The sequence below is a fragment of the Cygnus atratus genome, chromosome 12 (assembly GCF_013377495.2).
Source record: "Cygnus atratus isolate AKBS03 ecotype Queensland, Australia chromosome 12, CAtr_DNAZoo_HiC_assembly, whole genome shotgun sequence".
In the NCBI taxonomy this organism is placed as follows: Eukaryota; Metazoa; Chordata; class Aves; order Anseriformes; family Anatidae; genus Cygnus; species Cygnus atratus.
The window spans coordinates 2,069,949-2,358,306 of NC_066373.1; the positions used below are offsets into that span (position 1 = coordinate 2,069,949).

Below are 288,358 nucleotides of genomic sequence, written 5' to 3' on the forward strand. Positions count from 1 at the left end.
CTTGTTCAGCCCCTGTGCTCTTGGCAAGTCTAGTCCCGTCTTCCCATCCGCATCCCCCCAAACCTCCGCAAAGCCCTCAGAAACAGACAGATCTCATCCTTCTTATCTTAGCTTTGTAGACAACATTTATCTTCCCTGACAGAAATCAACTTGGTTTGCAAGCGAGGAGACAAATTAAAAGGCCGCGAGACCCAGGAGGGCCTGGAGTGTTGGAGCTGGAGCTTTTTTTTGGGGGGGGAAAGGCTCAGGGATCAGCATTTGTTTCCCGTTTGTCCCTTCACATGCGGTGCGTTGTGGCCCTTCAACACGTCGGCGCTTGCAGGAGATGAAGCAGGGCCAAGCCGTACACGCAGAGTGCAGACCCTTTGGGACACAACCGTGCCGTTTGTAGGATGGGGGCCGCTCCGTCCCCACAGCCCCCCGCCCTCCCCGGGCCGCTGTGGCTGTCCTACAGCCACGTTTCTGTTGGCTCCCGTGCCGGCTGGGCTGCGGTACAGGGATGAAATAATATTTGGACATGCTTAGTGTTAACAGCAAGGGTTCGCTCGCAGTAGCGTTGCGTGCCGGCAGGTTGCGCAGGGTTTTAGGAAGATGGAAGGCCGTTTGGTTTGTCCTGCTTCATGGGTGGAGAAGGGTTTTGCAGTCCAAAATTTGATCTGGTAAGCCAGGATAGGTTCCTCCGCCATGCAGTACCCTGCTCAAGATGGGGAAACGCCACTAAAATGGTGGGTCAGGTCCCTAAAGCCTCGCACCTGTTGAGCAAGAGGTGTTTTGGTGGAAGCCCAAACTGCTGGGCTGCCAGAATTGGCCCCAAACTGACAAATGAATGAAGGCATCCTGGGCATCTTAAGGTCCAGCACGTCTATCAGCTGAGACAATGCAACGGGTGCCAGGATTCAGACAGAGCTGAAATCCCCCCTTCTGTGGAAGAAGTGTGGCAGCAGCTTCAGTAATGGCAAGCAAATCAAAGCAAATTCCCTGCTGAAGACAGAGATCCTGGTTTTGTAGACTTGGCCCACTTCTCTAGGAAAAACTCTGTCCTCCCACACCCTGCACAGCCTGGAGTCGGAGTAGAGGGAGTGAGCATCGGTCTACAAAGATAAGAGACATCTGATGTGCTCCCTCTGCGCACTGGTGAACAAATGTGTTTGCATCAAATACCTCTTCTTGGTTCACCCACGGTCTACGCAGCTTCCTTCAGCACAAACGGATACAACACCCGGCTCAACAAAGGAGTCCACTGCAAACTCCGCGCTGTGCCAGAGATCTCCAGCCAGGCAAAGCAGCTCAGGCTCAAAAAAACACAGTGTCCTGCCACGGAGAGGGTGTCTCCGCTGACCTTACTCTATCAAAGCTTCCAGGTTTTGTTTGTTTAAACTCTAACTTCCTTCTTTATGGTTCCCTTGAGCTGACAGACTCATCGCCGACTGTGCTCCAGAAGCGACCCATCACACTGAGATCAAATGGCCAGACAGACTCTGCGGAGGCCAAGCCAGCGAGCAGCCCCGCCAGCAACGTGCAAAACAGGTCCTAGGAGGTGGTGAAACCAATTCGCAGGGAAACAGCCGAGAAGGCAGCTCTGGTTGTAAAAAGCCCCCGGGGAGAAGTTTCCGAGCGCGTTACTTCAAGTCGAGCAGAGCCAGCTGAGCGGCGCAAGGAGCCCGGGGCTGGGTTTATCCCAGCAGCAGGTGCAGCGGCACGGCCCCGCCAGCCAGATCCGCCCGCACGGAGCGTGGCGAGGCAGCTGGAGACTTGGCACGGGCGGCCCAGCAGCACCAAAGTGCTGCTGCACGCGGCTGAGCTCAGCCTCCAAAGCCAGTCATCCATGGGGCCTTCCAGCAAGGAGCTGCTCCCCGCCTAACGGAGACGGTTTCACTTTTCTCTGCAATTAAATTAACATTTGCAGCACCGATCCATGAAATCAGTTCTTTTTTTTTTCTTACCATGCCCATCACCATGGTACACCGGCTACATTTCAAGCGGCACGAGTGTCTTGCTTACAGGACAATTTGGCCGGGGGGGTTCGGCAGTAGTTTTCCAAAGACCTGAAGAGGAGCAGGCACCAAACAGTCATAAATTGCAATGGGAATTACGTGCACAAATGCCTCAAGCTCCACAGAAAATCCCAGCTGCCATCAGGAAGGGACTGATTTGAGATGCTGCTCTGAGTTACTGCACGCATCCTGCCAAGCTCAGGTCCAGCACAGCCCAGGGTCGAACCTTTGTGGGGAACTTCAAGGTCCTCAGAAATGTGGGTTCACTTTCCACCACCCTTTGAAGGCTGCCATCACACGTTTCACCTGTTGAAGCTGGGGCACAAAAATTTTCCCCGAGCAGCCTCTAGTCTAAGGGCATTAAATTCACAGCTCGAGGGCTTGTCCTTTAAAACGTTTCCGAGAAGCCAACTCCGAGCAGTGGGAGTTCACCAACTCTGCAAACGAAGCTGCTGGAGCCTGACTTAACTCCCGAAATTAGAAACGATTTCTTTTCAAGCGGTGACCTTAAACGACACGCACAGGGCAATGCGCTGAACCCGTCCCGGAGCCAAGACGAGGCTCCAGCTCTTCTGGTTTCCGTTCCTCTCCCCAATCCTGCAGTCCTTCTCGTGCTCGGTCCCTTACGCACTGGTGGAGCACGAAGCCAAGGGCTGACACCGCCAGCCCTGACAAGCTCAGCGCGCTCCCTTCCCACCCCACCTGCTCCCGCAGCGACGGCCACATCCCAGCCCGGCCCCGACATCATGAAAACCCTACAAGGCAGCCCGAGTTCGGCTCCTGTAGGGGCTTCCACGGGCACATCTGCACAGAGGGAATGAATTAGCTGCTTCCCTGAAATAACTGGTGCACAAGACAAAACAACCCGCTACAAAAGGACGCGGTTGCCACCCGCTGTTGCACAAGCCTAGCTAAAAGGAGGAACCAGCTCAAAGGCAGGAAAGGACGGAGGGCTGACGAGGATGAGGGCTGGGGCTGAGGGGCAGGGACCCCCCAAAGAACCAGCGGTCCCCTCCCTCGACCTTGCCAAGGGATTGCACAGTCACGGGGGCGAGCACTGCTACCTCCCAGCGGACAGCGAACGGGGGAGATGACAGAGCTGGTCCTCGGTGCCAGCCCCGTCCCCGGCAGGCATGTGCCCCGCGTTAGCGTGGCGAGCTGGGGAGAAGCTCTGCCAGGACGCGCGGCGGCTCTGAGGAAGGAGCTACGATCACAGCCCGCTCGCCCGGCCGGATGCAGGCTGTGGATGTCTCGAACGCTCCTGGGAAGAGCAGCCCCGCTGTGCTGAATGTGGAGCTGCCATCAATTTTAGTGCTATTTTTTCAGAAATTCCCACTGATGATGGGAACGAAACCCACATCCTCTCATGGCAAAATCTCCGTCCATTAGAGCAGCAGGAAATGATGCACGCTTTTAAGGAACAGAGGCCCTGTTTACATAAAGGGCCAGGGCAGAACAGAGAGAATAATCATCACAGGGTTGGAAAAGAGACTTTGGGGTGTGGGTTGGCCATTGAAGTGCTCAGGAATGGCAAAGCCGAGAGGGATACAGCTTCCCTTCAGGTAGGGAACACGCAGCGCTTCCCACTCACTGCTCTCTGATACATTTTAGGAGGCAGAACTGTGGAGTGACGCTTTAGACCTGTTCCTATTTCTTACAAAGGTCTCCACAAATGTCCGAGAGCCAAAGCAAGCAGGATCTGAGTCTGCTCTGCCGGTCTGAACCAAAAAAAGTATCACTGCGTAAAAATTATCCAAAAAATCTGTATCGCAAAAAAAGCATCCCCTACTCAAAGCCCGAACACCAACCTCAATGGCACCACCAGCAACTTCCATCCCCTCTCCCCATCCACCTCCCTCAATCCCTGCGGACGGACCCACCGCTCCCTACCCTGCCATCCCTTTTCCCGCACCCCTGTAATTTCCACACTACTCCTGTGCCTCCCCATCCCACGGCACCCTCTTGCCAGGGCTGCTCTGCACCCTCCCCAGTGCCCAGGGGTGGATTTACCCAAGGCGGTAGCTCCAGGACACACGTGGGTGCTGGGCTTCCCTCCCTCCTCCCCTGCAACCACTTCCCAAGCGCTTGAAGGGTCCCAAAATCACACTGCAGGGGTCAGCCAGCAGCACGCACGTCTGGGGGTCCCGAAGAAGACCCCCCATGATCTTATTCCAGCAGTGTGGATGAGGAATAGAAGACACATTTCCCCCTCCCTGCCCCAATAACTTAATGCCCGGAGCAAAAGAATAAGAAAATGCCTTCTCTTTGGGCCAGCGCGGTCATCAATACCCCTTGGCACCCAGCGCAGGATTCCCCAGCTCGGACCAAGCCCAATCCTGCAGCAAACCATTCCCAGCCTCGCAGAGGCACAGTTCAGCCCCGTGCAAGGACCCCCGAGGTGCGTGCACGAAACTTTCCATCACCTGGGCTCTGACCAAGGATGCCGAGGCTGGGAGCGGGGACCATCTCTCTGAGGCTGGGCAGGACTCTGCCTTGCTTTTCCTTTTTCTCATGTTGTTTGAAACGTTGGTTTGTTTATCCATCTGGTTGTAATTCTGCTGAGGTTTGGGTGTTTTATAGTTAATGAGAAATTGTTTTATGCACCCCAAGCTATTTCGAGTGGGAGAAAGGGTGGGGGCTCTTGGAAGCTATCGCCACGGACAGCTGAGCAAAGCCCATTGCCTGCGAGGCCATTTAAGTTTTGAGTCACGGCACCGGGGTCCTCCAAGGGGCCTTGCAGAAGCCTCTGCTCAGCCCAGACGCTGTCCTCATTTTCCTGCTCCCTTTGCTCCACGAGGCTTCCAGCGGGGAGCCTGCTCTCCCACGCACACAAGTGGCATCCGTCCCTCCCACGCCGCTCCCATCGCCACCTGGCTGGGGATGCTCTCAGGTCGTGCATCACCAGTCCCCAAATCACCCCAGGTTTGTTACAGACCCCAGAATGATTCTTAATGCTAGACCTGTGCTACAGTGAAAGCAAAGAATTCCTTCATTTACTAGAATACGAAGATTAATAAAAGCATTACTGTGCTTTAAGACGGGCTCATAGGAACTGAAACACATCCTCGGCGACCCACGCATCGTTTCGGCTCCCTTTGGCTTCTCCCTCTGGGTCCCACCCAGCAGAAAAACTGCCTGGTAGCACACACAGCTCTCACAAGAGTACTGGAGCCTACTCAAGGCCTTATCCTGGGTGTTGTATCAGCACAGCCTGTCCTTTCCTAACCATTTTCTCCCCATGGGTCCCCTCCTGATTCAAATCTCCCTGCCTGTGGTTTCCTCTAGTTCATGAGCTCGGTACTGAATCAAGATATCGGCTTCTAACTATTTGTTGAAGGATTAATTCCTCTCGCTGCCTTGCTTTAGAAATGCTCATGCCCCTTGGTCATGGCTAGACTGAGTCATTTTCTGGCCAGACATAAGCAAAACTCTGCTGAATGGACAGGCAAAGCCTAAGGACCAGCTTGGTCCTTAATCTGACTACAAACAAATCATTCATCCGCTGTGAATGAAGTGTTCCCAGCAGAGAGAGGGGAGAAGGTCCAGACTTTATTGCACAGCCTTTATGCACTGAAAACTGGCTTTCCCAGCAATGCGTGCACTTCTTATGGTTGTCACCCGTGTGTTTTAAACAGCCGTGTACGATGGCAATGTCTTTGGCTCACTGTTTGCTCAGGAGAGACGTTAGACAGAGCAGCAGCACAGGAACTACAGGTTGTGTAACCTCAGATTTGGGGGTCCTGAGATTGAGTGGCTTTGGAGAATTTTATTGTTTAAAAAAAAAAAAAACTGGCAAAATGCTGGAATATAACCCATCGGGATCAAATCCCTGGAAGGCGTTCACCGCTGGAAGGGGCTGGGGAGGATGCTGGTGGGTCTGTAATCCTCCCTCAGCACCTTGTGTCAACGCCAAAGGCGGAGGAAGAGGGGATGGAGCAGGTGGCATCAGCTTGCTACTCTGCTTTCATGAAAAATGTGCTGGTTTCCTTGCAGTTTGGGCAAGGGTTGAGTTTCAAATCCTCAGCATCTGCTCTCTTGCTAGCAAGCTCTTCCGAGCCCTTCCTCCAAGAGCACTCTTGGCTCTCTTCTCCCTAGGGTCTGACTCCCACAGGACACAGATTCACCAGTCCAGAAGAAACAGAAGGGAATTCTAACAGACAAACACTAACCTGGCTTCATTTTGGCCGCCACTTCTTTAAAACTAAATAGGGCATCCGGGTATAGGGGAGTTATTACAGGAACAGAGTTAAGTCATAAATAACAGCAAAAGCAGAAAGAAATTAAGACGTGTGGGCAAAGAAGAACAGGCGTGTTTACAGCTGAGATCTGGAAGGAGATAAGGAGATGAAGGCAGACGCTGCTCCAGATGGCAGGAGCAGCAGGGAAGAAATGCTGGCACACACAGCCCTGGGGCTGCATTAAGCTGAGCATGTGGTGACCTGCTGTCTAGTTCTTTTTGGGGGTGGATTGTTGGTTTTTTTTTGGCCAGGACAAAAGCAGAACCCACAGCAATGCAGCAGCGAAGAGGCACTTCACCCCGAAAGCGGGAAGGAGACAAAGCCCGAGGCAAAACCCACAGCAGTGCCTGAAATGCCTCGTGCCTCAGCCCTCCCGTCCTAAATGCTGCTGGCAAACGCTCTCCTGGTTCTGCTTCACACCTTCGAGGCAGTAGCGGTGGGTGGAAGCCACGGTGGGCTCTAGATGTTTTAGAGAGAGTTTTTCACGTTTTTATTTCTGGGGGATCGAAACAAACCCTCCATTCTGCATGCCTCTGGGAGCTCGAGAAGTACAACAGGGTGCTGCTAGATCTCTGGAGCTAATTAAATCCAAGCACCGAGCCTCAGCAGCCAGAGCAGGCTTGCTGAGCCTTCCTGATTATGTCAGCACTGCCTAGGTATCTGCTCAGCAGTCTTTCCCTGGCTCACAGCACATCCTGCAAACCCCCCCGAGGGTGCATCTCTGGATATCAAGAAGCTCAGGGCAGAAACGCAGTGGGTTTTCCATACCAGCACTGCCTCGATGGCATGCCCAGGCTCCAAGCCCCACGGTGCTGTCACTGTAAGGACAGGAGCAGGACACCGTCCCCAGAGCAGGGCGGGCAGGGATGGAAGGAGCCGAGCCAGGCAGATCGCAGCCACGACCCCGAGCTTGCAGCAGGGAGAGGGAAGGCTCCTGTGAGAGCACCGGGATGCTTTTAAGGAACTGGCCTCAGTGACTTGCCAAAGGGAGGCTTACATCAGAGCCTGGACCGGGCTCCTTGTCCTCCAAGCCCTTTCCCAAGCGACTGCTCTGCCTTACACAGAGGAGGGGCACGTGCAGAGATCGAAGCTGTTCCGCAAACCGAATCCGTGCCAAGCATCCCAGAGCACCCCATTTTATCCGACAGATCTCACCCACATTTCCACTCACACTGAGCGAACGGTTTTCCAGATGGCACCAAGGAGGGAGACAAACCTGGAGGCAGCGGAGGAGCCGCGTGAGGACTTGTGTACATGAACGGGGGCAGCTACCAAGTCTCTGCAACCGAGAGCAAGCAACTTGGAGAGGAAAAAAAAAAAAAACAGAATTAATAAACCTCCTTTTGTTCTGCTGGGACCAGCTGAAGGAGGTTGATACAAAAACGCACAGAGAACTGAAACGGAGGGAGAAGGCTCACTTGCCTGCCAGTTGTGTTGCTCAAATCCAGATCGCTCTGGGTAAGAAAACAAAACCCAAAGCCAAGACCAGCCCCGTGTGGAGCTCCGCGCTCACATCCTCATTTGCATTTCCCCAAAAAACTGCTGCAGTGCAGCGCCCCAAGGCCGTGAGTGCTCACACCCACCCCTAGGAGCCACTGGTGGAGCCTCGGTGGCCCAGCCCGGCCACCGGCACCCGGCGCCTCGAGCCTGCCCCACGCCCTCGGGTGAGCGCGGCTCCCGCAGGGCGGAAACTCACCAGCGTCCTCCGCGGCTCCCCGCTGATTGTTATTAATGATTTTTAATCTCACGCTAAAGAGGTGAGGCCGCCAGCGCTGCGGGTAACAGCTGTCTCTGATTAACTCCGCATCACGGAGTCGTTTTCGTTTGGAAGCCCACAGCCAACTATAAACTCCCTTTGGAAGGCCTTGGTGCCATTGTGTGAAAGGAAAAAAAAAAAAAGTAGAAATCTCAAGAGGAGATTAATTTATCATCTGCTTCTTGCTAACGTGTGTCCACAGGATGAACCCCTGTCACAAGACAGGGGAAAAACCAGCCTTTGTCAAAGCCAATCTGGAGATTTCCTCAATCCCAGAGGAAAACAAATATCTGCTAATCTCAGAGTCTCTGGGCCAGAGCTGAATATCCATTAGCCTGGGCTAAAGCCAAAACGTCAACTCTAGCCCTCCGCTTTTCCTTGTTTTTGTTGGTTCTTTGCTTGTTTTTCAGCGAATGGGCAAAGGCGGTGCCTGCACAGCACCAAACGCGAGCCTCACCAGCCCGCCGGCTGCACGCAGCCGCTCGCCTCCGCTGCGGCGCGGCACCAGGGCGCCGTGGTCGGTGGTGGTCCCCTCCTGGGGACCCTGTGGCTCTGCCAGACCCTCCTGGGGACCTCACGGCTCTGCCGGAGCTTGGACATGGTGCCGCCATCCCGACACGGCCACTGCTGCCACCTCCCCTCGCCTGGGATCCCAAGAGCCTTGAATCCAGCCCCCGTGGCCCCGCTGTGCCAAGCTGCCCAGCTGCATGGGTAAAAACCTCTGTGGCTTGGGCCAAATTTTAACAAGGGTCTCTAGAAGAGAGAAGCGGGTGATCAAACCCTCCAACACATCCTCCTTGGCCCTCTGAGAGCCAGGGAGAACTTCCAAATAAGCAACTCTGCAGCGGAGCAGACCACACAGATGTAACCAGCTGGAAGAGCAGGCTGTAATTTCTTTTATAGCTTTGTATTAACCTGCAGATAATAATTCTAGGAGGGGCAGCTCATCTCCTTACATTTCCTTCAGCCCAACCTTAAACAATATTCTCAGAGATAGAGAAAACTCTCCCCCGGGGAAATCCTGAGTCTGCACGCCTGCTTCCTACGTCCCAGGACGGAGCCTTCGGTTGCAAGCAAAACCACCACCAAGAAAAAAACCCAAAACCAAGCGAACCAGAGATTTGCCTGTCGAAAGCTGCCATTTGTCCAGCTGATGACAGACTCCACGATGCTACCGTGGCCCTGATATGTAAAACCTCCATAAGGAGACAGTAAAGGGTGACATAACGCGCCAGGACCCCTCTTCTCTTCTGACACCCACGAAGGCAGCCAGCTGGTGAGCACATGTGCGCGTCGCCAGCCCCTGGTGAACAGCACCAGGCCAACTGCGCTACCAACTTGGTGTTACTTTGCTAAAACCGCAGGAGAGCTTCCCGTAACTCAGCGAGGGAGGACGGGCACCCACAACGGGGCTGCCGCTCCCGCTCTTGCTACTGCCACGAACCACAGAGCCCGAGGCGCGAAGCCCGCAGCCAGCCCCAGCACCACGAGACCCGGCTGATAAAACCTCATCCGCCCATCGCGTTTGTCGAGGACCTGACATTTTTTGCATGAAACTTCAGTTTGTTTCGAACACAGCAGTTGAATAAGCATTTTTGTGCGATTAGCTCTGAAACAAGGCCCAAGGTTTCCTTCAAAATGACTGAAGTGTGATTTTAAGGGGGTGAGAGGGCTGTGCACACTGAAGAAAATAGACCTGTACAAGCTTCAAGTCTGTTTTGGTCTTGCAGACCAAAATTATTGGAGTTCAAATCACTACTATTTTTTGGAATAGCACCTGGGAGGAGGTTTAACCCCCCTGTACAAGCATTATTAATTTTAGAAAGGGAATTTTAGTAGTTCTGTTCTTCAGAGGAATATAACTCCTGTATTATTAACAGAATCTGGGATTACTAAAACGCTGACAGCAAATTAGAATTTAATTCTGTTCTCACCATTCCCTGACTTCTGATGCTTTTCCTACCCTGGAGCATGAGATGTTGCAGAAGACTGGAGGGACGGATGGAGCACAGGATGGGACGGGGACACAAGGCAGGGAACTTGCCTTCAGATGGCTTCCCTGCCACCACCAACTGATTCCCATTTTCCATTTCTGCTTGTTCTCACTTTTTGGTCCGCACACGCTGGGAACAGAAACACTGGGAGTTCCCAGAGCCACAGCAAAGGGGGTTGGATTTTTTCCCCTCACCTCATAATTTGCATTTTTATTTTCTTTTTGCATTGCATTTTATACAATCATTTCCATCAAACAGCAAACAAAACGTGGGCTGCTGATACCTGGATATAGCCCTAGCGTGTAAGGAAAGCTGGACACTCTGAAGGGACTCGGCATATTAACTCGTTCCTCTTCGAGCAGAAAGCTGGCACTATTAGATGCACCATTGTTAAACACAAGGGGCCTAATGCGAAACAGCAGCAGGAGAAGAATTAACAGCCAGTTCCCCGCAAGCTTTCACTGGTGTTTCTGTTTGATCCTTAATTTGTGGTAGGGCCAATCCATGCGAATTGCAACAACCATTTGTAAGGCACCAATTACTTGTCTTCCGAGATGCAATCAAACAAATGCTCATCTTCCATCTAGAACTATGGAGGGGTAAGAAATAAAAGAGATTCATCTGCTTACCTTGCTTTCTGAAACGTCCCTGCCTATCCCTGCGAACGCTCACGTGCAGGTGATGGTTATTCTCTAGCAGGTGATTTCACAGGCTGGTGCACTTCCAAAAGTTTTCTCAGAAGGACGTGACAAAATCGCCTGATCTTGAACTACCGGGGGTTCAGAGTGCAGGCCTCCCTGCAGATCGCTCACTTGTGAACAAAACCTGTTCTCTAGGGGGAGAGCAAAACTGCTTGGTGAGGACGACTGGAATCAGCTTTTGTGACAACGTGCTTTTTCTGGACATAGCTCCGCCTCAGAAGTGAAAATAAAATAAATAAAAGCAGTTAAGAAACAATTGGAAACAGTTGATTTCTATTAAATTCTACAGGACTTTTCCTGAGCCATTGTTTTCAAGATGTGTCCCATCTTACAAGATCAGACGCACAAACAGGTGCCCAGAGTTTGGTGAGCACACAAAACTCCTTTAATAAATCACATGTGCACGCGCTCGATTATCTACACGCGACTGGTTTTCATCTTTTTGCATTTGTCAAAACAAGAATGTTTTCCAGGGAAAATACCATTCCTTTTCGAAACGTCCCATCTGTGGATTGCTGTGGAGCACGGGAGAGGTTTGCTTTTCCCAGTTACTTCCCGAGACCCCGTGACAGCAGCCCGTAAACACCTGAAAGCCGGCTGCTGGCAGACTGACCCAAAGCTCCGTACAGAAAATCCACACCAGCATTACGTGTCTCCAGGGTATGAGAGCACGTGAGAGAGGATGCAGACTTCATGCTCTTGTGGACGTGGCTAAGGAGTCTCCGAGTGACGCAGGGAACGGACCAGGAGGACTCCGTGTACGGCTCTGCAGGTGTTCAGCATTTCTCTGAAACCCCAGATTAAATTTGTAAGGAAAACCTCTCTGTATAAGGCAGAAAGGTGCAGCCACACCTGCCCCCCCCCCGAGTTTCCACGTCAAGGAACATTTTGCAGACTGAGATACTACAGATGGTCATTTTGGGCTTATGTCCTCTTTATCTAAAACCCCAAAGAAACTCATAAAACCTGGTGAAAATAAATCTATACTACAAAGCAGATGATATATTAAAAAAAAATAAAAAATCTATGCTGTCCTCATTCTCATCTACCCAGGATACGTAATCTACCTGAGGTGCTTTGAGGCATACATGTAGGAGCACTCTGGGTTAGGAAAACGTCTGCCAAAGAACCTGTCCAGCAAAAAGAAACCCTTCAGCCTGACGTACCACGATCAGCCACACTTGAGAACCTAACTGTCCCCATGAGAAGCATAACAGGAGCACAGCGAGCACAGAGATGGGATTCATTGCTCACTGTCTCAGTCTAAACTTACATATCCGTGTCAGAGGCAGCACACGGGTGTTGCTAGGACTAGGGCAAAACGTCCCCACGTGGATGGGGACAGACCCAGAACTCAGGAGCTGTCCCAACAGTCCCCCACAATCCTTCCGAAGGGGCATTTTGCTCTAGATATGTGATTTTCCTTAATTCCCCCTCCTGAGCCATTCTCGGTCCCTGGGCTGTAACAGGAAACACGTTCCTCCACGAGCACTTGTGGGTTATTCCCAGTTTCACACCTTCTGCTTTATTTACTAAATCTGGTCACCCTCTCAGTAAAGTGAAAATCACCGCAGGCGCTTTGCTGCCGTCTGGAAAAGGATGCTGTGCGGCTTCCCTCCCTTTCTGTAGGGAAGAAAGGGAAGGATTTGCTCTGTGTCCAGCTAAGCGTAAGGTCCCTGCATCCTCAGGAAATAACTGCTATTAACTAAATTTCCTCGGGAGGCAATGATGGGCTCTCCCAAGTCCTCCATCCCTCTCCTCCTCCTCCCACGTGCCGCTTGCCTTTCTCCCTTGCCGACCTTTTGAGGCAGGGTCCCAGGACAGACCACAGTGGCAGCATGAGACATTAAATGGGGTGGGCTCTCGCTGCCTTGTTTTCTGGCCTGAGGCCACCGAAGCAGCTGGAAAGGAGCAAGCTGTTTATTTACCATGATGACTATGGCTCTGTTAAGGTAAGAGAGAGGGAGAAGGCAAGAAGCCCAGCTGGGGGCGAGACCCTCGGCTGTCACAGCACTGAGCCCGGGGTGCTGGCAGCCGACGGCGGGGGGATCTGCTGCCAAACACAGCCTTCGTGACAAAGGCTATATGTAAACGTACAGTGCAGTCAGGGTGCACTTTGGGAAAACAGAAAGCTCTGCTGGGGGCGTACTGAGAGAGCAGCCAGGAAAAGCCAGGGCTAGAAGTGCAGGAGACTGCCAGGACAAAACTAAGTATTATTTAGTCGTAAAAGAAGTCTGTTCCTTTATTTTCTGTGCTTATAAAGATTATGAAAAACAAAATCCACTGAATGCTGTGGAGGACAGAGAGCTAGCCCACGTTGCTGCTTGCTCTTGCTGTGTATTGACACACTAACACACAAATCTTTACACGAAGCATGGCTTGCCATGAAAACCTCTTGCCACAACCTCAGGGGTAGACGAGAAGCAGGGTCACCGCATCCAGTGTTTGGAGAGCATAAACAGGAACAACAGAAACTGCCACCTGCAGAGCTTCTTTTGCTCAAGAAGTGAAGGTTGAGCCCCGAGAGCTCAGCCCGAGGTGCCCCAGTGTGAGCTAAACACGAACTGGTTTCCATCCTACCAAGGCTCCGAGAAAGCTGGAGAAGAACTGGACAAAAGGCACGTACAACTCCTCCGTCCTGGTAACTGCAAGCCGTTACTCCTACCAACCTCTGCTGAAAGAAATGCCATTTAGCCTGCAGTGTGACTTCATCCAGGGACAAAATGAAAAAAAATGGCAAAATCGGTGCCGAGCCTCTATCTCCTGACACTACGATCCATTTTCCTTTCCATCCAGCACGCACATTGCTGTGTGGCATCTGCTCTGATCGCTTACTTTTTTCCTGTGTAATCGCCAATAATCATTTCTATGTGCTAGGACTATTAGGCACGGTTGTAAAATGATTTCCTAGCCCTGAGAGACCATGCAATTGGATACCTTGTGTGCTAACCCATGAATTTTATCTACTTCAACATATACAGGGGCCTGAGGCCTCGAGGAAATTAACAATCCAAACAAATTCTGCTGAGGTTTAAAAGATGAATTATTTTAATAATACTGAACTTACATTAGGTTCTGGTTTGGAGGCAGCTCTCTGCAAAATCAGGCAAAATGTTTCAAACAAAGAGGGATTTGACCGAACTTCAGCTCAATTGTCACATGGGTTTCTGTCTCCTTTCCCTGCATTGCTGATTAACAAGATTATTTATGTCTAAGCACAAGTTTAGCCTCTTTTCCTTATCCAGCAGCTTGTTCTTTCCACAGAAAAATGAAAGTTAGTGTCTTAAAAACATATATAAAAAAACAAACTGTTATCACAAATGACTTTTGCTTCTGGCACTTCAAAAGCTGTTCCTTGTTTTGTTTGCTCTGCTTTCTTGCTTGCTTTTTTTGTCTCCCTCTTCTTAACAGAAGACTGCAAAGGTCAGACCCTACCATGATATATATGCCTTCCGCAGCAAGAGCTGCTCCGCAGCACTTGGCAGCCACAAGAACCAGACAGTTCCTTAAGCGAGGTCGCAGTCCAGCCTCGGTACGATCGCCGCCGAGCTCCATGGTGTAAACAAGACTCGGGAGCCCTGAGTCACAGCCTGAGTGCAAGGGAGCAGGCGTCGCTCCCACGCGGATCTTGGAGGCAGAGCAGCAGGGGAAGGTGCACAACACCTCATAAATAGCAAGGAAGCGAACCAAGCAAAGAGTGGGTGTCGGACCTGGCTTCTGGGTGGAAGCAAGTCGTCAAAGCATGCATGCTGCAAAGGTAAGGAGGAACTCGGCTCTCCCACGCTTTTAGAGAAGAAACCAAATAAAATTGCTCACAGGCAAGAAACATTTCTATAGGTGACAACTCTCTCAAGCTCCTATAAGCCCCACCAGGTGGCTCGTGCTCCTCAGATGCCTGCCCAGACCATGCACGTGTGCACACGCCTGTGAGCAAGCGAATGCGAGTCCAGCAACCAAATCTAGAGAGCAGCAGCTTTGAAAGGACAACACAGACAGTGCAGAAAGCTCTTCTCTGGTGCTGTTGGACAGATCTGGGGACCTCCATGATCGCCGTGATCTCATGGAAGTCAGGCTGGGGGTGAAAGCCAGTGTTCGTGCAGGAACTACCCAGCAGCTAAAGCCCAGCCACAGTAACAGCAGCAAATCCCCTGGCTCAGAATTACTTTAGGAGTTTCCGAAGGTAAATACACCACAAAGCAACACCAGGGGAAGAAAGGGGAGGACTCCGGCTTGGAGGAGGAACAGCACTACCATCCCATTGGTATGAAGAAGTTGGTTTTCTCCCTAGCAATTCGCTAGTACCAACACAGTTACTTCATGGTTAAAAGTGTGGGTCACAGTATTTGACCTGCAAACAGTGCCATGTCCCGCAGCTTGAGCCCCTTTCCCAGTTACACAGTGCAAGCTCCAGCTAACCCAGCAGAGGTTTGTTTTTGGCTGGCTGTGGTGGTGTGGGTGAAGCACAGCTCCAACCTGGCTCCCAAATGAAAGCAGACGGTCACTGCAGGGATCGCGGCCACCCTGCTCTCTCTTTTACCCAAAAGCACTTCCCCTCGCCACGGCTCCCAAACAAAGCTCCAAAAACTAAAAGAAACCAGCTCTCCCTGCCCCAGGCTTTCTGCTTTGGTTTCAGTCTGGCAGTAACTTGTTAGGCTCCTTCTAGGAAAAGAAAAAGCCACCCGTGGCAAACCCAGCTCCTTCCAGGCTCTCTGTGATGAAGCGGCAGCTGCCTACACGTGGTGGTCCTCACCGCTGTGTCCTGCAGTTATCAGAAAACTCTCACACTGCCCACTGGTCCTAAAAGCACTATGAATATGAGAACTTTGGCACATCCACTCTGGATTATCAGAATTTCAGCTCTTCTTGGAGTAAAAATTTGTTTCAAAAACCCCACGCTGCAAAGCACGACTGAGATGCACTAGTGCACGTGTGATGCGCCCTCTGATGTGGACTCTGCTCTGTGCCCAGGCTGCACAGGACAGGAAGGGGAGATGTGCAGCATCTCTGAGATTCAGGCTTTAAGCTATCCACACCTGCGATTCGGTTCTCCTACCTATCAGCCGGGGTAAGAGCTATCCCCATGGCAGAAAGGAGATCCCAAATTTGGTCCCTCCATCACCATCTCTTTTCTGATGACACTCGAGCCTGAACTGGAACCAGGTACAAGACTTACACCAGAGGACACCAACATTCACGTGGCTGTAAGCACTGCACCTTTGTGTGGCCAAGAGCCTCACCGGGTACACCCCAAATGCTGGAGAGGAGAAACAGGACAGAAGGGCTGGGAACTGTGCTGCATGTGAAGGGGTCAGGGCTTTCAGTGGTCCTCACACTGCACACTCACAGTGGTGTGATGACGCAGAGCAGGGGGAATTCCGTGCTTCGTGAAGGTGACGAAGGCAGACATCAGTCCTGTGAACTCTGGGAAGGACAAGTCTCCGCAGGACAGCTGTGCGTGTCTGATGTCCTGCCAAAGGCGTGTTGGCGTTCGCGATGGAAAAAGATCTTCAGCACTAGCAGAAATCCAAACTGCGGTGTTGATGAATTACAACAATGTATATCTGCAAGACCCTATTTTATTCATGTATAAACCAGGATCATAGAAGGAAGATAAAGGGAACTCAGCTGAATTCAGTCAGCTGTTTAACTGAGTGGCTGTTTGCATAGCTTGAAGTGGAAGACTCATTTCTGGGAACACATGAACCTAAATCAAAGGAAAAATTTGAAAGTGGATTGCAGGAAGCAACTCTATACTACTGAGAGAATGGACTAGATAAAACCTAGAAGGGCTTAGATTATCTATTAATGATGAGAACAGACGCAATAGCCATATAATGATGGTGTTGGACAACGAAATAGGAGATCTGCATTTAGCCTCTCGTCCAGCTGAAAACTGCACATGGTGAGATCTTGCTTCAAGCAGCTAAAGGACTGGGCTTAAAATACTGGGAGGAGTTGAATGACTTTAGTTGGTCTTGGCTTCATCTTCCTGCCATAAAAACAAGTGAATTTAAGACGCAGGATAAAAAGAGGTAGCAACAAGTGCAAAAGAAATAGAAAGTTTATGTATGTTAGCTGTTTATAGCAGGAAAATGAGTCAGTCTATCCCAGCAGTTTTCATTATGACCCAGATTAGGCCTTCAGTGAATCCCCACCTTGAAAATGGAAAAGCCTCTGTGTGTGATATATAAATAGAAATTTTCCAGACACATGAGGACAAGAGCTCAGACTAACTGGGCAGACATCACCCACAATGTAAAACTACTGTCAGGTTTTCTTATTATTATTATTACTTAGAAACTGACCTTATTTATGGCAAATCTTAAGAAGTAAAATCACGGTTGAAAGGGAAAATCTGTGTATGTTTACATACTACAGGATTCTTTATTTCATACACTCCAATGTGGTGCAGATTGCCGGTTCCCCCTCTGGGATCTATAAGGCTGTATAAACGGAGAGTTCATCTGTCACAGGGCAGACTCTGCTTGATGTAAATCCCCAAAGAATTATTAACCCAGGCAAGGATGACAGCCAGGACACGCTGAATCGTTGCAGAGCAATGGTGACTACACTATTCTGAATCTAGGCTTCTCCCACGGGGGCTTGCGTGGGCATTATGGATGACTGCCTTTTATCCCAAGCCTTGTGTCCCTTCCGCAATCAGCACAGCTCCAGCCCGCTACTTCCACGTTCTTTTCGTCCTATGGCTGACTTGCCTAGAGGATTATTGCTTCCCTGGATCCAAGAAAACATCAGTGAGGGAAAGGGAAGACAGCTGCTAATGCACGCCAAAAAGGAGCCAAGCACGGAAATACTTCCTGGACTCTCAAGAAACCCCTCGGCTACAGCCTGCTTGCAAAGGGACTCATTACCTATAAAACTAAACTTCATTAAAGGCAGCTAAAGGAGCTCTGGGCTTTCCCTACAAAAATGCATAGGATTCCAGGGGTGTCTGTGATCCCTACCAAAGCCCAGCAGCTGTCCACAGCTGCTCCCTCCTTCAGCCATGCTTTGAGAAGGTCGTGCACAGACGAGTTGGAGTGGGTCGGTGTGCTAGAAGAAGGCCTCTGCTAAACAACACTGAGTAGCTGGAAGCAGATTTATAGAACTTGCCATAAGCACTGCAAATGCAAGGCAGCATGCATGGCCTTGATACCTTCGATCAGTCTTTGGTTGGGGGTGTTGATTTTTTTTTGTTCGTTTGTTTGTTTTTTGCTTTGTTTTTAGTGCCCTGGCTCTGAGCAACTGCTGAACAATTGTGAGACCAAGAGTAAAAGAGAAAAAAACAAGGCAAAAAGCCTCACCAGAGCTGAAACCCATTACAAATGAATCAAATATAAGTTGACCATAGTAGCAGACAATAGGGTTAGCTCAGTGAAGTCTTCATAGAAACGAGACAGTGCTCCAACGGGAGACACAGGAATGGAGAAGAAAAGGGGACACATTAACTGAAAAGCAGAGGTGCACAAAGTAGGGAGCCAGGAAGAGCAACAGAAGCACTCAGCAGAAAGTAACTGGGTAAAACTCACAGATTGGTGCAGAAAGCTTGGTCTTACTAATGGCAGCTGGAACTGGCAAACATGAAAGTTATTATGAACTAACGCCATGGTGAGTGAAAATGTGCAAAGAAATGTAATCAGCAGGCACTACTGCATGAACCGTATTGTCCTGGGTAGATAGAAAGGCTCCCAAAAGTGCAGAATGAAGAAGAAAGTTACTGTCACCTTAACTCAGAAACTGGGAGGTTGGAAGCATTCACCATTTGGGGAACCACAGAGTAAGGAAAAGAATCAACAGATTTGTTATACTCACAGCTTACTGCAAGAAAAAATACGCATACACAAAAAATTACAAGAATACGTTAAAAAGGCACATTTTCCATTAGCTACAAAGAAGGATTTTTATAGAGATGTCTGATGCCAAATGTATTTCTGTGCTTGATGCATCAGCAGTGTTCTGGCAGGTGCCCCTAGAAAAATAAAGTGCATGTTTGTGGGTATTCAACACTCTCTTTGAGACACTTTCCTTAGCCTGTCACTTGGGTTGAGTTCAGCACCAGAGGTGTTTCACTGGAAAATACAACATATTTTTGTTGGTGTATCCAGGAGAGTTCCAAAGTCTACAGAGCTGATGCTTACATCTGGGGAAAATCTGCAGAAAAAGCATGACAGAAGCTCCAATTCACTTTGGAAAGAGATGGAGCTGCTAGGCTGAAGCTAAATTCCAAGTACTGGAAATAACGAAAAGATATCAGGCAGAGCAGAGCTTGGCTAGAGGTACCCAGCTGCCACAACAGACGAGGAGGAGAGTCAAGGATTTCCTGGAATGACAATGTGCAAACAATGCTGCCCTACTTCAGCTGCTCAAATTAGCAGCCTGAGAGTGCTACTGTACAAAAAGCTGTCCCAGGGAACAAAGGATGCTCATCCTTGCCTGAAAAGGCAAGGCTTCAGTCCTTCTATGGTGAGAGATGCCTCTGGAGAGGGCATTGGCACAGTCCCTTTCACCAGTAAAATCAAAACCAAGACCTGTGCCATGCATACCTTGGTGCCGTAGAACTAGCACGCTCAACGTGTGATAGAGATTTTGGCCACGGTAGGTGGTTCATATGTTTAAAAACAGAAATCCCTCCTTGAGGACAGGCCAAGAAGGACCGCAAAAGCACAGACAAGTATTTGATGTGATAGGGAAGAAAAAGCCAAACTAGAGGAAGTTTTCTGAATGGATAGGATTTGAGCAAAAGTCAGTGTTCATCAAAGCCAAGAGAAAAGGATGTTGCATTAATCGAGACATGATGAGATAACAACTTGGACAAGAGTTTGAGCTGTGAGGAAGAAAAGGTTGAATAGTTACGGCTGAAAACACTTAGTATAAAAACAGGAAAACAAAAAGATGTTTATTGGCCAGAAATAGAAGGAAAATCTATCCACCACCTGAGTTGTATCAGCTGAGACAAGTCCTCCCAGGAGATTTTCCTTCCTCTCCCACTTTGTGCAGCTTCCTCCTTCAGCTCTCCTTCCCTTCCCAGCTTTCTGTTATCATTTGGATGTGTATCTTTTCTTATGCAAAGGACTTGACTTGGAAAACAGAGGGCTTGTAAATCCGCCTGCCTGAATGTGGCTTTTTGATGTCTGGAGCACAGAGACATGCTGCTGAAATTTATGGTTTCCAAGGAGGACTGAGAAATTTATGTTAGGAAAATGTGACTGTCATCTTAGTTTATCTCCCAGTTTTGTAATGGAAAACAGGCTTTCTACAAACACATACACACAAAGCCCAGCATGAAACTGTTTATGAACTGGAGCGCATTAACCAAGAACCATTCCATAAAGACTGGCAATAATAATATTAATAATGCAATAAATCACACACCATCTCTAACATCACCAACCACCTAACAGAGGAGAAGGCACCCTGTTGAGAAGCAAAGCAGGAGCGCCTCTTTCCTCTTCCATCCTTTATTCTGTCTGTATCAATTAAAAGAATTTGGACCCTTCGGGCCAGCAGACTGACCGCAAACACCCCGCAGTCCTTACAGAAGCTGTTGTACATTACACAGGCAGCAAATAAAAATGTAGAGCTACACCAGACTTTCTGAGGACGCTTCAAAGCCTTAAAGTGACAGCTTCAAGAAAGCCAACCCCAGACACGTGGATTACCTGAATATGTTCAGTCCATTGCGCTGAAACAGGCAGATAACTAGAGCGACTCAAACAATTAGCTGGAAGCAGTTAAGCCATGAAAACAGAAATGTCCTAATTTGTATATTAAAGAACAGACAAATTTGCATTCTTTCTAAATGAGTGTGCTTTTCAGTCCTTGGCAGTTCATTTGGAGTTTTGAATTTACGGCAGGAAACAATATAGATTATGCTTCAGGCAGCCACAGTTTATTTCTTGAGACTATTTGCAAAGAAACCTAAAACTTGCATTAAGATAAAGAGCATCTACTTGATCTGGTACCAAATAATCTGAATTCAATGCTACCTCAATTTCTGAAGCTTACACCAAGCCATTTCAAAGTATTTCAACCATTCTGCAAGCATTTAGACAGGAAGCTTTTCTATACTCACCCTGGAGGAAGTGATGGCATTATTGATATATGTCCTGCACTATATTAAATGTGGCTGTGGAGTTATTTATGTGCTTTTCCTGACTTCTTTTGACACAGGAGTTGATTGCAGTGCTGTATGATTACGTCTGCATCTCTGAATCTTTCTTTCTCAGCTGGAAAGTCTCAAGTTCCAAGCTGGGATTCCCTCTCCACCCCCTTCTCATATACTTAACTCTCCTTCTGCTGGAAGTGTCTAGTAAACATCCACAAAAAACCTCTTAGGTTCCACAACAGCAGAGAGGGAAAAAGTGGGCAGGCTGCATTTTAAGAGAAGAAAACACATTTTCTTAGATGCTCCCTGATTTTTAACTGTGCACTATAAGAAAACGCTTTTTAATTATGGTCTTTTTAACTACGGACCCTTAGAAATTGATCCCAAAGGACACGGTATTTCAAGTTTTTTTGTTGTTGTTGTTTTGTTTTTTATTTTTTAATTGTTTTTGTCTTTAATTCTCTTTCTTATGATCTTTATCAGCCCTCCTCTCCTCCCTCGGCTCCCAGACCACCTACGGACAGAAGCATTGTTCATTAGTAAGACATTTGCTGTCAGCTAAAAACAAGCATCTGTGTACTAGAACCTACCTCAGCTCTGGTTTACTGGTTGCATCTAACCCAGCACAACCCTCATATGTTGGGAACTAGGGAGCAGGCAGGAGAATATGTGCTCCTCCCGCCACGGACACTTATGCAGAATGAAATAGCTGCCACTGGCACCTGATTTCTAAGCCAAAGGCTACTTACAAGACAGCCCTGTGACCTCTTGCAGCCAGGCATGCCTGCCACTACCCATTCCCTATCACCTTATTCAGGATTTGTGCAGATCAATACAAAAACTACAAACAGCACCCTACAGCAGAGCTCAGATGGCCAAGAAGGTTTTGAGCAACCCTGGCTCACGTGCTAGTGCTTGGGAGGGATACTAAAACCCTCTGGTGACTGGCTTGTGTGTTTTATTCTTGAGTTTAATTTTGAACTTATCACCAGATTTAGATTCAAAAAGGAGTGTTGTTTTGTTTCGTTTTTTTTTTCACAAAGACATCGGCTATAAACAGATAACTCCCATTCCTAAAACTGTTTGGATATCTTCTCACTGCAGATTTCAGACACTGCAGGAAACCAGGACATCAGCAAAGCCCTCAATCTTTTCTACTTTTAACTTGTACATTTTAATTTTATGGCTTTTGATTTTAGGATATTTCAGACATCATTAGGCTGTGCTTTATAGCATGTGTGCGTTGGGAGAGAAGACAGGCGATGTCCTCTGAGGTTTCAGAGTCCAGAGAATGGGTTTAATGACTATGTCCTTTACTGTGTGGATCTATTATTGTGAGAACGGTCACGCTGCAGACTGTAGGAACCGTGGGCATCCCCTGGGATAACCCTTGTACACTTATCACAGAGTCCAGGCTTCTGGAGATCAATGTGTACTCCCGCTATCGTCATTAGGCATGCCACAGCATCGCGTGGCTGCATTTGGTGATAGCCCACCTTCTCAGTGGCAGCCCATCAAGAACAGAAGACACCTAAAGATGAGGAATCCACCTCTCTTGACAGTTTCTTCCAGTCATTAATCTTCTTTCACACCTATTATCAAACACTCTGCCACATTTCCCACCTGAATTCGACTGGCTCATAGTTCTTGCAATTCCCTCCCTGCCCAAACTGAAGAGCTCATCACTAGTCAGTGTTCTCTTCCCGTGAGGAACACTCTCATTAAGAGCTTTTAAATCTTACCCTCTATTTGCCCAAGTCTGCGCACTGATTAAAGCAGCTACGATTTAGGGGGCATCAGAGCCAAAAGTCTGCAGCCGTGAGGGAGCTCAAATCCAAGCACAAGCTTCTCCATCAAGTTCATTCCTGCACAGCACAGAGAACTCCATACAGTGAATGTGATCAGAGAAAGGATGCAGGTAAACACAAAATAAAAGCAAAACCACACACAGAAAACCCTCCTCAAAATACCCAGCCACTTATTACCCAGGAAGCTTTGTTAGGCCCAAATGAGTCACATTTGCTGAAAGAAAGGAATCAGAGTGGAAAAGTGTGAGAGTCTGTGCAAAGACGTTCCCAGAGGTCAGTTTCATACACATAAATATTCCTACAAATGTTGATTTTCTGACAGGAAAGATTAATGCCCTCCATCTTCTACAAAAAGCAACAAAACAAAACAAAAAAAAAAAGAAAGAAAAATACGATTTTCACAAAAACTAAGGAGCTACAAAAACTAAGGACTTTTGTCACAGAAGAAATCTGCATAAAAATGAATGAAAATGTCAGAGGTGGAAAGTGGGGAGATGCACTCTTCTTTTTGCTGGATGTCTGAAATTCTGAGAAGAAAAGTGCTAGAGAAGCTCCAAGTTTCATTATAATAGTCAAATTAATCAAACACAAAAGAATTTCAGGCAGAGCCCAAAACCGATGGACTACCCTCAGATGCTTACAAGCTATTTAAAAATAAAGTAAGGCATAGTAAGATGCTAAGAAACAAGGCAAAAGGCTTACACAAACTACAAAAATTAAAAGAGAGGAAAACAAAACCAGAACTTGTAACTCTTCTTCTACCCTCCACCCTGCCCCTGCCTACCTCCAAAGCTGCTGTTCCTGCGATAAAAGGAGGCTTTTTGGTCAATATTGTGTTTCAAAAAATGAAGGACTTCTCACTGTGGACCACCTCCCTGGGCTGCACGTTTAGCTGCTGAAAGACAACCTGGATGAATGAAAAGGGAGGAAGGGATTCAAACCAAATCAACAAACAGTTCGTTTCTCAGCTGTTCCTTGATTCCTCCCACCTCCTCTTTTATGAACATTTGGGCTTTTTTGTTTTTCTTCTGGTTTTGCTGAAGAGAGCAGGGAGCCCATTAGAGCAGGGGGATTAAGAGAGTTGAAGTAGGATTGAGTAATAAAATTGCTGTTAAATAACAGCAATTATGCAAGGCAGATGGCCCCAACGAGAGAGAACAGTTTCGAACGCGCAGGGACAGGAAGCAGAAGAAAACTCGCTCTGCTTTAGAAGCCTCGTTTGTGTCTGGCTAAATCATCCCAGCCACCGATCGCTAGAGCAGAGCTGCCCCAGGAGGGTTAGGACACGGGGCAGAGAGATGGAAGGAGGCATTTGGGGAGAAAAAGGCACTAAATGGCAAGTTTAGTTGATGTTTAGCCTAGGCTGGAAGTTCGAGCAGAGCCCTCTGTGCAGCCCAAGGTACCACCTACTTGGGTATTAACCTGAGTGCTTGAAAAGGAAGTTTTTTAACTTTGTTACCACGTGGGAACAGCAGGGGAAAATCTGGTTATTAAACTGAAAACGTTAACAGTTAATGGCAGTCACGATTTTTAACTGTGACAATTTTATTTTTTTATATACATACATATATATATATAAAATATTTTTTTATTATAATTTTTTTTTATTTTACTTTTTACTGTGAAATAAGGCAAGGAAGGGAGGTACTTCCCTGTGCACAAGTTAATGTCTACAACTGCTTTTTCTGTTAAATGCAGTACAGAATCCAGCAGCCTGAGGGTGTATGATTTATTATTTTTTAATTGAAGGTAGCTGGCCAACCTCCTCTGGTATGATCGACGTAGCAAAATTAACAGTTTTTTCTTAAGATTAAAAATAAAAGCTGTAGAAGTGGGGGAAGTAAAAAAACATATCAAAACAAAGTGGAAAGAGGGGAGAGGAAACTTTTAGCCCTAAAGTAGTAAGAGGTGAGCCAACCTCTGGCAAACTCAAGCAACAAGATACCCATACAGATACGTGTGTATGTAGACATATTTCACACATACATACCCGCCCACCCACCCAAAGCAAGCTGAAGTACCCTTTTTTATTAGTCAAATGGTGTTGGCTAGCTCCCAGTTTTTCCCTGCTTTACCAAGAAAGCCAATGGCAAATTTAATAAATAGTTTAGCAATTAAAAATTAAAATAATTTAAATATACACACAGGAGATTTATTTTCCCTGTGATAAAAACAAAAGAGTAAAGTCCCTTTTATTTCATTTGGCTTGCTTTAATTCTCAGATCCTGATTTAATGCACTGAACAGTTTGGCAAGGAAACCCAGTGCATCTTGAACACAAATCCCAAAAACTCCTTAAGAAAAGCAGAGAATCAGTGCGGACAACAGGGGGTTTTACTGTTTTCAAATTAAATACCATAAATATCCACGGCACCGTGAGGGACAATGAACAGACTGTCCTTACAGCTGGCATCACAGTGTAGGATGGAGAGACATCAGGCTAAACTTAGCTTTCCATCCAGGTTTTTGTCAATCTGTTTCTGAACTGGATAAAGTTTCCATTCAATAGTATGAAAAATCTGGAAAAAAAAATGTTTACTGGAAGATTATATAGCACATATTAACTCATGCTCAACCCAAGCTTACACATTCAAAACCACAGATTAACCTGAGGGACTAGCAGAAGCACTGAACTTTTCCCCGTCTACTAGTTAAATAAAAATATTCATACTGATGAAAAAAATCCTAAAAATGTCATTTTTTGCCCAAAGTATAAAATTTTATAAAATATAATTAAAGGACACTTTTCCTTTGCCAAATATAAACTTCACAAGTTTTTAATAAAAAAAACTTGAGAAAGTTTTCAAAACTAGAATTCACTTAAGTTTAATAAAATGTGAAAAAGGCAGAGAAGAGACATACGCTCTTGACTGAAACCTCCCATGGGAAGCTGTAGATGTGGAAAAATAGGTTTTCATCCAGTTTATCACACTACAGAACAACACTCGATTAGAAGTCCCCTAGCCCCTTTTGAAGGAGGATAAGTGTTAACCCCTTGCCCTGCGTGTTTCCCATCGCATCCTGCCCACTTTGTCTTAATTCCAGCTCTGTACAGCTCCTCGCCACCCTTCCATTGGCTCCTGCCTCCACTTGCTGCGCAGTTAGTCTTACTTTTATGGGGTATAAAACAAGCTCTAAATACATCAAACCTTGTTTTAAAAACAAGGAAATTAAAAGAAATTAAGTATGTCAGTTTGTAGCAGCACATAAAAGAGCAATCTCAGTTTACCCCAAACACCACTCTAACTGATTGACTTTCATATTCCTGGCTTCATTCAAGGAAATGAGGTTTGACTGTCGAGTACTCATCTAAATCAGCAGGGCTTACAGAAGTGCTCTGGGATTGCAGTGGGTGAAAGAAACCATCTTACTTCTTATAATGCGAAACAGTTTTTGCTGAGTTATAGCTATGGCTCCACATTTTTCAGTGCCTAGATAATTAGGAATTCAGAAGGAAAACTGATTACCAGTAGAAGGTTGTGCAAAGTGAGATTCTACAGTAATTCTTTTTTCTTTAGATATTAGTTTCCTCACTGTATTTTCTAACATAAAACTCCAGAGCAGTTCTCTGAAGCCACTAATAAAGTAAGCAGCCACCAGAGCATACCAGACATATGCCAGGTTCTCCACGACGGAGACAAGCACTAGAACAACATCTTGGCCAGCATTCTGTGCTTTGTAGGCAAACTGTCAACGCTGAAACGCCTAAAAATATGCCTAATGAAGGCATTACAGTTTATTTGGGTCACAGAAGGGTGCTCATTTTTATAGTTTTGTTTTGCAAGACAAAATATGTAAAATTAACAAGGAATAAAAGAAAGAAAAAAAAGAAAAAGAAAAGAACCCACATCCTTCACTTTTTTAGACCACTTTCTAGTTCTACAACCCATCAAAACATAACACTTGGATTAGTTTTTAGATTAGGACCACAGAAGCCCATAAAAAAAGGTGGATGCGCCCTCTTTTACATGGGATTCAAGCTGAACAGATCTGAAAGATGATTGCAGTGGTACTGTACTGCACATGCAGCCACAACCACATGTTGGGAATTTTAGTACGTCAAGATAAATGATGAGGTGCTGGCGAGAGTGAACTTAATAGTGAAAATAACCAATGGGACCACCAGGGTAACCAGAGGCTCTCTTCCCCCAGAGCCTGTATGCCTAAACACTGTTACACAAAACCAAACCCATCAAAATATAATTGTACGGGTCACAAAATGAATTGAACTACCCAGCTGATTGTAGTCTAACCTTACAAGGAATGTCCTCCTGAAGACTTGTGGTCATATATTCTCAATAGCTGCCTTTTAGACAAAAGTAGGAAAGGAGGAAAAAAAAAAAAAAAGAAAACTGTTAAAAGCAGCAGAGGCTGTGAATAACAAAAGGAGACATAATGAGAACTGATTTCTAGCTGACCTACCGGAATGGTCAGTCTTCATGGGCAGAACTACATCCATGGTGACTCAACACTGATCCACCTGAATGGAGAGCCAAGCAAAACCCTCACTGCTGCTGCAAGACTTTCATCCTTTGAGTTATCTTATATACCTTTAAGATTTCTTAATGTTGATGTGCTATTGTTACATGTGTGAACATACTCTTCACACTTGCACAGAACCTCACAGACTTTTCATAGTTACAAGGATGTCCCAGAAAGGAATTCATTTCTGAGTTACTCTTCTCGGGAATGACTTATTTGTACATGACACTACCTGTGATGTCTAGAAAACACATAAAACATTCCTGAAAAGAAGTCATTTCCTCCCTGGACAAAGACATAAATCCTCTGACAACATAAAATCTACAAAAACAGAACAGGGACAGGCATTACGCATAGGAATACCTGGCTTGGTGTTGAAGTCTCTTTTCTTTGAACTATGAACAGTGTGACACAGCTTAGACTAATGTAAACATTGACATAACCGAGAAAAACTCATGTCTTGAGGAACATGCAGTCTGAACGTCTGAATGCACAGGAGGGCCTTAACGAGGTACTCTCCTTACCTATTGATTTCAATTGATTTGTACACTCTCCATTCCACACTGGTGAAGATTTCATTCTCCTGAAATCTACTGAATGCTATTTCACTGCATGGCATGCATTTACAATCACTTTTTTCGCAGAAGAGACTTGAGCATGCATCAGTCTAATGGCTAAAGAAAACCTCTCCTGAACTCAAGTTGTTCCTGATATGCTTCATCTTCTATGTGAGCTGAAAACACAAAGAGAAAAAAATTCTCAATCACACCACAGAACAAAGACAAATATCCCTACAGCTTCTATTAAGTGTGTGTGTGTGTATGACTCCTGTGAAAGCAGAGGATGCCTAAACCTCAGAAGAAAAGCTGGTCAAGAGCAGGACTTTCTGATGAAGACAGAAAAGGCACTGTAGCCAATATGAGTGTAGCAAGAGAGTGGTATGGGGTAGCATGCTGCAGACTTGCCATCTCAATGCTTTCTTAATGTCATTTCCAAGCGATAAATTATTACTAAACAACCATGCTAAAATATACAGGCCTTGCTTTATTTTTAGGCTTCCATTTGGATGCCAAACTCTTTAAACATCACCCAGTCTGGGAAACACTATTAAAAAAGAAACTGAAGCATAGCCAAATTCTTAGCCTGTCACAAACATTGTATTCAATAGCTGTGGTTCAGTTTGCATTGTACTTGTGCGTCAACAAATACCCTAGAGAAAAGTGTGAATTTACATAAAGTGCAGTACTTACCAGGGATAACATTCCCAGAATTTGGGTGTGCACAACCCTTCTTTTCAGAAAAATGTTACCCTGAATTCAATCATGTAGAATAGCTACATCCCATTCATTAATACATTAAATTATGAACCATATATTGACAATAACCATGAATCAACTCAGTTGAAAAACAAACACAAAAAAAACCCTCCCCCAGTAAATTTCATACTTTTCTAAGGCATGCATGCATCATTAAGATAACCAGGTTCTAGCAAACACGTATCCTTTCCGTGCTAGCTTATCAAATTTGAAAAGGCATTTTTTGTTGAAATCAGTATCGAATTTCCCATAGGTTTCAGTGGAGAGAGGCTTTCACCTTGCTGTTGCAGGTTGGATAACAAGACAGGTATCACGAGTTTTGCAACCCAGCTTTTTATGGTTGAATTCCAAACTGAGGTATTGCCACAAATAGCTGGACAAAGACGACAAGAAGTACCAGAAAGGAGAGAGCTCAAAAGAATTGTTCACATTTTTTTTAAAAATGGTTTCATAAATTCATTGTACAAAATAGGATTTGCAGACTCAAAAGCTTAACTATCACATTTTCCTTGTACTGGAAATTTAGATAATAACATTATCTACGATTGATATCTTCCTTACAGGCTTAATCTTACTTCTCGGTTGACAGCAGGGCTTGCCAGATAGCATCTGTCTTCAAATACTTCAGAACTACACTGTTACACCACAGTCCGGTCAAACTGTACTCGCTCCTAAAGCAGAGAGCAACTTAGAGCTGCACTATTCATAAATACACATTTATTTTTCATTAGAAATGCATAATTACAGCATTTAAAAGCATTTTCCCCTAGAAAAGTAGTTAAGCAACAGTACAAACAAAATTATTAGTCTTCTGCAAATACATTTTTCATTACACTGAACAGAAAACAACAGCAAATTGCTAATACTTGCAGTTATGGGATTTTTCTTTTCTTTCTTTTTTTTTTTTTTAAATATTTTCCATTTTTGTTATAAACACCATAGCAAATAAAAAAGCTGTTTAAACAGTGAAAAATATTTGAGCTCTTGATCTTCTATATGTGGTAAAGCAAGTATTGCAAAGCAGCAATACACTTCCTAAGATATTTGCAGACATTCAAATGGCGTATTTCACAGAAGAAAGGACCGGATGAAACATTTAGTCTCAGTGTTTCGTAATTAGTTCTCTTCCCAAAATTATTATTTTTTCCTCTTTAAATATACCTAAGAGCAGGCCGTGTAATTTTTCTGAAGGGCACATTCTCAACAGCTGCAGTGACGTAGCTCCAATTGCAGTAAATGGGTCTGACTTATTCCAGGTGAGCACAAACAGATCATCAGAAACCCGCGATTTGCAGATGTACGAGGTGCGACCAGTAGTCTACCAGGCATTTCCATTTTCCCACCGCTGCACGAGGACTACAGCACTTAACTTCCCACCGGGGTTCACTGGCATCTCGGTTCACACAGCTTTTCGCAATTTTCTTATTGAATTTGGATTGCTCCGTGTTCTATCTGCATTTCTGGTTGGATTGCTGATTGAAGGGTATCAGCGCCCTGTAAAAGGAAACATGAGATCAGGAAATCAATATAAAAATGTTTTTCACTGATGCAGCCAAAGGAGCACGAATGGATTATACTAATATAAAGTTTCTGTATGTACCAGTACAAAATCAGCATGAGGATCAACTCCGTGCCAGAGCTGAAATGGGAACGTGCTTCAAAAGGCTCCAGAAATGACCGGAGTAACAGAATGGCTTCGTACAAAGACTAAGCAGACTGATGCCTTTCAGGCTGGAAAAGAGAAGGCTGAAATGATGAAATCATTAGGATCTATAAAATCACAAGTTGCACGGAGAGAGCAAATAGAAAAAGTTATTTAAATTTCTCTTCCCAGGAAGGAACCACCTCTTAAAAGAAACAAAAAGAAAGCTGTTTCTTGCCCAACAGATGCTGATGCTATGGGAAGTCTTGTCCCAGTACACCCCATGTGCTGGCAGCTCGGGCGCTACAAGGTGGAGCTGAACAGTGTCAGGGATGAAAAGTCCATCAAAGGCAATCACAGAAAAGCCAATAGGAAATCCCTGAATGACAAAACTATGGTAGGGAAGGACAGTACAATCATCTGTTTGCCCTGTGCTTGTAATTTTCCCTGCTGGTGGTGGACACAGTCTAACAAACTGCTGACCTTACCCCTGCAGTCACTCCCTGCTCTGTGTGAAATGAGAACACTGCTACCAAACTGATTTTTTTCCTTAAAATTCTTCCTAGAGGCCTCAGATTCTACTCACTTTCCAAGCAAAAGCAATCCTTCATGAAAGAATTTAAAGACAATGAAACGGCTTTAAGAGAAAGTCTCATTAAGGATGAAATTGCCATGTACTTTGAAAGAAAACTGTATTTTTAACCAAGTTAGCCAGAGTACAAAAAAATGGATTATCGAGCACGTCCCTCCTTTACAGCTATAAAATGAAGAGCATTTAAGAACAGCTGTATTGGCTTGGATAAAGTCCATCACACCCAATAATCCTTCCCCTGACAGCAGCCAATACCACAAGCATAGATAAACTACAAGAAAAGGGCAAGCACTTAATGATATTTTCCTGCACACTCCCACAGATTCCAGAGATCTGCCCTTGATGGATTTTCCCTCCATAAATTCACCTAATCGATGCTTTATGTAACGTCCTGGATACAGAACTGTTTCTGGGGAGATACTTCTTTTACAAATAAGTCTTGCCTGAAGCCCTGCTTTATGCTCTCAGCCTAGTATTGAAACCTGATGAACCACAAAAAAAACAGGGATGGAAACTCAGCTAGATTTCCCGTCCTTTAGGTTTTACTATACCATCACTACTTATTTATTCAAACAAAAACGTTGGAGGTTCAAAATTATAAAGCACTGCTTCTAAACTAAGATTTTGTTGTGAAATTTTCGCCCCATCCTTCTCCTTTGCTGTCAGTAATTGCACAGCACAAGATTTTTTCCTATTCAACTTCATAGGTAATTTGGCATTTACTTACGCGTTCAATAAATTAGTGAATAATTCTGATTGCTAAATTTGTTAGCAGGTAAGTTTTAAAGTGGCCATCAAAGTTTTCTTTCCCATTAGAAGGAAACTTCACTGAAGTAAAATAATTCCCAAATAACAGTCATAACAGCAATACTGAATATTTATCCAAAATTCAGGCCAGAAGTAGAAGACAGCCCAAAGAGATGAGCTGAACAATTGAGGTTTGGAGTTGTGCTTTTTCCAAAGCTAATGAAATCTAACACCAACATATGAAATTTGAGCATAGAATTAATCCAAATATTCTCTGTTGTCATCACATTTTGTACTTCTAAATTTGGCAAGTTGGTATAAGCAAGTATGCTACTGAGACACAAAAGCAAGCTAAATCTAAATCTTGAAAAATAAATCTGGTTTCGAACTATGCCTCTGTATATGCATTTGCAATTGTATGCCTGCAAAAGACTGTTGTTATATTTATAGTTTGTGTTTATATATGTGCTTTAAGAGCACTAAGAGATTTTTGGAATACTAGCTATTAATAATTCTGTATACAGTTAATCTGCAAATGCAAAAATCATGCTTCACATGGAAAATACTAAGTCAAAGTGTGTATTACTATCTGCTTCAGCTGAAGTCAGAGAAGGGATTCATTTCAAATAGCCTCATTTTTACCTTCAGGCAGAGCTTTCAAGAAAAAGAGGTGAGAAAACTGGCATCTTGTTTTCAGACATTCATTAAAATTCATATTTGTGGTGTTTCAAGCATGGCATTTGCATAGGGCATGGCATCCAACCCAAGCAGATAATTAACTCCTCTTTACAAAGGTTTGATTGAGAAATAGATTCAAAATCACTGAGAACATCTCAGTATCTTGGCAAAGCAGCATACGAAAACAGATAAAATCGTTTCTACAACCTCACTGAGAGATACATTTAAGACTTTTCCCTTCTGATAAAAGATCTTTCTAAAATGATGTACAACTATTTCAGCCAAAAAACCTACTGGGCTATTCATATAACTCAGGGTAACGCAAATACCAAGTTGGTTTCTCCAATTCATTAACAGACCCTTGGTTTTCAGCTTGTGTAAACTGAGGAAATATTTATGGTAAACTTATTTTTAGTCTGTTTTTCCTTTCATACTCTTCTTATTTCACATTCCTTTTCTGTTTCTCTCCAGCTTTGTATAAATCTGTGGTTAACCACAATATTAAAACCTAACACGGTGCGAAGTGTCTCTGAAGAGAAAAGTAGCTCCTTTGGTGGCTGCCAGCTGTGTGGGAGACGGATGCTGATGTTTACAACCTTACCTCCTGCCCATCAGAGGTGGGAGGCGAGGAGGGAGGACAGGCACAAGGAACAGACCCAGTCCGTGGACATTAAATTTGAGAATTTCCAAGGCCTGAAGTGAGGATAGCAGCATGTCAGGAGAGAAACACCTTGCTATCTGATGCCTATATGCATTATTAATTGCGTGGGACCAGCAATGTAGTTGGTCCTTGAGGACTTTGGCAAATTAGGCAAAATCTCTGCAGCAACACGTGTGACAACACAAGTGACTATGAATAAATTACTGAGGAGCCTTGAGGATACTGGTAACAGAGACAAACCTAGGTAAAGGGGAAAAGTGACCGTTAAAGACTCACCTACACGAAGAGATTAGCGTATCGCACGCTCACATGCCAGGCAGCCTACTCCTTTTTGGCAGGTAGCATCATTTTTCTGAAGAGCACTTTCTAGCACCCATGTGGGGAGTCAGCATGGGCTGGTGCAACTTAGCAATATGTCAAGCAGCAGCATCTTTGGTTTGAGGGTGTAACTTGCTACTGGAATAGCTAATGTGCTCTAACTTTATATATCAAACTGACCTGTGGATTACCCTTCCCCTGGAAGAAGCACTCAGCACCTTAGTTTTGTGCACAGAAACTTTGGACTTGATTCCCTTGATTTCTTTTGCAATTTTTTTTTTTCCTTGAGAGACTCAATATCCAAAAGTTTGCATCCAGATCAGAATTCTCTACAAAACTGGGTATGTATCAGACAAAAATCCATTCTAAAATTGTCTGTTGAGGATAGCATTATATTCTGGCTAGCAGGCAGAAGTATTTTTCAAAACCACTAGGCATCCTCTAGAAAAGGAGCCCACTACAGTTGGGTTCATGGAAGAATGTGTAACCATCTTCAGAAAAACTTCAGACAACTGTTTTAAGTCAGCATTCTCATACTGTCACCAGACATGGCTTCATGCTGATAGGAAGCTTCTTCTAGGCTCAGATACATGACAGTTCAAACTGATTTAAAAAAATAAAAAAAATACACCTCCTCCACCTTAACTGAGACAATCAAGCGTTCACTTACAATTGCAAACACTGCAGCTCCTGTGGGAAATCCAGGCTGTGGATCAAAATAACTGGAAAACTGTTGTCAGAAAGGGAATAACATTTTTTAAAAGAAACCTCAGTCTGAAAAATACTTTCTGGATAGATTCCGAGTAAGTTTTTCTCCATGTGCTGTAAACATGCTTCTCAGCCTTCAAGGGTGCAGAAAAACAATGATGGCCAAAATAACTATTATCTTAGGGGCACTGAGCAAGAACACTGAAGCAGGAATAGTCAAAGACCATTTCATACCTTTAAGAAAATTATGTCTATTATACATTATTATTTTCTACAGTTTGGAAATAAGATCATAAACTCATTTGACACCATTCACGCCTTTAAGAAAATGTTTCTTACTGCAAAAGATTTTATATTTTTAGTTTGGAAACAGGAGCATAAGCTTCTTTGGACTGCAGTATTTGTGGATAGATATATAGCTCATCTGCCACACATTTCAACCAAATTAAGTACTTTAAATGGTAAATACATATATATGGTATATGCATATATACACACACACTGATACATACTTGACTAGTTGCAGAGTGGTCTGTCACTGGTGTGAGCTGCACATACTGGACTTGGATATCGCTGCCTTGGAGTGGGGATCCGTCGACACCTCCTGACGCAGGCTCCGCAGATGCAACCGCTATCAGCTGAGCGCCCTGCAACACCTGCAAGCAAAGCAGTGGAGAAAGCAGCTTGTAAACAGCCACGATCAGAAATGCGTTATGAAACATCTAACTTAAAACAGATGCAAAATCAAAGACAGCTAAAGAGAAACACAAGAAAACTTGTCTATCAGTAACAGTTACTTTAAAGCACATGGGTTTCCCAGAAGGACGTGGGACACACACGGAAAGATTCTCGTACAAGATGCTCGCTGCATTTTGCCTTACGAGACCTGGATTCTTGCAGCTCTTTACTGGAAGGATTAATAAGCACCGCACCCAGAAATGTTGAACTCTCAGATGATCCCTAACACGAAACAGTTTGTATTCTACACGTACCAGCACTAGCAAAGAAATAAGTCATCCTGCAGGCCTATGCTAAATATGTCAATTTTAATATTAATTTTTTTTTAATGCTAGAGTAATATCATCTATTACCACACAGAGAACAGGACAGTTTTAACAACTAATAACAATTAGCACACTAATCCCCCAGACTAATTGCTATTATCCTCTGGCAGCACCCAATTCCCCTAGTTTTGTTGCGAGTCCTACCTAAGGGAAAACGTGATTTGTAGACTTAAAAAGCCCTGTGGGGGAAAAAAAAGGAAGCACTGCTTTTACTACATAATGTAGTTAGGAAAACCAGTCTGTTTGTTCTCATCAGCCTCAGATGGACACGGGCAGTACCATGGGCTCAGGCCCCTCGTATGAGCAGGCGGTGGGAAGGCAGCAAAGCTTTGCAGGCAGCGACCACTGGAGGAAGCTGGTTCAGAAACCTTTCTGCTTGGTTTTCTGATGGCAGAAAGTGAGAGGAAAAAAAAAAAGGCACATTTGGCTTCACTTTTATCATCCTTGCACCTTCAGGTTCAAGATCAAAGGGTGGAAGACAGGTTTGCTGGGGAAAAAAAGAGCTTCTTGCTCAGTTTTGCTTGCTTAGGCATGTGCTGCCTCCTTGCCTGGAAATGCTGTGCTGCTACGGCTGGGAAACATTTCAAAAGATTCCTCAGATCATTTTGGGATATTTTTATGGCGAACTGCTCACATCTAGGAATACTGGCTTTCAAAAGGCTTAACAGTTACTGCCCTCGTGATAAATGACACCTTCATAGGTGTTGAAAAAGATAACCGATGAAGGATTAACAATTCTGTTAATGATTATTGCAAATACTAAGTGGGATAGACCGAGCAGGTTGCACTAAGCGTGTGATAATGTCAATAGCACACAACCATCTTCCTGAATAATATTTTTACTGTTACATAAATACAGACACGGAGCCAAGATACTTACTCTCACAGCCAAATGCATTCAACTTTTGACAATTTATTACAGCAATGTTTATATTCCTATTGTACATGAAGGTGTAGATGTATGAATTACTGCTAATTAACGCCCATAGTCTCTGTGAGCTCATGTGCTCTCCACATCTGCATTTTGACTGGTCTGGACTGAAAGTCCCCTATGACCTCCAGCAAGCAGAGAGCAGTTGATTCATCTAAAACTGCTTGCTTAAAAACGTTCTTGTGATTAGATTAATTTTATTTTACTCCTAAAAATGCAAATCAGAATAAAACTCATGTATGTGAACAACGTTAAGTCCCCAAACTCATTTTTAAAATTCAGCTGAAATACACAAATTCAGTTTCCATATGCTGTGAACAGTGTATTTTTTTTTTTTAACTAAGGTATTCAAACCACAGCAATAAAAAGATGTCTTTCAAATGAAGGGAAGAGAACAAAGAACAAAAATAACATACTTAACAAAAGTTTTTCTTAAAAGTATGATTTCTCAGCTGATCGGAGGGTGGGTGGCCATGAAGGAGTGGGCAGACCAGAACTTCTCCAGGGAGTGTGGGAGGCAGAAAGAGGTGACCTCTATAAATGACCTTTGGGGTGTTGTCAGCATTTTATAGGGATCTTGGGTGTTCTGAGATACAGTCAGCATCAAGCTGCAAAAGGATGCTACGTTTTGTTTTTACAGGAGTAAGCAAAATTAATTCTCTTGTCCTACAGTGTTTACTTTGGAACTACATGGTACGTATTGTCAGAACCACATCGCGGTCTGTCCCATTGACCAGGTTTAAAATGTGTTTTATCTCATTAATTTCTGAAGCACAAACCTCAGAAAGGCGGTGAGCAACTGAACCAGCCCATCATTCTTGTATACGAGCTGTTTTACAACGAGGCCTAAAGCTTATAACCAACGTCTGTTTTATGGTATGCTCTCACCTGCACACCTTCCAGCACTTTTTAAAAGATCTCACTTTTATAGTACAAAACCTGACTATATTCAAGACTATTTCAGGGATAGATACATACACTGTGCTTGGCTTCCAGTTGTATAGTCTGAGAAAAACAGATAATGATAAATTGGAGAAATAGTACAAAATAAAAAAGAATAAATTTGCAACTATTCAGTATTCAAGAATGGGAGGCAAGTGGCCAAGTAAGATTCATTGGCACTAATATTATGCCAAACTGATTGGGTTTTGCAAACCAGGTGATTGGATCTACATCGGATGTTGCACTGACATGTTTATCCTCCACCCAATGCCTTCTTTCTTTATTTTTTTCCTATAGCTACAAAACATTCAACTGTGGAACCTGATCTTGGTTTTTAGGAAGCAATGAAAAAAGAAGCATGATGACAGTGCAATGCATGTTGTGAAGAAGAGAGAACAAACTCCATCTAAAGAGCTTTTTACTGCTGGATTCACACAAACTAATCAACTGTTGAAGACACACTGAGCAGTGGAGTTATTTTCGGGTTTAGGGAAAGTCATTCTTCTACCAGCATATTAGTTACAGAAAGAAAGCACGATAGGATGCTTGGATGCCAGCAAAAGAACATTTTTCAAAAATGAGAACCATTTTGCTTCTTCAGGCTTCTCTTTGTTTATTTGTCATGCCCAGTCTACTTCTTGTATGTTTAAAATCACTTCCAAAAAAAAAAATCAGTCTGGACTTCGAAAATCAAAAGCAGAAATATCTAATGCTGAAAAAGCCTTCTTAATGTTCTCTGCCTTGCACATGCTAACATTAACAGTTGTCTTATGTCTCCTTAAATACCACCTAGCTTGTGTTTGTGGCATAACCTGTACAGCTCCTGAAAATAAGATGCAAGTGGATGAGGGCAGAAGGGAAGAACTGTCATCTTGATCAATCCTCTTTTTTTATATTTTTTTTTTGGTAAGAGATTTGGAAATAAAGCTGGCTCTGTAATCACGATGGCACAGCACCTTGTGTTTAATCTGCTGAGCCGAAGAGGGATCAATCCAAGCTCAGGCTCAGCCTGGAACATTTGATCCCTCTCCATGTGTCTGAGCACCTCTGTGTCGAACGTGACACGGTGACCTACAGCATGCTAAAGATATCACTTCACTCATCACATTGTATTCATAAGATAACACAATTTACAAAGAATCTCAAGTGTATTCGGACAGAAAAATCCAACTGAACTGACATTAAAGACAACAATAAATTCCATTTTCTCTAGGCACTACTGGCAATTAAGATAAATTTATTATATCTCTCTCTTAACTTCAACATTTGCTAGAAGCTTATTTTGCTGCAGAACTAAAACTGAAGTCACCGTTTCTAACTCTCACAAACAGAAGTATTGAGAAATGTTTTGTTCAGAAAAAGCCTCATGCAGGCCGACAGAGTGGCAAGTCTGGTTATGGTCCTTGGGCTCTGCTTGCATTTGTAAAACTTCCTTCTTTCACAGTATGCAAAGTGCTTTATAAAAACAGATATCCCCATTTCTTTTAGCATAGGGTAGAATGGTCCAAGAGGAAGAAATTCCCTCAAAATCACATGTTGACAGGCAGAGAGACAAACAAATGCGAAAAAGGACAGAGTCCACGGAGAGGTTTCACGTGGATCCAAACAAACTCCTCTAATCTGCAAGCCCATGCTTACCCAGATAAAAACAGGACTTAACTTCAGCCCTGTAACTTCAGTAAGCCTCACTTAATAGTTTTGTTCTGTTTGCAAATGCCACAAGTTTTATATGAAACTGTAGCAAGGCTGCAAAAATTAAAGACATAAATGGATCGACAGCTGTATGTAACACAGCATTAGTGGAGGAGCAGGGAACAGAGCCTTTAGCAAAAGGGGCAGGTGCAAGTATATGGCTTTTCTTTGGCTGCTCACTCGTCTCCCAGACTAATACTTAGTAATTCTTACCTGCCCTTGACCTTAAAATAGAGGAATTGTACCACAACAATTAGCAATCTGCCCTGAAAATGAACTTCTCGTCCCAACTCCACTGGGCTTCCCTAACATCCTGCCTCCCTGCTCCAAAGCAGGTAACAGAATATGGTTAAACTGAGAAATAATAAACTTCACTTCCAACAGAAGCGATTAATTCACGCTGTAAAACACACAGAACAAGAAGCTTGATGACAGACCTCCCTTTCACACAGGCACAAAAGCAGTGCCTGACATCCAATTTCCCTCAGGTTAACTTGGGCAGGTGAGAGCTCAAGTCAATGGCAAGTCCTTACAATTAAGGAGCCTTTTTCCTTAAAAAAGATTTTTTTTTTTTAAAAAGAGTAATTCAGGAGAATATTTGGAGAAAGGAAGTGTTTGGTCATCTGTCTGGCCTGATCTTCACAACCCTTCATGTCCCAAGCCTTGCTTCCTAAAAGGTTGCCATGCTGCCCGGTGGCCCTGGTGAAGACAACTTGCCTAAATTAAAAAGCAAGCACAGAAGAGCCCCTTCCCTCACTATATCCATCAGCTTTCAGAGTAAGAAAACGTTCCCTAACACCTTCAGAAAGAAATGTAAATGCATTTCTGTTAGTTTTGATTTTAAATGGCCCTAGAAATGCCAGAAGGAAAAGTCTTTCGCTCAGATGTTCAAAATGAAGTGTGAACTCCTGGCACTGCTAGCGAATAACAGAACCGCAGTCTCTTTGACCACAAATTTATTTTCCTTCAAGTTCTATGGCTGTCAATAACACAGAAGAGCTGACAGGTTCGATAAAATGAGCTAAGGGACAGACAGATCCCTCCCATGCACCCAGAGCGCATCCTGTGCCCACACACACGTTACCCGTCCCTCCTTACAGCAATTTTAACTCACACCTATCCAACTGTGCTCCCACTGATCTGAACCTTTGTGTTGTTTTTTTCCTTCCCCCCTCTATTTTTTTCTAGCCTTTTCTTTTCAAAGTCTTGATGGTTAGCAGCATGCGAGACATTGAGCCTGGAGGTCCCAGCTTTCTATTTTTGGTTCCCTTTTCAGTGAGTTGCTTGCCATATAAAACGTGGTAATAATAAAATTAGTAGTAATAATGAAAACCAGCTAGTTTCTCTGCTCTCCTCCTTTCCATTTTCGCCCATAACTAACAGTTCCATTCAATATTCAACTGCCAGGGCAGGAAATAATATTACTACTAATAAAAAAAGATTAAAATATAATAGGTTTTCCTTCAGTTTCTTCCAAAATCTTGCAAGCATAGTTTCCAACCACAGTTTAATTCGTATCACATCCTCTCCTGATTTTACTTATCATTGAAAATTATTCTTCTAGATGCCCACAACTTTTAAATTCATTCTCTAGACCCCAACCTGCAAAACCAAAAAGTAATCGGTTTGGGATAGCTGAAGTTTGTTTACAAAAATAAAAAATAAAAAGACATTCCTCAGTCTGGTCCTTGCCAGACTGAGCTTTCTAAAACACATTCTTGCTACTGTTGTTGTGTGCTTTTTTATTAATTTAGGCAGGCACATATGTTTGCCTACCTATAAAAAAAACTCAAAAACAAGACTCGCTGGGATTTTGGTGTCTTTTTTTCCATCGTTTCTTTCCATTGCTGCTTCAGGAATGCAATAAAAGATGTCATTTCTTTAAAAAATGAGACTTCGAGTCACTGAAAGGGTGGTTGTTTATAGAAGGTTCACATCTGAAAATCCTGTGACATTTACAGACAGCAAGCACCATTTCAGCAAACCTTGAATAAAAGAAATGAGTTGTGCATAGGAAAAAAGAAGGCCCTTGGTGGCATTTTCTAACTAAAACATTGATAAATGGACAGTTTGGGCACAAAAGCGTATGGATAGCAATGGTTTTAGATGATTGCTAGAAAATAACAAAAATAAAAACCTATCATCCTCCTAAATTGCCATCATTGATGGTAATACCACGTGAATACATTCAAAGAGCAAGCACAGTTCCTTCCTCCAAATGTTAAGAAGCTCTGCTGATGAACGTGTTCACGTAACTAAGAAAATTCCCTCAGATTCTTTTAAAATATTCTTTCTGGAGCCTTAAGGCTAAGAACATCCACTGTATAGAATGCCAATAAAGGATTTCTTTAGTAGGTTTACAGGTTTATAGATGTGTTTACCTGGGGCAACTGAGCTCTATTTAGCTGCAGGACATATATCTTTATTATCAGAAAATCAGTGAGCTCCTTGAAAACATCAGAGGTTTGGTCTAATCAAAGGCTCGGTGGCCTTGGCGTTTACTAAGGACTCTGGAACAGACGATGCAGAATGCCAAAAGACTGGAGCTGATGGCATAAAATCTTGGTGCCTTTCACAAAGACTTTTTTAGTTCCTAATTCCACTTGATGAGTCAGAGGAGGACCCAACACTAGGAAACAAGTCCAGTATGGAAGATGCTACAGTCTAATGGAAATTTGGTAACCTGCCTCTTTAGGCCATTGGTTCAATTTAACCAAGGTCAATTGTATCGAAAGGCTCTTACCCGACAGTGGCTGCTGCTGTTATTTTGGTGATTTCACAGTCCAGTTCCAGTGAAATTAGCTTTAATGTATTAACACGACAAAAAGGAGTGGCAGCACGAGAGGGGCTGACCTAACCTGCTCTCAAAGAAGCACTCGTCCCCACGTTAAGATCAAGCAGTATTACCTGAAAGCCCTAGCTACACTTGCACTGCATTTGCCTATCCCATACATGTAGAAAATCAGAACGTGTATGGTCTGATAATATATTATCTTCCCAGAGCAATAAATTCCCATTGAACTTTTAATTCTTCAGAACACGGAGTTGACAATCTGGACCCAAGGATCGCTACATCCTGCTGCATACTTTTCGTTCTATATTTAAAATTAAACAGTATTTTGACAGGATTATAAGACAGTTTTAGGACTAAGTTTTATCTTCCAAACTTAAAAAAAAAAAATATTAACAGCAATAAAAGGCTGGAAGTTCCTCTTCCAAGAAGATAAGGAAGACAGATGGCCCCCAGTGTCACAGAAAATATCTGCAGCTTTTCTCTTTCAGTAACTAGTGATGAGAAGCACACAGAGGTATAAGTGCAGGGAAAATGCAAACCTTCCTTTAGATCATTTACTGGCAACCCTTTCTTAAGGGAAAACCTCTAAACATGAGGCTTCTAGCCTTCTTAAGGTGTATTCTTACTTGTGGTGTATGTCTGACTTGGAGCTGCTAAATATTAAGGTGAAGGAGAAAGCCAAAATATATACCACTGATGTTTTCTGTAAATAATTCCGCATTTTAATTTCTTATTTTTCAAGCCAAACTTACTCTAATTATCATTTTGCTATTAGCAGCCTCACCACAAGAGAAGAAAGCCTCTAGGTTACAATGCGTACTCCAATACTGTTCCATATCCAGCCACCAGAGAGCTTCCAGAAATTCACAGGTTCTCTTTTACTGTCACAGAGGGCTGAGTCATTGCCTAGTTTGTCTTCCATAGCTTAAACTAAAGATTTTTACAGAAAGCAATCTCCATGGAAAGCACAACTGCTTTTCAGGGCACATCTCATTTAGAGGACACTCCATCTTTATTCTAAATACTTCAATTAACAGAATACCTTGTAGCATCTTACAAACTGCCCCATCTACTATGTCTTCCCTATATTCCTTGCAGTAAAACATCTGGGAGGTGAAAGAATATATTATATCCTATCAAGTAGGCCACCAAACTGCCAACATTATCACTCCTGCAGTATTTGTTCTTAGCAAAACACATTACTTTGCATTTGGCTTTATTAAAAGGCAGGTTGAGTCAATCGTATCTGGTAATCTAGGTCAGAGTGCAAAGATGACCTGTTACTTTCATTACCTAGCATTTAATTACACTGCCATTACATATCACTAATTATTCATTTTCTTTTATACCTTTCATTAAAATACTGAATAGCATTAATCAAAGATATTTGTGCGAAAACACTAGGAAATACAAATTGGAAGGTTTAAAATTACTTTTGCAATGTATCAACTAAATTATTTTGAGTAAATTTAACCCTGGCTACAATCGCTTGCTCTAGAGATGCATTTTCAAATGATCACAAAGAATTACGCTGTCAGTCAAGTTCACAGAAACAAAGTCTATTTTAAATAAAATAATGTTAATTCACATTAAGTATGCTAACATGTTTTAATTTTTACCATGTTCTAAATTACAAACACTTTCTTGCAGCTGGGTATATTTATTGAATTAAAAACACACCCATCATAATGTCTGTGCCCAGATGGGCTACGTCAAAAGATAAAAGTGACTGATGCCAAACAGTCACGGATTGGGCTACACTGAGAAGAAAAGGAAAAAAAAAAATAGAGGTTCTGATAGAGCCAGTGGTAATGAAGTGATGACCGAAGTCAGAGTCCCTGAATCAAGCATCCTGTTTGCATTTTCCACCACCCAAAATCAAATTGCCCCAGTTACCCGTCCTCAAACACTGTAGTGTGTATGATAAGGGTTTTGCAGAAAATTACACTGCAAGAACTTCAGTTAAAGTAATACATTCACTTTAACATCCCTAACTATTTCTTTTAAAATAAAAGCATGTTTGATCTAATGTAACTGGAAACAATATAAAAAGGATTCACTGCTCTTAAAGATTCAGATAGCATTCTGAAGGTAAAGATCTAGTTCGTAAAGTTTAACTCTGAGTCATTCTTCACTCCAACAACCACCTGTACCTAAATTTGCTATTTATTTCCTACATAAAATGTGCCAATACAAAAATAAATTCAGCATATATAAAAATCTAACATATAACCGCTCAGAGAGAGAGGAACTCTCCCTGCTGTGTATTTCTAAGTGTGCTGAATTGAACCATGCAAAATGTGACCTTAAATCTGTCAAAACTTCATTAACTAACACCCCTGCAGAGTCATATAACTGAAAGCACCTCCTTTAAATTCCCCAAACTAAAGGCCATGAAAACTGAAACTGATTTCAGCTCTACCAAGTGTGGAGAAATGAGGAAAATAATTCCAGCGTACATTTTTATCAGTGGCATTATTTTCTTGCGTAACAAATAATAAACCATCTCATCTGCTTTTACTTTGAGCACATAGTACAGCGCAGTTTTACCCAGTAATGTCTACTCCGAGATTCCCTTAACGCGCCTGTGCAAATCCTGGAGAAATGCACGAACACAGACTGCAGCTATTGTAGTTAGTTAAACAAACTTGACAGAAACGTCCGTCTTTCTGGTTGATGTGGTTGGATTGGGCTAGGTAAGTGATGGCAAGCTGCGGCTCTGATAGGCACAGAAGGCTGAGATGCACAGAACTGGATCGGGTTTTCAAAGGGAAAAACGTGCCAGAGGTTCATCATCTTTATTAATATTCCCTGTGCATCTTTCTCTCTAATAATTTACCATAATTTACAAGTAAATAATCTGGGGTCTTTGGAAAGTGTTCACATCTAATTTGTTACCTAAACTGGAGAAACATAAGGGGCAGGAAAAAACAAACAAACAAACAAAACAATAAAAACAGTTCATGTTGTCTTTTTTTTTTTCCCCCAAAAAAACGAACACCTGCTCTCACCAGCACACTCCCCTTGACCATTTCCAAAGCATGGTCCAACTCCAGTAAGTGATCTGTATACAGACTCTCCACAGACTAGCAGCTCCTCTGAGAAGTGGGTGGTAATGAAGAAGAAAAGGTAATCAGTGTAATTAAAGCTTTATCTTTGAACTATTACGCCAGTTGAAAGGGATGCAAATTTAATTACTGTGAAATAAAAGCCTAAATCAAGCTTTGTATCATGCGATCTAAGTACAATGAGATTATGTGAAATCTTATGTAAGTAGTTCAAATTTACACCAGCTTTTTTTTTTTTTTTTTAATTCAGTGAACAATCAATTCCAAAGGTAAAATGACAATAACGTACCTGCCAGCATCAGAAAATGGATACCAAAGCGAAGAAATGGGTATAGTCTCAAATGCTTTGGGGTCACATCCCGCTGACATCGAGTGGGGTCCTTCCGTTCCTTTTAAGTAGAGCCAAACTCGGGCCCCACAAAATTATGTAAAATAAACCAAACCAAAACAGAGACTTTCACTGGAAATACGCTTCAAAACTAGCACATATGTAAAACTTGATTATAATTAATTGGCAGTTCAGCTGCAGATGTAATTTCAGTAAAAATTGCCTGGATACGGAAAGAAGAGTTACCTCATCTAAATGCACTGTATCGAATTGAAGAGGCCTGTAAGGAAATCCGTGTTGTACATCTGACTCATCCTTTGTTCAAAGATGCTCTCAGGAAATCACCCACCGAGGGAAATTTCTCAAAACAACCCTGTGGTTAACTAGCAGCGCTCTTCAGATGGTGCACTTCCCAAACTGCAATCTACAGCCTCATTTCAGCTGTTATAAAAGACAGTTTTGCGTATATTTACCTGCTGGAGTTCCCTGAATTATGAAGTCTGGGTATTTCTTGCTCACCTTCTCCTCTAAAGGTGAGGCTCTGGTTACTCAATCTCTTTTCTGGATCTCTTTTTAGGTTAATCAGTGTGTTCCCTTATTCAAGCTACATGCATGCATATGGAGGTGGGACTGCCAGATTATCAACCCACCAAGAATTATTTCCTACATCTCAACCACCTTTTGGCAAAAAAAAAAAAGAGAAAAGGCAGAAATATACAGCCAAGCATTTCTGCTCAGCTCAGCCTTCTACATTCTGCTACAGCTTGCACAATCTTTTGAGTTAATTCACTCTAAGAACGGTAAAAATTATTCAAATCTATACAATTGCGACATTTTGCAATGAAATGACTTGCTATCAGTAGTAAGTACATTCAAATTGATGGAACTACTTCCAAAAATAAGATTTTTCAAGAGCAGACAATTATGTGTCGCTACAATAATTCACTATTTTGAGAATAGTAAAGAAGCTTTTGGCGTAATTATTTTTTTTCCAATAGAATGTTATTTTTGGGATTTAGTCAACATACAACTGAGTGCTATTAAGAAACGGTTGGACAGTTCAGAGAAAAATCCTACAGTGTCAAAGAAATCTTACTAAGCTGTAGCTGCCGAGTGCAAAAGCTCAAGAAAAGTCAGACACGAGTGACCCAGACTCCCTCCGACTGACCGGCACTGATAAAGGTTATTCAAGTGAATAATAAATGGTGACTCACACAGCATCTGGCCGGTGGGAAATTTTTTGTTGGGACATAACCTAGCCAAGAGGGAGAGGATAAGTTAGTCCTCCAGGGCTGTCTTCCTTTACATTCTTGCGTGACAAGTCCCCGCTAGCCTGTAAACGTAAATATGGCTTTAAATGTCACCCTGCTGGTCTCATCCGCCAGCCCCAAATTCCTGCTGGGATTAGTTATGCTTAAAACAGAAGGTCAAGATAAATGCTGAAGTACTTAGCTTTAAGACAAACGTATACCGCGAAATTCTGCTAAAGTCTTCAGCCAGCTTCAGCAGAAATAACATCCAATCCTTTCATAAATAACTTAAGACCAGAATTTGGGCTCTCGGTGCTGATGAGAGGGTACATCCCCACCAATGAGACTAGTAGTAAATATGCCACTTAAATAGCACGACCAGATCGCTGAGGATCTACCAGAATCACAGACATCTGTTATTTTGCTTTAAACCGTCTAAAACAATTTATCAGTTTCCACTCGGAACAGTGATTTTGCTTTGATGCCAGAAAGAAAAGACATTCGGGAGGAACTGCAAATGTTTACATCATAACTGGCAGCAACTTTTTTTTTTTTAATATTTTTTGTTAAGTACTAGCAAAATAACATCTGAAAGTTTGGCTTTTGTTGCTAGGGTAACAAAACACTGCTCCTACCATACACTGCAGCTCCTATGAAGTCGGAGAACTACGGATGGGGAAAAAAAGCACATGTGACAATGGCATAAAGCCTTTTACCCTCGGAGGAACAGAAGAGCTATAGTATTGCAACGTTCAGCAAAAAGTCCTATGGAGCAGAAAATGAATGTACTACCTCCTACACTTTAATTATGAAGTGATGTAATCAGCTCCATTTGTATCAATCAGAATCAGAGGCGCACAATGGCTTCGGAGGAGAAAAAGGGCAGGAGCGGCCACGGGAGGAGTTAACTGTAACCCTGCCTGAGCCATAAATCAGGACTTGGAGACAGGTATAAGCAAGTAGCTGTCAATTAAAGAACGCTCAAGTAAGAAAGTGGCACTCCTGGGAACTGCCAAAATTACATTAATAAGTTTCTCACACAAGAAACAACGCCGCAGCTATAACGAGCCCCTCGACGAGCCCAGGACGGAAGGGAAGACGTTTTCCATTTGCATAGGCAAGAAAGGGAGACGGAACTTGAAAGTCTCAGGGCCTTTGGTTTTGCTTTTCCACCCCAATCTCGAGGAATGACAAGAGCTGTAGGACACGACTACCGGGAGTTCTGCTTGCGTTAGAGCAGGGTGTAAATGTGCATGGGCAGTAGAGAGCCCAGAGCCACAGGTTAGGGACACGGACACTGTGAGAAAGAAATGGGTATGCGGGTCGTAACACTGTAATTACTTTCTTTGTAAGTGTCAAGTGTCTTAGTTTGTAACACCTGTGTACTTACCTGCTCACCAGCTTACGTTTTGAATTAAAGTTACATCAGGTTGGCTGTTAAAGGCAGCTGCTCACCCGACGGCTCAGCACGAGGAGGAGGAGGGAGGGAGGCAGGCTGTGCCGCCGCGCTTGACAGAAGACCTCAATTTCTATCCCACAGCCTCAAAGATAAATACTCTATGCAAACGTGCTGCAGTCAAATCATTTCCATGCACGACACCCTCCGAGTTATTTAAAAAAGAAAAGGATGACCAAGAATGAATACATTCAAATACAAGGCCCTAATCTACCCACGTACACAGAAAGATTAAAAAGAAAATCTTTTTTAAAGTCTCCAAACTGTAACACAGAAATGTTAAGCTTGTAAAAGAGGATGCTCTCGAGCTCCCAATTTCTCTTCTGACACAGAAACGCAGGAGATAAAGCTATTCCTCCACACCCAGAATTTAGGCTACAAACAAATAGGAGGTGGTTATTTTAAGAATGAAAACCATACAAAACACCTGGACTTCTCACAATACCCGTACAGAAGATTACAGGATAATGGTAAGACGAGAACTAACATACCCAACCGGAGCTCTAATCTTGGCTTTTATCCAACAGTAAAGCTCACGTAAAGAGAATCCAAAATAACAGAAACTCCATCTACATCACTGAAATTATTAGCACTGAAAAAGACAGCGTCACGGTAAACGGCTCAGCTTGTTCCAAGGAAGACCAAAAGTAAAAGCAGATGTAATATGTATGTTATAAGCTCTGTATCATGTTTCAGCTCCCCCCAAAAAACTGTGTTTCACGTCAAAAATATTTTCAGACAATAGCTCTCAAACAAAAACAATTAGGAAAAGATGATTGATTCCTTTTATTAAGCTGGACGCTCTTCCTTATAAGCACTGCCATTTTTAAAACGCCGGTCTTTTTGACAAATCTAATAATATGTTAGACTAACACAAATCGCCCTCCTCTGATTTCAGTCGCAGCTCACAGATAAGACATCAGCTCTACACCCTCCACGTGAAGCCTTATCATTTCTACTCAGCTCGTCCATCAGAAGCGCCCTGCTCAGCAAGGCAGCTTCACATGTGCTTTCCCTTCAGCCGGAGCACTAAATGGACAAATGTTTATAATACCCTGGAGAAGAGCCTGGGAACTGGTGCTTCTTTCACACCAGCCTTTGCAACGCTGGAAACATGCTTTTTCTAACTGAAAGTCATAAAATGAAAATGAATCCTAACAGCGTGGCAGTTTGTTTGACTAAGCTGTGTACTACATGTTACGGGAATGCAGATGATACTTTCTCAATTTTGCAAATGATTTCTTGGTTACTGAATTAATTTCCTCCTTTATTTATTTTGCTCAAGTTGGAGCCAGTAACCTGACATTTAAGAATTATACAAATTCTTAAAAACGTGAATTGCCAGCTACATTCCAGGTTGAGAACACAAGGAAAATCCTTTTTTTTTTTTTTTCTGATCGTGATTTTCAAAATTAATTTTTTTGCTTGCATGTATTAGCCCTCGGCATGAAGTTCTGCAATGCTGGAGAGAAACTAATGTTACAGATGACAACCAAAACTCAGCTGTTTAAATTCTGAACAAAGAAGAATAAAAAGCGGTTGTTTATCCGCTTCACTTCCTGCATTGCTTAGAAAACTATATCAAGTCATTCTAAACACATTAGGTAACACATACACGCTGTTCTGCTATAAATCATTAAAATCGCTTTGTTTGGGGGGAGGAAAACAATTGGCACAGTAGTTGAGTGCCTGTTTTCCCTTGTGAGTTAAACTTCAACCATATGTCTACTGTCAGGGCAATTTTACCCTTCATGAACACCAGGCCCGGGACTTCTCCAAGGTTTTGTGCTCTTATCTGTGTCCACTGTCGTTTATTTGCCCATTCTTTACCATTTTTTGTGTTCATTTTCCACTCCAGTGCAACCCGTGGCAGGTGATTATTGTGGGATGTAATTGCAGCAGCCGCCCATCGGTATCGCAGCCTCCAAATCCTTCCCCGCTTCGCTGTAGGGCTGAGGGTTTCACCCAGGTGGAGTTTCCAGACATTAATGGCCTGTGGCTGAACTTAAATTGGGGTCTCGCACACAGCAATGAGTTTTGCTACCAGCTGAGCCTCCAGGCCAGCCAAAGGTCTCTTCTGTCTGAAGGGAGATCCAGAGAGCATTTGCATACATGTTAAATTTTCCAATCATCACTGGGATTTTTTTTAAAATACATTTTTGAGCATCTCTCAATTTTATTTTATTTTTTTTTTGTGAGAAAAGGGAGAGGAATATGGAGTGTGAATTTGAAGCAGACTTCAATGAAAGCTCTGGACCCAAAGCTATTGTTTTCTTAGAGTACACATCTGGTTTTCCCCAACATACTGCCAGTTCTGTAACTCCCTTTAATACCCAGCTGGGATAATGTAAAACTAGCATATAACCTAAAATAAATGCTAGAAGCACATTTTTTTGTTCAGTAATACTTGTATGCATTAAGTTCTACATTCTGCCTAACATTCTGCCCACATACCGAAAAGTTTGTCTCAATGAAGGGGGAAGAGGGAGGGGAAAATCGCGCCCCGACCCAGGCACTGTGCGTGTGTGGCCATGCAACTGGAAACGAGAACGAAAGCTCACCAGAACGGCATAAAATCGTGCTTTTAAAAGGTTAAAATTACTACTTTTTTTACAATCGAAAGGCGAGTTTTTAAAGCACAGACATGTAAAATGTGGTTTGCTCATAACATCAGAAAGAAATTATCAAAGAGTCTAGCACTAGCATGCTGCAGGAATGTTCCCCAGGCTGTTGACAATCTTTTCCCTGACCAGCTTGAAACTTTCTTCTTTCTAGTCCATGGGAAGTAAAATGTCTGGTCACAAATTTTTTTTATTCTTAGGAAACCAAGCATGCTGCAGCGCTTGGAGGAAATTGCTGAACAAAGAGCGCTGAACCTACAGACCACTCTTTTATATCAAAGCATCTCCTTTTGGCGACTTTGATGGCCGAAACATAAATCAAAAGGCAGGCAGCAATAAAAGGGACAGCCTGATAATGTTCTCCCGAAGGCTGCTAGTAGGTAAGCACGAAGCAGGTACCGCAGCAAGCCCAGTTTGAAAGCAATTGGTAAAACGGAACTAAAGGAGTTTAAAGAAGTGTCCGTAAAAGTTATTCCTTCCCCCAGTCCACTAATGCATGAATTATTTTGATTTAGACTCTCAGATTTTTATTCACACAATAACTTTACATCCTACAGCCTAAGTCTGACTCTGTATGGCTGGCTGTTCTTATGGAAATGAATAAAGGCTTAAAATGAATTCAGCGTTTTAGAAAAAAAACATTTGGACTTGATCAAATCTGGTCCTGATACAAATTACAGTACTTACAAACCAGATCTGCAGTCCTCACATGGTTTCGGAGACTGTCTTGGGAACATGAAATGCCAAGATGCTATTAATACAAAGATTCCATATAGCATGCACTCTAAAAAAGCATTATTTTCATGTCTCATACAGAACAAGCTTTTTTTTTTTTTCCTGAAAAAAATCAGCATTAGACAAACAAACCCAGACCATTAAGGCAGCCATCCTGAATGACCCTGCTGCCGTGTACCAAGCAGGGGGACTGCCGGCACTCACTGAACTGCTCCAGCCGAGCAACAAACACAGACTCGGGCCCTAAAAGCACAGTTAGTACGGGAATTCTGGAATTATTTCCTCTTACATTTGTAAATCCTTCCCAACAACCAATAAGTTCTTAGGAACCTATTTTCTTCCTAGGCACCAGCATTTTGCTTTAGAAAAATCCTTGTATCTTGCTGCAATCACAACAAAGCGCGAGGACTCCAAATTGCGTACCACAAAAGTTGTCTCGTGACCTCCATTAAATTCATGTTTCGTGCTTTCAGTTGCTTTTATGGGGGAAGGGAGGAAATAGGGGTTAAGGAGAAGGAGGCAGCAAATGCTACTTAAGTACTTGCCACAGCAAGAAGATAAAAGCACAGGAAAGAATAAAGGGGTAAAACAGAATCTGCAAGAGGACAGAGTATTTATAGCTTACAAGCTATTCCCTCTGATACTTTACCAATTTATTGGCCTACCGATGTGCCTACTGTATTTTCCCACACACACAATTCAGAAATCAGATCACACAAAGCACAAAGAAACCCGTTATATAGTAAAAAATAAGCCACAGAGGAGATAAGCAACAAAACGGCACTAGAAAAGATTAAGTTAAAAATGTCTTCTCCTTTCAACCACAGTCAGATCAAGAAAAATCTTTAGTAATTATCCACCTTAGCATTTGAGATAAATAATAAACTGTTATACATTACAGAACGTGAGTAGCCAGTGTTACAAAACAGCAATAATGGTTAGTAATTAGATTTTAAAAATTAAGTATTGGCAGACAGGATCTGACAGGCACATGGCAAACGGTTAAATTTTTCTAACAGTTCAGAGAGTCTATGCTTTGTGAAGAATTTAATCTTCAAAAATACACGCAAATGAACATTTCTAGCCATGTTCATAACAATGACAGCCTCCTATATATGACCAACCAGGGATTTAATTTAATTGCCCAAGTGTGCAGACGGACAGCTGGAAATAATGAGAAGAAGATGGCTCTGAAATCGAATGCATGAGCTACGCGTGGCGAACGCGCAGCACCTTGCGCCAGCAGGTTTGCCACGTGCAGATCACGCTCAGCATCTTCCCCCTGGTACCGCAGAGAAGAAAACTTCTGCATCACCCAGGGGGGAGCTTCTGCCTGCAGTCCCCAGATTTTCTTATTAGGGCTCGATGATACAGCACTTTGCTTCTCCGCCCAGCTGGGGAGCAGCCCTGAACGGAACAGCGAATTCAGCTGTAGGTTTTGCCTCTAAAAAACAGACACCTTGCTTGCCCCTTCAGCCTGCAGCTTATCTGCAGAGTTTTCAACTGCTCTGCCCTTCTGAAATGCCGTGAGTCTCCAGAAGAGCCGTGGCAAACATCAGCATTGTTCTGGCTAATGACCTCCTGGACTGCTGGTCATGGGTCCACGCCAGACTTTTGCTAAATACTGTACGAATGCCAGAATGTCAAGAGGTAGCTCAAGGAAAAAAGAAACAGCTTTTTTGGTGAGATACCCACAAATAACACTTACAAAGGAAATACTATAATTTGAACCTTTGACAACCTCTGGTATTTCTTTACTAGGTTCAAAATGTGTTGCAGTGCTAATTTCTGCCATTGTAAAAATGTTCCGTCTTTGTGAACCAGGCCGCTGGTGACATTTGCTGTGGTCTTTTCAGAGAGCCCCACAGCCAGTCCTACCCCATTACGTGTGCTTTTCACAAAGAGCTCCTTTGAGAGCACGAGCAAGCTCCGCACAGATTGATGCGCGTCTTCGAACCGTTACAGATCTCATTACATAAAACACAGCTCCAGTTGCTGACATCCATGAATGAATTTCTAGTGCAGTAGGGCACAGGAAAACAGTTACGTTATACAGCTCCCTTTGGGCTTTTCAGGGTGTCTAACGAGCAAGGGGGTGAAACAGCAGCCACCTACCGAAACAGAGCGGCTCTGTCGCTCTTCTCATGCAGTGTATGACGCTGTCCTGAACAAATCCACAACAGAGGTTGCACACCCTTTTCTATTTCTCAACAATAAGCAAAACTATATATCAGAATCCTTATCAACATTACCACTGCTACAGGTTACTTCTTCAAGACAGGTAACAAGCACCAACCTTCATGAAGGCAAAGGTTAAATTCAAAAAAATTATTTAACATTGCAAAAAAAGTCTGAAATTTCTTAATTTGTTAATTACAAGGAAATCAGGAGTACTTGGACACTGCAAACAACAAAATGGCTCTCTACAGAAGGAGATGACATGAAAATTACTTATTGTGGACACAGCTACAATAATGGCTCAAGAATGGATCTGAAAATGTTCGTTCATATGCAGGGAATGTGTATCTCAGCGTTCGTACACATTTGAGCTATCTATCTATCTAAACAGTCCAAAGTAAGGATGCAAAGAGACACAAATTCCATTAAAGAGATTAAAAGAGAAACTCCAAAGTTCAAAGCAGCCCAATCTATTTGATTCTCAACAGACTACCTTCAGGATAAAAATTATGGTGGAATATCAATGACAGTCAATCAGAAATAATAATAATAATAATAATAAAAAAAACAGCTGCTAAGCACTGCTGTTACTTTAGTTATATAAAACATGGTAAAAATGTATTACTGTATGCTAAGATAAATATAGGGCACAGCGGATAAGATTTATATCTTGAAAAATAGCTGAAAAATTTGTAGACATGTTGATGAAATATTAGATTCTAAGATAATTCAGCAGCAGATAGATCTGCAATTATTTTTTGGTGCCCGATTCATTAAAAACTTAGAGGGGTGAGGGAAGTTCTGTATTGAGAAACAATTTGAAATAGTTAAAATCTGAGAAATTACCCTTATTTCTACACGAGTTATGAAGTACATCAGCAACTGAGGTACTTACAAGCAGCAAAAGCTTCTATTCAGACATACAGCTTGAAACACTTGACCAGGAGCTGGTTGTGCAGTTAAAGCAATGCTATCTTTCAAAACCTTCCATAGGAATATTTTAGATATACAGATAAAATTCAACATACATCATATTCATCACTAGATATGAAAAAAAGGAAAAGCGAACATTAGTTTTGTTTTTACTGGGGCTGGAAATTAGATTTCGGATTGAAAGGACAAACAATATTTGGGTCTTATGTCTAAATATCTTTGCTCATTGGTGGATAACCGCGAAGGGTCCCGTCCAAGGAAAATAATGAGCCCGACCCAACAAACGGAAGGGTGAGAGAGGATTCGGTCCGCGTGATATTAAGGACACAAATCATGTTAAATTACGTGCTAATAAAGAGGCAGCTCCGAGCTTCACAGACCACAAATTTCTCAGGCTGATCCAACGCTCTCAATGCTTCTGGCCCCGATCCTGCTCTGGGCTCATGCTGAAGCACCACCAGGTTTTGGCCACCGAGCGAGCACAGCCAGGTTCGCACCCGCTGCAGCACAAACCCCGTGCCCCGGGTCCTCCGTTCCCTGTCTACGCAGCCCATCTGAGCGGCTCCCTCGAGCAGTTTGCCTGCAGACCAGCACCTGAACTCATAAAGCCCAAGCAGCCCGAGCACACGCACAAACGCGACTGCAGCTGGGCACAGCCCCTTTGATCCCCCACGTCCTTTGCTGCTCGCATCGCGTCGCCGAACCCCGTCCCTTCCCCATACGGGTTTGCCGACAGCAGCAAACCTCCGGAGCCGGCAGGGCTCCTGCTGCTCCTGAGGACGCAGCAACAGCCTTGGGTCAGGTGTGAGAGACTGAATTTACCTTTGCAACTGCCTGCTTAGCCAGAAAAGGCATTTTTCGACTTTATTTAGCACGCCTGCCATTCAGACCAGGACGGAGAAGAGCAAGAGAAAGAAAAGCTTGTTCTGTTTTTTTAGAGAGAGTAATAAAACCTTCAGAAAATTGATTTACAAAACATGCCAGGCTACTTGGGAAGCCAAACCAGTTTTAATATCGTGATGATTGAGTGCATTTAAAAGGAAAATGAAAGGGAAGAAGAGTTTGCTTCAATATGTAATTAGATAAAATCTATCTGAGACCACAAAAGTACAAAAGCAAATGAGTAATAAGCTGCTAATCTCCCAGACATTTCCAAGATTTTACTCACTCAATGGTAACAAGAAGTGAGTGGTCCCAAAATCTCTTTAATGGGATATAGTTACTATTGGTCAACTATGACTAACACTGCTAAAAGCATCAGATTAATGATATTTTGGAATTAGACAAATTTTCCTGACTTTAAAAGTTATGCTTTAAATTTCTTTAAAAGCAGCATTGTCTATTTTTATAAAAAGCCAAGAACCTAAAATGAAGAATTTTTACTTAATACCTACGTTGTTGATTTACAGGGCAGCACCGTTACCAAAAACGTATTTGAAAAACTTCAGGATTTTGAAATATCTGGCTAATGGGTGAATAATTGCCAAGGAAGTCGATGACCTAAGTCCCTGGTATCCCAGGTAAATAGGAACTGCCCAGATACACAATGTTCCCAGCAGAGAGGCCAAGACTATGGAAACTGGCTCCGGACAAGCTGCATGTTTTTGGGAACGCGATGCAGAGGAAGGACTGGTGGAAGGACTCCTGTGGGACAGGCTGAACTGAGGGAACGTTCAAAGACTGTGAAAGATTTATTATACAATGAAACCACCTGATTTCTTCTATGTAGAACGCAATGCGTTTTCAGTTTAAAGAGATACCTAAGGGGTGTTAGCTTCTCTTCAGAAATATTTAGAGGGCTGTCATGAGAGTCAAGAATTTTGCAGCAACCTGGGAAAGTCTTACAGCCACAAGAATGAGAAAATACCAAGCAAATAAAATGACAGATCCGTATAAAAGCCTTGACCAAATATTCTGAGGGACAGACCACCAAGCCCAATTCCCAAAATTGCTTACAGAAGAAGTGAAGAGAGAACAAGTCACTTTTCCCCCCATAAATCGGAAAAAACTTAAAATTTTGGATCTTGTCTTAAATGCTCCTGTTTTACAGGACATCCCCAGCTACAGTATCAGGTTTTGCCAATATTTATCTTTGCAATTGGAAAAAAATGTTTTTCTTCCCTGCATTAGCAGGAAACCCAACACTTCGCCACACCGGCTCTCCCAGTGGCCAAGCACTGCGGGCAGCCCAGGGGCAGGCAGCACCCACGGAGCCCCCAAAATCCCCCCAAGCTGGGCACCCGGGGGCTGGCTCAGCACAGACCCCTGGGGACCCAAGGCTGAAACTCCAGGTGGGTCCCCGGTCCTCTCACCTCATTTCCAGAGCAGAAAACAATGCCGTCTTACCCAGCATCAAAGTAAATGCTGCCAAGGATTTTTGCAAACTTCGTAATTCATTGCTCTGTGTTGTTTTATTGTAATCGTAACCTTTTTCATTAGCTTGTAAATTAACGACGCGAAAAAAAATGAATAAAAAGCAAGGATGAAGAAGATGCTCCAAAGTTGTCATGGATATTTCTGTAATAAGAATGTTTTGAAAGCAAGGACTTATTTTAGCCAAAAATAAATTGCTCTAAGTTCCCCTGCCTCTTTTACATGCAGATGTAGGCAACTGCTAGATGAATGGAACATTCTGCAGCTACCTAACAAGAAACAAATATTTCTATTGCAGTTATGAAAATTAAACCCAAACTCAGCAGAAGACACACATAGCTGACTTCAGGCTATTCCTGCTAGCATTTGGTCAACATTTTCAGCAGGGATGAAAAGAATCCATTAACTACAGCCTTTGGACTTCAGCTGGCCACAGACAAGTTTTTCTCATGGAGGACTCATGTACAGGGACATGTGCCTTAGCTACAATCTTCGTTTAGGAATTTGCACATCAAAAAATACTATATTAATGCTACATGAAAAATAATAGCTTGTTCGGACTGTAAAGCAAGCCCACAGAAATCATGGAGTGCCAAATTTGCCATCACGAGGGCAAATTTAAATTCTGCCCTCATGGGTGGGCATCCTATTAAATGATCGAGGAGCCTCCGTGGATGAAGAGTTTGCAGTCCTGCTCTTCATACAACGCTGAACCTACAGCCCATTGCTGGTGCGCAGCCTGCTAGGACTGTTCTGTATTAACAGAGAAAATCATAAAAAGGGCACTTCCTAACCTATCAGTCCTTGTTTCTTATTTTTGTGGCACACTGAAGACAAGAGGGGCTCTCAATGAGGTAGCAAAAATGAGATATGGGATAAATATCAGGGGAGTTCCAGTGACAATGTTAGCAACTGATAAAACTTCCTCTTTTTTTTTTCTATTTTTTACAAAATAGGTGACAATCTTGACTGACATGCTATTTAACATCACGTGCTATGTTACATATAGCAATATGCAATGCAAATACTTTTAGAAAACACTCAACAAAGGCTGTGGGTAAAAATATCACAACAAGAACACTAAAGACACACATAGCATAAATGTTGAAAAATAGCCTGGCGGTTTCCATCGGTTATCCCCTTTTAGGCTCTCCTAAAAATCCCAACCGTCGTAAACTAGCCATTGTATTTCAGACAACCATGTATTTTGCTGAGCATTGTTGTTTACTGCATTACACACATCTGTGCGTGCGTGTGAATAATTTAAAATAAACAAGCGACTTCACTTTGTCAGCTAAATGAAAAGTCGCCTGAAATGACTGCATTTGCAACATAGCAAAGGAGAATCTGAAACATAAGAGGGAAATCAAATGCATCCCAAAGACTTTGGAACACAACTGCCACAACTGTGTCAAGGCCTTCTGTGCACCCAGAAGCACGCGACGTGAACACGAAGTGCACAGCGACCTGTGCCACGAGGTTACACGTGAGCGTGCAAAGCAGTGACCTTCCCACAACTGGCTCAGAACTGAAGACTTCAAAAGAACTTTCCCTATGTCGTTCTGTGCATAGCAAAATGCATTTTGCTAATTGCCCGCAGAAGAACTGGAGGAGTTTTCTGTTATTAGTCATAAGCTCCTCTGCAAAGAAGGAGGGCTCAGATGTGATCTGAAGCACAGCAGAAAGGAACCAAGCCATTTTCCTCCAAAAGCAAGAAAGCTTCCTTGGCTTCTTCCCCAGTAAAAGCACGACAAAATCTATCATGAATCAGAGCAAAGGCTCAAAAATGCAAACAAGAAATCCAGAATTCATAAGTTCTTATCTTTGTTCCCTATTTTAGGTGATCTCGGGCAAATAATTGCTTCCATCTCCTTGCCTGTACAATAAAGTTGTTACTACTTCCTCACGGAGACTTTTGGAGAATTGGCTGACATAAAGGCTCGAAAGATGTAAAACAAGGGCACGAGCTGCTGCTACCAGCAGCTACAGACATCTGGCAGCAACTCCACCGTCGGAACTGCACTTAAAAACAGACTTAAAATGGGGAAAAAAAATCCCTTTCTCTCCTGGAAGTAGCTAACCGTTTACTGTATGCCCCCAAATTTCCTCTGTGCTTTGTTTTTCTCCATTTTTATAGGATTCCATGAACCTGTGCCGCATCTGAGATTTGTCTGTGGCTGTGTAACTCTCCACTGTTGGAAATATTCATATAATTACTGCCTGGGATTTCAGGTTTGCCATTAACCACACTGCTGATTTGTATGGCAGTAGTCAAAATTCTACTACTACACAGTATGTGCACACAAATTTGGGTGTTTTTGTACTGTAAATGATTGCAATTAAAGAAACACAGCAAAGAACTGTACGTGGAAGGGACAATGTGCGAAGAAAATGTCCTCATGGATTCGTGCACTTTTGAAATTATAACACTAGGACCCTGTAATACTGCACACTACCTGCAGTCGGTCCCTCGAGATTCTTCCTGACGCCTGCTAAAATGCTGAAGGTGGAGTAACATCAAATAGTATTAACCAGATGCGCTGCAATGACTGCTGAAATGCAACATCTATGGCTTTTAAATCGCACACCACTGAGCAAAAATAGTTTTGCTTTAAACCTGATAATATCTCATAGACTATTTCCAACGTGATTTGTTAGCCCTGTTTCATTCAGCGGAAAGCAATTCCGATGTACTAATTATGAATATTTGCACAGCACTTAGCTCGAAACTGTAATGAAAAAAGAAACCAACACAAAATCTGTGCAGACGGAAAAACAAAAAGCTGACACACATGCATATATCTGTATATACATGCATAACAAAAGGATTTTTTTTTTTTTTTTTTTTTTTTTTACTATTTCTGATGCTCTTACATCCATTACATTTGCTGAATATTTTGTGGTACATTACTGTCTGCACAGAGGTACCTTCAAAAGCTTACTTCTAGGAAGTTTTCTTCTAGGAAGTTTCTAAAAAGCACAGGACTTTTACCTTAATGTAATTAAGTCCAAAAAAAGAGTCCATGATTTTGAAAACAAAAGATCGGTTTTGTTTGTGGAATCTTTGCTTAATTTAGCATATTTTGTGGTCTGAAACTTAATTTTCTCTCCTCACTGCTCTGCTTACAACACCTGGTCTGTACAAATTCTTCTTCTCATCACCTTTATTTTGTTTAGCTCTTTCTCTCATTTTCCATAGTTTGAGAGTCTTCATGACTTTTTCCACAACTCTCCGAGAGCAAATATGTCAAGGTTTATAAAGCATTAGCTCCAGCCAACACCCAGTTCGTATGTGTTTTATGGCACTGTGTAGAAAATACTTTATAAGAAAAAAAGGGCTTTATCTCCTGCTTAATTTCTCTCTTTGATACTGTTTTCCTTGTTATAGGTGACTTGCAAGAACAGCAAACAGAAGGGCAAAACTCCAGCCAGAGATGTTCTTTTTGTGACAACAAAACCCTCTCCTCTCCCTCAGCTCTCCCAGCCCCAGGAGCACTGCTTAGTATGGCTCCAACCTGTGAAGAATTAGTAACAAATGCTTACGTTTGTCAGAGTGAAAATATTTCCAATACTCCGTGTTTTATAGGGCAAATGTATATATATGCATACTTAGATGTATTTCACTAGCTTGCCCAATTAGGGAAAGTGGTTCAATATGCTCTTAATTTCTCAAAAAAAAACATTTATTTATTTATTTATTTTTAAAAGTCCTCCTGTTGTCAGCCATGAATATTTTTGCCAAGTTGAACCATTTTCTACCTCCTTCCAAACCCCCCGGGGCACTTCACACACATTTCATTTCTGGATGCCGAATGCCGAGCGGACACAGAGCGGACTGGAAGAGTTTCCAGGGAGTATTTGGGACCGCTTAAACTTTGAACTGATAAGGCAGAAAGAAGGCAGCAGCCAGGAACGTTAGTACTGCGGGATTTTGTCAACGCCGTGGAAAACAAGACAAGGTAATCCGCTTTTAATCACACCTGACTTAGGATTTGCATTGCTTGAAGTGCCGTACAATAGTTTCAATGAAAACCACCACAGTAATATATACGTACCTCGGTAATACATCACCCTGCGCTGACATATCGCACAATGACAAGCGGTAACCAGATCCTGGATACAGCTACTAACAACTACTGAGCCTCCAAAGTACAAAATACTCAGCGATTACAGTAATGAAATTTTTGTAGCTGGAGCTGAAAATTCCAAGGGCTGATCCAGCTCCTGTCAAATCGATGGCAAAATTCCCAATTGCTTGAAATGGAATAGCATGAAACAAAAGCATGAAGAGCAAGATAACTGATATTCACAGATCAATTTACTCTGAAAAGCAGTTTGGCTGAGAATACGAGTATCAGACGCATGAGTTGGGCCACTTGAGACGAGCTGGGGAAAGCCACGATGCCCTCCCCAGCAGTTGCGGGAGCGCGATGCAAGCCCCAGAATTACGGGCAACAAAGGAAGTTGTGTCCTGCCCGAGTCCAGGGAAACCATGCTGCAAGTGCGTAACCAAATGCTTCTGCTTTGCTGTCTCCACTCTCCTCCTCCTGATTCCCTGTGTTCAGAGAACATTAGGGAAGCTACAGCCCCAGATGAGTTAAAACAAAATATGTACGCATGCACGCACACAAGACTTGGATCTGTTTTTTAACTGCAGAGTGACACATCCCGCAAACAGTGGGTTTACATCAAGTGTTTTGTTGCTCTCCCATTGCCTACAGAGACTAAGCAAACCGAGTGGCACTTCAGGTCAGCTGGAATTAGTCAGTCATGGCTCAAAAAAGCCTACTCTTCCCATGCAGAGCACGCTGTCCTGTATTTGGAAATATAAACACTTCAGAGTATCTATAACAGGACATAGAACAAAAAATTTTAAGTGGATAAACTACATTAAATCCCTCGGCAGACATTCTCATTCATAATTCAAATAGCTTTTATTAAATTCAATCTAATTAGACTCAAAAGTGAATCAAGATATATGAATTAAATCCACTTGAATTCTGTAAAATACTTTCCACACATGGGCTTATTACAGTTTAAAATAATCCACTAAATGTCTAACTTTGGGTTAATTTCGATAAGCTTTTAGAAGTATCTTGTAGAGAGAAGCCACGCAAAAAGGTTCTCCCTAAAGGATGAGTTCAGTAGAATTATCAAAGGTATTCTCATACACAAACCTACAATTTTGGGATTCTGCTCGTAAAACATAATGTAAAAATGAATCTATTCACATTTTTAACACAGACTGAAACACAACACCATCACCTGCTATAGCCACGTCTTTACTGCTGGCAACGTTTACTAAATGCTTGATGCAGGCATCCCTGGATGTAACATCCACCCAAGCAATCTTCATTAAATGTAATGAATCTCACACTTGCCCCGTTATTGTTCAGTCTTCCAAGTCAGCAAAGGAGTGCCAACATTTGTAAAAATTACATGGGAAAGTTCTGTTTTTTTTTTTTTATTTTCTCCCCTGTAATAAACCTGACCTTCCAGAGCATCATCACAAAGATTACTGTAAGCAATGTCCACAGCAGACATTTTTCTCTCTAATGCCCTTGCATTTCCCTCTTCACTAGAGAGCTTTATTTGTTGTATACAGCCAGTGGACACGGGTTTACTATAATCTTCTACTTTCACTCTGTCCCCCTCTGAAACTGCCACAAAGAAGGCCTCCCTTGCATCGCTAGCCTTTTGTAATAATGCCTGGACCATGCTGTGCTTTGATACTTTGGAAGCCAGCCAGTTCCAGCTGTAACTCTACTAGTCCTGTATATTACCTCCATCCAAACAAATCTCTCGGGGTATTCCCCTCGTTCCGGGAGGCGAATGTGCCTGGAATGTGGAAACTGATGCCAAAAAAAGCCCAGGTCTGGAGTAAAAACCAGCACTGTCCATTTTATGAGAAAGAGATTGACTGCGCCCCCGAGACAGCAGCGTGGGTGACACACGGAACCGCAGGGGACGTATTGCTTTCTTCCTCCATCCTTCACACCTCCAAAATGTGAGGTTCAATAAAAGAGGGAAGGGAAAGTCCTGAGGCTGAGTCCTGGAGTGTCACTAAACCACAAGTACGCAGCCCACTGCTCTGTAAATCATCCTATGTCAGGAGTGAACAAATTGTTAACGCTATGGTGATGCACAGTAATACAGAATTAGCATGTGGATCTCCAATCTCTTTAATTGATACCACCTAAAGCACAACACAGCCTTCCAAGTGTTAAAAGCGGAGGGAGCCAAGAGCACTTATGTCTCACGTTTTCCATTTATCAGCTTACATTCTCTTTTGAAACGCTGCCAAAACAAAATCTAAAAAAACTCTGGCTACCTAAAAACCTCCTACAGTGAATATCCTAACATAACCATCAAGTACGTCTACACATTTTCAACAGTCTGAGAAATTACTGAAAATTTAATTAATAGAGTCACTAAATGTTTAAGCTTTCCTTTTCTCTCAGGAAGTTGATGCCTGTCCCTAATGAAGAATTATTTTCTAGGAGATTCCTGGGCTCTGTTTCTAGTTACAAACACTTGTAGCTAATGGCAGCAAGAAATAGCTACACAAAAAAAATGTTCAAAAGAAAGGCTTCGTTTAAATACATTATGGTCTCATGTCGACATGTTTTGTTACACAAAAAGTGCAACCAAACCGACTTCGGTTTTCAATGCATCGGTGTACACAAATACACCAACTGAAGTCACGCAGGTTTTGTGTAGGTTATGTACTGCTGATACCCGTACTTACTTTTACGGCTGTGTCTTACGGATTTTCATTCACTAAAAGGCAAAGGCAAGACCCCAAGGCACAGGACTGAGCCGCAGCTCTCGTTTATCTTCCTCTCTCTGAAGCTGTAACAAAATCACTCGCCTTCCTAGGCACAATCTCAAAATTAGTGGTAACTTCCACCTTTTAAAAGAAACGTACAATGTCATCGTCAATATTTTTTTTACAAGGAAAACATTAACATAATTTTAAATATTCAAGGAATACAAGCGCAAAAGCAATGAGAAACATTCCTTGTCCACTATGTAGAAAACCACAGGACAGACAAAGCACAATTGCCTGCTGAGATCGTTGCTGGAAGAGGATATTTGTCCTCCTCTTGCTGTCCTGGGCCTCTTTTGGCCAAGTTTCACCTTTGCCAGACTTGCAAGTGATGTACAGTTGTTTTTTGAGACTTTACTAGGGTGTTTCTCGGAACTAATAAACACCAAACCCATTTTCTTGACTCATTATGGCTTAAATTTTATTTTCCACTAATTCTGGTAGGGATGGGTTTCCATAAGGGATTAATTCCCTGTGCTACCTAGGCTCTCCAAGATTTCTGTTTCTGTTTTAGCATGCAATAAAGGAATATTTTTGCTTGCAAGGCACACTGTCATTAGAAGAGAAGCTACAAATTATAGTGTCTATTGGAGTTGGTATTATTCTGCTTTGTTTGGCAGATTATTACCAATAGATACTTCTGGAAGTTGCAATGCAAAACATTTTTTCCTATAGCATTTTTTTTAATGCATACAAAATAAAGCATTCCCATTTATTCTAGTCCTTTGTTATCCTGGTTTTCAATAGAATCACTTCGTGGAAAAGATGGAAGTTATTAGAATTTCTTTTTTTGTTAAATTTTCAAGAACACAAGGTTAAAGTTGAAAGATGCCACTGCTATTGTTGGCTAGCTGTTTGTGAGTTGTCTGAAACGATATATGGAGAAGTCGTTCTATAAAAATGGCCTTTCATTTGGATAACTGTTATAAAGACTTGTTTGGCAAGTGCTTTCACGGGAAAACATTTAACAAATATGATTTTTTCCATAAAAAGACACAGACTGAAAACAGAGATAACAGTATGCATGTCTGTGTGTAAAAAAAATATATTGTAAAAACAGAAAAAGAAAAAAAATTATGCCACTAAAGTCCCTTTAGCTCCTCTGTAGCCCTCCTTAACAATAAGTACCTTTGAGGAGGTGCTTGGCTTCTTCAAAGCCCGAACCCAGTGACTTTGGTGACTCTGGATATGGTCCAAAGCTCATCTTTTCATTTAACGCCAAGTTTTGAACTGTCACTTCAGTACAGCAGACAGACACACAATACCAAGAAAAATCTTCAGCAGTTCTCTAGCACCCTGCTACTGTTATTTTGCCCTTTTAAATCCAGCTGCAATAAATCTCCAAGCCCCTACAGACATTAGTTAATTGGACCTTAAAATTTGGACACAAAATCACTGCAGGTTTGGATCAGTTTTCATTGCACTACTGCAGTGATGTTTCAGGCAAATGGTGATTTAATTGGTAAGTAAATTTATTTGAGCTGAAATTGTATCGTGTTGAAAACAAAATTTTAAAAGGGAAAGGGGCTTCAGCCAAAGGGAACCTTTAACTCCCCAAATCTTACCTTTTGGTCAGAGCTAGTATTCGCATCAAATGGAATCCCTCTCCAATTCCCTCAAGCTAGGACTGATGAAGAGGAATGACAAGTGTTGTTCTTAAGGATGCAAGGATAGGTTAAAGATATGATCTGAACCCTGTTAATCTCCCCTTCTCCCAGCTGTAAATCCATGATGTCTCACACAAAGTAAGTGTATTTTTTTTCCCTTTAAGCAGACTCACTATTTCGAACTAGTAACGCAAACTATTCTGAAAGCATTCAGTCCTAGTTGTGTACCAACAAACCATGCAAAGCAAGACTTCATGTTCAGTTGTAGATCAAGGAATTGAATTTTGTTTCAACTTTGTTTCACACAAACTGGGTTAGGCAAATATTGTCTATGTTTCTATTCCTGTCCTAGCAGAGTACACGAATAATTACAGACACAATTAGAATTTATGTCTCCTTACTCTGAATTCTCTGTCCTCAGTTATTAGCTTGTACATCACCTGTATGTAATTGCACACATTACTATCCACGCATAATTGAAAATGAGTTGATAACCTATTTTTTATCTGCAGAGATAAACAACGCTTACAAAAATAATTCTCTTCATTCCCCTGAAGCCTAGCAGAAATATACAACAACATCCAAAACAAGCATCTCCTCATTGAAAACAATTACTTTTTAAATTTTTGTTGTGTTTTTTACTATGGGAGGAGGAAAGTTTATAGTCTGAGCTCTCTTTTGGTTAAAACCTACCCCTAGTGTGCAAGTGCAAGTTTGGCTACTACAGGCTTGCTCACAAGCTTGTTATTGTCTGCCCGAAGTCTGTGATAAAACAGTATAAAATGAAGACGTGAGCACAAAGCTCCTAAGCACAGCTGGTAAATTAAGCTGTGGCATACAAGGTTACTACCCAAATCTACGGAGACCTTGAGCGTCTGCTTAAAACCATACAGCTTCACCTTTGGTGTCCTGCCTGAGGCAGCTGGATGTTGAATGCTTCTTGTCTGAGAGCATTTAATACTACTTACAAAGAGGGAACTATCTAAGCAGATGTATCCAATTCCCCTCAAGTGATTTAACAAAATTAATTTAATTCGTCATGAGTGTTTTGAATGAATTCCCCCGACCCCCCCCAAAAACAAGAAAAATATGAGAAATCCAGAACTTACACACAAGTTAATAGTAACAGACCATATCTATAAACAACTTATATAGGGGAAAACAGTCCTCAGTAGTTCAGTTGGTGTCATATTTACTAGTGAAAAAAAAGATGATGTTAAAGTAATTCACAATACTTTCAATCAAAACATACTGTTTTGAACATATTTCTTCTCAAGTGTATCTAAATAAAAGTATAAAGACAACTTCTGTTGAGAATGGTAGGTAGTCAGCATATCTGCAAAAGGGTAAATCTTTAGCCACGAAGTCCTAACGTTAAGAAAAAACACTACGGGATTTTTAAATTGCCTAGATTTATTTTTTTAATCTAAACTCAAAGAGGTGTATGGCATAAAGCAGAAACTTCTGCAAGACCGTCCAAAGCAACTTAGCAATACTTAGGAGAAGAGAAACACAGCAGCAGGTGAAATTCATCCCAACAAGTGTGAATTAATGCCACCCAGACTTACAAGTTAACTATGTTCATTCAGGGAAAAGAAATGCAGATGAACAGAGGCTGTAATGCCAAACTAAACAGATGTGAAAGGCGTGGGAAAGAAGGAAATTACAAATATTATGCCATTATGCAAAATGGTGTTTAGTGCAGTGCCTTTATGTATGTGCTCAATTTTAGCTTCCCCATCTTAGCAACAAAACGGAAGAATAATAAAGAAAGTGGCCTGGTGAAAAGTAATAAAATATACCATAGACCTAACGGCTCTTTAATGTGGAAGAGAGGTTGGAAAGTTTACAATTCCTAATAAGACAAATGGGCACGATAGGCTGCATTTGCTGCACTCTGGCACTGAACAAAAAAGATCACCTTACATTTTAGTGACTTAGTTCAGCATCGTAAGACACTTTTGCTTTTTTGCAGCATTTTAATTAGCTTCCAAAAGCAAACTGACAGTTATTTCAGCTCTTGTAGCAGGCTTGTTTTATGGACCCAATACCATCAGCTCCAGTTATCAAAGATTAACTTGGACCCTGCAGAGCCGAGAGATGCTGCCGGAGCCCGCTCATTATAAAACAGCGGCAGGAACCGCTGCTGTTAACGCCTAAGCACAGCAGGGTGAGCTTTGGATAAAGAGCACGAGACTGCTAAAAGGAAAAAAAAGTTGTTTGGATAAAAAAAAGTTGAATATTCTTTACATCAAGCCACACTTGAAATTAGCATAAAAGGTTTCCATAACATTCAACTTATTTTGTTCATTGCTTTTGCAAATTAAGAAAAATTCCAAACTGAATTTGAGCCACAGATTTTTTTTTTTTAATTAAAGACTTAATCAGAGAATTCAAAGCCATGCGTAAGTGCTGTAATCGAAAGTTAAATTCATACATGACGAATACATCGGAACACACTAAAGGGTGTTGCATATCTTTAGCAAACGAATGTATGCTGACAGCTGAAATAGCTAAGAACAATATTTATTAATTTTGGTCAATATCAAAACTTTAAAAAAAAAACACAGTATTATAAAAACAGTATCATAAATTTCAGAGCCTGCCAAATGAATGCACAGCACCTTCAACAACAAAATGGGAAAACTAAAAGGCAGTTACTAGACAGTAGAAAAGTATGTAAATTCTTACCAATTTCATGCTCCCCACTATCTCAGGGCGTGATGCACAAACTAAACTAAGTGTCAGGAAGAATTCCTTACTCTAAAATGGCTCATGTATAACATTCCTCCTGAAACGTGAGCACTCTTTACAGCAATTCACTATCTGCTAGCTAAAATTTTCAAGATGCTCATTCCAGATACATATTTTTTAGTACTTTGCTGAACAGACTTAAACATTGTCAACAGAAACAAAGCAGACACAGCTGGAAATGCAGCTTGGACAAAGAAAACAAACACATGATATACTCAAGCTTTTAGCATGCAAAATTCTTAATTCAATCATTCTCTCCTTGCCAGACAGGTATAAGACAAAATGCTGTTTTATAATGTCTGTCTAAAACTGATAAAAATTAGAAAGCTTTCATCTTGAAGTTTAAAAAAAGACAAAACTCATTCTTCCTATATACATTATGTATTTTTACACTAACATCTAAATAATGTTTTTTGAAAACTCTAACTTCATATCCTACAAACATCAATAATCAGATAAAAAACACCAAGACAGTCCATGGAAAAAAAAAATCCCCATCTATCAGTAAAATCTGCAGAAAGCGATTAAAAAATCTGTTGGTTTTTTTTCCCATCTGTTTCATATCAATATCTTTTTCAAAATCCTTTCGCCTACACATACGACTAAGACCAGCAGTAGTAAATAAGAGCGTATTTAATGTAAGCTCGTAAATTTTACTAAACAGACAAATCCTACCTCCACCCGTATAGGTTTTTTTTTTTTTTTTTTACAAGGTAATAATAAAAATAGGAAAATATTAACAGAGAGTAGATATCCAGCAGGGTATTTTTGCAGTATTTCCTTTAATCCATTATCTTATGGACAGTTTCTGGAGCATTCTTCAAAATAAAAAATGTCCATTATTAATGTAGAATGTTGCCCAGGGAATATACTGCATAAGGGACCAGAAAAACAGTCAGTACACATTTTTGCAGGTGTTTTCTACTATTCCTTAACAAAAAAAAGAACATTCAATCTGTTCTCCTCTTTGTCAGGAATATGTTAAGCTTTGCAGCAATCAGTGTTAGGGAGGACATTACCAGGTGTTCCCTTTCTCCATTTAGGCAGGTGGCTGTAGGATATTCTTCCCAGCATAATGGAGAGCTAATACGGAAAAGTAAATTAAAAAAAAAATCACTTAAAAATTATGGACTAAACCCCAGTGATATCTTTGGCCAGGATACTTTTGGAACAGAAAGTGCTTCCCTGCAATAGAGATCTGTAAGCCACATGGCACCTTACGCGTTTGATGCACCCTCAGGGCCACGCGTGGTGGCACGGCACGGCTCCACACGCACCACGCTGCCGCGGAGAGGCAGGGAGCAGTCATCAGTGCAGTTTTGTCATCCTCAAAAACCCCCGGGAATGCCAGCTTCTGAAGGAGAGGGCTTGGAAGATGCACACCTACCACGTATCTCAAGTTAACCTAATTAGTGCAAGGTGAGGTCTGTCTCTGCAGGAATGGTGCAGGTGCTGTAAAAAGCAGTGACATTTGTTCTTCAGTTCTTGGAGTTGCAAAAAGGAGCAACTCTACCCCAATTAACTGAATGCTGCCTTACACGTGTTGAGCTGGACGAGATTTTCAGCAATACAGATGCTCCGAGCCCTAACGTATTCTAGTAGCTGACAGAGAGGCTAACCTTAATTAAGAGATTACTTTAGGAATTGCTAAATGACTTTTCACCACCCTGCTTTTTCAGACACCTGAGCTTTGCCAAGAGCAGCCACTTAAAGGCCTTCTAGGTCATAAACGAGTACAGCAGCTCTAGAGCCGCACACCTCAGCCAGGAGGCTCACACTGCTTTTTTGCTGCTTTTTGTGTGTGCTTTTTTTCCCCCCTTCTGGAAAAGCTCAACACAAGCAGCCAGGCTGACTGTGAGCACGTACAGGGCAACATGCAAACCAACCTTCCAACAGCACCAAAACAGCTCCACCCCATCAGCAGGGAATAGTTTGCCTCTAAAGAATATGAGCTGCTCCTGTGCCTGCTACGGATCTTAACAAAGGGCTTGGACATTAGTGACCCTAAATCACTGGCATGAAATAATATGCTTATTAACTAATTAATCGCTGGTGCTCTTGGATTGGCAAGGAAGGGATGAAAGCATGGGAGAAAGCAGCTGGGTTTTGCAGTGTTGTATACATCAGTTTCCTGACACAAGCCTTTGCTGTTATCTTTCTGGAACCCTGCCTATGTTTAACGAGAGGAAGAGGACTACACAGCTGGAAGGAAGCAAATCTGCTTCTTGAGCGTGCTTGGTCCTCGATCTCATTGAATAGTGTTCCCTTGCTTAATGTTAACACTAAAGAACAGCATGAAGGTGACCCACCCGAGAGTTCCTAGGCTTCCCGAAGTCTTTTTGGGAAGTCATGGACATTTGGGTTTGAAGTCAGTGTCAGAACTTGTTCAAGAGAGACCTGTGCTAGCGTACCATCTCGTTGTTGCAGGTTTGGCCAGTGAAATATCCGTACAGAGGCCTTCCTGCAGTACAAGACTCTCTCCAGAAGAATAAAGGTACTCACCGCCCTTACCTATCGCTTGGCCTTTCCACGCTTAAGGCCATGAGACGGTAATTTTGCCCTACTTTAAAAGAATCTTAGAGGTTGGCAGTGACAATTGAAAACCTGATTTCATTGTCCTAATGGATAAAAGCACCTAAAGTGACGCAAACAGCAGAGAAATCTCAACGCACTACATCTTCATAGGAGAGGTAAAAAGAAGTAGACGTTGCCCGTTAAGCTCCTGGCATGCGGCGCAGGCAATCACAGAACTAACACCAAATACAACTCCCTGTTTGGCAGTACGAGGTACACGAATGACCACAGGGGAACAGACACACGGATGGATTTTCATGACATTGAAAACATGTTTTACACGGGAAAGTAAAAACAAAACTGCTGTACAAAAGCATAAACCAAATTAAGGCGATATTTTGGTTTCAAGTCTGGGCACAAAAGAAGAAGGGCCAAATACTTTTTCTGAAATTAAAAGATGACTCTTTCTTTCTTTCTAGAACCATGAACTACATTCTTTTCCATGTAAATTAAGTCCAAAATTTACAAGAAAAACATTCAGAAAATGAAATACAAATTTGTTAAAATAAATCATCTGGAAGTATTTGTAGTAAGAATTTCTGCATAGGAAGTTACTCATTTATAAAAAGCAACTCTTCTAGAACCCTAACAATTTCATTTTTAATACACATTTTTCAAAAAAAACATACCTGGTACACCTGGCACGCAACCAAGTCCGTAAGAGCGTCCAATCAAGGGGCCCAACAGAGAGACAGAGGCACAAGGATGGGAGCTGGAATGTGCCTGGGTCTTATGAACTTCCTAACCCCAGCGTGGATGTCTAAGGTTTGCTGGCTTTGTTTCGTCTATCTCACCGGATGCTTTCCTTGGCACCGATACAGGTGAGTTTTTTTTGCAGTCAACCAGATCAGTCTTCAACTATAAAATTTTGAACGCTTGTGTTGATGTTAAAAAGAAGAGCTCTGACTGAAGCTTTGGCTGGGTTATTAAATTCTATATCTTAAGAACCTAATAAAAGACAAAAATAGCCTTATAAATATTTATAATTTATTCTTATTACATTTTACTTATTACTGCAGAAAGTAGGAACCATGGAAAATTACACTGAAGTCATCAAGCTCAGCATATTATATGTGAAGGGCCGTTTTTTACATTCTGGAAACCGATAAACAGAAAGAATTCTAAGTAAATCTTTTAAAGCTCCTAATCCAAGACAAACATGATGATTATGATTGCAGAAAGCTCCTGCAGGGCATTTGTAAGGTACTCTAATAGTTTCATGTGGTAGAAATAACCCATCTCGATAGGACAGCAGCTGTAGTTAAAAGCCCGAGCACATCTGGTTATTTTACACATCCAAAAAATGGCTTCTTGTTCAGACATGCAATGACCGCTAAAAAAAAAAAAAAAGCGAAACCAAGTATTTTCCCTGTAAAAATGTTTTCACAATATTCACGCTGGAACTCTGAGCTGTACCATTGCTTTTTATAGTGGAAGTAATGGTTTTCATTGGCGCACGCCGCTACTACACCCTGCAGAATTACGGGGCTTGCTGCGCCTCCTCCTGTGCCAGCGGCTCCAGGGAGGCTTCAAAGCTGCTGCGAGCTGCATTTACTGCAAAGACTCTAACCGACAAGTGAAATGTCAGAACTGGAATATCAAGATGTTTGTCGCTGTTGTTATTTGTAATACGAAACTAAACTTAAATACACGCAAGAAAGTTATTTGCCACTTGGTCTCGAGCCCCACAGAAAGGACCAACTTCCTCTAAATTTACAGTAGAATTTGAATCATGGCCAAATTTTGCCCTCCGATACCTGCTTTCATGGTAACTGGTTTAGGCTCTTCTTTTGGAGCAAGAAATAGAAACTTGGATCACGACGCTGTTTAGTAAATTTTGATTTCAGTCAAGAGACTCCTTCATTTTCTATAACCTGGAGCTCTTTGCTACAGGCACCATTATCCCTTCCAGATTAGGCTGATTTTGAAGCTGCTGAAATAAACCATAAATGGGCAGCAAATGAAACAACAATGAGAAAGTGATAATGCAGAAAGCAACAAAAGCTTACAGGAAAAAAATAAAAAAAAAAACAGAAAGCTTAGATTTCTCTCCTCTGACTTCTCTGTACTTAACCTGAGTTATACTCTGCATACTTGAGGAAGGAAGAGGCCTTTTTTGTGAATCACCTTCATTCTGAACTTTTTGGTCTTAGCCTTCTCATAACCTTGAAAACCAATAATGATAAAATTCCAGAAATACTACAGAGACCACAAGGGCACTTAACTGAAGTGTACTGTTACAGATATGACATTTAGAATCAGGCCTGGAGTTGGCTGGACAGATTCTCTAATATAATAAAAATAGCCTTTTCTTTCCCACATTTTACTATCTGTCTTTGTTTATTCAACCATTCAGCAAACCCAGCTGGATCACAGACATTGTCATCAAAGAAACATTCTAGGTCAGCCAGAAGTGGATGCCAATTGTCTAAAAATAAATAAAGGCTTTGTCACTAGAGTATAATTTTAAGGCCCTTGTAATGAATAATGGAGGAGAAAATCGTTCCAAGGAAGTGGGATACACTGATTTCAAGCAGAAAGATTTCAGAGTTAATCTGAAATTCACAGTTTTTATGCATTCCAGATAACCTAATTTTATTTTACTTAAATAAAAATGGTACATAGAAGACCTTATTAAGAGGTTTGATATTAGTTTTAAATACTTAAACAGCTGCAGAATACCTTAGAAGAGAGATGAGACTAGCAATTACCTACCACATAGACAGGAAAACAAACACTGCGGTGCACCAGTTTTCTAAGGGTCACGACACAGCAGAACTGGGATAGATTTTACACTTTCTAGCTTTTCAAAGATGCTCTAACAACTACTTCAGCCCTGTAAGCATAGTAATTTACTTGAAAGCAAGTACTTCTCATCTAAAAATAAATTTCTTTACCAATTGTTTTAAAAGCTAGCTTCGCGGTGGAGAAATAGAAAAGTTTTCCAGCTGACATTTATCCAAGTCTAATCAGCAGAGACAAGATTTCGTCTCAAACGTCTATCGATGAAGACAGACACTACTAAGGGATGTGGAAACTCACTGCAAAATTAGAATTTTTGCTCTATTTACTGTCTTCATTAATACCTACATAAAGCGTTTTCCAACCAAGCATTTTCAGCTCAAGGTGCCTTAAGGGGCAGGGGTGCTGAGAAGACACATTTGAGGTTTGCTTCCACCCAGCGGCATCGTGACAGTGCTTTCTGTATTGGGCAGCTTGAGATGTCAAACAAAATTACTGTAAACACGAGAGGTAGTGACCACAATAAGAGCATGAGCAACCACAATCAGTCACTCTTCCTTGGTACAGACCAAGCTGGCTTTGGATAATCTCAAGCTACCTTTTCACTACTGCATCAAACCACTGGAGAATCCTGCAGAGCTAAAAAGTGGTGCTCGACACATCGAGAGCTAATAAAAAAAATGCACTCAAAAAGAAGTGGCATTCAGATGAACAATTTCCAGATTATTGTTAACTCAATCTGTCAATTCACCAAAGTTAGAAATACCAAGAAAGCCTATAGGCTTGAGGTTGGGTGCTGCAGTGTCAGAATCACTTACAAAGAATTAGAAATATTACCGTTTCAATTTTTATTTTTATTAGAAATGAATGGGTTTGCCTCCAAATCTTTCAGCTTGTTAGAATCAATTCCATCTGGCAAAATGAATGCAAGTTTTACTACGAACACAATATAAGATGGTAATTTATAGGATTGCAATTTTAAAATCATTAAGCCAGATTCCAGACATGAATTGTAGATTCTCTTTGTTATCTCCCTTTCACACACAACAGAGGGAGAACAGGAAGGTAAACTTTCCAACTCCAGCAATGCAAAAAGAGTGCAGGTTAGTATGAACCCTTGCCCTGTGATGGAACTGACTGCACGCTGTGTGAATCCCCATTTTGTATGCAAGATCTTTGGACTGGCTCAGTTATTATGGCAATAAAATGCTACATGTTAAACTTTGTAATGCAGAAATATCACTTTTTTTTTTTGCAAACTGTTAGCGGCTATGCTCCTTCGTACTAACAGTGACGGTACATTTTCTAAAGTTAGACTTAGCAATAGCAGGCACAGGATTTGAGTACTTTTGGCTTTCAGTTCAGCACTCAATAGATTATATGACATTAAGGGATGGACTAGATCCCCAAGAACCATAAATCCAAGTCCTAAAACAACAAAGTATGTCAATATTTCTTTTAGGAACGAGAGTCACTAAATTGATCTCCACCGAGATGTTTTTCTCTTGTTCAGTATTTTGAAATCATCAAGATAAAATGTCCAAAGAATGACATAGGAACTGAGCAAGATTCAAGTGAATATGATCCACTGCTTCTTATAAAACCAGGGAATTACCGAACACATTGCTGTACTTTTGGCATTGCCTCTGTGAGATAGAAGTTCTCTTATGCTTTTGACATCTGATATTGCTGTAACATACATTAGAAATGATGTTACATCTCTTCAGAAGGAAATCCAACCAATTTCTAACCTTCCACACATTGCAGAAATTGTTCATAATCTAATGCAAACTATCCTGGACAAACCATTTTCTTTTCTAATTGGTTGGAACTCTACTGTTCCTTAAAACAAGCTTCCTAACAAAATACCTCTTTACAGCGCTCTAATTCTGCAAGTGTTACAACTCGAAGCTTCTTACATTTCTGAAAGCATTCATGATAAAAATAGTCTGGAAAAAAAAAAGAACATTTAAGCAGGGGGGAAAAAAGAAAAAAAAAGTTTTGCACGTTTTTCTCATCAGGTTGGATCCTAGTTTTCTATTTAAGCTATTCCAAGAAAGAAATGATTCACGCTCCCCAAGTTTAAATGCTGAGAAATTTATGGTATCTTCCATCCTCACCCTGCCTGATCCAAAGAGCCTGCAAGCAATGGGAATTAAAAGCCACAGCAATGACAAGAACGTGAAACCAATGCTTCCCAGCCTCTCTGGGAGAACACGTCGGATACTTGTGACCACAAACTTGCCTTTGTTTACTCTGTTGTGAAATACTTCATATTCTGATCAGTTCTGTGGTTGCAAGAGGCTTAATGAATACAATCTGCTTTAGCGATAATACACAGACTGCTGTGAAGACAATTCCCTGTAAACATCGATATATAAACAACACCATAAAGATATAAAAGATAAAGGCTGTCTGAAGCTACTCTAAGAACAGTATCATAGTATTGACACAAAACAAGTGAAAATATTTACCAACAGACCTATCCCTTCAGAAGGAACAAATGAAAGCAGTAAGGACTCGGCAATCATCATTTTCTCCTGCTGATGAGATGCAAAGAGAGCACTCAAAGGGAAAGGTGACAAGATCATGAAGGTTGTTCTGCACAGCTGCTATGTCTCTTAACAGAGCAGCTGAAGAGGAAAATGTAAGGAGCTGGATCAACCTGGCATTGTGTGTGGGGCAGCTGGACTTCCACTGCCTTGCTGCTGGCCTGGGGAGCTCAGCAACGTAGAAACACATTAAAAGATTTAAAGAACAACTTTAACACAACATGAAATATTTACAGCCAATCTTGTGTTTAGCAGTTATTTATTGTTCTGTTAGTATAACGTGCCAATGCTTGAACCTGATGGGCTCCCTTGAAGCACTGGTGTTGCTAACATAATGGGGCTTGCTCACTTGTTCCTTGCCTTGACATTCATAGTCTCATCCTCCAGCACTCACCTATTTGAAATATTTTCTGGCAAAATCACTTTTTTTCCTCCCAGGAATGGTGCATCTATCTTCTGCTACTGTATACTGTGCCTGCGTGGGTCAGCTCTCACGCACAAGCACCAAGCAAGCTCATGAGACATCCCTGCTGCTTGCAACTGCTCCTTCCCATCGCAGACCCAGTGTAATTTTCATGAGACAAAAACAAAAATATTATTAATGCATTAGTCTCCTATCCTTCAGTCCAATGCTGACATCACTTTCTGTACAGTGCAGGCATTCTTGTTTTCATTATTCCCTTGAACAAAATGTCAAAAAGGTGATATTCAATGCTTCATCACTGCTATTCTGCAACTTTACAATATCTCGCACAGCTCAGGGTGCAAGTTTTTTTCATTGATCTGAGTCTACTGTAAACTTTCTAGTGCTCTCTGGAGATTTGTTTTAATCCTTGGCCAGCCATAATGCATCTTTTTAAATACCTGTTTTTGAACAGAAGAAATGAAACCCCTGGTTTCCTACCTCTAAATAAAATCTCTAGTCACTAAAAGGCCTACTGAATTCACACGCTGACACTGGAGATAAGTTGCCTCAAGCCTTCTGCTGTAATTAATAGCTTTTACTACTTTGCAAGATCCCATCCTCTGTGGTAGCTCTGGCAACTACAGGCCACATTGTGTCTGAATCTGGACAGGGTTTGTTTGTGTAGAGTTGTTTTTGATCAGGTTGACATGTACTAAATTTAACTCTGGTCTTTGTTCCACTACGCTTTTGGCTAAAACTCCAGAAATAATGTCTGCAAACACAATGTCTAAGAGTTTTCTGTTTCATTGGCTAATCATATATCTGCAGTCAAAAAAAAAAAAATCTTTGTATTCTAGCGGGATATCACCCATTTGCTCTATTTGGCAATACCAGTTAGTGGCTGATGGTCAGCTGGCCTCTCAGAGACAAATCATAAAAACTTTTCACATAGCTGTATTAAGGCCAAAACCTCCTCCTCTGTCTGACGGTACCAGTGTATAATTTATTTAGCAACTACTACCTACTGGTTCCTGGCCTTCACTCCCAATTACACAGAGGTAAAAGAAGTGTACAAAGGCTTAGGTCAGCTCTGTACTGTCACAGTCCTGGGGCTCCCTATGTTTTTTTGGTTGTTTTTTTTTCTTGTGTTTTTGTTGTTGTTGCTTTTTCGTTTGTTTTGGTGTGGAGGAGGTAGGGAAAGATTTCCAATCAAGTCCATAAATCATCTTTACCCATCAGCATTCACAGCCTGCTGGTTCAAACTATTTCTTACGTAGGAACCTCTGCACCTCCTGCTTCGGACTAAGAGCCATGTTGTTAACATGACCTGTCTGCACACTCCTTGTGCTTCTCTAATTGTGTAACACTGCAGGGATCTGACACGCTACGCTACGATTTCTTTCTCATCTCTTTTTAAACTCAGCTATGTATTGCCTCTTCTTCAATCTGCTCCTCCAGACACGCAGCCGCAGCCCCCTGCTCCCACACTCACTAGGCCAGCACCTGCCCAGCCCAAGCCAAGCTGCGAGCCCAGAGCCCACAGGAGCAGCTCCTTTGTGGCTCCTCCTCACCCTTCCTTGTGCCCCAGCTCACCCAGCCTCCAGACATCTTCCTCTCCTGCTCCCAGTCCTCCCCCAGTGCAGGAGTTGACCTCCGCCCTGAGCATCTCCTCAGCTTCAAGCACACGCCATCTTCGGCCTACTTCACGGGGCCCTCTCCTCCACACAAGCTCTGGTGTCCATGAGTCAGTCAGTCCAACTCCAGCATATTATTTATCTCCTTTCCTCCCTGCTGAGAACATATCCAACTATAGTGACAGTGCTGCTGAGACTCAGAAGAGATTTTTCTAGCACATGAATGCAGCCGATACTGCTGCAATGACCGTGCGCCCAGTCAGTAAATTCTTCTGGCAGGCCAAATTGCCCCCCTGGGCTGTCCATTGGCCATCACTGCTCCGTGCTATCAAAATCACGCTGTAATTTTCAACAGAGCATCTCCAGCACTGAGCTGAACTCAGATGATAATCTGAGAAAACTGTCACTTTTAAAAAGATTAAAATCCATATAAAAATGGAATTCTGCTTTTTATGACCTCTCCTTACAGGCTTCCCATCTCTGTGAGGAGGCAGAGCTGCCGGATTAAACAAAACAAAATGTTTTAACACACACAGAGCCGGGCTCCAGCTCTATGATCCATGTGCTTCGTGGTTTCAGGTCTCTTCTCCTGTGGCATTTTGTATTCCACACCACGCCTGCAGCACCAGACCTGTGCACAGTTTCTGCTACAAACTGAGCGCCTTGCTTTGATGGACAAATTCTATGGCTTTGAAAAGCATTTTGCTTCTGAGTTTTTTTTCCATCAGATTACAATCGCGATCTCATCTCTTATCACATTAAATCACACTATCAATAAAAAAACCTTCAAATTTGAAAAAATGGCTCTTGAAAGTTTGATTAGTCACAGGATTTTCTATGATTTCAACCTCTTTTACTACATTCTGCCTTTGAAGGTAAAAATAAATCTCTCCCCTGTATTTCATATCTTACTGGAATGCAGCACTGCTCTAATTTCTTCAATCCAATTTCACAGTTACTTTTTTTTTTCTCTTTCAGTTGAAAGAAAATTGCTAAATGCATCGAGTGTGTTAAAACCAGCTACTGCTGCCCAACTGCATTCCTTTTTGTTGTACTCAGTCCATTCGGGTTTAAACGTTCCTGAACACCTAGCAAATTTCAGCTCCAATGCATGTTGTTTTAAATCCTCCATTCTCCCACTGAGGATATCCTCTGTTTTCTTTTTATGCCTGGTACAACATGGAATTCAATGATCCCATGAGATTCCTGAAAGACTGTATGTGTTCATTTGTGTGTTTTGACTTTTTTTTTTAATTTTATGTTCTGTTCCAAGTTGGCAGTCCAACATAACAGCATAAGGTTGATAACCCTCTACACATATCTTGCCTCAAAAAGTCAGCTCTTAAAGGAGCTGTCCCTAACGCCACACCGTGCTGGTCAAGAAACATTTTTGTTCTGCTGGCTGAAATTAAGCATAATCATTAACCCTAAATCTGACACCATTTTTTCTGAGACGTACAACTGAATCACATTTTAAGATTTTTATTTTTCACACTGCACAGCTATATAAAGCTATAGGATTTGATATGCAAGAGCACAATAGTGGTCTGTTACTTGGAGAGGGCAATGATCTGGCACAATTAAGTTTGCTTCTAGAATATAAATATTTTAGAACTCCCACATTGCTATCAGAAAAGGCTGTGCAGGAAGGATTGACTATATAACACAGGACTGACTTGTAATGAATAAAGATGGTATCAATGAGGACTGATTCAACAGAGACGATGGTAACACAAAAATAACAAACCACCAAGCAGGAAATGAAAACAAAAAAGTGATGCTCCCTTATGTTTTCTGATCTCAATTACCACTCGCTCTCAAATGTTGTAATTTTTACATGAAGTCATAACTTGAGATCACATTTATGGTGTTGTGCCAGAACCTTTGTGTTCCTGCCCACATTGGGATAAAAGAGCCGAAAGCCTGGCAGAGAGCAAGCTGCTGAAATTATACCTGGCAGTCACGAAGGAACCCAAGGGACTGAGTTGCCCAAATCACTCTGAATTTGAGAAAGGCTGTTAGGTCTTTGAAACCAGTTATACAAAAGTGGCATGAGCATACTTCAAAGGCGCTAGTGCAGTATATTCATGAAGTTTCAGCAAAAAGCACAACCAAGAAGGAATGTCAGACCAGGCAGGAGCCAGAAAAGCAGCCTTTGATGGGGCTATGAGAACCGAGACCAGGGGAAACCAAAGCAAAGCCAAAATAAGAAGATTCTTAAGGAGCCAAACTTTTCCTGGAGCAACTGAAGAAAAAAGATGCCAAAGACTACCCTGAGGGAGAAACAAGTCCCTGATTAGACATATGGAGACATATGGGGAGTAGAGAAAGTCTACTTTTTGACCTAAAAGGAACAGTTCAAAAAGGCTTCAAAGAACGGCACATAAATGATGTTTTTATTTAAGCTAATTCTTAAGATGTTGCCACATAATCCTCAGAATAGAAGATCCACGCTGTTTTTCATAGAAAATAAACTTCCAGAATCAAAATAATTCTAAAGCAACTTCAAATTTCCAGCTAAGATTCAATTAACATTCCAATATAAGAGAAGTCTGTGCAAAACTGCAAGTCAAGAGCTAGCTTCCATCAAGCGTCTGCCCTCAAAAACAAAGCTTCCTTGCTTCCTAACAAAATAGGAAATAGATGCTTTCAAAATAGAAAAATAAGGTTTATGCTACTTTTAGTGGATGCATCTAATAGAACCCTATTTAAAAAAAAATCATCTGGGACCTCCTGTCCATCTGCATTTTTTCCCCGCTTTAAAGCAGCTTTCTCAAAACGACTCTCTTAGCTACAAAACTTCAATCTTTGCATTATCCATAACAATCACAGATAGAAAGTAAATAGCGTAAGGTTAGAGTAACTTTCTCTCAGAATGCATCACAAGCTCAGTGCTTCTAAGGGACACAGAACTGTGCTGAGCATGGTCGTAGCTGAGAAGTCATTTTTTTGTTTTTATTTTTAAATTAATTTCCCATAGCACCTGCAGCACAGCTACGTAGGCCACATGCTTGGGAAGATAGATTTATATGCATTTATTCTTCATTTCACAGGCAGAGGGACCACATATGTTATTAAATCTAACAGACAACTTCAAAAAGTCAAGATCTTGGTGCTTACAGAGCTGGGCACAAATCATTCCTTCCACCAAGATGCTATCCGCAACAATACAGATAGTGTCACATGAACCATAAAATGTAATGGACCATAAAACTAAATATATCAGAGGCACACAGAGGGCAGCTACCATTATTATTACTATCATTGTGCAAGTTCACACTTTTAAAAAAGATTATTCTAAAACAGACTGGATTTTTTTTTTTAAACAATACAAAATAATTTTGACTTTCGTTTTTCCCCTTTGATATATTTTGGTTTAAGTATTAAAAAAATTAAATCATTTTTGTGCATATATATGTTTTCACCCCCATATATTCAATACGTTTACTTAGTATATTGCAGCTTTTCTCAGTGAAGCGAAAACAGAAAGAACTTTCTGAATCGGGAAAGCGAGGAAGTCTGGGGACTTTTTAGCTTTCAGTTTTTGCACTCTGTCAGGTTAAAAAAAGCAAGGTTTTTTATTTCATTCAAACATTTTGCACCAATTTCTGCTCTAATAATAATTACAGTAAAAATGCAAACAGATGACAAATCAATTTATCATCTTCACAAAATGTTTTAGTTGAAATGGAAAATACAATTCTCAACAAATCCAACATTTGGAATTAATATACCATTTGTATGAATTTAGAAAAAAATTCAAAATAAATGTCAGTTCTTGTACTGACATCAAGATCTGACTTCAGTAAAAAATAAACCAATTAATTGCAATGGCTGAAGTTTGGGACATAAGTTCTTTTCTTTATCAGTACTGTTTGCAAATGCCTGGAATAACAGCTGCTGGATGCCATGTGCCATTACAGAATTTCATCAGGGGAAAACCACCAACTTGTTAGTTGCATTTTCCTAGTCTGAGGAAAACAAATTTAAGGAGATATTATTCACTTTCAACGGATAATTTAAATAGCATTGATTTTTTTTTTTTTTTTAAGGAAATATACTTTCCTCTATTACAGTTATGCACTACTCTCAATTAAAAGGTTTTTCATTACCGGAAATCCTTAGGACAAAAAAATACAGATTTGTCTGAAAATTTAAAGTAGTTAAGGAGAGAAACAAAGAGGTAGGTCAAAATCTTTCTCAGTCAGTATTGACATTTGAGAAGCTCAGTTCCACTGTTATAATTTCACAATTTATATAGATTTTAGATAGAGGCTGAAAGGAAAGACTTCTCTACTTAATATTTCAGACTGGGAAAATTTATAAAATGAACAATAAATAAACCTATAAAACAATCTGGCCTAGTCTGATGTAATAGAACTGGAAATAAGATTAAAGCTGTGGTAATAAACATGGAACGTCCTTAATTCACTCTTGAAGATGCTGGCTTCCAACACAACACAGAAGTCATCAGCCTTTACCAAAGCTAACGAACCCTTAATTTAGTTATTGTTCACTATAGCGTGATTGTACACTGAAAGTGCTACACGAAAGAAGAGACTGATACCCATGCACTAGTGCTGCTACTGCTGGCAACAAGACCAAGAGCAGTAATATCGTCCCTTTGGTCAACTACTTTACAACATTCCACGAATTTTTTTTGTTCCTCTGACTCTTAGATTCGCTGCAAGTTTCCATCACAGCTTTCTAGAAAAACAAGTGATACTGAATTGCTGTACAGCACAGAAGAAGTTTACAATTCAGTGATACTTAACTGTGGCTTCTAGCAGTGTAGCAAGTTATTAAATGTGCTGCTCTACTATAAAAACATATGTCCGGAGAAAAAGAGGGGCCAATTCTGAATTCAGATGTTCTGATTTTATAATGGCGTCATTCCTTTTTTGTTAACAGTCTGTCTCGATCTAAACTATCATCGGTGGCCAAAATTCTGCTCTGGTAAAGGTCAGTGACAGATTTTTTTAAAAATCAAGTTTGACAGCAGCCTCAAAATATATTCCACTACACTCCTGTAATAATGAAAAATACTCTACTCAACACATGGAAACCTACAGCATGCATGTATCATCAATAAAATAACTCCAGAAAGTCACACGTATTGGTACATCAAGACCTGTATTCTTCAAAGCAAATTATGTAAATTAAGCTTTCCCAAAGGAGAGGAGCATTTCTAATGAAGACATTTACAGCTAATGTACCTAGTAAATGCTTTTACATAATCATATTTTCTAAAAGAACAGATCACAGTGTCCCTGAGCAGTTTTACCTACCCATTTCTGGTTCAATCATTCAGAATCCTGAATTTCCTCAACTACTACTAATCTACTCCAATAGCATACACAGACCCAGACGAAGGCCATCATAATTTCGAGAATCTATGGAAGAAGTATCTGGTCCTCAGTTTTTGGGCTTCGTTAACTTCATGGGTGATTTTGTTTGTTGTTATGAGTCCAGTGTTGAACTTATTGGACACCAAATAATAGTAAAACTCTTAGCATCACTTGGAAAAGAATTCAGCCAGCGCAAATGTTTCTGACAGTTCCATTCCCATTATGCAGGATTAAGTCATATTTCGTTTAACTCGGAACAGATGATTCACTTGATCACTCCTTTCCCCATGTTTCTGATAGAATCTCTGAGGTATCACCACCGACAACGAAAAATACACACCAAAAGCTAAAATTATTTGGTATTTTCCTATACACCTTTGAAGATCAGCGTCCTGTTCCTGGTACTGCACGGATACACAGACAGAACAGACATTTTTTTAGGAGACCTGCAGTCTGGGTTCAAAGCAAAATGCAACCCCCTAGCACACAGGTGGGTGAGACAGACACAGAGGGAAATTTATTGACAAAAACTTTTACCTTTGCTAATGAGTTTTGGCATATTTCTGTATGCAACTCCTTTCTATCTCCATACAAGCCCTTTTACCAACCAGTACGGTCTTTTTTGTATATTGACCTATTATAAAATAAATTAATCTTGAAGGAATCATGTTGATCCCATCACCAAAGCCAACAACAGAAGTCACTGTGCCATTGCTGAAACAATCTCATTCATTTTTCAGAGCATGGTCTCCGGTTTGGTGTTTCTTACAGCCTTCTGCTCTCTACGTGCACACCTCCTTTGCTCACACATACAGCACAGCAGATAGCCTATCCTTAACACACACACTATTGTCTTCCTGCTGCTATTCATGCAAAATGCTTTAATACCTGCCTTTCTGTTACTAAACTCCCCCAAAATTGCACAACACACCTGGAATTTAAAAGTACTGATTCGTATCTTTTTCACTGCTGGCTGTTACCTCTCCTTACCTACTGGCACCGTCGACATTTTGCCTCTATCTGAGCCTGATGCATTAAAGCAACTTTTACAACCCTTATTTTCTTGAGCATTGAAACCAATGAACCGACAGTTTTGGAGTCGACACCGCAGTACCAGCTCTGCAGCAAAACAGTCCTGGAAACAAAACACCACCTGAGTGAAATGGGGTGGACTTGAAGACAGCACCTCCTTCTGCGTTACTGCTGCGGGACAGATACCTCATTTCAGTGTCATTACCAGCCACTTGTAACAAACCAATAACTAAAAAACCACACTAACATGATAAATAACTTAATTATAACACTTCCTGCTGGTGAACTCTGCAATGCTTGTACAGTTTAACACAAATATTTAGCACCATTCCAGAAGTATGGAATGATACGTTTCAAAACAGTTGTAATAATAATAATTATAATAATTATAATAATAAATGAAGCAATATATAAAACAGACTCATTCATAGCCCAGTCCTGGTTGGAGCCCAGAGTTTCTATTAAAGGAAAAGAGTATCTGTGCGTGAAGCAGAACTACTGCTTTTTGTTTCCAGACCAGTCGGGAACTGATAGCTCTAGATGAGTAATTGATGGAGCATGTATACAACAATTAATCCCAGCAGACTGGATCAAATAAAATCAATCAAGTTTATAATTTAAAGTACTTATTCCAGAAAGAAGAATTCTGTTCACAGAACACAAAAGAAATGTCTAATGCAAGCTGCTGTGGATGATTTTCCAAATAGACTTTCCAAATGTTACTCTCAGTAATACAGAAAAATTCTGAATACAGTAAATATATTTCAGATAATTAAAATAGCATCTGAGCTCAAAACTGGAAACTGTACTGTTGATGCGGGATTTCAGTCTCTAAAATAAGCCACAAATTGGTCATTTTGTAGTTTTTTAATGTCAGAATCTGCATGAAACAAACATTAACTGTTAAAAATATCCAACTGCAGAACTACAGATTTTATTCTAAGCCAGCATACAAATCACAAAGGGATGCTCTCTGATCATCCTTCTTCAGTTAGGTATTTGCTCAGCTGCTTGAAAATATTTTAAGAATTTAAGAATTCTGAAAAAGTGGACTGAAAATATATTGGAACTATGGAAAGGATTAAAACCAAACAACAGACATTCAAAGTCTATCAGCTGGTGAAATCTCACTGCTTAACATTATCTTGCAAAAGCGCTGGAAAGTCCATGTAAACTACACAGGTTTTTGTCTAAAAGATAAGCTCGTTCTTCATTAGCAAACGAGTCACTGTGGTTTAATTTTTAAAAGGGATGGCTGTCGTGGCCATGCTCTTCAAAAAAGTAAATGTTTTAAAAGAGAAGACAAAACAGGGGAGCTGTTTCACTTTTTCACACGTTTCAATTGGTCACAAAAGATTTAATAAGTCACGACCACCATTTGTGAAACACCAAAAAAATCCCACAGACCATTTAACCTAGGCAGACAATATGGAAATCTGGAGACAGGTTTAAATCATCAAGATTTACCGTTGTACTTAACATGGTGCAAAGTTTAACTGTGTTTTAACGGCCTGAACTCTATACCTGCCATTTAGCAAGCTGACAACACATACACATGCACACAAGTATTTTGTTTTTCATCGAGATGAAATGAGATCTCTCCACGCCGAGCAGATAAGCAATCATCAGGGTCAGCCAGCAGCAAGCAAGTAGTTTCTATCCAGCTAAGGATATATAAAATATATGGTGTCAACCTATCACGGGCACTGACAGTCCAATTGTACCATTCATTCCCCAAATTCTTCTTGGGCTGAAATCTGAAATGTGGGACAGTGATTTCTGAAAACACACATGATGCTAGGGGCATCCCTAATACTTCAAATAACCGAGCAGGGAACTAGTACAACATGCAAAGTGATGGGATAAGGACATATCTGCAGCATAAAGACGGGGCTCATATCACATGATGAGAAAAATCATAAATGAAGAGCATTAAAAATAAACAAAACAAAAAAGAAATGATTTCTCTAGATTAGCACAGCAAGATAGCTTTGTGATGACTGCTATTCTACAAGCAGAGATTTTTATTACCAAAATCTCTAATAAGAGACAGCTTAGACCTATGCCTTCTATGAAGGTAGAGAAAATTATTTTTCCTTATATTTAAAAGATTATCACTTCATATCTCATCTCTTCTTATTAAGTTTACAGCAATATTAAAACAAGATTTGAGTGAATAAAGAACATAATATACTCCAAAATAGAGAACATATTCTTTGGAGCATTATAAATGCTCCTGTCTGCTTGAATGGAATTTTAATGGAACAACCCACCCTCTTAGGAGAAAAATAAAAAAAGATGACAGAAAATATTATCCTTTTCCAAAACCTTCATTAAACAGTCTTGCTTTACAACCACCACAGATCTCTCTATGAACTCTGTCGCTCAGGGACGGTATCAAAGTACCTATAAGCGATCAACAAATCATCTTTATTAATTTTTCCACCAGCCAGAACACTTACACAAAAAGAAATAAATAACTTGGAAAAAAAATAATATTTTTCAGTATTAAAACAAGCTGGTTTTAACACATCCCTGCACGCTTTAGTACTTTTGATCGGTAAGCCAAAGAAAAGCAACTAAGTTTGTGATGTGAGAAAGGTAGGAGTGCAAGACTCGATAGGTCATTAAGATATTGTATTGGGAGCTGGGACTTCTGAACAGAAGACGAAAATAGTTGTGTGACATAATGTCTAAATCTCGAGAAGCGCTAGGGAAAAGCTCTATGTTTAAAACACAGACATTATATTCTGCTCTTAGAGCCAACTATCTGCTGGAATTTACTATTTGCTCCCAAAACAAATCTTTACCTGCGTCACTGAAATGAAGCATGAAAGCAGGGTCAAATTTGAATCTTCTATTATTAATGGAAAGCTATTTCCTTCATGTTACACTTTGCCAAAAGTTGAACTGACTAAAAAAACCGCCATAAATACATTAGAGATTTTGCTGCTGAAGACTTTGTTTACTTCGCCTTGAACAGAGGATTTTTTTCTGCATATAAAGGTAGGCTGGGTCCCAAATTAGAAAAGACCAAAAAAAGCAAGGCAAAGCACTGTGCGGCTGCTGAAGTATAGTAATTACTGATCATCAAAAGATGGGAAAACATCTTAAACAAGCTGACTTGAAAGGTTCCTTACCCCAGCCGCATCCTTCTGCTGCTTTGGCTTTGCACAGCCAGCCTCCTACTTTCTGATTAGGTAGACTCGCTTTGTAATAAGACTTTTTGTTGCAGCTTGCCTAAATTACACTTGTAGATTAAAGCAGAAGGAAATGGTTAGATTTGAAATGAGAAATAGCAATTTGAAATGTTTACATTCGTCCTACATACACAGTTGAATTGCTTTAGAGCAGCCCAGTGCTGCATCATGCAGAAGAAATTTCTCAGTCTCCTGGACTAGGCCCATACTTCTTAAATCTGACAGTACAATCTTTAAGCAAGAATTGAAGTTTACGTTTAGACTTTATCTCGTTCATAATTCAACCGGTAAAACAAGAACGGCTTTATAATCTCAGGCCAATGGTACCCGGGGAGCACGAGTGGACTTCAGGGGAGACCCCGAGCAGAGGGCAGGCCTGCCCATGGTTTCCTGAGCTCACATTTTAAACGAGATGCTGAACAGCAGAATAACAGCAATTAATGACCTTTAACAGACTGCAGCACATGAATAGCTGCACACCAAACCCTAACTACACTGTAACAGCAACTTAATACGTGGTTTATCTCCAAAGTAGTAATTCCTTTCTTCCGTTCCCGATAAATGTGGTTAAGCTTGTTTCGTTCCTCCATGTTTCCCTCCGTTCCAAGATGTAAAATCTACTTGGATACGTACTGACACCACAAAGCACTCTTTCCACTACTACACTTAGAGGAAAATGTCACCACACGTAGATCAGTTCGTTCATACGCTAAGGGCACCAGCGTGCACTAGCTACTGCTAGTGTCATCCCACACGTGTGCAATGAGCTTGTCTTTTATGATTACTTCATCACCACATAATAACTGCTTTAAAGTTGAGGGGAGAAAATGCAGAAGTATGTTAATTTTCCAAAAAGTCATCTGATCAATCCCAACCCAACGTGAATTTAAAAAAAAAAAGTTAAGCCAGCATTCAGGATCAGCACCCACCCAATGAAAAATTATTTTCAATAGCTGGAGATATCATAACAGTAAATAAATTCATGTAAGTTGTTGTTATTAATATTATTAATTTAGCTGGGAAATGGTGCAACTCCTTCCAAGCAAAACTCCAACGAAACAAAACCAAAACCAAACAGAGCAGTTGTATATTTTCTGCACATCATCACACAGATTCGTCTTGTCTTGTCTGCTCTCCCACTGGCTTAATGTAAACGTGAATAATAAATGGAAAACAGGCAAAGACTCTAGAAGTCCTTGCTAAGCACTCTCAAAAGGAGGGAATATTTATCCATCATGATGAATGAAATTGGGTTCAATTTCACGAATACCAAACTGCTCCAGGGACTGCCAATGTATAGCTGTTACATCTTGGAACAGAAAAATGCAGTAATGAACATGTCTTAGAGTGGAAAATGGAACACCTGACTGCCATCAGGGCTTCAAAGATGACTACATTTGAGAATGGGCCGTGTTGCTGGAAAAACAGTTTTTCCTCTTGACCCAGTTCAGGATAGTGTTCCTGGTGATGCATCAGGCCAGCACGAACATCGCTGGTTTTCTCTGTAAAATGAAACAGTACCTTCTGGCACAAAAAAGCGCAGACAAAACTAAATACAGCCAGTTTACTAATGAAACATATGACCCAGTAAAGTCTGCAGGGATGTGATACTGCTGACTCTCTGGTGCAAAAGATATTTTTTTACTGCCTTCCCAGCAGAACGCATAATTAAGGAGTAAGAAGTTGGGGACAGAACAACGGGAAGAAAAATAACTTAAATCTCAACAAGGTGAAAACACGGTGAAGGAGACAACAAAATAATAGCAGCGACTGGTTACCCTTTTTGTATGCTGCTTAAAATTTGCCAGGGTTGCCCTCCTACCCCCTTTTAAAAAATCTTTGTATAGGAAAAGAGTTACAAAGCAACTTTAAGCAGTAAAAGTCATGAAAATTGCTGTATGTGGGCAGGTTAATGCAGTGAAACTGCTACCGAAATGAAAAAAATAAAAAAAATAAAAAAGCTCCTGCTTTTTCTTTACTTTGAATCTAAAAATAATAAAAAAAACTTAGCAATCACTTTTTTGTAACAGAACATTAAGGATCTCCACGGAGAAAAAGAAAATACTTTACACATTTTGACATTTAAAACCATAAGTATAAAAATTGAAGGTACTTTCCAATCATTGTGGCTTTCAATATCTCCTACAGCTTTCTGCAATGTCTACAGAACTCAGCCATTCAATAACTCATTTCTGAAATTCCACATAATTATCCAGGAGAGAAATACAATTATACACAACAAGTGCACGTGCTCATCGTGTTTGAAAAAAGTACATTCACTTCCAGGCTCTGCAAGGTGGCTGAAAGGCAGAAGGATCACTTAACTCAGTGACACGGACATGGAAAGAAATGGTGCCCTCAACGTCACTGCATTAGAGTTTAAGCCTAACCAAAACAGAATCCCTGGATTTACAACACAGGTGGTTTTCAAAAATGGTACCTCATCTATAGAGCAAGGCCTGTTGACTTTCAATGAGCTTCTAAATCACTCAGCATTTTCTCTGACAGTGGATAAATTATGTTATGTAGTAAAAAATATTTGGTGTTTCAATGAAAGATCAGAATTATTTTTGCATTCTCCAACTACAGAGAAAGTATTTTCCTATTAGCATATCCTAAGTAGCAGATCCCCTTCTGCACTTTGGTTCATAGTTTCTTATGTTTTCCTGACTGCCATTATGCCAATATCGTCTCCTATTACTGGGTAAAGAAAATCATTGTTCTGTTGTCAAATATAACAACGTGCAGTAAACTACTTGTAACAGAGCCACAATGACAAGGACCACTGAAGAGCAGTTGCTCTGCTACTGGACAGCGTCACACCCTGGTTTACAATTACAAAAGAGGTACAAACCTTCTACAAATGCATTTTAAATTCTATAAATTCTATAGCTAAAGTAGTTTATTACAGCTACCTTTTTTGTTGTTGTTTCACACACAACACAAATTTGTTACTTTCTTCTTACAAAAGTAATTTTCTAGAAATATTGTGTTACTGATCTCCTCAGAAAGTTTTTTTTTTCCATTTTTTAATCCATACACATTTGTAAATCTTCATATACTTAACTGCTTTACAATTATTTTTCTTGATTTTCATTTCCCAAAACACCTGTTTAACTAAAGTACTACCTTCTCTAGAAGACTAAGTTTTCAGAACTGAGAAGTCTGGAAAGTATTTTGGTTGATCTGCTAGCAAGAACAGAATTTAATGTGGAGAACAGCCCTTCTGCAGGCTGCCAAAGGAGTGTATGTGCACAAAGGACTATGCTCATGAAAAAAAGGAAAAATTGCAATTAAAATGCTCATGCTAAAGTTTAAGTAGTCTTACTTTATCCATAAATACATAGGGCTTCTACATCAAATTTGCATAAAGCATGTTTTGTTCATTTTGTTTCAAAATCCTTCTCTTCATTTTTGCTCCTAAAAATGCAGCCGACCTGCAAGACTTTAGTACAACCTACTACCAAAGAATCATTTAGAAATAACCAGTTACTTTTTCAAAACCGTACAGGCAGTGTCTAAGTTCCAGCTGCACTATATTGGGTCTTTAATTTTGTTGTTTTTCTTCTAACAATCCTGTTTGTTTCTCTGTGCATATTATTCAAAGCAGATGTGCTGAAACAGGACAAAGCTTTTTCAATCTACTACTACAGCTGGTGCAGAACTTAAGGTCTTCTTCCTCTCCCTCCTTCGCACACAAGCACACACGCGTGCACACACAGACCCTATGTCAGCAATGCATGCAGAAAGACTCACGCTGTGAATGTGTCTCTGTCCCCATGGTACGACAGTTTACAAGGTTGATGTCGGAGCAGCACATTCCTTGCACTTCAAATTTCCTCCTCATTTCTTAGTTTTTGCTGAGAAGGTAGCTGACAATCATCTTAATACTACTGCCCTCTACTGCTTAAAAATTAGGGCCAGGAAAAAACACTCCTACATTATAATCATTCTTGACCAAAGAATCCCAATAACAATTTTTAGTATTTTTAAATCCAGAACTTTTTAATTAGATCCATTATATGAGAATTGAGAACTGCGAAGTACGGTTCTTTTCTCTGTTTCAGATAATATGTTATTGAAGTTGGTAATATTGATAGAAAGTGCAGTATGTTTCCAAAGGCTTGGTAAAGGCAATTAGAATGCGTATTCAGAAAGTACTTTAGACGGTTTCTCTCCCAATGAAATAACATCTGCAAAATGCATAGAAGTGAGCAGAAGCCGAGTTAATATGTCAACACGTTTTTGTTTGTATAACTGAAAATCACGCTCAAGTTACGGACTAAATTGGATGTTAAAAAACCATGGTGCCCTCACTAAAAGCCAAGTGTGAGCATCTCAGTAATTATCAGGGAGGTAAAAAGAGGCTTAACGTAAGCTTGTAAGTTATTTCTTCTACAAACAAGCCTCTTCTCGTTTTAGTTTGATCTGATCGCAAGTAACATTCCCTGGATTTTACGTGGAATTATTAGAATGAGCAGGGTTTCTTCTGAACATTTGGAACCATTTCTCTCCCTTTTCCATTGCTCTAAGACTTAACAGCTTGCCCTTCGCTTCAGACTACAGCAGAGTACAGAAGTAGGACAGATGTTTCAAACATAGGTGGTGAGGTCATATCTCCTCCTGCGCTGTATTACAGGGTGTGCTGTGTGTATTGAAACCAGATCTGAACAAGACATCAGATTCATTCTCCTCCTGAGGACATTAAAGACAAGCCTTCGCTGATCTGTTTCTCATACCCGTGTATATCTTAACTTATAAGGCCCAACAGCAGCTAGCTGCTACTTTGCAGCACTGAAGTCTGTTGTATTTTCTCCAACACAATGGCAATTTTGCAAGAATCTCTTTTCTGATCGTGGATTCGTGAACTCTCATAACAATCATCGCGCATATACTGAGGACGCTTTTGTAAAGCTTACTTGGTGAGCCACCTCCACAGCCCTGCACCTGAACTCTCCTGGACCTAGGAGGTACCCCAAAGCCCACAGCAGCAAGGTCAGAGCCAAAGTTCAGTAGGAGATAACGTACAAATGCCTCATTGAGCAGCAGAGAAATGTGTTAGTGTTATCAAGGTGACCCCCTCTCTCTCTAGGTATACGTAACTCAGCAGTTCTGGATTCATCTCAGTGCACCACTGATTACAAATTTATCTGGAAGAGATTGTGTTTACAACTATATAAAATGTCAAGTTTCTTTTTGAAAAATGTAACGTATCAAGTAGCAATTCTATATGTTTATTTCATACACACAGGAGGAAGAATGACAGTACAAAAGCAATTTACATTTGCTAGCTTTTTGCTGCTAAACCATACGTACTGCTTGTTCGGGATTCCCCTCATTATTCTAACATACCTACAGATACCGATACTTGAGATTAAGTGAACTAATGCTGCTACTCTTATTAATTATTTGTTCATTGAGCAGAACAAATTATCAGCTCTCCAGTAATATATATGATCTTATTTTAGATTTTAAAGCGCATTAAATTTTTAATTTAAAAACTAAGGCTATTAGTTGAAGATCATTTGCCTGGTGTCATTTTAATTAATTTCTACAATGGAGAAACACTGGCTGTGCAGATGTAAAAAACTGAATGTCTAAAACATGATATCAAGGACTGTCAAACTGCTGAGGTCAGCCTCTTCTATCCCTGTACACCCCAATATATTTCCAAACCGTGTGGCACCACGTCAGCACGGCTTGTGCAGGATGCACACTGAGCACCTCCTGGGATGCAGAACACGAAAGTTCACAAAGGAAGAAAATGATGGAGTTTGGGAGAAAGGAGGCCAGGTGATCAGAGGAAAGAGAGAGACACATCAGAAAACCTCTGCTAATTCACAAGTATAAAATGCCAAGCCCAAAGAAATTCCCACTGGTCAAAGGCTTCAAGTGTTAGTTAATACGAAGTCTAATTATTTTTGCAGTTTGGTATTTTTATTAAACGTGCACTGAAATATGAAGCTTTCAGCTAATAGAACACATGTGTAGGTAGAGAGTTTTTCTTTTTGGCATGATTTCATTAGTTCCATGAACAATGATGCCAGAAAAACAAGATCTAAATTCAGTGCAACTACCAGGACGGACGATTCAGAATGGGGTTGGGGGGAGAAAAAGAAATCAACAACTGCAACACTCTGCAGAGAAGCTACCATTTACTGCCAGTGTCATGAGGCTGAAAACATATCTTGGAGGTTTTACTGACAAAATTTCACAGCTGATTTGTACCATTTTTTACTTTTGTTCTTATGAAGTTAACAGCTCCATGCTTTGCAGCCCCGGCTTCTTGTAAACCTTTAACTTGTGGTTCAGAGCAAAAGCCTGCATCAAGAGGCAGACCTAAACCTCGTCTGAACAGACAGAATATTTGACATCTGGGAAGTGTACGATAATACATGGGAAACAGAAGAATAAGATGAATTTCCAAAGGGAATATTATGAAGCCAAGCTGAGACCTAGTACTATTAATAAGTACATATTGGTCAGCTAAGAATATTTGATAGCTGACTAAAGTCTCAAATGTGACACATTACTCACTTTCCCTATTATCAATATTCTTTGGTGTCCCCTGGCAGGGTGCATTGAATTTCCTAACAAGGAAAAAAAAGACCGTCTCCTGAAAAGTAACAGACAGGTGGGAAAACCACAGAAGTCCTTTTGATCACAGGTCATGTACAGATGACTGCAAGCTACTGGATTGTTTGACTTCCATTACCACCAAACCGTATCATATGACAGGTTTTTGTGCTCTTATCCCACTGCGAGTGCCAAGGAAAATGTATTAGTTTCAACTTCCATTCTTAAACCACAAACAGAATTTAGTTTAACTCATTTTCCTTTGCACTTTTTATGAGGTAATAGCTCAAAAAAAAAGGTCGCTCGGCACAGATCAGCTGATCAGCAGAAGACAGTTGAGCCACAGAGCTCCCCTCTACCCCCTGGCATAAGGCGCACGCAGCTGCTGCAAGGAATCATGTGAGTGCTACTCATCCATTTCACTGCAAAACAGCCCCACAAGGCTGCAACTGCTGCTGAAGGTTTCAATGTCTAGTGAAGAAGAGAGATAAAATCCCCTAAATAGTTGCTTGCTCCTGTATTTTGTGGTCCACTGGAAAAGCGTTCAGCAGCGAGTGCTTTTGGAGGTGCTTAAGGGTAGCTGTGGATTAGTGCAGATGCCAGCTGAAGCGTGACACCGCCAGGCTGCCGGGTCCCACGGGACAGCAGGTACTCTTCTGCACTAAAATGCAGCTGAGAACATGAAGAAAAAAAGTTTCCTCGGAAAAGCTGGATGCTAACTTTACTTCCTACATATACAGCCACAACCACTTAAAACCAAATTATCTCTATAGTATACACAGTATATAATAGCACTGATGCCTTCATACAGATAACCTACTGATGTTGATTTCAACAGAAATCAACTAAATCCTGCTTTTCTTCCCGATCTTGTGTATACTGTCACACACTTCAATGAACAATGTACCCATATAGATATACACACATGTGCGCACACATTTACAACCAAGCACTTTTAAAATACCATTTTTCCAGTGCAGCTTTATTTTCCAGGTACTAACACTACTTGGTCAGATTATCACCAAAACCCACAATTTATGGGCTTTTGGATTTTGTAAGCTTTTTTAACTTCATGCTAAAATAGTTATGAGACACAGCTGAATGTTACTGTTGTATGAGAGGACTCACAGGTCCCTGCCTAGCATGGGTTTCCAGGAAAACATTTATCATCCAAGCATTTCTCTTAAAAACAGCCTGGATTTGCAACACTATTCTAGACTACATTATTTGTTTTTATGTGAGAGATGCAATTTGTGGCATACTTGTTATGAGTACGTATTGCATAATTCACCAAATTCAAGTTAATCCATACATGTCATTGTCAGAGATATATACCACCACCCAATATTAATTTTCTAAGACAACATAGTTTTGATAGCAATATTTTACTCAGAAGGCAAAATGAACACTAAGTTCTAAAACAAAGGTTCTGATACGTCTCCAAAAAATCACCTTTCCCAGTCTCACTTCTGCAAATGTACTTTTGATTAAAGTCTCACTAACAAACATTTAAAGTGCAGGGTTTATTTAATCTTTTCTTTTTAAATACAGATTAGATTGCTTCCCCATATAAAACACTGTATGTGGTCAAAAGTTCAGAGTACCAATAACTTTTCAAGGCCTCAGAGTTCAAGAACCTTTGTGGTCTAAGCCTTTTCAATTCAGTGCAGTACTCAAGTCCTAGCCACATGTCTCACAGCTTATTACTATTCAACACAAAGAAACATAACAATTTTTTTCAAGTGGCCAGGCTAGAAAGCTTCCTACCAGAATATTCTTGTGCTGTGGATATTGTAATAATTCAGCAGTTAGTAAAGCATGTCTGAGATCAGATGTTAACAATTTTGCCAACACCTGACACGGAAATTCTGCTATTTTAAACACTTACTGACTCATCACTCAAAGTAAAAACTTTTTTCTTACCTCATGTATGCATAAGCACCTAATAAAGCCATCTTATCAAAAAGAACAAAAGCAGATGTGAAAGATCAGTTTCTCCCAAGACAGCCATATAATGAAAAAATAGCTGCTTAAAACTCAGCAATAAACGTTCTTAGGTTTGCACAGACTGCAGTCCACATCTGGCCACAGTGACAGTTGATAACATGGAAAAGAACATACTGTACATAATATAATCAATCCCGTTAGTAAACATAAGAGTGAAGAGGCCAAAAAAAGTATAAAACACAGGGATAAAGTATATTGCAGGAGGAATGATATTTGGTCAAATACTTTTAGTCCACAGACAAAATACTAAGTTTGTTTTCTCATTTTGCAAGTTTTATATAAACAAAGGCCAGAACAGATTTTGTTCTTTAAAACAGACAAATAATGCCAAATCATTCCAATTGCAACAACAATTATAAAGTAAAATGCCGCTTAAAACTCAGCTCTGTTCCTACCTGCCCGTCTTGACCAACATGAACTTGATGTATCTGTAGGTTTCCCTGTAAAATAAGAGCATTAAAATAAATACAAGTTGGGAATTCAGAAAGTTCTCTATCCTGAAAAAGGCCTGTTTCTCATCTCATTATTAAACAACTTCAATATTAAGGAAACCTATTAATTTAGGAAATTCTTCTGAGGGCTATTTTGGCAATTCAGCTACACTTCAATGCTCGGCACTTTAACCACAGAGGATAAACAGACTTTTAAAAAAGCAAGGAGGTTTTTCAGCACCCACGTTTTCATTTTTGAAAGTTAGGATGTAATGTACAGCACTTTTATGCAAAGTCTGATTGTATGGCCTTTGAGGTAAGATTTCCATTTTTACTTATTTATATAAAACCGAAAATGTAAGTCAAAGCCTTACTAAAGTAGCATTAGCAGTGTAACATTTATTTGTATGGAGTGCTAGTCACTATTTGCTGTTATAAAGTCGCTGCCTATGCTAACATGTTTTTGATATCCAATTTTGATAAAGTAAAGGCAAATATAGTTCTACTACAGGAATTACATCTACTACAAAAAATTCTGAATAACGTACTTTAAAGGAAACTGTAGCTACAAAATTAAAAATGAAAGCAGTGTCATTACAAACTGAGTTTTTATTCATATGCTCAGAGATGCCTTCTTAAAAGCACACAGATTAAGAAACAACAGTTACTCTAACACCAAGACTTGCAGTGAAATACGACATTTCAGGAAAGAATTTGAGTTCTTTGATTTGCATATTTTCTACATTTTCTTTTACTGGCAACACATCGTCTTTTTTGAAGCTGTGTACATTGCAATAAATTTAAAACCAGATGTCTTCATCTGTCACAGACAAATGTAGTGCTTAAAATTCTTACATTCAGGAAACTCCCAACCAACGGATGCTGGTGTTTAAACCTCAGGATCATGTACAACTAGTAGCTGATGAATCAGATTTTTTTTTTTCCAGTGGCTTTTTAAACTCCTTCAGCTTTATTATAGCGCACTATGCGTTCCCAAAACATTCTGATCCTTCCTTTCTTCTGTAGGTCTGACAAGCTCTGTCAAGACTACTGTCTTTAGCTGTAATATTTATGTAATATTTATTATATTTACTCTGCAATACCTCTCCCTGTGTCATCAGTATTCCTCCTAACCATAAGTGGTTTTATGAGATGTAATTTAGGGTACTTTGGAAAAGAATTAAACTAACCCACAAGCAGATATGCTTAATGTTGAGTTAAAAAAACTCTACAGGGAAATCAAACAGAGTAAATATTGTGGTCTGTATTTATGCTTAACTTTATTTTGCTACGCCTTTTTCATATAAACAAACTCTAAGAGCAAAAGACATCTGACAGCAGCCTTTGCCATTAGGAATCTCTATACATTCTTAAATAACCAACAAGAACCTCACTCAGGTAAATCGAGATGGCTTCAGTTGTTCTGCCTGAGTGAGGAAAAAAAAGTTGAAATTGGAGGGTTCAGAATTGGATTTATCCATTTCCATTCTACTGTACTATTTTTATGGAAAAAAATATGAAGTGCAAATACTGCAGTGCCAGATTACTTGATCCATAATGAAAGTAAATTCACTTCAATCTGGAATTTATCTTTAATAGATGTAGTTTGACACAGCAGTCTTACAGTTTTCCTGTAACACTCTAGAAGTACTAAACTCTGTCTCCAATGAAGACCATCAGCTAATACCTGAATCATTAACATAACACACGCAGCCTTCTTGGATGGTCAAGGGAAAAAAAAAAAGACAAATAGCATATTGCATTTTCTGCTGGGGCACATAGTTCATTCGGGCTCCAGCACACACGCTCACTTCTACCCTCACAGTCTCTGTAGCATGCTGCAGCAGTTCCCAGAGGTATGGTTTTAGGATTGGGGCCCTATGTCCAGGCCAATGCCTGCTCCATAGGTACCCACGTTTTTGGCTCACCTCACTGTCCTGCGTGATCTGGACTTGCTCGCCTTGAGGAACCTGGGCTATGTGGAGATGTCCCTGCGGGATCCACAACAAAAGAAAACACCAGGAAGCATCAGAAGAAAACCAAAACTAGAGGAAGAAGCTATTAACTTGGATTCAGTACAGCTTAATGGATTCACAGTTGTAGATGGAAGCAAAATACTAAATGAAAAACATTAAAAATTGCTTTTAAAAAGCGTAACCACATTTCACCACATTTTCATGCAAAGTGTAAGTGAAGTGAGTTTTGAAGAGAAAATCATTCATTTTCATGTAGGAGGAAAAGGAAATGGACATAACAATAAATAACATTTATGTAATTAAATAACATTTCTCTACAAAAGAAGCATCTGCAATTTTTGACTGATACACAAAATGTAAGACTAACATGCTTTGGTAGATTAGGTCTCCTAAACCTGTGTGTTCAAAACAAGAAACCCATTTAAAGAACTTGGAAACTCAGTTCTCAAAACAGATGTGACAAAACTATTCACAGTTATTTTTAGAAGGTACCTGTAAGTATCCATAAATCTTTAGAAATTCACAAAGTTACGGTGAGGTACAGTTCCATGCTAACAACCATCTCCCAGGCTGCTATAAATTGGCACAAAGTTATTAACTTGAATGCAGTTACACTGGCTTATATTAGCTGAGAATCTGCCCTAACGGTTTTAATAAGGTTAATGCTTTGTGTTGCTGGCCATACCCGCCACTTCAGAATGGTATCGTGCCTATCATTTGATCAAAATGCGGATAAGAAAGTGGAAGGAATTCCTCATGCACCCTGACCAGCCGTGAGAAGTCTTTGCTACTATGATGTACCTGAAGGGAGATTGGATTCTAAATAACCTACTTCAGGGTTTATAAGGCTTTGTGTTCATTTTAATATGCTTGCATGAGACAGAGATTAAAGATAATCATTTGGAATTCTGTCAAAGGCTCTTCTTATTTTATAACACAAGAACAATTGCATGTGATTTTCAAAGAAACACAGATCCCTCTATTTCAAACAGTTTCATTTCCTTTGGAAGGAAACTGTCTATTTATAGGGAGAAAAAACATACTGAAAGTATCACTCTGACAATAGAGACTGTATATAAAATTAGAGCACAGCCCAGTCCATGTTGAGATTAGAATCACTTTCCCTCCTTAACATCAAGCTCTCAGGGCTCCCAGGAAAAAACACCGAACATTTAAGAGATCCATTTATAGTCTTTCCAAATAAGCTTTTTTTTTTTTTCTGGGGAAAGGGGCGAAGAAGGTGACTTTCTTCACCTTTGTATCACACAGCATTCCAAAAAAGAACTGCTCACTCATCTTTTGCAGATACATTGCTGGCCTTCAAGGACAGCGTGTTTAGTTTGTCCACAAATTCCAACAAAATCTTTTTGAATCGTAACTCTTGAAGTTTATAGATATTCAGCAAATCCTTGGCATTCAATTCAACAGTATAGATGACTACTCCCCTACTAATGACTCAGACTGACTTATACACATCATTCCCTCAAACTGAAAAAGCAGCACCACTTTCTTCTGTTTCAGGGACTTCCCCACATTTAAGACAAATGATGACAACTTAGGCCGCGGGTTGCAGTGGATAAAGAGTCTTTGATAAAGAGTCTCGTGGTCAACAAATGTCAATATTTATAACTTGCGCTTATATATGTGTATCTGAATGGATACGCATGTAAAGGACTCAGCTAACAGATGTTCAAAAATGCTTTAGAATGCAGTTATTTTTAAAAATGAAAATAAATGAATGTGACTATGAATCAAATGTGGTTTTGTTTTGCATGTCATAGTCAGAACTACTTCTTACATTTAAATTGTACACTTTGTAGGTCTGCTATTATTATAGTAACTGTGCAAGCAAATGGCCAAGTAGAGACTTGACTACTCAATTCTAGTCGGAGTAATCAATGTGCATTTATCTGTAACAATTTTGTGAGCAAATCCTGCACTGAGATTTTTGCCAAATAACCCTTTAAAAGTTGGTTGTTTTTGTTTTTTATACAACTTCAATGTTTAGTTTCTGAAAATCATGCTTAAGAAGTGATGATAGGTCATTTTGTAAAAATAAAATAAATAAATTTCAACTGAAGCAAAAGTCTGCAGTAACGTAGATTGTTTAAATAGAATAATGTAGAAAAGGTTGAGTACATACTACTTGGACTTGTCCATCTTCTCCTATTTGGTGGATCTGGACTTGCTGAGCATTGGCTAGTGCATAATGTAGTGCCTGGGGCTGGTTCTGTTGGATCTCGTTAGAAGCTGAAACTGCACTCTGCGGACCCTCTGAAAGAGACAAAAATGCAGCTCTATTATATCTGCAGATCTTGTGCCAGGGGCCATGCAACAATGCGAACTTAAAAAACGTGGAAAACAAATGCAGTCAGTAAGCAGATGCAGCTCATTTATACCTTAATATTCTTTATGCATGTTCACTCCACAAGTTCCAGTGGAGTCCCAAAGGTTAGTTTTTAAATGTATGCTTTCTCAGAGACAAAATATCTTTTGAATCTAGATTAAGGGTTCTGCAAATGTAAAAGTAGTATCACAGGAAAAACACACACATTTCGTAGGCAGTTTATCACTTTTTGTGCACCTGTGTAGCTGAGAAATATTACTGCTTATTTTACTCTAATACCATGCTCTACTACTAGTAAAAAAAAAAAATGTGCAAAAATCACCCTCTAAATCATCTCAAAGCTGACTCTCACATAGTCTTATCCTATGACAGTGTCCCAGTTTCCAAAATCCCTTATCTTTTTCGTGTTGACACACACAGACTTTCTCTCCCTCTCCAAATGCAGAGGACAGAACATGTGATGTCCCAGACAGAAGCCTCAGCACTGCAGGCTGTCTCAAGGAAGAAAACAAAACAAAACAAACAAAAAAAAGCAGGTCAATTTCTCGACTTGGATGAAATTTAAACAGTACCTCAAACTGGAAATTAAAGTGCTCTGGAAATGCTCCTAGTGAAAATGTATGCAGAGGATAAGACCAAAGGACCTGACCGCTTTCTTCTGGTCACTGTGTCACTCACCAGGAAAACCATCGCATGATTTCAAGAGGATAACAACTTGTATTAGAAGTTGACATACTGTATATTTATTTATAGGCTTTCTGGCTTCAGGGAAAAGAACGTCAAATTTAAGAGGCAAAATGCAAGTAAAAAGAACTAAAATTATTTTGTAATATACAACCACTCAAACTATTATTTTTTGTAACCTGAAGTTTTTATGCATTTGGGGGTCAATGATACTGAGACTAATAATGTCTGTACTAAGAGGTTCAACTGGAATACAAGGGAGAAGAGGCTGATTCTGTGGAATCCACCACCAGCAGGTGACCACCACTGGATACCCCATTTCCTTTTAAGAGTCAGGAAAGGCAGAGGAGCTTATAGCACAATGACACTTCAGCAGCACGTGACAAGGTCAAGAACACACTGCTGGGAAAATCCTCACAACTTCCCAGTATCATGCAAATTAGAAAGATTCACCATGAGTCCCTGTTTTGTTGTTTGTTTGGTTTTAATTTGAGACAACTGGGAGACCATCCTAAGTCTTTTAGAGTAACGAATATGAAGCAAGGCTTTTTATATACAGTATTTCCGTAATCAGTTTAATGGTTTTCTTCTGCTATGCTACAAAAATATATCATACGAAATCTTTGAAGTGCTACATTTGTTTTACAATTTTTCGCAAGTATTTATTGCTCTGACCATGACTTATGCTACATGGTAATATAAAACACATTAAGATCTAACACGCAGTAGCATTCAATACTACAGGGCTTTCAAACTGTCCAAGTACAGGAAACTGTAATGAAAATATTTAAGAAACAGTGTCACTCTACTTCCATTGTAGATAATTTTCTTACAAGATGTTATGTATTGTTTAAATAAAGACTACAAGGGCTTCATCCTGCTCAGAGATGATTGATGGCTGATGTTTTTGGTTTTGTTTTTTTTTTAAATGTGATGGATGGTTACTGAACCAACATACCAGGTTCTGGTTTTCATAAATTTTTAATACCTCTACTTAATACCCTAAGATTTATTCTGGAAACAGAGCGTTACTTTCAAAAGACTGAGCTTTATCCAATCATACAAATATTTTAATGGAAATGTTCTTTAATAAAATTATCCATTTGTTTTTTTTTTCATCATGTCTGCAAATGTTTGTGGAAAAACACAATTCTGAGTTTAAGTCTGAACATGGGAATTGGACACTAATTCAATACCACCGAGCTAGTATTTACTTATTTGTTGAAAAGTTTAGTTGCCTAACAATTCAACTAAACAGCTGTAATTATGTCAACAATCTGCAAATACGTAACTACAACCAGAACACTAATGCAGTAACTCAGTAAAACATAACGAGTACATGTTTTTGCTATCTATTGAATACCTTACGTCTGACTAGTAGGTAACTCCAAAAAAATACATCATTTCTTAAATATAGCCCAGTCGGTTACTGTACAATCCTGGTATTTCCTGCACTGTTGTACGGTATTGCTGTGAAGAATTCAGAACTGGATTAACAAATCACAACTGGTACAAAAGTCCTGGCTGCGGTATGAAAAACTGCAGTGGCAGCCAAATAAAAATGTGATTTGATCAAATTGTGATACTAGATCATCATGCAAGTTTCTTTATGCAATTAATCTTTATTTTTTATTTCATAAAATAGCATTTTGTGAGGATATTAAATGGCTAAGAATGCCCACTGTTACTCATCTTGCTTCTTAGAGGCTATTGCTGGTCCGTACAGCTGTGATTTTGTCTTCCCAGTCTCCCACTAAGTAACTCAACAGCTGAGCTGCAATTCACCATCTGGTCAAACCATGGTGTCCAAATACATAATCCTTCATTTAGATGTGTGCGTGTATATATACATAACTTCATATATATATATACACACACACACATTTGAGTGTATATATAGATATGCATACACATCACTAACCGCAAAACTGGACTTGGGACACAAGTGAGGTTAGATACTTGTTTCACTTCCAGATTTAATAACTTTTTAACAGTACTTTTCCTGTAGCTTAAGCTACCACTACACAAACTGCAACGCTGTACTTCTGAGAACACACTAAGATGCATTTATAATTAGCATTCATTTTCTGTTTGGGGAAGTTATGCAATAAAGTGAGATCAAAGAAATAAGCACCAGCAGGTAAAAAAAAATATATATATATATATATTTTTATATTTATATTTATATTTTAAAAAAAAAAAAGAAAATATATATATATATATATTTTACGTATGTATTATATGCACATATTGAAATGCATTTTAAACTTTATTTAAAAAACATCTTTTGCTTCACAGATGCCAGAAATTATTAAGCTGTTCAGAACTGGGAAGAGAAGATATGCACTGAATGCAGTCATACTGTATATCTTACCTAACCTACTATGGTTACCTACAAATAGTTTTACAGTTTGACATCAGTGCAACCACCACACTTTTCCCTCCCCCCCCTTTTTTTCTTTTTAGGAATAAAGAAGAGGATTGAGCAGTGTCTAAAAACACATATTTTATATTTGTTTTTCTCTAAATATCTGACCAGACAAAAGTAATATTTATCCATTTTTAAACATTCTCCATTAAAAATAAACACAAACATGAATAGCACACAGCTTGAATAGAGGATATGTCAACAGTTATAAATCACTATCATGTAAACTATCTGGCTTCACATTTACAACTTTGATATATTAGAGAATCCCTGGCACTCAGAAACTGCACAGCTGAACTCTTGCTGTGAAGTCTTCCATTGCACTTCTTAGGGGTACTTCGACATCACCCGAACGGCGTATATAGTGCCAATACCGAGCACCTGACCTGAGGCATCCCCAAAGCATCCTCCGTGAGAAGGAAGAGCTTTGGAGCTATCCAGAGAACAGAAAATGTGGCACTGACCACTCCACAGGTGGTTAAGTTGCGATACAGGAGAAGAAAGTAACTGCTGAAATATTCCTTCCTCACAAACTGAAATCGGACCTTTCACATTTTCCATTTATTTACTGTGTCTGCTTGTGAGTCAACGAAAATTTAGCTTAAGTAAGTCTGTCTTGTCAGACAAACATTCAAGAGTTGGCAAAATCACCCTCCATAAAAGTTACTCGTCACATTTTTCAAAGCTAATCTTTCTCAAACATTTCAGAGCAAGATTAGATTTGTCAGACAAATGTAATTTGTAACTGTTTCAAGAGTATGTGTTTAACTTTCAGCTAAGATCAATTTTAAAAATTCCTCACATCAAAGGCAAAACCTTTGGCATTTTCTAATTCCTTCCTATTCTCGTTATACTTCATATTTATCAGTTGAGCATCTGGCTTCTCATTTTGGAAGGAAACGTAGGAGGTACGGATTCTGCAGCAGACGGGATTCAAGTTTAGATTCCTTACTTACGTACCATTACTCAAACCTGGTTCACTGGCCTATAGGCCTCACAGCTCCGTGCTTCTGCTTACAACCTAGCTTGTGTTTTCCCACTTCCTTGATATGACTTCCTAGCAAGGAAAGGTTAAGGGGTAGATAGAAGTAGTCTTCAAAAACACGAAGTAGGATAAATCCCCACTAATGAGCAATTCACAGAAATAAATCTGTATCCTGTAAACCATTATCTCAGCCTGACTCAGGAGTGCTCCAGCACTCCAATTTTGCAGAGCAGCTTGAAGATTTGGCTGCAATACCCATTTTCATGTGTGACATCTTGGCAGAGCTGAGCCCTTCAGCCCAAATCTACATGTAAATCCCAAAGTCATAGACCTAATTAATAATTCCAACATGGAAAATTGTGATAACAGCTTTAACAATCTTAAGAGAAATTAAAAGAAAGGGAGAGATGGCACTCTTCAATTAATCCTCCTCTCAAAAAACTCATTTCCTACTCCCTTCCCTCCGCAGACTGCTAACATTTTTAAAAAGAATATCTAGCTAAATTATCATGGCAGCCGTGTGTACAACTCCTATCAGGAAAAATGAGGGACAAAAGCACACATTAAAGACTAACACATTGGCTCTGAGAGGAGCAATTCACTGCAGTTAATATAATACCTCAAGTCCAACAAAAGGCAACGGCTTCGAATGGAAAAGACAGGAAAAAAAACAGGAAACAAGTTCTGCCTTAATTTAACTGTCTGCTACAACAACTTTATGCAACCCATAAATCTTGTGGCTACTGTAAATCTGCATAGTCAATTAAACATAGAACAATCTTAATGAATGTCTTTGAGGGTGAAGGACAGAAGAGGCATTCATTCATCTTTTCCCACCAGCTTCCTTAGACATGTTTTTTGTCCGCAGATCACTTCCTCTTCAGCTCTTAACACTCGAACAGTATCACAGAATTACAGTGCTAAAAACTTGTCAGGTCTATGTAAGGACAATGTACTCAGCCTTTTGCTTTCTATGGCATTTCCACAGCTAATTTTTCCTTATGATGAACAGAAGAGGGAGGAAATCTGTTATCATTTTTAAGTGCACAAAGCAAATCAAAGCCACACGCTACATAAGGCTTTTATGCACAACGAGCATAAAAAGCCTAAAAGTTTTGACATGTGCAGAAGAAACAAGCTGAAGAATAGCAACCCTTTTCAGATGTAAATATTTCAGAATTATTTATTTTGTGTGCAATGACTCAGTGCTCATAAGAAGCACAAAATCGCAGAATAGATGAGGCTGTTAAGGACCCCTTGAGGTCACCTAATCCAACCTCCCTGTTCAGAGCATGCTCAGCTAGAACAGGTTGCTCAGGACCGTGACCAGCTGCAGATGGAGTCTCTGCAACCTCTCTGGGCAACCTGTTCCCGTGTTCAACCAACCTTAAAATTCCTCAGAGCCAGAGAAACAGAAGTCAGGTTGCAGAAGGCGAGTTTCAGACTTCTGTTTTTTTCTCTTAATCTCTTCTAAAAAGCACCTCTGTAAAATCAAGTCCCCTAATTCAAAGGAGAAGTCCAGCAGAGCAGTGACCATGCTGATTTGACACTATTTCAAGAACTAACACAAACACTATTTAAACTGGTACGTAGAGATGTTCAACAATTTTTCGCTGCCAGACAGAAAAGTGTGAAGCTATTCTAGACTTTTAGCACAGCAACATTTAAGGAAATATTCTGATACACACCGAGTTGGACTCGATGATCCTTGTGGGTCCCTTCCAACTCAGGATATCCTATTATTCTATGCTTCTACATAGGAGAACAGCGTTCCTTTATAGCATTTGAAGAAAGTGCCAATAACTTCCTGCTGATTTAAACACGTATTGTTACAGTAAGGTATAATAGAAAGCTACCTTGAAAAAATACTGAAAAAATATTACTTCAAGCCAAACAACTGGTTTGGGTTGGAGTCTTTTTTGGTCCACCTTTTGATCCCAACTTTAATACAAGCTACAATATATTACAAGTTCATAATCAGAAAAACACTACCACACTAAGGAAAAGGTTCATGCAGGGAATGTGGTGTTCATTTATTCACACTCAGGCCCTCAAAATCATATTTAAACATCCCAATGATGTTTTCAGAACAGCTCAGCTGCATGGCAGACACCACGATACTATGCATTTACTCAGGGCATCTGTTGATGGCAACAGAGCATCTTTAAAAACAGTGCTTTGTAAAGGCTATGGGAAAATCTTCCGGAGTATGCCCTAAAACTTCCCTGGGAAATTATCATCATTTTGCAATTCAGAGGGCTTAAATACTCCTACAAATAGTTGAGGTTTATCATATTTAATCTGGGGGTGCAATGTGTTTTTTAGAGCCCACGAAGATGTTACACCAGAAACTGTGCTGCATATCCATGCATCCTTTGCGGCCTTGCATCTTTTAGTGTAAACACAACACAGGAATCATTCACAATAATTCATTTGTTCGACTTTAAGTGCTACCTTTCGAGAGAGCTGCTGTATTTCGCCAAGCAGATGAACAACCAAAACGCCTGTTAGGTACGTACCGACTCGGTGGACCCAACCACGGGTATTCTGATGGAGGGTGCAGCACCCAGGAGCTGACCTTAACAGCTACAACTAACGATAGTGGGAAACAGTTTCTCAAGTAGCTGAATTCCAGAGCATTCAAGGCTCACCTTAACTTGCCCCCTGAAACAAACGCTACCATAAAAACTGTCTGGGTTCATATGTAACACTTTAAAAAGCCATATTTGACAGCTATGTTGTCATAACTGTGAAATACAGACCTCCTTTACTTCAGAGCTGTGAAATATTACTTCTCTTTCCTGCTAGCTGGCAGCAGGAATTCTGCTATATCCACTATACAGTGTATATAATAAGGAACAGATGCCTGTGAATTATGATGCTGTAATTCCATCGAGGGCTTCCAGAGATGTCAAACCACAAAGGCAAAGTCTGAGAGGTTCACGAAGTTACCTGAACAGAGCAGTGGAATTACAGCCCTGTCATGCAAAAGTTACCTCCTCAGACAGTGTGTGAACCCCTGTGGTTGCCTTTTATCTTTTCTTCTTTTCCCTCATTCAGCCCCTCATCCCAACCCTCCCCCTTTTCCTCATACCTCTTCTTTCTTCGGGTGAAATTCCTCTCCCACCTGATTTTGGAATGCAAATTAGTTTTTAAAGGACCGCCCGATTTGGAGAAGTGGGCTGTTTTTCTACTTTTTCACAGTGGGTGTGAAAGCAGTGGTGAATTCAGCTAACATCTTTATAGCCTCCTAGAAAACGATGCCAATGACATTCTGAGTAATAGCAATATTTTAAAGAAAATTAACAAAAAACTCTGAATTCGTGGAACATTTTCATGTACCATTACCAAAGGCAGCTGTTAATGCTATTGCCAGTACTCCACTTTTGGCTGCACAGCTTATATACAGTCCTGCAAATGACATGTCAAGATGCCTTAGCTGACCTTCATCAGATTTAGGACCAAAGACAGCTTCCTAAGGACTTGCAGTCACCAATGTGCTATCCAGGGGACTTGGGAGCTGAGATAGGTGGTACAGTGAGAGGCCCAGGTGGCAGAAAATCTGGGTGCACAACCTGAAACACTGCAGTGACTTTTGCAGAACCACCTCCTGTGTGTCTGTACCATGCTGCTCCTGCCTGCTCAGACAGCACAGGTATCTGTACCCATGGAACATTTTATTCACAAATTGGGTTTGTGAAACTGTGACCAGCCTACAGTGAAAAAAATTGGAGTTTTCAGCTAAGCAAAAAAAAAAAAAAAAAAAAAGCCAAAAACTTACAGCCTTCTAATGCCAAGAACTCACTGAGCCTGATACTGTGTTTTACATCTCTATAACAGTCTCCCCAAATCTCCAAACCAGGAGATTAAAGACAGAAGATTAAAGATCAGCATTTTTTAATAATAAATCTCAACAAAAGTCAATGGGTACAGCCTAATGAGCACAGGCCTATAATATCAACTTACTACTGCATTTTTATTCTAAAGAGACTGAAAATAAAAATCCCATCAACATATATGGCTTATGGTTATCATTAGGTTGATTAGTTGTTTTAATTTGAGGATTTTGGATATGATTCCCAGTTCCAGCACATAAAATTTTCCATTGAAAGCAGATTTTGGCATTCTTTGCATGAGATACAGTGGTTAGTGTTAACATGCAACCAAAAATTTTATGCAGGCAAATAAACTTACTTCCTTTTCTTTGGGCTCACTTCCAAAACGCTGTTTTTAATATATGATGTACAAATGTCCCGTAACACTGCTTTATATTAAAAGCATGAGCCAGAAATGTCCTATGAGAACACTTCTTAGGTCAGTATTTTTCATTTGTTATTATTATTCATGCCTACGCACCTATGTGGAAATATAGAATCAGCTACAACATATTTAATTTCTTCAGAGGAAAATACTTTATGAACAAAATTTAGCACGTCCTACTAAATAGTGTTAGCACACCGAGGAAGATTTATTCACTTGACTCCACTTATGAACATCAGTTGCAGATAAATATTTTGACCTTCTCAAAGTTTAACATGGTAAGATATATATACGATGCTGCACTTTGTGAATTTTTTCAATTAGCACATGGGCAGGGACAGTCCCAACCACACTAGTGAAGCCAGGAGCTCAGAGTATGTACAAATCAACAAAGCTAATCTCTCACACACACCGGAATATACTACACTTTAATTTCTGACAAATCCCTATTTTACTACTGGTTTAGAGACAGTCTCCCTTCTCCCTCTTCTCTTTGTGAACAAAGACAAACCTCTTACTTCTCTTCTTGGATCAAGAGTGCATCTCAGCCAGGAGAGTGACTGCAATTTGTAGATGAAACAGTATTGTATGTTCATGCTGCAAGGGACCAACTATGGTACAAGCCCCAGGAGGCTATCAAAGATTCTGAATGTACCAGAAGGTGGCTGGCTTGCACTGAAGCCCGCAGTGATTTAACTATGAGTGGCTGGCTTCAATTAGAAAATGAATACTCCAGTCACTCCTTGAGGAGTACAGCAGACATATGTTCATACTGTAAACAGAGAGGCCTTTTTGCCAATGATAAATGGTACTTCAAAAAACATAAGCAATAATACAAAATTCACTCCAAAGAAAAACAAATTGAAAGTGTGGGTTTCTCCATTTATATTTTTTACATAAAAATATTTGAATTTGTGGGCAAAATATGCACCTGTTGTAACTATAGCTTAAGATAAAAATCATTGCAAGGTACTTTAAAAAACAAATGGCATTATTACTATAAGTTTCCAGGTCTCTGGAAACTTTTTATTTATTTTTTTTTTACCTGAACCACCGTAAGATGACGACGAAGGTGTTCGCCTGGAGAAGCTTTTCACGGCAAGACTCTGGCCTCGCTGCTTCCGCCTCCAAGCTGTTCGGCATTTGGAGTCTATGCTTTGCTTGATTCGATACCAGTCAGATTCTGTGATTCCAAATTTATAAAATAGATGACCTATAATTAGAGAGAAACACAAAGGGATGGAAACTAGGACAAGTCTGTATTTTCAGGAAAATGCATGGATGATACAGTCACGCACACAAGGCGAACAAAGTAAGAGAGCAGCTCTGCCTAAAGAAATACAATGACATTACAAAATATGCCATAGTTATACAGTGGTGAGATTTAAACAGCTATTCACAAAATTAAGTAATCATACATACGTACACAATTGTGTATTTAGAAGTGTCACCACTATGAAACTTCCCAATCTACACTTCTATCCAAGGAAACTGCACTTTTATATTTCAGATGAGCAACACTGAAACAGAAGAATCCAGTCCTTCTAAACCCAAACTGGATAAAGTTTTATTGATTGCTGATAGTGCCCACGATATTTATGCATAAGTCCAACGCCACATAAAGCTTCATATAAAACAAACTCTTAAAGCTCAGTGCAAGATTCATCAGAATCCAACAAAAACACAGCACAAAATTCAGATCTTCTGAAAATGATGCTACTACTCTTAAGTCATGTAAAGAGCCACATTCTGCACTCTCCAACATTTAGTGCTAAGTTGCCAAACCGTTATGAAAAAATAATGTTGACTTGTGAGTTGAACTGCTTGAGTATTTTGAAACAAAGCTCATGCAGATCGAGCCCTGCTGCCAACTCAAACCCGGTTCATTAATGTCTGCAACCTCTGCAATCGAAGTGGAAGCCTAATTGTACAAGAAATGGAGCAAAACTACGATTTTGGGTCCAAAAAAATACTCACTTCAACATCTGGACAAATGGTTTAAAATTGAGAAGGAAATATGTCGTACATTGGTAGCTTTTTCAAGGGACTCCTCGTACTGCTACAGACTTTTACCGTTTTATTGTAAGCCTTACAGTGGTTTATATTTTGCTTAAAGCATTTAGAGTTGAGGGCATTTGACTGTATTAAGAGAAATTTGTGATTCTCATGACTACAGAAAAAACACTCCAAAAAATTAAATCCAAATTTTTGAACTGTGAAGTAAACTGGAACTATCCAAACATTTAACAGTCTTTACAATTCCATTACTTTTAAGCTTTTCAGATTTAGATCTGCAATAAAGCAGTTAAAAATCAATCCAAAGCTGTAATATTTGTTTTTACTCAGTGTGGCTGTGCTTGAAGGACCTCTTAAGATTCTTGTATTCCTTTTTGTATCAAATGCTTTCCGTACGCTGCAAAATAAAACCATCTTTTCAACCTACTGGGTTTGCAAATTTACTCTCAAATGGGATCCTGAAATACTTAAGCGAAGCAGTTAAATGCACGCTTAAGCTGCTGTATAGTCCTTTGAACAGGATACAGGCTGTTCACGTAGGACAACAGATTTGAAGCTTAGGGCAGCAGAATGCCAGGTTTATACAAACTAAGAGCTCTGCACTTCAACCGAGCTGAGAGCCCTCAGAGTCTGAAATTCACAGGTAACTGATCTAACAGGCAAGAGGAATGCTGCATCTCTTAAGTCTTAATCATTTTTCAATCATCTATTTTCTGATGCTTTAAGTTATTTTACTAGAGATTTGTTCCAAGAGCAATGAGAACATAGAGGAGGAAAGCACTGGCATCAAAAAGCCAATTCAAAAACTCTTTTAAAAGCCCAAGATTCCTCACTGGCAAGTGACAGTAGGCACGTTATTTAGAGATTGCTTTACAACCCCTGCATTATGTCTCCAAAACGAGGGTGGGAGTAGGGAAGGAGGCAAACTGACTAAAATTATCATCTGCTGCTGTGCAACAGTTTCCTTTCCATGGGTGTCAGCAAAAGGAAAGCACATACTGTACTGTAAATACTGAGACCACATTTCTCCAAGTGCAATCTATTACTAATACGCACTACACAGAGAAATGGGTTTATAAATCTTTGCAGTAATGTCCAATAAAAATAGTTGTGTTTTAACTCTTTATATGATCGCAGCTGTCAGGACATACGAAGTACTTGTGGAGTCCTACATAACCACAAAGCATATGACTGTGTTATTTTGAACAAGTGTCCATATTTTATTCATAAATACATTTTAATAACTTTCATCTTGCATGCTGCTGTTAGAAAAGTGACTGAATTGACTGCAGGTCCAAGAAAACTCTCACAGTAAAGCAGCCTAGCTAGGAATTTTAACTATTACAGTGTAATAGTCCACAGGATATTCCAAGATGTCACTTAATTCAAACAGAAATTAATAGCAATATAAATTATTTGGGACATGACAGCCTCGTGTGCAGTGAGCTGTTCATACTAGGAGACCCAAGGCCTGTAGGACAAGAGCTTGAGAAAGACGATGGGTGCCAGAGGTGAGACATAAAACGATCAAAAAATTGCTCTATAGATGGAAGACGAGAAAAGGCGTTCTACTTATTGACCACAAAAGCTATGATTTCATTAACGTGGACAGAGAGACCACCACCTTCATGGAGAGACTGCAGAGGGGATAACAGACGACAAGCTAAATGGGGTAGAGTCAGATTTAGAGCCAATTTTAGACTAGAGAGAGCCAAGGCATCAGGCACAGACTGTCAAAGCCAGGTGTATTTCTTTTCCCTTATTCATGAAATTCCTACTTAGCTGTTCCTGTGGTCACAGGCGTAAAACTGGTACAGACGACAGGCCTGCTGTTTGCGCAGACCTTCCCCCAGACTGCGTGCTCCGTCACAGTAACTGCATGTGCAAATCAGGCATGAAAAATTAGCACTTAAATACAACGATAGTTGACATAGAGGTTAAATGAGTTTCAGATGTAGAGATCTATCTAGCCGATACTATAATCTAAAATGTTACTCTATTAACAGGTCTTTAGCAGCCACATTTCACAACAGTCCACTGATAGCTGATGGAAAATCTAATGCTACGACAGTGGAGTGTTTTTGAAGTACATACACGTTCTGGTAACAAACTTCAGCATACCATTAGAAATATGAGTTACCTACGGTAGAGATCCATCTCAAAAACATGTGCAAACAATATTTGCAATCGCAAGTGTGCTGACTTTGTTTTCTACCCATAACTGACCACATGCACGAGAGCTTTCAGCTCGGGGGCTCATTCTGAGTCTGTCAAATGCCAAAAAAGAAGTCTGAAAGGCGGGAATAAAGCAAGATACTGCCAAGGAGACTTTTAACTTGGGGCAGTCCTTATTGGAAAAGACAGCAGTGCTTCAGTGAGAAGAGATTTGACTTTTTCAGAACATTTACTAGTCAAAAGCAGCATGAAGCATCGTAATTTGTACGCAGCACAGTATCCGTGAGCCACATAACAACCCTGATAAAAACACATTAAAATACGTTCAGCAGTATAATTCAGCACTTTGGCAAAAAGACAACGGTACTTGGGAAGACAGATGCACATACACAAGAGTGAAGCAAAGGATTTAGATCGCCTAAGGATGGCTGGCTGTGTTTTTAGAGATCTTTTTATTTAGGACAATGGATGGTTGCTGGTCACATCCAAAACAAAGGATGTGCTTGTTTTTAAATACTAAGTGTCCGAACCTTGCTTTCTTTGGGAACCTCTCTTCCTGAAAAAAAAAGAAAGAAAAAAAAAAAGCTCTCTCTGAAAACACACCAGAGACTTAAAATAGTTTGGTTATTTAATAGATTGCAAGAGCTTGAGCAACTTCTATGAGCAACATAAATACCAGCAGCAGCTTGGGAGACAAAAAGGTCTGCAAGAAGAATTCACAGAGACACGGAGCATCCAAAATGCACACAGAGGAAATCACTTTGGATTGCAAGAACCAACATTTAATCTTATCGAGCAAAAGCTTAGGAGGAAAGCATGTGTGCATCACGAAAATTAAATAAATCAGCATTAAAAGTAACAGGTGCATCGTACTAAACGTAGACCCTAGATTAGAAACACAGCACTAGTTCTGGCTACATTTTAGCTGAAGTTCATTTAAAGCTAAGAGAAACAATGACACTAAGTTCTAGAATGCTCCTTGTGCACCACAAAATAAATCTTTTTGTGGTTCATAGAAAAACAAGCTGGGAAAGACAGTGAAGATGAGCTAGTGTAAACACAGAGATCACCAGCAATGGTGTTTGAAATGACTGTGCCTTCCCAAACTTTGGGGCAGCTAATGTACAAAATGTTTGTTCTCAATTTTTTATTTTTTATTTTTAAGAGAAAAGAACAGGACTAATTAAGGAAAAAGTGAAAACAATGTTCCTGAGAAAGTAATCCTCTCTTTCTTAAAGGTCAAAAGTCAGGCAGCAGACAAAGCAATCCGCAGAAAACATTAACTTGTAAAGAAATTTAATTAAGAACAAATTGAGGAGGAAGAGAAGGCATTTGTAGTATCAAAACCAGACAAGAAATATTCTATCTTGACACCGCATTCAGTATCAGCCTGCTAAAAAACAAACTTCATGTCAACAGCTTGCATTTATATATCGCCGTGTCCTGCTGATTCCCATTCTCCAGGAAAACGAGATTTATTTAGAAAAATTAAAAGGTAAATCGTTCTATTCATGGACTTGGCAGAATTCCCTTTGCTGCCCTTTGTACTGAGATGGCAGAGATTCTTCCTCTTTTACTGCTACATTTTGAAAGACTAGGGAAAGTGTTACCCCTGGAGAACCTACAAAATATGTAAAATACAGACCTTTACGTTAATGTGTAATCCAAACAGACTTGGTTAACCGTTCTTTCCACTTTCAACTTCAATATTATTTTTAAAGTCTACAGAAAAAGCAAGAGGGTGTCACATTCAAAATTCAAATTCTAACGATTAAACTGATAAAAGGAATCATTTTTTTAATTGGCAAGAATAAGATGGGTATCATGAAAAATAAGGGCTTCAGATTTTGCCTGCACTTAATCATGAAAAGGGGCGATTATTTGGGGTTTTGGCTAATAAAACACATTTTTTCACATAAGGCTCATACATTTGGAGTTCTTTTTATTAAACAAATAGCGTATGACAATGAAATCTGCTATACTAAATACTTGAACAGCAGAGAAAAAATTAGGCACCTCTGAAGTTCCTTCTTGCGCCTTCGGGCTTCAATTCCTCAAATATAATTATGGTCATGCATTGGCCATATTGAAACAATTTTAAACGAGTAATTGTTTACTCCTTTGACAGCTGGGAGGAGGCAGGGGGCTGTACGATCTCCACGGCTGGGAGGTGGCTCCCCTCTGAAACCCAAAAGTGCTTGGGGCTGGGCAAAGGGATGCAGGAGCGGAGGGCAGCAGCATCCTCGTTTGTGGAAAACTGGTCCCGCTTCACCTGGAGGATGGCAGAATTTTGGCAGCTTTTCCAGTGCCACGTGCTTGGTGACCGTCAGTCGGGTCCCCAGACGAGCCCTTTGCACACCACTGTTCTCAGCCACAGGCTAATCGACATCCAAAAAGAGATGGGGGGAGCCGGTAAAAACAGGGAGAGAGGGAGGAGGGAAAAAACAATGCAGCTACCAAACAATGCCTGTTTTCCATTTTATTCCTACAGTTCCTTTAACTATTAAATTCAAGCCTTTCAAACAGCTCTAAGTATATAGACTATCTGTGACTACAGCATGAGCCCTTTACAATACAAATTATTTCCACGGGGTACACACGAGAAGTCTCAAATACAACTGAAATCCTATTCTACTACACACAGCTAAGGAAGGGTTTACTAAACCTTCGTCAGTAACCACTATAATTTAAACAGTCAAATATTGAAATATAACTGCTAGCTGCTGATGAAATCTGAACTTTTTAAAGAAAATTCCAATCGTCAGCTTTTAAGGAGAACAAATGCCCTGTCTTCCTAGGTGCAGAAGATATGCTTTAAGAGGATTTGTGTAAATAAGATCCCGTGAAAAGTGGGTTATTCTACCGTACACTTCAACTAAATTATAATAATATATACACCTCAAAATTACCTGTTAATCAAATCCCTTTCCACCTGGACAACAGAAACTCAACCCTATACTAGCGATCATGGGAGGAATCTCATCTTCAGTAACTTTAGGACAAAATGTGTAACTGCTAATCTTACAACAAATACCCATAAATGTTTACCTACAGTAAGAAAATTAAATCTGTCATGGTAAGAAAGTAAGGACATTCCTAAATACCATTAAGGATATAATTTAAAGAGCAGGCATGTTCAAGGTAAACACTCCAGATGCAAAAAGTCTCAGTGAAGTCACTGGTTTGAAATGTAAGCATGCGATTATACAATTTAGGGAATAAGGACTAACATTAGGGACACCGAAATATATGGTCTTTGGAGGAGTGTATTGCTCAGCACAATTCTGCTGGCTTCCAGATGCCATCGCGATGTGGGGTTATATAAATATATATGTCAGCCCATTAAGGAACCAGATTCTAAGTATTGTATTTCCGTAGCTTTTACAAGATAACCGGAATAGAAGTGGGACTACAATACAAAGCTCTGTAGGCTGAACTGACATCAGCCTAACAGCATCCCCTTCCCACTCCCCAAAACCACAGTAACACAGGTCTTACAATTACCAATACCCCAAACAGTATCAGACCAACTGCCTCAAGCAATGGGATCCAGTGCCTTTTAGGATAAATATATTTTATATATATATATATATATATATATATATTTCTAGTATAAGTGGAAGCAGCATGTTTTAGTTATTTCAGGAAAACTAACAACTTATGAGTTTTTGATAATAAAAAATGAGCTTTCCTCATCTCAGCTGCTAAAACAAAGCCAAGTTCAAATTAAATATCTGGCAGGTAGGAATACATTCTGGGATCAAAAGGGTGCATTTTAATGTACCACCATTAGAGAAAGAGAGAGGAATTGTTAAATTACAATCAGCAACTATTTATAAAACACTAACTACAGTGTTTCGACAATCTACTGATTACAATTCTGTGCAACTAGGACACTAAACCATTTGGAAGAACAGGCAAGGAAGTTTTCAGAAGTAGTGTCAAATTAGTCTATCACATTTGAAGAAACATTTCAGAAATCAACTTGTTTAAATAACTACCAAACAGTGTAAGAAGTGTTTGTACATAGAGGCTGGTGTCTCAAATAACAGATTAAAGTGAAAGTGGACTGTTCACTGCCTCGATCATTATAACTTTTCTCCATCAATCTGGAGCTGCAGATGTGACGACTTGTTGGATGCAGACAGAGCTGAAACCACAATTTTTGCATTTCTCTCAAGGATACCAGATCAAAGGCCTTCTGCAGACAAGAGACCTTTTGCAAGTGCTTGCTACAGGTCTTTCTGCTTCAGTAAAATACACGGTCTTCAACATACAGATAGGTAGTTTTTGTTTGCTTTTTTTTAGGTGGTTTTTGTTTGCTTTTTTATTTAATCAGTACAACCCAAAAGGCGTGAGATTTCGTTCTCTGTTCTTACTCTGTAAAAATGCAGATAAAATATTTTAAGAAAACTTAGAGCATTTTGAAACCTGAATCTTACATGAAAAAAGGAAGTACCTTCTTGATGCTAACGTGCAGCTCTGGCTCATAATTCAATGCACTGTGTTCCTCAAAAGAACTAATAACTAATATAAGCCTGAATGTTACCTACTAACATCTAATTATCAAAATAGTTAACAGTTAATTTTAATTTATTAAAAGTTAATTTGTCAGAATATTTCATTAATATTTGTTTAGAATATTTAGCTGAGTACTTTTTTTTAATGAATTTCAGAATCAGTGGAAACATGAAATTAAAAATTGTTTTGAATGCCCTTAGTTTAACAAATTGAAAAGAACCATCCAGGTCTGTATTCCCTATCAGAAGTTTCAAGAACAAAAATATCTATTTTTTTAAGCATCTAACATCTCCAAATTCCACCAATTCCTTTTCTAAAACGGAAGAGATCCTACAATCGGACACCCTTCCACCTTCCTGCAAAACCAACCAGTCTACTTCTATTTATTTTACCAATTGCAGAACCTGTTTTATTTTGACTCTTCAAAATAAGCCTCTTTGCCATAAGCATGGGAATAATGCCATCTAGTGGAGCATCAAACTTACCACTCTGGCAAGAGACAGCAGCGTTTTTATCCGTGCCTGTGTATGTTTGCTCAATCTCTGATTCCCCTGCAGCATGCACCAAGTGCTACAAAAGGTTAGCAGGACTGCAGAACCAGAGATCTGCTGTGAAATGGAAGGGAGCGAATTAATCACTGCAGGAACCGAGCATTTCTGATGTTCCTGGTTGCACACTTCTATTAAAGCGATTTCCATGCGGTGTGTTACAGTGGTGGCCATAAGGCATTCCCATAGGGATTTTTTGATTACGTTTCTCTGATGGTGACAGAATATTAACAGCTGTATAGATGCAACCATTTAATAACTAGTGCAATTATCAAGAATATGAAGTGCTTATAACTCCATAAACGAATTAACAAACTCCATAAGAAAAAGAAAATAATTCTAGACCAAATCAGAGGGTCTATACTCTGAGAATAGAATAATCTTTGTTATCTACTACAGACTTGCTACAGCTCACAAGTTGCATAGAAGGTACTCCAGTGTGATAATAGATAAATGACATTCACTTCTATTTTTTTTCTCATTTTTAAAAGAAAACACATTTCTTGCTCTGAAAAAGATTTTGCAAATCCAAAGACAGAGCAAATAAAACAAAATACCTTGAAAAAAGACAGAAGATCTATGTTTCATTTCCTCCCAAAATATATATATTCATGCAACATTTGGGTCCCAGTATGAAACTGAAATCGCATACTTCATATATCTATAGCTGTACAGCTAAAAATTGCAATGGCAGCATTCCATATAGACTACACAAGCATTTTCATCTGAAATGGCTTTTCATAAAGATTAGGACCCTGAAGACGCCAACACTTGTTCAATTACTCTGCCACTAACAATCTCCTTCCAAATAAAAAGCCTCATGCGCTCACGATGACTATTACCTTCCTTCCGCATGTTAAAAATGCACATATGGGATACTGTGCTTTTGAGAGTTCAAAAGAATTTACCTTCTAGTTTTGCACGTTCCAAATCTCAGAGCATTCATTTATGATCAGACTGAGCAAAGATCTTACTTTTTCTTTTACTCGCTCTTGGGGAGAACCACTCCTGTAAGGTTTATCAGCCACCATTTGGGTTTGGAACGGAACGCACCCAGGTAAATGATGTGTTTATTGCCAAGGGATCAACTTACTGCTTGAAATCAAAGGCTGATGCTGAAAACAAATGGAATCACCCAATTTGAAGTAATAATGCTTCATCGAAATAAATGTTTCTGATGTTAAGGAGCCACTGCCAACAATCACACGTCGGGTCATTTTTGATATCCACACAACGTTAAGGAGAAATTTATTAAACAGCTGTTTATCTTTTACACAGCAGCACAGTATAGTCTGAGAGAACCCACGGCAAAACCAAGGGAAAAAGGAGGGTTGTTGCTTTAAAATCCCCCTTCCCAAGACATCCCGTTACATAAGCCCTCTCCGCAGTGCCTCAGGATCCCATCTGGATGGCAAACGCCACCACACGTGCCGCCAAGAAAAACTCACTTATGAATCAACAACGAAAATTTCTCCCCTTCCGAAGGAGCTTGTGGGTTTGGAAAGGCCTGGCACCACAGAAACCTGAACGCTGCGGGAATTTATTTACATTTTACTTGCAGTCGGCTTGAGGCATCTCCCCACTTCACTTTTTAACCCTTATGAAATGAAGAAAAGAGAGTTCAAGGCAGGAAAGGAAAAGCTATGCAACCTTCTGGCATTCCGTTTACGAGCCTTTGTGAAATCACAGCTCTCCTTGAACGCGGCAATGAGCTTTCCAGACGAATGTACATTATTCTTGCACTGATCAATCTGCGTTTGGTGGCTGAGCTGCTTTTCCTCTCAAAATGTCAGGGATCAAATACTTTCTTAGACTCTTCGCATCTTCTAAAACCACACCATAAAAAGTTCACTTTTGTCATTTATAGGCCTTCAATAGTAAAGAAACTATTTCTTGTCTGGAGCTCACTGAAAGTTCATTAGGGTATTTTATTTATGCGGAGACTGAGCCCAAGTGGTAGCGGGTAACCAACCGCCTCCAGTACAGGCAGGGAGAATAAAGAAACTCCGCATCCTTCTGAATCAGACCCGAAGGGACACCACCACTGCACGCTGCCGAACTGTCCTGCAGACAGTTGTAACCGTGGAGGAGTTCCAGCGTGGAGAAATTAGTCCAAAGCTAACAGTGATTAGTACAACTGCGATGTGAAGACTCTTCCTTTTCACTTGTAGCTTCATAGCTGGGATGGATCCACAGTGGTGGTAAGGAAGATCCCTGGACATCACACTCGATGCTAACTACAAATGGTCCACCACTGTTTGCTGACATCAGGGTTTGAGGATTTTTATTATGAATCTATAACGCCTTTTGAAATCCACATAAACTCCCTTGATTTTCATTAGGAAAAGCACAGCTCTCATTTGACTAAATTATCATATTTATAGGGGAACTTTCACATTGGGCACATCTTTCTTACTAATTACACAGTTTGGCTCTTTTTACAGTACGCCCTCCTGAAGCAAGATTTAAAATGACTGAGGAAAGTTTTTATGTTCATAGACTGATCTGAATGTTTTTAGCTGCCTCTCAAGAAGTGAGAAGCAGGGCACTTCAGCACGTACTTTAAATGAGTCTGGCCAAAGTGGAAAAGCATTGACAGGATGGAACAATCATGCTTCGGCCATAAAGAGATGGTCCAAGTGACCTAATGTTAGTTTTCTTCTTTCTCTAGAGCCTATGAACTCACAAATGCTTGACAGCACATCACGCACAATCAAGTTCTATGCAGTCACAGTTGCAACTGACAGACTAAGCAGCTGCTTATGTTCAAGAATGGAAAATTAAATTCATTGCTTTTATAATGCAAGAACAACAAGACAAGTGTGAGAGGGAGAGAGAAAACACCCTGCCAACAATTTATTTCTTTTTCCCCAAAATTGCCACCTTTACTTAAGTTTATTAAAAAGTAACTGGCCAGGAAAGTAATCGAAATCTACATAAGTACCCAGGAAAGAAGAAAACAACAGCCAGCATTAAATTATAGTGCTTACATAAAGTCAGTAAGCAAGTGCCAGCATTGATGCCATTTATGAGAACTGCGGTGCCGAGATAAACTCAATGGGTTCTCATATTATCTTCTTGCCTAGCCTCAAACGAGGTTATCACTTCCCTCCATGTGGCAGCATTTAATTGATTCACAAAGCAGCAGCTATTTGGAACTGAAGCCAGACTTTTGCAGCTCTCAGGAAGACAATGCGTTTGCAAAAAGCGGCACTGCTGCATCAAGGCCTATCCTAAGGGTTCTGTACAAAAAATAATGCTTTTTGGATATAAGAAAAGCATAACAGAACTGTTTTCTTTCACTTCTTCTCATTTAAAGATGTGCTGAACTCTCATACTCTGCTTCTTGCTCTCTGCTTGAGGTATGAGGTAGTTCAACCCCTCTGCAAACTCCTCCTCCTCTCTTCCTAAGTTCTCACCATAACAGAGCCACCACTATCACGCAATTCAGAATGAGCCACAAGACAGCCTTTCCAAAATGTCAGATGGATACTGTCCGCTTGGTGAGGATCAGAGTAGAGGTTTTGAATAGTGCTTAGCTCAGGAGAACCTGCTTCAGCTTCCCCATTTGCCGCAGGCATGATGCTGCAGATTTGGGCAAATCCTTGTTTGCATATATTCAACCCTTTGAACTGTAAAATGAAGTTTGTCCTACCTCTAAGCCATGATCTGGCAGTTGAGAAATGCACTATAGCATCTAATAACACCACAGTCCTCAAAGGAACAGGCTGAAGCGAATTTATATTTCCAGACTGCTGCAGTCCACGGTATTTATTACTAGGAGAAGAAAATGTTGGCAAAAGGTATTTCCAGGGACCACAGGATTAGCTCATCCATGTGGATACAAACCACACAACTTCTCTTCAGAATACTATAACTTGGAAGATTAATGTGCTATATAATGAAGAAACAGAGGCATGGGTTAAACAGAAAACATCAGCAATCCTCAGCAAATTACTAGCTTGAGTACTACCACTAACCCATTCCTCTTACCCCCAATCTCCAGGGAATTCAGAGCATGACGGATTCTTGAGTTAGCTGCTCTGTCAAAGGAGATCGATTGAAAGTACAATTAGCTATGTAGTCACAACCATCCAAGTTAAAAAAAAAAAAAAAAACCATCAGTTTCTAGTGCTGATAAAATATTATAGATAGGACAAAACGCCAATTTTTTAAAAGTTTGAAATTTTCTTGAAGTTCTCCAGCTGCCTCCTGACGGAGTCCAAGATCGAGCGGTGTCAACGACTGCTGATAACCAAGGCTTGTGGCTATCTCTGTCGCAGCAACACGCAACAGCATTTTAAGCCACTGTATATATGCTATATATTCTGGCAGGTAGCAACTAGTACAATATTCAGAAGTCAGACACATGTGAAGCCAGAATTATAAACATGTAATCAAAGGAAGACAGAGAGCAAAACAAGTATATAGAGATTACGAAGGACTAAAGGGGGGATAAAAGAATGGGCATAATTTAGAAAAAATACAGCAATGCAAAAGGCATTTTTTAAGTGGAAAAAAATTTAAAAAAGAAAATACTAAAGACATTCTGTATTTATAGTATACACTTTCAGTAACTGCAATGTTTATTTATATAAAACATTCTATATAATGACAAAAGTCTGCGGTATCTCAAAAAACAGATCAACTGGTGAGAAATATTAGAGCTAACAGCTTGTCTTTGAGTTGCAATTTATTACCTTTCCTCCAATACTTAAAAGCATGAGGATGCTTATAGAAGATGGAACAGAAGTGTGGTATATTTGTTCTTTACCCTGCACTGTTATTAAGATCAAAATCTTCATTATAAGCAAATGAGAAGCTGAAACAGTAGTGAATTACTGCGATCAGAGGATTTTACGTGACAAGTTACAAGTTGCTTAAACTGACCCAACGTGCATTATGTTTGGGTTATGTGCATGGATATATATATACAAATATACATACGCTGATTTAAGCAGCATCCTCCACACAATCAAGCAGGACTCAAATGTGTTTCCTATTAAACAAATGTGGGTGGTCTGCCTCTCCATCTTAAGCAGTATTGTGTCAATGAATTTCGTAAAGCAACATAGTGCTTAACTCTATTTGAACAGCTTTCTGAAGAGGACGGAGCTGTATTTCATTCTTCTGTCAAAGTGTATTAACATCTCTTTCAGTTAGTAAAATAGAAAATGGTACCGTCTTTACTGGAAGCAATATTACAACACAACAGAAATAACAAGCTTCCGTTAGCAATTTCTTTATATTCTATGATTTTAAATGTATTTGAAAAAATTAAAGTCATGTGCCACATGAAACAGAATATGCATCATTTACTTTGTAATTAAAAATGAGACTTTGTCATGAGATGTTTTCAGATAATACTTTTGTCCTATGCTATTTCAATAACAGGGGTTTATTCTGGATGAAATAAATGTTAACTCATGAACTGAAGTCTGCAAAAATTCACTCTACAAAGCAGTCCTGGAAGCAGACAGGAAAACTCAGCAGAATAGTACTAACTTGGCTATAACACTCCTCATACATCTTTCCGTCCTTTACCACAGTGCCCTCTTCTTTGTGGGTATGAGTCTTTTTTTTTTTTCCTTCCATTAAAAAAAAAAAAAGGATCATGTCCCTAACATGAGAGTTATTTCAATATGTATAAATAGTTCCCTGAGCAACAGAGAGTATGGAGCCAACAGAGGATCTCTGGTGCCCAATAACACAATGGAACCATGGGCACAGCTTTCCTTAACATGATTGCTGAATGTATCTCTCTTTCCTCCACCCAATCACTCATTTTGCATTTAATTTCTAGATACCGAGCTTCTCTCCTCTTGTCGAATTTGGCCAAAACTGACAAATGTTAAAAATGATGAGGGAGAGTCTGCAAAATAAATAAATGCAGATGCAAGAGGCCTTCACAGAAATGATGCGCTAACAGCAAAGTTACACAGGGAATAACTAATATTTTCTTTTCATTTTATTATTTATATTTTAAAAAATAAGGACTAGTGATAGTTTGGGTTTTTTTCAAACTCATCTGTGGAGATTGCTATAAAATCTCAAAAGGGCTAAATCTGTATTTTCTCCTACACAATGAAAATTAAAACTGCTGATGTTCTTATATTTCACCAGAAAACGTCTATATTTTTAGTAAGGCTGAAATAATGAGCTACTTAATGACATATAGTGCGTTTAAGTCATTTTGGTTTCTTGCTTAAAAACTTTCAATACCACTACCACCCCACAACCAAATTTATACCACAAATGAAAACTTCTACTTCAAAAGATAAACTTTCATCTCTGCTGCGGTAAACCCTACGCAGTACATCAAGGATTTTTCATAAACATACATCTCTTCATTCTCTTAGCTTGTGCATATTATTCAAAATATTTTCTATTAAATATGGATTTGGTTGGTGTTTTCCTTCTAGAAAAAGAACAAATACCTTTCCACTGACAAACTTAAAGAAACCTGAAACAAAAGAAAAAAAAATCCTTTACATTTGTTTGTGCTTTGCTAGCTATGATTGGCAAAGGCAAGGCTGATGACATTAGATTTTCATTTCAGCTTATAATTAAATTGTTACTTTGATGCAACTTAAGTTAAATTTATTTAACTTTAAAATAATGCAAAGTATGACTGCTCAGTGCAGAAGGAAACCCCACTGTTAGGACAACAACATAATTTAGTTCCCATTCTAGTGCTGCACTTGGGTTTTGGTACAATTTATGGGAGAACGATCACCAGTAAAAACCAGATGGTCTGGGGACCGATAAAGCAAAGCGGACACCACATGGCAGGGCTCCTCTCACTACCTGTCTGACAAATGTTAAGGATGAAATCGTGGCACAGCTGAACTCAACCGGAGTTCTGCCACTGAACTGACCACGGCCAGAACCTCATCCTTGAGGGTTACGAGGCATCCGTACGCTCACTTGCATGGCAGCAAATTCCTACCAAGGCTTCTGCAACCAAGTGTCATTTTAACTGAATTACTCGGAGTGATAACATAACACACATACATTACTACAGCCTGGTCTTCTGCTGCAGGTATGTAAAGACAAAAACTGGCCTAATGCAACAAACTGCATTGCTTACTGCCCATTAGTTTCCCTGAGATAGTCAGCAAACCACCAGAAATGAAAACAGGGCAATAGGACTCTATTTCTTCAGCTCAGTTCAGCGTAAAGAAAGCAGAGCAGTAGCATCATCAAATATTCTTCCATGTAACTATCAAACACATTGCCCTAACAGAAGCATAAGAACAAAGCATCAGATTCTTCAAACACCAATCAAAATAAGCTCTCTGGCTATGTTCTTAAGCCTTAATTGGCATTTCAAATTGGCAATTGCACACAAAACACTTCAGTATAACAAATTATTCCCTCTCTACTAATCCATTGGTGACCTACATAAGATGTGACTGTAAAGAACAAGATTTACTGGCATATAAAAATCTAGTTCAAGTAGTAATGTTGGTCATTTTTAGACACTCTCAATTCTACACTAACATTTCCAGTTCTGTTTCCTCTACGCAGCACGCATAATAAAGGTATCACACGAGCTGAAGATTTGTGTCAGATACTTGGATGTCTGGGAGGCCTTCGCCTACCTCCTTTGGTGTGAAATATTTACACCACAGCACAGGGAAGAGACTTGGCTGTCCTCATTAATGTATTCACTGAGTAATCCCCTACTAGAAACCACCGTATCAGAGCGAGATGCATACATCCAGATTCTTCTTCACTCCTCACTAGGGGCTATGCCTACTATATTCTATATGCAAAACACATTTAATTCCTTTCAAATTGCCAAGAATTGCATCTGCAATATAAGTAATATCTGTTCATTACTGCATAATAGCTTTAATAAGCAAAAAACTCAAGCACACTGGAACTACATTAGCACTGTGCTATCAATATGCACTATCAATTAGCACTGTGTGCTAATGTTGTTATGAATCCACAGACTATGATACTTAATCTCTCCTTTAGAAGAGACTGCAAATTTCCTCCATCTCAATGTCAGCAAGTCTTCTGAAATAATACACAGAAATTAAAAGAAACTGAGATGCAGGACCATATTATTTTGAATACTTGAGCAATATTTAAAAATAATATAATTGTTTTTGTTTGTTTGTTTTTCTTTTAAGACCTGTTCCACTTTAGCCAAAGCAATATTTGTCAGCTAGATTATTTGCTACACTTGGTGTGCTTGCAGCTGGTAGTTGCAAATAAATCTGAATTCAGATTTCAAGATCGAGGAATTTCTGGCCCACAACAAGCTAAAATAAAGCAGTCCATTAGGACTCCTTCATAAATAAAAGCTAAAAAAACATCTGTTTGGCAACAGCAACAACAATACATGCTACGATTTGTGAGAATAGGACATAACTGCAAGTAGCCAACAGTTTGTCTTACCTATGCAGAATAAACTCAGAAGTTTCAGTATTATACTCACAGCGAATTCCGTAAATCATGAGAGGATCAAGCTGCTTCTTCCCATGCTTCCCCTGGCCCGAAAGGTTGGAGATGGCCTGAATTTCCCGATGGAAGAGATAATCGAGCAACGTCAGTGCCATCTTCTCGGCTGTGCGGCAGTTCGTGCTGATGTGCAGCATGTCAGCAGGGGTGATGGGGCAACGGACCCGCATCTCAGGATTGTTTTCATCTCCGAGCCATGTCCCGTTGGGGTAATCCTCTAGAAACAGAGATTGTGGAAATTCTAATTGTGGCACAGAATGAAACAGTCAAGTTCAAGTTACAGCCAACATTTCTTAATTTATCATGAGCTCTTTCAATTTTCTTCGTAGTCACCACAAGCTTCTTTCAAATCTACAATGACTGATAGGCTCACAAGATTAGCTGTGAGTAAAAAGTTATTCTTAAATCCACATCAACAGTGACCAAAAGCAATTGCCATTAACATTCTGGCCTACAGAAAGAACTGGTGCAATTAGTCCCAATGTCTAACTCACTCTCAGGTATCTTTTTAAAGTGTCTGATATTAGAAGCTAACAGCTAAAAGAGCACATTGTATTCACAATGTTCTCATTCTTTAACAAGTTAGTCATCTCCTAAATCCGAAGATTACTGTAACCCCATAACATTCTCAAAGTATAGCTAATTTCAACAAGCTAGCAGCTTTGAACCACATTTCTCCCCAAAAGCATCAGATAAAAGTCAGATTAACCGAGATTATAAATTTAAGAAGTTACAATCAATGGCGAGCAGTAATTTTTTTGATCACTTACAAAGAGAGTATTTTAAGCAAAAGCAATCATTCAAAACGTAGCCAGAGATCCCAACCACAATTTTGTTTTTCATTTAAATTTACTGGCCAGTAGTCTATATTATTTCCAAAACACACAGCTTACCATGGAACAGTCCCAGCATAAAGATAATGAATCAATCACTAGTCATCTCCCAAGTGCATCTTTCCTTCTAGTCAACGATGAGATCATTAGCAGCACAATATATTTAATTTTTACTCACTGCCAGAACTACACTTCTCTCTGGGTGTACACACATACACACTTATCTATATATATCTCTCCAGAAGATTTTTGAGTTTGCCCCAGTGACTCAGTTTGGGGCGGGGGGGAATCTATTTATTTTTAGAGAAAAACTTTTATTAATCTTTGGTGGTAATGCCAAAAGTTAGTGGATTCAAGACTAACCAGGAACTAGAATAGAGCTCATAAAGATAATCCATCACTAATGGAGTGCAGAATGCAACACACAACACAGAATGATACGCTTATTCCAAATAAAAACAGAATTTCCAGTACAAATCTTGACACTGCTAATAGGACTGGGAAGAACAACATCCAGTACACTATTTCAGTGTTCACTGACACAGACCATTTGGATTTGATTTCTACATTTGCTCTTTGTGGAGTAAAACACAAAACTTCCCGACTTCGGAGTCGCTCAGTCCTTCCACACCAGAGCTTTATAGAATTTTCTTGCCATTTCACTACCTTCAGAATGGTAAAAATGTGAAAAGAAAAAAAGAACACATTCAATTCCATTATTTATCTTTCAGGAAATGCCTTTAAAGTGGAGTTTTATGGTATATACAATGTCACAAGTTCCCATTTTCCATAACCTTTCTAGTCACTTAGAAGTGACACAATTCCAACAGATGAGCCCTTTTCATATTGAACAGGACGCCCAAGCAATCAGCATCTTTGTTTCCAAGAGCAGGTATAGGTTAAGCAGCCTACATTGTACTAGACTACAAGCCAAAAATATGCAGTAAAATATAACATAAAAGCAACTCGAACACAAAGAACACTTTTTCAACATGACCTTCGGGTGGAGTCATACCACATGTTGGACGCAAGTTTATTGCAATGAATAATGACAGTAGGAAGCAAATGTTGGATTATGCAATACCGACGTATCACTGAAAATAACAGATTGTCAGCTGCAATAATGTGTAAGAAAAAATATTTATGACTGATACATGTAGCAGCTAGTCCCTCAAACTTTTTTTCTGTTGAAATCAGAACTTAATGCTGTTCTGGATATATTTTTATACACTTGCACTTTTATATATATGTGCATATATATATATATATATATATGTATAAAAAACTTGTACCACCCTTTTTATTCTCAACTATGTGATAGGGCACACTAGTGGTTTTCTGTTCACAGTACCAGGTGCCATCTGAAGAACAAGGTGGTTCCCATTAATTACAATTTGTTTTGAATGCCACTGTGTCTGGCCTCACCACAAGTCTGGTTAACATTATCAGGGAAAATAACATTCTGCTCCTGAAGACAAATTGACCGTTTGATAAAAATTTGGACAGAGCTGGCAAGCAAAGATGTCACTGGATAGAGGTGAAAGTTTTTCAAAAAAAAAAAAAAACAAAAAAAAAACTGGGAAGCCTGCATAAAAGATTGTACTTGCCATCAAAATCTTACTACCTTACCAATTCACGCACTTACTATTAGTTATAAGTTACTAATACTTACGGAACACCTTTCATTTGCAATCCTGTTTAACGAATGCTATCAACCTACATGAACCAAAGATTTTGCTAAATAATCAGTTGGTTTTTTTTGTTCTGTTGTATTTTTTACTGGCGCCAAGTCCAGAACATACTGTTTTTACCACACGCAACCATCCTTTTTTTTTGCTAGCAGCCTGGAAAAAAAGACACTATCTTGTTATTCGGACCTACGAATACAGGCTCCACATGAAATTCTCTCCTGTATTTCAATCCTGCTTCAAAAGCCTCAACTGAAAGCTCCCTTTTGCCTCTACATCCTGCAGCAGAAATACGTTATCTTTTTAAAAAAAAAAAAAAGCTTGTGTGAAATTACCAGTGTTCTTTACACATATCTACTCATTGTTTACTCCAACTCTTCGATTCAGCCCAAACTAAACCAGTTTGAATGTCATGTTAACTCATTTTCCTATGTTAGAGTGCAGTCCTCTAAATGAAATTCTTTCTGTCAAACTGACTTGTGAAACAATAGCAAAATGCTGATGGTAAGGAGAGACTGATGATTCAGAAGAGCGTGGTAACCTAACAAAAAATTCTGACTACTATATGTATGTGCAGTCTTTTCCCCACCTCCCTCCTTCACATACATTTTAGGTCGCATATACAAATATATAAGTAACCATCGCCCAAGCCTTAAAAGCTGAGATTCAGATCGCTTTACAATCTTTTTTTTTTTTTTTTTTTTTTAACTGGTGGAACTTGCATGTAAAGTTAAACATGGTTCTGCTGTCTCACTGCAGCTACCTGAGGGCACAAAAGCTAAAATACTCTTTATCATATACGAAATTATTATTCATACCAAGCTGTCAAGACATCTGGCACTTGGCATACAAGTATGATGAGATTGACACCAAAAATAATGGGGAGAAGAGGAAGTACAGTGCCAGTTATGAGGGAGGCAGAACCACTCCGAACAAGCGGAGTGGTACAGGAGAAGAGAGACTGAATAGGGAAAGAGACAAAAAGACATGGAGTTTGATGGAAGTTCGCTCTGAGCAATTATTTAGTATATAAAAATACTATTGATTAAAGCGATGCCATTTGAAGCTTATAGCACTCAAACCTCCTTTTATGTTTACTGCCATGGTTCTTTAAGTGAATTACCAGGCATTATATTAAATATCCAGATAGAATCTAGACGAGTCAGGTTATTTAGTACATGCACTGTAAGGGTCAGATACCGAGTCAGGACTCCACAAGGCACTGTACAACCACACACAGCACTACAGCTGCTTCTACTCTTTAGAGACTACCAAAAGGCAAATAACATATGAAGAGCTGGGGAGGAAGAATACAGTCAAATAATACATTTTTCTTAAAAATCATCAAGCATAAATGCACACGTTCATCTGCACACCAGTATAAACATACCCCTTTTTGTTTTGCCCTGCAGCATTTTTCTTCCACTTATTTTCCTAATGGCCTCGTTACCCCACTTAAACTCCGGCATTCAAGATGCACGCCGGAAAGGAGCTACACTTTGTGCCTATGTGCTATGAGGAAAGGTACCTCGCATTTCTGTATGCCACATATTGTACCATCCAAGAAGTGGCTCTTGATCGTTTCTACTTCAAGTGTTAAAAGTCCTGATGTTTCTATCTGATTTGCTCTCTGTACTCAGAAATTCATTTCAATGACAGACAATCTAAGTTTCTAACTCCTTTTCACTGTTTTTCCAAGATCTGAAAATTTGCCTTTATCTCCGTTCTGCTGAATCCAGACTAGTTTGCTTTTCAATGCCATTTTCAAATTATTATTTTTTTTTTACTGTATTAAGTCCATTTCTTTTATCTCACAACACAGCTGACCATTCCCGTAGTTTCAGCAAGCACTTGTGAGGAGATGAGAGGGAGGAGGCTGGGGCTGCTACGCAAACAAGCACCATTACGGAAACAGTACAAGGGAGCTTTAAGGTTAGTATCAAAAACCCTATGTCCAAAGAACAATAGCCAGACAAGAGTCACTGTGGATTTCGGGCTTGCTTTATGTGTGTTTTCCCATGTCAGGAGGTGGCAGACCCTTCACTGTTACTCACGTCTTTCCACTGGGACACGTTCCCCTAGTCCGACACAGGAGCACTAGTGGTAAGACAAGAAGCAAAGCTAGGCTCCGCTCTCTCACTAGGTGTTGTCAATCATTCCTTTAAAACAAAGAAAGACAAAATAAAACACCTGCCCACATAAATATTTGAATTAACACGTTCCATTCTTCGGCGTAGCTGTGTTTATTTTACTAGCAAGGCCGGGTGCAAGCCTCGCATTTGTAGCAGAGAAAAAATGACTCTACTGCAGTAGAAAGGCAGAAAAAATGACAACCTCAAAACAAAAATAAACCCATTTCTAGAGAAATTAAGTAATATTTTGGCTGATGTGCAGAAGACTCAGCATCTTTTTAAATAAACTTTTGTCAATTAGATTGAGTCATTTGCCCCTGCAAGAGTTCATGGGGTAGTGATTAACTGAGAGAATACAGAGCACAGACTTTATTAACTAATGATCGTTAGTTAAAAGCAGGTTTAGGCAATAGAGTGACAATCATGCTATATGGTAAAATTCAAATCTACCTCTGTGACTTATAGCTTGTACTAAAAAAAGGTAAAAGAGCTAACTTTAAAGCTACGCTCACCAAAATCTCAGCACAAAGAGCAGCTGAGACACTGGGCTGTGGCAATAAGCAGGGTGCAACACATGCAACCGTGTTACATCTGAAAGCCCAGGTATAAAACTGGAGTTCTTCACCCAACTTTTCACAATGGAAACATAAGAAAAATTTAGCCGGAAGAATCTCACACATGGCACAAAGGGTTTGGTTAACAGAGACACAGTTCCAGTTAGCCTCTAACCGTTTCTGGTTGGAGGAGTGGCATGCTATGCCATGACAGAGTCTGAAAATACATCCTGCACTCATGTTTTCTTCTGTTTTCTTTGATACACAACACACAGCAAGGAAGCACATACCTGTGCATGTAATACCAAAGCATGCTTGTCTCAGCAAGTGCTATGGTGTGCACAGAAGCCTCAGCCTAACATCAGTGAAATTACTCGTTCGTTAAAAACAAGGCCTCAATTTTAGTATATGGTTAAATCTGAGACAGAATTACGAGATAAACTTACTGTATAGCTCATGGAAGGCCAGAGAATTTATTTAACAGAAGTAGAAAGTACGGACTAAGTGATCAGCTGTCATTTAAAATGATCAGCTAAAAAAAAAAATGGGATAAAATTGAGGAAATTTAAATCCATGGATTTAGAAGTTGGTTTTAAACACTTAGAGAAAGCGTTTCATGTCAGCAAATCATATCTAATTTAGTTTCCCCACTTTGTTCGTTGCCTCTTTGCTATATTTAACTTCACACAGGGGACCAGAGTGTTAATGCCAAACATCACCAAGAGAGACACCTGAAAGAAACCACGATTCATGTGGTTGCTCCCAACAATCCTAAAAATCAAAGCAATTCAATTTCTATAGTTTTCTTTGGCTTTAGAAAGTCACTGAAGTTCTTAAGATCTGATCAGTGTCTTCACACCAGCAATATATAATATTGTTTTAAGGTGTTACACGTTTGCTCTGAAAACTCATTCCCATTGTCTGTATCTGGTCATAAGGAGCCCAGCAGGAAGAGCAGAAGTGCTGCAAGTGATAATATAAAATACAGGATTTGATCTTAACATTGAACTGAAAATCCCATTGACTGATTAGTCTTGGCCACTTAAAAGTAGCTGTTTGGAATCACACTTGGAAACGTGTGAGCTCTATTTAACACTACTACTGTAAAATAACTATTGTAAAATAACCGCTTCACACGCAAAGTTGAAGAGACAGATTGTGACTAAACCATTTTCTTTGGAAAAAAAACATTCATCCTTTAATTAGCACACTGTGTAGACCAGTCTTCCCTTCTCCAAAAATATGTTTACATTCTACTTCTAATTTTTGGATGGTCTTAAAATGCACTAAAAGAATGTCAAGAAAGCAGATATGATACAAAACTATCACATATGGTGCCAAACATCTTATGTCCGTTTACCACGTGCAAAGTTCACTGAACCAAATGCTAAATGAATGGATCTTGCTGTTTTATTTATATCAGTTAAAAACAGCTTTCAAGGAGCTGCTTAAGAGCTTTTTACATACTTGGACAGTGTGTTTCACATGCTAAGGACAGTATGTTTCTTTCTTAGTAATTTCAAAGTCTTGGCTTTAGCTTAGACATTTCAAGTAAGATTTGCTTTTAAGGCAGCATAGTAATGCTGAATGGGGCATTCTTATGCTACAAAGATGAGAGGTCCTACTTTCTTTCATATTAAAAATAGGACAGTAACTCTATTGTCAAAGAAACAGATTTAAAAGGATAACATAATGCGAATTGATGTTTCAGCAACAGATGCTCCCCTTGTCTGTACAGTAGGTCACAGACCAGATATTTTAAATGTTACCATACTCTGAATACGTAAAAGAAAAATACTATTATAATATTCCTTAAACCTTGAAAACCCTTATATCTTGAAAGCAATGTATAGCATTAACCAAAATAATGCTCTCATCCTAACTCCTGGAGACAGGTGTGCAAGTATAGAATAATCAGTGCCTTCAGATAGCTTATTATCAGAAGTATTTAACATTTGAGCTTTGTTGCTAGACTGAAACAGCTGTTTAAGTTACCATTTTTTCTGTACATAAAATGCAAAAAAAAATTACGAAAAAATACAATTTCTGTTTATACCAGTATTCTAATGGGAAATTTTGAAGAGCAAGTTCTTGCAACGTTAGCCAAAGTAAAATTCAAAACCTTCAGAGGAAACAGAAAACCATCCAAGCACCACAAAACTAATTTATTGAGAAAATTAGTAAATACTTTTGGACATTATCCATTCTTTGCTTTCTGCTGTTTGCACAGATTTAGTAAAATAGCAAAACTACTATTTAGCACAAGCTCAAGAGTTATCAGAAAGAGCTCTTCACAAACTGCTAAGTGTGATCTTTCATGTATGAATACCATGCAGTTCAAATCAGAAATCACAAGTAAGCAATGACCACACTTTGACCGTTTCCTATAAATCCAAGTGCGCAATACTCTTAAATCACAAACAATTGTTGTGGAAGGTACTATGTAAGTTTAAAAAAAAAAAAAAACACAACCCTGAAATTTTATAATCCCAGAGTAATGCGTAGATTACAGAGGTGCATGGGTAACATGCAGATGGTAGGCACCAACAAAAGAGAGGTAACAGTACAGCGATACCTTACCCATTGCTAAGTTTTCTGTAAATACCATGGGGAAAAGGCAATGTTACGAATAACTACTGTGGACAGTAATGCATATATAGCTATAATGAGCTCCTCCTAAGGAAGAGAAGTGAAGAAAAAACAAAGTCTTTCTAAGAACATTGTGAGAACAGTCCGTCATCTACAATTGAGCAAGTGAGAGTAACCCTACACCATGACTGGGAGATGGCAAAACAAGGCCCTCCTTCATAACTAGAGTGCCACGGAGCGGCACAGGATGCAAGATGATGTCGGGGTTAAAATGACAAGTTTGGAAAATCATATTTGTAACAGCTTTCTGAATATAAGGCCAGAGAGGAGGCCGTTCGGTAAGTAAGATGGGAGGTAACCAGAACTTTGGAAAAGCAACTGTTATTTCCACCTCAGATGTTACCTATTAAAGAACATGAAAGGTTCCATTTAAGTGTTGATCATTTGAAAATTCTACTCTCCATTCTTTACACAGCTTACTTGCTCATACTTACTCAATCTTGCTTTTCTTCACCTAATGTTAACAGTCTGCAGTTAAAAACTTCAGATAAATATATTTGAGAATGTCAGAATATTTTTTAACAGATTTGTGGTGAGTATGAAAGTGCACATGGCTGCCAGGTTATAGCTTAGTCAACTGAAAACCAACCCTTGACAGGATTACTGCCACATACCAGTACTAGAAAATTCATTAAAATCAGAAAATAATATAGGTACTTAATATCAGAGGTTTAAAACTTCTGTAATTTAAAACTACTGTGGATCTAATGTTCTTCTTGGTATTAGTTTCTGCGGTAGAAGACAAAAATCCAGAAGAACGCAACAGTATTGGAACCAAAGTTTTCATGAAGAGAGACTATACATGAGGCCTTACTTACCACATAATCACCAGTACTGATACCTTCAAGAAATACGAAGACCTAAAGAATCTATTCACAACATAAGTTCTGTGTAAGAACACGAAATATCAGTTGTAGCATTTTAGGTTGGTGAAATCCAATCCAGAGTCTCTACAGACCTTTATAAATGGACAAGAATTCTAGAAAGCACAGAAGAATAGTCTCTCTCAAAGTAACGAACACTTTGAACTTTCCCTTCTATTTACCACCCTCGTTATGAAGGAAGTACAACATCTGAAAACTGAAGAGGCAAATAGGAAAATAGTGTCACCACATCATTAAATCACACGACAAATTCCCATCCAAGCATTCAAAAAAAAAGTCAGCATGTTTAGTGCATAAAAGTTAATGGCTCTCCCACTCCAAAACTTCATCAATGAACTTAATGAAATCACTTCCTCTATTTTCACTTTCCATAATTCATAGTAAATTGGAGGGTGCCTATGGCCTAAGTCACACAATTTGGCCTGCCTGAGAAGCATCACCTCCATTCCAATCACAGCAAAACAGATGGATAAACTATTTAACACACACAACTAAATGATTATAAACACAAATAGACAAACACGTTTGTTTTTTTAAACAGTTCCTTAAGATCTACAACAGCTGATTACAAAAACAGCATGCGCAGAGACACAAAGCCCAAATGATGATGTTTTTAAAATGTTCTTCATTAATCAGCTGCTCATTGTTTTTAAGCCTAATTAGAAAACTCAAGATACAAAGAGCACAACTTTGTTTAAACTGGGAATAAGCTGTATCAAAAACTACAGTGAAAACACATTCATGTCAAAATTCACTGCACTTTCAAAAAGAGCAAAATACACATCCATCAGTTGTTGACAGTTCCTTGAAACAATTCTTAGTGATACATGTTTGTTTCTTATTCCATTAAACGAGAAAGATGTTTAATCCATGCCGGGAACAAAAAGTTAGGACAATGAACAAGAAAACTTCCCTAAATTTTTAAACACAGGTTTCCTCCAGATTGAAGAAAAACCCTACAGTACCTCAGGAAACATAGAATGAAAATGATCGTTTTCGCTACTTACATTGTTTTCATCTACGAAGTCTTTTCAGAAAGCCAACCTCTGTCCAAGTTGTTAGAAGATACTTGCACAGTAAAGTATTTTGTTTAGAAGATTGATGTGTCATGCTATAACTCATATTTGGTTTTATTTTTTCCTCCAGAAAACATTTATGCTAAAGCAGAGATGTTCATGTATTTAGAAAATGGCTATTACACAAAAGACTTCTAAGAAACATGGGAACACCACCAAGAATTGGGCCCCATGCTTCTGTATTAATTAGTTATATTGCCTTTCTATTCCTGAAAAAATAAGATTTTCTAAACTACCAAACGAGATTAAATGCTTTTTGAAAACAGCCAGCAGAGAGCAAATGATGCATTTATATAAATCTATTAACTAAATTCTGAAAATACCCACAGGTTAATGCCACGTTCAAGGTCAGCTAAAGACACTCTATAAATATAGCTTCGTTTTGCTTTCTAGACACAAGACAACAAGTGGGATTCGTACTGAGAAAAGGGCTGAAGTACGCCATTCTCATCCCCTCGTATTTTAGGACCAATTGAGATTCCTTTGAGCAACCCAAAGGCATTCAGAATTCTTTCCCAGACAATGAAAGCAAACTGATGGGTGCTGTAACTTTTGCCTTTTACTGCTGAAGAAAACAAGTCTGCACAACAGACCTATTATTCTTCATCACTTCCTTTATTAATAATTTAATTTGTGACATACTGCAGGCTAGTTTGCTTAGCATTCCTTCTGTGCAAGCAGTCCTCTCTCATCTTCGAGAGGGCAAGAAGAGGTAAGTGTGGGGGATTACTAATCTGATTTCTCAAAGCATTCATCAATCTCAGAGAGGTTTCTAATGGATGACTGTTCTAAAGGTCTGAAGAAAAATCAGATCTGAAGACTTTAATGGATTAGCTGTTTCTGCAAAATTTACATATACAACAATCGTATAAAACACTAACATCACATTTGTCTGTGCAAATCTGTGCCAAACAACCAAGTCAAAAAGGGCATTATAAAACAAATACCCTCCTAATGTTAGAAACTTTGCTCCTGACATAGCTGACGCAGAGCTGTATGAAATATTAACAGACTCCACAAAGAGTACATTTCATATAAGAGCCCTGCCATTCAGGCATGAAGGTACCAAGTACACTCAGTTTCCACTTGGGATATTCATTTGCTGAATAAAATTACTTGAACATTCCTCAAATCTTCCTTATTTTAAATCTAAGTCAACACAGGCAGTGTAAAGTACGATTATCCACATGAAAGTTGCAAAGTATTTTCCTTCTCTAGAAGCATACGGTTTTCAACCTCACACAGCTTTAAAGCTACAAAAATAAACCTTAAAGAACAGTTCTGCTATAAATACTGAGCTATACATATGCTTTATAGTGCTACAAATACAGCATATTCCGATGTTGCTGTGAATATCGGATTTCTCTCAGAAATCCATCAGATTTCATTAAAATTTCACTAAGTACATTTCCAGGAAAACAAAAATCTTGATAAATACTTACTTCAATTTCCATTAAAATAATAGAGGATAATAATTTGCATTACCTTGAGCAGTATCTGCACCATAATAATTTCATCATTTATATTTGTGCTATTCATCCTCCCTATCAGTCATATTAAAGCAGCAAAAAATAAAAAATAAAAAAATTTGAAAACCTACTTATTCATCCTTCTCTTTGCCTCCTCCAAAGAAATATATAATGTGCTTTACTGGTCCCATTACTGGCACTCAAGCACAGAAAGCAACAACTATTTCCGAAGATCTCAGTAAGCATGCCTTGCAGCCAGCTCCTATAACCAGAGTGTTCTGAATTTACGTTCCACAAACTAAGGAACAATGCAAGGAATAGTTAGATAAAATAGACAAAACAAAGAGGGTCAAAGAACCAAAAATATTGCTAGTAATGTCTTCTGACTGCTGCTTCCACTTGACTAGTACAACTCACACCTTCCCCACACTGGTTTCACCAATTTGGGAGAAAATAGGTAACTAAAAGACAGCTTGTAAAAATGAACATTTTAGGATTTCCCAGTTATCAGACATCGATCAAAACTTGACCACAGAGAACTTCCAACTATTCCCTAAGCCTATGAAGCAGATAATTTAGACTAAATCCATCTGATTGCAGAAAGCACAGAATAAATTTCTTCATGTGATATGTTCAAATTAATTGTAAAACAATTTATCATAAGTTCTTTTCATCTAAAATTCAGTGTCTCTTATCCCATCTTGTTTGTGACTGAAACATACCAAGTAACATTCATTTCAGTATTTCCAACCACTTTTAAGGAAATATCTTTATGAGGTTAATCTAAATTTTTTAGATTTCACTAAACGTGATTTCTGTGTCCAAAGTCCTAAAGTAGAAGTTTCAGAAAAGAACGGATACTACACACTATCCTGTTGAGTATTCATATGAATTTCCTTATAAAAATTGTTTACAGTTGCTAAAATAACTGCTTTACATTAGTAAGAATTATAAGAGTAGACTTGTATTACAAGTTACAGGAGCAGATGGACTAGTAGGTACTATTTCCCAGAGAAGGCATTTGTTTTTCTGTAACGACATGGTGTTAGGAAATCCTACAAGGCTGCATGTCTTAATTAGAAGGGTTTAAAATACAAAGCTACGCTGCTATAGTGAGGCAAACTTATTTTAATTTTACAAGTGATTTTAATTAACTATTCTGCTTATAAAGCTGGTATAAATATATATATATATATATATATATATAAATTCAGTTTATTAGTCAGTCCTATCTAATGCTTGTTGTACTGCCTACCCACGCAAGGTTGGATTTGTGATGCAATCTCTGAAACTCCCAGTTGAATCTTAGTTCGTTCCCCCACCACACTGACTTTGCTCAAGTAGCCTTATACTTAGATAAGCATACCTTCAGAGTTCAGTGTAATAAGGGTCACATTGTTCCCGATACTTTGGCTTCCTAATTGTCCGCTGTTGGAAACTGAGTCACTGGCCTCAGAGCCACTCTCTCCGTCTTCATTGTGACTGTCATCATGCCCTGGGACTTTCACCACTATTGTGTTCTGCCTACGTCCAGGAACAGCACTATGGAAAAAAAAAAAAGTATGTGACTTCGGGAAAACATAATCCTTGATCAGGAAAGAAATCATTATAAGGGAATTAAAAACACTATCTGACAAAATTAATTGTATTATAAAAGAGTATTCCTTTAGCAAGCCTTCTCCTGTTTATAACTATGGCCTATCCAAAAAAATAAAATTGAAGGAAAATAACAGAAAAAAAGTTTTAGGTGCACCATCAATAGAAATTGATGCAAATTGATGCAAATTGTCCCAGCCCCGTGTGCAAAAGTTAATCCAATAGTTAAAACAAACATATTATTTAAGAAAATTGTCTAACCAGGATCTCCAGTTCCACCTAATTTAAAATTTCCTTTAGATAGTGCAAAATTTAACAAGCCTCACTCAGCTGCTGTGCATTCTTTATTCAGTTGGTTAGAAACAGGATATTGGTACATCCTCAAGTGATTATGTGTCCATGTAAAAAAATATGTAGCTATAGGCACTCTTTCAGTTGTCAGCTCTCAACTAACACTGAACTAATCCCAGATCCTCCAAAATGTTCTCTGCACATCAACAGTGAAGCATTGCTCTGTATCTTTACTGCTGATACGGGGTCTCCCCAGGCAGCACTGTCAGCGGGATGCATTCAATTAGAACCTGAATTTATTCTATTTCCACCACCACCATTGCTTAAAACATTCCTCATTTTCCCTTGGAATTGCTGCAGACTGCTACTGATCTGTCAAAGGAGGGAGTGAAGGGAGAGAATTCCCATAACTCCTCCCTACAAAGAGCAGTAGAGGGAAATGGAGTTATTTAGCCTAGAGAAAAGGAAGCTCAGAGGAGACCTTATCACTCTCTACAACCACCTCATCCACAAGACTTGGCAGGGATAGGTTAATGGTTGGACTTGATGATCTCGGAGGTCTTTTCCAACCTATGATACTAACTTGCTAAGGATATTGTCCAGAGAATCCGTTGCTCTGCTCAATGGCTCTTCCTGCCCGACCATCTTGGCTACGATTGAATTCTGCCGGTCGTTGTTCAGTATTACTGTGGTCTGGGGGACAACACTACAAGACAAAAATCAGAGAGGAAAATGGAATGTAAAGGAGAAAACCTTTTAAATAATACATTAACACAGTCTTATTGTTCACATAGCCTACTTAAAGAACAAGGTTTAGAGGCAGTCTCTGTTTTTCTCCCAGCACCGTGGTTATGTATCAAATGCTAAAGCTGGTAATCCATCGCATTTGACATCTGTATCACTTTAAGTACTCATAATTCTTTCAGAGGACGGACAGCTTCAATGGAATTATAAAAAGTCAATGACCCCTGGAAAAGTGATAAAGAATTCATCAACTCGAGATACACAGGAGGAAGGCTGCAAACTACAGCTTCAAAGAGCCACCAAATTCTTCTTTTCAAAAGTCTGAAAGTGAGCATTTTTACATATACTAAAGCCAACTTACACAGTAATGCAGCATTTTTAGTGGGATAATTCCTAGAAAAAATGTGAAAGTATTTATTGCATAATCAGATAACAAGCTTAGTGTAAAAGCAGTATTGTTTGCCAGGGCTGGGGGCCTTGGGAGGCTTGGAAGAGAGGGTGGCACTGGGGGCATCAGAGCAGAACAAGGACAGACTGTAACTTTAAATAATTACAAGACTAAATATTTCTTGTGTGCATTTCACATACAAAAGAAAAAAAAATCTAAAACAAACAACAGAAAAGCAGTTAGTGTGTGAAGCAGGGAGAAACCAAAATGCCTTCCCTATCACACGTGATGACAATGCAAAATAAAATAACCAGAGAAGCGTTGTACACAGAAAAAGCAGTAAGCCTACAATATAAGAAAAAGTAAATACAAAGTAAATAATTGTTTTCAGCGTGCAGTTTAGCGTTTAATTTGGTTTCAGGGATTACCACTATTATTCCCACATCACTACTCTAAGACATCGTTTTGATATTTAAGACTGTTTTTACTGTGGTCATGGTAAACTTACAGAGAGAAAGAACGTAGAACAAAAATTTGCATTTTAGTGACAGAGGCAGCTTTCTTCTTTCTCTTTGCTTCACACAGTAAATAGTCCGCTAGTGTTTTTGCTGGTCCAACATCTCAAACAGAACCGATGGGCATTTATTTTTCTTAACTGTATTCCTTGGCTAATTGTCAAAACGCAAATACGAAAGACAAATTGAACAAATCTGATGACAGCAACTCTGTTTATTTCAGCTGCAACAGAGCGCCTGCTTGCATGAATATTCATGGGTCTACATAAGACTAAGCGCTACAATATCCATCACTAAGGACCTACAGAAAAGAAACTGTCATAAGAGATAACAATTAATGGATCTCAGCTTTGGCTCAGCTAAAATGGCTAACCATGGTTTTTATGGATACAAAAAGTCCAAGGGCCTTACTGCTCTGCTCCCCTCTTCCGGAAATTCTATCTGTTGCTAGTAACAAATGGGATTCCTTATGGAGTGCCAATGATCTGTTGGACTGCAAACCTCGTGAAGCTCTGGAAGATGTTTGTCTAATCATGGACAAGTACAGAGTGTACTATAGCTTTTCATGTGTATATGAAGTTCAAATTCTTAAGCAATAAATCGGTTGGGTTTTTTTTTAGTTTATTTTAGTTGCTATCTGCAGTATAAGGGTTTATGATGCTTTAATAGTCACCTTTCAACATGATTTGTTATTAAGAGAAAATATGTACGTTACTAGAGACTAAATTCTCGTACTTAAAAAAAAAAAAAAAAAAAGGCAACTTCTATCTACTTTACCAGTATCAGCACCAAACATTTTAAGAAAGAAACGCACCAAATACTTGATAAATTACCAATACGTGGCAGTGTTGGCAGTTCCCCCAGTCTAGCAGCAATCCATGTTCTCATTACATTTCCCAAATTGCCCGAATAACTTGAAGTTTTTACAGGCCAGTTTAAAATGTTCAAAAATGTTATACTTCCTTTTAGACATTGTTCTTTATCACCATCTTTCTCCCAATCATTTCTGAGTGCCTTTTCTAAATGTCACTTACCAAAGCTCATTTTTAATGAGCACACTGAATAATTAATTGCATCTGTAGAAATAAATTCAATAAAATTTCATTTACAAACTCCCTCAGCTTTTGTTCATATTAAGTTTATATTTGGAAAAAAAATCTTAGCACTTAAAATTGACATTAAATTAAGAAAAAGGTGTTTTTCTTGTTGTTGTTTCATTGTTGTTGTGTGTTTTTTTTTTAAAAGAGCATTCATTTTTTAAGGAAGACAATCTGGAGAGTTAAGCCAGATGGCATATAGCTAATTTAGACTAATTCAGAATGAGGAAGTACTTTACTATAAACCACCAGCACAGATTTATCAGCTCTTCAATGCATCAATGTATGTTTCAAGCTTGCTTGCTTAAATTCATAAACTTTTTTTTTTGTTTTAGGGGTAAATTTGAAGAGAAAAACATCCATGAAGACACCGGCTCCCCTCTAAGCATTAACCTTTCCTAGTTAGTAGAATAGATTGAGAGCACAAACCCACCACCACAGTTGTTTGGGGAGGAGCCACTAACAAAACATACCATTTTACTGACACTTATTTTCCTGGCTAAACAGCACAAAGGCAAAAACAGACACCACAAACACAAGGAAAATCTCTGTAACAGGACGCAGCAACTGCCAATTTGTCCATCAATTGTTTTACATTTGGAAACAAACAGAAACGAACAAGTTGTAAGGATTCGGAGAATCCATAAACCAGTTTGGAGAGAGAACTGAGTCACACAAAGCACAGTGGTAGAGAATAGCTAAAATAAACATCCATTTGGAGATGTTCAACACAGCACAATACATCTACAAGCACTAACTGATCTTTCTCAGGGATTAACCTGAGTAGGAACTCTACATCTGGTTTCAAAATAACTGAATGAAGTTTCTTGTCTATTACCAGGAATCATTAGGGGGTGGATAAAACATCTCCTGTGCTCTGTATCTACTAACACATAGGCTCTAGTAAAAAAAAAAAAAAAAAAAAAAAAACAATCGATTCCATTTTGATCCTAAAGGAGAATTAATTTCTTATGTTTAATGCTTAATTCTGAAAAATGATGCTTCCTCCAGGAGCGTGCACAAGGAGGATGCAGCAGCCTTTTCGTTCAGATCCTAAGTGTTAACCAAGGAACCATATTTCTGGTCCACGTTCTGCAAACAACAAGAAGGGCCACAGAAGCTGCTGACCAGTTCTGGCAATGAGGCATCACGAGGTCAAAATTTTTCAGAGCTGATGCTGTGAAACTTGAGCAGCTACTTCTCTGGAAGAAAAAGCAAGTAACATTTGGGACCAACACAAAAAGGGGGCCATTATGCTTGCAAAAAGGAGAATTTCACAGTACTCCTTAGACTCCAGTTCCTACACAGGCAAAATGAATATCCACAAGATTCCCTGCAGATACGGGAATGTGCTTCCCAGTAATTTTCCTGTTAGGTTTTCTATTCTCTGTTTTCAGATTTGTTTATTTTAAAGAGACAGCAACAAGAATCTGCTGAACATACACGGCTTTAAACAAGGAGTTCTATGTTAAGTCAAAACCCTGGGCCAACCTTAAACAATCCAGCAGAGGAAATCATTAAAACTTATTACAGCCTAATGTATCCTCATATTGGATTACTCTAATTTATTTTTTCAGACCCCATACTGAAGATAAATCAACTGTAATCATTACTTACGTACTAAAACACAGATAACGAAAATCATGGAGAAGGGGGAGGACAGCTTCTGATACTCAACCCGATCTCAAATGAAGCAGTTCTTTCTATCAGCGCTGCCAGTACTACATTCATGAAGATGATGGAAAGAAAATATTAAAAGGGGTCACACGGAGTGCTTCAGAAACCCAGTGTTGTTGCATAGGCTTCAGTAGTTTCCATTTATGTTCACATATTCCTTTCCCCATAAGCATTAGAACTTGGAGAGACTGTTCTTGGACACGACTTGGTAAAAACTTTAAAAGGCATGATACTTGTAGATAGATTTATATTTGGGGATTTTTTTTCTAAATGCCATTAAATAATCTGTTCAATTACTGGAGAAAATATTCCTAAAAGAATATATATGCCAGATAATGATTTTCAAGTGTGTATATTTAACCTCTGGCTTTTATTTTTTTAATATAAAAGAACTTTCAATCTTTTGTATAAGAGCATTCCTGCCAAAGGTAATTCTCAATATGGAAAAAACGTGTGAGTCAGATATGATCATTAGTCTTAACTCTTGGCATTTTTATTGCCAATAACCCATCAATCACATAGAGTGCAGCCAATGACATAGAAGAACTTGCAGCAATACCAAGATGACGATCTGCTCCTCTTCCCAGACGAGGTTTTCATTTAGGAGGAGAGAAAAATAAACCAGAAGGAACTAATTGGCGTATCCATGTTCTACAAGGTACAAGATAAAAAGGGCTTCTCCAAATGGATGTAAATGAGTTTCGGAAAAACACACTGAATTTCTCAGACGAGAAGTTACTCTTCTTGTATCTCTGCACACACTAATATAGCCAGTTAACAGAGTATTTATAGCAGTCCTCAGCCAGTTAAAGAAAAGAAAGAGGAGAGTCCTCTCCTCAGACCATTTCTGAGTCTCCTTTGAGTATGTGAACATCTGCAAACAGGTAAAGACAACCTTGGAGACAGAGCTCAGCTTATGGCCATTCAACTAGCCACATCCTCCTGAACTGCTCTTTCCTGTCTGTCCATATATAAATGCTCTGCAGGCACTCCAACACCCACACCGTGTGCGCTGCGTATCTGTAAGGCAAGGCTCACGAGGGTGTAATTCTCACCTTCCTCTAGCGTATATATTAAAAGGAGATGCAGAAGGAAAGGAGATGAGAAATGCAGAAGGTGGAGTTACTGCTGGCAAACTGCTTGTTCTGAACACAGCCTTAAGGAAAGCAAGTCTGGGAAAGAGACCTTGAGCACTAATATTTTCCATTTTACTGCTGGAGACTGCCCCGTTCTGTTTGTTTGTTTTTCTCTCTCTTACTAACACTTGCATTCATCGAGAACACCCACCCTGGATCTTTTCATCGCCATTTAGGAAGATAACGTCACAATGGTTCTTCCTCTTCCACCTGTTGCCTTTGCTTTCTGCACATAGTTACGACTCTCTACCCAAATAGGAATGAGAAAACTGACTTATTAATTTACAGTATGGTATACATGAAAAAAAAAAAAGAAGAAAAAAAACCAGAAAGCAGCAAAGCATACACAATTACATTGGATTTACACCAAAAAAAGGAATGCAGCTCCTAATGTCCTAGAAGGGAGCCAACAACTCAATCATTCACCAAGATGAAGAACAGTAAGATATCCGCTATAGGATAGAGCACACTGTGGGGGCACTTGAACGGTTAAAGTTTTAATGTCCCTAAACCATCCAGTCACCTAGCCATAGCCAACTCCCAGAAAAGCAGCAGCATTATCCATCATTTTCAGTAACAGCTCAGTCGTCCAAAATTATCTTTGGATTCTATGCATCTGGAATATCACAGAAGAGCAGACATTATAAAGATAGCGTTAATGATTAGGTCCCATACAAACACAAGCCAAAGTACACCAACCATCACAGGAGAGAGATTTGTGTATCTGAAAACCAAGAAGGCTGTAATCAATTTATAATAAAGACAAAGCAAATGGAGCATTTACTAAAACATACTGTTAACATTTTAAGATTTAATGCAATGAATTTCCAGCTCAAACATAAGAGCTAGACATTTTCCAAGTTACAAAACACATCTCTGCAGAGCTTATGGTACTCAACCCTACCTACAGACAGCCTCTGAATTGGCTGACAGGCTGAAAGATGAATTACTGGGTTTAAGACCAATTTCATCAACCAATTTAGAAAGCTGTTAAAATCTGTTGTGGATTATTCTGTTCTGAGAAAAGCCACACTTGTATGACCAACTGTAATCATTCATAAACGCAAACATCCATTCCCACAGGCTCACCAGCTAACCAACAGCCAGACATTGCTACAAGAGACCCGAACAACCTACCTACCACTTCCAAATCCAGCTTGGTACTTTACAGGTGTCGTACAATCCGTATGCACATAGAAGCAACTCACACTTTTTTTAAGCCAATTTCTCTTTTTCCGAACAAAGACTGTAAAAATTAAATGCACAGTGAAAGGCAGGCTCTGAAGAATCTTTGGACTAAGCAGATAAGGAAAAGCAGCAAAAAACAGTGCAGCCAGGCCATCTTGCAACCAACATAGCTGAGACTGAAAAATACTGTCACCAGAAATGGCATTAGTCTTCTACTCTTAAGTACAGACTGGAAAAGAACACGTCATGACTTATAATTAACAGGTTAATATGAGCCTCTTCAGAGATAAACGTACTCAAAGACGTAAGAGCTAAGATCTTTTTCTTCAGACAGTATAGAAGGAAATTTACAGCTGTTACCCTTCTTTGAGCCTTTATATCCTGAACCGCAGCTAGATAACGCAACCTGCTGGGGATTGTATTAAACAAGAAACAAAACTGGGTGATCTCTAAGCAAATAAGCAGTCGTATTCCGTAACAAAGTATGTGAGCTTGACTGATCTTCAGCAAAGTCACAGTGAAAGAAATGATCTACTGCAGCTGCAGTACTAAAACAGAATTTACTACCTGGTTAGAAAACACGACATGAAACAAACGCAAAGACTGAACTGACAGTCCACACAGAAGCAAGAGAAGGCAACGAAAGGCAGAAAGACTGAGAGCTTTTAGCTCTGTGTTAGATATATGCTTAGTGGGATTTATAAACGTCACTAGGCAGGCTAGGCTTTTTGCTATCTGCACAGTTTAACACAAATACCTTCATGAATTTGGCCCAAGATCAAGAATAATTCCAGGAATCTCTAAACCAAAGCAAAGTGCACTGACTAAATATCAGAATTTCTTCAGTAACCTTCCACGCCCAATTAGAAGTAGAAAGGCTGGCAAAAGATAACAAAGATACATCAATAATTTATCACAGTTCATTAAAAATGTGCAGAACATGAGACTTGCGAAAAAATGAGACTCATGAAAAGGAGATTGTGGTGCCTTAATACTTTAGCAAAATTTTTCTTTTTCTTCGTAAACACACACCTAGTCTGTGATGCTGCCTGTACTAGGTATGTTCGAAACAGAGAGCAAAAAGCACATTTTTTCTGCAATTTCAAATGCACAAAGTACTGAAAATGAAATAAGAACTAATCTAACACACATCTTATAACCAAAACATCAAACGGCTCTATTCCTACAGGCAGAAAAGAGGAAAAAAATAACTCATCCATATATATTATAGAAAACTCCTGCAATACTAACACAAAGTGCAGCTAAATGTGTTAGCAAGGTCCTTTGTGTAGAAGGGCAAGAAAGGAAACCCCTACAGAGTCAAAAACTTGCCCATCCACTGAGAGTGCCAGCATGTGCAATCAAAATAATTTAGACCAATTTGTTAAATGAAGCTCTGTTAAGTACCTTTTTATAAACTTTTATAAACTACAAACAATTGTGCAGATGTTATGATCCAAAATCAAACTCCAACTATCCTGGTATGATCCATTATTATACAGATGGCTACATTTACATTTCTTTTTCCAAATTGTCTTACAATTTCTAATATCTGCATTAGAATAAACACACTAAATGGGCAATTTCAGTCTTCAGCATCATGACTACGCTGTTTGGCTGGGTGTGTGTGTGTACACATATATATTTCCCCCCCCTTTGGTAGAGACTGCTGCATTGAGCAACAACAAAGACGGGAGAGAAAACCGAGGGCCAAGCAGATCAAAGCTCACTGCATTCAGAGTTTAAGTTCAGTAAAAAGTTTGCAAGACACCTTCTTGAACAAAAGACATTAAGAAGGCCCAATGAGCACTGCATTTCCAGTGATGTACGACCATGAGGGACTACATTTCTATTTTCACTTCTGCAACAGAGGATTTAAACCAACACCACTGTTCCCAACATCAGTCAGAGGCCACCCAGCATAAGCCTGACTTACATGGCTCGAGAATTTTGGGGGTGAGGGAAGCAGCGTTACAAACTGGGTTTCAAGAGAGCAGTTACGGTAAGTGAAGCCTCGACAGTCATCAGATAAACTGCAAAAAAAATACATCAGGTTTCTGCAAACAGAACTAAAACACACGGCTCACAGAGAGACGGTTCAAAAATCGTTTTCAGTGTATACTTCTGGTTTTCTTGCTTTCTGTAATTACCCAACTGGTTATATCCACTTGCCACTGCACACATTTTTATAGAAAGGCCAAGGATGCTGCTACTCTGAGAGCTGGTACTGAATCTTCAAATCCCATATACCCTAGATGGCTGTTAAAGAAACCCCACTCTTTACTTTTTATAAATAATACAATTTTAAAAGATATTAGGAGCAGATTTCCTGTCTCAAACTCCACCCTTTAATATGGAACAAAGCGACTGAGCTAAAGATATGCAAAAATGTACAGTTCCCCAGAAAGGAAAAATTCTGTTTGGAAAGACATTCAGATTCCGAACTGTTTTTTACGTTTGGAAATGTATCAGTTAAATAACATCTGCTGCCAAGTAAGGCAGATGGAAGACTGGCTCCTTGCCACCTCACCAGCCTCACCGAGACCTTGCGAGATGTACGGCTGTTTCATCCTGCTGAGGCTCTGAATCCATCCACAGCTCTTTTCCACCTTGCTTAAAGCAAAACTAGGGACTCTCCAAAAAACACTGTGGGTTATTCTTTTTAAAACTATACTGATGTATCATTTTCCATAAGTAAGAAGACAGGTAGTTTTTGCCAGCTTTTTAAAATAGCACTACCGGTACGTTAATCTGGTGTGAACAGAGATGCAAAGTACTTTGAATCACATCTTGGAAATGAAATTTCTGTCCTTCCAGAGGAGGAAGGAAATTTGCCCCCTGCAATCACAAATTGATGAGGTGCTCCCCTCTTTATTCATTCTTTTCGTTCTACTCTTGGAACCACATACCCCAAGTTACAGCAAAAGTTTCAAGGGAGAGTGCTCCTAAAACTGGATTTTTGAACCCTAAGCACCTCCAGACACTAACATGAAAAATATTTCAACTCTCTAAACTGGAGTCCACATGAATATATAAGGCTTTTCTGCCCCCTTCTGTCTGCTACCTTTGATATATTACTTCGTAAAATGTATAGTATGTAACGTATGCTTCCATAATCTGGTGCGCTGTGTCAAATGCATTAAAATTTACAGAGCTTCACTAAATAAAATCCTAATAATCATTTTCACCCATTTTGCAGCAGTCATGAAGTAAAGACTATTCCCTTTCATTAAAAACAATAATTCTTTTCAAATGTTTATTTAAGAAAAAGGAGCAGCATGAGCCGTACGAAGGCATTTGTCCTGAACCAAACTGCAATTGATGTACTCTCTGCTTTTATTTCTTAAACGCAATAGCTGGCTGTGTTCACAGAACCACAGAATTAAGGTAAATGCTCTGCTCTCCCCAGAAATTATCTAATACGACCTTATGGGATTTGGCAACGGTGTAGGTCAACCTACCTTTTAATACTTCTATAATTGGTTTTAAATGTTCTTAGATGTTAATTACACTAGTAAGTGTCCCCTCTAATCCATATGAATAACTCAAAGCCTTTTTGATCTCCATGTATGCCTTCTTTTTTCATTCTCGGACACCCTTACAATTAAAGGATGTTGATTTCTAAAATGTCTTGACACAAGGGGCAAATTCTGTGTGCATTCAGCGCTCTCATTTCTTAGCTTGCTTTTAAGAATAGCGATATATTGCACCACAAGGGGCTCCATGCAACTGATTTTCTGTTTTTGTGCCATAAATTTCAGATTCACTGAAGTCCAGGATGCAGAACGAAGTTGCTATATATTAGCTAAGTGGGAATAAATGTTTACCCACATGTGGCTCAGAACACGCACAAATTATTTCAGATGTTTCAAAACTCCCTGTTTAAAGGATTTCACATCTGTCATGCGCTAAGAGCAACAACCAGGAAGCTTAAGGCATGACAACACTGCAAATTGTCAAATACTAAGCCTCGCAACACATCTGCAAGATTGAAACCCTCGTCTAAAACATGAAGAAAGTTTATTACCTAACTTTATCACCTTTATTTTAAGTGCATATTGCTGAAAATCTTAGCTATCAATGTATTTTTTTTAAGAATTCAAAATCATACCCTTAGATTTTTTTTTTGTTTTGAGCTTCATAGGCATATTTTAATCACCACCACCATTTAAGAAAATCCACATATTTTGCGTCTATTTCTCAGACAAAAATTATTAGTCGCTACTTGCTAAGCTATCATCTGAATCGCTGGACCATTACAAACAACATTTCATCAGAAACCATTAAGTTTCATCAGAAACCATTAACGTATGGACTGGGAAAAACAAATCAACACAGTTCAAACCGTGGTCACTTCAAGAAGTTTTCATAGATTAGGTTCCATCCCCTACACATCCATGAATTATTGAACTCTCCAAAACGCAGCTGAAATGTTAGTATTAAATTGTTAGTTTAATCCTGTAACTGACCTTGTATTCTCAACCTAAAGGCTATCTGAAAGTTATATACTGTTTCTGAACTTATCAAATCCCACCAACAAATTACTAAACACTTGGCTCCTCAATATCTTAGTGCAACAATAATGGAATGTGAAATTCCAATGAGAACACTGCTGTACAAACTTCTTAAATACAAGATACCACTTCTCCCTAGTCCTGCATGAATTTTAACTCCCAATAGTGGAGGGATTAAATATAAGATACATTCAAACCAATGATACATGGAATTTGGAGCACTTGTTAACGGTCTGTAACAAAACTCCAGACAGACTCAACCACCAGATGAGCTTAATTTCCAAATAGCTAAGTCTCTAGCACACACACATCCAAAACAAGAATGATGATTGTTTGCAGCACTGCTGCTGTAGATCGTACCAGATAAAGCAAATAGCAATAAAAATCAGAGTCATGAGAGTTCTAGAACTATTTTTAATAGAATTGTGTACTGGTCCTAACTACAACAAATCACTGAAGTTCACTGAATTTGTAGCATGTACTTGTACCTGAAATGCAGGTTTCAATGCAGGTAAAATAAAAAGATGTCAATCAGTATTATTACAACTGAGCACCAGAATCAATCTAAAGATGTTGAGGCTGACAAATTCTTTTGATAAATTAGGAGACTTTGGAAAGCAGTTTAGTATTTTTCAGGGAATCAGACATTTAAGTATTTTGTTAAAACTGCAGACGAAGAAACTAACACTATGCAGCTCTGGATAAAAAGATGTCAGGAAAGATGGGCTGCCATCTAATTGTGGAATTCCATTATTTGATTAGTTCCGTTTTATCATCCAGATTTATGATGGTAAGAGAGAACTGCAGTTTTCATATAAACATGTCTACTATACCTCCGTAAGTTATATGGGGTTTTCAGCCATCCCTTTACAAATTTCAAGCCACAACAATTCTTCCAGGCTAAAATGCAGCTAAGCATTGGCTCGCATTGTAAGGAAGCAGTAGCTAATTTTCTTCTTTTAAGAAAACCATAGAGATTGCATTTCATGCATTCAACTTGAAAACATGTGTGTGTGTTTACGTACACACAAATCCATGTGTAAGCAACCCCTCTATCACCTGGCTTTGCAGTGAGGGATTTAAAAAAAAAAAAACAATAATAGGTGGTAGAACTGAAAACAAAAGCCACAAAAGGCAGGAAAAGTAACAGCATTTTGAGCCAATCGATGCAATTATGAATGGCAGTTCAAGTCCTAATTCCCCTAGTCAAACTTCATCTTTGTCTAAAATGTTTTTTTCAAGCTTATTTTGCTTATATTTATGTGCAATCTTAAAAAAAAAAAAAAAAACTCGAGATTCTAAACAAAATCTTAAAGTTTAAAGAATAAATATGCTCTAAAGTCTTGATTTTTTTTTAAATTATGATCTTTAGATATTGTTAATGTTAACTTTGTTCCCTATCTGGGAGTGCACCTGAGATGACCATGGCAAAAACAGGTCCCAGACAATCGTGCCATCTTCCTTCAACCCTTTCCCCACAACCAGGCAGGACTCGCACAAAAGCCGTTCAACGCGAAACGCGAAGGCAGCACGCTCATCCCCAGCTCTTCATGACACCATCCCATTAATTACAAACAGAACCCTCACTGGCTGAAGCTACAGATATGACACTCCAGCCGTTAATTTAAAACAAGTTTGTTTGCACACAGTACCACTGACTGACAACAGAAAGTGGCAGGGAAAGTTTGTTCATTTATTGATACCGCAGGGTCCAGGCCAAAACCATGACAGAAGTTCATCTGTGTTTTTGTCAGCCACTCCCAGACTTCAAGGCCTGTGCTAAAGACTCCGCTGGAAAGCGGCTCGAACACAAGATATTCTGAAGGATAAGTAAACACTGCTTGCTTACAGAAAGTGACAAGAATTTCTGAAGACCTGATGAACTCCAAAACTTTTTCCAGAGAGCCTCCTAACACATTCTGATTACCACCCCAAATAACTGACTGTGTTTTCAAGACATTATCAATAACAACTGTTTTTTTTTAAACCTGGCTTAATTTTACTTATTTTTTTTTTCAGGCTGACTGTTGAGTTGTCTTGGGGGCTGAATAAGCTACCAGACAAATATTTTTTCAGGCCTACGTTCAGTACATCAGATCAGGCTCACGGCAGGCAGAATAATGTACCTGTAACTTGAAAAATAAACCATCTGCCATACATTTTTCAGGATACTATAGCCCTCAATACATGCTTTGTTTCAAACCGTGGCAACCTGAAAAAATCCTTCCTGCAAATTGAGCGTCTTCAGACTTGAAGCAAGTGTACTTCCATTAAGGGAGAGTTAGCTTTTAACTTCACTTGAAGATATTAACAATCTGAGAGGTTTATAATGCTAATCTATTTATCAATGAATTAAAAAGGGAATGAAATAATAGCCATAAATTAAACTCAGAGAGTAGTTTACATTGCCTAATGAGTTGTAGTATTGACCAAAGAAAATGTGGAAAAGAGCTTAACTACATATCCCAGAGACTCAACAGCCACCATTTAATAAAAAGAACATAAGAATTACCATTCTTTTTAAAAGCCAGGAGTAGCACAGTTTGTTAAAAGGAATAAAAATCCTTATGATAAAAATGCGACAAAAATGAAAGAGCTATTCAACACCTGACAGTATGAAATTAGGTTGGTTATGGGGGTGGAAATTCCTAGAAAAAAAACATATATACACAAGAAAAATTCCAGGCATTTGTTTTTTATACCTATACCTCGAATAGATTATTTTTCCCTTTTCCCCTAAAGGCTCTATGCAGGAGGCAACAATACTTTTGGTAAATTCAAAACGAATGTCATACTGTAATTTTTCTCCCTACTCCCATGCTGCTTTACAACTTCATTTAAAATCATCTCATTTTTCAGTTTTGTATTATTCACCTACAGAACCACTTGTAAGCAACAATACACCAGAAATACAAATCTGGAACTGCAAGCTGAGTGGATGAACAAACCCCATTCATCAAAAATTATTATGCTCTGTTGATTAATCTTAATCGTGAAACAAACATGGTAACAAACTACACCTACAAAAATTAAGAAATTTTTTATATCCCATCTGGTACACAACTGCATCAAAAGCCTTCTCTTGTAAAAGAGATGTAAACTCCCTGGTTTGTACCTTAAGACAAAAAAGACAAATGCTGTTTTCCAGAACCAGCTGACTTAAACTACCAACACTTCATTTAAGTGCAGTCAGGTCCATCTGAAGCAGCTTTATTTTAACAAGAGAACGTCCAACCCATTAATAAGTCGTGCCCAAGGATACCGTATCAGGCCCTTGCACAAATATTGAGTGCATTAAACTCTGCAATTCCATTTAACTCTCCAGTTCCCATTAAAGACAAAAATATATGAAATTCTATCTCTATGCTTAGTGATCAGTATCCTTAATCGGTCAGCCATAAATGCATGTAGTAAAGAACCAGATGTATGTGGTCTGTATTTCAACTTCACCATAACAAAGGTTCAAAGAAAATATCGGAACTAAAGAAACTATTTACATGTGAATTTCCATATTTCATCAGAACCTTTTTTATCGTGAAGAAAATACCAATTTAAAATTTAAATCCTCTCCAAAATCAAAACATTTCAAAAACTGTTATTCTCAATTATATAACGATGAAAAAAAATCCTTAAGAACACAGTAGAATTGCACAATGTAACATTTGCAGAAAATATCCAGAAAAACAAATGATGGAGAGTTCTGTGAAACCAAAACAAATTCCTGTGTTATCTAAAGCGATCAACCTGAACCATTTATACTTGGGCTTACCCACGCAGAAAAATGATTAATGGAAAGATGCCGACAAAAATAACACTGTTTCTGGACTGAAGTCTTTCAGATGAAATATTTTCTTTAAAATGTGGATAAAAGATTTTAGCTGCACTGTCACACGCTGTGTTCATCAACTTATAAATCTCAGGACCTGGGCACATGCTCCGTTTCAAACTTATCATTTGGGGCTGCCATTCTGACAGGCAGCCGGCACTGCACCAGCTGTGCTATCGAAGAAGCTTTCAGCAGCTACTGGAATTTCTGACCATCGCGGTACCTCATAAAGAAAAGTAATTAGATATTTTTAATAGCTGTATTGCCAGGAAATGTTGCAGACGGAGGACGAGAGACAATCACTTCCTGGACAGGGAAGCAGGGCTGTACTAATGCTGCACGAAGCTGGAAAAGCTGGGATCGCTGGGACAAGGCACTTCCCGTACCGACTCATTAACTTACGTTGCTACTGTTCTTGGCTCTTTTCAAGCTCCAGGTTTAACACAACTCAGTGCAATCTAAGGATTTGTGTTTTGAAACCTTCTGACGGTCTTTCTTCTAAATAAACGTGGAGAAACTGTGCTTATTCAGTTCTGCTTTTCATGTAGTAACTCACTGAAATGCAGCAGATCACATCTCCAATTCTGCATGACCTCCTTTAAAATGTTTTCTGATAGTTTTTGCTGTAGCTTAAGCCACTTTCTAGATTTAAAAATTAGCCTGCTGTTCCTCTGTATCCCAACTGTTCACAGAAATTACTCTTTACACAGGACCGTGTATCCTTTATTTTCCTGCATACCTGCACTGCAATTAGCTGGAATATAACGAAGTACCATAACAGCAGATCAGCATCAACAACAGGAACAAAAGAATTGAGCATAGTCCAGCATAAGCACACCTTCACGGATGCAAAATATCAAGAGCAGTAGACAGTACTGTAATTTCTGAAAACAACATTTCATAATTTTCCAAGAAACATCAACAAACCTGCAAAGTACACATACCCAGAAAAGGATGCTTGAAGATTTCCACACAAATCATGCCTCGCGTGCGTAATAGACAGAAAGCGGAGTAAGACTAAAACGTACTGCATTTCTGTCCTGGGAGCTAAAAACATGGGGTGGTTCCTGATTTATTGCAAGTCTGCTTGAAAACTTCTGCTTCATTTCCCTAACAAGAGTTTTTAAAGCTTGGAAACAATAGTTTGGCACCAAAAAAGAGTACAAGTTATCCCAGTAAGTCAACATGTTAAGTTTTCTAGAAAAGACCATTTATCATTGAACGCAAGTCTGACAACCATTACCAAAGTTACACTCCTGCCTCCATAACACAACTGGATGGTCAGATGATACTTTATCAACTCCATCTCATCAGCAGCCTATCCACAACAGCACCACACACAGTGTAAGATTCCACATCATAGTCCCGGCAGGCATCAGTGCTCAGATGTGAATTTACCTGTTACACTGCAACTACACAACTCCACCACAAGGTGAGACAGAAAAAAGCCCCTCTGTCCGAGTTGTCCTGGTTTTCATCACTTGATGACCTGCACGTATTTCAAACTGACAAGCCTTAGGAAATTCATTTACTTTTAAAAGCACAAATACAACAGAGCAATCAAACTGTGTGAATTTATAATGCACAGTTCACGTGCTTTACTGCGTGCACTGCTGTAACACACATTTTGATCGTATTAAATCTGCACCAAATTAATGCAAGCAACTAAATTACCAAGGAAAAAAAGTAAACAAAATTCACTATAGAGTGGAAGGGAAGAGATCACAAATCCAAAGGTATTTTTTGAAAAAAGGTAAGAGTCCGCTATACTGGCATCTGGTTGACATGTCTTAAGTAACTACAGCATTTTTGTTAGAGCGGTAAGCCTGGTATTATTGTGGCAGAAAAAGGAGATGGGGGTTGAAGAATCTTATTCAGATGCAGAATCTATTATCCAAAACACTGACTGTGGCTGGCAGCTCTCCACTGCCATCTGCAATGGAAGGGGAAGAGGAACCAACGCAGAGTTGATAGAACAGTCCACGTAGGTTGTGAATCAGAAACAATGAACGAGAGATTGAGGTTTTTATGAATGAATGAGAGACGGGGAATTCAGTGAAACATCCCACCGCTGTGAAATTGAAGTGTTATTAATGCCAAAAAGACCTGCAAGTTAAACACGTACACCCCTGTTTTCTTTCGAGTCACATATGCCATAGACTGCTACAAGAACAAAAAGCTTAGTGAAAATGCTTGTGTAATATTTCAGTTAATTGCTCTATGAGCCAAACAGTTATTATAGGTACTTAATATCTTTTGATATGGAACTTAGCTGTAATTGACCTTTTTCACATATCATAGGGAAACTCCAAAAGCATGAGGTAATGCAGACACGGGACCTGTTTAAAGAAAAAAATGGAAGAAGGGAAAAGGAAGATGTCCAATGATCAAAATGATCATTAACAGCATATGAAAAAAGGCCAATAAAGGAATTCTGGAGTATCAACACTGTATTTGGACATCTAAAAAAGAAATTTCTTTTGGAAAAGTATGAAGAAATGTGAATTGTTCCTAGCTAGGCAGGTATCTGTTACAGCAAAACAAGCAGACTATTCAAATCTACACTAAAAATAAAAGAGATATTGAACTTTTAAAAAGAGAGCAAGAACCGCATTGAGTTCTTTATCCTTTTAGATTTTTCCATACAGATTTGGTACATTTCTGAAAATTTGACTCTATTCATCACAAGTAATCACTTTCAATTGTGGGGTAACAGGTAGTCTGCATTATACAACAGGTACAACTGCACGAGCAAAGTGTTCCCTCTGAATGTAAAATCTCCAACTTTGAACTTCTTGTGGTAGCAAGATTATACTCCATCCTGTTTCATAAACGCACAAACTGCAAGATATCGTAAAATGTCAGTACCAGTTGAGATACATTCTTTAACTTAGAATATCTATTATACAAATAGCAATACGGAAAGTAAAAACGTATATATACACACGCAGCAGTTAAGTGTAGAGTGATATAATAGAAAAAGGCTATTGTTTGTGGTTTGTTTTCTTACCTCACATGGATGTGCCTCACAACATAAAGGAACTATTTTTTTCTATGGAGATGTAGAGTAGTGCACCTGGAACAGTGCACTGAGCAAAACATATCAAAAACATATACAAAATATTTTTCAGTTATTAACAAAGTTCAGAGCGAGTGATGAAATATCAGAAGATCAAAAAACAGACTGACAAAAAGCATATTAAGTTCATGTATCTTGACTAGAATGGTATGGTGTGAAAGTTGTCTATGAATATTACACAGTTGTAATGGAAAATAAAAAGTCATTATTTAAAAAAGTATTAAGTTTTTCCTAGCTGTAGAAATGTGAATGTTGGAAAAGTCGTTACACAAAAAGTCTCTTGATTATCATATTCCTCTGGCTGGAATAATACCCATGGTAAAACGATAGGCACATCAGTATTTAAGATATTTAGAACCATATTAGGCAACTCATAAAGGTACTCCAGGTCAAACCTTCCCTTTCACCAAAGTGGATGAGATTATTTAACAGATTTTCCATCTCCTACTTCTAACCCCAAAATAAACATAGGTGCTATTCTACCAGGAGTCTTTAGAAAATAAGCACATATAACAAACTCTGCTGTATTTCTGTCTGATAAAAGTAAAATGAGAAGTAATCAGAATGATGAACTCACCAATTCAAAACAACCACAGAAATGAAAGTAAAGCAAGTCTACAAAACCCATCTGAAACGGATGATGTGACTTTTCCAGAGATGGATGAATCTGTCTAGTTTCAGTCAAAATTAAATGTGGAAATGGTTGCAAACTGTCCGTGGACCGGTGTGACACGATTGGTCTTATTCTAAGTAGAAGTAACATCATGAAACTGGTACAAAAATTACCTCTGAGAAATTAATTCGACATTCATAAGCAGCACACCAAGTTCCTGACAGCTATAAAGAAAGCTGCAGAGCTGGACACCAGGGAAAAGGATTTAGGTTATTTTAAAAAGCACATTGATGAGTAATCTATTCTTTTCTTACCATCGTACTTTATTGCAGGTCTGTGTAGCGCCAAGAGGAGAACCTGCCACCATGGGGACTTGGATGGGGCTGTGCTGTTTGTTCATGACAAGATCCAACTTCTCTTCCAGTGATTTACAGGTAGCCTCTAGTGCCAGCAACTTCGCCTCAATGCTATCCAGTCGCAGGCATATTGTCTGATTAATGGAATACAGGAATGACTAGAAAGGGGAGAATGCAAGAGAAACTGCTTTTAAAGACGTACACATTTATCTTCAGCAACATACACATAAGGAAGCTCCAGATAAATGTGACTGGAAGACAATTCTAAAGGAACTAGCAATGTGCCTAGTGACTAAATACAGCCACATACAGAACCGATGACATTCAGGAGCATTTTAATATTCTCATAGTCTTTCAGATCTTTATTTAGAAGCCAAAAGCATCCAAGCCAAACACATTTTCACCTAAGCACTTTGTTACTATGATTCCATACACCACAAAATCATTTTAAATCACATGCCAAAGCCTTTCATTCGATATATTTAAAAAAAAAAAAGTATATAAATCAATGAAAGCATCCTTCTGGATAAAGTTAAATAAGAATTTCTTTCCTCGTCCAAACAGATACATTTGGATAATTACAGCGGAATTGTATCCACACTAATCACTTCAGGGACAATAAATGCCACTCGCTTCAGTTTTCTCCTGAACAGCAAATCAAGAAAAGCAAATAAACAAACTTTGTTTTCCTGAGCAATTTTATTTAAAAGAAAGCATATTCCACTTGGTTCCCCTTGGGAAAAATAGGCTATTGAAGGGTAATGGTACACGCATACTCCTCTGCAAACAGCAACTGTGCCATCTCGTGGCCCTCAACTACAATTCACACCCCATCGAGCTGCTTTGCAGTGCTGCTTCCCCCCTGCTCTCTTAATACAGAGCTTCAGTTTCTATGGCAGAATTTCTAGACAAAATTACATACTGCTTAACGTGCATGGCAGTAAAATACAACTCACACGCTTATGCTCCAAGACAAAAACGTTACTAAAACACAATAGTGGGAGCAGCACGGGAAGTTCTGCAAGCACAGAAGAGCCTGAGCTGCTGAGCCTGAACCAAATATAGCTCAACTCTTAGGAGAACGTTGTTAGCTTAAAATAATAATTTAAAACATGCTGAAAATATCTGTATATTGTAATAAAAATATATTATATTTTAAATAAATTTACTTATTACAATACGTCGGTATTGTCATACAATACATCAAATTTATTCCTAAGGGTTGAGTTTATTCACTTCATCAAAGAAGATGGAGCGATGTTTGAGCTACTAGAATTATTTCTGATTAAATTTTATATTGCATATAAAATTTTTGCTAATGATTTTATACCAGGAGATTAGCCAATTATGCAGATTTTAAAATTTATGCAGAAAATGAACACAAACATTCACAAGAAGGATATATTTCCAGTACTATGCATGAGCACTAGTTCATTTGATATCATTTCCCCAAGAAAGCTAATTTAATTGGTATTATGAATAAAAACAGAAAAGGGTATTCTTGTAACCTTAATAGAGGGATCCTGGCAGTTAATTTCTATACGCTGACGTTTCAGAGTAGGCTCTACGTCATCGTCTGTCACTTCATGATTCTCCAACACAACTGCAAAGAAATATAAGCGTTGCCATAGCTTATAATACAAGAGGCAAGACTTGGATTTAAAATATATTAAATGGACAAATCAAATAATATGAAAGGAGTTTAGTTAACATACTGTATATTTCTATTTTTTTTTTGTTGTTTTTCTCTTAAATATATATGATTACTTCTGGCTTCTGAACCCTCACACTCTGCAAAACTGTAAGCAGTTCTAATTCTGCACGAACGCAGGATTTCTCCCAGTCTGTTCACAGAATCATAAAATCATTTAGGTTGGAAAAGACTTCTAAGATCATCTGGTCCAAGCTTTACCCTAGCACTGCCATGTCCACCACTAAACCATTAATTTCGCTCCAGTAGAGATTAACTAAACCGTGAAAATTTTCCAAAATAAGTACTCGGTTATGCAGACCTATAGATCCTAAATGCTTTTAATCTAGAGGTAAACACTCTGAAGAAACAATAACAAAAGTGTTCTGAACTTAGAACTGGAAAACCTCGCTGGTAAAATCAAGAGGTAGAGCCCCAAACAGCGTCACAGTCAGAACACCACCTGAAATGAGCCCAGGTTCAAGGTCCTTTACGAAATCGAGCAAAGGAAAGCTTGTTTAAGGTTGCCCATGCTACAGGTGATAATCCTTGGATGCCCACCAAGTTATGAACTAGGCTGGGACAGGTAAGTCTCAGCTTCCCCTCCATCTCTTTGCGTACATTTCTGAAAGAACTTTTCTGTTCTGCATCAGAAAAGTATTTTTAAGTGTGTTTCTGTTTTCTGTACCTGTAGTTACTGTTCTTTCTGTCAACACTTACTCACTTATACGTGACAGCATTGGATTAAATTCTATAGTTGATTTCAACACATTTTCCCTTAGCAGATCAAATTCTAAACAAAGGAAATCACAGTGTTTGCTTTCAGAATTGTTTTTCAAACTTACTGTCATTTTGCTATAAATCCAAGGAATTTTAATAATTTTTGAGAGGAAATACTTTACAAGTAAAACACTGATTCATAATAGAGGGGTGATAGTTCTTATTCAGGAAAAGTCTCAAACATGGATTTGGTCTGAAATTAAAAAAAATATGATTTGGCATATATCGAGTTTTGGCAGTAGTCTACCTTTGAAGAAAAAAAGTCTTTAAAAGAAAAGTAAAAAAAATAAAAATTAATTTGATCCAAAGGGTGCTAGAGATATGTAAGTAAAGCTGTCCAAATTCAGTAGGTAGTCTCAGCAAGTGCCTCTCAAAGTAAATATTGCAGCAGCACTTTTTTTTATTTTTTTTTATTTTTTATTTTTTATTAAAATTTTTTTAAAAGCAGCTCAGCAGTGATTTCCACCTTGTAAATGGGTAATACTATACATTATCTTTCTCATGCCATCGCTACCACCTCTACTGTACCTGGGTTATCTGGAGTCAAGTCTTCAACAGCAATCTGAACAACATCTGCCAAGTCCTGTTCTGACATCATTCAGAACCAGGCTGCAATGTCCCGTCACACACCACCGCAGGCCCCCAAATAAGTAATTTTACGAGACATGCAATCCTGAAAAACAGCAGCAAGAGGAGCGTTAATACCTGATATAGCCATTTTGCATTTATTTTTTTCATTTTTCCTCTACAAAAGGAGAGAGAATTCTTAAGGGAAGTGACCGACATAGAGAACGGATCACACAATGGTGTGAGCTGCTACTTTAATACGGGCATCACCCACGCATATAAACTTCCTACATTATGAGTAGGCTGAGAGCACGAGCTTTCCTTTCCGATTCACCTTGCTGCATTTTCCCAGTGGATAAGGAGACTGGGTAGTATCAGAGACTGAGCAGCTTGTCAGTGTAAAACACAACCTGTTTTCTTTAAATTGATTTAAAAAATAAAAACATTTAAGTGTCTAAGAGAACATTCATAAATTGCAGGGTTTTAATTTGCAAATTATTCCTCAGCTCTGGGGAGTGATCAGACCTAAGTGTTGACGTTGCAATAGCACATGAGTTTCCCAGACCACACTGGCTACTGCAATCTGTACAGAACCACATGAACACAAAGTCCTACCATGTCCTACCAAAGTCCTACCAATTTTAATGGGCACCTAAAACTCAGCAAGAACAGGGAGCTTCTTTGCAGCTAGTTATAAGCAGACTTGAAACAAAACTTCTTTTCTCGGGCACTGAACCTGCCTGTTTTTTCCACAATTCAATTCTGATGAAGGCATTTTCAGAATACAGCCCTGATGTCTCAGCCCTGCTCCCTTGGAACCCTCCGTCAAGGTTATTTATTAGCGTTGTAAGAGAAACCTTCAGCCTGTAAAATTGAATTAAAATCACTGGAACCATTTGTATGTCTGCTTTCCCACAGTCATAAAAGGATGGACAATGAATACAAGGAGATCAGTCTTTTTTTCCTTTTTAACCTGAAGCAAAAAAAAAAAAACACTAGCACAATAATTTAAGGTTTACCAGTGGAAACGGTAACTCATCCCTTAACATCGACGCTGAATCTACTCCAGCTACGCATAAAGATTTTCCTCTTTCCCTCTGCCACTCGAACACAAGAAAGCCATTAAGCCAGACAGGTGGAGCACAAACTTTTGAAGAGAGGGACAGAACGTGGAGAAGGGTCAGCGCGTTGCGAGAGCCCATCTCAGGAGGGGGACTCCCCGCGCATCGCAGTTGTTTACTCAAAATACCAGCGCTGCCAATACTGAGTCATCTGAAATTCGGATCGTGGCGAAAAACTGTTGGGACCGCGTGGAGCGTGGCAGCCCGCCCGAGAAAACTGGCAATGCGTTAGTGCATATGGATGCCATTTTGGCAAACCGCATTTGCCATTTCTGAGAAATCCTGGTAAGCGGCCAGCCTTCACATAATAAAACAGCTGTGCTAGAGTTACTGTTTCATAATGTCACATACTGCAAGTAACGCTAAGAGCCCTGCCCTCGATGTGAAGACGGCCACCACTCCAAACACTAAGAACGGACAAAGTAGAACAAAACCCAACTTTTAACACTTCGCCGATTTACGCAACGCTAGACTTCCCTGATGCTGCGTGCGTTGCTTTTTAACCAGCTTCACCCACAAACACATCAGTATCTAGTAAGTCATTCCAAAGGGCTTTTAATTTTCTTTTTGTTTAAATCCACCATAATACATATTTAGCCTTTCAAAACTCATTCTGTAAAGTATTGAAATGAATTAAACCTTTCTGCAACACAAAAAATAAATTTCACACTTCTGACCTCTGTTCTCCATCTCTTACGGGTCATAGTCTGAAAATATTCAGCCATAGATCAGAAAATAAGTCCTGAAAGATTCTGTCAGTCTTTAAACAACAGCATACCAACCAGACTGGGACTGGGAAGAGAGCTATTACACATACACAGCAACGTTTCTTCATAACAACAGTATTTATTTCCATTTCAACAAATTTTATTACAATTTCAGGAAACCATACACTGCAATTAGCCAACAGAACACATTTCTACAGTCTCTCCAGGCTGAGCAAAATATCCTTCTGCTGTCACCAGATTCACTGAGCTTCTGGATCCAAAAATAAGGAGAAAAGAGGTAGTTGTTGTTAATGCTAGATGGGAGGGTCGTGAAAGCAACGCCCAAGTGAGCTCCGCTGGGTGCTGCAACCACAGCAGCTACCACAACATGAAAACGTTCCTCTGAAAAATTCAGAATTTCAGTTTATAACAGAAAATTTCAGCAGCGGGCTAAGCTTGCTTTCAGAACCAAGGGCAACATTCTGATAAAATTTAACAGGATTAAAGTTAGAATTAGATTATTACCTTAAAAAAGCCTCAGATTCAAAAATAAAAAAAAAAATCAGAACAACAACTTCTCCATACATTTTCCACATATTTCACCCAGTGAAGTATTTACCAACATTTCCTGAAGCAAAGCACTTCCTTTCTCAAAATTTGCCTTTTTTTCCTTTTTTTTTTTTTTTTTTAACCCCCTCCCCTTTCATTCTCCTGGCCGCAACGCCAGTCCCCATTAATTCTAAATTAAATGCATGTACATTGGCATCGAGAACCCAATGCTGAAATATTACCTGGACCGAGTACTAAGATATAAGAAAAAAAAAATGCAAAGAAAGCCAGGAAGCTCAGGATAAACCCCATCAGGGACAGCCAAGCTCCACAAATGAAATGCCCCCACTTTGTCCCTCCCCAGGTGGTGCTGGGGAGCTGGATGACCAGAGCAGTATTTTGTAGTCAGCTGCCATCACCTGGAGGAGAGGTTTGGGAAGACGACGGAAAATACCTCGTTAATACGTTCGTTACAGGAGGCCTTGGCCAGCCAAACTCCAACTGGCTCCAGCTGTGCTATTTCCACGGATCCACTCCTCCTGGGGGCTGGAGGAGACACCTTCAGCTCTCGCCCAGCACAAATTCAAGCCCGGGTTAGGAGGCGGCTCTCCCCCAGCGGGATGCGCCCCCCGCTTCCAAAAGCCTCGAGCGGTGCCGCAGCCTCCTGCTGCACTACAGCGCTCAGGCACGCTCACACCTTGAGTTGCGCGTGATACAGCTGCAGTAGGTTAGATAAAGTGCTCCAAATATCTCTGTGAGCGCTCTTTCTCAGAATTGATAGACCTAAGACAGATTTACGATTGTTTAATTAAGGGAATATTTGTAAGCAGCCAAATTAAATTCAGGTCACCTGGATTCTAGATTAGTTTATCCACACGTGAGTTTAATGCAATTTAATTAATCCGTTTTAAAACATTCATTTAGAGTAATTCTTCCGAGCATTCCCTTGTAAACAAATCTATTTGCTGGAATATCTGATGGCTTTACAAAATCGGAGGGCACCGTTCCAAAGTGCATCATCAAAATCAGCCAGTGACTTGTTAACATACGAAAACAGGCACCAAACAGAAATCTTCTCCCTCGTACTCACTGGTGAGGGTAAACGCTGTATTTAAAGCAAACAAACGTTCTCCAAAGCCCTCCTCTGTGCGCGTTTACTTGAACTTCTCTTATTTGAGCAGACAATTAGTGCCTGGCTGGTATTTCTCAGCGCTATTGATAAATGAAGAAAATTCTCTTACTTAGCAGGTGAGGAATAACCTAATAAAAAGCAACAAGTTAACAGCACTTAGGGTTAAATGCAGGAGCTCCCAGCCCCCTTTACACCCCAATTCTCTGAAGCTACAGTCTGTCAAAACATGAAGTCAAAAACTATTTTCAACAACAACAAAAAACATTTTGCATTTCTTTACTACCACCAAAAACTATGCAGGAGAATTCTAATCTTTCTTAGCTTCTGTTTAGCTTTTGTCCTTAAAATAGAAGTAAAAACAGTGTTTTATGTAATTTTCACAGCATAACTGTGCCACAAGAATGTCAGTTTAACAGTTTAAAATTGAGTGTAATATACGTGCATATTTGGTTCAGCCAAAGATCAGAAAAAGCCTGCCCTCCCAAGACATGACAAAACCATCCCTTACCTAGGAAGGCAAGGACAGGGGCCATAACAGTCTGCAGGCAGATATCTAAAAGAAATATCGGTAACAACCACGCGATGCTGAGGGACTCCCAGACCAGTTTAAAACGGAGACAGCAACATACAGAGGGGAACAGCTGCTTCAGAAATGAAGGGTCTTAAAATTTCTTTGGAGTGCAAAATCTTGCAGGGAGGCAGAAATCCTCAAATATTGTTGTCAATGCCTTATAATTATTATTGGCCATATGTATATACACACGTATATACGTCGTTCCACCTGGTACAAGCCACTGGTTTGCCTGGATGTCCGCTTCTAACTCTGCTGATGCGCTGCCCGTGGCCACAACCCCAACACGACCGAAGCAGAACACAACCGCCACGCAATCCTGCGTGCTCGGCCCCACTCGGCACGTTCCGGCACGAGAAACCCCAGCAGCGGCTGTGTGGCCACATCCACCAGAAACTCGAGCACAAGCTCTCCGTGGACCTTGTACAAACACTCACTGCTGTCACGTGCAAACAGCCCCGCTGCCACAGCTTTGCTGGAATTATTCCCAAAGGAGCTAGGAAGGAGATGTTAACACCTACCGCAAGCGCGCTTTCAGGTGCTTCGACATGTAAAGAAGTCGGAATTCAATTTTACCGACATACAATCCCGTTGAACTTAATGAGACTGCCCATGTGGACTGGATACACTTAAGTGCTTGCAGATTCAGGGCCCTAAAGCAGAGGTCAGTTTTCTGCATCACCGTAAAATTGCTCAGGATATTGGTCGTTAATGCGAGGCACGACTTGCACGGCTCAAAACCCAGCGAACATGAAACAAGAGCCACTCGAACAGCGCAGGCAGTACGCAGAACCAGATGTACCACGTTTTATTGCTTTCGCCCATAGACGGAGAATCTTTATTGATAACATCCCCCCAGAAACACAAACGCTTTGGTTCAAAGAACGGGCTTCTAGAACCCTTTTCCTATCACGTACATAAGTGTCTCTCCCAGCCTCCAAGAGCTTCTACCTGTGGCTGGAGGGGGGTGAGATAGGTCACCAAGATGTCCTTTTAACTTTGGGTGCCTGTACCCATTTGAGATTAGCAGCTTCTCCCCCAGTAACCTCTTCAGGCATCTATCTTTCTGCGATACTTCGGGCTGACTTTGGGAATTGCAACCAAGTGCCTAACCCAATCTGAATTATTTGGGGCCGATCTCGGTCCTCTACGACAACTACAACACTGATAAAGGTATTTTGCTTCTGTGCCACAGCAAGATCCAAAACATCGTGCGGATCTTAGGAATGGATGTGGTTTTGGTGAGATTACCAGCACGCCTTGAACGCCTGCAGAGTGCACCCCGACTAACGAAGGCAGCTCCAACGCACACCTGAACACTTCCCGACACTGTGCCCGTGGAGCCATGGACCTTCCGACAATAAAACTAGCCTCAGAAAGGCAGCCCGAGTCTGGTCCTGTAAATTTGCTATTCTGAAGTACGATTCGGTAGTCCTAGCAAACTGGCGGTCCTGTTAAACAAGCAGAATCAAAACCAAACGCTAACATTTATTCTAGTTGAAATGTGAATGAACAAGAAAAATGAACGGAATGTTAAAGAAAGAGCTGCGCCCCAGCTCAGTGCTACCGTCCAAAGGAAAAAGCTCTTACCTAACCAGAACATTAAGCGTATGAGAAAGAGCGAAACTTTGCTTGAGGTGTAATACTGCAATGTAAGCGGATTACGCAGCAGACAAAGCGCTGTACTGAAATATTTGAAATCTGGGTGCTTTGTTTCCCATCCTCCATCACAAAACTCAAAGGATATTAAGATGTTATGCTTCATCTAAAGTGACAGAAGCCACAGAAGTTTACAGACTTCAGGTCTGGTACGATCTGTGCCATTGGCCCACCAAGGGATCGAGGCAAGATTCAATTTTCCCTGCTGGAGAGAAAAAAGAATACTCCCCTCAGAAATAAAAATAAAAAAGCAAGGTACAGTATCTGCCTGGCTCCTGAGCAGATCACGTTGTTTTAAATGAGTTTTTGCTACTCATCCTGCAGGGGAAACTCAAAGAGGAAACAACAGTCATTTCTAAACATCTCAAAGGGCCTTTATTGAGAAGTGACTAAGAGCTGGGGAAGGGGATGGGAAATGAGGACTTCCTCTGGAAAGACGATGTTCCAGAAGTCACGGGTATCTGAAACATCACCCGCTGCGACATGAACCTAGCACTCATTCAGAGCAGGTAACACCCCAAGTTCTTGTGCCACGCTCGTTTCCACAGGCAGCAGGGCAGAGCAGGACAGCGAACGAGCTTCACCCACTGCTACTTGAAAGATCTGCAGAGGCAGCCGAGAAGCTGGCTGAGGAAAGCTGTGGGATCCTCTTCCCGTCCCAGGAATCCAACGCTTGGAGGGCGGGTACGAGCAGTACAAACGCCTGTTTTACAGACGTACGAACGCAGTCTTTTGTCAGGTGAGACTCCTCTGCAGCACAGGGATCTCCGTGACGTTCATGAAACTTGGGTTCCTGCACGAAGGACCAAGGGACCACATTTGCCCCCCGGCAAAGACCCAGAGACTGAATCAAAGTTTATCACCAAATCTTTGGCCGTAAACTTGCTCGAGAGACTACTTTGGAAAATACAATTTCTATCAACTTTGAGTTTCATTACGCCAAGAAGAAAAGTGCACTGATAACAAAACATTTTGAAATTTCATTGGCATAGACAAAAATCATTTTGAGAAACTTGAATTTTTTTCCCCGTATGAAGTGGAAGCCAAAAAGCTAAAGTTCTTTAAGACTTCATGATATATTTAATAGGTGCTTCCAAGCTAATACTACGATGTATTTCTCTACTATTAGAGATACTTTCTGTATAACTACTGGTTCAACTCAAAATGATATTTTTTTTTCCTACGAAATACATATTTGGGCAGACTAACAGACACAGATAGCAGCCATTGACATGTACAGACCATTAAGGGATGCCCCCGAATCTTTACTCTGCAGGTTTAGGTTTGATTCGTGCAGACTGAACCTTCAGGACCATCCCTAACAGAACAGCTAGAGAAGTACATGGAGCGCAAAGAAGGAACACGCCATCAAACAGGGCTAAAAAGGACATTCATCCACTCCTGAGAGTAACTATAACTATGCTTTGAGGCTGAGGACAAATCAGTCCAACCGGCAGGAACCTGCTCATGTGTCTGAAGAAGCTAAGCTTGCCTAATTCACCAGAAGATGGCGGAGGAAAATATACAATCTGCATTATCCAGATAAAATATATTGCATGCTGTTTGCTGGTTTAAAATCCAAATGTCTCTCAAATGCCAGGAAATAGCAATGAAACTTCACTCTGGAGGTTCCTAATGCCTAGAACTATAAGGAATACACCCCAAAAGATCAAAAAGAGGATAGAGGTGCAGCTGCCTACCGCTGCAACAACAGCCCATAAGTCTATAAATACTGACAGTAATAGTAGCAATCAAATGGTAAACAGTAACAACATTAAATAAAAGAAAACCCCACTTTAAAAAAAAATGTATAGCCTTGTAAAGCAACCCAGTAAAGAAAAATCAAGCAATTACTATCTGTTGAGCAAATAGCCCTGAAGAGGCATAGCTGGGCTTTTAACACGGGAATATAATCTCACGCACAAGACAGGACTGATCTAGATCTCTGGTCTTCAAAACTGAGGATTTTTTCCCGTTATTTAGGAATCAAAACACATTGCCATGCTCCAGCCGAAAGCTTCAAGTATTATTTGTTATCTAGAAACAGCAAGGAGCTTATTAAGGAATATTTCAACAGAACATATGGGAATTTAATATTTGAATCCCCTTTGGAAAGCGGAAAATAAGTAACATAACAAAAGGGCTGCAGCTAAAAATAACGATTTTTAAAAGTTGTCAGATGCTGCCGGAAGAGAGAAGGAGGTGAAAAAAAATGTCAATATTACAACACTTGCTAAAATTTGCTGAACAAAATGACAGTTTGTGAATAGTGACCACCTACATAGTGACTTATACCTGATAAAAAGCATTTGTGTGTGTTTCTAAGGCAACTTCATTAACTATTTCAATAATAGGAGCAATCCCTGAAGTTTACCTCCTGCTTCATACCTTAATTCTCTCTATTCTACTGCAATTGTTTGCCTAGATTTTTTTCCACATATCCATCAATCTGTGTTATTTTAAACTGATTTCCCTTTTGCAATGCAAAGTACACAGCTGAGATCAAAGGATGGGAAACAGATTTTAAGGAAATTAGCACAGCTTTCAATTTATAGCTCTGAAAGCCCCGTTTTTCCATTATGTTCTCCAATTATTTCTGTATCACAAAGTAATTTTTTCTCATTAAAAATAATTCTGTGTTCTCAAGCAAACAGCTTAACGAACAGGATCTCAGCATATTAAATTTTAAATGACCACGAGAATAACAAGGTTTATTTCATTCAATGGAATTACTTGCATTATTTTCAAGAAACCTTGGAGAATATTATTTGCTCTAAATAGTTAAAGACATCAGGAAAGTCAGAGTGTTTCAAACTGAAATCATAGCAGTAGGCAGATCAAACTAGAAACTGGCTGACACTGATCTCCAGTTTAACAACATCCATACTTCTCCAGCACAAAGAATCAGAGCGTTCTCTACTTAAAGCCACGTAAAAGATGGCTGAGAGGCTTTAGGTAGCGCACAAATGGCTTTTATGTTTCTGGAAGCGGACAGGCTGCAGAAGCGACCTGTCGTTGCCTAGATAAAACACAAGCAACAGCAACCGAGCCCTGCCCCTTGGACGGCAGCCTTGTGCTCGAGCCACGCACAACCCTTGAGGAACACGTGTGCAGCTCCCGCTTCGTGGCCACATCACGTTCCTGACAGCACGCTACGCCAGCGCTGCTCGCTGAAAAGCCCCACTGGTGGAATTCAAACCCAAAGAGATTGCCGAGGGAAACATCACGTCCCCTGCTGTTTTGCAAAGGAACGGCGCTGCTGAGGCCACTTCCATCTGGCTGACCCGCTCCACGTCCAAGGTTGCCGCCGCCCTCCTGCCAAGAGGCTGGGCGCACACTGCGAAGCGCCACTGGCAGGTCTGTGTCGTGGAGCACAGATGCTAAGCCACAATCCTCTCCTCTCATCGCCACATCCACTCACCGTTGTAGAACCAGCTCTTAAGAGACGGAGAATGAACGTGGAGCAGGCTGTGGGAATGAGACGCACACCTAGCCCCGACCCCGTCCCACACACGCTGTGAGATACCCAGCTTAGCGCAGCCTTTCCACGGGCAGGGGCACTTAAACTGGAAGGTTACAGGATTAGTACAGGATTCGGAAGTTTCCATTTCCCTCTGCAAAGTTACTTCGCTATAGCTTTTGAAGGTTTTGCCCTGGAGAGCTATTCAGCCCAAGCACAGGAGACGCCCAGGACAGCACCTGTACCGACACACGGGCTTGCCTGGACCCTGAAAAGCGTACGGCAAAGATTTCACTTCAGTCTGTAGCTCCTTGACGTCTGGCTCAAGTTCAAGGAAAACTTGTGCAAAAACATTTTATTCTTTTGTGTTTGTCTTACCTCAAGCAGAAGCTAGATAACAAAAGGGAATAAATATCATTTCCTATTTTTTCCTACCACGTGCACTGCTGATCTATGTACTTGAAAAAATTTCTGATCTAGCACTTCTGGTGGAAGAAGCTGATGCTGTTACGGGCCCCTACTATCAACAAGCACCGTGGCCAACATAAGATCTACAACAGGTAACCTGCTTACTCAAAAGTCTAACATTTCCCTCCTGCAACCACTTCGAAAAAGGAAACATCCAAGCTCCCAAAACAGACCTTAGCACTGCTTTAAAACACAGGGATAACACTGATGTTTTTAAATTCTTACCAAAACTATTTATGAAAATAATCTGAAGAGCATCACATAAGTAGAAAAAGACAGACAGGTATTCTTCTGAAATACTTTCATCACTACAGTCTGATCCTGTTTTGCCATTCCCCCTCCCTCCTCCGGAGAAAAAAGTAATTCCAGCTTTAAACGTGCAAGAGTATCTATCAGCGGGCTGTCAGAGCTAAGGTGACACATAACAGATGTGTTTATAAAGAGCAGGGAGGCAAGTGGTGATTTTCTTCACAGTTTCTATGAATTCGCACCATGGGAAAGCAGACGTGTTATTTTTTCATCATAAGATAAGGATGCTCAAATTTTCAGAGGAAAACTTGAACATAACTTATTTTTCCCTTAAGTAGTTTGGGTTTCTACCCTTTAAGTCAATGTTTTTTTTACAAACAGGAACCAAGATAAAGGAATTTTGTCCAACAGACAACGTCATAAATTATTTTATTTGAAGTCCCAAATGCAAAGGATCTTATGAAGTTTATCTTTTTTGTGCATGTCCGCTTACTGTCTTCACATGCAGTCTAACAAGCGGCGAGCAAAACTAAGCGCTTAACAGTAGCTTTGAAAAAAGCTAAAACTGCAAGGAAACAAGTGTTTGACGTGACTTTTAAAGACATTTTATTATTTTTATTTTTACTTGCAAAAGAAGAATACGATTTAGCTTTTAATGAATATGTAAAAAGCAGAAAACAAATAAAATTACTTCAGTAGATAATAACTATCAAGTTCCAAACTAGAGGAAATCAAATCTGTGGAAGAAAAATTTATTGGCGAGGTTTAGCGTACATAGGTGTTTTGTTGTTCTAATCAATTGATTCACACTGTCTCCTCCTACAAGTAGCTCCTGCTGTTCTGCTCAACTCACATAAACAGTTTCTGTAGATCTCTGGGGCAAGAGCTTCTGTGCACAAAGAAATGCCCATCTCCTCCTTCTACAATGAATGTAATCAGAGAGCTTTTAGTTTGCTTTCTAAGGAGCATCATAGGAATTTCAATTCAAGCCATTCTTCAGCGAAAGATACGAAGACATTCAAATTCCAAAAAAATAAGAGGCGTGTATTCTTCCTGCACAAACGATGCTTTACAAGTTCAGGGCAAAGCTGAAGACCAGAGATGAGGTGAAATCCTTGCAAACGTGGGCGTGTTACTGTAATTAATGTGAGTCTGAATCCCACAACCGAGCACTGCTCTGCAAACGCAGGGTAAACCCGTAAGTAGCTCTCCCGCTACAAGGAGGTGCAAGCTCATCTTCCTTCACCTCGTCTGTACAAAACCGTGTAAAACGTGTATGTTGTCCTGTGCTAAAAACAGCCCAGGCAGGAAACACAAGCCCTTCTGCAACACGCTCAGCAGAGCACGTGCTGCCGGAGCCCTGTCAGCTATGAACGTTGGCAGTCGGCGCTCGCCGCGTTCCTGCTGTACTCCTAACGCACCCCGTTACTCCTTTAAGTCTTAAAACCCGTTCTATAACCACACAATTAATACATGGCTGAATAATTAAGGCATTAAAGCCGGTTTCTGTTACGATAAAAAGATTCTAAGTTAAAAACAAAGATAAGAGTTACAAAATATTTTCATCCTCTAAAGCAGATGGAATATTAACGCTTCCAGAATCCAAACACCATCTTTCGCTCTTTTTAATCAATTAGCTAGACGTTCTTCCTGACATCTTTTCGTGCGTTACTGAAAACTGAACTGCTGCCAAGAAGCCATTTAATGTATGGAGTAAGGCTCTTCCAATTTCAGAACCACATACTCGTTATTCTGGTCAATTTTTACGGACAACCGTTTCACAGGTACGCTAACATTTCCTAACCAAGTAAATCCGTTGTTTCAAGAGGCACCATTATGACGTTATTAAGACAGGGAGGTTTTCGTTTGTTTATTTTAAAAATCTTGTTTGAGTGCTCAAAATCCTACAGACACATTTTATCTTTGTTTCTTGATACGCTGAAATCAAAAGGGTACTGCAGCTCAGGTAACCTCACACAGAAGGCAAAAAAAATATATATATATATATCTCAAATAAATTATTCAATTATCATTTTACAGCAATTTGGAAGCTGCTCCAGCTGAAGCACTCAGTTGCTAAAGCCCCTCCAAACTTGTTTCTTTTTGAAAAAAAAAATTCTTCCCTTGAGAACTCTAAAAATAAACTGATACATAAAGTATACCCATAGCAGGATAAAACTACTATATTTGGTAGCACGCACAATTTCCCACGGTATGGGGATTTAAAAAAAAAAGAAAGAAAGAAAGAAAAAGAAGAACCATTTGAATTATGGATACGGAGGGGAGAGAGATGTGATCGGGACTGCTTTACCAAGCCTAACGCGATCAGGCTGGAAAACAGCAGCCCAGATAGGACTGGGAAAACCCTTTGCTCTGACAGGAGCAGGGCACGGCACCCCCTGCAGCAGCCCCTTCCCTCCCTGAGGGGAAAAGCAGAGGCTGAGGCAGGGGCTGAGGCTGAGCTGCGGGCGGCCGTGACGGGGGGAGGCCGCGCTGCCCCTTCCCTCCCCCGTCCTCCCGAGGGCCAGGGGCGCACCCCGGGGCGGGGAGAGGACGAGGCCGGGCTCCCCGGGGAGAGGCAGCGAGAGAAGGGCCCGCGGAGCCCCAGCACGGAGCGGGGACCCCGCCCCGCTGCCCTGCTGAGGAGGAGGAGGAGGAGGCCGGCGGGGAGCGAGGCGCCGAGGAGGCCCCGGCCTCCCCCCCTCCCCCCCAACACACACACACACACCCCCGGGCCTCGGCCCCTCCCCGGAGCCGCCGCCCCGCGGGCCGGGTGCTCGGGCGGCCCCGTGAGGAGCCGGGGGAGGAGGCGGCGGAGGGAGCCGGAGCCCCTCAGGCCCGCCGGGAGGCCCCCCGGGAGCTCGGCCCCAGCCGGCCGGCCGCGGGGAGCCGCGGTTACCGTGTGCGGGGCCCAATTCTCGTGGTGTTTGTCGGGCGGCTGCGATAATGGCGTCCTTCCTCGCGAGACGGCTCCGGCTCCGCAGCGCGCAGGCTCCAACGCGCCGAGCCCGCTCGGCCCCCGCCCGCCCCGGCCGCCCGCGCCTGCGTGCCGACGGACGGGGCTCGCAGCCGCCCCTCCGCCGCCGCGCCCGCCGGGACGGACTACAAGTCCCAGGGGGCAGAGCGGCCGCTCCTCGCTGCCGGCCCCGCCGGGCAGGCCGGGAGCTGTAGTACACGCGGGTGGGGCGGTGCCTTCTGGGAATTGGAGTCCGCAAGCGACAGACCCGCGAGGCACACGGGCACACTTCACACGCCTTACTCGGACCTTACTCGCACCTTGCACCTTACTCACATCTCGCACCTTACTCGCACCTTACACACTTCACATCTCACACTCCTCACACACCTCAGGCACCACATACCCCTCACACTTCTCACACCTCACACACGATATACCCCTCACACACCTCACACCCCACGCATCAGATACCCCTCATGCTCCTCACACACCTCACGCCCCTCACACCCCTAACGCACCTCACACACCATATACCCCTCACGCACCTCACGTACCTCACACACACACGCACCCCACACACACACGCACCCCACATGACAACCCCCTTCTCTTCCCCGAGTGTCCTGCTCCCCAGACACACTCCCAGCCCTGACACAGCCCCAAGGGCTCCCCAAGCCCTCCTGCTCTGACTGGGACACCACCAGATGGTCCTGTCCCACAGCCCAGGACGGAGCAGGCTCTGCCAGGATGTCTGACAGTGCAGCAAAATTAATGTTTTGTGTGGCGGTGCCCCCAGCCCACAGTCACGTAGTGCTGGGTACAGTGCTGCAAATCCTTCTCTGGCAGTGTCTCAGGGCTGTTGCAAACTCCAGTGTCACGTCTCTTCTTTATTATGTGTTTCCAGACCTGCCAAGCAAAGTAGCTGCAGCGTTTGGCCGGTGCAATTGTCAGCAAGCAGATTAAATACATATCTGCACCTCAAGAGCCTCCCGCACTGAGCCGTTCATGCACTGACACGCTGCCTTTCCCTACGCCTTTCGCTGGTCCTTCCACTAAATCTCTTCCTGCTTAAACAGATCCGGAGCATATGATGGGATGATCTGAATGTGAGCTGTCACATTAAGGAGAAAAATGCCACCACGTTCAGAACACTGCTGAGGAATTTGGAAGTGGGAATTTGCTAAATTAGCTCAGCAGTCTGATTTTTCTATTGCCTCATTCCTGCATTTGGTATGAGAACAGAATGACTGGGCGAAGGTGGAAAACCTTCTATTAACCTTATGGAAATGACAAAAATATGCAAAAGCATGAAAGCAAGCATGGAGGAAGAATGCAAGGAGCTCTTAAAGAAGATAAAAAATAGATTACTATTTCCTTATATACCACAGCGATGCCCAAACAAGACCATCACTAGATGTCATTTTTCAGCCTCTGCATGACCAGCAGTGACTTTCAGACTTTTACATTAAAATGCTCCTCATTGAGAAGCTTAATTCAGCTCTGCAGTGTCATGGCATGCGATTGAATCCATTCCAGTTCAGCAGTAATTGGCTGTGCCAACATCTACAGACCTACGGTTTGGAGTCGATGCCGTAGCTGTTGGGTTAGTGAGCTGAAGTGCCGTTCTCGAGCATTGTAGATTTGTCGTGTTTAAACTCAAGGTGTCCACTGCAGGACTTTTGTACACGTGTGAAGGTAAACAGTGCAAGCCACAAAAGCACCAGTTTCTCAAGTGCTTAGACCCCAGGGAACAAGCAATCCCTCCTGCTCATCTGTCCAGGAACTATGGGGAGAATCAGAGAGCAGAACATCTTTCAAGCAGGGAAATTTATCCTGACAGAGGCATGTGCCCTGTGCCTTTCTTGGAAAGTGACAGGAGTAACTTCTTAAACTGGTGCTTCCAGTATTAAAGAATTATCATGAGCCTAGAAATTAACAATTGGTACTTTAAGGAAAACCCTTGCTTCTGCTTCCAGATTTGCAAATGTTCAACTGAGTCCATAAATTTATTTAGTGTGTTCTCCTCTTTCACAAGCAGTTTAGGAAGTTCAAAGGTTAAACTACTTTGAAATTGACTTTTCACATAGAATTATTTCATGCTTTGCTGCACAGATTTGCCCTGTAGCACATTTGGCAAACTCAAGCAATTTCCAGGTCCCAGCTAGAAAAACAACTGTATAAATGTCAGTGTACGATCTGCTGTGGAAAGTTGATAGTAGAAGCTTTTGCCATCATAATCGGAAGCCAGCATAAAAACTGTCCTGTTTTCTCATCAGTACGTTCCCTTCCAGAAATTATTAACTTACATTCTGCTAAGGATGCTCCTCTCTGTATAGCCAGAGAGCTCGGCTAAAACAACACAAAACAGAAAAACTGTCATTGTCATAAACCAATTATGCTATTCACCTGTAGTCATCAAAGTAACTATAGGAAATTCTGGCAGGATCCAGCTGACACCTATATCTTTAATCACAACATAATAAAAATAAAACAGCAATTTAGCACTGAGAAAGGATACAGCACTATCTCCTGTTGGTGAGTCAGGCTGTTCTGGTCATTACAGCGATCTCAAATTCCTTTACTTCTTGTAAGCGTTTTGTGTTTTTTTTTTTTTTTTTCCCTCTTTACCAAAGATAGTGCTTTAGATTTTTTCCTCTCATTTCTTCCATGGTAGGGAGAGTTCCCTTTCAGAATATTAAATTACACCAATAAATCATGACGAGACCCTGCTATCACAGCCTTGCTCCCCTTGAGATTCACACAGACAGGTATGACGAGCTCTTCACACAGCAGGATGTACGACAGAAACATTGATAAACAGCAGAATAAAGAGGATCTTCCTGCTCACAACCTAACAGCGGAGACCTACTCTGTGCTTAAACTGGAAGGGCCAAGCTTTTAGTCTTTAATTTAGTCTTCAATTTACAATACCGACACATGAACAACTTACCTAAGGATAACCAAGTGTTTCCCATGCTTCACAAAAGCTCCTAAGCTTTATGAGCTTTCAGAAATGTGCTCACCTGAGCATTTGTGCAATAATGTATTGAAATTCAGTGTAGGTCCCCCTTTAGTGAATGAGGGTTTCACTTTACCATGGGATAAAAGATTGTTCCTGAGCAAGCACCAGGAAGATCCTGATATGCTCTAAGTTATGTTCTGATTTAAACCACGGTATCTTGTTCAAGTGCCCGTGTCAAATCTACTCTTATTTTCCCTTCCCCCCTATAAAAACGAGTAAGAACTTTTGGGTGTTTATATATATATATATATATATATATATGTATATATATATTTTAATAGAAGAAAATACATGCTGTTGACTTGTTGTCCCAAATGAAATAACAAGGTATTTCTTTATTTTTTTACTTCCTTACCTTTTTCATGCTCATTTTTTAGTCTCTCTCCCTCTCTCTCCCCATTTTATATACGTGCTAAATTTTATCTGTCACATTATGAAGAATCATCTGGTTCCAGGAAATATCTAGCTTATTTTACCTTTGTATCAGCATTCATTTACTATTGTTTCCTAAGGAAGTTGCTGTTTTCACATGTTTTTGTGTGGATCAAAAAAAGATTAGTATCTCATTCATTGGTTTCCTTTTTTTTTGTGGCTAGAAGAAAAAACTTACCATAGCATCAAAGGTAAAAAATTAACACACTGTGCACACAGTTTTGCAGCTGCATCAGCAGTAGGAAAACAAAGGTTGCCAAACAAAGCGTTTGTTTAAACAAGTGACAGGCATTCATAATTATACTCACTGCTGAGCATGAGAATATAGAAACAAAGGCATGAAGAACACAGAAGATGTGATCAGGACATACAAGTGACTCCAGAGCATTTGCCATAGGAACTCTGTAAGAGTAATTTTCCTTTCCGTGGATAAACATTCTATGCTATCCTTGATCACGTACTATGCTGTTAAATATAAATATATAAAAACAAAATAAAACTCCCTTGAAAATTCCCTGTTTATTCAGTTTCTGGTTGAGTTACTTTATTACTTTTCTTTATCCTAACTTTCATAACTGGAGAGGGATGGAAACAATGCCCTTGTGAACACAGCATGCACTCTCTTGTGACATGGCGGTACTTACAGAAAAGTGGTTGAATGAATATATAAAAATTTGTATACTTAAAAAAAAATAGGGTTAATATTAATGCTATCTGTAAACTTGCTGTAGCATCTCTCAATTATAAATTGATAGGAAATCTCTGCTGTTGAAGCCTGTTATCAGTCTTCCTCATGAGAGTACACCCTTCCTCATCACTGATTCTTCAGATATCACATCCATTTTCAATTCTCTCAGAATTAGTCTGTGATTTTTTTTTACAGAAAGCAGGTTAGGATTATGTGGGTGTTACTCCTGAATCCACTTCAGCTAGCTCTATGACTTAGGAGAAGACACAGACATTTTCTGTTCTGACTTATCTCTCTTTGTTTTTGCTGAGTAAACTACATTTCACTCCCTGAAGATACTCCTAATATTCATGAATGAGGACAGAATAAAAGGCCTTGAATTCTCGAAGCAGAGAGAAAAACATTGTTCCCCATTTGGTTACCCAGTTGGTCAAAGTTCACAGGTGTGTAAGGTCATCTGTGCTAGACTGAGAAATAAGGCGAGAAGGGTCAGGCACGATCTCAATGTTCTCTTGTTTATTTACATACCGTTCCATCTCCCTGTATACATCATGGAAAAAAAAAATGATAGCAGGCTGTTCCCCTTCTCAGAAATCTGTCATTCTAACAAGCTCTGTGTTCGTACTTTGCCCATCTGTGATCTTCCCAGGATCATGCTCACAGCTGTTTCTGCTGCCCTTTTACCTCTGTTAGACGGCCGATATCTTTGCCCAGTATTTGCTTGTTTGCTAGCTTTGTTCAGGTTTGCTGCAGCCCACGTTTACTTGGTCAGGTACCATTATCATCATCAGTCTTCTCGAATCCACTGAGATTATCTCCTAATCCCAGACCCACATTTGTTTAAAATTATTTGCAATGTAGCTTGTTTTTCAGGTGTTAAAGGTAAGACAAATTAAGTGTAAACCTTCATCAGTGGTGGGAGTCCCATCAGCAGTTTCCATATGACACCACACTTGCTGACGTGCAGGGCAGTGGGGTTACCATTCAGAGCAGTCCCAACAAGCCAGATGGGCTCAGGAATTGTAACAGAGACAAATGCAAAATCCTGCATTTGGGCTGGTGTATTCCCATGCATTTGGTACAACCTAGGGACTGACTGAGAAGCTAAGCAATGCACCTCGCGGTGATGCGAATTAACAGCTCAGAGGGTTACGTTAGAAAGAGCATGGCCAGCACATCAAGACAAGTGACCATTCCCCCCCCTCCTAAGCACTTGTGGGAACATATGTGGAATCCTCTGTCCAATTTGGGGCCCCCTGTTGCGAGAGAGAGAACAAAAAACTGGAGAGAGCAGAGGTAGAGGGCAAGAGGGATCAATCACATCAACAAAAGTTCTAGCAAGTTCTGGATGTGAAAGAAAAGCTCTCCTTACGCTTAAGTAATATGTAACCCATGGGAAGTGTGTGCCAATCCACAGGGAAATGAGTGTTAAAGCCCACAGAGAAACGATCTGACTGCCTTGTGACAGCTACCCCAGGTGATATTTTTAGCCACTGCAGAGGTTTCCCATGGACACCTCGCAGCTTCCCACTCTTTGATTGATCATACTGTCAGCTGTTATAAAGCAGTAACTAGATGAGGAAAATGCTAATTATGAAATCACTTTATATCTTTCTAACTATAGTAAAATTGTAAGCCTATTTTTTTCCTCAGAATTTTTGGGCTTGGCTTGCCAATGTTGCAATTAAGGCAATATTAGCACAGGAACACCCTTGCAAGCATAATGCCAGGAGAAACAGATTTCTTCAAACACTATGGTTGAAATACTCCATGAATTGGGAAATTAAGAGATTTTTTCCTCTATCTTCTCTGAAATTTGAATTCCAAATGGTGAGAGACAGCACGCTGGACAGAAAGATAGATACAATATATCGTAATATGGACTCCCGTGAAAGGAGAACTAAGTGCCACGTGGCCAAGAAACAAAGCCAAGAACTGGAATTGAAAGATGGAAAGAAGAGCAGAACATCTCAGGTGTAACAGTTTTCCTTCACATTGTTAATGTGCTCACGTCTGATTGTACTCTGAGCTGTCTAGGCTTTGCATTTCAGCAAGGAGGACGCGTTTCTCTCCAGTGGCTGCACTTAACTTCCATAATTCTTGTCCTAAAAGCAACAAGTTTTTGCTCCCTGCTGGCTCTGAACTGAGCTTCAGACTTCACAGAAATAGCTGTAAATAATAAAGTACATACAGTGCATCGGCCACTTTTCTTTCAGGAAAGAAAGCTGTTGATTCAGAGTGATTTGAATAGTTCTTCAGCGGAATCAAAATGTTGATAAGGCTGCACAGAATTAAATGACTACAGAATGTACATACTGGCAACCCTCAAGTAAACATCAGAAAGAAAACAAATATTGATCCTCTCCGTCCAGTCTGAAGGCCCTTACAGTAAAGTCAGATGGGTAGTAACAGCAAGAAATTTCTCAATTTTTATTTCTCCAGTTCCTGCGAAAACTAAGTAAGCACATTTCCATTGTATCCAGTTACACTCCACGTATGCAATTATCCACAATTATGAGCAAAACCAGAAGTCTGATTTTGCACTTTTTTTTGCAGGCAGAACTCTTAGCTAACAATGTCTTGCTCTTAAGACGCTCTGAGGCAGGCAGCTGAGGTAATAAACAACAACCATTAAGAAAGACATACATAGTTGTCTCCTACATAGTTGGCGTTGGAATAGGAAATAACACAGATACGCCTGCCACTTTAGGATACTCAAGAGGATTCCCTAAGCCTAAGCCTGAGCCTTGCACTTACCCACTGGGCGGTAAGAGATGACAGATATACATGTATTTAATGAAAATGTCAATGAGCAAATAAGTTTCTAATTCAAAATACCAGTATTTGTTACATAAAAACACATATTGAAAAATTCTTTACATGTCATTTTATGGATTAAGAAAGGACTGATTTTTAATGTCAGAATATTAATAGTCTTATCATTTCAGCTTGCTCTGTCCCTGATAGATTCTGTAGCTTTCACAATACGCATTCCAATGTGCTTAACGGAGGAAAATGACCACATGAATTTTACAAATACTTACGTAAGAATTATTAAAGGCCTTACAAAACCTGAGGCTGAGGTTGACAAGTCTTAATGGCCTTGAGGCTCACCAGGAGCCTCCACCTCACTCCCACCCAGTGGCCGTTAAATGGCCAGGAGGCCGTTTAAGCTCAGGCTCAGCCCTTTAAGTTTTGTTGCTGGGGCACTTGTCTTCAGGCTTGCCTTTGGCCCTGTCTCCAAGAAGGACTCTGGACCCCTGTCGTTGCTTGCGTTTGGCCCTGTCTCATTTTGCTCCTGTCCAGGCTCTCGGGTTGGACCTTGGACCTGCTGCTTGCTGGGTTTGGGCCTGCTGATGGACACTGAGCTGTGCCCAGCTCTGCCTGCTGTGCTCAGCCCCTATGGGCTGGCACCCTGCTGGTGAGGGCATTGACTGTGCTGCAGTCACTCTCAGCTCAGAGGGCTGGCTCTCATTCCCTGGTGTGCCCAGGCACCCTTTTCCATCTTAATCCTGAAGGGCCTACAATAACACCACAAAAAAAGTCCATGGAAAATGAGTTGCTTGGTCTACAGCTGTAAGAAGTGCTCCTATCTGCAGCTAGGGCAGGAAGGCCAATCTGGTGACAGAAACATCCCAAAGTGCAAGGGAGTAACTTAAATACGGATCTTCCACATCAGCTAACAAAAGTTATTAGAATTGGACGTGGAAATAAGGGAGTAACTCTTCTCATGCTTTCATCCCTAAGAAACAGGTCAGGAAACCCTGTTCTGACTACTGGAGAGGGCTGAGCCAAAGTGGGTTTTGAGCTTAAGTGAGCGGGGGGGGTAATTATGGTTCCTTGGGTCTGTTCCTGTTTCTAACCTATAAGAAATGATCCTTCTTATGAGACACCTTATAGTTCAGAAAGAGTTTCTTCACCCTGACGGTGCAATAGTACTGTATTACGTGCTAGGAGCTGAAATGCTTTTCTGTAGGAGGCTGCTCCGCCTGTTCTGCTGGGCAAGCCTTCGTATCTATGAGATTTCTGCAAATTCCTCAGCTTGAGCGGTCACCGCTCCTCAGAACCACAACTGTCAATGATAGCAACTGTTAGCTATCAGCATTCAAAAGAATGTAGGGTGAAGAAGTGATAAGAAACCTCTCCTTGCATACAAAAGAGTGGTTTTTGTAACCCTTTGGTATTCTTGGAGCCACATGAGAGAAAGCCTGGAAAGTGCACAAATAATTACCAACTAGCCCAGCCTCCAACTAAATTAGAGCCAATGAAAAAAGCCACTCCAGGGATAAGTTGAAAATTAACTGTTTGGTTAGCTCCCTCTCTCCAACCAGGAAAGGGTGCTCTCTTTTTTTTTTATAAATAGGCCTGGAGATCCCTTGAAGCTGTATGTCCACAGCATTTTTTCCTCTGTGTTGATAGGTTGCTAGACTCCAGAAAGCTCCTCTGGCTGTTTGACTAACCAAAGTTTTCAAGTGCCAAGGTGATAATAATGAATAACGTGAAGACAAATACTCTGGTACATTTATACAAGCAGCTGAAAACGCTCTGGAGTCCGCCAGCACGACTCTGCAGCCTGGCTACCTGCACTCATAAAGACAGGAATGATGCGTGTAAGTATTTCATTCTATTACCTGTATAAGAGAGATGCAGAGGTACAAAGATAACAAATGTAATTGTTGTTCTTTCGTCAGGTAACTAAAAAGGGAAATTTGAGAATGTGACTGAGAAATTAAAGAAAAAAATGAACAGGAGAGAAAGGAGAGAGAGAAATACCTTACTGAATTGCATGATTCCTCTCCACATGCACAATTAAAACATTGTTCATTATTTCTGTGCGTTAAGTTTGTGATTTTAACTAAACTCTAATGAAGAAATAGACTTTAAAACAATTTTGTCAAGCAAGGCTTTGACTGTCTCCAATGAAATTCATACAAACTGCCTCTGGGTGACTTTAATAGACACTACAATGTTCAGCTTTGAAAATAAGGCCCTACAGAAGTACAAACCACAAAGCCCTTGAAATTTGGTGTCTAGGAGATCTACAGTGAATGACTTATTGAGGTGCAATATATGCATAAACTAAAATGTCAAAGGCTTAGTTATTTAAAATGCTGGTTAACTTATCTTCAGATATGACTTGTGGTGAGGCCAGCCAGAGATTACACGTCTACTCGCTCGTGTAGAGATAATGGCAGCTGGAGCAATAGTCAAGAGTAACGTTTTACATCTAAGAAACCCCTTTGTTTCCATTATTTTTCCTCTGTAAAAATATTTAGCTTACTTTTCTCAAAGAATAGCCATATTCCTCCTTGAAAACTGCAATGTGATTCTCCTCTATTTAAATTATCAAACAATGAAACTTATATTTACTTAATGAGAAAACAGCTGATTTTATCTTATGTGGCAGATATAACACAAAGCAGTATGGAGACTAGCACAAGGCTTTGTTTCTCCTGAAAGTTACAAGAAATATTCAATAACTACCAGTGTTTAATAGCTCTACACTTGTAAGTGCATTTTGGAAGGTGACACCAAAATGCTTTCTGCCACTAAGTGACCAGCACTTCAGAAAAACAGATAGATTAGCTGCCGAGTGCAGTGTGCGCTGTGTATATATTCCCAGACATGGAAGCTGTATGTAAGATATAGCATGCAAGCTTCTCTATCGCTCATGAGAAGTAAGTCAGAGCAGTTTTTATAATTACAGAATGTATACAATATTTGTCTGAATTCTCAGTCTAAATTTTCCCTTTTTTGCTCCTCAGAACAGAAAATGTGTGTTTTATTCTGAAAATATAATACAGAATGGGTATTCAATCAAGTAACATAATACAGTACTTTCACCTTCATTTAAAAAGTGCCTTTAAAATCTGTAGAAGATGCCCAATTCTAGAAGCAAGATTAGCATTAGATTTTGTTGCTAGTGAAGCGTCCACAAGAAGAACCATTAACATGTTCCTAATGCAAAATTTAAGTCACGTATGCATCCATGACAGTATTTTTTCCTTTTCTGACATGTTTAGAGTACTTTCTTAGTAATACACAGAAGTTTCTTAAATTTCCTTCCTTATCAGTTTTTTCCACTTACAAGTATGTTTAGAAACTTGTTTTTTCATTAATAATGAAAAATGAAGACATTCATCTAGTCAAAGAAAAGCCCCACAGTAATATTTATAAAAACAATGTTTTAGCCTTACAAAACAGTAGCTTTTCTACGAAATTCAGATTAAGTGTATTAACTAGGTGTATGTAGTAGCAGCTTTTCTAATGAATTCAGATGAGATGCTCTAATTAAAAGCCTGTACAACTGTAGGTACACCCATTTACACAAGGATGTACACACATGAGAACATATCCTAATAGTCACAAGCAAAGTCTGTATCACTCCTTTATCTGTAATTATCACCAAACTTTTTTAATGTTTGAGATTCAATAGCTAAAACCAACACCTGTGCCTAAAAGTGTAATGTTTGGGCTCATACCATACTGCTCATCGTGTGCAGTGATATGAATTACTGCTTCAGAGGAGAAATCCGGAGAATCTACTCTAACTATGGTTAAAAAGATTTCTTATTATTCTGTATCCTCACTTTGTTATTCATTCATCTTTATATTTGAAGTAATAAGACTGCAAGTCCAATGGCTTCCAATTGCAGAAGCCGAAGACAAAATATAAATCTAGACCCTTCATCAAAAAAGTAATGAAACCTAAAAATCAGCAGCACAGAATCCTATGCACAGTTCCTCACTTTCTTACTTGCTCAGTCTTAATATACCACAAAACCTTAAGGCCTATAGAATTTAAAACTTCAGAAATGGAACATATTACTTTTAGTGTGACATTTCTGTTTAATTGGTAAAGGTACTGCTCTAGGAAAATTATTTGAAATCCTTTGGTGGAGTAAGAAGGCAAAGTGGAGAAGGGCTGAGATCTCTGTCTTGACATGTGATAGAGAAACTCATTATTTTGGGGGTTGTCCGTGTCAGTTCCCAATAAGGGGCTAAATGATGCCGTGTTTTTTTTTCCTGTGAACACTTGTCCATTGGGAACTGCACTGAGAAATCAAAACTCAGTTTGTGCTACCAAACGTTCCAGGAAGAGCTCATACAAGGCTGTTCGATCACAAGACCACTACTGATTAAATTAACAACAAATGCTAACTGTTTTTACTCACATTCCTCTTCGATTTAAGACAGATGCTATTGATTACTTAAATCTTTCTCTATTCCATGACATTCATGCAGGAAATGCCAAAACAAACTGATTCAGAAAAACACCATCTTTGGAATGGTTGGTTTCAGCTGCCAGTGAATAGACGCTAGCTCTGAATAAGCCAGCCTGTGGGTTCCTCCATCTGGTGGCTAGACCCTGTGCATAACATGCACTGAAAGCAAAAAGCACATCCAATTACGTTCAGCTCTGCACAGATGACAGCATAAACAGCCCGTTCAGTGACAAAGACCTGGAAAAAATGGTCCACGTTTTGAAGCCTGGTAAAGCTAGGCTACTGAGCTCTTAGTTAAAGTCTTCAAAACAATGTTCATCACTCTCACTACCATTCTCCTGAATTTTATCTTTTACCTTTCCCCCCTACCCTTCCCACTCACAGGAGTCTTTCACCAAGCTGGGTGGTGATAGCTCGGACTTCGCTATGACAATAAATAAAAGATAAAACAATGCAAAGACTGACGCTTCCCAGTGTCTCTTCTGGATTCCCATTGCGACCCCACGGGTACAAAAGTATTTTTATGCAATCCACTGGGAAAGAACTGCAGAAGCAATTCTGAGAATCAAAGGATATACGTAACAATTTCTAATGATGTGGAGTACTATGTGGATGCCTGTAGTAAGCTCTGTGATATCTGCTAACAATAGATGGAGGTGGTAGTTTCAGATACCTTTTAACAAAATAGACAAGGGGTTGCTGGAAATGTTCTCCATAAGGATTTTAAGGCTATGGAGTACACCCTCATCCTAATAATTACTGCCAGAGCAGAACTGAAAGGCTTTTTTCTTTCCTATCCTTTGAGAAGAAGGTACAAGAAAAGCAGAATCCTTCCATTCTTTTTTTAAATGCACAGCAGTGACACGCGATCCAGGTGTGCCATCTCCAGGACTGACATCCAATTGCAGTAACCAGACACGAATTGTCCATGAGGTTTCTTCTAAGCCTGCGTGCATAATTTTAGCAAATGTTTTTATACGGAAAAGATAAAGCCCCTATTTGCTTTACCTTGCCAACTGAAATTACCTTCTTCTTATCTGGACTTAGCCTCAGCCACTGCCTTCTCATCCAGGCTCCTATCTCAGCCAAACATTCTGGAAGCAGAGAAAAGCTCAGCATTTCACAATCTGCTGCTGCTTTCCTGTTGAGCTTAGAGTACTCTGTCAGTTGCATCCGTTTGATAAAAGGCATTGGACTGTTTATCAATAAACTGGCCTACATCACAGTCCAACTCTGACATCAATTCAGCAGAACTTTCAACACCTTGTCATGATGAACCACAGCCAACCACCGCTGTTATCATCCAAAATCTTGATTCATGCTAAAAAACCTCAAAGAAATCACCCTATCTTGGATTTCCTCTGTAATATTCAATCCAAGTGGCTGAAGCAGAGCCATGGTCCTTTAAAGTTTATATGGTTCTTTACGGAGTTTCAGTAATGTTTGTTTTTATTTTTCTAATTCAGAATGTGTTGCTATGGAAAGCACTGCTGCTCAATTTAGGACAAAAACACATTTCCTTCAAGCGGGTGCGGTTTCCCAACTGCCCCCACAGTCCTGCCCTCCCTGTTCTACTTCAGAGCAGGGTGAAGCTTGTTTGAAAGCCCCTACATGAACAAAGTGCTTTATTCAACAGGTCTTTTTTCAATTATTATTATTATCCTTTTTAAAGATTTAAACCTTAAAGACTAAAATCCACTAAAGCGGAGTCGTTTTACCCCTCGTTCTTACTTGACAGCTACCTGAATTAGTTTTCATACTCTTTCTTCTAATTTTATATCCCATATGTGACAACTCTCTCCTTCCCACAATACTTAAGGGAATTTCATATAACTGCAAACTATTTTGGCTTTGCCAAACTAGATTTAGTAAACCATCAAAAAATGCTTTGTTTCTTCAAATCAAGTTTACAGTAGTGTAAATTGGCAGTAAATCCTTTCATTTAACTGAACATATTCTGGATTTTTACCATAGAACTGTCACCTTCAAGATGCCTTCTTGGAAATCATGTTATAAATTATAACAATCCAGTAACGTGCACAACCTCTGTTTTAATCTGGATCTTTACTCCCACCCTGAACCTTTTGACACTTGCATCAATGCTAAGTGAACTGTCTAACAATTACTCAAAAGTAACAAAAAACAAACAAACAAAAACAGATCTGTTGAAGTATCCATAGCTGCAAATAATTACAGAAAACATTTCAAAGTACAGAGCCATCCAAACAGTGCCATTGTATCTGCCTCAACTGGGAAAGGTAGGAAAAAAGAACAGTGCAAATATAAGAAGACTTCAAATACTGTAAAATTAAATGGAACATCACTGTGTCTGTCTGGAAAGGTTAAAAAAAAAATCTGTAATAGACCTCTCTTCTTGGGTGACTCGCATCTTGGTCATTTTTGTTATATTACAGTATTCAGTATTTGCTATAACTCTTCTGACAGTACCATAGATATGCACGTAACAAAGGTAAATAATAGACTAGACCCATCCTCAATGAGCTGACGATACATGAGACGCATAAAGTACAAACTGCACACTATCTTACTTCTCACATTGCATTTAAATTTGCCCACTTAAAACAGACATATTAGATAAGATTTTTATTTTGCTTTCCACAGTGATTCTGTATCACTTTAACACATCCAGTAGGCTAATTGTCAGATTTCTGGTTGTGGGGTTCCTCTTACGCAGAAAGCATGCTCAGTTCAGGAACAAGAGAGGGCATAGATGAAACCTCCCATGTGGTCCAGAAACAACAATTTCGGAAAATGTAAGAACAAAAGAAACATATTGCAATTCTGGCTGCTGTTGTTCTCTAGCTTGCTGCATGAGAGCCATGCCTGTCTGGCATAAAACACCTCCTGTAATTGGGACGCTGCCAAGGAAAAGTTCTGTTTCTGAAATGGTCTAGAAAAGATGAATTTGGCCACCCTTCCTGAGTGCTGGGAACAAGGTTTAGGGCTTATGTTTCCTTTTGCACCTAGTTATTTCATTTTTCTGTAGTTTCCAAAACAAGTAACACCTCACTGCCACTGAGCTTGTATTTTGAAGGGTTTTCTTCAACCCCCTAGACATATTTTTTTTTTATTAAATGCTCAGGCTTTACTGAAATTTATACTCAGAAGTAGCATGCACATGTAAACTGGATGCAGCTTTTGTGGATGATTCAGAAGGGAAACAAAAGTGTTGTGGGGCAAAGTTATTTCTTTTTAGTTTTGCAGCTGAACAGCCAATTGTTTCTTGCACACCTATGCTATAAGAGTTTTCCTGTGGTTGTGCTGTTCAACCCACAAGAACTGACTCACTCTGCACAGCTTAGTAGCTCTATAATAAATTTTTGTATTTTCAAAACCTTGCAGGATCAAATCCCCAAAAAGCTTGACAAGGTTTGGTCATCTTAAAGACACTGCGTAAAGCAGACTAGGTGCAGCTCGAGGCTTATTTTTAATTGCTTTTCCCATACAGAAAAGTGATAGTTACACAGAAATCAGGTTATGGTTTCTGCAACAATAAGCATCTATACTGATATAGAGTATAAATAAATTAGTTAATATGGTAGGCATGACTTTTAAGTGGCCCAAGAATGCTAACTGTGATTCAAGGACAAGTCACAGAAGAACAGAATATGAAGAAATGACAAGCTTGTTTTCTTAACAGATAAGAGGAAAAAGACGTATCTCTTGTTTCTACTCAGTATTCAAATATCCGAAGCTATGACAGTGTTCCCTGCTGCAGTCAAGCGCGAAGCTCATGTGGGCTGTCCTCACAACCAGAAGCTACGGGCTGCTCATAAGCAGCTTCAGCAACGAACACATCTGACCTGTGCTGAATACCAGGGCATAAGCATAATCAGTAAACTACTGAGCTGTGATTAAGCCTGAATGAATAATGACCTTTAGGGGCAGCAACTGTTTTCAATTTTATCAAGTACCTATCTCTTCTTTTTAACTTGTAGGAAGCTATGTGTGGATGGTAAGAAGCTTAGCCATCCTGAAAAACATTGACAGATAAACCAAGAATTCATTGTGTTTGCAACTGAATATTATAAAAAATAAAATAGAATACTGCACTTAACAGAAAGCATACCTAGATGTGGGTGGAAGTAAAATGAGCTTCAAACACAGATTCAAAAAATCCGAATACTTGTATATGATCACATTGCTTGTCTTTGTTCATTTCCCGATGGCCTTTGTTCATTTCCCAATTGCCAGATTTTGACCTCTTTTTACTCAGTTCAGGGGTGTTTTATAAATATTATAGCGTGGATGCAATGGAGACTTCTTACACAGTATTGCAATCACTTGTTGGTTGACTCTAGTTGAATAGCTAGTCGTCTCCATTTCAGCAAAATATTCTCAGTGCTATGTCAGGTTTCCTCGCTAAAACTGAAAAGTACAGATCCTAACAAGACTATAGGTCTCCAAAAGGTAAATAAGATTTGCAAAAAATTTTTAATAGACTAACAAATCAATATGATTCAAAGCATGCGGTAAGATGAAGGCCTGGAGTTGAGGTATGGCATTCTGCTCCTGCCTGCCCAATGGACCCAGCCAAAATCATAACACTTACTTCATCTCTGTGCTATCGCCAACACTATCAGCTTTCTATGTACTTCTCTTTTTTTGCTTTGTGTTCCCCACTGGCAGCCATAACACAGAAAATGTGCCTGAATTAACCAAGGTTTTAACTACCAAGGTTTTAACTACCATTTTATCTATGGGCTGCCTCAGGCAGTTTCAGACAAATGCTAGACGAATAGGCCCTTTTTACAATCCCTCTAACAGGGGTATTTTGACTTTTAGCTTTTGGGGCAGACACAGATAGGTAAAGTGGCCATAACATTAACTTTTCAATGCATGATTTGTGGTGGCACAGCAGGGCTCCATCTCTGTGGGAGAGGGATCAGGCTGAAAGCCTTCCTGCCTTCAGCTGGGAGAAACTGAAGCCTGCTACTGGTGCAAAACTAATTAAATAAGACTGATTGCTAATATCCTAAGGCGTGTAAGCAAGGCCTAGCAGTTTTTACCTCAGAGGAAATACATGTTTTGTATGAGTCACACACATGGGTTAGCTTGACCATAGCAAACGGCCAACATGCACCCACAGGCAACCACAGTCTCTTCTCTAGCATTGCCCCGGGACAAAACTCGGCTAAAAGCCGAGCCTTAAAAAAGTCCCGGCCCTGCAGATGCTGCTCTCTCCCCGCCAGGCTTCGCCTCGGGGGCACCGGGTGGCGCTGAGGGCGCCATGGCGGCGGGCGGGGCGCTGGGCCGTGCCGGAAGGGGCCGCTCCGTGCCGGGCTGGGCGGCGGCGATCGGCGGGGTGCTGAGCGGTTCTGTGCGGTGCTGAGCGATGCTGCCGCTGCTGCGCCGGGCCCTGGGGGCCGCCGCTTCATGGCGGGGGACGCGACGGTGCAGCTTGGGTGCCTGCTGTTCCTACCGCCTGCGGAACGCCCGTGAGTGAGTGCCGCCGCCCTCCTTCAACGGGGGGACGGGCTCCCCTTACGCGGAGCCGCTCCCTTCGCGTGAGGAGAGCGGGGCTCAGCCCCGAGCCCCTTCGCTGTCCCTGCCCGGTTCCTTGCCCCCGCTCCGAGGCAGCCCACCTCCATGCCGCCCCTGCCATCCCGCAGCCCGGCTGAGGGCTCCCCGGGCGGGCAGCGTCCGTTCCCCCCTCCGGCCGTCCCCGTCAGCCGCCCCCGGGCTCCTCAGAGGTTCGCCTCGCAGAAAGTTTAGCCTCGTTTTGTCTCTGGTTCCTGCGTTGAAGCATCAGGAAACGGCAATGACGGCGACAGCAGGCGGCCGTGGCGCTTTTGGAGGATATTTTGCTCCCCTGCCGCTGCCTTACGTGCGTACGGTGACCTCGTGCAGGCCCACAAAGTTTGCCGCTTGCTGAGGAAGCCAAGGGGGAAGGTTGTTTAATCGCCCCTCGTGTGAGTGGTTTGATAGAAGATTCAGTTTAATGTAATTTTTTCACCTTGTGAAGGGCCATACAGCGGCTGTGTTGAAGCAGCCAGCAGCGCAGTGCTTTGGAGCCTTGGTATTTTGGGGTCAGCGGGTGGACAAGGCACAAAAACCTCCGTGGGTCATCGATGTCTGGGAGCTGCAGGTGAACAAGTGCTCCCCAAATCCACGTAGCTCTCGGTTGTGTTTTTAAGCTGAATAAAGTTCCAAGGAAACCACGTAAATGCATCTGCCCTGCTCGTGAAAGCTTGAAATGCCCAAGCTAACCCCAAAACTGGTAGTTTAGGATTTTTCTGGTGTAGAGATCAGCTTTAGATCCTGACTATGTAAGAAGCTCTTACTCAATATTGCTGTGGGTGCTTCAGGAGCACTGCACCCTCAGCACTGCTGTAACCCCTGAGCATGGGCACGTAGGCGAAGGGCTGGCACCTTCACGGGAGTATTTCTGTATTATAGGAGTCATCCTGGCTGGTGCCATCTGATGTAGGTTAGTGGTAGTGGTGTGTAAAGAAAGCTGAAGTGGTGTGGTGAGGCTCTGGCAAAGTTATAAATCAGAAGCTACCTTAAAAGCCATTTGTAATAAGAGGAGAACAATTTTCTGACAAATAATGGGGACAACTTCCTCAAAGAGCATTTTGCAAACGAAAAAGGTGTCACCACAAATACTAAGATCTAAGTCAGACTAAGGCACTTCCCTGTGTAGCTCTGAGTCACACAACTGGCATGTTTTTCTTTCTTTCTTTTTTTTTTAAAAAAAACTTTCATGTGCATCAGCTGACTTGAATTAATCCTTTGGAGCCAATATTCCAAACCACCTTTTCTTGCCAAAAATTCCGAAGTGTTTAGTCGTGAGTTCTGGAATCATTCATTCGAGGCTGACTCTCTTCGTTATCTTCTAGTGCATCCCCTTTGGCAGAGTCCACTTTCAATTCCTGGGGGCAGTCGACAGTCTCCTATCAACATCCAGTGGAGAGATAGCATTTATGACCCCTTCCTGAAGCCTCTGAAAATCAGCTACGACCCAACAACGTGTCTTCACATCTGGAACAATGGGTATTCGTTCCTGGTTGAGTTTGATGATTCTGCTGACAGATCAAGTAAGCAAAACTCAGAAAGATCTATTTAATGTATTGTTAATGCTTCGAGTGGAGAAATCTTTGCATGCCGTAAAGCCTTGGGTTCGATAACAGCATCACAAATGTTGAAAATGGTAGAAAGCTTTAGCTAAACACAGATTTACAGTGATGGGAACTGTAATACAGAAGTTCTGTGTGGGCCTAACTTTTACTATTTATTTATTCTTATTCTATATTAAAGGAATTTATTCTTACTATGCAAGCCCTAATGCCCAGCCTTTTGATAAGGTCTTGTAATATCACAGCTTTGCTTACGTGAATCAATTGTCAGTCATATATGTGTGTATCTACTTAATTTTAAATGAGGTTCCATCATTCAGCTTTAATAAAGTAATCTACCACTTATCTCTTTTGCAGTGTTAACAGATATACTTAATGCATGTGAAATAACTAGTAGCAAAATGACTTTCACTTGGAAAGCATACATATTTATCTCAGTAAGCTTTTGTAGAATTAAATAATACTGAGCTGTGACCGCAGGGAGCAGGTGCAAGTGTTTCTGTTGTTATAGTCTGCATAAGTCTGTGCATGTAAGATCCAATTATGCATTCTAGCAATTTGTTTTGAATAAGCACTCTGACCTGAGCAGCTAATTTCTTTTTAATGCTCGGTAGAATTAAGTGATTTAAAATGAAGATATTGTTACCGAATTCCAGATTACTGGCAGATTGTTCCTTTTGAAACTTGCTTAACAAAGTATGTTGCTATTATATATAAAGAGGATGTTTTATAATGGTAGGTGAAGTGGTAGCAGTTGGTCAAGGATATTGAGAAACATATGATTCATGTCAATTATTCAACTTGTCTTGGAGGGAAAAATTGAGGGATCCTGGCAAATCTGAACCTGTTTGACTAGAGGTATTTATGTTTAAGATGATGACTGCTTATCATGAGAGATACTAGAACTTCTTACGGGATTTTGCAGTGTTCTGGGGAAGGACACTTTCAGCGTGCTAACGAACAAATGGTTTGATATCAGTATCTTTGGTTGATATTTGGACAGCGGTGGATAAAACAATGCAGCAAAAGCAGTAGTGGTAGAATGCATGGACCTTTCAGGGACTTGTGAAAAGTGTTCTTGTTTTTATTTTTTGTATTGGTTTTTATTGTTTATAGCTGTTCACCCAGGAAGTATTCTCACCCTTGTTCATTTCAGGGCTATGATAAGTAATGAAGAAGCCATCTGCTTTTACAATACAAACTGCAATTGCATTAGTCAGAGGAGAGATTAAGATGGAGATACGCTAACGAGCTCATCAGTGATTTTTGCTTACTCATTTTAGCTCTGTTTTGCTTTTAATTTAAGTCTTTCACTTTGTACAGCCATACCCTGCTATCTGTTGATGCGTTCCTGAAAAGCGTAATGGTTTGCAGTTCAGTGGATAACAAAGTCATTTTTCTCTGCAAGAATTGATGTACTGGAGGGGAGTTACCAGCAGGAGATTAAGAAATGTGCAACATTTAAATACACGGGAACAGTATTTGGGACAAAAAATTCAAGCATAAGAGTATTGAGACTGTCAGTTAGACGGGGACCTTTTAGAGGCTGAGTATTCAGAGTGCATCACAGCTCTGAAAGATCTTTTCTGCTTTATGTCTACAACTAAACACTTGAGATAAATCTTTGTGTGGGCATTCTTGCTGCCTCTTTCTGGATGGCTGCCTTTTCATCGTCATCATCATCTTCCTCAAATGAATTAAAGTCAATGAAGGGTGATGATGGCTAATAATGGTATTGAACAAATCAGTGATAGAATTCTAAACTGACAGAAGCAACAGGTTATGGGATGTTGCTGTATAAATGTCCTGGTTTCCAACTGCCTGCTTCTTTCCTCCACTTTTCTCTTTACTATTGCTATTTCTCATTTTTCTTTCTGCCAGCTTCTGTCTAACAATAATAGAAATCTAGAGAAGGAAGTTTATGAATGAACAAACAAACGAGAAAAAGGCAACAAAATTGAAACAGAAGATGAAAGTGTGCATCCAGGATAGACAAAAATGCCCAGCTCCTCAGATGAGGCAAAACAAGGCTTTGGCAAAAGATGAAGGTAGTGCTGCAAGGGGGTGTTTGCTTTTGAGCAGAACAGGATGAAAAAGAGGGTGTGGAGAAGGTATGTACAGAATGTGGTCCTGTCTGTATGCATGAATGGCTTCTTCTGCAAAGAAACGAACAGCTGATGTGATTCTTTCCTCTTCTTCTGCTTTTTTTTTAATTCTTCTATTTTACTTTAAAGTTATCAAAACTGTGGTAAATTGAGAGGAAATTGAAGGTGAAAATGCTCATAAAGGGATTGTAAGTTTCTTTCTTGCCACTTTCTACTGCCTGCTATAGGAACTTGATTTTCTATATACGTGTGCCAGTGCCTACTTTGTGAGCAAACATTCAAGTGAATGTGATTATTCACATGAAGAGAGTCACCTGTGTGTTTGCATCTTTGCATAATCAGGAATTGATAGTGTTAGAGCACAGAAGCCTTAATTCTGACTTGGTAGTGCGGGCTTCATCTTCATCCCGTCCCTGAAAGTTACCTTACTCTGTTGTGATTTTTTTTTTAGCGATGGTCAGTTTTGTATTTTTCCTAAGAGCCCAGGAGCAGTGGATGAGATTAATTAAATGTCGATATGCATAACTTGTTTGCATAACTATCTAGTTAGAATTTCAAAACTGCTGGCATTCAAAAAAAAAAAAAAAGGGGGGGGGCGGGGGAAGTCTTCTAATGCCTCTCATTTTTTTCTCCTTAGCATTAAACTGATTAACTTCTTTCCAGAAGTAGTGTTGGGATTATGTACTTTATACAGTAGTTTGCTATGAAATGGAAGCATGATGTACAGTTAAGTAAAAATCAGCAAACTGGTCTCTACAGCTACATATTTGTTATTAGTCCTTTGGAAGTAGTTACAGTCTCTAATTTACCAGATGCTCTGATGTAATAATTAGCAGGAAGACTTTGCTGGATGTTCCTGGTTCAAGTAGGAAGGAATGAGCAGGGGGGAAAAGAAGGACACAAAAAACAGGCATAGATTTTTTTTTCATTGATGTATTTACAAAATCATGAGGCTTTCAGTAAGATAACTGCTTGAATTTTCTTTTCTTTGGGCAAATTTATTTGAAGGGGGCTTTTAATGTGCTACTTGTCTGGACAATTCTAAATCGTATTTATTAGTGTATGTCTTGTTTTGTTTTTTAGTAATCATCGGAGGTCCCTTGGAAAACCAGTACAGGCTAAAGCAGTTCCACTTCCACTGGGGAGCTATAAACGAGTGGGGTTCGGAGCACACAGTTGACAGTAAATTTTACCCAGCAGAGGTATGATGAAAAATCTGAACGCGGATGCCAGAGCCTACATCTCAGGCTGTCTGTAACTATTGTGCTTGCTCGAAAGCTTTGTGTTTGTAAAGAATTGCAGCTTACTCTTAAGGATAAAGCCTGGTAGGTGCTACAGCTCATCTACCTTTGTGTTAGTAAGTTCATATTGACTTAATTTTCTGGAGGAGAACTCGGGCTTAAAGTAAACATTGGCCCCGTGACTGAAAGTTTCAATAATGTTTTCTTCTCCCTGAATGCCCACAGTGGTAGCTGCTGGACAAGCCAATAGCAGGCAGCGAAGCATAATTGCTATTCCAACTCTGTCAGGGTGGAATGGCACAAATTGCTTGCCTGTCCTCCTTTTAAAGAGGAAAAGGATCACAAAGCAGACTCTTCCGCAGTCAGGACGGGTATTTAGTCTTGCTTAATAAACTCCCAGGTCCCAGCTGATGCGATGCAGACTTTGTGGACAGCAAATGCTGAGATGAAATGCACGAACTCACATCTTGTGTTATTTGTTTGTTTTAAAGTGCTTTACATCTGAACTGCAATAAACTAAGAGTTCACGTGAAGTGTAGGATCTCTTTTGACAGTAGGGTGAATGCACTGCATCTCAGCTGCTGTCTAGTGGATGTCCAAAACTTCCAATCCTTACTGCATTAAAACTACTTTGCTTATTATTAGTAAACATGGTCTTATTATTTTTAAATATTTGGTTATTATTGCTAAAGGTGGTTTATTATTACTACAGGTTTATTATTACTACAGGAAGGTGTTCCTGCCTGTGGCAGGGTGGTTGGAATTAGATGACCTTTAAGGTCCCTTCCAACCCAAACCATTCTATGATTCTAGAATAACTTGCAGCACACTTCAGCACAGCTGGGATTTTTAATAAAATCTCAGAAACCTTCTTTCAGATATTAGATAATACAGCAGGAGAGCTGGGTATGTCAGGAGCCTGGAGCACTGTGGAATTTGACAGTTTAAATTCTGAACTGACAACAGGGAACAGATCATGTCATAAGAGTAGGAAGGAAGAAGGGAATCAATGAAGGAAAGAGTTCCCAGCAGTTTTATCTAAGGAGGGTTTCCTGTTGTAAATCCGATACCTGCCAGAGCTCTGAGAGCATGAGGAATATCACAAGTACCTGTAAGGAAAAAAAAAAAAATAAAAAAATATATAGTCATCAAAAAAGAAGGGCAGTACCATTATTTTCCACTAACGCTTTGGTCTTCATTTTTGTGCTCTCTGATTTCTGTGGTAGCTGACTGCAGTGTTGCAAATTGCCAAGGACCAAATGTAGCAAAGATCAAAGTCAAAAATTTCTTGCTACTATTGCTGTGCAGTCTGCATGTGCTGATTTCTCATTCATTTGTATTTCAGCTGCATTTAGTACATTGGAATGCTGTTGTATACCCAACTTTTGAAGAAGCTGTGATGGAAGGCAATGGCTTGGCTGTTATTGGAGTGTTTTTAAAGGTAATTTCACTTTGTATAGTAAGCTGTAATGATGCCGCCTTAGTTTTAATTTGTTAAAGCACATTTAGTACAAAATACCTCTAGATGGCTTTTTTGATTGTCTCAAAGTTCTGATTAAGCTAGATGTGGAGAATGTAACTCTTACTCATCTTTTGTAGCTAGGAGCACATCATGAAGGGCTGCAGACCCTGGTTGATGCCTTGCCGGCAGTTAAACACAAAGTAAGTGTTTTTAAGTATCCCACCAGTTATCTTTCAGCATAGCTAATGGTTATTCAACATAAATGATAGTTTAGGCGTAACAAAATGCTAATAAATGCTTTCTTAAATGTCAGCAAGGGGCCTGATTGGCATGTTATTGAATATACTGGAGAAAAATGCTATTTTTAAAGGAGGAGATTGTATACCTCAAGCTTTCCAAACACCTTGGTTTTAGAAATGGCGCTCTTAATTTTGTGTCCCCTTAGAAGAGCATGTGTACGTTTAATATTCTCCTCACTGAAGCCTCCTTTCTACTTCTGTGAAAACAGATGCCATTGGATCCTTTTTTTTCTATTTTCTTTTTCTTTCTGGAAGGAACTTTCTGCATTGTGTAAAGTGGTAGTTTATTTCTTGTGTAATTAAGACTTTCTGATTTTTGTCTGCTCTTTGAGGAGATAATATATTGTCTGCTTGTTCTTAAACTGTAAAATTTTCTGCTAAGGCAGTGTGATTCTATCTTCATAGCTCAGTTCTGACTTCCTCCAGGAGAGGGAGTGCTGTGTCTCTCTGATCTTGTACACAAGCAGTTCATACTCCTCCAGGTGTTGATTCCATTTTGAAAGTACACAGAAAAAGGACGTGTCAAAAATATTTCTGGCTTGCAGGCACACTCAGTTGAAGTTGCTGTGCCATTATTTATTGCAGTGAGGATTGTTTTTATGTGAATTAAAACATATTTATGGCAGTGTAGTGGAAAGCCAGATGAATGACAAACAAGTCAGTTCAGTGCAAAAAGAGACTTATAAAAATCTGTAAATATACATCCATTATGAAAATATAGTATTTTACAGCATCTGGATTTGAAGTAAGCTCAGGATAAGGTCTTCAAAAATAATAATAGTATCAAATGTTAGTTTCATTGAGCTGCATGTGGGCTTTTCTGAAAGGATTCTTGTTTCCAAAGGTGTTGGTCACCCAACAACTCAATCAACACTTGTTTTAAAATGTTTGAAAGCCTTTGTTGCCTTTCCAGCCTCATCATTGACTTAAGCACCAAACCTTAGGAAATATCATCCTGGTCTGGCAGAGGAGGGAGGACAGTTGATAACTGCTCTGTCTTTGCACCTTCCTTTCTCACATGATGAATGAAAATTCCCACCCAGAATCTCTTGTCCAACCTTCTATTTTTAAAGAATTCTTTACTGCAATATTTCTCATTCTCAGTGGGGAACTGATAAAGCCCATCTAAGGATAAACAGGATCTTCCGTTCCTGCATTGCCATTATATCCAGGAAATAACCCAGGAGTAAAATATTTGTGTAGGAAATCATGGGTTCTGAAGCTCCTATATTCCGACTGGTATCTCACTTGTGGGAGCACACAGTCTTAGAGACATGAATAATGGATGTGGTTTAAATAGAATTTTATTCTTTTTTCCCTCTCCCTTCTGCCTAAAATAATTTAGTGGAGAAACAGTATTGTTTGTGATCTTTTAAGCACATCTGGCAGAACTACCTGAATTCATTCCCTCATTCATTCTTTTTTTTGTTCATGTTTGTTCAACTCTCACAAAGATGCAGTCTGTTGCTTCTTTGCACACCTTTTTTCTTCTGTGCTGAATTCCTAGTGGCTTGTGTGGAGAACAGAAATATTTAAATATTTACTCACTAGCTGCCTCTGCCTCAAACCAGCTTAACAATTTGTTACAAGTTTTAGGTTTTAAATTACTGTTTTATGTAGATTATTACTAATATTCACAACACATAATTTTGCACATGACGTGTACAGTATTTAATTTCATTGTTAAGATCTTTAAATCTTCTGTCCTTTTTCTTCTCTCAAATTGCAATTTTTAATAGTAAGTTCTTTCTGGGTTTTAGGACACTGTTATTGAGTTTGATGTCTTTGACCCCTCCTGTCTGATACCTTCATGCCCTGATTATTGGACCTATGCAGGCTCTTTGACTACTCCTCCACTTACCGAATCAGTCACATGGATAATTAAGAAGAAGCCAATAGAGGTTGACGAGAATCAGGTAAATCTGTTGCTAACATTTAATGCCATGCCTGTTTAACTGTCTGCTGCCACAGAGGGGAAGATGCACAGAAGTAGCTGCTTCCCAATACGAGTAACTCTGTGTGTACACAGAGATCAGCAGCTGCTTCACACCAGTTTTTGTCTGGAGGGGGTATCCTCACCTTAACAACAGATACTGAAAGACTTAAGACCTCAGCAGTAAGCAGTTTAATATGCTTTTCCAGCTTCCGAAACAGTTGTATCCTGATCTCTGATAAACAACACCTTATACTGAAAACCATGCCTTGAAAAATTATAAGGTTATTTACTAGAAAAATGTGTGATTTGGTCTCTTTACCACACTGCAGTCCTTCTTGTGGTAGGTAGGGAAGAGAAAGGGCAAATTTTGTGAAGTTCTGACCTCTGCCCTTTTGTGCATATTCCTGGTAGTGCTGTATTTGCATAGAAGTCTTGCAGAGCCTGCAAGGGCTAATTCTCTATTCTTCCCCTGGGCAGGCTCTGAAGCTACGAAAGGGTGGCAGCTTGAGTCATTCACATGCCATTCTGATGGACAAAGATAGAATTCCCATTAGGTTTTCTCCTTTGCCTTTTTGTAGGCATGTTTACTTGGTAGTTGGCTGTAATGTCCTTGATTTTTTTTTAAATATATATTTATTAAATTTTCTTTTAAAAAGGACAAACAAAGGTTTCAGCAAATGCTAATTCACAGAAGTTAGTTCAAATGGAGGAGTTGATGATCAGTAGTCTGCTCTGACACCAGCCCTGAATTGTTATCATATGCCCTCTTGTTTTTAATTTTAGTACTTTTTTGTACAATGTGATGTTATTCCTTGGCATGAAATAGATGTATAGATGAATAAAAAATGGTCAGAAGGAGGACAACTGCATTTGTTATTGGGAGTTTTCAGGATTTTTTTTGTCTGTTCAAAGAAGTAGAATAAATAGAAAGGCCTTACAGCATAGAACAAATCTTGGCGATGGTTGCAAATAAGTAAAAATGAGCAATGGTCCCATCTACATTTTTTTTAATGGTTTGAGGCACTGAAAGAAAGTTTCCTCTGCGCCTTTTTTTTTTTTTTTGAGACTTTGGTTAATAATTAAATGCAAGTGGAATCACAGGAGGCAAAATACTGATTTTTTTAATAGAACTTCTGCATGCAGCTAGACCGTCTGGGAAGTAAAATCTTAACCCTGTAGAATAAGCATGTATGTGATCTTAATGCTTTAGTATACATAAAGGAACAGGGGGGCAAGAACTGAGGATAGTAAGACAGCAAGGAGAATTGAATGCATAACTTTTTTTTCCAGTTCAAACTTTTACTCATTTTCTTTTTCTTGTCTCTTCTTCGCTTATTCTGTTATGGCATAGAAAGGCATAGAGTTTACTTAACATTGTGTTGCCTTTGTGAGCATTAAAAATCTGATCTGCTGCACACTTTAATCCCCAGTTCTCAACCACTGTTGAGAACAACAACTACACAGGTTGTTGCTTGTTCAGATTGTCTCTTTTCTGGGTGTCAACATATGCAACAGAACTCCAGGAAGGGTGCAAATTAAGAAGTTGGGAGAGATTTATTTAAAGATAGCGTAAGTTCCAGTGTTCAAATGGGAATTGGTTCTATCTAAGACCTGACACATTTGAAATCAAGTTTGCCTAAAGGTGGCATATGGTCCACAGCTCATCTTCTGCATTGATATGGATGATGACAATCTTTACCAGCAGATGACAAAGAAGTTCCAGAAGGTCATGCTAAAGTTTCTCAGAATGGGAATGTAATATTGTCTCTGATAATTTCCAAGCAGGAATGACTGTGTTTTGTCATGTACTCCAAAAATTCTCCAGTTAGCAAAGTCACAAAATTGGCCGTTTCTCATTCTCAGCTGGAGGCATTTCGGATGCTGCTCTTTACTTCAGATGGTGAAGAAGAAAAGAGGATGGTAGACAACTTTCGCCCTCTTCAGCCATTAATGAATCGAACCGTTCGTTCATCCTTCCAAAGCAGCCATGTCTTGAATATTGAAGCACAGCACTCGGACCATGCCCAGCAGATCAGACCATAGGTGGCCCATGACATGTCAGTCCAGACTGCAGTAACTGGGTTTTACTTTACTTTGTAATTATTTTGCCTTTTTTTGCAGCGTGGGTATGCCATACAGTTTCACACTTGGCTAGTTTCAGTTCTGCTAAGTGCCTTTTTTCTTTTCTTTAGGTAAATGATATAAACTTAACAAACTTACTCACTTGAAAGCAGGGATCAATAAGGAACTATTTTGAAAGTTAAAGGGGAAAAAAAAGGCAGGAGATCTTTTTCTTCTTTCTGTCTTCTGAATTGTTCTGTGTGTTTTCAGAAGCTCTTTCAGTGACTTGCATGAATTAATAGTCCCAAATGAAGACACTTTAGCAAGCAGGAAGTGTGAAGTCTGGTAATACTGATAAAGGTCCTTTGTGGAACTGCTTCAGAGTTTTGGGAAGACAACTGTCTTCTAGTCACATCCACAGAGATGTTTTTTTCCTTTTTTTTCAAAACAACAACAAAAAGACTTGGTGCTCAGAATGACAAGAGGAGAAGGAAGAAACTGGCTCACAGAATCTAGCCGATTTCTGTTAGATTGACTGTATGATGTGTTTGATATGGATGATACAGACTGTCTGCTCTATCTATACCCCAAGCCAGATGCCTTTTTCCAAAACCTTGTAACAAACGGAGAAGCTTTTAATTTTTGCAGCTTTCACTTTTCCGTGTTGATAATGTGCCAGGAGAAGAGATCAGGAGAAGAGAATTCACCGGTATCTCAAGACTGGCAAGAGCAGCGAATTAGGTGAAAATGTCCCATGGAACCCAGGAAATTGATCACATCACGGGAAAACAAAACTGGATGGGTACCAGCTGATCCCCTGCCCCCTCTCAGTGGGATTTGGGGGAAAATTTTAGTTTTGAAACCTAATTCAGTGCTAGCAGAGTATGGACAAAATGCGGCATTCAGATACCTGAGAGAGTTTCTTCAGCAACTTGTAGAGCACTAGTGCACTCTTTCCACAGTTGTCTTAAAAGAGATACCTACCTTCATGACAACTCGGGACCAGGTTATATTACAGTACCTTATGGTAACGAAGTTAAATGATGGTTGAAACTTAGTTGTGGACCACACAAATTGTTGCATAAGTTGCCAGTTGTGGAGCCTTGTGCTGAAGTGATGGTCCAATTGCCACAAATGTTGTCTACCTCTGAAGTATGCTACTAGCCACAATTTTCTTTAGTGCACCTTTCTCAGTGGCTTCTTACGCTTTACTGTATTTAACAGTGTGTCTATGCGTGAACTTGTGTACAAAATGTACAGGCGCATTTTCTGATGAGGAACAGTTCTGTCTGTAAACCCATGATACAACCTGAATTGGTCCGCTTCTGCCATTAAGCGGTCACTGGCTCCTGGTGTCATTCAGTACGAACGATGCCAGGACACTAGCTTGTCAATGATAAATTCAGAACTTCGGAATCCATACTTTCCAATTCCGAGTGTTCACTTTAAAAGCACTTTAACACTTTTTAAAATCATCAGGGTCACACTAAAGCTTTTGAATGTTTTTGTTTAACCCGTTAAGTTCCTGCCTTTGCTTCCTTAATAGCTCTACCTCAGGCGTTTGTTGGGTTGCAACAGTTGTGCCTTTCTCCTGGGCAATATAAAATGTGCCCACTTAACTTTAGGGTGACTACAGAGTAAAGACAAGAAAATCTCTCTCCATTCCCTGTGTAGTTGTGTGTGTGTATATATATATCTTCACTGTGTAGTATGTTCAAAATGGCAGTATGTATCTTCAGTTTCATCACCTCTCCCAAACCCTTACAGCATAGTTGAACTATACCACGTATGTCTTTGGCATCATCAACCAGATTTTTTACTGTGTTTCTGGTGCACAGAACTATATCAGTAATGTTTTTTCCAGAGAATGACAGGTTCCAAAAACAGTTTTAGAAGGGACATCTGCAGGTGTGAAATTAGGAAGAGAATTCTTTCACTTTCTGCCCGAGTGTACTCAGGGTCTAGTCATTGTTAAACTGGAGGTTTTCTTTCAGTGCTGTTCAAATGCTTTTTTCTGAGGACCCCTTGGAAAAATGGCCGTGATCGAGAACTGGCTGCCTTGCAAATATCTTGTATGTCTTTGAGATTTTTGCTTCCCATTATTAGCAGTTAGGATGACTTTGTATTTTTTCCTAATGTTGCCTTTACATTTAAAAATGCAGGTGACTCAACAGCACTAAGCTAGATATACGTAGCCTGCATCAACCAAAATCTTTAGAGCTGCTGCCTTATAAATATTGAGGTGGATACAGTAAAGGGAACTGAAATAAGCTCTGTGAGATCAGTGAGAAGCCAGCTATTTGCTTTACTGGTAGAGGAAAACCGTTGGGATTATAAAGGGAACAACCTGGCCTAATTTGGATCGGTTTGAATTACCAGCTAAAAATGTACACGAAAACTTAACGTGCTTAAAGTTGCAAGTTAAGACAGCATCTCTGAATTAGTACATAAACTCCCTTATGAGGAATTCTTTTCTTGTGGTTATTAGTTTAAGTCCTTAAAAACAGTCAGACCCTCCCTATCACAAGGGAATGGGTCTTTTAAAAAAAAAAAAAAAAAAAAAGCTTCATGCAAAGTTTTTTAGTTGCCTTGGTAATTTTCACAAAGTTTTTGTGTACCTCTGATCTGCTGAGCTTGTTTCACTGGCTAATATAGCTTTGCTGGCATATGCAAATACAAAATGCACATTTTGTTCTTAGGGAACTACCGTGGATAAATGTTTAATTTTCAGATGTTTTTGTTATGCTGTAGCATGCTCATATCCAACTAAGTTCTCACTGGTCATGTTGGCTCCATTGAAGGATATTTCCCTCCTATTTGGGTAAATCTCTTTAGCGTGTTAACCACCATGCTGATGTCTGAGATGTTGTTGAATACTCTGTTGTCAATGATCTAAGATAGAAAATCCTCATAGAGGTTTGCTTATTTTGTTGAAGTATTGTCATGGAAGTTTTGTTAGCGAATAGGTGTATTATCTAGTCATACAGTTAACTTATACTCCGTATATTTATATAAAATCACATTTAAATATTCTGATATAAAATTAATCAACTTCAATTTCAGCACTGAGTTTTTGAATATGTGTGGAAATGAGGTCAGCGTAGAAAAATTTAACTGGACTGTTACAAAAATAAGCTTTACAGGGATTTTCTGTTACAGTTAGTGTGCTGCTTTTTGAGTATGTCTTGCATTGACATGTTAGTGGTTCAGAATCTCCGGTACAGACGGGCAGCATCACTGCTGCAGTGCAGATTCTTGCTGAAATTAGCAGACCAGTAATGAAAAGAGAAGGTTTCTTTTGTCTTTTTTGTTTGTTTTTAGTTGCTTTTCTTCTGTTTGTATTTTTTTCCTAAACTTTTATGTTACAATGACTGTGTTGCCCTTGTGAAAGCTAACTTAAAGGAGAATAATTCTATGTGTATGCAAGTGTATACGAAATTATAGATGGGATATAATTCTTTTGCCTTATTCTTCCAGTCACATATGGGGAAAAACAATTTGGTTGAATTGGTGGATGTTAGCTAATATTTGTAGTGATTTTGCACAACTGAGTTAAACTGTGTTTGAGAGGTATCTGCATAGGAATCTTTAGGCTCTTCTATTAGAAGGTACAATAGAAAAGGGTCAAAACAGACAATTGTATTTGTTGTTGCAATAGTAATCACTTCTGTTACTTAATACTGGACTGGGAGACATTCCTGTGGCAATAAGTATTATGAATTAAAGACTGTAGAGGAAATCATTTTGAGGAGGGCTTGTTGAAATGCGAGTAGAAGGCTCTGAGCATAGATCTGTGTTGGTCCAACCTCCTTTCGGTATTTAAATACTGCTCCTAACAGAAATCTTTATCTTAGCGACTTCATAGATGGAATGACTTTACTTGGCATTGGATATTTGATCCATATTCCTACATTCAAGAACTTTTGCACCAGTGCACTTCAGGTACATACCAACACGTACACCCGAGCAGTCTTTTGTTGTCTTCTGTTCTGGATGGCTTGCATTGGTATTTTTACTGCAAGTCTGACAGGAGTGTATCTTTTGGCTTTGAAAGCTATAGAAATTAAGGTTGCTTTGATCTCACAAAAGTCTGCTGGGTTTTAACGTACTGGAATTGTATGCTGCATACTTTTGAAGGAGGGACCCTTGTTCTGTTCAACTTCATAGTCAATAGTGTTTGCTTTAAAATTTGAATACCTAATTTTGAATGTCTTAACTTGTACGTGTTGGCACATCTCTACTTTTTCTTTCCTATGTGTATCTAGTTTTCATGGCAGTTATTACATTGTATATTTTAATGTATGTAACCTACCTAATCATAATTGACTGAAATAATTGTCTTTGTGGCCAACATATGTAACGGGGAATGCTTTTTATTCTCCTAGGATACAGGCCTTTCTTTTCAGTTTTTACTTGATGTAAAGAAACTTGTAGCTGCTGTGTTTTTAAACTGTTAAATTAGTGTGCAACTATGCAATAAAGAAACAGAGAAACCTGTGTCTCTATTTCATTGTGTAATTAATCTCTCCAAGCTAGAAAGTAGATTTTCTGTCAAGAAAATAATATAATTCATCCTTCAGAATGAACCAGTTCATTATGAGTGGAGTCTAATCAGATGTCAGACATGGTGATACTTCAGTCTGTGACAGACTGCTGAACCGTATTGTAGTTGCAATGAAAGAACAATGACCTCTGTGTTGCAGCTGCACGGATGGAAGGATATTTAATTATTTGTTACATTCAGCTAGATGCAACATGCTGTCTAAAATGGGATTGCAACTTTTTAAGATCTTTACTAAGCTACCTTGTTTGACGTTTAGTATTGAACTGGACCTAAAGAAACTGTCGGCTAATTTTCTTTCTCTATTGTATAATTAGTGTTGATAAAACTGAGTGGTCTGATGTGTGGTGTAACTCAGAAGAGTTTCACATTTAGTGATTTTGTAGTGCTTCTACTGTTACAGCTTTAATAATGTTCTTGAATAACCTAAAAAAATAATTAAAAAAATTTAAAACAAATTACTTTTACTAGTGATAATTGACTAATCAGGTAAAACAAATATTAATTCATCTCACAGCTCACATCTCTCAGATTCACAGCTAGCCAGGCTTAGGGTCTAGGTATCATACAGATATGTTATGCTAAGCTGAATTTATTCAAACAAGTTTCCACTTCTTTTGATAGAGGAGTTAGGAGGCTGTGTTCCTGGTTAAGGAATTCAATCCTAAAAATAGTTGCAGACAATACTTCTATGTAAGGACTCCAAAACTGTGGTAGGCAAGCCATATCAGTAGGGAGAAAGATTGGCACAGGTTAAGCATAATGCCAGCTCCACTAATACTATTTAAGGGTTCCAGAAGCTACCACCACTTCTACTTTACCTGGCAAAAAAAGCTTAGACACTTGTAGTAGTATAGCTTGAGCCATTGGTTAAAGAAGTAGCTTATTTGGTTCCAGTAGGCAGTCTTATTTTGATCAAGGCAGCTCTCCTGATAAATGGTTAACAGCATACGCATTAATTCTGACAAATGACCAATTTACTTCTGGTGTTGGTAATTATTTGCCTTCCTGACAAATAATTTTTACTGACTTTCTTTTTGATGTGACAAACCTGAAGTGCCTGAGTACTAGCATATGGAGAACTGATTGCATAATCAAATCGTCTTCAAAGATTGTGCAGAATGACTTGGGGGCCTGAAGAGATTTAATGTTTGCAGTTAGAACTGATCATACTAATACTTAGCACTTGTGAAGTGCTTTGAAGATGCAACGCGCTATCTGAACACACCCTAACACCACAACTGCAAAGCAGGTATTTTCTCAGTGTACAAATGGAGAAACAGTTGCAGAATTAACTCTGGTTAATATGCAGTAGAGTCAGGTATGTGTTGACTTCAGATGTGGCAGTTCAGTGGCAGTTGTGCTACTACTCCACTGTTTCTTGATCCTGGGATTTCCAAACAGAAATGATGTCAAAGCTGAGCCTGAAGTCTGCAAATTCTTGGCTGCCAGACTGTTAATAAGTTCCCTTGTGGAGAAGAATTGGATGCAGAGAGAAAAAGATAACTTGGTCCCATTGTTCTGAATGCTAGTGGAAATTTCTGCGAATTAGTTGTACTATCAGGAGCAAAATACCAATTGGCTAGCAGTTAATTTACTTGTCTTCAGGTAAGAACCAGGTCTAGAATGGTGAAGTAAATCTCTTGAATGATTTTGTTCACTCAAGTATGCAGCTAAATTTGAGCATTCTTCTGAAAATGTCTGAAGCATGCATCTTGCTCCAGTTTCAGTCTCGTCTGCTGGATCCTTGTGTAGCGAGGCTAACACCCAGGCAATCCTTTATGTTGTATGCACTTGTTTTTTTCCTAATTGTATGGACCTGTGAATGTTTTGCCTAGGATAAATGAGATATGGTAACAAGTAAATGTTGGTAAATCTTTGAAAAATAATTCGTTTAGATTGCAATCGTATAGCCTGGGTGACAGGGCTACTGTTAAGCTAGTAGGCTGAAAAAAATACTTGGGATTTTCAGCAAAATTGTGATATTGTCCTCAGTGCATTGCTGTGTGTTTTTTATTATTATTATTATTACTTTTCATAGTCTATACAATCTCTTTGGGATCCCGTTTCTCTTTGAAAACTAGAAAAACGTGCTCGGTGCAGATGTAATTTTTGTCTATGCTCTCTTCCTAAATAGGGATGCTTACATAAATCGAGAAGCGCTGGAGTCCTTATGCAGTTGTGGTGAGCAGCCACTAGGTGTCAGCTTCTGATAAGTGCTTCGGGATGCTGCTTGAGAGAGCCCAGATCTCCTCTGAGGGTCGAAACGGGTCATGATGCCAAGTACCTGTGCAAGTTACCTGCAGACGTTACTGAACTGTTGCCTCTTTCCCAAAAATGCAGATCTCACGTTTCTCAGAGGTGTCTTCCAGAAAACCTCCTGACCCACCCTAGTGCCTGTGCTGATGGGTGTCAAACTTGCAAGGAGCGTGGTACGGGCAAGGACACCGGCCTTGGGTTTGGGAGCTTGGGCACGACTTCTTGTAGGACACCAGGACTCGCTTGCTGAGCTACAGCTCCTCAAAGGTACCATATCCAGCTCTCAATGGCAGCTTTTGTTGCTCGGAGTCCAAGCTTCAAGGCTTTTTGCCTGTAACTCATCTCATATCCTAGAAGGACAAGGGGCGTTTGTTAAAGAATCGGGTCCTTAGGTACTGTTGCGAACTTGCATCCCAAGGACATTCACAGGGCAATTCATTGAGATAGTGGGATGGAGGTTGCTTGTCCTACGTGTGTGCTTGCCAGGTTGGCTTTAAAAATATATATAATCTTTCAGGTGATCGATAAGAAATGGCAGGCAGCTTTCTGCAGTGCCTCTGCAGAAAGGAGGGTGACACAGCAGCAGGCCCTGGCTCGGTGTCTGTGTGGATACGGCTTTATACCGGCGGCAGAGGCAGGGGGAGATGCGGGTTTTGCTGAGTTTCTGGCACCGAGCGTGCGCCCCCCGCCTCACTCCGCTGTGTGAGAGACCCGGCGGTAAGGGCGGGCGGCGGCACCGCCACCTCCCCTCCATCCTCCTCCTCCTCCTCCTCCTCCTCTCCTCCTCCCCTCGGCAAGGAGGCCGTCCCGGCGGGCCGCTCCCCGCCTCATGCGAGAGTCCCTCCCCGCTCGCCCCCCCCCGGCGCCTCACAGGGCACAAAAGGGGCGGCTGCATGGTGGCGGCCCAGCGCCCGGCCGCGTCCGCCCCGCTCCGCTCCGCGCCCCGCTCCGCGCCCCGCCGCCATGTCGGGCAGCGGCGGCCCCGCCAGCACGGTGAAGAAGAGGAGCCCGGCGGGCTCGGCCTCCTCGCTGGCTCAGGAGGAGGAGAAGCAGGCGATGGAGAAGATGCTGGAGGCGGCGGGCGGAGGGGCGCAGGAGAACGGCTGCGCCCGCTCGCCCTCGCCGCCCGCCGCCGAGGGTGAGGGAGAAGGGGTGGCCCTGCAGCGCTCCATCACGCTGCTCAACGGCGTGGCCATCATCGTGGGCACCATCATCGGCTCCGGCATCTTCGTCACCCCCACCGGCGTGCTGCGGCAGGCCGGCTCGCCGGGGCTGTCGCTGGTGGTGTGGGCCGTCTGCGGGGCGTTCTCCATCGTGGGGGCCCTCTGCTACGCCGAGCTGGGCACCACCATCACCAAGTCCGGCGGGGACTATGCCTACATGCTGGAGGTGTACGGCTCGCTGCCCGCCTTCCTCAAGCTCTGGATAGAGCTGCTCATCATCCGGCCCTCCTCGCAGTACATCGTGGCCCTGGTCTTCGCCACCTACCTGCTCAAGCCCATCTTCCCCACCTGCCCGGTACCCGACGATGCTGCCAAGCTGGTGGCCTGTCTGTGTGTCCGTAAGTAGCCGCTGTCCTGCTGCACGGCCCCACGTGGCTGCTGCTCACTCACCAATTTCCTCCTTGCATGCAGCAAAACCCAGCCGCAGCGGCTGGCTGCCTGCAGCCCGGCCCTTCTCCGTGCTCTTGCTCGATCCCCGTGCTAGTTGCAGGCAGGTTTTAGGCTCAGTTTTGAATGATGAGAGTAGAAAGCACGGCACCGTCCCAAATAATTCAAGCACAAGGATTCCCTAGCTGGCGATTTTGGCCTAAGGAGCCCCTGTGATTTGGGACATGCAGCGAGCACCCGCGATAAATGCGGTGCGGGTTTGGTGCGTGCGCTGGGATGGGATTTCTGCTGCCCCCAGCACTGTGGGGCTGCTGAATGCGGGCTGGGGTGGGAGCTGCTGGGGCTGGGGAATTATCTGCTGCTAGCAGTTGGTGCTGAAGGTGGCCTGTGCTGCACCACCCAGCTGTTTGCTGCACTGCTCTTGAAGCATTTCTTTGCTCCATGTGCACGGACACCATGCTTGGAAACTGGGGTTTTTGCTTTCTTTTTGCTAGCAAATGTTATTTTCTGTGAGCGGGTGCCTCACAGAGGAGTTCATTCGTGCCACAATGAACTTAACAGCTGCTGGTGTCTGCTGTGCCACGTGCTACTGCAGTTCTCATCTTTTCTCTGGTATCTTGAGGTCTGTGGCTTTGCCAGTGAAGCCCCATTTTGTGTTCCTCTGGCAACTGCAAAGTCACCCCATCCAGATCCCCCGTTCTTTAAGTACTGGATGACTTTCTGCCTTTTTTTCCTTATTTCCTAGCCAGTCAGTGTTCCACTCCGCTGGTAGTTCCTGTGCCATTGTAAAGAAACACATTCGGAGAGATCTATTCTATTCTATTTATTTATTTATTTATATAAAACATTTATTTGGTGTAGAAAGTTAGTCGTGTGATTTTTATTTTCTGAGGTTGTGAAGAGAAGCCAGTTTGTGCTGTCCAAAGGGAGATTGTGTTAGAGTCCTTCACCCTCTGAGGATCGCAGGCATTCACAAGTTGTAGCACGTGGTCTTTATGGGAAGATATATTATCTGTAAATGTCTTCACGCACACGCTGACCAAGTCTTTTGATACATACTTTGTATGACTAGCTAGCAGATATAACAGAAGAAACAGCATGGCAGCAAACCGTACAATAATTAACAACATAATCAAGAATAACCCGCTTTTCATCTGCAGGAACTTTGCCAAAAGAGCTTGGATCAGGTGTCTCCGTTCCCATTTTACTGATCAGAAAATAAATACGAGTGTAAAGTAGACTTGCCCGTGGCGAGACCTCTTCAGAGACAGGGCGGATTGCATCATGACACTTCTTGATGCCAGCTCTCCTTCCCGCTTTTTCTTCTCTAATAAGTAGTGTAAGTTTCTGCAGCTTTCTTATGCTAGCAATTAGTAGTTTTCCCGAAGCAGAATTTGTTCTTGAACCTTTACCTTGAAATGCCAAAGAAAGAGTTGCTGGTTCCACAAATCTGCGTCATTTCCATGTGTTTCTTCTTTAAACTTTACTCTCACCACCCCCTGGCTACTAGTTTGTTTATGCTTTGGGTTAAATCGTTCTTTGTCTCCTGTGCTTTAAAAGGTTAGTTCATCGTGCATTGCCTTCAGCAAGTTAGTTCTCTGCAACTTTGATTTCTGGAGTTAGCTTTCCTACTGTCTGGTGCCAAAACCACATCATGAAATGGGAACAATAAACGAAGTAAATCTGGTCCAAGGACTAAGCAAATCGCACAAAGCTTCTATGGACTAACAAGCCGCTTGTTATGTGGTTGTTCCAGGCTTACCCCTACCCAGTGACTTTGTGTTTTTTTGTTGTGTTTTTTTTCAGGAGCCTTAGTGTAGGAACAATGGTCATATACTCTAGAGCATATGCTAATGAGTTATCTCAAAGAGGGTAAGAATGGTTTGAGAAGCAATGGGGGAATTTGGGGCCCTGAACAGTGGATGACTTATGCAGGCAAAGCCCAGCCATCTAAAACAGTATCAGCTGTATTCTTTACAAAGTTTGTGTGTCAACATAAAATGTAATTGACTGTATGGTTTCTAATAAGAGGAGAAATACGAAGTTACTTGTTTCCCCTTCAGGTGTTACTGGTGTTGAACAGTTGAATAAATTATGTGTTGTTCAGTATTTGCCACCATGGAATGCAGAAACTGGATTCCTAGGCATTAAGATAGTCTAAATAAATCGCAGTCTTGAAAGAAAAAATATGGTTGGAAGAGGGAATTTTGTTCCTCTTAATGTGCTAAAGAAAACAAGGTGGGTGGTAAGTAGAATTTAACTTCAAAAAGGTATTTTCTGTAATCAAGATTGTAATCTATAGTCAGTTGGTATGTAAGGCATATTCCACAAGACATCACGGATGCTTAATTAAGGTTGGCAACTAAAAGTGTGAGAATTCACTACAAGGAAGTCTTCCTGTAGCAAGATGGGTCAAGCAGTTTGTCGTTAGTGCGGCTTATTTTATGTTCACTGCGAAACACCCAGTGCTCCCTAGGTGTAAGAATTTGCAGGTAGTTTAATTAGCGGTTTTCAGGCTGTGGGTTACTTAAGTAGCTTACGGTCATATAAACTGCATGTCATTTAATGCGAAAGATTAGATGTCTGATACTTGTAAGGCTGATAAGTCATAAAAAGCAAATGCTAAAGGATAACAAATGCAAACTCCACCTGATATCTAAGTATTTTTTAACAGAATAAGTTAAAGTTCGTGAAACTGAAAATTTTTGGATAGGCATGAAAATTCAAGAGCCATTTGAATTCCCCCACGTATGGTCTCTTGTAAACCAACTTTGCCCCTTTTAGAGAAAATGGAGGGACAGTTACTAGGTCCTGACTTCTCATAGTTGATAACATCAATATTGATAAACTGATAAATCTTAACAAAACTCATTAAAAATTACAGAGCATAGCCCAATGCTTGTGTATGTTCTGGAGGTGGCTCAAGAATAGGAAGTTTCAAATTATCCGGTTAAAGATAACATACATAGTTCTTACTTCCAGCTGCTAATTTGAAGATTTTTCAACATGTGATAGCTCTTTGAACTGTAGTACAATAAATTTCCTGTAGAGAAGGGAGACGGGATAATGTTGTTTCCAGACATGAACTCATTGTTGCTTGGTGTTTCACAAGTGCCTGAACTGTTCTTCCTACACACATTCTTACACACAGCCTGCTACGCACCCCTTGTGTGCTGCATAACAGGTTATTTTATACTTGACAACATAATCTGCTCCACAGAAGCTTGAGAAACTCTGCCAGTTGCATATAATTTTACTCTTGATCTTCAATGTCAAATGACTGATTTGAGTGTTAGCTTCTCAAGCCTTTTATCACTTATTAATTATATATGCTAATCTGGCAATAATAACCCCAGCATTGCTGCAGCGATATCTGCTGCTGCCAAAGCTCCACTATTTTAATCTTCCTGCAAAGTTCTCTAGGCTTCCTTTGCCACTTCTGAAATATTACTTTGGGCACTCCTTCTGCTAGCGTGGAATTCCAGCAAAATAATCACATACTTGTCATTTGTCTCTTTTGTTAGGAGCATCCTAACAGTGGAAGAATAGTAGCAGTCAGTGCAGAGTTGAGTTATATCTACCACCACGTGTCATATGGAAGCCTAAGTGCCTGCCAGCCCCCTGAGTACATGGTGAGTTAAAGGAGAATAGCATCAAATCCAGGGTCTGGCAAAAGAGTGCAAGGACATGCCTTGAATGCTTGCCAAATTATAGCTATAGTCTATAAGTGAATATTCAGTGGCAGCGTTTCAACTAGAAACCGCACGTGTTGAAAGCAGGAACATCTTTATCTGGTACTGATGTTTTACTTTAAACAGCTGGTCAAACAGCTACCCAGATTTAAAGTGAAGCTGTAGGTGGATTTTGAACTCATCAGCTATTAGATGGTAAGTAAAGCAAGCACAAAACACCTTATACTTGTCTAAGATGGGTTTGTTCTGCAGCGTTGATGCTTGGAATTCATCTGCCAGGCCAAGCAAGGTGTGAAGCTCTGAAGGCTTTTTTTTTCTCTGTAAGTTAGATTCAGTAACTAAGCTGTATCTGTAAATGTGAACTTGGTTGATCAGAATGGAAGGAAGGGGTCTCTGTAGGATCCCTGCTGTACAGCCAATGTTGCAAGACAGAGATTGCTTTCTTAAAATCTGCGTTTAATTAGAGAGAGTAGCATTAATGAAAATAGCCTCTGACACTAGCAGGGCTCTCCTGAAATGGGTGAGGGCTTGGAGGACTCTTGTAACACAGCAAGCAACTACTGCATTTCTTGGCACCCCTCTCTTGGCTCTCGCAACAAATGTCCCATTAAATTTTATTGTATTTGAATGATTTACATTACCACTGAGATCCTTTGGAGTCTTGCTCTTCTAACATGAACAAATTGGGAAGGCTTTTTCAGAGAAACTTCCCATAATCAGTCTAATTCAAAGCAACATCGCTAAGTATTGCAAGCATTCCAGTAGTCTGGCAGTCCCAGTGTGTCCCAATCCAAACACAATGGATGAGGAAGCAGTTTCTTGCCAGGCAGCCTACAGAGCTGAATTCTGCCCCACTGCGTGGCATAGGTAGCATGATTTTCACTAAAACCTGCTTGGAATTTTTCATGAAGTTCACGACCCAGGATTTAGCACTCAGTGCTGAAGGCCAGCCACCTTCCTGAGGATTTGTGGAACCTAATTCAGTACAGCGAGGGGAAGGTGCTTCTGTGTAAGTGTAGCATAATCGTGATCCAGGTAAGAATCTGGAGTAGCTGACCATCTGTTTTGCAAGGCTGGTGACATGTCTCTGGGGCTTAATGTGCGCATAAAATATTGGTAAGGTTTTGTTTGCTGTTTAGAAGATAATTCATATGAAATGATGGTAATTGCGTTCAGCTTGAGATCCAGGCTCTGCAGTATCTGCAAACCTGAAATTCTTCACTGAGCTCTTCCTTTGGGCAGTCCCTCGTGCTGCCTTTCTGCCCCGTGCTGCACTAGGTTGGCACAGCTCTCGAGAGATGGCAAGTAAGTGCTTGTTAATTTAATCTTGCAGAGTTCTGGAAATTTGAGGGTGTGGATGCTTCTGGGAGCTGTGATACATGACGAAATACTCACGTTATCCCCCCTTGGTGCTAACTTCTCTGGGTGCCTTTCCTGAGCCTGGTACAGCACCAGAGGCTTCCTGGAACTGCAAGGTGGCTGAGAGATGGGGCTGTGACAGTGGCCAGCTTTACAGCCCCTCTCTTCCTGGTCCTGTGCAACATGAACTGAAGTGAGAAGCATTCCTTTCCCCAGGGTGGTGGTTCTTCCGTTCTTCCCATCTTGTCTGGAGGTGGTTATCGTCACGTGCATCATGTTGCTAACCCTCTTCTTCCTCTGTCCAGTGTATAGATACCTCTTTCCTCATTTTTTTTTTCCCACTCTGTAATCAGTGAAAGCACCGGCTGTATATAGCCTCCATGCCACACACCACATTTCTTTTGTTGGCGGAAGCTAGCCAAAAGGGCCGTTTGTTAGAGACATCCAGGGTTCATGGTCTCAGCTGGGAGGTGGCTCTGGAAAGGATCCCACTTAACTCCAGTGGGATTTTGCCTTCTCCTTTCACCTGTCTTTTTTTTGATGTGTTCATCCCCTAATTCCTCAGCATTGCTGTTCTGGGAAGAAAAATGTAAAGGAAACTGCTTCTGGGTGTGATTATTATTAATATACGTTAATTTTAATATAGACACATTCTCTCTGGGGCCAAGTGCTCCTTTCCAATAGCCTCGTTTCTCCAGGGAGTGGTCCTTGAAGAAATATCTGCAGAGCTTTTCTTTCTGCCTTTTCTCTCTACCAGTGTGCTGGGCATAAGGATTCACTCAGTATCGAGTTGAAATTTCCCTACCCATTTGCTGTGCACACCCTTGTATGCATGTCTCGTGTTAGGCTGTGCTACTAGAAATAGGTACCTGAGGCTACGGGGAGGCTCTGTGGCTTCACAGTTGCCTGAATGTAAGGTGTTTTTTTTTTTTTTTTGGCCTTAGTAAATAGTTAAGGTATTGGTTTCACAGAATGGTTGAGGTTGGAAGGGACCTCTGGAGAGCATCTAGTCCAACCTGTTTAAACTACTGTAGGCAGCGTAGTGCCCTTACTTGTTTGTACTACGTAGAGTAACTCTTATTTTAGACGTGTCTAACCTCTCGTGGGCTTAGGCAGCAGTTCTCACCAGGCAGCGTGTTCTCTTTAAAGCTTGTGGACTGCTTTGTTTCTGTGCCATGTACTGGTGTCATCCCTGTGGTTTGTTTCTTGGTGGCCATATGCACAGCTTGCCTTGTCTCTGCTTGAAACTTGGGTGCACAGCCCTAGCTAGGAGACAAAACGTGTCTGCACTTTACAAAGAGAGGAAGGAGCAGCTTTTGCTTTAGGACGCAGCAGTGGAAAGGAGCTGGGAACTGTTCTGTAATTACGAGGAGAAAATTAACATTATCCCATGGCAGGAGGTAAATAGAAGCATCGTTTTAGGATTGTAAGGACTAAGTACTTTAGAAATGTGTGAGATATAAACAGGACTTAGTGAATGATTCATCCTCTGCGTGTGGTCAGCGTTACAGTCCCTGTTTTCCTGGTAGGAAAGCTGAGGTGGAGCATTTCCCTTCATTCTTCCTCGTTCTTTCCCACAACGTGTTCCACAAATCTCCCTGCCCTGCTATGCCCTTTCATTCCGGTCTTGAAATATCACAAATAGGAATCCACGGGTGACTTGTAGTAAGTTAACTGAATTTATGTATTTAAGCAAGCTGCTTATATACATTCATCTTCATTATAGAGGTGTATACAGAATTATATAGGAAGTAGGAAGCACTGCAGACCAAGGCCAGGGAAACACACAGGAAATAAAATAAAGGACAAAACTAATACTATGCAAGGCTCCCCAGGTAGTGTGTAACCTCTCACACAGCATGAAGGCAGCTGTACCAGTATCTCAAGAGTTCTTACACCCATTTCACAAGTGCTTCACCTGAAAAGCTGCTAAAGATCTTGGGAAGGCATTAAGCAAACTCTCCCAGTCAGCAAATTACATAGGCTGCTGGAATTGGATCCTTTTCCCCCCTGTGAATGAGGATGAGTGCACAGGGCTGTAGATCTGCTGCTTGTCCATTTGCATTTTTTCAAATGCAGTCGCCTCAAACACTGTCTTTTCTCCATCTCCAGTCCTTGGCTGCCTTCCATTACCCATTGCAGCCCTGCCCTTTTCTAGGGAATAATTGCCAAGACCATTTCATCATAAATGCCGAGCCCTGGTTTACCTGTATTAGGGCTCCATTCATGTACTGTTTGCATTGGGCAGAACTAGTGCCCACAGGGGAGCTTTACTACGTCCTGCCCTTGCTTTTTAGACACGGGAGATGTTGCACATAGTGCATTCATCATGGCCTTCTTCTGTGTGGGGACTGTCACAATCCCTTTCTGTATCTGCTTTGTAGGGATTTATTCCCATTGTTTCCCAGAAATCATATCTGGGAGGGATCTTAGAACTTGAGACCATGAAGTTCAAAGGAATATGCCCATAAAATAAGAGGGAGTGGGAGTAGAGGAGATACTGTGCTGGATCCTATGTTGTTTCAGTCAGTTTATCCTTCGTTCCTATCAGTGTATTGGGGAAATTACCCAGTTGTGCCTGTGAGTGCCAGCAGAACAGGTTAAGTGACATGCCTGAAGCCATTTGGAACTGCTAGGACAGATAAATAGTTGAAACTGGACCCACTGTTGTCTTTATATAGCCAAATGTCTCTTTGAAAGCCCCTGACTGCCAGGTACTGTTACCTTCCCCGTGCCAGGAGGGGTGGCTTGAGTGGCTTGGAGTGAAGGTCCCCTAACAGCTGGGCTATTTCGTATGAGAAGTCGCCAGGGGAGATGAAGGGGTACGTAGTATTTCGTGAGTACGTTCTGTCTACAGCTGAGTATCTTTTTAATTTCTAACAAGGATTAAAAAAAAAAAAAAGTATCCTCTTTTACGTTTCAGATCTCTGCAGCACTCTCACTCCTGTTATCCCAATTATGTAAAGCCTTTGGAGAGGGACTGCTGGATCAGGCAGGTCGTGTCACTTCAGATTGTGCTGAAATTCTTATTCCTAGAATCACTCCTGAGAACAGCCCCGATAGATCACACCAAAGATCTGCCTCGCTGCTGAGCTGGTTTCCGACAACCAACTGCCAGTAGTGGTAGCTTTAGGAAGGGTGCTGTGGAAATTAGGGCAGTGTGGTCTGATCTTTCCCTGCGTTGTATCACGGTGCTGGTTTATAGTGTAGCTCTGGCTGTGAAGCTTTCCCTGTTGCTCATGTAAAGCAGTTCATTTCAGGTGAATGGAGTGGCGCCAGGAGTCCCTCAGCCCCTGCTTCACAGGGCAGCATCTCAGATTAAAGGAATAAAAAAGGAGTAAAACGTCGTGTTTTAAGAAACCCTAGCCCTCTGGTCTCCTGAGAAGTTGAGCAACCACTGGAATTTGTGTTGGAGTTTTAATGAAAAAGCACTTGGTCTGTTGCTTCGTGTCGGTGTCTGTACCGGTCTTTCTAGTGAGTGAGACTGTTTTTGTTTTGGTTTTGTTTTGTTTTGTTTTAGCCTGTCTTATGTTGGAAAACATTAAAGTGTAATAACTCTACCACACTCCTTGAGGAAAGACAAATATTATTCCATGGTGGGAAAAGCAAAGCAAAGAGATTGTGGCTTGAAGGACTCTGAGTCATGACTGGCATGGAAGATCTCAGCCCTATTCAGAGTCTCTGGCCCTAAGTGTTTTCTTATTTTTCCAAAGCCTGGTTATCTGGCACTGATATGTTTTTAAGGGCTGAATACAGAAGCTTGTGGTGCTTTTCAGTTTGGGACCGTGTAGAAGCTTTTGCCTTTTATGTACACTGCTGCAGTCCTGCAGCCCAAGCAGCAGACTTCGTACAGAACCAGAACATGAAAAACGATCCCGGCGAAGTCGGTAGTTACCGGGGAGGCTGAACCAGCTATTGTCAAAGAAACAGAATGCCTAAATGGGGAAGAGAATGTAAATGGTGCACCTCCAAGGGCTGCCCTCACTAACGGGAAAAGTGTGCTTTTAGATGGGTTAGCTCATCCTTTAAATATCCCTCTGTAAACAAGGAGAGGTTTATTTTTAGCATAATCGCTGGTCGAAGCGAATCCTGGATCCTCGGTTCCCTCCCCCGTAGGATTCACCAGAGGTGTTTTTGGGAGACGAGCTGTCGTATGTGTTTAGTGTTACTTCACGGTTTCCTTCTCTCCTCTTCCCTGCCTCCCCGTAGCGCAGACACACAACAAGTTGACCTTGCTGTATATTTTAGTGTTTTCTCCTCTCCCGTATATCTGTATAGATGTGTCTGGGTCTCTTGCTGCAGGGTGATAGAGCCGTGGCCCTGCTAACCGCTGGCACTGCTGGCCTGCGGCTTGGTGCTGAAAGGCCTCCAAGGCCGCGCACGTGGTGTCTGCGCCGGGGCCTATCTGCCTGGAGCAGCACGTGGCGGGGGGGGCCGTGCGATAGAGGCAGCGTGACCGGCCTCAGCGCCGCTCCTCATCGCCTGCTCTCTGCTCTGTGTGGAGGCAGGTCGGCCAAAACGAGGCAGGTCGGCCAAAACGAAGCAGCTCGGCCTTGCCGCTCTGGGTCAGTTCGCTCTCACCAACTCCAAGTGCCCGGACACCCTCAACATGCCAAATGGGCTTCAACTTCATGATCCCCCCAAAAAATTGAATCTGAAATTCCTTATTTATTGCTGGCTTTTGTTCTTGTAGTTTTGGATCCCTTGCTTTTCTTTGTAAAGATTTCCATCTCTCTCATTTTTCCAAACTTTATACTCTTGTGTTCAAATGGTGTTAGGTCCTAGGGCTTTGCAAGGGAGAGGAAAAAAGCCAACGGTCCTGAAAGCAGGCATCTGGGACATGCCTTCTGCTGCACTGGGACTGGCTTTGTTCTTCCCCACCTAAAGATCCCCTACAAGCTTCTTCTGCAGCCCTTAGCTGAGCAGTACATGGAAACGTAAATCCTCTTAGCCTGCTGTGTATCACTGATGTGCTGTGGCCGTCGCAGGCTCTCAGACCCGTGTGTGAATGACTGATGCAATTTGCATCCTTCTTGCCTGTGTGTGCTCTGAGTCACCAGGAAATCCTGTCACTCCGCAGCGCTCACTCGAGCGGGAACCCTAAATTTAATCATTGCTGTCAGCCCCAGAAACTGGAGTCCCTGAAGACCAGGGCCTCTGATGCCAGCCGTGGGCGCATCTGAGTGTTTGGAAGTTGCAGCAAGGCTGTTCCTGGCCCTGCTGTGCGCTCTGGGATTTCCTGAGCTCTTACCAGTGCAGCTGCTTTCTCACAGGCAGGGCACAATGCAGGGCGGCAGACAACTGATAAGACCCTTTTAAATGTCAGTGCTCATTCCTCCTCCCATCATTTTATTTCTCACTTTGCAGTTTTTTTGCGCTAGTCCCGCTCGTGCCCTGCCTGGAAAGCGGGGTGGGAGGCTGTGGGAGCGTGCCTTCGCTCTGAGCTGACGAGCAAAAAATGGTACTCCCTGCTGCAAGGCAGGGAGCAAAGGCAGGCACTGCTGCTCCCATCCACCCATCTCAAACTGGAGATGGGCTGGTGAGTACAGGGCACGATGGTGTCCATGTCCTTCAAGTGTACTTGTACGCTCAGTTGGGTACGGGACTGTGGTTTGGATCCTGCTTTAGGGTAGAGGAGAATTGGGGTTTTCCCTGTGATGCTGTGTGTGTGTCTAAGGGTACAAGCCATGCAGCTCCTGGTATTTCTGCCTTTATCAGCCTTCTGCCCCCTCTTCTGAAGCACCCCACATGGCTCAGCCCCACAGGGACAGGCTTTGGGCTGGAGCCTGCACCAGCAGTCTCCTGGAGACAGAGCTCTGACCTGGTGAAGGTGCTGCTGAACCCCACTCATATCTCCTCTGGAGGCTGATGAAGGCTGAAATACCTGCACCAAATGCTCTGGGCTTTAAACTGGGAATGCAGATATAGCTGATAACCTCTGGAGGGTCATCTTGTCCAGCCTGAATGTCTGGGGGAGCAGCTGCTTGGCTCTGGCAAGGGAAGGGGGGGGTCCTGTGAAAACGAGCTGCAGGATGTAGGAAGGAGCCTTTGCCAGAGTGAAAGGGAAATGGGTGGCAGGCATCCGAAGGAACGCAGTAGCCAGGTTTTATTTGAGCACATCCTGTAACGGAGCAGCACCGGTTGCCTTGCTCCGTCCTCTCCCAGCTTTAGAAAAACTTGCCTGGCTCCTGCAGAGTAAAAATACAAGCTGCAACCTGAGTGGGAAAGGATCAGAGCCCGCAGGGAGAAGCCTCCGGCTAAAGAGGGAAGGTTGACGTCCATCCACTCCTCCCTGAGCTGCTCGGTGACTGGTTGGCCCCGGGGGCATGTCGCGGGCAGTGGTGGTGACAAGCCGGCTGGCAGGACGCGGAGGGAACGTGGAGGGAACGAGGGGTGGCTTAGTGCACGGGGACAAGGAGGAGGGGAGGGCATCCAGCACGTGGGGCACTGTCATTCTCTGTGTGACATTTGCCCGTCTCTGTAGCAAGCTCTGGGGAGCAGAGGATGACCAGGGCACAGAAATACCAAGTGGTTTGGACAATCAATAAAGGTTTTAACCATTATTTTCTCTGAAGCAGATGAAAGTCAGCCAGCAAGTGCTGTGTTTGGCAACAGCTTGAGGATTTCATCAGATCTGGGTTCCCTTCCCTTTGCACTGCTGACCTGCAGGCTTTTTTTGTTTCGTAGGTTGCTGATTGTGTCAGGGCTGCTTTCTTTTCTTTTCTTTTATGCAGTGGGCAGCACAACGTGGCCTCGATAGCCTTTTAGGTGCTATTGTTAAACAAGTAACAATACATCACTTCTGGAAGTTGTCCTGACATTTTTGTGGTGTTTCCATGCAACTGCAACATTAATTGGATCAACTTCAGAGGGATTACAGCCGAGTACTTTGCTAATGGTTGCGGTAACCACTTTTATTTGTATACCCTCAGAAATGTACTTTCCAGTACAGAAGGGCAGTTCCCCGTCCCAAGGGGTGCATGCACCACTCAAACCGCCTGCTGCAAAAATGAGAAACAGAATAGAGAAGTACATAGCTGCAGAGTCTTGGTTTTTGACAAGTTACAATTTCAGATCCTGGACAAAACAACTCAAAACTTGAAGTTTGTTACTCAAAACGTGGCAAATTTTTGAAGAACAACACAGCGTTCTGAACTTCAGGCTGAAAGAAGTCAGTATGTGATCCTCAGCGATTGAAGGCTGCTTGTGGCTGGTGTGATATGGAATGGTCTCGACTCGGTCAAGTCACTAGAAAGGAACTCCTGAAACCATTGCATGTAGTTGCACTCGTGAACTTCATGGAATGTGTTTGTTGCTTTTTTTTTTTTTAACAGACACTTCACATTTGTTTAGGTTTTGGCAAAAAGCAAATACCAATTTGTCATAATTTGTTTTACTGAAAACTGATGTGTCTCTTCTTGTCCGTTTCTTTCAGTGCTCCTCACAGCAGTGAACTGTTACAGTGTGAAAGCTGCTACTCGTGTCCAGGATGCCTTTGCTGCGGCAAAACTGCTGGCACTGGCTTTGATCATCATTCTTGGCTTCGTTCAGATTGCAAGGGGTGAGTACGTTTCCTTTTTCTTTTGAATGTGGTGTGTAGTTGCAGCAGAATCTGGGAATTGGGGATAAAACCCAACAATCCTATCCCAAGCATTTCAGAGCTAGCAGAAGTGTATTGCAAGCATCTTTTGATCTCTTGCATGCTTGTCCGATATTTCCAGCTTGTGCTTTGTAAAGGGCTGAGTACACTTGTGCATTTTATTTATGACATTTTTCATTTACCTCACTGAAGTATGGAACATCTCAGGCAAGTTTACAGGGAAAGCTCATTCTTAGGGAAAGGCTCAGACACCTGGCTCAGCCAAGGCTGCAGAAACCTGTGCTCTCGCTGTATAATGAACTCATTAGGACTCTCAGCTGACAGTAGCATTCATGTCTGTCAACTAACAACCAAAAAATGTTTATAGAAATGGGAAGATAAAGCAAGTTTTCTGCCCTCCCCCTTTTTTTCTTTGCTTATTTGCTTTAAACACTTTAAAAATCCTCTCAAAACCTAGGGAGATATTTTGTTCCAAACCCCTTTGATTAACTAATCTACACAGATATGCTTTACTGTCTGCTTTTTTTTGTGTGAGTTCGGTTTTTTAAAAATAAACAAACAAAACATTCAGGGAATAGTACAAGCCTTACTTGTTCAACGTGGATAAAAGTAGCTATATAATAAACATAAATAGACTATCGATAGTTCCTCCTGTCTCTGTGCTAGCAGGGGGGCTGTATGTGTATGCACGTGAGCATTTTAATTCCTGTCTCAGCTATGGGAACTAGTGCTGTCTTTGCAGAATTTTTTGCTTTATCAGAGGTTTTATTTTCTTCCAGCTCAGTGCCTGCACTCAACAGGAACGTTGTTTGAGGCTTATCACAGAATATACCTCCCTCCTCTTCATATCTCCCCAGACTGCTTTGCTGAACTTTTCCCCCTCTTAGAAGGAAAAGTAAAAATAAACCTTTGATAGTTCTTTAACACCATTAAAAGTCTTTACAATTGCTTTTTTCATTTGCAGATAATAATCTTAATTTGCGTTTTCAGAATCACCTTCCCTCCCTCTGTACAGATCTTTGGTCCTCCTGTTGAGGGTAAATCACTCTCCTGGTCCCTCATGTATAAATATGTGTTAATTCTGTGGGTTTATAATCTGTAAACAAGATGAGATTTTGGTCTTGTGTATAAACCCCACCTTTCCTATATTCCTCTGTCTCAGCAGCTTTTTTATCTCCTGATAACTTGTAATCTTCAGTTTTTCTCTTCTCCCAGTATTATAATATGTAGTCTTTTGGCTGCCAGTGGTACATCTGATGACCTATGAATGGAATCTTTTGTGCAGTTCTCCCTAGCAAAGATGTCCTGGTTGCTGCTTTCTCGTGCCCTTAGCTGACCTGTAACATTCCCTACAAAGCGCGCAGCCCAACAGGATAACGGGCCAGGGTTGAACAAATGGCTTGCACCTTTTGTGCTGCTTCAGAAAAGCCGGTCTATGCTAAAGCCATAGCATGTTTGAAGCTGCTTCCCTCTGTGCACATCTTTTGGATGGAGATGGTATGAAACCTATTACAGTTTCAAGTTTGTGGTGGGTCTCAAGAGGTACTAACTGTGACTTATATGCATGTTGCCATACAGCTGGAATTTAGTCTTCTGCTAAATTAATGTATAGCTGACATTTAGTCTCCTGCTAAACCACCTCGCCACCTAAGACAGAATAAAAATTAACACAGTCAAAGGCAGTAGTTAGATTTTAACACCTGAAGGCAAATAAATTTTCATCCTGTTTGTGCACACCATACTCACTGTAAAGGAGACTGGATCACAGTGGCAACCTGGGCATCTACAGGAGACATTTCTTACAAAGCCTGCATTTATATGCCATCCTAAGTGACACACTACTGCTTGTCTGAGTTTCTACTTTACAACGTACAGCCTAGGATTCTGCCCATGGTCTAACATGGATTTTTTATTAATCTCCTTATGGAAGTTGCAAGCTCTCTGATAAGTCATTAAGAATTTGCAAGCTCCCTTCATATGCCCTTCCTATTAGCTTTCACATACCTATGTCTTTTGCAGCTTTCTGTTTTTCTTTAAATTATGGCAGATAACGCTCTTATGTAACAGGGATACATCAGGAAACTGTCATTTTTCTTTTTTTTTTCTTCAAAGGAGAACATTCTGCCATCGCTTAAAGCATACTAAAAATGGGAAAGCGCTGCACTGTTCTCAGTCTTCATCTGGATGAGAAAAATGAGTGCAATCTGTGAGTCGAGTGAAATTTTAGATTAGCCATTAGAAAAACATTTTTTAACTATACTGCAGAGCTCAAGTAGATTGTCCAGAGAGGCTGTGAAACTGTTTCAGTGGAGATTTGCAACAGCAGGTTAGTAAACATCCCTCAGGAGTGGATTAAGTAAGGTGAACCTGCCTTAGAGCAGGGAGACAAAGTCAGTGCATTGGAAACCTTCGTGCCTGTGCTCCCTGAGGTCGTGCTATGCACTAGTAGCACAGTGCAGAGCTGCTGGATCTTTTCCAGGCAAAATACTACAGGCCCAGTCTTTTCAAGTGCTGACACTTTAAAATGGTAAGTTTTTTTTCTAAAAGCCTGTTTAACCTCTGAGTAGGTGGGTGATCTGAGTCCCATCGCCAGTGTCGTGCTTTTTCTGCTCCTGTGTGCGCCCTTGTTTTCTTTTATGCCACTCACAATGCTCCTTGGACAAAGAGGGCTCTTGGCGCTACTGGCTCCGAAGGTTCAGTCCCAAGCTGGCAACGGCTGCTGGGGCGAAATACACGCCAAGTGGAAAATCCTCCTGTGGCGATTTCTCCGGTGCTGAAATTTCAGCGGTGGAGGGGTTGCATGTTCCCATGACACTCCGGATAGAGTCAGAGCACAGCCGATTAGCTTGCTTTAATGGTTGCTTTCCCATTGCTGTTTTGTGTTTACAGTATCCATAAACAGAGGAGCAATACCACAGTTTCTTGCTCAAATGTGGAAACTTCTGAGACTTCACAGAAGTATGTCCTTCTCTGCATTGACCTTCCGCCTTCAGCTTTTGTTGTTTTTATTTCTTGTTATCTTTCCATTGAACATTTTCATTATTTTCCAAAAAGCAGTAACATCTCAAGACAAAGAAGTATGTGGCAATATTACCACACAGAACACAGGATTTGCTTATGATCTTTCTGCGGACAGCTGTTTCATATCTTCTTTCATGCCCTCAAAAGGAGGGGAGAAATTGGTTTCCTACTTAGCCTTTCAACTTCTTGACGGTTGACTCAGTATAACTGATCCACTTAGGACGCAATTATTTCACTAATATAAAAGTTAAACTTTTAAAAGCCTTTGTGTGACTGAAGCTGTGGTGCTTTAAAAGTTCAGTGTCCCAGCCTTAGCGTATTAGTGTGTAAAACCTTGTATTTGTACCCTCGTCTGGACAGCCCTCCAGTCTGTACCACCCAAATAGTATAAATAACTTGTGGCATAGACTGGATCAGCACTTTTTCACTCTACTCTTAGAAAGAACTAGGATTTTTTTTTGCTTGTTGTTGTGTTTTAGCAGCTCTCAGATTGCCTTCTGCCCAGCCTTCTCTTGTATTTTTTGACCACGCTATTTACCTGGTGAGCAGGCAGCGGGACTCAGCTGGAAGTTGGGATGCCTGGGACCAGACAGCGCAGCCGGTTTGGAAGGTGACCGTGCAGGTTTTAGGGTTGTTTCTGCTGGATGCGACACACGGGTGTGTGGTTGGGTCCACAGCAGTGCTGTTCATACCCAAATCACCCTGCAGGTCATAGTGCAAAGTCACCTAGGAATGAAACCATCGAGAAACATGCTGATCTTTAAGGATGCACTCGTGCTTCTTATATGTAAGGAAATTCAGCAAAAGTTCTGATATATGATTCTAGATTTTTTTTAATATATATCAGAATTAAAGGAATAGTCTACCTTCTTTTGTTGTTGATGTTTTAGGGTTCCTTGAACATGTATCTAACCCTGAGGAGCACAAGCAGTGAGGTTTCTGGCTGCTGCGCAGTGCTGGGCTATAGACCTCACTGTGACTCTTGGCCAGAAGTTCTGTTTAAAAAAAAGGGGGCCTTTTGGGACTCCAGGAAACAAAATTTAACACTCAATTATTTTTATTGAGCTTATTGTCCCTTTTCCCTCCTAATGCCTGATTTCTGATCTTAAATTTCTTGTCTGCAGTGCCTCAAGTGCCTGTTTTGATGGCAACAGTCAGCATTGTCTGTCTAGCTCCCTTCGTTGTGCTTGTCAGAGGCCAGCAGAGCTGCGTTTGCTGAACAAGCACGAGGTGAATTAAGGACAAAGTAGGCAGGTTTAACTCCAGACGTTTGCCATGGAGAATTTTGACTAGGCAGGGAATCTTGCTTTTCATGTTGCCCTTTCTTTAAATTGATGTGTGTAATATTAGCCAGCACTGGCGCACTCCCCTACCGATATTTTTTGCCCTTTGTAAAGGGGTATTTAGAGACGTCCTTCTGGCTGGCAAATTTTAAACTCAGCATGGGAGGGTTTCTAAAAATGCAGGAATGAAGATTCAACCATTCAGTCATTAATGAATGTGTTTCGCATGTCTGTGAAGCCTAATAAAAATGCCATCTAAGTACTCCAGCTGCAAAGCAACATCTTGGTGCTGTGTGTGTGTATGCACATCTGGGTGGTACTTCCGTTTTCAAATCCTTTTCCTAGAACAAGTCCATTTCATCTCTTTCTCTGTGAGGTTTATTTTGCTAGTTCCTTATCCAAACTTTTTTTTTTTTTTGCTGTGTGTGTGTGTGTGGCTAATCCAGTGATTAAGACCTGAGGGAGTTTACTCCCTCTTCCTTTCCTCTGAGGTTTTCTTCTCTGCTGCCAGTGGCAACATCAGTTGAATGTCCAAGAAAAGCCACTTGAGCCAAATCTGTCTCAAGAGCCAAGGACTGAGCAGATAAATTCAGCAAACAACAGAGGAGGGAATACAGCTCTTAGCTTAGAGGGCAGGATTTATCTTGAGGGGTCCTGCTGAAATGACAGAACTTGCATTTCATGCCTGGTAATCAAAATGTTAGGCTACTCCAAGCCTCTCACACACAGATACTAGGAGAAAACAAGTGTTGTCATTGTCTGAATTGTCTTTCTTGTGTACCTACACTTTGTCACTCAGACATTTAGAAAGAGCTAAGTACTTAGCATAGCTAAAGAAATCTGCCACAAGTTTTCCTTTGACCAGTTCTCATAACCTCTCACGTTCCTAGGGTAGACCCAAGAATGAATCTGAACAGCAAATCAATATTTAGGAGTTTGTTTTTAAGTGATTTTTTTTTTCATTTTCTGCCACATCAGTCACGACCCACTTTTTTAATAGCTGAAGTAGATGCAGCGGTGTCTCTGCATGCAGCAGGGTGGCTGCTGCATCGCTGTCTGTGCTCGGAGGGAGCAGCTCACCCAAGGGATGGCTCTAGGACACAACCCAGGACATGGGAATCTTCTGGTGGTGGAGCCGTAGGTGTTTGAGATGCATTTGGAGGCCAAAACCAAACCAGATGGGTGTTCACCTGGTTGGATCATGGTTAACTTGCACTGTAGGTCCTCTTTGGCAGAGATGAGGCAAAGCTTATGGTTAGTAAACGTTCCTCCAGCTTTTGATTGTGTCCCTACAAGTTGGGGCTGAGGCTTGTGCACAAAAGATTGCAAGAAGAGCGTGCCCTGCAGCTGCCCGTGCTGTTTCTTGTTACGTTGGCATTCAGAAATTCGTATTTCATAATTCCGAAAAAATATTTTACTAAGAGTAAGCTTTGAAGAAGAGCACAATAGCTTCCCTTACTCACCCGCTTGTTAGTGGAGAGCACGGAAAGTGGAAGCCTGTGCTGAAGGAGGGCACGAACAAGGAAGCTGGGAAAGCTGCCAGCATTCTGCACCTCTAAATCACATCAAGCACATGTTGGAGATTAATCAGGCATCTTAATGCTGGAGGGCTGATACAACACAATTATGTTTTATGGGCCTCTCACTCTCTAATCTTGGATTTCATCTCCAGCCAAAGGTGAATTCAGATGCTGGGGCCAGGTGGGCACGGCAGGTTCGTGTTATGCAGCTTGCCTGTTCTGGTTTGGTGGTTCGTTTCTGCTCAGCCAATTTGTTTCTTGCCCGCTCTGCCCAGAAAATTCTCGGCAATTACGGATTCAAGGATAGAGTTCAGCTTGCTGGGGCTTTAGTGTTTCACAAGTGTGAAGTTGTCTGTCCAAAACTAAATAAAATGCATTTAATGACAACAAACAACAACAGCGGCAACAAAATGCAGAAGCAGTCAGTGACCTGTGCTGCATGTTGTGATCATTGTAAGCTTGAGTGGCTCTTTCTGCACGCCCTGAAAGCTTGGGTTTTAGTAATGACAATGTGAACTGTTTAGTATCTTATGTGGAGGTTCATAGCTGCGTAAACTCCTCAGGGTAAAAATGTGCCTTGACGTCTGAAAAGCTTTTATTCCAAGGCGTTGTGGATGTAGCACGTTACATGTTGCTTATGTTGGTTATTTTGAAGGAACTGCCAAATACTGGGCTGGATGAAGGTAGGTGTCTTGTGTTGGAGCCTGAGGAGTGCATCTTACACGTGCCACAGGGCACCCTGCTCTCTCCTGTTGTGAGCTGGGTGGGTGTTAAGGCAGCTGCCACGAGAGGCTCTGTTGACTTCTCAGTTTTCCAAGTGCAGCTATCCCAGCAATGCAGACGTATTTATCTAGGGAGTAGCTAATACTTTGGTATTTGCAGTTTGCTTCTTTGCATCTCTGTCCGGGTGTCCTCTCCCTCTCTCAAGTCTTCGGGTACAGCAGAAGCACTCCTTGATGCCTAAGGGGTATCAATGCAGTCAGCAGTCATGTGTGTGTGCCTGCATGCATTCTTTTGCCTGCATTTTTATACTGACCCTTTCGCACTGTTAATGGCCTTGCAATTAACAGCCTTAATTTCTGATGCTAGGAGGTCTGGGTGACATGCTGGTGATCTGTCCTGCCCAAATGTTCTTGGCTGTCTTGCACATCAAGCTGTTTGGCTCTATTTAGCCCCTCTTTGCCTTCTCTAGAGCCTGGTCAGGTGGCTCAGTTTTGTTTGTCCTTCTCAATCCCAAGTTTCTATGGATGTGGATTGAACCGATTGTGCAAATAAGCAAAGAAAAACCAAGCTGATGGCAAGTGGCTGGAAACCCAGTGGGTGGTTTGTTTAGGGTTAGCACCTTGCTGTTCATCTGCGCTGATAGGGGTGGACAAGGAGGCATTTAGGAAATACCTTTCCATGCTGTGCTGAGGATCAAAGCGACCCTGTTCTTCCAGGGTCTCTGCATTGCCTCAGTTTTCTGGCTGCTGGACAAGGCATGGGATGTTCTGTGCCGCGCACCTGGCTGCCTGCAGTTCAGCCTCACTCCAGGGCTTGCAACGCTGCTCGTGGGTCTGCTTATTTATGTTTCATCAGCAAACGTTATGCTGGCAGACACGGAGGTTGTGAAAATCCAGGAGGTGTTTGCCCAGGAGGAGGAGGGTAGAAGCAATTCTGGTTATATCAGCAAGATGCAGAGGAGGTAGGAAAGGTAAATAAAACTTGCCTGGCTCGAGCTGTGCTCTGGTGGACCATTGCAAAAGGAGGAGCTGGAAAGCTCAAGATCTTGGTTCCTCAGCTTTCAGAAGCTTCTCAGGAAGATTTTGTCTGCAGCTAGTGGATGTAGGCAAATTCCCGTGTAGAGCAAGGTATGATGCTTCGGTTTAGGAAGGTGAGTGGGGGGTGTCCTCTCCCACTCCTGTTAGCGTATGCACACAGCTCCAGAGAACAGCTAACTCTCTTGCAGACTCTGGACTCCCTGAACGCCTTGAGGTCTGTGATAGACCTGATAGGGTGTTGTGGGGCAGTGAATCCAGCAGCACCGACCCTCAGCTTCAGCCCAAAGGAGAAATAATAGCTCTTCGTGAATGGTGTTTACAAAGCACTGGGAGGAGAGGCATTTTTCCATAAAACAGAAGGAAGCAATTGAAACGAGAGGTGCTATAACCAGTCCACAGCCCGTGATGAGAATCAGAAACGTATCCCAGGAGCTCTGGCTCCTCCTTGGATACTCTCTGCTGGTCCAGGGTTTCCAGAGGTGTCTTTCAGACCGTTAGCAGACACCCATAAACTCGCCTGCTACAGGGCCCAAGTTTAAAAGCTGCTGTACAAAACTATGTAATGCAGAGCTGCATGCAGAGCATGAAGGCCAGCAACAGCGATCGGAGAGAAGCAAACAACTTCTGTAAACTACCAAGTGGGCACGTCCCGAGAAGCTGCAAGCTGCTGCAGATGCTCTCCTAACCCTGGCGCCTGCGAGCTCCTTATTGTCCTGTTTTTCTGACTCAGTCACTTGAACTTTCACTGTTTTTCTCAGGAAGTGGCTCAACAGCTGAGTGGATCTTCTCCTTTGGGTTTTCTTTTTTGTACATACAATACATTTTTCTCTGGCTCCATTTCCTCCGTGAGGGAGACGCGCCGAATGCCCCCACCACACGCCCCCTGTCCTGCTGAGTTCTCTCGCTGGCTGTGTTCCCTCTCCTCGCCGTTCAGGCAAGTTAAAAATCCTTAATTATGATTAACGGCTTTCTGCAATAGAAGATTGCTTTGCTATTAAGACTGGAACGGACACGACTGAGGCGCAAATGAAACATTTTTCAAAGAGAGGGTCTGAACATGCCGCGCATGGCCTGAAATAGGTCCCTCCCGCAGGAAGGCCCCAGGTGACCCATCGCTCGCTGGCGCAATTACCAGAGTCTTGGCAGCTGGCAAGATCAGCAAATGGGGTTTATGTCAGAGCTTGTTACTTTAATTTGGTTAATTGTAGAGCAGAGTGCAGCTGAACAGCCAGTTCAAACCAGGTTTCAGATCACCAGGGTGCCAGGCACGGGCAGGGCACTGCCTGGAGAGCGGCGGCGGCTGTCTGCAGAGCCGGCGGCAGCAGCGTGGCACGGAGCGGATGCGGGAGCCCGGGAGGATGAGCAGAGCTCGTCTTTGCCCGCAGCAAAAAAAAAAAAAAAAAAAAACATCCCGTTGGGCCGGGATGTGCTCGCTGACAACCCCCTTGCTCTGTGGGAGCAGTTGAAGCTGTACTTGGCAGTCCCGCCTGCAAATTTGTTACCGTTGATTTGATCCGAGGTCTGTCTGGAGGCTTCAGCTGGGTACGTTCAGGCTTGAAAGAGGCAGGTGGAGAGAGTCTGTCTGGAGCAGAAGTTCGTGCCTCCGTTTGGAACAGCAGGACCTCCTAAGTGCTCGTATATGAGAAGGGAGGTGAGACAAGCATGCGGCACCATCCAGCCCAGTGTCCCCAGTCTCCAGCTGTGGCAAAGAGCAATCACCTGGGGGTGAGCGTAAGAGCAAGGGGGACGTGGTGGAGGTCAGGGCCAGGTGTGGGCACACTCAGAGCTTACCCACTGTATTTTACAGTGCAGCCCAAGCAGGGAGACATCTGGCATAGCTTTCTGGCATAGGTGCTGGACTTTGTTGGCTTTTTGGGTGTTTGTTTTTTTGCCCCAAGATGTGTAATGTGGTGCTAGTTATGTCTGTGAGCCGGCAGGCACAAATGATTATCTTTCTGGTGATCTGCTGGCGGGCAGGGCAGGACAGGGCTTTGTAGCGGTGGCAGGAGGGGATGGCTGCTCAGCCGAGACATAATCTCAGGGCAGGCTTGGTAAGGAGCCCAGGCTCCTGCCATGCAACCAGGAAGCAATAAAGCATGAAGGGAGCAAAAGCTGTGGCAAAGAGGCATCGTGGACCTGAGAATAAGAGCTCATTCTTTTGGAGCAGAAAGATGTCAGTTCCTCCGGTTATTTAATCATTCAGCACCCCTGGGCCGGGGGCTGCAGCGAGACGGGTTGGGTGGACGTTAGGAAGAAGCGTGTGAGTAGTTGTTACGTCCCACCCATCTACCCCTGCATCCAGCCACCGCCTCACCCACCCACAGTGCAATGAAACAATCAGACTTTGTTTTTCTTTCTTTACTCCAGTGCCACTTCCATGCTCCATTTTCTCTGTTTGGTTGTGTGTCCCGGAGGCAGACTGTCCCGACGCACAGCCAAACGTCTGTGCAGCTCAGCAGGCCACCGAGCCAGGCGTGGACTCTTCCTCGCCCAGAGGCTACAGATGCTACAGACGCCTGCTGTCCCCACGTGGCTGGCACTTCCTCAGTCTGGTTTCGGGTGATGTTCTCCTCCCTTCCTGGCCAGCTGCGTGAGAGCAGCAGCTCAGCCCTTCCTTGGTGGCCGCAGCACGCAACTTCTGTGCGAGGTTTGGGAAGACAGAGCACAACCTGCAGATGCATCAAAAGACAGAACAGGTTTCTCCGTGAGCTTTTCTCTGTGATAGAGGCTTTTGGTGGAAGTTGTTGTCCAGCTGAGGACAAGAAGTGGAAGTCTGGCCCCAGGGGGTGACGCTGTTTGTGCCCTGGCTCCTCCAGGGTCAGTGAAGGTGGTGATCCCTTGCCTCGGGTGATCCTCCTGGCTTGGTAGAGGTGGTGATCTCTTGGTCCCAGTGAGAGCTGGGTCAGTGGCAGAGCACGAGCAGACCTCTGAGAGGAGACATCCCGAGGGGGTGTCTGAAATGCCTGGAGATCTCTCCTGCCCTCCCAGACCATCTGTGCATGATTCCAGTAACTAATTATAATCACTGTTAATGAAAAGTGTATCTTATTCCCATAACAAAAGACCTGGAAAGAACTAGACTGGTAATTATTCAGGAGGTGCAGAAAATAAACTAAGGAAAGCTGAGGCTGAGGGATCAAGCAGAAAGTGATACCATGCACACCCACCTCCGGCTCAGCATTGTTGTTCAGAGCCAGGCCAGGGCATTAATGCTAAATTAAGATTATATGTCTGAACCTGTAAGCCAGGAATTAAGGTCAAACTTGCAGCATTGCATCAGTCTCTTTGCGTTTCCACCCAGCTCTCCTGTTTCAGTACCTCATTTCATTCAAGCACTGGCAGCTGGGCCCTGCTTTGTAGCCTCTATCAGTTTCTTGACAGATTTTAGACGAGTCACATCAGTGTTTTATCTCAGTTTCTGTATTTTCCTCTGCCCGCTGCCTTGGTTTTGTATCTGCTATTTTCATACTGTTGCTACCAACCGTGGACGTGCGGGGGAAGGAGGATTCAGAGCCCTGGTTAGGACTGAGCAGGAGGGAGAAATGAGGTGAAGAGGAGTGATGGAAAGGATGGGGAACAGAGCCTGAGGGACAGGGGGAGAGGGTGAAAGACGAGATGCAGTTCTCCCACGCATGCAGGGCTGCTCTGTGTCACGGGCACAGATCTGGAGCAGTCGCAAAGCCCCGCGGATGGAAGGATGCTCCAGCGGTGCTGCAGCCCTTTCCCCCTGCTAGGAGCATAATGCCGCGTGGTAAAAGGTCTGCGCATCCGTGTTATGTTACCCAGCATCTGCAAACAGCTCTTAGCAGCACAGAGGGGTGAAACTTCCCAGTGTGACAGGGAAGGAAAGTGCCATTTGAGGAAAAAATGCCTTGTATTGTTACTATCCCTTTTCTTTCCCCAGATGAGAGTCCAGGATACCGTGCGCTAAGAGATGAAGGGTTAAGCTCCAGACACTGCTGACTGCCATGTGATGCAGTTGCTTGGGTGATTAGTAAAGATCTGTGCCCTAAGAGGAATCACATGGGCTGTGAGAGGGCTCCCTGGGTGCAGACGTGTGGTACCAAACCCTGCCTCGCTCCCCTTCCTTCCTCACCAAGGGGAGCGAGCGCTGCCTCCGCGGAAGGGAGGGTGACTTCGCCAAGCCAGGCGCGCACGGAGGCTCCACATCAAAAGGCAGGGAACAAAACAACCGCAGGGCATTTTAAAGCAAAATAAATAAACCTTTGGCTGCTCTGGGAGACTTCTTACCAAATGTACAATTGGGACCTCTATTTATGGCTTTTTATTTCAAAAGCAGATACATAACAGGAACTTTCGATACTTGAGCCCTAAAGAAGCTAACTTCAGATATTCGAGCTCTGAAAAATCTAACTTCCCACAATCAAAGGGACTGCCGTAACCCTCTGCTTTATCAGGTGGCTGGAGGAAATCCTGGGTTTTTATCGAACGAAAGCAGCTTTCAGTTGAGAAGACAATGCGGCAATATCTGTTTGCATAGCATCTTCCAGCCGGAAGGTCCCCAGAATGTGTTTTTTTGCAGGGGGCTATCTGGGAGATTACCTTGGTGATAGCACGGTGCCGTGTGAGAAAGTTTGAGTACTTGTTAACGGCTGGCTGCTCGAGATGGTGTATTTGGGCCTGATTATTTGGTGCATTACACTGGCTGAATTAATCACTGTAAAACTGGAGGAATCAGCACAATATAAATGAGTGCAGGTGTTCTTCGACACAACCCAAAATGCATCAGCACGATAACCAAGTGTCTAACAGCAGTCCTTTCTTGTTTTGCTTCTCTGCAGGTGATGTGACAAGCCTGACCCCTGAGCACTCCTTTGAAGGCACGAAAGTGGACGTGGGGAACATCGTGTTAGCTTTGTACAGTGGTCTTTTTGCCTATGGAGGGTGGTAAGATGCAATCTTCTTCCTTTTTTTAGTGCTAAATGCTGTAGGTCCTTCCTTTTGTCCCTAGATAGCATTTACAGGAAGAATGTGATCCAGGACCTTCCATCTCTTGTTACCAGAGCAGAGGCAGCTAGCTGCCCTGGGTTTGCCCAGTAATTTAAATAGTCATTCTTCACATGCAGTTTCCAGCCAAGTTAGAGAAGCACAAAGAAGTGGCAGTGATCGTGGGATTTAAAAGAGGCAGTAGATTATGGGTTGCTCGGTTTATCTCCTGGGTGATACTAAGAAAAAAAGCAGGAGGGTGGTTTTATCTTGTAGAGGAGAGATTTGCTGCATACCAACAGATGAGGTACTGCAAAGCAGAGACTGCTGTGTCCACCTCTGACAGCACCAAACTGAACTTTGTTGTCAGCCCCTTTGAACACTTCCAAGCTCAAGGAGCCTGCTCCATTTGCAGTGAAAACAGGCTACTTGCAGCCATCCGCGTTGCCTGGCGGGTGACCCTGTCGCTCGTGGGCCCAGCTTTTAGCCTGCAGCCACCTCTCCTCTTGCAAGGAAGCTGGCAGCATGGTGTGCTAGATCCACCAGCACTGTCCAGGGCTTGTGCTTTTGCAGGTTTTGTGCTGTAGATCTTGAACTAGGCATCACCCATTCTAAGTTTTTCAGCAAGGTTTGGTCTCTCTACCCCACCTAAAATTCCCTCGCAGACATTTAAGATGAAGGCTTTCCTTTACTCATGGACTAACCAGAATTTATCACTGTTCTTTTTCAATTACAGGAATTACTTGAATTTTGTTACAGAGGAGATGATAAATCCCTACAGGTAGGTGTGGGTCTTGTGATGATTTCCATGGGAGGAAAACTTGTTTTTCTTGGGAAGGCCTTTCCTTGTGGCTGTCTTGTGCGTGTAACAAATTGCTAATCAGCCCAGAAGCCAAGATCTCTTTCTAGGGAAATGGAAAATTAGATAGGCTAATAGCATTGTTCTTCCATGGATTAGGGGAAGGGGAATAGTAATCTCTGTATGAGAAGGGCTGCTGCTTACACAGCTTTCCTGTACTGCTGATATTATCTCTGTTGTTGTAAAGCCCTATTTCCTTGGCATGGCACCTCTCTGAATTACAGGCGAGGAAGAGGCACTTACAGCTTTATTACTATCTTGTGTAAACTCCCCCAGCAGTGTTCGCACGTACATGTATTTGTCATGTGCTCTTCCTTTTCTGTCAAGCATTAGGCCGCCTTCTGCACTGCTCGTGCCTTTTAGAGCTTTGCAAGGGGACCTGGTGAGATGAAGATGTGCCACACTAGAGTGAAAAATAGCTTTTGCTTGTAGGGAAGGTGCAGTCCTTCTGTCAGCATGGGCTTTGGGATCGGTTGTGCAAGAGCCCGTTCCTGGCTGACCCTGGCAGTGATTAGTGCTTACTGGGAAGTCTAAGATTTGACACGTTCTTTGCTTGACAAACATAGTTATAAAAAGTTTTTGCAGCTTGCAATTATTTTCTTGTCTTCTGAATGTGGTCGTGGTATTTGACTCTCACCTCCAGTGGCTTTGACCTCCACTGGACCAATTACATGTAGAATTGAGCAGGCTTTCCTTTTTCAGTTTCTACTCACAAATGGGGTTAGGCTATTGGGAAAGGCAAATTTGTACCAACACAGCCTCATCTTTACAGACCCACTCAGCTTGTGTTTGAACTCACTTGCTTTGAAATTCATCAGTCCAAGCAGCTGCACAGAGCTTAGAGCCTAAAAACTGCCCACTTAGTCCCTGATCTTTCCATCTCCCACAAGAAAGCCACCAGCACAAACACTTCTGTCTTGTCCAGAAGAATGTATGTGCTAATGCTGCTAGCTAGGAGGAGACATGGGGGGTTATTTTTAATTGATTGCCTTTGCAGTGGTCTTGGATTGGTGCTTGCCCAGACACCCAGAGTCTCTCCATGTAAAAAGTGCCTTCTGCCATAATCCTTCGCTTTACATCTGTCAGCCCTCCGGGCTATCACCGTGTGGGCATTTTCTCCTCTCCTGGAGGAGCAGAGTGTGGTTAAGAAACTGTGTAAGCTGAAGAGCCAAAGAGGAGCAGGATGGCTCATGCCAACTTTAAGTGAATGCAGAAGGGCTGCAGCACGAGCCCTTAGCATTCCCTGGCATCAGTGGCTCTCCTCTGAACTGCAGAGCTCCATTACAATTTATATTTTCTTCCTAGAAACCTGCCTCTGGCTATCATCATCTCACTACCTGTAGTCACTTTGGTTTATGTGCTGACAAACTTGGCTTACTTCACAACCCTGTCGACGGACCAGATGCTGACGTCCGAAGCCGTGGCCGTGGTAAGATAGGTGCATTTCTGATATGACTCATCTGTTTTTCAGGGCTGCTCAAATCAGACTTGCAATCTCTGCATACATCTCCTAGGTTGTTCCACGGTGGTCATGGCTGCTTATAAAAAAAATAAATGACAGGAGATAAAGAGCAACTGTGACGGGAGCAGGGAAGAACAGCATGCTACCAAGATGGATTAATCTCACGCAATAGTGAGGGTGGATGGTCAGTTAGCACTGCTCTTCATTCGTAAATACGCAAGGTTGCTGCTGGCTGCATGACTTACCATCAGTTACCAGAGCATGATGTTTATGGGAAAAGGTCGCTCAGTCAATACTGAATTAGACTGTTCTCTCTCTGTATCTTCCTTGTTTTAATTAAGAGAGAAAGACAGTACTTCTATTAATTAAAATGGCATTGCGGTCAGAAATCCTGATTGCTTCAGAAGTGAGCAGCATGGTATGACCTTGCAAACGGAGTGTGACCAGGATTGTTCAGTGCTTCAGGGGGAATCTCCCGGTCCAGGGTAAGTTGGTCTGGGCCATCAGGTGACAGCATTCCACCCTTCAGATTAGGGCAGAGCCCCAGCTCCAGCCTGCAAGTACGCTGGGGGGAGTTACTGGAGATACCAGCCTGCGTTGTGGTACTCTGCTTGTGTTACTTTGCACGTCTGTCGAAATCAGTATGATTATGATGGCCTGAAACTGTAGAGAAGCAATGTGGGGTCAGTCTGTGACATAAAACTATGGCTCTGGGTCACTGCGTTTATAAGGAGCTGTGTCCCAGTGTCCTTACTCAGCTCCACACGTGCAGTTGGCAATATCTGAATGGCTGAATCTGCTCGAAGTTTTCATTTGGTCTTGAGCTTTTGGACAACTGTTCCAATAAATCTTGTCTCCTGACCCTGAGGGAAAGGCTTTCTGCTGTTTTTTTGCAATTCTATAAAATGCTTTTGAGGAAGGATGAGCAGCAAATGGCGAACTGGAAAAATCCTTAATAGCTCGAGCTATGAAACCATGTTAATTGTTGAGATTTCTGCAAATGTTAAACTTCTTTAGGCAGCTGTGAGTTCTCTTGGGTGTTCGGGTGTGACGGGACTGTCTTGTTGCCCCTCCTGTTTAGGACTTCGGGAATTACCACCTTGGCGTCATGTCCTGGATCATACCCGTCTTTGTTGGCTTATCGTGCTTTGGATCCGTTAATGGATCTCTCTTCACTTCTTCCCGGTACTTTTTTTTGCTTAGTTTTGTGGCATTTGTTTACAAGCAGTGGTTAATGCCTCTTGGTTTGGAATGAGTGTCCTCTGAAGAGTGGCTGTGGGTAGACACAAAGTCTAAAGGGTCTGGAGGCCATGTGGGGAATGATGGAAGAAAAAAAAAAAGGCTTTAAAATCATATCCAGTTTAAAAGAAAGCCTTGCAGTGGTCTTAGTTTTCTGTCCTCTGGGCAAAGTCCTGTTGAAGTTATTAGAACATAAACACAGGCTTGAACCTCAGCGACATTGCCTGAAAATATGGTTTTAATGAAAACCAGAAACTTACGAAACTTCAGGACTGAGAATTCCTCCAGAATGGGGAGGAAGGATGGGGCAGGGCAAGGACTGAGGAGGTTCCAGGTCTGACAGACATCTCCTGGGTTATCTTAGGAAAGTCACTTAATTGTTCGCTCTGGAAAGGAGGATATAAACGTATGATTTCTTGCGTTCCTCACCCATCTCCAGCCTTCCTTCTAAGGCAGAGATTTCGGGGTGTGCATACATGCAGAACCCCGTGTCAGGGGCTCATCCTGGAGGGCCCCACTCTTTAACCAGTGACTACCAAAAGAAGGCACAGTTGGCATCATGCAGTGCACCACTAAGGTGGAAAACTTGGAGTTTGGGCATTTCAGTCTTGCTGCCTCAGCACTGTCTAGGCTGATCTTGAGCTGTCCCTGCTTGTTTTGTGTAGAAGACAAACCCCAGCCTTGGGCTAAAGGTTGCAGTGGTGATAACTGCTCTGTCTCCCTCACCTCAGGCTGTTCTTCGTTGGATCCCGAGAAGGACACTTGCCTTCCATTCTGTCTATGATTCACCCTCGGCTTCTCACTCCTGTGCCATCCCTTGTCTTTACGGTAAGCACCTGGCTCTGTGATGATAAGCATTGACCTGGTATTGAGAAAAGCACTGGGGACACGATCCCATCAGAGTATTCCGAGAGGGACTCCAAACACAGCCATTTCTGCTTTTCCTTCCCATCATATCTTTATATTCCACTTCTGTTTTGAAATCATTCCAGGCACCAAAATAGCATAAAATAAGTTTTTTCTTTTTTAAAATCAACCTGCTTTTTTTCTTGGCAGATAGCTCTTGTAAAATTCCCACATTTAGTGCTATAATACATGCGGTTTTGCCTACTTTTCCCTTTGCTAATGGCTTTTATTTTTCCGGATGCAGTGCATCATGACCCTGCTCTATGCCTTCTCCAATGACATCTTCTCAGTCATCAACTTCTTCAGCTTCTTCAACTGGCTGTGTGTGGCTCTGGCCATCATTGGCATGATGTGGCTGCGTTACAAGAAGCCAGAGCTTGAAAGGCCCATCAAGGTGAGAGCAGTGCGGGAATTGCCCATCAGGTCCTCCCTGCGTTGGGTCTTTTCATTTGTGCTCAGAGGGAAGGCCCTGCCAGCTTGAAAACGGCTGTTTCAAGCTGTTTGAGGGCTCAGAGGCTTCAGCTGGGGGAAGTCCCCCAGCTCTGGGGAAGTCCCTTCTCAGCTGCAGGGGAAGTGCAGCAAGAACTGCTGCTTTTCCTGTTTGGAAAAGGGACTGGGATTGCAAGGATGTCACCATCAGGGGAAGCTAACACAGGTGTCCCAGCTGCATCAAAATCTGCCAAAAGCAAATCTGTGCACTCAGTGCCCAGGAGATGAAGATGCTGTGGCCATGGGAACATCAGAGCGAAGGATGCTGTGGGTGGCAGAGTTGTGGGTGTTCTGGTGGGGCAGCCCAGCAGGAAGCTCTCAGTGACTAACATATTCCCCAGGCCGAGCTTTGGGCTGTGGCTCTCGGTGATACGCTCTGTACCATTGTGGAATTCACAGAATAGTTTAACAAAGCGGACAAACCCACGCCTGAAGAGACGAGAACTTTGTTCTATTTGTCCTTGGCCAGCTTGGCAGTACTGCATCCCGTCTGGTAGGAGGCCAAGATCATGTCAGCCACAAGCATGTCTGCCTTCCTTAAAGGCATGTTTCTCACTCATCCCCCCCCCGAGCACGCTCAGGTCTCTGCCAGGCAACAGGGAGCCAGAGAGAAACAAACTCACAGACCTGTATCACTGCCTTCCCAAAGTAACTCTGTGTTTCCTTTGGTTTTGCTGTTGTTGTTTTGGTTTTTCCTTTTTGTAACAACAACAACAACAAAACCGAGGGTGCTCTCAACAGATGCCCTGCTCAGAGCAGTGTAGCTGAGTCCCCTGGGAAACGAGATGCAAAGGCTTGTGCTGTGGCTGGTGCTGAATTTGATGCTGTTGGTTCAGGTCCTTTTTATAAGAAATCATTCAAGTATGGAATTGAACGTCAAAAACTGTGCTGAGAAAGGCTCATGCTATCTTAGCAAGCTACACCTCCATGTTTTGGTTTGCTCTAAGTGCACATTAGGTGCTAGCCTACTTCCATCTTCTCCAGGACTGCTGAAGAGTGCTAACCGACTTGGTACCCTGTGGCAGTTCAAGGTCCCAATTCAAGGCCCCTGTTCAGAGCACTGGGACAGACAGGAGCACTGTCCACAGAGGAACATGAAGTCCTTCCCTCCCCAGGATGGAAAAACTTCACTGGAAAGTTTTCCCTGTTCCCCTGATATAAGTTCTTACCTATTCTTCGGTTTCTTTTTTAGGTGAACGTCTGCCTGCCCATTTTCTTCATCCTGGCCTGCTTGTTTCTCATTGCTGTTTCCTTCTGGATGACACCGGTAGAATGTGCGATTGGCTTTGCAATCATCTTCAGTGGGATTCCTGTTTACTTCTTCGGGGTCTGGTGGCAAAACAAGCCCAAGTGGGTTCTCCAAGGCATCTGTAAGTATTACCGAGGAAGAGCAAGGGTGCAGCCTTTGGGGTTTGCTCCAAGAACAGCAGTGCTTCCTGGTGAGCGTGCTGCAGCTCGTAGCACTGGCTACATCTGTGTAGTGGAGGCTTCAATGGCTTGGCTCTGATCAATTTTTTTTAATGCTAACAAGTTTTAACCTGATGATTACCTTATCTACCAAGCACCCAAAATGCACCTTGACTTGTGATAGTTGCAAAGTTTGGGCCAAATGCCTTTTTTCTTTTTCTTCTCCTGGCGAGCTGGATGTTGTTTTGCAGCGGAACATAACTCGGTGAACCCTTTGTTACCTTCTGCCTCCTGTAAAAGCACAGAGTCAGGCCTTTATCAGCAGAGAATAGCTTTCTAGCGGCACTGGGATGGAAAAGAAATAACAGCGTAACAGTTTGAGCACAGTTGGCCAAAAATTTGAATGCTGTTAAGTTGGGAATTGGTCCCAATTCATCACTTAGCCAGTGCTAATATTTCTGATCCGGTCAAAGCTCTCCTTGGCATCAAAATGTGACAGCAGCATAGAAGGAAGAGAAAATCCCATGTCTCCTGGATGTTTTCTCTTCTGAGGCTAATTTTTAGGTTATCTTTGTGTAAGGTTTTCCAACAGCTGGTACTACACCATGGTGTGTTTTGAAGGGATGGAAAGATTGTGCTTGGACACATAACCTCTGTCTGAACACCTCGATCAAGAAAGTCAATCCATGTTGTCTAAGTAACTAAACTCCACCATCTGTCTCCCGGCTCTCAAACAACAGGCTGACCTAGAAAAGCAGACGAGCAGAGATGTCCAGCCTCAGCTCGTGCTTTTTATGAAGAAGAAAAAGGCATTAAACAGAGCTCAGCAGTCCTTAGTCTTTTTTTTCCCTCTCTCACTCACTCAGTTTTTTTATTCCGAGTATTAGGCTCGGTTCCTGGAAAAGCCATTTTTGCACTGTCTGGTTGGCAAATTATCATATTAATTATTTTTTTTTACCACCAAGAGCTTTTGAGGAGAAAATAGTCTGGGGACACAGAATGATAATGCTGCAAATGCCCCATTAGAAACACGTCAACTTTAAACACAGGTGTATACATAAGTTGCAGATGATTTGATCACCGCTGACTAATCTGAGTTTATTTTTGCTTGCATGTATTTAGAATTAGTGTTAGTTTTACCTGGCAAGTCTGTTTAGTGGTGTCCAAATGCACAATGAAGCAGCAGAAAGCACAGGTGTGGTTAGATACCAGTCACCATAACTAATGGGTGGAAAAATAAAGTTACTCCAGTTGAGCACCTTTCCTGTACACGCTTACAAGCAAAATGCTTCCCTTCCCTTCTCTGTGCCCACGCCATCCTGCGTGGCGGTGTGAGGCAGTGGACTCTGCCTTGTGTTCAGCACGCTGGGCTGGTCGTCTCCCAGGTTCTTGAGTCTAAAGAAGCTGTGCACGTACGGCCAAGGTTTTCAAAACTGGAAGGAGAACTGTCAGCTCATATTTTCTATGCCCATTCCTGCTATTGTGCCTGACTCACTTCGGAGTGTTTGCAGTTCTGGCATCCAAATGTAGTTACCATATCACCGTGCAAGTAGAAACTGGTGTCGAGAAGTACAGGAGCCTCTCGGGGCAGTGTAGGATCCTTGCTGCAGGAGTGAAGCTCCCAGTGTTACATGCTCAAGTTCTAGGCATGAGTAGAGAGCAGCCTGTGGTTCATTTGCTTTCACTTCTTAAATTGTATTTGGACTAATCCTGCTCAGAACCAAAGCGTGTACTCTGCCCCTTTGAGGCAAAGTGTCATGAACGGAGTCAAGATGTATGTCGGGCCCTCCGTGTGCAATCTCTTTGACCCACACTTTGCTTTCTCCCCTGTAGTCCACGCAACAGCCGTGTGCCAGAAACTGATGGAAGTGGTTCCTCAAGAATCATAAGCAGGAAAAGCAGAGACATTCAGCTCCAGGAAACGCACAATATTATTTTAAGACGACACAAGGAGAAAACACTTCTGATCCCTCATAAAGAAAACCCAGGCATTGGAGCACCCCGGCAGAGCTGCTTCATGTCTGACACCATGCCACCTGCCCTGCCTTGCCTCCTCCAGCCTTCCTGTTGCCACCTTTTAACCCGGCAGACGAGCATCCATGAGAAGTTCTTGGTACGAACATGGACCAGGAAGAGGAATTCCTGCTGGTTACTTCCAAGGGGTCCTGCGTGTCCGGCAGCAGCGAGTCCAGTCGGCCTGTGTGTGTGTGTGTGTGTATGTGTGTGATATTGAGGACTGTACTTCAGTTCTGTGTAGGGTAACTCGTTAGGGTTTTTAAAACTGAAGTTAGCAGTGAGCTGTGCATCCCCCAGGCTGCGGCGGATCTGCTCTCGAGCCCAGTTTGAGCATCACCAGCTGTGCAAAGGTGCCTGTGTCGGGGCTGGGGCTGTGCGCTGAAACACAGCTGCAGGGTGGTCCTGAGCCCGACCCACCCGCCTTACCTGGTCACGGGGGGTGGCTGAGAAGCTAAGGTTGTTTAAGGACTTTGGCTGGTGTTGGTGCTCGCTCACACACACACACACACACACACACACACACACCCCTAAATACCTGCTGCTGGATGCTCTGGGCTCTGCCCAGGAAGCGCCACGGGCAGTGATTTAGGCGAGACAAGGCAGAGCAGAATTAGTGTCAGAGAAATGGTGTGAGGAAGCCTTGTCTGACTTTCCTTGTGTTCCTGAAATGAGCACTTGGGGTTCCTTGCCGTGGCTTTTAACTCTCAGATCCAAGCAATCTCCCTGCTATTGAGCCAGTTCTCTGGGATGCTCTCCACCAGAACAACAACCCCGGGGCCCTGTGAATTAGCACTGGGTCAGGTGCAGGCCCAGGGACGGAGTTCTTCCCAGTAAACCCAGGGAATCGCACGAGTTAGCGGAAGGTCAAGACAGCTTGCTCACTCCTTGTTTTCCGTAGATAGGCTGTCATCCAGCGTGGGATGAGCACCATTCTGCTCTGCAAGTGGCCCTGTTCATTGCCCTCAGCGTGACTGACGCTTGCCCCTAAAACCAATGTCAAAGATAAAATTCTGGTGGGATTCTCCTGGCTCGTTTGCTGGGAACTGCCTGCGTTGCCTGCCCCCGTGCCCTCCGTTACGCCGTGTTACCAGTGCCTGCAGGGGAGATGGGACCAACCGGCTCTGGGGGGCGGAAAGGGGTGGATGTTCCCAAAAGGCTGGAGCCTGTCTTTACTCTTGGTCTGCTGTAGGTTGTTTTGCTCTAAGAAGCAGGGACTGGAGGCATCCTGAACAGTTTGCTCATAATGCCTCTGCAGTCGAGGTGATAGTCAATTGGAAATCCAATGCATCTTGTCCCTACGAGTGAGCTGCACTAGTCTCTGTTACAAATCTTCTCTGTGCTTGTGCTTTAGAAAATAGGTTGTTGATTTTTTTTTTCTATATATTATTTTTGTAAACTAAGCTGTTTGGAAGCTGGGATCCTCCAAGAGCTAACGCTTCCTACTGGATTCTCCTCTTAGCATAGAGTCATTTTGGAAAAGAGGCATTAAGGACACCAATGGTACTAGCTCATGCTTTGTCCTTTTAAGAAGCTCTTTGGCAAAAAAAAAAAAAAAGAAAGGCATTTATGTTATAGCAGGTGGCAGCTTCTGTTCCAGTGTGTGTGACAATGACCACAGTTATGCCAACAAGTATCCGCGTGCAGCTCTTTGCTATTGCTTCACCAAGCACACACCTTTGCTTCGAGGCAGGAATAGGTGAGACAATCATCATGCTGAAAACCTTTGCTTATTCCATGGCACTACAGTGTAGAGATACCCAAGCCAGCTCGACTGCACTACAAATGTATTAATTTAGAGCTCTGCTCGAGATGAGTTAAGCTATGGAGAATTGCAGCTGGTTTGGGTATGTCTGCAGTGCAGAACTACCCAAAGTTATGGCCAGTGCGTGGCTGTTCAGGGACCTATGTGCAATGAATTGGAGCATCTCAGAGCCTGTGGAGAGACATTTGCATAAATAAGGTCATGAACCATAAAGCCTGAGCTCAATTTTCCCTCCTTACAAGGAATCCTCTTCCAGCTGAAGGCTGAGATGTTTTTGCAGGGTAGTGATCGAAATCACTCCTTATGCTGGACCTGTTTCATGGATAAAGAACCAGTCTCTCACCTTCCACATTTTGGGGCTATAATGGTCTCAGGACTGGTTTCCTGCAGAGCCTGGATTGAATTTAGAGGCTCTCCGTGCTAATATATACCAGCAGAGTTAACTTGTGATGCAAAGGAAATGCACCTCAATCCAATGTAGATTAACATTCGAGTCCAATCCACAGACAGCTCAGAAATGGGTCCAAGTCTCCCAAACATGGGGATTGCTTGGTTTGGGCATATCTCTTAATGAGTTTCATCAGTGATGAAGACCGCGAATAAAAAAACATCCTCTTGGTGACCCTTTCACACTGGTTTTAAAGAGGAGATGTCACACTGAGATTTATTTTTTTATTAACTGATCTTAATTAAATCCTTAACTGGCTTGCTTGCTTTTTAAGAACTTTGATTGTTTTCCACTTGCTGCTAAAGATCTTCCTGTCGTACTACTAACCTGCTGGCTCTGGCATTGATGTCATAGGTTTTGTGGTGACCTCGCCAGCGTGTCCAGGGCAAGAGATGTATAGGGAGAAACTGAACCAGGCAGCAGCACGGAATCATGCAGATGTTGAATTTGGTCGGCCACAGCTCAGATCTCAGCCTGGTTCAGGACAAAGTTCACCTTTCAAAGCCTGATTTCTTTTATCCCTGATTTTTTGAGGCCGATAGTTCCCCTCCACTAGAGCCCGGTGGCATGGCTGTAAGAGAGAGGGGTTCTTTATGCTAGAGCTTAGGGAGATAACGAATATGGGTTAAAACTAAATTTCATTTCAAAAAGAAAACCCAACTAGAGCAATTTCTCCGAAGGGTGGAACTGCTGCTACCATCTGCTGTCCAGGGCAAAAGCTTTAACTCGAACCAGCGAACGGCAGTGTCTGCTGGTCGTGTTCAGTGGGTTTTGGTATGGAAACAGAGCATCCATCCCAATGGGAGACCTCCTCGCTGCTTTTTTTCCTCCAAATGGGAATGGGATGCCTCGCTGGGGGCGAGGGGAGCAGTAGAGACTTCTCACAGAAAGTTTCTCATCATTCCCAGAACTGGATGTGGAATTTTTCTGGCTTTTTTACTGTTTGCTTGTACTCTCTTGAGCCTGTGATCAGTCACCCTGTTGTAATCTGTGCACAACCCACCAAGGGAGATGAACCCTCCCCACAGAGGACACGTACAACCACAGTGACCGTGCGTTTGCCTTCCCCAACAGTAGCTAGAGTTAAATGAGGTACCTCGTGACTATATTTCATGTTACAGTGTTCTTGCAAATACGGCCCCCAGCTCGCCGTAGCTGTCGTGGCAGTGGGGCCGTGGCTTCGTTTTTCTGCCAGTGATTGCTGTGCCCGCAGTTGGTCGTTGTGCTAATCCCCTTTCCATTATTGCTCTTCTTCGATGCAGCTTGTTTTTGAGTATTTCGAGTCCTGGGCAGTCAGTTGTTAGGGGTATTTGTGGAATAGCATCCCACAGGGGTTGGTAACAGTGGGGTGGGAGCCGACGGCTTGGCGCGGGTTCCTCTTCCCAACTGTGAAACCTCCTCCCAGGCCGCGAGGGGACCTGCCCTGCCCAGCCCTGCAAAGCGCTCCCGGACGAAAACAGGGGGAAGCTTTTTTTGTTGTTTTTTTTATATTTCCTGCAGTATTTGCAGTGTTTGCCATCCCAGCTACTGTGTTCTGGTAAACACGCTATTGTTTTTAACGGCACCCTCTGTGGACAGCGAAGTTCAAAGGGACTCTGTCGCTTGAACAAACTTTAAAGACCCTTCAACTGGATGGGAGCCCCTGCGAGGCCACTTTGTTGTTCTCCACGTGCTCTCCCTGTGGGCGGCTCGGGTAGGGGAATAAATTGGGCTCCTCTGTGGGTCCATCCCACGTGCTGGGCTGTGCCACGGGGCCCGGAGGGACAGCGGTGTCTGGGCAGAGCTCTTCCCCACCACGCAGTGCTGGGACGAGATGTCTGCAGGTTTTCTCTTGGTCTGCGATGGTGCCTGTGCCTTTAACCGAGGCTACAGCGTTCTCGGGCTTTAATAAAAATAAAGACAAAAACAGCCAAATGCTCTCCTTACACAAGGCTCTGGCTGTTCTTGTGGGACACCAGCTTTTCCGTCAGCGGGTTGCATAACTCCGTTCCCAGTGACATCAAAAGGGAAGGCGCAGGACCGCCGGGCCCTGGCCGGGTTTGCCATTTAGAAGCAGCTGAAGCCACGCGTCGCGCTGCGGCTTGAGAAAGGGCAGCCCAGGGGTGAAGCTCCAGTTCCCTCTGGGGCTCGTGCTGGGTTTTGCTGGCGGTGTGGTGACCTCGGCGGAGCCCTAAATGGGAACCTCGTGTCAGCCCACGGAGCCTCACGAGCATCTCTGGCCATGGGAAGGCCGGCACGGCTGGAGCTGGTGGCATCTGGCTGCCGACCAGGGAGCTGTGGGAGCACAGCAGCGATGGAAATCAGCTCCTGCAGCTCCTCTGGCGCCCTTACCCACGTCAGGGCGTCCCACAGGACCCCAGCGTCAAGAGATGCTCAAGGGGCTCTCCTCTTCTGCCCGCTTCACGAGATGAGGAGTTGCACCCTGCGCTGGTTTTGCCCACGCTCGCCAAGTTTCGCGGTTTACACGGTCCGAACTGGAACCAGCAGCTGGGGGGGGAAGCCGAGGGCCCTGCATGGAGCTGGGTGGGAGGAGAGCGAGCGGGGCTGTGCGGAACCAGGAGCTCCCAGCGCCGTGCGGGTGCCCTCCGCCGCAGGACGTGGCGGTAGGAAACGTCGCTCAGGTTAGGTCACCCCTAAGGAACCGATGTCCAGAGGATTTTCTTTGCTTTTAACCCCTCCCCGTTCCTTGCGAGAGAAGGGGTGTTGCTTCCTCCGGCTGTTACGTGTTGATGAGAAGAAAAAAAAAAGTATTTTTTTAAACACTGAATTAATTTTTAAGTGGCCTAAAAGAGACTTTCTACCTGCACCTAAATTATTCCCGTTGGGTGACATTCGTCTCGGCGCAGGGGCTCGGGGAGCTCTCGGATGCGACCCGGCCACGTCTCCTGCCTGGGACGAATTTCACACGCAGAGAAAAATCCTGGCTCGTTCAAAGGGCACAGCGGGCTCCGTGTCCCACCTAAAGCCCTGCACAGGGCCAATTTTAGGTGGTACCTGGACCTTGCACCGGCCCTCGGAATAAAAGCCGGGGTGAAATTCACTTCTAGTGAGTAATCTGACTTTTCAGTGATACCTTTCTTCTAAAGTTCATATTTCTGTTGTGTGTTCTTTTTTTTTTCTGTTAAAAAAAAAAAAAGATTTTAACCTACAGAAGAAAATGTAGATCTGATTTACAATTTTGTTGTATTTGGTTGCTTTAAAAAATATTTTACTAATTTAAATGTTGCTGTAGATGACACTCTATTTATTTTAAAGGGTAAATATCTTCTAGTCTTAATACTTCTACAGTAAATGCTATTTACAATGTTTGTGTTCCTGTCAACACAGCTATTCCACAGCTGACCGAGTGCTGGTCAGCCAGTAGTAACTTAATCAAATTGCCTTGTAAAACAAAATGTCTCCTGCAATGTATTTTTTTTCTAGTATTCTTGATTCTTTTATGTCTGTGGTTAACAAATCTGTTAAATGTTTGGGTTGTTTTATGTTTTGGGATTTTTTTTTTAACAAAGAAAGCTGAATTACAACTCTCTCATTGCTGGTTTTTGCCTCCAAACCTCTGATTTTGCACAAGGTTGCCTTGTTCATCCTGCATCCACCCGCTCTCCACGCATGCACCTGAGCCCTGGGTTCCCAAGTGTTCCTCTACAAGCACAGCATCTCTTCCTCTGTCAATCCCCATCCTCCTGTTTAAAGAACAAGCTGCCGTTTCTGGTTTTGCATAACACAAACGAGGCGGCTGGGAAGCTGGGTGAGCTTTGTGCAAGAGGTGGGAGGAGGAGAAGGCGATGCCCTAGTTCCCGGGCTATGGCTGCAGGGTAGAGATGCTGCTCAGGCTGCTGCTGGAAGCTCGCAGCTAAAGAAATGCCTAGCAGCAGGAAGATCTCAGACTTCGTAAGGGGAAAGCGATCCTCTGGTGTGCTTCCCTCTTCCCCGTGTCCTTGTGTGCTGGGGATGCTCCGTGGGCCGGGGTGGCGGGAGGTGACGGGGGGCTTGGGCGCAGACGTGGGCAGGTGGGAGGGCTGCGGGAAGGCTTGCAGCGATCGGGTGCAGAGGGAAGAGCTCGCATTTCCCTCCTGAAGGAGAAGGTGGTGCTGACAGTATTCATCTGACACACATGCAGACACGGAAAGAAGTGGGCCCAAAATGGAGCTAAGAAAGGCCGCCAAGAAAACCCAGCAGCAGGGGGAGTCTTCGGTGACACCTGCTGATGTTGCACTCAATGATGCTGAATTTCAGGCACTACATTCAGCCTGTTTCTTGAGAACAATTAGAGAATTCACAAAAAGAAGGCAATTGCTGATTTAGTAGTGCGTATAGTGGCTGCTTCAGAAAGCAACAGTTGGTGAGGGAAGCGGCGGTGTTACGTGCCGAAGCCGAACAGCCTCCATGGCCCCCACCCAGTAACTGCGGAAGCATTCGGCTTTAAATACACATCGGTAATAAAGGAGGAAGTTAGAGGTGCAGAAATGGGAGCGCGTTCACAGGACTATTGTATGCAACAAGGGGCACACACTGCATTAGAGGCTCTTAGTGGAGGTATTGGAGTAATCTAAGGAAAACCTCTCTAAAAGCCAGCGTGGCCAAACAGCGGAACAGAGCGCGCCACCGCCATCTGAAAGAGATCCTTCAAAAACTGACGGCTGTGGCCAAAGAAGGAAAACAGAAGAGAGAATAAACTCCGGTAAATTAAATGTAAAAGCTCGATAAGACAAGTCAAATGTGGCACTCAAGAGTGACACCAGCAGCGTGAGAACAAGGAGGGCTCCGAAGGCCGCAGGAAGCCTGCCAGAGCCGCAGTGGGGCCGGGGCCGCGCTGCAGACAGATAAGGCGGTAGCGGAGAAATGAAATGAGTTATTTGCATTCATGTTTGCTACAGGCTCACTTGGAGAACTTCCCATGCTAGAGCTTTTCTTCGCAGGGAGTGAAGCCCAAGGAGCTGCTGCCAGATAACGCATCGTGCTTTGGAGCGAGGCTCCGGGATTCGGAGGCCTTCAAAGCCGCAAAGGGCCCCAGCCGAGGCTGCCGCACTCGCAGCAGGCAGGTGCGCGCCGCTCCTGGACACACGTGGTGGAAGGTCCAGGGATAGCCTGGGCCCGCTGCAAGGAGCTGTGATAGGGGCTACGGTGAGCAGAGACACGGAGAAGAGCATCCTAGGGTGAAACCAAGCACCCATCCTGAGCGTGGAGCTGGCGTGGACGCCCCAGCCACGGCAGCGGGCAGCGATCGAGGACCGGCAGCTGCACAAGCACGGGGCGAGCGCTCAGGCGGACGGCCCCAGACAAAGGCAAGAAGCATTTTGTCACACACAGCAACGTTAATCATGCGCTCCGTGTCACAGGATGTTGTTGAGACCAGAAGTATGTGCGCCTGAAAGTTCAAAAGGAGCTCAGACAAAAGGGTTTGTTAGGAAGCGCACCAGCCCTGGTGCAGCCGGTGCCTCGGGGAGCACTAAATCTCCGCGTTCCCAAGGCTGGACGGGCAAAGCGGGGAAGGGATCAGTTCCTGCTCTGTACGAGCTTTCCATAAAAGCTGGCTGCTGGTGGCTGCTGGGGACATGGTCCTTTGGCCACGCGGTGGCTCTTGGCTCCCCCCCCAGGTGTCCCTTCCTCTGGTGCCGTCTGCGGCAGCCGTGCCTTTGGGGACAGCTCCGTGTGTCTGGGGGATGGATGGGTGGGTGGGTGGATGGATGGACGGACAGATGGATGGATGGACAGATGTCGGTTTGCCTCCAGCAGCAGGGAAAGCCCCGCGCTGGGCTTTGCTCAGGAAGGACGCGCTGCAGGGGAGCCCCGCGTGGATCCGATGCGATGCCCAGGTGGTGCCAAGCAGCATCTCCCCAGCTCCAGTCCTGCACTCTTCCCTCTGTCCCGATGGCAGCAGGCCGCAGTGGTGATGTGAGGGAGAAAGCAAGGACAAACAGGAGAGGGACCGACGTTTTTTCCATTTTTCTCCCCCGAAGCAGGATCAGCTGCGTGTTTGAGTGGCCCGGAGAGAAGCTGGGGGGTCTGCCACCAAAGAAGCGTGAGCCCTTGGAGCAGCAGGTAGAAATGCCTCTGCAAACGGGAGGCATGCCCAGAAAAAGCAATAAACCAGTTGTTTATTCGAAGATTGGTGCGAAAGATGAAAGGCAGCAAATGTGTTTGCTGTGGGATGAAGCTGCCTCAAGGGCGGGGTGTGACTGGGAGCGGGCTGGGAGCTGCTTCAAGGGTGCAAAAGTAAAGGAATGAAAGGAGCTGACGAGGAGTTGTGGAGAGAGCTAACAAAGGGATCCTCGGAGGCAGATAAACTAATACAGCAAAAATGTGATACAGGTATGAGGAAAATTAACAAAAGGAGAGTTGAGGTTGACAAACTTCCTTGCAGCAAAATACACTGGGCAACAAAATCGTCCCCTAAAATTGAAGCAACAGAAGTTCTGCTTGGAAGCCTTTTTTAAAAAGGAGTTGCAAGGAGCTGCTAATATTTCACCTGTTGCACAAGAGCCATGAAATAAAGCTGGCTCCTCATCTCCTCGGAAGGAACAAGCTGGGGGGGCCTGCACAGCACATGCCGGTCTGTCCGGATTTTGCTGGAGACCTGCTCAAGGTGTCAGAGCTCAGCGACGCCGGATTACTGAAGAGCAGGTTTTGTAGATCTCAAACAAAAATATTCCTCCAACCCTGACCACCAGACCTTGAAATATAGCAGAGGATTTTTTTTAGAGACATATAAAGCTTTCCCCCCCCACCCCGCATATTTCCTGAAATGTGCAAGTTTCCTGCAGATCTGAGTGTAGTTTTGTTTTGTTTTTTTAATCATGAATTTTCATAAGAAGATCCCTTTTTCAAAAATAGAGAGAAATAATGAAGGAGAAGGGATGGGCAGACTGCCCAGACACACCTCTTCAGTACGAATAGAAGAAGAAAAGCTGTGCAGGAGCATCCCAGCTTATTTCACTGGGGCACCCGCAGCTTCTCCTCCCCATCCTCCTCCGCCATCCCCGAGGAGCTGCCCGGCTGCTGCCCTGCGAGCCGCTGGCCCCACGCAGGCCCTTTTGGGGAGGGTCGGCACGGGAGATGGCAGCGGGGCTGGGGGGAGCTGCATGGCCGGGCTCTCCTCCGGCCAGCCACCACCGTGCCTGGCCGTGCCTCGGTTTCCCCAGCTGCAAATGATCCTCCCCGCCTGCCTGGAGCAGATGAAAAGTGCTGTTCAGTGGGGTAATAAGTGCTGGAAATTCCCCTGGGGTTCATGCAAGCTGCACAACGAGGAAGATAAATACGCATTCAGCCATCCCGTGACTTGAATCCTGCATAGAATTAGAGACAAGAGAAGTCAGAAAAGACAATTCCTGTTGCCTGAGCCTCTTGCCCCTAATTCAATGAATTTTTCCTGCTGCCCTTCTGGGGCCTCCACGCGAACGGCTCAGCCCGAGGGGCCGCAGCCTGCCCCGTCCTGCATTCCTGGCTCCTCTGCAGGGCTGTCGTCGCCTGCCACCGCGTCCTGCGGGGCCGGGCCAGCTCGCCAGCGGTGCCAGGGACACACGCGGGTCGCAGAGCTGCCCCGGTGGGTGTGATGTGCTTGTCCTGGCTGCCTGCAAGCTGTTGAGTGGCTTCACGTCAGGCTCTGGCAAGAGCAGATGCCTCTGACTTTTAAGGCTGGTAGTGGAAGAGGAGAAGGTCTTACAGGCCTCTGCCACCACGTTTTTCTGTCCGTGCACCGTGCCAGGCCCTTTGCAGAATTCAAGCTTTGAGGAGGGCATCACCGAACGCCTCTCCAGACTGCTGAAAATGAGGTATTGTCTGTACCGGCCCCAAGTTATGAATCTTGTAGCCTCCAGAGCAGTCAACAGCATTATCACGAAAATGAGTAATAAAAATAAAATGCGCAGAGCCTCATGCGTGCTATGTGCCATAAACAAATTGTACGGACGTGGCAATATGCCTGTACAAACCCAAGTAGTGCAGCTATGTGCTGGGAATACAAATGAATTCTCCCCTTCGGACAGTTTTCTGGCTGGTTTGGTCAGCGCATGCAGGAGCCTGGCTCCGGGTTTCAGGGAGGTCATTTCTGCTCCAACTTGTCTGGAGAACTGAGGGCTCCCCGCGCCGCCCCTCGCCTCGTGTAACTGCTGCGTGCCGCGGAGAGCTCGCCCCTCCTGCCCTTCGGCTTGGGAGAGCTCAGAAATCACGTCTGGGCATCTCAGGCATCCCGGGGAGGGGGGTTTGTGGTGCAACGAGGTGTGTGGAGGTGCCGGTGCACGTTGCCTGGTGGGGCGGTGGTGCTGCAGAGGCAGAGGATCGGTTGAAACACAAACAGGCGATGTCCGGAGGGGCCGTGTTACCTCTGCCAGGGAAGGGCGGGTGGCGAGGCTCCGGCTCGGCCGGGAGGGACTGAAGCCACGCAAAGCTCGGCGTGAGCAAGGGCGTGCAAAGCTCTTGGGCCTGCAAGGGCTTGAAATGAGGTTTGCTGCTGGCCCTGGCTTTCGTTACGCAGAAGTCAGCAGACCGACTGCGCGTAGGCAATCGGAAGAACCGTGCGTGCAACCTTTCTACAACGAGCCTTGTGAAAATCAAGCTGAGCATTTCGGCTGCGTGCCGAGGAGAAGCCTCGGGGTGCTGTGGGGACCACAAACCACCGGCACACCAGGCATTGCCACCACGGGGCTGTTTCACCGTGTCCTGCGTGCCTGCTGCATGTTGGACATCCGTCCGTCTGTCCGTCTGCAGCGTTCACCCCCACGAAATGGCATTTAGCCTCTTGCCGGCATCGTGTTTGCATTAGGAAAAAGCCCAGACGGACAAAGCTGCCTGAAAGGCTTCTCACAGAGGCGCTGGCTCTCCGCAACACGAAGTTTAAGCTCTCACATGATGTCTTCGCTTGTGCAATTCTGCACAAACCAGCACTGGCCGTAGGCAGTGGGGTCACAGGGTGGGAGCAGGAGCCTGAGACAGCGCGGAACAGAAAGGTCTGGCTGAGCAGCTGCTAATTGGGCATCTCTTCCTCAGGTGAAGCAAATAATTGCATCCAAAGCAAATGCCAGCTCCTACAGGAAAGCCATTTAAACGCACACAAATCGAGTGCAGATCAGACACCGTGTAACTGGAAATTGCCACCACTGGTAACGTTTTATTTTTAGAGCGAACATTTGGGGATGGAAAAATCCTTTTGTGACTTGTGTTTGTTTTCTTCACGTACCTCTCACAGGTTCTAGAAAAACCCAAAGGCCTGGCATTACCTAGTTAAAAAGCCTGCAAGCCTCAAGCCTCTCCAGCTTGGTTTTAGCTTCCATGTTTAAAATTCATATTTTAAGTTAAAGCGTGAAAAACTTAAGCAAAAATAAGACTTTTTTGCCAGTACCCTGTGGAGTTTCTCAGCAGGTGCAGTCACTGCTGAGCAAAGGTTGAACAGGTTTCGTAACCCAAATTTGAGAGAACCTCCTGTACCCCAGTCAGATGAGCTAAACCCCAAAATCTTTCCAAACATCCCGTATGGGATTTTCTCCTCGCTGCGTGGGCCCAATACCACAGCACACAATGCTCACAGCAAACCAAGCCTGAAAACCGCTCTCACGCCCGCCGCCTGCTGCAAGACCCCCCCAGGAGCTGTTGCAGCAGGAGAAGACCACGGGAGCCATTTTGTGGCCAGCTGGGGCCGTGGGGAAATGCCTCCCCCAAAACCGTGGCCTCTGCTTCCTCCCTGCAGGAGGCTCTTTTTTATTTTGCAGGAAAGGAGCCTTTTACCCGAGAGGCTGCGCAGTGCAGAGCTGTAGCGGTGTCACCGGAACGGGCTCCAGAAGGGGATCTCCTGCAGCAACAAGATTTCCAATGATTTAAGGCTTGTCATAGCCTGTTCCCCACCCGGGCACTGGGGTAAAGCCTTCATCCTGGGAGAATTTGGAGACCGGAGCCAGCTCTGTTGATTCACGCAGGGAGTTAGGTGGGGAAGGATGCTTTCATTTGGTTTCCCTTGCCTTTATTAACCAAATTCCAGCCCTTTGGTGGAGCTGCACGGCCTCCGTTGCGGGCCACGGTCTCCCCAGGCACCAGCCCTGCTCCTGGTGCACGTCGCGGTGGGGTGAGCGCTGCGCTGGTGATTTGGGGCCGTTTGCTCCGAGCATCATCATAAGGACAGGACTGACCCACAGCATCCTCACCCCTGCGCTGAAATGGCTGCGGGGAAAACTGAGAAAACGAGAAGAAAGGGCAGAATGAGTCTCAAAGCTGGTTAACTCCAGCCAGGCAGACCGATGCTCGGGGTTTAAGGATTATCCCCGTGCTCGGCTCGTTGCCTCTCCCCAGCAGCTAACCACCGGATTGTGCAAACCCCGCCGGCCTCCAGGTGCAGTGGGGAAAGGTGAGGGATTTGGTAGGAACGAGGAACCCCAGCGGGAGCTGAGCCCCTCGCCAGGCAAGCCCATGCCTGGGGAGAGCCGCCAGCATCTCCCAGTAGCAGCTCCGCACTTCGGAGCACTGCCAGATCCCTTTGCTATGCATTTCTCTGTTTCGTACCCATTCCCACTGACAAATCTGTAACAAATAGGGCATCCCGCAGCAGCTGACCGTCCCCGCACGGCTGAGCTGCTTCTCGCCCCAGCCCTGCACTGTCACAGTTTTATCTTGTGGGAAAACACGAAGCTGGCCCGAGTGTCAACAGCCACCATAGAAACCCCGCTTACACCTGCGATCCTCGCCAGATAGTGCCAGGGAGCAAGCAGCAGATAGCAGAGCAAATATTGGCTTTCCAGCGGGACCTAATTCCCCTTTGCTTCATCAGCAGTGATCGTGTGCAGGGTGTCAGACTGCTACCCACGCGGCTGTGCTTTCCATTTGAACAGCGCAGGAAAAAGCCTGACGTTACGTATCGCCAAGACGTGGTTTTTCACCTCCTTTTGTGGCTTTTGTCTTTTTTTTTTTTTTTCTGGTAGGAGAAATGGGGCTGTGCGTAAGGAAACCATGACGGTTATTTCCGAGAGAGAACAGTACTCATTCAGTGAAAGAAAACCTGCTAACGGGTATTAGTTTCACCAGGACTGCAGCTTGAGGTTAAAATTAAACCTTTCCTTTGAAAAAATGAGTCAGTGGCAGATAGATAGATATGGAACCATCACCTATTACATCATGTCTGTAAAAACACCCTGAAAGGTGTTCAGAAGCGGACGTGGTGCCATCCTTTAAAAACTAAATCACACTGATTGCTGGGGTTTGAATCCAGCCAGACGCTCACTGCAGGAGAACAGGTTCGTGATAGCGCGGTGGGCTTTGTAAATGAGACACTGTGCTCGAAGAAAACAAGAGTTTTATCTACATTTCATGATCCCTACGTTGCTAACTGTCCCTAGAGGGACGCCTGTGTTTTGGGGGTTCACAGGGCGAGTCAGGAATTGGCAGCTCGGTGTCATTGCAGCCACATGGAGCGTGCGCCTCCTGTGTCCTCCTCCGTGCAGGGTTCCTTGCGCCCACCACAGCCACCGAGACCAAAGCAAAGCCCAAACAACATCGCAGCAACACCCTCTCCATGCCCATGCAGCCTAATCCTGTAGGAGAACATGTCTACTCACAGGTGAGTGGTTAACACACCCAGGCTTACCTTCCTAAGCCAGTGAGAATGAATAAATATTTTCTTTTCTTTTGCAAAACCACAAGGAATTTCGCCAGGGTCAGCAAATCCCGAGGGCAAATGTTTAGCGTGATAAGGGATGCGTGGAGCTATCTTTATGGAGGGGGCCAACAAAACCAGACTGAACTGGAGTGGGAGAAACCAAATCCCTGCGCAGTGCATTGCTCAGGCTGGAAAAGCCCTGTCGGCCCAAGGAGACAGGTACACCACTCAACAGATAATCTGAGCCCAACAGCTGCCGTAGCCATTGCCAAGCAGTTGTAGAAAAAGCTGATCACCCAGCAGGCCGGGGGCAGTGGCTTTTTGTGAAGACAAAACAGATTTCATTTAATCAGCAATAGAATTAATTTAATCAATCAGCAATTAATTTAATCAATCAGCAATTTAATCGCTGTTATCAGGACCGAGGTAGGTGAAAAACGAGCGCTAAGGGTCAGTCCCTGTCCTCCACCTCTTCAGCTGTACAAAAATGCAGAAGTTAGGCAAGGGAGAAAGGTGAGAAATGAGACAAGCCCAGCTCACGGGGCAGGCTGCAAGCACCTGTGGCAGACACTGGGTCTTAGAAACGTCTTCGGAAACCTCACAGGCGCCCCAGACAGTCTCCTCACGTCTCTCTGGCCTGGCACTCGGTTGTCTCACGTCCAAACTAACTCTTTCTCAGCTAAAATGTAAGCAAGCCTCCTCTCCCTACTTGCCGTGAGATAACTGAGGTCTCCCCCCTCGGGAGCAAGGTAGGTGACCACCGAGGTGGGGCTGACGTCTCCCCTTCCTACCAAGGGAGGAAAAATGGGGCCTGGGAGCACCTGAATGGGAGCATTGTATGGTGACTGCAACAAAAGCCAGGCTAGACACTAAACCCTGCTCTGCCCTTGGCAGCCGGCATATTACCAGGGCTATCGTTTGCCTCCTGACACACGTGGTTCCTTTTCCATTACAGAAAATGCTCCTCTCCTCCAAAACGTTCTGATGTCCCACGATGAAGGGGTCTGTAATGGGAACCGAGGGCTGGCTAGGTGCTAACAGAGCACCGATTATTCTTAAAAAACAAAATTCCAATTTGCCTGCCAGCAGAAAACGGGGCCGGTACCCATACCCAGTAGCCGATGCTCTGTGTCCAAGACACCCCTGGAGGCAGTGTGTGCAGGAGCCGCTGGGGCGCTCCAGGTGCCACGGCACAACAAACCTGGCTGGGTGAAACGAATGCGCTCGGGCTTGTTCTTGGGGCAGGCAAAAACATTGCATTGAGTCCCCGCTGGAACCGCTTCCTTTGTCATCACCGAGCAGTTCAGAAGACGTAGGAGCCACCCAAATCTGGAGAATCTGAAAGGCGATTTCTTCGCCAAAGAAGAAATCTTTGAAAACCTGAGCACGTTGTGCTGCTTTCCTCCTCGCACCCTGCTGGGCTGGGCTCTCCGTTTGCTCCAGGAAGAGCCGCGCACCTCCGCAGCTGATGCAACGTCTCAGCAATTCTTGCACCATGGAGCGGTGGAAGCCGGCTCGGGGCCCTTCTCTGCAAAGGAGCTGACATCTGGTGGGACACGAAAGCCATTGCAAGTCTTACTACATTCCAGTCTGGGTTGCATCAGACTCAGAACTTGAATAACGAGGGGAAGAAATTGGTTGTGTACATAAGGGCTGGAGGTTTTACGGTGTTTTTGGCTACTCTGCTCCTATGTCCAGAACTCGCTTCTCACCCCAGGCTTTCTGTGGTTTCCTTTTACTCACTTTTTTTCTACCTCGTTCACCTAATTATTTAAGCTTCTCTTTAGAAATGACAGTGGGAATTCAATGATGTCTGGGGTGCCATGAACGGGGCTGAGCCCCAAACTATGCGGCTGGACCCAATCTTTCTACAAAACCCTGAGCCAAGGATTAGGTGAGCCAGGACCTGTGCAACGACATTGGCGTTTAAGAGGAGTGCTCTGCATCATCTTTGTACATAAATGAGCGGAACTGTATCTAAACGTGCTCGTAAATAAAACAGGAATACAGCAAAGCAACCTCGATGACAAGTGAGGAAAAAGAGTTCCAGCTGATAACAGCCAGACTCCATCCCCGATATTGTGAACCCTACTGCCTTACACAGGGACCATTAAGCATCTCTAAAGAAGCATAGGTAGCCTAATTAATGGCTCACTAGCCTAATTATTGAAGATCCAGGGCAGACATACAGGCAGAGTAAGATTTCTGCTTTCTCATCCCCGCTCTGGGAATTGGCACACTGACTTGAGCAGATTGATGGGGTGCAATGTCGCAGAAAGACGTGACAATAGCCGGACAGAGATCGTCTGTGCAGCTGCTGGAGCATTTTAATCAGGAGCAGCTTCAAGGCCGGGCAGGTAAAAGCTGCCACGGCTCAGCAACACTGCAGACACCCTCACACTTGAAATACCACCATCAGAGCTGCTCTGGTGAAACAGCAAAGGCAAAGACCAGTCCCTGTAGCAATTCGTGTGATAGGATGCTTGAAAAAGGACAAGCAAAAGAAAGCGGTGACACATGCAGAAGAATTCTGCCGCTCTACGAGGAAGTTTGCAAAGGCTGATTTGACTAGCATTAAAACATTATCTCCTCCAAAAGTCCCGTCCTCCTGTGCTGACATGCATACGTTCGCATCCACGTGTGTTTAAGTTAAATTTGCAAAGCCTTTCTTTGAAAACACTTTCTGGATTATGGTGCTTATCGGTTGAAAAATGCGAAAGCCATGCTCAGGAAACGGCGCGAGAGGGCACTTAGCACATGGCAGCTGCTCAGGGTGAACAGCTGAAATAATTTAGCAGTCTTGTGCTGCTCACTAGAGGAAAAGGTGCGTGCCCCACAGCCAGGAACCCTTGGCACTGCAAGGCAATCAGCATTCACTCCTCACCCTTGCAGGCAGTTGCAGCTGTTTTACACAAATCAGGAGGTTTTTAATCCTCCCAGTACACGGCCACTCTTAAAATGCTGATCAGCCTTACTGCTGTGCTGAATGTTTTGCTGCTCTGGGAAGGCTGCTCTGTTCCATCCACCTTCAAGGCTGGAACCAGTGCTTGTGCAAAATGACCTTGTTCCGATACGCAGAGCCATCTCCCACAGATGAGCATGGTGTGATGCTGAAGAGTGAAAAAATGCAGCAGGAAATACATATTAATGCTTACTGCCCAGTATCTACCATGCCTCTCATCCTGGTGCTTTCACTGTGAGTACGTTCGCTAAAAAGGAGCCAAATACAGCTGGGCTGGGCAAGCTTCACGTGTGCAGATACGGTGTGGAGGGGCTCACTTTGATGCTAAAACCAAACTGCGTTTTAGGTATTAGATGCTCATTTTGGTGTTTAAATCTTCTTTATTGCTGCACTGGTGCTAATGATTAGTGCTCCAACACCAGAGTGGTTGAGTATCCCCGTCTAGAATGTGCAAGATTGCTGCATCATAATTAATGAACAAAAATGGGAATTTCTAAACAACTCTCCCGCTCTGTCTTGCCTTTTAATTCTTTCTCTGCAGGCTTCTTTTCAAATACACAGAAAGCCAATGAAGTCCCACTGGAATGGCAAGAGAAAGGGCCTATTCAGATTCACTGGAAAATTGTAGCTTCAAGTGTGACAATTTGCTGATGGATTTAGATTGATATCCCTTGGGATCCGTACCTGAATAAAGCTACTCTTTGTACTCCCCTCCAGGGAAGGCTCTGCCTTCCTCTGCTTCCTCTGTTTTCAAGACATAAAAGCACCAATTTCAAAACAGAAAATACGGGAAGCCAATTGAATGAGATATTATCAGCTTCTGGTTATAAATAAGCCTGAATGGAGCAAAGCACTGTCGCGGACTTGCAGCAGCTGCCTGCTTGGTCTGAATCCAGTCCCAGGTGAAACGCACATCAGCAGGGGCCGAGGGGCCTCTGCTGGACTGTGAGCACAGCCAGGATAAAACCCGGACTTTCCAACGGGAGGGATTTTCTTCAAGGTGAGCCTTGAGCTGGCACATGCCCTTGACCCTCAGCCATATTTGCTTTTAGTGATGAGTGACTTTGAAATGCTTTCACCAGAATCTGTGAAGGTATTTTTTTATGTGATTTTTTTTTTTTTTCCTCCTTCGTATTTTACATGTGCAGAGCAGAAAATTTGCAGCTCAAGCCTGGAGAAGACCGAGGGACCTGTTTTCTGACCTGTTAACACACAATAGTGTGGCATATTAAAAAAAAAAATACTTGGGCATCCTGGTATTCCCTGGAATACAAGCAGCATTCAGAGGCCTCAGTCTGCTGAATACAGCTGTCCTTCCTCACAGCAAATTCTCAAAACCTTCTCCAGCACACTGGTGTTCCCAGGTGTGACACTGGCATGATTTCATGCTCCTTTGCAGCCCTCTCCTCTTGCTCTGCAGGGCCTCTACCGAAATGGCACCGTACTGGATCCTGCCAGCATGCTTGAAGTGGTCCCCAGTCCGCAGCCCCACAGTTCTCTCTGTTCACTGGGCTTATCTTTGCCCTCATCTTTCTGTAAGGTCGGTGTCAGGATACTCTTAACACAGGCTCTTCCTAAAATTGCAATGCGTTTTTGGTTGTTTTAGTTACTGTGCTGTCAGCATGTCCTCCTGTTTAATCTGTGTCGTTAATTCCTTCCTTGCTACTGGCTTCAGAAAGCATTAACAAGGGAAAAATAAATCAAGTATTAGAGCACAAAGAAGACTTGTGGGAAAAAGCTTTGGAGTCTTTTCTGAAGCTTTCATGCCTGTTATCCTTAACTTTGCTGATACAGCTGGATTTACCATCCTGTTGAATGAGCATATTCCAGGCTATTAAAAAAAAAATAAATAAACCCACGTGTTCTTTGTATAGGTCAAAACTGGATGTGGGCTGCCAGATATAACAGCACAGAACACTTCATAGCAACAGAATGAAATGTGCAAACACTGGCAAAGTCAAGCTTATGCCATATTCCTTATCAGCACACAGTTCAAAACCCCCAAACAAAGCAGAAACAAAAACCGAGATGGAAATTAGAGTGTGTGGACACCTGTGCTTGGCAGCACGCGTGTGTGCGCCTGGGCTCAGCCATGTTCGGGAGCACACATCTGTCCTCCAGCTGGGTGAGGATGTTTGTGTGAACGTGTAGGCGTACATCCGTGCATGTCGTGTGGGAATGTGGTTTGTTCAGGGTGATGAGAAACTTGTGACAAGAACTCACCTAAGTCAGTTCTGGAGATTTATGTTCAAGTCTTGGGGCACCCGTACTCTCACCTCACCATCTTTAATCTCCTCTACATAGCCAAGTGTCCATCAGATCCCTTTGAGGAAGACACGTCTCTTGTTACTCCCGTTGCGTACAGCTGGTGGATTCTACACCATGGTGGATCTGGGGAATATTTATCCCTGAGAGGTTCACGCCGTGGTTCGTGCTTATATTGTGCTTTACATTTTCACAGCGCAGTGCAAAGTTTTGTTGGTCCTTTCATCCTCTTTTTTTTTTCCACACAAACCATGAGAAACCAGACTGTATAGTTCAAGAGATCAGAGAACTCACACCAAGAATATTCTGCCAAATGTATTTCCCCGTGTGGTGGCTAGCTCCAAATGACCCCAAGCATCTGACACTACAATCACAAATACGAAAAATAAAGTTTTGAGAGTGGAATGTGAGCTCACAGAGCTGAGGATCTCTGCATGCTCAGTTATGGAGCACGTTTGGTGAAGAGGCAGCCTTTTCCATTTCAAAGTCTCCCAAAAAAAGGGTTTGAAGATTTGGCCCCAAGGGGAGTCAGCGACCAAATTCCTGTAGACATCAAGAGGGGACATGTTTTCACACACTGGTTTCTTTCTGAGGTTAAAGACCAAGAAGCAGCAGGGGGACTTCCTAGACTGTGCATAGAGCCAGGGACCTCAGCAGAGCGCTTCTAACTTGTTGGCTGAGAAACTGCCCCATTCTCTTGACCTGGTCTCTCCATGGCTTTTTGTTCACTTCCTGGGTATAAACATTTGACAGGCTGCAGCTTTAGTTGTAACCGCAGTGTTTTCAGAATGACCAGACAAACAACATCCTGGTGAAGATGTACATTGTCCGCAACCTCAAAACATTTTCCCAGCTCTTCCCTTCTCCCTTCATGCTTCGGGTTGTTTCCAAAATGTGAGGTTCAAGTGTAGGCAGATGTTGAAAGCATAGGAATTTTACTGCAATTTCCATGGCACATACTTTATGTTTCGGTTAACCTGTGAGCATTGAGCCATACTTTCAGTGGATATCCATGATGGTTTTGGGTTAGGCAGTGAGTTGAACAGTAATGAAAACCACCCTGCCTCTAGGCAATTCAGGCTTTTGTGGGAATTCAGTGAAAAATGTAATTGTACTCCTCTGCAAGTGAGAAACAATAACAAAAGTAATTGTAAAGCACAGTGGGATGAAGGAAACTTGCAGCTCAAAGATGTATTTGAACTTCAGTCATGTTTACAGTGTATATGCTGGTTACGTGTTCAAAGTCGGTGTTTTCCCAGAAATTCTACCCAGGCTCAGCACCTACATGAAATACCACATAAAAATATGAATTGTTCTTCTTCTCCATCATCAAGGGATCACTAACCAAGCAGCTGCCCAGCATCATTTTGCAGTACCCGCTGTTTCTTTCGGCTCACCAACATGACAAACTCTCTTTCCATAACTGCTGCTGAAAATGAAAACACTCCTGCAGCCCCCAAATCCCCAACACTTTCATCCCACAGTTCGCTTTTATTTTTATCCAGTGCATCCCCCCAGGCTCATGCCCTGGGGCCACCCACAGGCCCTCTGCTTCCATTTTGTGTGAGGGAGGGGGCCATTTTGTGGGTTCAACTGCCTCTTCTCAGGAGAGGAATACAAAAAGATAGCACAAAAAGGGGCTCGGACTCGGCGGGTGGGCTATAGGTAGTGTGTGGAGCTGGGTTAAAACCTCTGCCCGGCGCAGCGAGCCTCACAGAACCGGGACAGTGAAGCCCCAGCTCGCCGCTTTGCCTCAGCCCCAACCCGGAGCTGCTTGAGGAAAGGCGGCGGGGCCACCAGGAGCCGAGCCGAGCCGAGCTGAGCCAGCCGGGCCTGCAGAGGGCCCCCGCGGCTCGGGCAGGAGGCGGGCCGCGGCCTGGAAGCACCGGGCCGAGGCCGGCGGCGCTGCCCGCCCCGCGGTGCACCCAGGGCGGCGAGGGCGGCGCGGCGAGCGCGGTGCGTCCCGCGCGGCCTAGCGCGGCCTGCCGCCATGGGGAAGAAGGGGAAGCGGGAGAAGAAGGGGAAGGGGGCTGAGAAGACGGCGGCGAAGATGGAGAGGAAGGTGTCCCGCAGAGCCAGGAAGGAGGAGGTGAGGGGCGGCGGAGGGGCGGTGCGGGTCTCGGGGAGTTTTGTGGGCGCTGCTCCCTTGGAAGGGAGAGCTGAGGTGGAGAGGCGTGTGGTCGAGGGCACCTCGGGAGAAAGGAGGGTGCGAGAACGAGAAATGGTGCTTTAAGTTGCCTTCCATCTCCCCCAGCCTTTTCTTGAGGCCTTAAAAGCGAAGGAAAATGTTTCTGTGCTCCCTTTCGCTGCGTGAATGCAGCGTTATGCACAGCTGCAGACAGGGAAGGTGCCGGCGTATGCCTGTGCTGGCTGCAGGGAGAGCTGCTGCCATGCTACAGGGGGGAAATCCCCAGATTTTGGAAGTTTGCTGGGATGCAGCTGCTGGCAGGGAAGGGTTGGCTGATGGAGGTGGTGAGCATGGGGCTGTCGGAGAGACTTTGGATCAGAAACTCCCCCTAGCTGCCGGCCTGCTTGTGCCCTCGGTGCTCGGTGTTCCTGTACTTCTTCGGAGGCAGATTTAAATTTAATCCTGGAAGGGGATAAAAATACGTGTAGGTTTCTCTCCAGCTAAAGTATAAACTGGCAGTAGACAAGAGTTTCCCATGACATTTGGGCAGTTTTCCATTGCAGACAAAGAAGAGGACTAGTTGGGTTGTAGCATATATTTGGTCATAATTTTGTCAGGGTTTAAATAATAGCTATTTCCATGCCCATTTGTGCGATGTTTTTGCTGCAGGAGCAGCAGGTGCATGCTAAATGCACTTTGCATGCCACCCTGTTAGGCCTCTTCTGAGCAACTTGTCAGTGTTTTAGGAGAGACTAATCTTTAAAGCATATATGGAAGTACTTCAGCATCCATTTCTTTAGACTGAAGTCTAAAAAAAGTCTAAAAAGTCTGCAGACTTTTTTTTTTTTTTTTAATGGGGAAATTCTGGGAGCGAACACTGGTTTTGTATGGTGTGCTGGTGGTTCTGTGCATATCAAGGAACTTATGTCTGTGTTTTTATTTTCAGGAGGATCTTGAAGCCCTGATAGCAGAATTCCAGAGTTTAGATGCTAAAAAGACCCAAGTAATTGAGACAGCCTGCCCACCGCCCTCACCCAGGTAAGAGGTTTTGTGAGACTTTGACCATCCCTTACACAGCTATTTATGAAATTTATTTATGTAAAGTTACTTGTTGAGAGCATGATATCTGGCTTGGCTGATACCTGGAGTTATAAAGTATATGGTATATTGAATCCCTGGATTAAGAATGGGACCAAACACATATTTTTTAGTCTTAAAACTCCCTTTTTAATCATCCCACTAGTACAGCTAAGGAGTCAAAGCACTATTAAGTTAAAGGGCGTTGCAAAAGTAAGAGCTAAAAGGAACCTTTGGATTTGGACTAGGAAGCTGAAAGAATTCACAAGGATGTGCTGTGAGGGACGAGACGCTTGATCTGTAGGCCTGGGGTCTGCATGGTGCTAGGTTCTGTATGTCTGTTTGATGTGGCTTGTTAAAAACCCCTCTGCGTGATATCTTTTTCCTCCCGATATGGAGGAACAAGTCAGTCTCCACACGGTGAATAGTACTTTGGTAGGATGAGTGGTGAACAGTGGTGACTGCGGAAGAATGATGCAGATAAGTTGATATGAGACAGCTCAGTTCTACCCATAGTTATGTGCCCTCATAAAACTAATTTTTGTTCTCGACACACCAACATTAAAATTCAAGAGCTCACGTCAAAAGGCATGTTAAATGACACTGTAACGTGTGCGCCTAAAATAGGAGAAGGTTTCAGACGGTGTCAAATTAATCTTGCTGAAAGTTTTTAAGAAGTTAATTTCTTTGGGGAGTTTTTCACCCTGGGGTGAAAATCACAGCCTACTAATTTGGCAGCTGATGGAGAGACTTTTGTGTCTAGAGGGCTGAGGTGCTAATGCTAGCTGAGTTAAAGGCTGCAAGCTTCTGAGTTTTACAAGTCTTAACATCTACTCTTTTGGTCATCCCTCTTTTGCTTGCAGGCTGAATGGCTCCCTGTCTGCTCACCCTGAGAAAGACGAATTGATCCTTTTTGGAGGTGAATATTTCAATGGCCAAAAAGTAATGTATACTTCAATTTTTTTCTTCTTTTTTTCTGCACTCCCCCTGCCTTTTACTGTAATTTGCATGAGTCTCATTTGAAGCGAAGATTCAAAGCAGCAGTCATAAAATATGTATTCGTTCCTGAATGAGAGCAAAATAGCCTTTTAATTCTGCTGTGATACTGTCTCATGCCTGAACAGTTGGCAGGAAGGAGACATGCTAGAACCCATTAAGGAGTCAGAGTGATTGTCTCGGCATCAATATTTCAGGGCTTCATAATTTCTCCAGACTTAATAGTAGCCATCTCTGACCCTCATTTTTGATAACTGTTGAAGAATCTCAGTCTTCCACCTTTCAAAGCAAGATAATTCTGCAGTTTTGCAGCTGGCAAGGGATTGCCTGCCTTGGAGATGTGTACAGTAGCAAATAATTGCGAGTGGGAACGCTTTTACTGAATTTCTGCAAGTTGCACGTGTTTATTGTGCTCCTGGAGACACGTTGGTCTTTCCAACCCTGAGAAGTGCATACTGTAGTTAGAAAACTCAAGCCTCCCGGTGATATTTGCCCCCTGAGGACCATCCCATGTGATGTACTAAACTAATTCTGTTTGCTTCACTACCTTAAGCTGTTACTGTCTCTGGAGTTGAGCAGCAGTTTGGACAACTTTAACCTGCACATCTCTGTTAAGCTCCAGCTTCGTAAGCCCTGATACCTCAAGCTGTCACAGTCTTAACCAAGGGTTTGGGAAGGAACAGTCCAGTCCAGTGGCTCACACTAAAACAGTTGCTGACTCTAGGGCTAGTGGAGGAGGTCGTTGCCCTCCTTCCCTGCCCGGTGGAGGCTGGTGAGCTGTTGCTTTTCAAGGCCAGGTTGGACAGGGCTTTGAGCAACCTGATCTAGTGGAAGGTGTCCTTGGCCATGGCAGAGGGCGTGGAAGTAGATGATCATTAAGGTCCCTTCCAACCTAAATCATTCCGTGATCCTACAAATCTGAATGGAAAGCTGGAGCTGCGTACCTTCTCTGCCTAACTCACAGATAACCCTCTGGGTGCCTATGCTTGGACAGACTGATCCTGTCCAGCAGAGAGCTGTGGTGATCAGTTTTGTTTTTTTGTTGTTTTTTTTTTCCTCTCTAACAGACGTACCTGTATAATGAACTGTATGTTTACAACATCCGGAAGAACAGCTGGACTAAAGTAGAGATCCCCAACCCACCCCCAAGGCGATGTGCTCACCAGGTAAGGTGCAGGGTGCCAAAGCAGCAGCTGGAACTGTTTTAATGACGGCTCTTCTTTTGAAGATGGCCTGTTTTGCTGCACTATATGGGAACCAGCTCAACCATCCAAAATTCCAGGAAGGTGCTGGATTTTCAAAACGCTGGTCAGGCGTAACTTAGAATTTGACCACAGTGCTACGGATGGCTGGGTTGCTGTGCATGATTAGTGGCGACAGGCCTGCCTCTGTGGGCACTACAGATCCCACCACTCCAGCAGTGTGAAAGACCCGTCAGTGTCAGGTATCCCTGCTAGCACGTAGCAGTTGGGCTTTGCCAAGTGTCCCGGATGCTCTGTGATGTGTCCTGCCTTTGGCTTGTGATTATTTTATTTTTTGTGGCATGTGGACTGTTTTTCTTCAGTGTCCGCAAAGGCAGTGGACAAAGTTGTCTGAATTTTTGCTGGGATATCATGGAACTCTCCTAGACCTCACCTCTTTGGTGCCTCTGTCATGAACGTCGCTGGCTGGTTGTGATGTGGAAGGATTTGTTTCTGTTTACTTTATGTAAAAAAGAAACTGGACGTAGAAACTGGATCAGAGACTTGTATTTTTTGCAGGTCTTTGGCCCTCGCCAGCTGTCAGATAGATTATCTTGCCTGTTGCAGCAAGTGGCTGGGTGACTGGTACATTTCAAAAGCTGCCGTACAGGATGCGAATGTTATTTTCCTACCTGTGGCCAAAGCTCTTTAGAGCTTCCTGGTAAGATCCAATACCCTGGCTAGGTTCATATTCCCTCGTTACTCTGTGCCTAAATGCCAGCCTTGCTCTGAGCTGCGTGTGCTTTCTTTAAAAAGAAAGGCTTTGACTTGATATTTGGGCAACCTTGTGGTGCTTAAAATCTTGATTTCGGAGGCCAAATTCCACAAGGAGGCCAGAAATTCAAATACTCCTTCCCTGAGGTGAAAAGGAGGTTGCCTGGTGGGTGTGGAGTTGAGAGGTGCTTGTTTGTGTGTTGGTAGCCAGCAGGTGGCTGTCTAGAAGCTGAATCTGAGCTGAGCGAGCAGCCTGTGCATCAGGGAGCTGCAACTGGATTATAGCAGACATAAAATGAGAAACATACCAGAGGAGTCGTGCTTCAGCAATGAGTTTTCTGTCTGATAATTAATTACAGTCACACAGGAGACGGTTCAGCCTCTTTAGCTGAATGGCTTGTTGTCTTCCCTGTGACTTTATTTTTAACACGTTTTCTGCATTAGCTTAAAGGTAAATAGGAGTATGTCTATGCATGTTTTCAGTCTTATTTGTCATCTCTGGTCTCTGACACACAGTCCTCTGACTTAGGCTGGTTTCATTACATCAGTTCAACAGAACTGAGGGGAGAATAGCCATGGCTGGCTGTTGTCAGTTTGAGCTGTTTGAGAAAAAGGTCTGGCTGTGTAATGAATTTAGAGCCAGCTCTTCACAAGGACACACACAAGTATGAGCAGGCTGTTGTCTGTACCTTCACTTAAGTTTTTAATCACTAGATACCCATGAAAATCAGGCGTGGATCCCCTTTGTTTTTAGGTAACTTCATGTTCCCACAAACCCTGCTTGCAAACACACCCAGTGTTTTGTCATGTTTAATTGTTGCGTGTACGGGCTGGTTTGTGTCAGGGCATGGTCATACGTTTAATGCTAGAAATCTTCTTTGTTGCTTGCTGGAAAAGACAGGCAGGTAATGAAGCCCTTCTGAAGAAGTTGGGATAACAATACTGATTTGTGAGGGTACCCTGGAAAAAATGTGTGGGGAAAAAAGCTTAGATCCCTTTTTGGGATACCTGTATTTTGCTTCTTAGTCCCTGTGCAGATAATTCCAGCTAAGTGGAGTCTTGCTCTTCGCTTCCTGCCTCGTAACTGTCAGCTTGTGTTGCAACAGGGTGTTTTGATGCTGCTCTGTGCAAAAATAATAAAACAAATCCCTTTGATACTCTTCTCTCTGCTGCTGCTTGCCTCAGCCAAAGCGGTAACAGTCTCCTTTTGTTCAAATACTGCACACTTCCTTCTGTGTTTGTGTTATTTTTTTTTTCCTTCAGATAAGAGCAGTAATGCGTTTCAGGTCTTGGAAAGCTTCAGGTTTGGACTTGCACTGCAGCTTGGCTTCTGAACTGTTTTTTGTTTAATAATCTACAAAAAATGGTAGCGTGTAAAGGGCGGTTATGCACTTAATGACCTTTTCCAAAAGACTTTTCCCTGCCTTACTGTGCCTGCCCGATGTTGGGATGTTACACGCCTTTTAGAGGCAGGAAGTGCCCACGTTCCTCTGATGGCTTAGGGTTCATCATCCGCCAGTATGTCTTCTGCACGATGCTGTTCACATGACTAAAGGATGGGTGAACTGTTGCTGAACCTTAGCTGTGGAGAGATTTCCTCTGCTGAACAGAAAGATTTGAACTATGTTCTTAAACCAAATCCCAAGATGCTTCTTAGAGAAGCTCGGGAGTGAGTTCCTTGGCCCACCTTCCTGTGCCGTAGGGAAGATGTGCCACACAATGAGTAGCTTACATTTAAAATTCCTCTTCATTCAGCCCCAGAGAGCTGCTTTTGCCAAGCACGGCAGCAGTAGCTGCTACTACTTGTTTACTCCTTGGTATTTGGTGGCAACTGTGCATCTGACCTGTCCCTGGTTCCTGCACTCTTGTCTGATCCTGTTCTTCCTTCTTCTCCTGACAGGCAGCGGTGGTGCCCACAGCTGGTGGGCAGCTCTGGGTGTTCGGCGGGGAGTTTGCGTCTCCCAATGGGGAGCAGTTCTACCACTACAAGGATCTCTGGGTCCTGCATCTGGCTACCAAGACCTGGGAGCAGATCAAGTAAGTGGTGTGTTCTCGAGTCAACAACGTTGACCTCACGAGGAATTGTGTCAGCATGGTCTGAACTTGGTTCCTGCTGTGGTGCTGTGGTTTCACAGCTGTCTGCTCAGCTCTCCCTTGAGTACAGAGGTGCCTGTGCTAGAAACGGTGGACAGGGCAACCTCCAGAAAGAAGTGGAAATGGGAGGTGTGTTCCAAGTCCATTGAGGACAAAGCCATTTTATTTATTAAGTGCCTTTTGGAGCACGGATGTGTTTGGGTGTTAAGTAACTGAAGAAAGGAGTATCCTGAACAGCACTGTGTCCTCCCAGTCACAGCGAGTGTAGGTATGCAACTTGAAAACATTAACTGTTGCTCAGTTTGGGCTCCATCTGGGCCTGTGCTCGTGGCTGGGCTGTGCTAAACCTCAAAGGATCTCGCCCAGTTTTACCATTGCTTGAGAAGACAGCTTGTCTTCCCCACAGGGCCCAGTTCACTCCTGATAACTGGCATTTTCTGTCTAAAGATTCCTTGGGATAAACCAGTAATTCAGACCCATCAGGGTAAGTATGTGCCAGAAGCCCTGGAAATGTTTGATGGGAGTAGACACCTAAATATCTTCGGTGGATCTGGCCCAGAGTCTGCTAATGTTTCCTTAACCTTTGGCTTCTAGGTTTTTCTGCTCACTTATATTTACACATGAGATGAAGATTTCTGGTGGGTCAGCTGGTAAACTGAGAGGCAAGAGATGTGGCTTTGGTTCTGACTTCGACTCATACTTTCTTTTAGGCTTTGGGATTGTCTTGATTGCAAAATTAGCCAGAACACAGCCTTGGCTGGGCTGAAGCTCCTGCACAGCTGACCCTTGAGGTGCCGCTGGGGAAAGCAGCAGCTTTTGAATGTTTGCTCATCTGCTGTTTGACCCGTCAAGCTCCTGAGTGTGAACTCCTTGTCCTTGCTTCTGGTGGAAAGCCCTAAATCTGCCTGGGCTGATCAAGTCTTGCCCCGCTTACAAAGTGCAGGTGCCTGTCATCTGCGTCTTTCTCTTCTCGTGCGGTAATTGAGAGGGTGGTTCAGGGCTGGGCTATGCAGAAATGGATACCCTGCCTCTGCCTTGGCACATGCCTGAGGCCACGCATTGACTCATCGTGCCTGGTGCCTGTCTGCCTTTCACCCCCCCCGTAAAATGGGAGCACTGGGATTGCTTGACGAGGGGAATTTGGAGGTTTAATTTTGCTAATGTTAACGTAGCACGGAAGAGGCTCTGGCGTGGAAGGTGTAGGGGAGCCAAAGAGCAAAAAACCCCAAGGAGTCCAAACCATGCAGGGTTTGAAAGGATGCTACACAGCGCAGTATCCTGGCAGCAACAGCTCTGCGAGAGTCTGGGGATCATCCTTTTGAGTACCTCTGGGAGGCTGAGGGAAAACTGCTCTGTTCTTCAGCGGCTGGTTCCTGTCTGTCAGTGTGATTCTTGGCTCCAGACCTGGCAGCGTTAATCTAATAGCAGCTGTAATTTGTCATGTTACAGGAAGCCGGGTTTACTCTAGTGAGCCCTGCTTGGCTTTGAGAAGTGGGGGTGAGAGAAACTCTCCAGAATGATGGAGGGCTCTTTAAGAGGTGCAAGGCTTAAGAAGACCTGTCAGCGTGCAGGCTGCTCTGCCTATTGTTGCGAGCCAGAAGCCGACGTAATGACTGTGACTGTACCCCCCCCCAGCTCCCCCAAAATAACTTCCGAATCCCTTGCTCAGCCTCAGCCAAATAAAGGGGATGGAGCTCGAATGCATTACGGCCCTACCAGTTTCGTGAACGCAGGCGGGGGAGAGGAAGTGATGATCCCCATAGAGTCCCTGCTGAGAGAAAGGGTTGACATTTCAACCAAACTCTGGGTTGAAAAAAAAAAGCCTCACCAGAGAGCAGTGTTAATACCCAGCTGCAGGGAGAGCGAGGGCGGGAGATTGTTTTTTGTGAGCCATCAGAGAATCCGGATGAGGCTTCGTTAGTTCCACCAGCGATGGCGCAAATTGTTCTCCTGTGGATTTGCAGATGCGTTGCTGTAGAGCTGATTTAGGGTTATCCACTCCTGAAACAAATGCTGCAGTGCCTGACCTGCCTGGGAAGATGAAATTAGGTAGTTACAAGGCTCAGCTCAGCCTGCATCGTATCTCATGTGGTACAGTAGCCTCGGGGATGCTGGGTGTACTGCAAGAGCCTCTGTTCCCACCCTGGAGCAGAGCATGAAGTTTGCATGTGCTGCAAGTTGCAGGACACCGCCAGCAGTCCCTGGCCCCAGGTGGACTAAACCATGGCAAGAGAACTTGTTTGGAGCTTGTGATGGGTTATTATGGTTAGCGAGGAGGGAAGCAGGTCGGTAAGGTGAGCTCCTACTCCTCTGATAAGCAGAAGCAAGTTCTAGGTACCATGCTTTTCCAGCTACCCGAAGCTGCCTTCTGTCCCTGGGTGTTGGTAGTCAACACTGGCTGCCATGACACAGTGGAAGGATGCATTTGGAGACATTGATGCTTTGTTGTCTCTTAGTAGGTAAATGGGTTGACATTTCTGAAGTGAGCATCGTAAATTCTATGAGTGAAAGTGCCCTGGGGGGATGATCTTTCCTTCCTCCCTGCCCCGTGCAGGATCAACTCCATTTGAACTTCCTGGGGCATTTGGGTGGACAGCTGTCTTTCAGTCTTGCCGTAATTTTGAAACCACCCGTGCTCTGGTTCCAGTGTTGAAATAAAACAAGGTGCATCTCCTCCCCGTCCTCGGGCAGAGCTCCAAGAGCTGCATTAATTAGGCATCTGGTGGAGGAGGCTGTGAGAGGATGTCTTTGTTTTAATGCTAACCTGGCTGAGTGTGAAAATCAAGTTTCTGCTGCCTCTCTGTTTTTCCATACAGCATCATGATGACAGTCAGCTTGGGAAGGGGAAGAAGAAAGGACAGAGGTGATTGTTGAGTTGTATGAGGGATTTTTCTGTGCTTTTGAAACTCTTGATTTTTAACGTCTACTGCATTGCACTTCCTTCTGGTTATTCCAGCCCCACACCTTAGATTTCAGACAACTGTGTTGTCCTTCCTGGCCTGTGGTTTGTGCCAGAGACCATCTTGGTGCCATAAGAAACTTGCCTGTAAAACACCTTTGAAGAGAAAACCTTGAATAACTCACCCCTGTTCCGTGTCTGCAAAGGCTGCTGGGGAGGTGGATCTCCAGTATCTCCTAGCGCAGAGCCACAGTCGTGTCAGCCAGCTTGACAGAGTTAAAAACTGCAAGCAGCTATATTCACTTGCATTTTGCGTGCACGAAGATGGCCCAAATGCAACAAATCCCAGCCTGTTAGAAGACATGCCAGTAACTGACTTTGCTGACTTATTGGGACCACCTGATCATGTGTGTGATCCATGAGGTTGCGTCAATGCACGAGTTTGCTACTCTGCCTTAGAGCTACGCAATATTTTAACCTAATCGCCTCATTCCTTCCTAGAGAGAACGTTTCTGTTCAGCTCCGTGTGGCCCAGTGCACTCCCTCGAAGAGAGACGGGGAGTGTCACACGTTGGGGTTGTACTTGGGAACTGGAAGATCCCTCCTCTGTGTAGTTCTTTGTCTTGCTTATGAACCTGGATAGCTCCCTTGCCTTTAATTCTGGCATGCTAATGATACTTCACAGTTTTGTGAGATGTGGTGCTATAAATATTTCAGGGTAGCATTTCACAAGCGTATGTTTAACGCTGTTTACAGAGAGAACTGGAGCAGTCGCTGCAGTGCAGGATGCCTTTCAGCACAGGTTTGTTTATGACTGATGACTGTTCTTGCTCGTGTGCTCTTTGTCACTGGAAAGATCAGATCCTGCAACACAAGGTAGAAAGGTGCTTTGGTGCTTCAAGAAGAGAAGGGTATTTTGGTGCAGACTTCTGGCAGACCAGAATTGAGCTTGTGAGCTTGTTCTTTGGTAGATGAAGATCCAAATGTACGACTGTTGATTGACTTTGCAAAGGATTTGGTCTGGGGGTTCCATGCCTTGTGGCAATTGTGTTTTCACTTGTGTACCTCCTAAATAAGTATACGAACATCTGGGTATAATGCCTGTATGCCAATGAACAGAATACTTGTCGTTTGCATTTACAACCATAAAATACGAAACACTGAAGTCCTGGGTTTCAGCTGCCTTGTGTACTGGAGAATAAAAATGCTTTGTGCTGAAATGCCCATTTATTGGAAAGTTCTGTGCATCATCATTTTATTTTTTTTCCTGATGAAAAGGCATGGAGATTCACCTGAACTTCCTTTGGATGGAGGAATGAATGAAAAGGTAGCTCACTCATGCAGCCTGTAGACACTGTGACATGCGAGTCATTAATTCTTGAATCTGGGGGCTGAATTCAGGTCTGTAACATTACTATAAGTCCCAGAGTAACTCCACAAGCAAAAGCAAATTCCTTATGGAGCAGTTTTGATCAGACTTCTGCTTACATGTGTAGAGCCAGTCCTTATCCAGATTTATCTTTTGATCTATTTTTAAAAAAAGCCTGGAGAATTTACAGCTCCCTCCCACATGTCTGCTTTCTGGTGTCAACCCCATGAAGTAGGCTATTAATCATAAAGTCAGCGAAGCCATTTCCAAAATGTTTGTTTTGGGCCATGAGCAGTGATACAGGTAAAAAGAGACAGTCTGCGTTTGGGAATCAAGGTTTCAAGCTCGCAGCAGGTGCCTTCCGGAGTGGCAGCATGGCTGTATGCTGCTGCCACTCTTGCTTGACTGTGTCATGCGTTTTTACAGCGCTGTGTTTGGGGAAGAAGGGCCTGTATGAATTGGTCTATGTAAAAATACTTTCAAAGAGCAGTTGTTGCTAGTGTAGAGGGCATCTCCTTAAATCAAAGTGTATAAACAGGCCTTTTTAGCTGATGCCTGTACGGTGTGTAATGCTAAAGCCAAGGAAGCTGAGATGGCAAAATAGAGCGCAGGATGAAGCCTTCTGAAACTGTTCCAGCATCTGCTCTCGTAGCTTGTATTGCTAGCCTAAGGAAAGAGGAGAAGTGCCTTATAATTGAGAGCAATTGATGCTGGTGCCAGTGAGACTTCTCTGAATTCGGATCAGGCCCCAGCCTGGATGTTTTTGTTTGTGACTTAGAGTTAATTGTATGCTTGTGGGAACTTGTTTATTAAAACACATGCATCAGTGAATAAACGTTTTACCATTCAGAATTGATTTTTGACTTGCAGGAAATGTGTTTGAGAAGCAAGGCAGGAGATGTTCTCTGGGAACAAGGTTTTATTGTTAATGTTGATTTCTAATTCCTTCTTTCCTTTAAAAAAAAGATTTTAAAAGGTGCCATCCTCTGGAATAATAACATGGAAGCTTTGTTATAGAAGAGAAAATGATTTCAGATCCTGATGAAATTAATACAAGAGGTGATGTTCTGCAGGGTGGTACTTAAAAATCCAGTAAATGCCTAGAAATCCCTACTCTCTGTTAGAATAAAGAGTCCAAGCAATCAATATTAATTCAGGCGTACCCAAACGCTGCTGTTCTGCTTGGAGCTCTTCATTATGGCTGGTGTGAGATTGTCATTTCTGATGGTGAATAAGGGCTCTCATTTTCTCTCTCCACAGAAATCCATCACTGCTCTTTACAGCTCCCCGCTGCCAGTTAAAAGCGGAGCAGGAGGGTTGGGGGGTTAGGTTTTGTTGTTGTTTTCAGCGGAGAGCAGGTTTCTAGGCCCTGCTCCTGCAACCATTTGACACGTGTTGATGCTGCCTGTTGAGAAACCGTGCTGGGTTAGGTGGTGCTAACTGTGTGTGCTTTGGGAGGCTCCTCAGCGAGACTGAAAATGTGATAGATTAATCCAGGGGGCAGAGAACAAACACACAAAGCAAAACCCTTTTTTCTCTGTGTTTGGCCTGAAGTTTCCTTTGTTCTGAGAGATCTTGAAGACTTCTTTGTTCTCTGTCTCATGTGAAGCTCTGCCTGTGGATGAACATGAAGGAAGGTGCATCTTCATTGCCTCTCAGGAATGTCGTTGCCAGCTGCCCGGCTTTGCCAGAAGCTTTTGGATGTGACAGATGGGGTGATGTTGCTTGTTCCTGGAAATGGAAGTGGCATATTTAACTGAAAGGTCATGCAGCCTTGAATAGAGCAGAGCAGCGATGCTCCTGTGATAAGGAAGATAATAGTGATAACTTGTTTGGCTGCAGTGCCTTTGTTCTTGAGGAAACCTAAGTGATTTACACTCTTCTCACTGGTTTGGTGGTATATCCTAGCTGCAGGTAGATGAGTGAAGATGGTATGGATAGGTCATTTCCTACGACATCGAAGGAGAGTGGATGTCAGAGCCGGTTTTTGGCTCTTACCTGGTACTTAGAGAAAACATCTCTGCCTGGAGTGCTGTTCTTGCAGTTGTGGGAGCTAACTGCTAATCATTAAACTCTCCTGAAAAATTACCTCCTGAGTCATAGCAGAAAAGACTTCAAGTCTTGGGTACTGTTAGAGACTAGATGGCTTATCCCTAGGAATAAAGCTGTTACTGCAAAATGCCTGTGTTGCAAATACCAAGTGTTACAGGCAGAGCACATGTACTGTTCTGGAAAAAAGCATACATCTGTGTTAAGGCAGCAAAGTTCCCCCATGGCTGGACTGGCCCACTAAGAGGAAAGGGAACTTTGCTGATGAGTGGAATTCCTTTGTCTTTCAGGGCATCAGGAGGTCCTTCTGGAAGAAGTGGGCATCGCATGGTTGCTTGCAAAAGACAGCTGATCCTCTTTGGAGGTTTCCACGAGAGTGCAAGGTGGGTTACTGCAGGATGGTTGGTAGTATTGACTCTGTAACAAAAACAACAGAATTTCACAAGCAACAGGAAGCTGGGCTTTAATACAAGGATTTTCCTTAGCAATAGTTAGCAAACTGTATTTTTACGTTAGAAAGAGAAGTGATCTTGGTTTTAAAACCTTCAAGTGTTTGAGAAACCACTGTGTCACTTAGATAATCAGTGAAGTAGCTCCTCATCCTCATAGCTAAAGCTCAGTACATCCCTTTTGGCCTCTGCCTCCCATCAAAGAGCCTTCTCTTCCTAGAAACGTCTTCCCCAGTAAGCTCTGGCATGCCGTGTGAGGGCACAGCTACTCTGTCATGGGGACCATGAAGAGAGCTGAGCTACATATTTTTTCAGAGATGCTAAGCTGCATAAGTGCGGTCCCTGGGAGCACAGCACAAGTTGTAAAGCCTACCCTAGATTTGGCTGAGTGCTTGCCGGTTTAACCAGAGCTGGACATTTTCCACTAGCAGTGTGTGAGTTGGCTAGTTGAAAGAGAGCGTGTGTGTGTGTATATATGTATTTATTTTTTCCCTCACCCCCTAGACAGACATAGCAGTAATCTGTTTTGATCTTTTTGTGTTCTGGTTTAAGTCACCTCGGATTGTGTTTCCTGGAAAGAGTTGATGAAAGCTCTGTTGTAGTAAGGAATAACATGGGTAAAAAAAGAACCCAGAGAGGTCTTGCTTAAAGAAGCTTTGTTAAATGCATGTTGTTGCACTGAAATAGTAACCTTCAACTGTACAAATCTTCTGTATATTGCCATGGCTACAGGAGGAGAAAAAGCCATAAATGCAAAGAGTTGAGTAAGTTGTTGCACCTCTTCAGAGGTTCCTGGTGCTGTTCCTGAAGTGATGTTTTATCCTGTCCTAAATGATGGCTGTTACAAAACCTCATGGTGTGCCAATTTGCCCTCTGCAGAGATTACATCTATTATAATGATGTATATGCCTTCAACTTGGACTCCTTCACCTGGAGCAAGCTGTCTCCATCGGGGATTGGGCCTGCTCCAAGATCGGGATGTCAAATGGCTACCACTCCTGAGGGCAGCGTAATCATCTATGGAGGCTACTCCAAACAGGTAGGAGGGACTTCGTGGTAAGGCAGTGCAGCATTTCCCAAACGCCAAACAGAACAGTTGATGGAAAAGCTAAAAGGCTAAAATGAAAACTGAAATGTGACAAATTCAAATTGCCTAATTAGGGTCAAAGCGATGGTCTTGACCTGTGGTGGTTGTAGGGTTCTGTGCTTTGACCACCGGGAGAGAGCAATGGGCTTAGTGTGTGGGAGAGTGGAACTCAAATCTCTGTTCTGCTCCTTCCCTCTGCTCTGTTTCACAAGTGTTGTCTGCAGTGCAAGATTTGGTGATCACATTGTGTAACTTGCTGCTGCTTTGGCTGATATTTCCTCTTGTCAGGCAGCTGCCAGATCTCCAAAAACCGCTGGTAGTGAGTGCAAGTTAGCCTGTGGTGGACGTGCCAGCTTGGAGTGATTGTGCAATTGTGCCACTACATTGTTCACACACGGTGTTGTTCAGGCTGCTGTGAGCCAGTACTGCTACCAGAAGTGGCTTCTTGTCTTCTAATTGTCCCTTTGTTCATGCAGTTGTCCTGACCGAGGAGCCGATCTTGATTAAAACTAACGTATTTTGCTGCTAATCTAATCCAACATAAGGAGGTGATGTTCTGGAGGTAGGAATAAGCAACTGGAAGAAACAGCATTTTTTGACAATGGTAGTGGTTATTGCCAACTTAAGGCATTCTCGGGCAGTACTCCTCCATGCTGCAGCACTTGCAGGTTGCCAGGAGCCTTGTGTTTTCTTGGATCAGGGAAAGAGTTACGGCAGCAGCACTAGTTAGCAAACTCAATAAGCCAAAGAAGACTTTTGATGAGCACCAGGCTTCCTCTGCTCTGCTTCTTGCTTTGTTAATCACGGTAATTTATACCGGGTAGGCCTTTAGACCATATGTCCTCATTGACCAAGTATCCCTGTCTCCATGCTGGGATGGAGGAAGTAAATATTTCATGGAGCAAAAGGCTCTTGCGAAAGCTTTTAATGTTACGAACGCAGACTGAAGACCCGGATCCTGCTGCTGCTGTCTCAGTGGAAAGGCATCGCTTCCAGCAGTGCATCGCTGGGGGAGGAGGACGCGTTGTTCTTCTGATGTGAATAAATGAACAGAGAAGAAAAGCAGGGAAAGAGGAGAGTAGTCTGGCTATATATTTAGAAGCATTTGTGCCTCCTCATGGCCTGCGCTTAGGGCTCTAACTCCTCAGAGGCACATTTGATTAAATAGCAGTAACAATACAAAGGCATTTTCTACCCAAAAGGGCTTTGTCTGCTTCCTGTCTCTGACTTGTTCCCTCGCTCTCGAGGCTGGGGGAAGCTTGCATGCTCTGCCAGGTGTGGATATCTTACGGCTACTGGAAGTAGCTGGGTTTCAAGTGCATACCGAGCCCTGGGGAAATACAAAAGTTGACGCGTGTTTGCAGTTCTGTTCTGCTTTACGAGGGTGGGCTCTGCTGCACTGCTCTGGGTTGTTTTGAGCTAAGAAAAATGAAGTAGAAGGGATGGGGGAATGCAAAGCTGCCCTCAGCCTTTTGTTGTGACAAGTAAGCACTCAGCCTTTATGCAGGGCACTGAGCGAGGATAAGAGCTGGATGCAGTTCCTCTCCAGCTTGGAGAACAGCTTTTAGATTATAACAAGCACTCGTTAGGAGTCTACTTCCTTTGTAATATAGAGAGCTGAGTCTGCTGCTCTCTGTCGTGCCATTCCTAACAAAGACTTTGCTTGTGTCTTCTGCAGCACACGTGAATTTTGGGGCAGGAACGGTGCAGCCAAGCTACAGACTGACCCAAGCACTGGAGAGAATTTTCTCTGTAGCTTTCTTGAGATGCAGAGGCACCAAACCACCAAACTGCAGTGGGCAGTTCTGGTGCACTATATCCCGTGGTCCCGTTAGCCCTTGTAAAGCTGCTTTGAAGTACTGTACCAAAATAGCTGTGTGGTGGGGTATAATGCGTGTTGCCAAAACAAAAAGAGACATAAGCCCAGGAGATTCGTAGTTATGGGTGGAATTATAGGTATCTGTGTACCAGGCTGGCTGTCAGGGCCCTATAAAGCCCGAGCACCACTATCGGCTTGCAGCCAAGAATGTTTCCCTGATCAAGTGATCAATCTGCCCGTCCTCAGTCAGGGCAGCAGGCACTGTGAGCTAGGAAGGGAAAAGCAGAGAGGTTTGGTCCATGCCTTGGTTTACTGGAACTGGACAAAGAACTGACCACGGAGGGTCAGTTTTCAGTAATGCCTTTCGGTCTGGGCTGTGTTGCTAAATTCCCGTGATGCGACCCGAATAATTCCTGGCTGGGGAAATGGAAGCAGAAAAGATCAAATGGTGTCTGAGGCACTCTGGTACTTGTGGACAGAGGCAGGACAAGAACCCTGGTACCCAGACATGTTGGCCTGTGCCAGCCACTCCATTTTGCTGTCCCAGAATGTTAAGTTCAAACGGTGAATGTCCAGGGCGCAGAAAAAAAAGGGGAAAAAGAACATGCGAGCTGTGCAACCCTGAGTGCTGCTGCCGTGGGATGTTGGTGCACAAATTGAACAAGAGCACGCCTGATACTCTAAGAACACGATCCTTAGCACAACGGTGTCCTGGTGTTCATGTTTATCATTTCTGAATATAAAGACAACTGAATATTAAAGACAACTCCTGTGGTCACTTACAGAAGGATTGCCGAAGGTGTTGGCAGCCCTGCCGAAACATACCCCAGAAGCCCGTGAGACGCTCAGCCTTGCTCGCCCGCTGATCTTAAAGATGTCCTCGCCCGTTTCCTTTGCTGGGAACGGGGCTTGCTGCAGCAAGCTGCATTTTTGGCTGAATAAAGCAGCGAGACCTCTCTATTGCTAGGCAACGTGAGCACACTGTGCCTGACTGGCACAGCGAATGCAGCCGGGAGGTGGTGGAGGCTAACGCTGCTCTACCTTGCAGGTGGAAGCAGCCTACGAGCCACGGGGGGGCTGGCACTGCGTGCGTGCAGGGCTTTTGGATGCCAAAGGAGGCTAGCGTGTGTTATTTTTTTCTTTTAGTGGTGAGCTCTGCAAAGCTGAAGTGGATTCTGCTGGGAGATTGCTCGTGGCAGGGCTGGAGACTGAACGGCAAGGTCTTGTGGGAAGCGTTCCCTCCGCAGTTCTGCCTGCTAAAGGCTTCTGTTAATTGGATGTGTTTGGCCACTGTTGATCTCTCTCTTTTATTAGCCGTGTTTAGCAGGTTATACACAGGGAATCCTGAGTCCCAGTCTTCTCGCGAACAGCTCTTCGTGCTTCAGTCCCCCTGCTCTTTGAAGGGGGATAGGCATGGCTCTTGCTGTTACTGAAGGTAGAAGTTTTTAGCTAAATCCCATAAAGCTCTTGTAACTTGCTGATTTACCTGTATGTGCAAACAGGTGGGTGTCCTGGTTGCGAGGGGATTGATCTCTCCAGTAGCAGCGTACTGCTTGCTGGTGAAATGTCTGCTTTTGAGCCAGTGTGAGCTGGGGAAAACAGGCATCGCTTTGACAACAAATAACTAACTCCCACTCCACCTCATTGGGGTTTTCTCAGCCCAGGAAGCTTTGTCATGTTGCATACGCAGTGTGTTTACTACAGGGAGCCGTGTGGTTTTCAGGAGAAAAATGATGCAGTTATTCTGCGCAGCCTGTAGGATAGTGAAGCCAACAGCTCTCTCAAGAGATGTTGTTCCCCCTTCTTCCATGCCGACAGTGCTCATCTTGCTGTGCTTGACAGCTGTGCATGTGCAGCCCTCAGCCTGTGTGGCCCCTACACACAAGACCATGATCTGTGCTTCGTATTTGAGGACGAACATCAGCCTACTTGGGATTGCAAGAGGAAAAAAAGGCCGTTTCCATGACTGTTAGCAGACATGCACTTTGCAGTCGCTGGGCTGTGCTTCAGTGCTGCAAGCTGTGAATCCCCCTGCCCATCTCTCCCCTCTCCTCTCCTCCTTCCACCCATCTCTGACAGCTCTTTGCTCAGGTGAGGCTTGGAAGGGTGTTTGAAGTGAGGGCCAGACTAAAAAGGCTCAGCTGCCCACAGCCTGCAGCTCGCTGGTGACTTCTGCCGCTCGAGACCTGCGTGACAGAGAGAGCAAAGCGTGACATTGTCAGCGCCTGGTGTTTGCTCTGCGCAGTGACTCACAGCCCTTGGAACTTGAGAGCTACTACTGTAGATGCCACAATTTGTGCACTGCCAGTCCATGAAATTGGTGTACTTAGCGCACTGTTCCTGGAAGGTGTTTTAATGCCTTCTTGTCCTGGCAGCCTACTCTCAAGGTTTTGTCCAAAGCGGGTGGCTCTGAGCCCCTCCAGCTGTGTCCCCAGCTCCTCTAGTGATGCATCAGGACTGCTGACCAATGCAAAACCTTGTCTTGCTTGTTTTCCATGTGCTAGAAAAGTGGCAGCGGCAGAAGTTGTTGTCACTGTGTGTGCCCTTCCTCAGAAAACAGGCCTCTCACTGATGCTTGATCCTGCAGGCTTCCTGTCCCTGGTGTGCCTGGTGTTCTGTGGCTCCAGGATGGGAGGTAGAACAGAGCAGTTGTTGACTTCACTGAAGTGATTGCACAGAAGAGGATCTCTCCAGCGTAGGTACCCTGTCTTGGAGACTGAGTCTTTCAGTGCGCTGATGGGATGCTTGTGTGCATGTAGCGAGGAAGAAGATGTGCAACAAATTTCCCAGGACAGACCCCGGTCTTTGAGTTAACTGAAGCTTCCCTTTTGCTGCACTGTGAGTAGCGTTCTCCTGTTTCTCACAGCACTTCGTTATCAGCCTTCCCCAGGGCTTTTCAACATCACCCGAGTTACAGCGTTGTTGTGCAACGCCTCAGACACACTTTGTTCCCCTTTCCTCTCTGCCTTTCTAAGAATTGAATGCCGTTCCTAAGAGCCGTCTTCAGGGTGTGCTTTCTGGAGCAAGGGGCCTCGTAATAACAGCACAACGTAGCCTACAGTAACAAAACCTACCAAGTGCAGGGCGCTGGATTGGGTACAGATAGGGAGCAAGAACAAGACGACACCATGGCGTGCACCCAAAGCTCTGCTCCTTCCAGAGCACTGGTCTTCAACCCTCCCAGCTTCTGCCAGGATCCACTGCCTGCATCCTGGCAGCGGTCACACAGCACAGCAATGCCATCGCCCCCAGGAGGAAGGGAATTACAAGGAGGCAGGAGCTGTGCATGAAGGATGGGTGGGTAATGACGTTATTAAAAGACCTCCTACGGTGGCGTTGCATAGCGCTGCTTTCCAACGGTGCATGTTGCTACGAGCACTGGAGTGCAGTGAAAGGAGCAAGGGAAAATGCATTTTAAATGATGCATTTAATTACTTCACCTGGGGCTTGATCCTGCTCTTGCTGGTGTTTTGTGGTTGCCTGTAGTAGGGCTGGAAGTGGGGCTTCTTTTTCTGGTCGGGAGAGAAAGCTGATTCTCAAGGCTCGGTGGGGCTCAAATACTGTTAATGACGGCAGCAGTCGTGCTGTGGGGCAGAGCTGTCACCTCTGCCTTTGTTGGAGTGGGATGGATGTTGGGGGGTGGCAGGGACTGCGGGTCTGCTGGTCACAGATCTGTTCTTAAGCTTGGGCCGTGCAAATGATGCAGCACAGACGCTCTGAGCTTCTGCTCAGCATTGAGGGGCAGTGTCCCAGAGGGCCGTACAAGCCCTGCTGGAAGTTGTGTGTGGCACTTTGGAGCGGGTGTCTGCTCTCCCTTACAGCTAGAGGAGCAGAGGCACAGATGTTAAATTACTCCCCTGCTGTCCGTGGCAGAGTAAAAGGCAGAATCTTGGGTTTCCTTGGTGCTGCCCATCCTTGCTTTCTTTTTTAAAATCATCCCCTGTGATAATTATTTTTCTGGGTGCCCAAATTCCTGCCCTCACACTGCATCCTGCAGACTTTATGAGCCCACAGGCCCCAGGATGTGTTGCAGCCTGGAGAGCACAGAGCGGAGGGAGGCTCCGGTTGGCACAGGCAGAAGTTGCTTGTGGTTTGTTACACGTCTCCCACTACTCGCTTGTAGGATGGGACTGAGTGAGGCGTGCTTGAAGTCATGAGACACCAGCCTCCATTTGTCCCTTCTGGCTGCCTCCCTTCCCTCCTGAGGCATTCAGATTGCTGCTGCTCATCACAGAAGCCTGGTTTGACTGCTAAAGCTGTGAGCTCCGGAGGCACAGCGTGACTACCTGTGTGGCTTCTTGTTGACCCTATCACAATGTATGCTCGTTCAGCGTGGGAACATCTAGATTCAGGCTGTGATTGGGCTTTTCTGTGGGGTGGTGAGCTCAGAAAGGCACGTCCTGATTTGGGTGACTTTCCAGGCCTTGAAGAGTTGGGCCTTCTGCGGTTTTGGCCATTGAAATTGTTTCACCGAACATCCCTGTCTTTCCCTTCTCTGCAGAGAATTAAGAAAGATGTTGACAAAGGCACCCTGCATACAGATATGTTCCTGCTGAAGGCTGAAGGCTCAGGCAAGGAGGAAGGTAAGCTGCTGCTCCAGCTAGGAGGGCTGTACTGGAAGTGATGCTGCAGGACTGTGAATGCAAATTCTCTCTCTTCCGTTGAATAAGAGGCCAAAAGCCCCAAACCCAGGACAAAATTTCCCTATTAAGTAAGAGCACTATACCCCAGTGTTTGCTCTGGGGCTAAACACAGCAGATGAGTTGATTTAAGTATTTTTTTTTCCCAGGAGTAGTTAAGTGCATTTGTATACCGGGACTCTAGCTTAAAAAAAAAAAAAAAAAAGAGAGTGAAAGAAATGGGAGTTACTGAGAGAGATTAGAGAAGTTACGTCCTCCTTTTTTGCACGTGTGCTGGAGAAAGGAAGGTGGGCCATCACACATACAGGCAGCCATTCCCCACCACTGTGCTCTGCAGAGGGAAATGGGGGATGGGTGCTCATTGCTGCAGCAGACTGCAGGCCCCGCACCTCTTCTGTCCCCTTCTCCCAGTCCATTTTACAGCCTGAAAAGATGAGGCTGTGTTGTCTTTGCTGAGCAAAGCTGGCTGGTTAACTGAAGGCTGTAGGGAGCCATGGTGCTCATCTCCAGGTGACTTGGTTTCAGAGCTGATGTGAATGGGAGCAGTGACACTGTGAAACAGCTCGGGGATTGGAGCTGCTTGAGAAACTTCTGCGAGGAACTGGCAGAGCTACTGGAGGGAGGTTGGGGTGTACTTTTGGCTGGAGAATCACTTCTAGCTCGCAGCATCGTCTGTGTTGACGTTTCCCAATTGGCCCCAGAATAGTCTGAGATGGACTGGAGGGTCTCCAGGCTCCTTGCGTAACGATGTGAGAAGCTCTGGCCTGCACAGGCAGCTTCAGGAAAAACTACAAGGAAAGATATTTTAGGGATTTTTTTTGGTTTGCGTGTGGGAGGGAATTAAAACAACATTTTGAAATTCTTGTTCTCTGGGACATTTTGAACACTGCTCTTCTGTTTCTCAACAGAAAATCCTATGAATTCCAGAACTTTTCCCACTGGAAATTCCTGCTTTTGAGAAGCTCTTTTTAGTAGTTGTGGGTCATCTATAAACTCTTAACAGAGAAGATTAGGATACGATCTTGTGAAATTACTGAGAACAGGGATACCAGTAAGGATAGTGCTTGGTTGGTTGGTTGGTTTTCTCCCATCTATCTGTGAGTGTCCTCAGAAATAGGAATTCCATCACTTCCCTTAGGAGAGGGTGTATTCTGTCCTAGGCTAAAGGGGTAAAACAATCTTCTTTGGTCTGGTTTTCTAAAATGTTAAAGCTGTGACTGATTTCCTTAAACCCAACCGTCTTAAAGTGGGACTTGGGGAGGCAGGTTGGTCACATATATTGTCTGGATTCCAGACCCTGCTTGCATTATGTCCTGTTTATAGTTTATCTTTTTGAAATTGTGGTTCCTTCAGAAACGCATTGCCTAGCCTGTGCGTATGCTTCTGCCAGCCTGCATTTTAGGGATTTACTCTAAATCCACAGTAGGAAGGATTGGAGCAAAAGCAAAGGGCTTGGAGCACAAGCCTTCTCCTGAGTACTTTTTTCTTTTTTAAAGTTTGGGTCTCCTTACAATGAGCTGTGCTCGTTCTTGGGGGGTAATGATGCAAGTTGGCAGATAAGGTACTGTAGTAGCAGGGGACTTTGGTGTTGTATGAGCCCTGTGGGGTAACTGAGGTACCTTTCCTTGCTATCCAAGGCTCTAATCAATCCTGGTTTGAAGTCCACCTTCCTGTAAAGGTGTACACACCTTTCAATAGGCCCCTTGTTCCAGAAAGCACACCGTAAAGGTAGCTCTCTGCGTCTGCTTTTATTGGAAACATAACTACTTTCTAAGAGTAGGAGAAAAGTGTGGATTAGTTGGGTGATTGAAGTGGAAATGCAAGTGGTGTTCTGATTAATCTTATTGTTGAGCACGCACAGTGCGGTTCTGAGTGTCTGAAATGGATCAGGGAGACACTTGCAAAGATTGCTGGAGAACTGAAGGATCTCAAAAGATGTGAAAATGGTCACGATTCTCCATTTACTGATGCTCATGTTTGTTTTTATCCGTTACCAGACAAGTGGGCATGGAGTCGGCTCAACCCATCTGGAGTGAAACCCACTCCCAGGTCTGGCTTCTCCGTGGCAGTGGGTCCCAATAACCGCTCCCTTCTGTTTGGAGGTGTGCATGATGAGGAAGAGGAGGAGAGCATTGAAGGGGACTTCTTCAATGATATTTATTTCTACGATATTGGGAAAAACCGCTGGTTTCCTGGACAGCTAAAGGTCTTGTTTTAAAAATAATCCAAATGTCTTCAGTTCTTTCTCCTTCATCATCTGTAACATGCTCTTTTTTTTGGCCCCGTGCAACTTCCTCGCAGTCCTTCCCCATCACGTAGCCCCTTGTACTTTCCATGCCCTGCTTTCACAATGCGGTGCAGACTGTCACCCTTCTCGGGACAGAGGAAACCTGTGAGCCCTGATGCTTGTGCAGTGAGTGAAAGTGGTTCAGGAGGCAGTCCTCTTCCTCTGAGAGTCAGGCTGCATGTGCCCTCTTGTTGTGTAATGCAAAATGAAGCAAAGCAGCATGAAAACATAGTTCCAGTGTTTTACTAGAGGCTGGCTCCCAGTCACGTGTAAGTCTGACGTGAGCTAGTTTGGTAAAAGCTATTCTGAAAAGATCTTGTGTTGCATTGAGATAATGGCCTCCCCCTTTTCTCCATTGTTGATGAGCTGCCGAAAGGGATGGAATATTAACCCTTGACGCATAGGTACTTCAGAAATGTGGCCCTCAGATCTTCAGCTTTGTTTGAGCCGCTCTCAAGGGGGAAGCAAGGTGCAAACAACTTGGTTGAACTTCTTTCTTTCCAC

At 42.3% G+C, this 288,358-nt stretch overlaps 4 protein-coding genes and 1 long non-coding RNA gene across 8 annotated transcripts in view; 3 read left to right on the top strand and 2 right to left on the bottom strand.

The window, feature by feature from the left end:
• Nucleotides 1-23,379: 23,379 nt before the first annotated feature.
• On the bottom strand, nucleotides 23,380-27,804 carry LOC126913451 (uncharacterized). The gene is made up of 4 exons (XR_007708766.1): nucleotides 27,602-27,804; nucleotides 27,018-27,075; nucleotides 24,952-25,114; nucleotides 23,380-23,503 (listed from the first exon to the last, which is right to left on the bottom strand). It is a non-coding gene; the product is annotated as an uncharacterized LOC126913451 (long non-coding RNA).
• Nucleotides 27,805-28,659: 855 nt separating this feature from the next.
• Nucleotides 28,660-174,474, bottom strand: BANP (BTG3 associated nuclear protein). Of its 2 annotated transcripts, none has more exons than XM_035566269.2 (13): nucleotides 174,369-174,474; nucleotides 161,515-161,659; nucleotides 160,025-160,119; nucleotides 158,475-158,674; nucleotides 139,967-140,089; nucleotides 138,863-139,038; nucleotides 126,189-126,428; nucleotides 109,522-109,689; nucleotides 99,916-100,046; nucleotides 97,725-97,787; nucleotides 95,761-95,805; nucleotides 34,252-34,395; nucleotides 28,660-29,887 (listed from the first exon to the last, which is right to left on the bottom strand). In XM_035566269.2, the coding sequence occupies exons 2-13, from the start codon at nucleotides 161,582-161,584 to the stop codon at nucleotides 29,816-29,818; spliced, it is 1,527 nt and encodes a 508-aa protein (XP_035422162.1). In that variant the 5' UTR covers nucleotides 161,585-161,659; nucleotides 174,369-174,474; the 3' UTR covers nucleotides 28,660-29,815. The 2 variants fall into 2 exon arrangements, with proteins under 2 accessions (XP_035422162.1, XP_035422161.1); XM_035566268.2 differs by having other exon boundaries at nucleotides 97,725-97,796.
• A 16,384-nt stretch (nucleotides 174,475-190,858) lies between these two features.
• Nucleotides 190,859-209,341, top strand: CA5A (carbonic anhydrase 5A). 3 transcript variants are annotated; one of them, XM_035566263.1, is made up of 7 exons: nucleotides 190,859-191,255; nucleotides 192,660-192,857; nucleotides 196,085-196,203; nucleotides 197,588-197,683; nucleotides 197,842-197,904; nucleotides 199,764-199,919; nucleotides 201,803-206,505. In XM_035566263.1, exons 1-7 carry the CDS (start codon nucleotides 191,153-191,155, stop codon nucleotides 201,980-201,982), a joined length of 915 nt encoding a protein of 304 aa, XP_035422156.1. In that variant the 5' UTR covers nucleotides 190,859-191,152; the 3' UTR covers nucleotides 201,983-206,505. The 3 variants fall into 3 exon arrangements, with proteins under 3 accessions (XP_035422156.1, XP_035422157.1, XP_035422158.1); XM_035566264.2 differs by having other exon boundaries at nucleotides 190,881-191,259; XM_035566265.2 differs by lacking the exon at nucleotides 201,803-206,505 and adding an exon at nucleotides 208,699-209,341 and having other exon boundaries at nucleotides 190,935-191,255.
• Nucleotides 209,342-209,425: 84 nt separating this feature from the next.
• On the top strand, nucleotides 209,426-246,395 carry SLC7A5 (solute carrier family 7 member 5). Its single transcript, XM_035566262.2, has 10 exons — nucleotides 209,426-210,381; nucleotides 222,917-223,042; nucleotides 235,468-235,573; nucleotides 236,349-236,393; nucleotides 237,777-237,900; nucleotides 239,015-239,118; nucleotides 239,904-240,000; nucleotides 240,323-240,472; nucleotides 241,760-241,937; nucleotides 243,808-246,395. The coding sequence occupies exons 1-10, from the start codon at nucleotides 209,784-209,786 to the stop codon at nucleotides 243,861-243,863; spliced, it is 1,584 nt and encodes a 527-aa protein (XP_035422155.1). The 5' UTR covers nucleotides 209,426-209,783; the 3' UTR covers nucleotides 243,864-246,395.
• Nucleotides 246,396-264,877: 18,482 nt separating this feature from the next.
• KLHDC4 (kelch domain containing 4) overlaps nucleotides 264,878-288,358 on the top strand; it is a 26,151-nt gene continuing 2,670 nt past the window's right edge. The window contains exons 1-9 of the mRNA XM_035566266.1: nucleotides 264,878-265,094; nucleotides 266,080-266,171; nucleotides 267,074-267,152; nucleotides 268,274-268,372; nucleotides 271,062-271,198; nucleotides 277,863-277,955; nucleotides 278,901-279,060; nucleotides 285,429-285,510; nucleotides 287,565-287,773. Coding sequence (XP_035422159.1) covers nucleotides 264,996-265,094; nucleotides 266,080-266,171; nucleotides 267,074-267,152; nucleotides 268,274-268,372; nucleotides 271,062-271,198; nucleotides 277,863-277,955; nucleotides 278,901-279,060; nucleotides 285,429-285,510; nucleotides 287,565-287,773 — 1,050 coding nt within the window. The 5' untranslated portion in view covers nucleotides 264,878-264,995. The remainder of the gene's footprint in view (nucleotides 265,095-266,079; nucleotides 266,172-267,073; nucleotides 267,153-268,273; nucleotides 268,373-271,061; nucleotides 271,199-277,862; nucleotides 277,956-278,900; nucleotides 279,061-285,428; nucleotides 285,511-287,564; nucleotides 287,774-288,358) is intronic.

What these genes read in the sequence shown, in the direction of transcription:
- CA5A (XM_035566263.1), top strand. Translation starts at nt 191,153, where the DNA reads ATGCTGCCGCTGCTGCGCCGGGCCCTGGGGGCCGCCGCTTCATGGCGG. An exon ending in GTAAATTTTACCCAGCAGAG is followed by an intron (nt 196,204 to 197,587) that starts GTATGATGAAAA and finishes TTTGTATTTCAG; the next exon opens with CTGCATTTAGTACATTGGAA. An exon ending in TGCCGGCAGTTAAACACAAA is followed by an intron (nt 197,905 to 199,763) that starts GTAAGTGTTTTT and finishes TCTGGGTTTTAG; the next exon opens with GACACTGTTATTGAGTTTGA.
- SLC7A5 (XM_035566262.2), top strand. Translation starts at nt 209,784, where the DNA reads ATGTCGGGCAGCGGCGGCCCCGCCAGCACGGTGAAGAAGAGGAGCCCG. An exon ending in TCTCTCTTCACTTCTTCCCG is followed by an intron (nt 239,119 to 239,903) that starts GTACTTTTTTTT and finishes CCCTCACCTCAG; the next exon opens with GCTGTTCTTCGTTGGATCCC. An exon ending in TGCCATCCCTTGTCTTTACG is followed by an intron (nt 240,001 to 240,322) that starts GTAAGCACCTGG and finishes TTCCGGATGCAG; the next exon opens with TGCATCATGACCCTGCTCTA.
- BANP (XM_035566268.2), bottom strand. Translation starts at nt 161,584, where the DNA reads ATGATGTCAGAACAGGACTTGGCAGATGTTGTTCAGATTGCTGTTGAA. An exon ending in CTGGACAATATCCTTAGCAA is followed by an intron (nt 139,039 to 139,966) that starts GTTAGTATCATA and finishes TTTTTTCCATAG; the next exon opens with TGCTGTTCCTGGACGTAGGC. An exon ending in GTCATCTTACGGTGGTTCAG is followed by an intron (nt 100,047 to 109,521) that starts GTAAAAAAAAAA and finishes TGTCTCTTTCAG; the next exon opens with AGGGTCCGCAGAGTGCAGTT.